The sequence below is a fragment of the Nycticebus coucang genome, chromosome 20 (assembly GCF_027406575.1).
Source record: "Nycticebus coucang isolate mNycCou1 chromosome 20, mNycCou1.pri, whole genome shotgun sequence".
Lineage (NCBI taxonomy): Eukaryota > Metazoa > Chordata > Mammalia > Primates > Lorisidae > Nycticebus > Nycticebus coucang.
Genome location: NC_069799.1, coordinates 59,407,224 through 59,640,760, shown reverse-complemented (window position 1 = coordinate 59,640,760; position 233,537 = coordinate 59,407,224). Strand labels below are relative to the sequence as shown.

General features: G+C 44.1%; 4 protein-coding genes, 1 long non-coding RNA gene and 1 other non-coding gene across 17 annotated transcripts; 3 read left to right on the top strand and 3 right to left on the bottom strand.

Moving 5' to 3' along the window:
- Window positions 1-799: 799 nt before the first annotated feature.
- CCDC3 (coiled-coil domain containing 3) lies at window positions 800-66,376 on the bottom strand. The gene is made up of 3 exons (XM_053573226.1): window positions 65,965-66,376; window positions 63,536-63,707; window positions 800-2,773 (listed from the first exon to the last, which is right to left on the bottom strand). Exons 1-3 carry the CDS (start codon window positions 66,330-66,332, stop codon window positions 2,504-2,506), a joined length of 810 nt encoding a protein of 269 aa, XP_053429201.1. The 5' UTR covers window positions 66,333-66,376; the 3' UTR covers window positions 800-2,503.
- Window positions 66,377-122,699: 56,323 nt separating this feature from the next.
- Window positions 122,700-173,073, top strand: OPTN (optineurin). 4 transcript variants are annotated; one of them, XM_053572453.1, is made up of 15 exons: window positions 122,701-122,920; window positions 134,047-134,223; window positions 134,846-135,048; window positions 139,214-139,396; window positions 141,912-142,012; window positions 143,750-143,884; window positions 151,661-151,763; window positions 153,545-153,660; window positions 154,839-154,988; window positions 155,358-155,451; window positions 156,695-156,853; window positions 159,034-159,164; window positions 161,031-161,113; window positions 166,959-167,117; window positions 168,800-173,073. In XM_053572453.1, the coding sequence occupies exons 2-14, from the start codon at window positions 134,058-134,060 to the stop codon at window positions 167,084-167,086; spliced, it is 1,752 nt and encodes a 583-aa protein (XP_053428428.1). In that variant the 5' UTR covers window positions 122,701-122,920; window positions 134,047-134,057; the 3' UTR covers window positions 167,087-167,117; window positions 168,800-173,073. The 4 variants fall into 4 exon arrangements, with proteins under 4 accessions (XP_053428430.1, XP_053428428.1, XP_053428427.1 ...); XM_053572455.1 differs by lacking the exon at window positions 168,800-173,073 and having other exon boundaries at window positions 122,700-122,920; window positions 161,034-161,113; window positions 166,959-167,142; XM_053572452.1 differs by lacking the exon at window positions 168,800-173,073 and having other exon boundaries at window positions 166,959-167,142.
- On the bottom strand, window positions 135,055-182,218 carry LOC128572426 (uncharacterized). Of its 6 annotated transcripts, none has more exons than XR_008376206.1 (6): window positions 182,193-182,218; window positions 181,933-182,068; window positions 158,362-158,474; window positions 146,962-147,117; window positions 139,590-139,656; window positions 135,055-135,823 (listed from the first exon to the last, which is right to left on the bottom strand). It is a non-coding gene; the product is annotated as an uncharacterized LOC128572426 (long non-coding RNA). The 6 variants fall into 6 exon arrangements; XR_008376205.1 differs by lacking the exon at window positions 182,193-182,218 and adding an exon at window positions 178,058-178,247 and having other exon boundaries at window positions 181,933-182,186; XR_008376209.1 differs by lacking the exon at window positions 182,193-182,218 and having other exon boundaries at window positions 135,055-135,174; window positions 135,388-135,823; window positions 181,933-182,186.
- A 166-nt stretch (window positions 182,219-182,384) lies between these two features.
- MCM10 (minichromosome maintenance 10 replication initiation factor) lies at window positions 182,385-216,806 on the top strand. Of its 4 annotated transcripts, none has more exons than XM_053573233.1 (20): window positions 182,385-182,442; window positions 185,116-185,202; window positions 189,207-189,548; window positions 190,372-190,476; window positions 190,609-190,746; window positions 193,196-193,367; window positions 195,803-195,968; window positions 196,191-196,358; window positions 197,280-197,396; window positions 199,745-199,944; window positions 201,596-201,696; window positions 202,473-202,583; window positions 202,669-202,786; window positions 205,217-205,448; window positions 207,304-207,448; window positions 208,042-208,160; window positions 210,577-210,690; window positions 213,006-213,151; window positions 216,025-216,067; window positions 216,150-216,806. In XM_053573233.1, exons 2-20 carry the CDS (start codon window positions 185,196-185,198, stop codon window positions 216,231-216,233), a joined length of 2,628 nt encoding a protein of 875 aa, XP_053429208.1. In that variant the 5' UTR covers window positions 182,385-182,442; window positions 185,116-185,195; the 3' UTR covers window positions 216,234-216,806. The 4 variants fall into 4 exon arrangements, with proteins under 4 accessions (XP_053429208.1, XP_053429206.1, XP_053429207.1 ...); XM_053573231.1 differs by having other exon boundaries at window positions 190,606-190,746; XM_053573232.1 differs by lacking the exon at window positions 182,385-182,442 and adding an exon at window positions 182,502-182,520 and having other exon boundaries at window positions 190,606-190,746.
- Window positions 216,807-219,744: 2,938 nt separating this feature from the next.
- LOC128573176 (U6 spliceosomal RNA) lies at window positions 219,745-219,849 on the top strand. Its single transcript, XR_008376345.1, has one exon. It is a non-coding gene; the product is annotated as a U6 spliceosomal RNA (small nuclear RNA).
- Window positions 219,850-222,023: 2,174 nt separating this feature from the next.
- Window positions 222,024-231,401, bottom strand: UCMA (upper zone of growth plate and cartilage matrix associated). Its single transcript, XM_053573141.1, has 5 exons — window positions 231,287-231,401; window positions 230,857-230,922; window positions 230,650-230,742; window positions 227,134-227,232; window positions 222,024-222,448 (listed from the first exon to the last, which is right to left on the bottom strand). Exons 1-5 carry the CDS (start codon window positions 231,342-231,344, stop codon window positions 222,351-222,353), a joined length of 414 nt encoding a protein of 137 aa, XP_053429116.1. The 5' UTR covers window positions 231,345-231,401; the 3' UTR covers window positions 222,024-222,350.
- Between the last annotated feature and the right edge of the window lie 2,136 nt (window positions 231,402-233,537).

The following is a 233,537-nucleotide window of genomic DNA, read 5'->3' as shown; positions in this document are numbered from 1 at the left end:
TACATTCAACCTACATGTTTATTATGTGACTTTGAAAGTCACTTGGGGCTCGGCGCCTGGGGCTCAAGCGGCTAAGGGGCCAGCCACATACACCTAAGCTGGTGGGTTTGAATCCAGCCCGGGCCTGCCAAACAACAATAATGGCTGCAACCAAAAAGTAGCCTGGCGTTGTGGTGGGTGCCTGTAGTCCCAGCTACTTGGGAGGCGGAGGCAGGAGAATCGCTTGAGCCCAGGAGTTGGAGGTTGCTGTGAGCTGTGATGCTACAGCACTCTACCCAGGGTGACAGCTTGAGGCTCTGTCTCAAAAAAAAAGAAAAAAGAAAGTCACTTTGTCTCCACAAAGGGAGCCTAAAGAATGGGCTCCATCTCACAGATAGTGTTCAGACAGGCTGGCTACTGTGTGTGAAGTTCTGAGTAATTCTTGCAGTCAGAAACATAAAAAATTCCTATTACTACAATTAACAGGTGGCAAGGGCCATGGTACAATTATAGTGGATTAGATAACAGGGACCTGGAGAGTTCCCCTTGGCAACAGATCTCAGTGTGGTCTGAAGACGTTGATTAACACCACTGTTTGCCCCTGGCAAGGAGCAAGGCCGAATAGCTTTGCTGCAGGAGTGCTGAGAGATGGAAACACTGGCAGAGGCAGGGTCATGCCACATCCGAGCACGGCAGGCTGGGGCTCGGTCTCCTGAATGCCCTGGGTGCGTCTCATTTCCCCAAAGGATCTTAGTCACTTTTCCAGGCCAAAGCTGGAAATCCTGAAATCTCCTTGATCCACAAGAAGTACTCATTGTAGTTGAAATCACTGCTCATATTTATTAGAAAAGCAGAACAGAATACATCTGTACAGACCCAGCTTCCACAGTTCTCCAAGCTCCGGCTGTAAATCAACAAACCTCAGCCTTACCATTCCCTGGGGCGGGAGCAAAACTGCTATAATGAAATGTCCTCGGAAAGAATAAACTAGAAGGTGCACCCCTTATTGTACACATACCATACTATGAAGGACACAGCTAACGACGTGATGACAGAAGCCTGGCAGTGTGAGTGGCCCTGGGCAGAAGGTCCCGTTCTGTCTGGGCCAGGGCAGCAGACTGCTACCAAGACACAGTGACACAAGAGTCATCTTCCCAGTGGAGAGCTGACAGTACCTGCCATTTGCAATAGAGAGGACAGCATCTCAGGCCTTGAGGGATCTGGGTGGTCTCTTGGGGTAGATCCACAGAACAGAGAGAAGGCCCTCGATGGCCTGGAGGGCCACTGTCAGATAACCAAGAGGCCACTGCACCAACTTTTTTTTTTTTTGTAGAGACAGAGTCTCACTGTACCGCCCTCGGGTAGAGTGTCGTGGCGTCACATGGCTCACAGCAACCTCTAACTCTTTGGCTTACACGATTCTCTTGCCTCAGCCTCCCGAGCAGCTGGGACTACAGGCGCCCGCCACAACGCCCCGCTATTTTTTGTTGCAGTTTGGCTGGGGCTGGGTTTGAACCCGCCACCCTCGGCATATGGGGCCGGCGCCCTACTCACTGAGCCACAGGCGCCGCCCCGCACCAACTTCTTAATCTCACCACTGGGACTCCATCACATGGGCCCAAGGGATAGACACAGCGAATGCTCTCCCTGGACTGGGTACTACCTCACTGGGTTTCTTTCCGTAAGAGGGGAGAGTGCCTTGAACATGGAAGGACCTGGTGTAACTAGTGCCTGCTATGCAAATACTCCCGGCAGGGCACAGACAGGCCTGTGTGTGCGTGGAGGGTTGGGGGGTGCATAAAGCAGCAGAGATGCTTGGAACAAGCCTTGTGCCAACCTGGACAGGAAGCAGGTCAGGTCCCCTGATCCCAACAGGTGAGGCGGTATCTTTGCAGAATTCAGAGACATTAGAAACGATCACTGAGCAAACAGGAAGTTGGAATTCAGCATGGATGGGAATATTGCTCAGGTCCTCCCAATTTGGGGAGGTCAGGTGAAACACGGGGGCCCACTAAGGCAACTGCCCGCTCATGGATGGCAGCGTGAACTCTGGGTCGTGCGTGTTGTAATTCAGGTGTGATGAGCGTGTTAGATGGCAACCTGCCTGGGCGGGGAAGGAAATGCTGGCTGGCTGGGGATTGCCTACACGTGTCAACAGGCGTCATCCTTCCAAAGATGTGGACACACAGGCCCCGGAAGGTGCCAGGACTTGGAGCTGAGAGCTACCCTGCCTTTCTTCTGAAATAAAGGCTGAGCCCCTGGAGGTCTTTCTACTCAGACATTCGGAAATGGCCTCTCCCTGAGCAGAGGCCAGACCACAGTCCCTTGGGGACCCCCGGGCACGGTGTCTGGGGCGAGGCGTGGGAGGACAGCGCGTGGGGTCTGATGCTGAGCCAGACGGGTCAGCACCCCACCGGGAAGCAAGACGTGCCCTGGCATCCACTCGGACTCTACTAACTGCACGGTGACAGCGTGGTCGCCCGCCTGCCCGCCAGGGGCAGGCAGGTGCGCGGTGCCTCCCGCTCTACCCGCGCAGGTAGGGGGCGCGCGCGGGCTCGGGGCCCGGCGCGTTGAGGTGCGGCCGCGAGGCCGCCGCCAGCTTCTCGCCCAGCTTGCGGTTCGCCAACTCCAGGTGGCGGCCGTGCTTCCGCGCCTGCCGCAGGGACCGCTTGACCTTCTTCACCCGCTCGCGGAGCTGCCGGTTGCGCTTCTCCAGGGCGGCCACCTTCTGCTGCAGCTTCTTCACGTGGTCCTCCTCCTCGAACAGGGCCCTCTGCACCGAGGAGCACAGGAGCTGGGGACACACACACCGGGAGGGAGAGGCCGGTGAGCTGCAGAAGCGACCCAGGCGCCCCTCACCGTCCCCGACCCATAACGAGGACGACCTTCAGGGTGTCCTTGACCGTGAAGTCGCTGCCGTCCTCCACCCTGTGAACTCCGCCCTGACATCAAACTCAAGCAGAGCCCCTCTTTTGAGCTTTACATGCTTGAATTCCTTTTAAAAGATACTCTGAATATTTCTCACGCACAGCAAAAAGGAAGGGGCTCCTAGAAATCGCTAAAAGACCAAAACTCCAAATGGAAAAACGCATAAGGAGAAAGAAATATGAGTATCTGTTAAACATTTGAAAAGACTCCGAGCCCCACTGATAAGATAAAAGCAGGGCCGGCTGGAGGCTCACTCCCGTAATCCCAGCTGAGGCAGGTGGATTGCTTGAGCTCAGGAGTTCCAGACCAGCCTGAGCAAGAGTGAGACCCTGTCTCTAAAAATCAGCCCGGCATTGTGGCAGGAGCCAATAGTCGCAGCTACTCTGCAGGGTGAGGCAAGACAATCGCTTGAGTCCAAGAGTTTGAGGTTGCTGTGAGCTATGATGCTACAGCACTCTACTGAGGATGACTAAGACTCTGTTTCAAAAAAAAAGTGCCTGTGGCTCAAAGGAGTAGGACGCCGGCCTCATATGCGGGAGGTGGCAGGTTCAAACCCTTAAAAAAAAAAAAAAAGAAAAAAACAAACTAAAGCCACAGTGGATTATAAGTTGCCACACATTTGATGGCAAAAATCATTGAAGAGTCAAGCTTCGGGGAAACAGTCACTTTCCTAAACTGTGCGGCGTGTAAACCTCTACCAAGATCAGTTTAGCTCTATCACATGAAAATGCATATAACTTCTGATCTCATCATTCTGAGACCTTACCTCAAATACTCCCACTTGCAAAGTGCCATTGTGATATGTGTGCAAACGCCGCAGCATTAAAAGACTGGAAACGTTCTAAAAATAGCCATCAAGAGAGCTCTGACTAAATAAGTTATGGTAAATTCATTCAATAGAAAGGTTTGCTGCCTTTAAAAGAAGAGAGCAGCTCCATATGGCATGGTAGCAATATCTGGTGTTCACGTTACGACCAAGTGCATTACTGTGTGTATAGTGTGATAACCAACAGTATCCACACGTGCCTGTGTTTACGCACACATTTCAGAGAAATCGTTCTCTCTGGGACAATATCCAAGAAACTACTAAGAATGGCTGTATCCAGGGGGCGGGGCCTGTGGCTCAAAGGAGTAGGGCGCTAGCCCCATATACTGGAGCTGGCGGGTTCAAACCCAGCCCCAGCATACCCCCTCAAAATAACTGCAAAAAAAATAAAAAAAAGAATGGCTGTATCCAGGGAGCAGATAGAAGAAAATTTATTTTCCCTCTTGCACTTTCTGCACTTGGTATTCTTTGCACTATTACCTGTGTGTGCGTGTAAAGAGGTCTTCTCATCTCCAAACTCTTCTCTCATCCTACATTGTCAAGAGCTACATTCCGAAAGAGGCGTGAGCCTTGACTTTCCCCTGCTTAGAAGTATCCATTGAGCGCCACTGTCTACACTGCAACATGGTGATGGGGTTAAAGCCCAGGCTCTGAGACATCTCTATCCAGTGACTGGTTGACACAGGGTTTGAAAGCCAGGGTCACTTGTCTGAAAGACCATCCCAGCTCAGAGTGTCCCCTACAGCCTTGGTGAAGATGGCACTGCAGGCCAACTCCTGCCTCTGCGCCGTCCTGTTCCCTCCCTTCCCTCTAAACCCCTACCCCCCATTCATCTGAGCCCACCTCTCAGAGAAGCTGATTGGCAACACCCAGCCGCCTCACATAGACCGTGGGATAATTACAGTGGTGGGGGGGGACATGACTTTTATTTGAAAAGTGCTTAGAACCAGAGGGTGTATAGTAAATGTTCACTGTTGGCCATTGGAGGATGGAGTCAAATCTCCTAATATGCACACCAGCTCTGTGCTGGGCATCTCCGGTCTTATTGTTAACTCTTCTGTTCACACACTTTATACTGAAAGCAAACTGGCACCTTCATTGGATACACCTGTCCACGCTTTCTCATCCCAGGGCTCCCCTTTCCACCTGGAGGGCTGGTCTCCCCAGCTCTCTCTGGCAATCTTAGAAGCCCTCTGCAGGTCTCCCCTTCACACTCCTTCCCGCAGGGTCTCCCTCTGGATGTAGTGTGCCCCTCCACCCCCCCAGTCTACCTCGCCCTGTAGCTGTGCACACCGTGCTTGCTGGGCACCCCACAGCACCAGGGAGAACACACGTGCCCAGCCTGGACACACTGCAAGCTCCTTAAGGCCTAGTCATGTTGGTCTATGTATCCTTACTGCCCTGGCCAAAAAAAAAAAAAGTCAAGCGAAGTGTTCCAAAAATACCTGTCGTTTAATAAGCAGCTCTGGGCTCCTGGGGACACCACTGTTGAGGGGAGACCATGCATGCAACACTGCCCTCTTCTGGCCAAAATGAGACCCCTCAATTTGAGAAGGTGGGCACAGGAGAAGCCTGGGAAAACACTGCGTAGTATTTCCTTTGCATGTGGATGGATACTAGCTCTATATAATAACGTAAGGCTTGATATGTCCAAGCACTAGCCTACTCACTTTCTATGCATCCTCTCATTGAGTCATGGCCTTTCTATCAGTGATGCTAGATCCTCCAACCCAGGTCAGAATAAAGAACTCCAAAAACCCATTAAAACAAGAGGATTGGGTGTTTGCATGGCTGCTTGTGCCAATTTTGAAAGGACAGACTGCAGCAGTGTGCTGGAACACATCAAAGAGGGCTCAAACACATGCTTTATGGCATCCTTCAATAACTGCATTCAAAAGTAATAGAAACACAGTGGCATGGTGGGGCATGAGTAATTGCCTCAGAGATCTAAGACACCAGTGCTCTTCCTAGCCAGCCCTCTGATTATGGGGCAGAGCTAGAGGATGACCCTCATCTCTTGCAAGACTAATAGCCAAGCCCAGAGGAAGAATTTGATGATGCCCTGAACAAAGCAAGATGGGATAGAGGAATGTCCAGTGTGTCTTCATGGGGGAGATTATTATGATTGAAATGACACCTTCCCCATCAAGGCTGAAGGCTGGGCTGGGTGGAGAGCCTCAGGGAATATGGTGTGCTTTTGTCCTCACCACCTGTCTTTAATATGGGTGGGGTCAAGTAGGAGCAAAAGGATGTTAAAGAATTCTAGTAACTTGCCCAATGTGAAAACAGCACAGTCCTAACCCCAGACTCCTTGCCCGGCAGAAGTATGTATCTCTGCAGCAAAGTGGGCTATGCCTCCAAGGAGGGAGAGCCTAGGTGTGTGATGTTTTTTAAAATTTCATGATAAGGGGTGCACGGGTTTTGGTTACATAATTTGTTCTTGTACAGACTGAGTCTAAGTTCTAAGTGTGTCCTCCACCCAGCTAGTGTGCATTGTACCAATTCAGCCTGTGTGATTGTTTTTAAGAAAGCAAGAATTTCTCAAGGAGAGTTGTGCTTTTCAAATATGTGTATTTCTTTAAGAAACTCCCTCTTTTCTGGAGTGCTTTCCAAATGAAACTGATCTCTTAAAAACTACCAGAAAAAAAGTGCAGACATCCTATTTGCTCATCTTTAACAGAAGAGGAGGGGAAGGGCCTGGCTGAGCTGAAACAGCCACAGTTTCTTTGAGGAAGAACCAAATAGAAACAGTCCTACAGGGCAGTCCCAAAGGGACAGGTTCCTAACAGGCGGGCCCCATTTGAGCCCCACATTGCTCCAGTCCCCACGTGCTGAGGCAGAGAAATCACTGGCCTGCCAGATGCTTCGGCACCTTGGGCATTCTCCTGCCGCTGCGTTTTTCTCTGGAAGTTTCCATGTGGCCAACAGAATTCCTGCCCCATGGCGGTCGGGAAAATTGCCATGGCACACACAGCCTGCTCTTTTATTTTCAAAAAGACAAAAGTTAGGCTGGGTTAACCATTCTCCCTCGTCTTTTAAAAATAACTCTTTAAAACTATAAAAGCAAAGCATGCTGATTGTAGAAACACTTTTTTAAAAAAGGAGCTATGATTCTATTGCATGGAGATTAGCCACTGCTGACATTTTCATCTATTTCTTCCTACTATTGTTTCTATGGATTTAGAGATATAAATATTTTAAACAAAATCGGAGTCATGCCGTTATTAGATTTCCTGTTCTGTTTTTCCCCTTGACATTTTATCAGGGCTGTTTCCAGATGTTTTAAGTGTTTGCACTTCAGTGGAAGGTGGAGGGTCGTTGCCCTTGGCCACGGTGAGCTACAAGACTGGGTCACCAGTTGTTACCCCTTCTCTGCCCACAAGACCACAGGCTGAGGGGAGGGATGGTGAGATTGGTGCTTACGGATCCATGAGTAGCTTTGTATCTAGCTAAACAAAAATCGTATTACAAAAATTACTATTTCATGGCCACAGACATACCACACACAGGAGTCTCGCCGTCACGGCTGGTTTCAATTTAAATAACCACCTATAAAGACAAGACAACGTGTACTTTCTGAAATGTAAAAAATGAGGAAAGGGCAGGCCAAAAGCAACAACACAGACAGATCGCTTGCCTTTTTAACACTTTGTTCCTTTTCCTGGGATTCAAAAATGAGAAAGACAAAGAGAATCTAAAGCAGTGATCAGCAAACTATGGCCTGTGGGCCAAATTGGGCCCAACAACCTATTTTGTGAATAAAGTTTTATTAGAACAAAGCTACACCCTCATTATGTGTCTATGGTCGATGGTGGCTTTTGTACTACAGGGGCAGAGCTGAGTCATCCTGATGGAGACTATCTGGTCCACAAAGCCTAAAATATTTACGATCTGGCCCTCTACAGGAAAAATTCTGAACCGTAACCTCAAGAGGGGCTCGAGGCAAATGGAGGCAGAAGCAGCAGCTGAAAGGGGATTAGGTTTGGAGGACAGATGGTTCACAGCCAAGGAATGGAGGGAAGGAGAAGGGACAGGAGAAACAGCTGGTATCAGAGTCTCCCACAACCCTTCCACCCACTTCACCCTGTCACATACTGATCCAAGTAGCTCTTTCCAACATGACTACCCAACTGTTTGTCAAATGTCGCCTCCAGTGACATTAGAAAGGTCAGCTTTTTAGAACCTACAATTGTGCCCTGCTGGAGAACATCAACTCCCAGCATGGGTCAGTGTTCCACTGGGGCTCGCTCATCTAAAGACTGTGCAGTGCACTGTGACTTCTGACTCAGTAGAGGGCAGAGGCTGAGATTCCATCACCTTCTGTGGGATTCAGGAGCTCAGGGGAGGTTAACGGTAAGCCCACAGGCCACAACCCCAGCCCCCCTCAGTTCTTTTGGCCCTTCCCATAAGCACGGTGCAATTGCAGCTTTGTTCCAGCAGTACCTGAAACTCTTCAGAGACAGATGTGAGGAGGGAGGTGGGCAGGAGAGCCATGTCCATGCAGAATGGTCTGCGTGACCTGACAGGACCAGGCTGGATGACACCCAGGTGTATGGAACAAACTCCTCCCAAACTTCAGAAGTTACACCAGGGCAGTTCTTCTGAGGACTCTCTGGAGGGAGAACCTGAGATTCCTATGACTGTATTTGGCTTGGCAGCTGCTTCTCTGCTCCACCCAAAATCAAAAGAGCCACCTCCTGGTGCCAGGAGCCTGACAGAAGGGAACGCATAAGCTGGGACAGGGTGGCCAGAAGATGAGTGGAGCAGAGAGACTGAGGTCAGTCAGGAGGTCTCCATCTGGCCTGGCCAGCACGACCCTAGGACCATGTCCAGCTTCAGCCCCACCTCCCATGTGCTGCCCAAGGAAGGGGCAGCACACGAAAGGAGTTTGGGGGTCAGCAACACTGAGATTGACTTTGTGAATCAAAGGATTCCACACCCCACGTACCCAGATACCTGTTAGAGCTCATGGAGAATGGGGCCCGCTCTGCCCCAGCATCAGACCGTGGGGTCTTGCGTAAGGCAGTAAAGCTGCCTTAGCTCAGAGTCTTCATTTACACATGGGCACGATAACACCTCTCCCACGGAACTGTTTGGAAGGCTGAATCAGATAATATGCGCGTGAAGAGTGTGACAAGGCTCCTGGAGCAGCGTGGACAGTACACGAAGCTTTTGCTGTGACCCTCCATCCTGCTCGAGCTTTACTGAGCGATCACTCCCACCTAACCACTGTAGGTTCTTTAAGAGTCTACCTTTGAACGTGTAATTCCTTCCGTATAGAATGTCTCACTGTCTCATCTCTCATGCCTTTAACCAACTGATGAACTCCTTATTCCCCAAGTCTCAGTTGCAGAGTCACCTCCCCAGGAGACTTCCTGATTGCTCTAGGCAGAGCCCTGCCACCCCTCCTCCGTTCCATTGTCAAGTTTATCGCATTGCCCTCTGTCAGCAAGTCTCTGTCCTGGACTATGAGCCCCTCAGCATGAGGGCTCCACCTTTTCATCCTTGCAGCCAACATTTAGCATGCAGCAAGCACTTAATAATCAAAGGCAGGGATGCAGCTTGAAATTAAAACAAATTATCAGGGACCCCCAAATGGGGAGCTAACAAAGAAGCTGGAACTACCCTTTGCAGGTTAGTGCTGGGCTCACCCTGGGAAACCCTGCATCCCAAGGTTAAAGCCCAGCTTGACTGTCCTAGTGAGGTCTGGAGCCGGCTTCGAGACTCCTGAAATTTGGGCATTTTCCTTTTCTGGTCCTGCCCCCGCCCCCGCAATAGCTGGGTTATCTTGTACATCCTCAAACCAAATCCTGTAAGAGCTGCTGGACATGATGAAGGTGTGAAAAGTCCATTTTAGAGGGGAGCTGCTGGATTACAGAAAACCGGGAGAGTTTAGAAGGAATCACACTGCAGGAGCTGGAGCCCAAACCAGCCCTGCTGGAAGCTACCACAGCTGGGTGTGAGGACAGGCAGGACAGGGGCTTAGAGGGCCAGGGCTCAAGTCTTGAATCGCCTGTGATTAAAAGCAGTAAAGACTGTGCTGTCCTGCATGAATTCCCGGCCAACAGAACAAAGTTCACTGGTGAAGTTCAGTTAGAGAGATCATACAGTTGTATCTTCAAATTATTCCTCTACAAAGCGTATCCCACAGAGGGGTCTACAGAACGCTCATCTCAGGAGATGCTTATGGGGTGAACAAATGGCTTGTTCTGGTCAAATAAGAAATGTTACATAGGCTGGGTGTGGTGGCTCACGCCTGTAATCCCAGCACTCTGGGAGGCTGAGATGGGTGGATCCCTTGAGCTCAGGAGTTCCAGACCAGTCTGAGCAAGAGTGACACCCCGTCTCTACTAAAAATAGAAAAAACTAGCGGGGTATGGTGACACCTGTAGTCCCAGCTACTTGGGAGGATGAGGCAAGAGGATCTCTTAAGCTCAAAGTCTGAGGCTGCTGTGAGCTATGAAGCGACAGCACTCTACCCAGGATGACAGAGCAAGACTATCTAAAAAATAAAAGAATGCCTTCCTCTTGGATGTAATAGCAACAGCCCTGCGCACGGGCGCGATGTGAACACCTCTCCGCATTTCGCCCCACTCTGCTCTGCCTGTGACGGAGCTCTCCAACCTGCAGCAGGACTAAACTACGAGGGGCAGTGGCTGGATCCCTCAGCTGCGAGCAGCCTTCCATGCTTGTCCTGGGGAGGTGCACAAATATTTTCTCTTGTTTATGATATGAAGAACACTGGGAAACCTCCCGCTTTAGACCTACCTAGAAGAGGAAATCCTGAAATCACAGATTCTTCCATAAGGAGGTCTCAGTGCCCATGGAGAGCGGAGAAAAGGCCCCAGGTGAAGTGAGAAAAAGGATGTTTTATTATTTATTTATTTTTGCAGTTTGGGGCTGAGGCTGGGTTTGAACCCGCCACCTCTGGTATATGGGGCCAGCGCCCTACTCCTTTGAGCCACAGGCGCTGCCCTGTTTTATTTTTTTTAGGTTCTCAGAAATTCACTCCAGAAAACCTGCATCACAGTGGATAGGGCCCTGGTCAGGGCCTCATCTAATTGGTGACATCAGATAGTCATGGTCCTGAGTTATGGCCTCTGGAAGGCATCTTCCAACCTTTGATGTCTCTGAGTGTTTAGTCAAAGCCACCTGGGCCACCTTTATCATAGCCAGTTAATTCTCTTCTAACACCAAGAGGACAGGCCTCCTCCAGACTGGCTGACTCAGGCATTCCCTTTGGGAAGGAATGGGGCCATTCACGGTCACTGAAATCTCAGGTCTTGGTAAAGGTCAAGGACCTTCAGCATCCCAGGCTGTAGGGGAGGAAGGATGAATGGACTTGATATAGTCTCCTCCCCCAAACCTAGCAGTTGACCAGCGTGCCACCCCTGGGGTACAGGAGGCCATGTTCGTTTCTGCTCCAGCCCCGGGTGGAGTGAGGTATGCTGACTCTCCAATTTGGCTTTTTAACTCCCTGTCTTGTGTCACTGCTCTTACCCAAGGGAAGAGTAGGTCATCAGCCCAGTCAAACTTACCCCTTGCCTTTGACCTTGGAACTCAGTGCAGGAAGATCTCCAGGCAGCCCCTTCTGGGACAGCAGTGAGGGTGCTGGGAGCAGGTGGGCTGGACCATGAATCAGGTCCAGGCCAGGCGCTGCCCCAGAGCCAAAGCTGGCCTGCTCTGCCTGGCCCCCTTCACTGGCGCTGTGGGCCTACCCCACTTCTGATCTGATGTTGGTTTCATAGTGTATTTAGGGTTCAGTTTATAGCCCTTCAACTGAATAAAGCAGCATAGGTTCCGCGTTTCCTCATGAGGGCTGGTGTGTTTGCCCGGCCCCATCAGTACTGGCTGAAAACCCCAAAGGCTCCTGGCCACCCGCCCTCCTGGGGAATGTGATGAAAATTTACGAGCTGTGAGTGTATTCATGTTTACTGCTCAGAGATGGATGGCTTGACCATGCAGCCACATCCAGGCCCTGCTTAAGCCAACAGTCTATTTATTTGGGAGAGTTTATCAAACCCAGACGCAGGCTTTTCTGCTACTGAACCCAGGCAGGTGGCCTGGGAGCCGAGAACGCCCACAGCTCTCTCCCTGGCCTGGAAGGTGGAGCTGGGGTGTGATTTAGCACAAACTTCCTTCTGACTATGGTCAGAGCATGTGACCAATGAGACATGGATGTTGCCTGTGAGAAGAAATTTTACACAGGCCTCAATTACTATTCCATTACAAAAACCACGTAACTACTCCTAGCCACCTCTTCAACAATTGCTGTTCCATCTTCCTAGAATGCTGTTCCCGACTCTACAGGGCAGGCTCATTCTCATCCTGATTCCTGTGTCATCTCCTCAGAAACCTTCCCCCACCACCCTGTAAATGGCATCTCATCACCCTGCTTGTGTGCACAACATAATTATTGGGGACTTATTAAGGGTTAGTTGGTTGGTTCTTCCCCTACACTGTAAAATAGGGTCTGTATTTCTCATTTTTACTGCCATTCTTCTTTTGGAAGAATTTGGGAAGCCTTGGTATTCTTTTTAAAATGGTTTCAGAATTCAGCAGTGAAGGCATCAGCTCCTTTGATTTTCTTTGAATCAGCAAAAGAAATCCCATCAATCTCCTTACTCCTTATTGGTCTGTTCACAGTTTCTGTTTCTTGATGATTTAGTCCTTGTAGGTTGTACGTGTCCAGGAATTTATTCATTTCTTCTGGGCTATCCAGTTTGCTGGCGTGGGATTCTTCATGTTTGGTCTCTTACAGCTATTTGTATTTCTATGGTATCCGTGTAATACCTCCTCTTTTATTTTGGATATCTATTTGAGCTCTCTTTTTTCTAAAAGTTTGTTGATTTTGTTTATCTTTCAAAAACAACTGTTTCATTGATTGTTTTTTTCCCCATATTTTTCTAATAGCTCTTTCAAATATTTTATTTCCTTTCTTCTAATAACTCTGGGCTTAGTTTGTTCTTTTTTGTAGTTCCATGAGCAGTGACATTAGGTTGTTTAGGCATTAACTGCTTTCAACTTCCCTCTTAGAACTGCTTTTGCTCTTATTAAGTTTCGATATGTTGTGTTTCCATTTTCCTTAGTCTCGTGATAGTTTTAAAATTTCCTTTGTAGTTTTGTCTTTGACCCATTGGTTTGTTCAGGAGCATGTTGTTTGATTTCCACATTGGTGAATTTTCCAAAATCCTTCCTGTTACTGATTTTTTATTTTATACCACTGTGGTCAAAAATGGTATTTGAACTGATTTCTAAATTTTAAAGTTGTTTTGTAGCATAACACATGATCTATACCGGAGACTGGTCCATATGGACTTGAGAAGAACGTGTATTTTGCAGCTATGGGATAGAAAGTTGTGTACAGGGTGGCGCCTGTGGCTCAAAGGAGTAGGGCGCCGGCCCCGTATGCCAGAGGTGGCGGGTTCAAACCCAGCCTTGGCCAAAAAAAAAAAAAAAACTGCAAAAAAAAAAAGAAAGTTGTGTACATATGTCTGTTAGATCCATTCAGCTAAAGTCCAGTATTGCCTTATTGATACTGTCTGGAGATCTGTCCATTGCTGAAAGTTGGGTATTAAAGTTCCCAAACTATTACTGCATGGCAGTTAATCTCTTTATCTGTTTATATTTGCTTTATATATTTAGGTGCTTTCACATGAGCGCATATGTATTTGCAATTGTATCTTCCTCATACATTGATCCGTTTGCCATTATAGAATGACCTTTTTTGTCTCATTTTACAGGTGTTGACTCAGTCTATTTTATCTCCTATAAAAACAGCTGTCCCTGCTGTCTTCTGATTTCCTTTTGCAGAACACCTTTTTCGACTTCTTCATGGTCTGTGTGTTCTTAAACATGAAGTGAATCTCCTGTAGGCAGCGTATAGTTGGATCTTACTTTTTGTCATTTTGGTTACTCTCTGTCTTTTGATGAGAGAATCTATTTACATTCGAGGTAAATATTGACAGGTAAAGACTTACTACTGCCATTTTCTTAATTGTTTGCTGGTTCATTTGTAGATTCATTCTTACTTCTTTCTCTCTAGCTGTTTTCCTTTGTTATTAGGTGATTGTTCTCCAGTGCTGTGCTTTGGTTCCTTTTTATCTTTTTTTTGGTCAGGGCTGGGTTTGAACCCGCCACCTCTGGCATATGGGACCAGTGCCCTACCCCTTTGAGCCACAGGCGCCGCCCCCCTTTTTATCTTTTTTTGTATCCCTTGTATTTTCTTTTTGTAATTCACATGAAGATAACATAACACATCTTACAGTTAAAATAGGCTATTTTAAGTTGAAAACAACTTTGCATAAAAACGTTACATTTTTTACTCCTTTAACATTTTATGATTTTTATGGCACAGTTTACATCTCTGCTGTATCTCCCTTAGCAAATTATTGTAACTATTATTCTTTTATTTTATTTTATTATTTTTATTTATTTTTTTTATTGTTGGGGATTCATTGAGGGTACAATAAGCCAGTTACACTGATTGCAATTGTTAGGTAAAGTCCCTCTTGCAATCATGTCTTGCCCCCATAAAGTGTGGCACACACTAAGGTCCCACCCCCCTCCCTCCATCCCTCTTTCTGCTTCCCCCCCCATAACCTTGTCATTAATTGTCCTTATATCAAGATTGAGTACATAGGATTCATGCTTCTCCATTCTTGTGATGCTTTACTAAGAATAATGTCTTCCACTTCCATCCAGGTTAATACGAAGGATGTAAAGTCTCCATTTTTTTTAATGGCTGAATAGTATTCCATGGTATACATATACCACAGCTTGTTAATCCATTCCTGGGTTGGTGGGCATTTAGGCTGTTTCCACATTTTGGCGATTGTAAATTGAGCTGCAATAAACAGTCTAGTACAAGTGTCCTTATGATAAAAGGATTTCTTTCCTTCTGAGTGGATGCCCAGTAATGGGATTGCAGGATCAAATGGGAGGTCTAGCTTGAGTGCTTTGAGGTTTCTCCATACTTCCTTCCAGAAAGGTTGTACTAGTTTGCAGTCCCACCAGCAGTGTAAAAGTGTTGCCTTCTCTCCACATCCACGCCAGCATCTGCAGTTTTGAGATTTTGTGATGTGGGCCATTCTCACTGGGGTTAGATGGTATCTCAGGGTTGTTTTGATTTGCATTTCTCTAATATATAGAGATGACGAACATTTTTTCATGTGTTTGTTAGCCATTCATCTGTCATCTTTAGAGAAAGTTCTATTCATGTCTCTTGCCCATTGATATATGGGATTGTTGGCTTTTTTCATGTGGATTAATTTGAGTTCTCTATAGATCCTAGTTATCAAGCTTTTGTCTGATTGAAAATATGCAAATATCCTTTCCCATTGTGTAGGTTGTCTCTTTGCTTTGGTTATTGTCTCCTTAGCTGTACAGAAGCTTTTCAGTTTAATGACGTCCCATTTGTTTATTTTTTTTGTTGTTGCAATTGCCATGGCAGTCTTCTTCATGAAGTCTTCCCCCAGGCCAATATCTTCCAGTGTTTTTCCTATGCTTTCTTGGAGGATTTTTATTGTTTCATGCCTTAAATTTAAGTCCTTTATCCATCTTGAATCAATTTTTGTGAGTGGGGAAAGGTGTGGGTCCAGTTTCAGTCTTTTACATGTAGACATCCAGTTCTCCCAACACCATTTATTGAATAGGGAGTCTTTCCCCCAAGGTAAGTTCTTGTTTGGTTTATCAAAGATTAGGTGGTTGTAAGATGTTAGTTTCATTTCTTGGTTTTCAATTCGATTCCAAGTGTCTATGTCTCTGTTTTTGTGCCAGTACCATGCTGTCTTGACCACTATGGCTTTGTAGTACAGACTAAAATCTGGTATACTGATGCCCCCAGCTTTATTTTTATTACTAAGAACTGCCTTAGCTATACGGGGTTTTTTCCGGTTCCATACAAAACGCAGAATCATTTTTTCCAAATCTTGAAAGTACGATGTAGGTACTTTGATAGGAATGGCATTGAATAGGTAGATTGCTTTGGGAAGTATAGACATTTTAACAATGTTGATTCTTCCCATCCATGACCATGGTATGTTCTTCCATTTGTTAATATCCTCTGCTATTTCCTTTCTGAGGATTTCATAGTTTTCTTTATAGAGGTCCTTCACCTCCTTCGTTAGGTATATTCCTAGGTATTTCATTTTCTTTGAAACTATGGTGAAGGGAGTTGTGTCCTTAATTAGCTTCTCATCTTGACTGTTATTGGTGTACGCAAAGGCTACTGACTTGTGGACATTGATTTTATATCCTGAAACATTACTGTATTTTTTGATGACTTCTAGGAGTCTTGTGGTTGAGTCTTTGGGGTTCTCTAAGTATAAGATCATGTCGTCAGCAAAGAGGGAGAGTTTGACCTCCTCTGCTCCCATTTGGATTCCCTTTATTTCCTTGTCTTGCCGAATTGTATTGGCTAGAACTTCCAGCACTATGTTGAATAGTAAAGGTGACAGAGGACAACTTTGTCTGGTTCCAGTTCTAAGAGGAAAAGCTTTCAGTTTTACTCCATTCAGTAAAATATTGGCTGTGGGTTTGTCATAGATAGCTTCAATCAGTTTTAGAAATGTGCCACCTATGCCTACACTCTTCAGTGTTTTCTAATTAGAAAAGGATGCTGGATTTTATCAAATGCTTTTTCTGCATCTATTGAGAGGATCATGTGGTCTTTATTTTTGCCTCTGTTAATATGGTGGATAATGTTTATGGACTTGCGTATGTTAAATCAGGCTTGCATCCCTGGGATGAAGCCTACTTGATCATGATGAATGACTTTTTTGATGATAAGCTGTAATCTATTGGCTAGGATTTTGTTGAGAATTTTTCCATCTATATTCATGAGTGAGATTGGTCTGAAATTCTCCTTTTTGTTTGGGTCTTTTCCTGGTTTTGGTATCAGGGTGATGTTTGCTTCATAGAATGTGTTGGGGAAGATTCCTTCTTCCTCAATTTTTTGGAATAATTTCTGCAGTACAGGAATAAGCTCTTCCTTGAAGGTTTGATAGAATTCTGGAGTGAAGCCATCTGGACCAGGGCATTTTTTGGTTGGAAGATTTTTTATTGTTTCTTTGATCTCAGTGCTTGAAATTGGTCTGTTCAGGAGCTCTATTTCTTCCTGGCTGAGTCTAGGGAGAGGGTGTGATTCCAAATATTGATCCATTTCCTTCACATTGTCAAATTTCTGGGCATAGAGTTTCTGGTAGTATTCAGAGATGATCTCTTGTATCTCTGTGGGATCAGTTGTTTTCCCCTTTATCGTTTCTGATTGAGGTTACTAGAGATTTTACTTTTCTATTCCTCGTTAGTCTGGCCAATGGTTTATCTATTTTATTTTTTCAAAAAACCAACTCCTTGTTTCATTAATTTTCTGAATGATTCTTTTGTTTTCAATTTCATTGATCTCTGATTTGATTTTGGATATTTCTTTTCTTCTACTGAGTTTAGGCTTAGATTGTCCTCCTTTTTCCAATTCCATAAGATCTCTTGTGAGATTGTTGATGTGCTCTCTTTCTGTTTTTCGAATGTAGGCATCTAAAGCGATGAATTTTCCTCTCAAAACTGCTTTTGCAGAATCCCATAGGTTTTGGTAGCTTGTGTCTTCATTGTTGTTATGCTCAAGGAAGTTAATGATTTCCTGTTTTATTTCTTCCTGCACCCATCTGTTATTCAACAGAAGATTGTTTAATTTCCATGCCTTTGGGTGGGGTCGAGCATTTTTGTTAGAGTTGAGTTCTACCTTTAGTGCCTTATGGTCTGAGAAGATACAAGGTAAAATTTCAGTTCTTTTGATTCCAATGATATTTGTTTTGTGTCCCAGGATATGATCAATTTTGGAGAATGTTCCATGGGGTGATGAGAAGAATGTATATTCTTTATCTTTGGGGTGAAGTGTTCTATATGCGTCTATCAAGCACAGTTGTTCTAGGGTCTCATTTAAATCTCTTATATCTTTGTTTAATCTCTGTTTAGAGGATCTGTCCAGCTCTGTAAGAGGAGTGTTAAAGTCCCCTGTTAATGATGGTATTATCAGACATCATATTGCTCAGACTAAGGTCTGCTTCAAGAATCTGGGAGCATTTAAATTGGGTGCATAAATATTTAGAATTGAAATGTCTTCTTGTTGTAGTTTTCCCTTGACCAATATAAAGTGACCATCTTTATCTTTTTTGACTTTAGTTGCTTTAAATCCACATGTATCGGAAAATAAGATTGCAGCTCCTCTTTTCTTCTGAATTCCATTTGCCTGAAAAATTGTCTTCCAACCCTTGACTCGGAGCTTTAATTTGTCTTTTGAAGCCAGATGTGTTTCTTGCAGACAGCAAATTGATGGCTTGTGTTTTTTAATCCAGTCAGCCAATCTATGTCTCTTCAGTGGGGAATTCAAGCCATTAACATTTATGGAGATAATTGATAAGTGTGGTAGTATTCTATTCGTCTTATTTGGTGAGAGTCCATTGCTTAGTTTTATCTTTTGCATCAGTGTGGAGGTTAGGTTCTGTCCTTTGATTTCTGAGTTCTTACTTTGCTGCTGATCCATTGTGGTGGTCAGTGTGCAGAACAGGTTGAAGTATTTCCTGTAGAGCTGGTCTTGTGGCGAATTTCCTCAATGTTCGTGTATCCGTAAATGATTTGATTTCTCCGTCAATTTTGAAGCTTAGCAGGGTACAGAATTCTGGGCTGAAAATTGTTCTGTTTAAGTAGATTAGAGGTAGATGACCATTGTCTTCTTGCTTGGAAAGTTTCATTAGAGAAGTCTGCGGTCACTCTGATGGATTTGCCCCTGTAGGTCAACTGGCGCTTACTCCTGGCAGCTTGCAGAATCTTTTCTTTTGTCTTGACTTTGGACAGGTTCAGCACAATGTGTCTTGGAGAAGCTCGGTTAAAGTTGAGGCGACCTGGAGTCCGATATCCCTCTGAAAGCAGTGTGTCAGAATCTTTGGTGATGTTTGGGAAATTTTCTTTTATAGTATTCTCTAGTATGGCTTCCATTCCTCTGGGGCATTCTTCTTCCCCTTCTGGAATTCCTATAACTCGTATGTTGGAACGCTTCATAAAATCCCATAATTCTGACAGTGAACGTTCTGCTTTCTCTCTCTTCTTTTCTGCCTCTTTTACTGTCTGAGTTATCTCAAGAACTTTGTCTTCTACCTCTGAAATTCTTTCTTCTGCATGGTCTAACCTGTTGCTGATACTTTCCATTGCATCTTTAAGTTCCCTAATTGACTGTTTCAGTTCCTTCAGCTCTGCTATATCCTTTTTATATTCTTCATATCGTTCATCTCTTATTTGATTCTGTTTTAGGATTTCCTTTTGGTTATTTTCCACTTTATTAGCAATTTCCTTCATTGTTTCCATCATTTCTTTCATTGTTTTCAACATGTGTATTCTAAATTCCCTTTCTGTCATTCCTAACATTTCTTTACAGGTGGAGTCATCTGCAGTAGCTACCTCATGGTCCCTTGGTGGGGTTGTTCTAGACTGGTTCTTCATGTTGCCTGGAGTTTTCTGCTGATTCTTCCTCATGAGTGATTTCTTTTATCTGTTTCCTTGCCCTAATTTTCCTTTCACTTCCTCTTGCTCTTTAAGTTCTTGTGCCTGTGGAAGTTGCGGGCGGGTTTAGACGGATTGAACACACGCGACCACTTGCCGGTTTTCCACTGTTTTAGTCCTCCTCTTGGGGTCCAGAAGTCTCTCGCTAACTCCCTGTATCCTCATAGGAGTGATGATAGGCAGATCCCACCAGCCAGTGATGCCTGGAGTCTTATCTCCGCATACTCACGGTACCCAGATGTAAGGAAGCTGTTACTCGGCCGCCATCTTGCATAACTATTATTATTTTAAATAGTTTTATCTTTTAGCCTTATAGGTTTACATGTAACCACTGTACTATTAGATTATCCTGAATTTTACTGTGTGCTTACTTCTACCAGTGAATTTTATACTTTAACATGTTTTAGTGTTACTAATTAGGGTACTTTTCTCTCAGCTTAAGAACTTCCTTTAGAATTTTTTTTTTTTTTTTTTTGCAGTTTTTGGCCAGGGCTGGGTTTGAACTCGCCACCTCCGGCATATGGGGCCGGGCCCTACTCTGTTGAGCCAGAGGTGCCACCCCCTTTAGAATTTTTTATAGACAGGTCTGTTGGTGGTAAATTCCCTTAGATTCTGCTTATCTGGGAAAGTCTTTATCTTTCCTCCATCTAAAGAACAGCTTTGCCTGGTAAAGTATTCTTAGTTGGATGGTATTTTTTCCCCCTGCAACACTTTGAAGACATCTCCCATTCTGTCCTATAAGATTCTGCTGAGAAATCCTGTGTTAGCCTTACTGATACTTCCTTATAGGTGATTTACCTCTTTTTCTCTTGCTTTGAGGAACTTCTCTTTGTCGTTGATTTTTGACAATTTGATTGTGTCTTGGTGAGTCTTGTTCAAAGTGGATCTTACTGGAGACTGACTTTCCTGGACCTGGATATTTATAGTGTTCACCAGATTGGAAAATGTTTTGCTACTATTTAAGTTTCATGTTCCTTTGTATTTCTCTGCTCCTTATTGAGCCTGAGCCCATGGAGGCAAGCCTGGGTCCTGGGACTATGGGGTCTGCCTTAGAACCTTGGTCCACAGGGGGCCAACCTGGCACCAGCATTGGCTGGGGCAGTCCTGGGGCCTGGGTCCATGGGAACCAGCCTGGACATTAGTTATATGAGGGATGGCCTGAAACCTGGGCTCAAGGCGGAAGTCCTGGAGCCCAGCTCTATGAGGGCTGGCCCAGGGCTAGTTTCAGGGTGTACTGGAACAGGCCTAAACCCGGGGTCTGCTGGAGCATAGCACAGTATGTGCTAGCCTAGTGCCTGAGGCCAGGTGGTGTCAACCTGAGGCTAGGGTAGGTCTGGGGAGGTGTGGAACCACCTGACTCAGGTCTGGAACATGGGGCAAGCCAGGCGTCTGGGGCTATGAGGACTGGACTGGCCTGGTTTTGGGGTGGGCCTGAAACCTGGAACTCTGAGTGCCATCCCAGAGCTGGGGCCAGTCCAGATGCTGAGCCTGCTGGGTCAGGCCTTTCTGTTTAGTTCAAAGGTACTGGCCTTGAGTCTTAGGCAGTTCCATACTCATTTGAATGGATCAAAAACTAACATTTGATTATTACAAAAATATACTTTATTTTTTAGACAGGGTCTTACTTGATCGCCCAGGCTAGAGTGTGCTGGTGTCCTCGGAGTCTGCTTGCTAGGGAATAAAGTACACTCTGTTATCTTTCTCTTATTCCTAATCAGGGAATAAGGCCATAAAATTTTATGCTTCATTCTGGATTTAACCTGTAAAAGTTGCATTTTCCTCTCATTACCTATCGAGAAAAATATGCACAGATGTTCATCAGGGGGATAAACAAAACTGTTTATTATAAGATTGAAAAGGTAGAAATAACTTAAGGCCCATCCATAAGAGAACCGCTAAGCTAACTGTAGCCTACTCATGCTATGTAATACTAAGTGCAATTAAAAATATGGAACGGGAAAGATCTCCCACATCCTAAGCAGAGGGAAAAAAGACACAAAGTTTAGCACTATTACTATAATGATACCATTACTGGTGAGCTCCCACTTAATGGGCACAACGTTGGGGTATACGGCACACCTTCTGGGTGCAGGACACACCTACAACAGGGATTTTACCTAATGAATGCAAACATTGTAACCTAATGGTACCCTCATATTAATCTGAAATTATATCACACAAAAAATGCCCCCATGACTGTATTTTTAAGGGCCTGTGTATAGTGAGTAAGGGCCTGGTCAGAGGTGGGAGGATCTTTACAATTAGTGCAGTTGTCTCTGGGGAGGGGCCTGGGACTCAGTGTAAAGGAAGCTGAGGATTTAAGAGGCACCCTCTGGGAAGGCACTATCAGCTGCTAGGCTGCGTTTCTCTGGGATTCACCTTGGTGCCTTGCCGTTCCTCCTGTACATGTTCAGCACAAACTTGGGGCCTTACTGAGTGCCCAGGGCAGGAGCGTGAGATGGCACCGGGCTCCTGGGGAGATGAGCTGTGCCTAAATCCTCACCCTGCAGGGATCACAAACACTTTGCTGTGCCATTTTAGGTAAGGAAAGCTATGCTTAGAAAAGGAGGTTTGGCCACAGATGAATGGTGACTTAAAGCCTGGTCATGAGTGGAATCTAAGCTTCCCAGCCACGAGTTCCATGCAGTGGGCCAGGAAGGGTTCTCGGCAATAGGTTCTGTCGAGGGGAAAAGGAGCAGTTGTTAAGCGTGCCAAGGCTTTGGGATATTAAATGCAGATAGCACAGGGCTTGTTCGTGGCTGTGGGAGGGGCTGGTAAATTCACCCAAGGCAGGAAGGCCCCTGGGCTGGAGATCTAACTACATTCTTGTGCGGGAGAAACCATTTACTGAGCATTCCCTAGGGCCCAGGCACTGTGCTAGGAGTTTTGGACACATTCTCTTACTAAATTCTGACATTCAACCCTTATGGGAAGTTGTACTCTTTTCTCCATTTTATAGATTATAAAAATGAAGCTCAGAGCTGAAGTCACCTGCCTAAGGCCCTGTGACAAGTGATGGAGCTTGAACTTGAAATCAGACCATCTGGCTTCAAAAGCTGTGCTCCCATGCTTGTAGCCTCCGTAACAACCTGACTATCTATAGGAAAGCTACAGGTTTTAAAATAAGGAGATTTGATTGCAAAGAGGGACTCAGGATAGGCTGATTTCCGTGTCCCCTGACAGCATATGTGAGCCCTATGTTTAGGGAACCACCACCTCCCAGCTACTCTCAAGAAAAACCTGGGTAAACTATATATTATGATACCTGCCTGGGACACAATGGTTTTAGTTGCCAAAAAATAGGAGTTAAAACACCCATTCCTTGGGTGGCGCTGGTGGCTCAAGGAGTAGGGTGCCTGTCCCATATGCCGGAGGTGGCGGGTTCAAACCCAGCCCTGGCCAAAAAAAAAAAAAAAAAACACCCATTCCAGATGACTGCCTTCTTATTCACTTCTATAATCCCACTTGCGTGCAGTCTGGGTATTCAATTTAAAATGAATTAAGGAGGCAACTTAAGGACGTCAGTCCGGCTTTCAAAAACTCAGTTAATGAACATCAAATTCCATTCTCATCTGCAAGAGGGTGACCTTTTGACTCGTAAACTTTATACACACTTTGTGGCCAGAGTCACCTCTGTGCTGTGATCCTGTCCCCAGAGGATGGCTGTCCACATCTGTGGGGAAGGTCAGCCCAGGCCTCAGAGTCCAGTCTGTACAACCCCCACAGCTAGGCCCCCATGCAACCCAGCCCTCTGATGAACTTGAACCAGGGAGCCTGGCTCACTGCCGGACTTCACTGACCAGTGGAAAAACCAGGAGGTAGGCCTGATCATTTTTTCAAAACAATTTTATTATAGTAAAATACAAATAACATAAAACTTACCATCTTAACCAAGGTAAGGTGCACCCAGGCTGCAGTGCACTTGATCATAATTCATTGCAGCTCAAAATCCTGGGCTTAAGTGATCCTCCCCACTCAGCCTCCTACGTAGCTAGGACTTCAGGTGTGTATTCCCCACCCACCTACCCCTACACACACAAATTTTTAAAAATTGTTTATTAGAGAGGTCTAAGTTGCTGAGGCTGGTCTTGAACTCCTGGGCTTAGGTGATTCTCCCGCTTCCCAAAGTGCTGGGATTACAGATGTAAGCCACCATGCTGGCCCCTCTTAACCATTCCTAAGTATATGCATTGATGGCACTAAGGATGTTCACATTGTCATCTACCTGTCACAACCAGAGCCTTTCCTGGCTCATCTGATGCTCTAAGCGTTTCTACCCCAGTCTATTTTTCCATCTCCAGGTGGCCATCTTCTCTTTACGGAGGCTGTGTTTGTGAGCACAGCCTGCACTGGGACCTGGGTGGGCGCTCCCACTCAAGAGATGCCTGCTGCGTGGCTCCCGGAGCCACCCCCTAGCTCGAGCCCTGTATCCCCCCCTCCTGTCTGCATCAGGAGAAGCTCTGGAACCATAGGTCCTGGGTTCCAGAGCCCACCCAGCACCTCCCTTGGAAGCCACATGGCCTGGGGCAGTTGACCCAATCCCAAAGAACCTCTTTCTCTCCTCCAAAAATGAGGCCACCACCATCTGTTTGAATGATTGTGAGAATTTTAAGTGGGAGGCTATGTTCTAGGAGACACCCAGACCAGCTGTCCTCCACCGAAGTCCCCTCTTCCCCTTTAAAGGTCTGCCTTTAGCAGGACCCAGGATGTTTGTCTTCCCACAATGTGATGCAGAGTGGAGTTAGAACCCCAGTAAGCTTCAGTTTCTTACTTCCCTTTGGCCAAGTCTGGCAGCAGGGACCCACTTTGATGTGGTGTGTCTCATAGCATACAATGTACAGGAAGGGACCTTCCCCGAGTCCACTCACAGAGGGGAGGCAGGGGCCTCCCAGACTCAGGTGGACATACCTGTTCTCCTATACAAACGTACGGCATCTTTTCCCATCTCTCCCTGCTTAGTGAGTGCGACGAGAGACAAGCCCTTGAGGGACTTGAAGAAGAAATTGCTTATTTTTAAAAGTCAGTTGGGGGAAGAAGACCATCTGGATGCTTTGAAAGCTTCAGAACTCAGGAAAGAAACTGGGTAGACAAATCCAGATTGCAAACTGGGCTAACCCTCTGCAGCCTCCCCCTGGGCTCACCATCTGTACGTGTGATCATCTAGGAGGGAAAGTCATCTCTGGGGCATGTTCTCCTGCCTGGTACACTCGAATTTGGCTGTGTCTGCTCAACAGGCTTCAAGAGCAGCTGGAGGTCGCCAGGAAGTGGGTGGCCCTCACTTAGCTCTGCTGCTTGGATATCAGTACTTTTTCACAAGTATTTGACTTATAGCCACACTGAAGGATTCGATTCCCTGAACATGCCCCAAGCATCACCATGTCTTTATCCCTGAGGCTTCTTCCTGGCATGCCCCTCTCAACCCCACCAGCCTAAGTGAGACCTTCTCCAAGGCCATCTGGAGGCCCCTTCTTCACAAAGCCATTCCTGGACCCCTCAAATGCATGTAACCCACCCACTGTGGCCTCTATGGAGCCTCCCGTGCGCATTTATCTTGCAGAGGTGAGAATTAAACCAGTCACGTTACATTTGGTTACAAGGCGCACAGGGAGGTTTTCCTCCGAATGTGCATCACAGTCATTTCTGTCCTTGGCCTCCCCTCCCTGCTGCACTCCATGAAGGCAGCAGCTGTGTTTGACGCCCGCCTGGCTTCAGGCCCAGAACCTGGTGAGTACTGAGCAGGCTTCAGTCTGTTACGCTTTACAAGTCAGCACAGCTGCTCCGAGCACCAAGCCTTGGACACAACCACCTCAGCCACGTGGCTCTTCGCAAATTTTGCAAGGACAGCCCAAATCAGCCCTTTACCCCACCTCTCTACCCAGCCATGGAATGGGTTTTGTTTGACAGTGAAAGCGGGGTGGCGGGGGAGGCAGATTGGTCTTGTCTTGGTGGATTAACGCAATGGTAGGTTTGGTGTGAGAATCATTTGTGAGCTCCATTTTGTGCCTTGCAGGAGACTGGTTTCAGGTGCTAGAGAATTGTCAGGACTTCAATTTCAACTTTCAGCCCCTGCTACTATGTATCATTACAATAGGCAACCTTCTTTTTTTTTTGCAGTTTTTGGCCAGGGCTGGGTTTGAACCCGCCACCTCTGGCATATGGGGCCAGCGCCCTACTCCTTTGAGCCACAGGCACCACCCACAATAGGCAACCTTCTAAGGGAAGCTCTGCGTTCTTAGGACACTCCCCAGTCTCCCGGGACACCGTAAAGACAGTAAAAGCTGGACTTGGCCTTACTTCCACTCCCGTGTTAATGTAAAGACGGGTAAAAGCTGGACTGGCTGTATTTCTAATCCCGTGTTCAACCCCCTTGCCCTGTAGTGGGCTGCCACCACTTTCAAGCAGAAACAAGCTTGTTATGTTCTTCTGTTATGTTTTAGGAAATTCTATGCCTGTGGGTTGAAGGAGAAGTCCTAGAATGCTTTCTAAAGAGATGATTCGGTGCCAAAACAGAATTTATAACTGGGTTGCCATAGCAGCCAGTATGTCATGTTTCACTCAGCTAAGAATATCTGAACCCTCATGATTCCAAGAACAGCCTAAATGGAGCAGGCAGGTGCGCTCCCCAAGAGACCCCGTGGTTGATATCCATTTTCTGGCTCCTAATCCACTGCCTTTCTCTGGCTTTCTGAAAATCCCTGACTCTTACTCTGAACGTCACTATGGGGCCATGGGCTCTTAAACTGGAGCCACCGGGGTTGCAACACCCCTTTCCCTCTCCCATCTGAGTACTAACCAGGCCCAACCCTGCTTAGCTTCCAAGATTAGACGAGATCAGACATGTTCAGGGTGGCACAGCCCTAGACTCCTTCCTTTCTATTGCATATAAACGGATGTGACACTTTTCAAGCTAGGTGGCCAAATTGGGTCTCATGAGTTTGGGGGATAGTGAAAAAAGAATGTAGGGACCAGACAACAGACTCTCTGTAAAGTCAGAATGGCAAGTGGCAGGGGTGGTGGATTTAGCCTGAAGTTCCAGAAGCTTCTATGTGCTGAAGGAGGGGGAGCCGCCAGTATCCTTCAGGGGTGAAGGCAGGTTTGGAAAGCAGAGATGTCCTGAGTGAAGCATGGTCCCAGGGGAGCAGAGAACGTGGGTCAGACTGGTGAGCGTCCCTGGGGAAGCAGGCCCATGGACGTGGAGTCCAGAGAAGAATCTGAGGCAGAGGTGCTGGGAGACCTGGGAAGGGCCCTACACAGGGTTGGCCTCTTGGCCTTATTATATCCAATAGGTAACCAATTGTAGAGAAAAAATAATCAAGATCTCATTTTTCCTCTTTAAAATCCTTTGTGGCCCAGTATTCACTAAGAATACTCTCAAAACCTAGACTATTGAGTCATTTCTTGAGGCCCTGTAGGCAGCTTATCATTCAGTGAAGGCCAATTTCTCCGGCTGCTGGCTGGAGGGGTGGCGGTCTGCTTCTGCCTGAATGCCGCATGGCAACGTGCTCTTGAACACACCTGCCATCTGGTTCTCCTCCTTTCCCTTTTTTCTTTTCAAAGCACAACTGCCTATCCCCAAGGTAAGCCCCTCTGTGTCTCTCATTACAAAATGTAATATACATGGTTTTAACCTTTGTCTCTGCAGTCACGCAGATTAGTCCATTTCCTCTTTCCCAAGGTGCATGCCACAGCCTTGAACACGGCCATCACATTTTCCCTGAGTCCTCTCTATCCCCAGGTAGACAGCCAGGCTCCTTTCTTACATTGCATTCTTCTAGACGCCTCGTGGTCTGACTCCATGTCTCATGAAATTCTCTGATCCATCCTACTGTGATACCCAGGGCTGAGCGCTGTGCTTCAGGGATAGTCTGACCAGGAATATTACAGCTCAAACTTTATGTATGAGCCAGGGGAAGGGCTGGGATAGATCCTTAGGTGGGACAGGCCTTAGGTGGCCAGATCTCTGCCAGCCCTCCAGCCAGCAGCCACTGTGTTTCCACCTGAATGCCCCCATGGCAAGGCGCTCTGACCACACAAGGTAAGAAGCTACCTACAGGGCCTTGAGAAATGATTCGATTCTCAATAAATACTGGGCCACAAAGACCTTTAAAAAAGAAAAAGGAGATCTTGATTATTTTTTGTCTATAGTTACCTATTGGATAAAAGAAGCCCAAGAGGCCAAGAGTACATCCCAAGAGGAAAGGTTGAGCAGAAAGGGAGCACTACTGACCTCAGCTGGAATGCAGGATAGTGTTCCCATCCTGGATAGGGCCATGAATACTGGGTACAGTGAGAACAGGTGGACAGTCAGAAGCAGAAACCAAAACAGAAGCATCGATCCACAGGGATTAGTGATAACAGGCTGGTCTCTAAGGACTGGGTTGGATGTAACTGGTAATGATCATCAAATCCTGGACCTGAGAAACTGACATGACCCCAAGCTCCACTGGATGGGATACTGCGTATTTAAACCAATTATATATTTCTCAAGTAGGCCAAGAACTGTGGTTGAGCTGAAGCTAATGACGGCAGGCAATGGTGGCTTTAGCTAGGAGGGCCAGAGATAAATGGGCAGGGCTGGCAGGCTGCCCACTGTAAGAAGCCTTGTTCATGAGGTATTTATTATATTTGTGTCTTGGGAGCATTATTTTCAAAGAATGTGGCAGAGTGATGTCTCCTAGAATTCTGCATTTATCCATGCTAAGCGGGCCTGCTCTTCCTTGCTGTGTACCCTTTCCGTTAAGGTAGGAACAGAGGTCAATGCTATTGTGTCTGTGCTGTCTCCAGCACCCCACCACATGATTACTACAGTTTGAAAGTTAAATCTAGACGTCAGATAGTCTGTTTTCCAACTGTTCTTCAGAATTATTTTGTCTATTCAATACATATATATTTTTGTTAAATATCCTTTCAGCGGTTGAAAATCCTCCAGTTTTGACCTGCTTTTAGTAGCTCTTCAGTGCCTTCAAATAGTTATTTTATATATTTTTTTATATTTTATATTTTTTCTAGGGTTTATAATTGTTACCTGCAGGTGACAAACTGTTGTGCTTTTACCAAAAAAAAAAAAAAAAAAAAGATAGGAACAAAGGTCAAATAATGATACCAAGTATCAAGACTACTTCGTTTATATTTAATGGTTGGGTTTAAACACTAATAAACAGATTATCAGACTGACTTCAAAACAAAGACCCAACTCTATGCTGCTTACAAGAAATGAGTTTTCAATATATAGACACAAATAGGTTGAAAGCAAAAGGATGGAAAAGGTTATATAGATCAGGCACAGTAGACTTTAGGATGTGGAGTATTACTAGAGACAATGGGATAGTTCATCAAGGGTCAAGTCATCATAATCATAAATTTTATATAGCTATGAAATAAAAATGTAGGAAGTAAACTCAGAACATTTACCTAGCACCATGGACATCAGAAAGATGAATAAGGCCAGGTGTGGTGGCTCATGCCTGTAATCTTAGCTCTGTGGGTGGCCAAGGTGGGTGGATTGCCTGGGCTCAGGAGTTTGTGACCAGGCTGAGCAAGAGTGACACCACATCTCTAAAAACTATCCAGGCATTGTGGTAGGTGGCTGTAGTCCCAGCTACTGGGGAGGCTAAGGGAAGAGGATCACTTGAGCCCAAGAGTTTGAGATTGCTGTGAGCTATGACACCATGGCACTCTACTGAGGGTGACAAAGGGAGACTTTTTTGACACAAAGATAAATAAGACAGTTATTACCCCCAATTTCTATCTTATAAAAAACAAGTATTTAAAGATTTTTAGAGTAGGATATTAGCAGCAAAGGGACCCAAAGATCCTGATTTTATATCAGCTGATGCAATCCTTACCAGCCCTTGTTTTCCATCTCCACCCAGAAAACTTTTTGAAAAAGTTCTTTTTATCATGGCTATTTCCAAACACATAAAAGGTAGAAATATGAGTATAGTGAGTCTCCATCTACCCATTGTCCTCCTCTCAATAGTTCCTAGCATTTTGCCTCTCCACTGGCCCAACTGTTTTTTGCTACAGTATTTTTAAGGAAATCCCAGATACCACCTATAAATACTTTAGTGGGCATCTATAACTGTTGAGGACATTTGAAAAAGCATAACCATTATCACATTTTAAATTAATGATTGTTTTATATTAGTTAGTACCCAGTTCAGCTGCATCACATATTTATTTATAATTGGTTTGTTCAAATAATGATTCAGATAAGACCCATTTATTGCACTGGTTGTTGTAGAGCCCGAGTCTCTTTTATGCTAGAATAATCTTTTTTGTTTTAATTCATTGATGATTTATGACATTACTAGATCATTTATGCTGCAAAAGGGCTTTTTTTTTGACTTAACAAAGATCTTTTCTACAAATGATTATGACCACCACATCAGTAAAGAATAAGATAGATAGGAATAAATCATCTAATACCTGTTTTGTCCCAAAACACTCCAAAGGGATTCCATCTCATTTCCTAGTGAATATGCTGAAGCTATTTAGGCTAATTTGAGCCACATTAGAATTCCATGAGCCTGACTGGAATCATCTGGAACAAACTATTTTCAATCCATTTAAAGTGAAATTCAATCCACATTTCAAAAGCACTAACAAGATGTGGAGTTTCTATCAACCTCAAACTACACACACAATCCACAAAAATAACTGCGGTGGGGAAAGGACTTCAGAAGCCCCCTAGGTTTGTAAGAGGTGAACATTGCCAAGTCAGAAGTATTTATCTAATTTTCTTCCAACCTCAAGGCACTCTGGGGCATATGGGAGTTGTCAAGGAATGCAGGTGCGCACACCCAGAGCCTCAGCATGTTAAGACACAGCCCAGTAAACAGCATAGCAACACTGTTCAATAAAACTTAATATAGACATACTCAGCATTTAGAGGCAGTGGTTATGACAACCGTGGCCCAAGGCAGAGCAGCTTAGCCAATCCCCCAGGAAACCATTTTCAACATATGCCCACACCAAACCTAAAATTTCTTAAGAAAGCTTGGAAAGCCAAAATCTTAGGGAAAAAAGCTCACAAGCCCCAAGAGAGAAGAATACAATAAAAAATACAACAAAGAAAAAGAGAAAGCAGAAAATGATCCTTTGCATCAGTAGTCTTCTGTTACATTTCCCTCCAGCTCCTTTATTAAGAATTATAATACTTGACATCTTCGGTAGATGTCAGTGAGTTGAAGAGTGAACCACTACTCGGTTATTAGCTCTCCCCCTTCTTGGCCATTGGCAGGGCCACACTTAGCCACAAAGTTGTCTCTTCAATGCAAGAGCTTCAATACTCTCTATAACCTGCTTCCTCTTAGACACGTACATTCAACACCAACAGCTGAGTCTCACCTTCCACCTGAGACAACTAATCTTGCCAGCCTGCAGGAAGTGATCGTGCAGACAGGGGGAGTAGAGTGTGAAGGAACCACCATTCTGTCCCTAAAGCAGCAATTGTGAAGTGTCCACGCTCCTGTAGAGCCAGCTCTGATGTGGCAAGGGGCTCTCATTCCATTGAAGACACTCAAAATGAGGGGGCAGCCAGGTCTCTAGCCTAGCATTATTAAAGGTATTCCTCTGATGCATGCCAGAGGGCCAGAAGAGCAGCTGCTAGGGTTCCAATATTTGACTCCTCCAAAACTCATGTGGACGGTGTATCTCCAATGGTGGGTGGAACCTAATGGGAGGCATCTGGGTTATGGGGAAGGTCCCCCATAAATACCTTAATATCCTCTCTGGATTCAGGAAGTGAGCAGGTTCATTGCTCTGTTCTTAGAGAGCTTGTTCAAAAGAGCCTGGCACCAATCTTGCTCACTGACTCTGTGCACATGTAAGATCCCTTCCCCCATGAGTGGAGACAGCTCCAAGCCCTCCCCAGACGCTGGCACATGCTGCTTGTATGTCCTGCAAAACTATAGGCCAAATCTCTTCGTGCAGCCATTAATTTCTGAATACTGAACCAGCTTTGCATCGCTAGTTTGAAACTGTATGTTGTTGGATTTGATTGGCAAAACAGTATCATGTTGAAGATTTTTTTCCCCATCTTTGTTCATGAGAGACAGTGACCCACAGTTCTGTTTTCTTGCATTTCTCCCTGGTGTAGGTATCAGGGGAATGCCAGCCTTGTGGAGTGAGACGGATTGGCCACTGCTCTGATTACAGCAACAAAACCACAAAGTGAATGTAACAGATCATTCAGCTGACCTGACGTCATATCCTGAAGTGAAACGAATCCATTATGATGGTATTCACTATTTTGGAATTGTTATTTTATTTGGGAATGGGGCAACGTGCTTCATCTCATCCTGTGCTATCCTGGAACTCTGCTCTTTCCTGAAGCCCCCATGTCGGGGTCCCCACTGCTTCCTGCCCTCTCCCCCCACTAGGATAAAGGAGGGCAGAAGCCCAGAGAAGGAATCAGGTCATAGAAAATCAAACCAAAAAGCAAAACACAGACCAGCTCTCTCATTGCTGGTTTCCCTTCCTGTTTCTACCTCCAGGGTTGATTTTCAGCCACTGCAAAATTCTAGGCCCACCCCTAGAAGTCTTGAAAGGAAAAGCTCAGTTCTGCCTCTGACCCGGTTTTTGGAGTGTCTGATGTAGCTTCAAAGCAACATAACATCCTCCACCTCTGAGGCCACCTCTGGAAAAAGGTATCAGGACAGGAGGTTCTAGATGGGGGTTTAGCATTAAGGGCCTTGCCTAATCAAATGTTTGGTGAATATCATTGGAAATTACGTCTCCAGTAAGCGGGGGATGGAATTCTTTTCAAATTGACGCCAAGAGTGGCCAAAGATAAAAATTTCGTGAGGGTTTGCCACGTGCCAAGAATGCACAAGGCACCACGGAACTCCACGTGACTGTACTGTCTCCCCTGCTCCCCGCGGTAGCCCTTCATCACCTCAGCCACAGGCCACTTAGCACCTGTGGGGTTTAGGTTCACAGGTGGATTATGAGCTCCTTATGCACAAGCATCGCAATCTTCTATGTAATTATGTTGTACTAGACGACAGGAGCTGCTCAGTGCCTGGCTGAGTGGATTACCTTAAGAGTTGAGCTTGGCCTTCGATAATAAATAAAATGCCTCTTCTATGAAGAGCGGAGTTAGGGGATAGGAGTGGTTTGTTGACTTAATAATAATGGCTAAAGGTGTAGAGTCCTTACTAGGGGCCAGGCCTTGCACTGAGCACAGCCTCCTGGCAGTCCTGGGCCTGTTATTAACACCATAAACTGTTGCCTCTTTTATAGATGAAGTGATGGATCCTCAGCAGACAGACCTGAGATGTCCCAGCTAGTAAGTGGCAGATTCGGGCTCTGAACCCACGCAGTCTGACTTGAGAGCCCAGCCACCTATACAATACACTACCCTGACTCTTAGGGCATGAACGAGATCGGAGCCTCTCAGGCCTGTGGAATGTGATGGGGAAGGATTTGATGCGCTTGAAGGAAGGCAGATGGTATACCTCCATTGACATAGGGAAGGGGCCGCCTTTATCTCCAGAACTTTTTTTTTTTTTTGCAGTTTTTGGCCAGGGCTGGGTTTGAACCCACCAACTCCAGCATATGGGGCCGGTGCCCTACTCCATTGAGCCACAGGTGCCGCCCCCTTCTTTTTTTCTCTACCTGCAGGACTTTCCCCAGAGTAGCTGATCTTCAACCCCAACATGAGAGTCATTGTCAAAAAGGTTTGTCCTTCTTAGATCTCACGTCTGATACCTTAAGTAAACATCTGGTGACCAAGTGAACCCAAAGCAGTCAAAATTTAAGTCTTTGCCCTTAAACCAATTTTTTTCTGTATGTCATATTACAGGGACACCTGCATTTAGCCCCAGTAGCTGGGCTCTGAGTGAACCACAAATCACAGGTGAGTTTTAGGGATCCTAAAAGGGAAGAAGCTGCTAGTTAGCTAAATAGCAAGAACCAGACACCGCTGCCTGTGGGTCCGCAGGTTTGGTTCTCCTTTTTACTCAGCCCCTAAGAAGAACTTCTTAAATGGGAAATGCACATTCTTCTCTTACCCTTAGAATGCAGCCATTATGGACCTTGAGGTGAACTTATCCATGCAAGCTCTGCTCTGTCGAGCAACCCGATGGAAAGGGGCTTAAGTTCAGCCTGGAGTGCCTACCCAGGTTTCATAGGAAAGCAAAGTAAACTACCTGAACCAGTCTTATTTGGGTTTTCTGCTCCTGTAGCTGAACGTACTCTAGAGAATACACACCAATTTCCCCATGGCTTGCTCCCTGAGAGATAATCACAAGCTCACGTTTCTAAATCTTTAAGGAGGGCCCATCAGATTCTTGGACAAAATGCTATGCCGTTTATATCACTAGAGCTAGATTTTCTGCCCAGAAGAAAGTGTGAGCATGACGCCTAAGGAAGCAGACCGTGATGGAGACTGTAAAAAAATTAAGTGGTGAGATTATGCTCAGATCATGTATGGTGACTGCCTAGACCAGTGATCTTCAACCAGCGTGCCATGGCACACTGTGTGCCGCAAAAATTTTTAAAGATTAAATTATTTTTAAAAGAAGTTCAAAGCATAGTCAGTATATAATTTAAGTGTGCCATGGAAGTGTAACTATGGGTCCAAGTGTGCTGTGAGATAAAGTATGTTTCAAAATCACAGAGCTGGGCAGCGCCTGTGGCTCAGTGAGTAGGGCGCTGGCCCGATATGCTGAGGGTAGCGGGTTCAAACCCGGCCCCGGCCAAACTGCAACAAAAAAATAGCCGGGCGTTGTGGCAGGCGCCTGTAGTCCCAGCTACTCGGGAGGCTGAGGCAAGAATCGCGTAAGCCCAAGAGTTAGAGGTTGCTGTGAGCCGTGTGACGCCACTGCACTCTACCGGAGGGCGGTACAGTGAGACTCTGTCTCTACAAAAAAAAAATCACAGAGCTGCCATACTAGGCACCACACTGCACACCCCTCTCTGCGTACTCACTCAGATGCACACGCAGTGTTACCTTTCAGCTGGCGCCACCCACTGTGTCCAAGCACATATGCTGAGCTCTGCCGTCTCCCCCTGGGCCATTGCTCTGGCCCCGCCCTTCTCCGCATCTCTGTCTTTTTCGATATTCTAAGGTCCAGCCCCACCTCCCCTGGACACCTTTGTCATCCAGTCCAGGCTGTGTGGGTCCTTTTCTAGTTCAGCTGCCACAGAAGTGCTCACTCTGACGGAGCTTAATAAGTGCCGACTGAATGCATGTATAAACTAAATCCAATCCATAGGGCCTGAAGTCTAAAAGTTTGAGATAACAGAAAACTCCCTCCAAAGCACCTACCAGGAGCTGCTCTACCCCAGGGTCTTTCAATTAAAAATAAAGAAGCAACATCACCTTGCCGGAATGGTGAGGAAGAGGCTAAAGCAGTGATTATCCACTGGTGTGCTGGATTTTAACTGTGCTGTGAAAAATTTTAAACTATTATTTTCTCTTTCTGAGATAGTGTTACTCTGTCACCCTGGGGTTGAGTGCCATGGTATTGTTACAGCTCATAGCAGCCTCAGACTCTTAGGCTCAAGGGATCTTCCTGCCTTGGCTTCCCAAGGAGCTGGAACGACAGACGCCTGCCACAATGCCCAGCTAGCTTTTTTTATTTTTCGCAGAGATGGGGTCTCACTCTAGCTCAGGCAATCCACCCGTCTCAGCCTCCCAGAGTGCTAGGGTTATAGGTGTGAGCTGCTGTACCTAGCCCTAATTAAATTATTTTCAAAAGCAGTTCAATGCACAGTAAACATATTCCTGTTTGTTTTTTTAAACTTTTTCTTTTTTGATCAACATCATTTGAGTGTGCCTGGGAGCTTAACTACAGGTTCAAGTGTGCTGTGAGATAAGAAAAGGTTGAAAATCCCTTCTCTGAAGGGAGGAATCCATCTAGCATGTGATGGAGGCCAGTCCAGGTGCAGAGCAGAAGGCAGCAGTGTTCTCTGCCAACACAAACATGCAACGCATCCACCTGCCAGGACGGTGAACCCTAGAAAAACTTGCACTTGATTGTCACATTTTCTCCTTATCCTGGTTTTTTTGATGAATTCTCCCGTACCATATTAAAATAGAGAAGACAAACATTTCTGAATTTCCCACCTCCTTGCTCCTGTCAGAAACCCTTAAAGACCCCACGTCCCACACAAGCTCAGACCTGTGGTCCCCTCCAGAGGAAGGTGCTGTGACCTCGTTTATTCAGTGCTGACAGACCTTCTGTGGGGAAGGTGAGGCAGGTAGCGTCTCCCTGACACACTTGATTTCTTAACACCCAGCTGGAGTTTCTGACAGGTCAGCCTGTGTCACGCGAAGGGGACAGAGTGTGCAGAGGGGTGTGCATGACTAGGTTTCCTCGGTACCACCAAGGCTGAGTTACCTGTGGCTCAACTTGGGCATAGCAGCCTGGGTCATAAGAGGCCAAGCAGGAGTTGAAACGATCCATCCAGATTATTTAAGGAGTACTCTGAGAAACAAAAGGAAGCTTAAAACCCACTAAAGAAATGTTCACTGTAATGCAATGATTTATACTCTGGAAGGCGTGATAGCAGTGGGTTTGGCAGGTGGCTTCCAGCATTTCTAAATAAAGCAGGAAGTAGGGTGGCACCTGTGGCTCAAAGGAGTAGGGTGCCAGCCCCATATGCTGGAGGTGGCGGGTTCAAACCCAGCCCTGGCCAAAAAACTGCAATAAATAAAGCAGGAAGTAGTAGGCATCACTTTCAGAATGTTGTGACACTTTTGGCTATATTTTTTTTGGCTGAACCTGGTGCCTCACACCTGTAATCCCCGCACTATGAAAGGCTGAGGCAGTGGACTGCTTGAGCCCAGGAGTTGGAGGTTACTGTGAGCTGTGATGACCCCACTGCACACTAGCCTGGGCAACAGAGTGAGACTCTGTCTCAAAGAAATAAAAGAAAAAGGTTTTCTTTTGAACCATAACTAAAAATGTCTGGAAACAACTGATTTAATACAAGATGGATAGTTTGTGTTCTCACGTAACTCCTGGCCTTCTATGGAACTCAGCTCTCCCCTGCACCACATCTGATTCAAGCCTCCACTGTTTTCATTAAAAATGGCCACAATTATACCCTCTCCACAGACAAATAAAAGTGCAACATAGAAATGACTTCTGGTGGCCACACAAAGCACAGACCCAAACTGATTGTGCCCCCCTAAAATCAGGCAAGACCAAAAGACAGGCGTGTGGCTCTCCCCAAACCTCCTACATTCCCAGACAATCAGAAAATGTGGCATTAATGTACACAGCTATGATTTAATAATAATAAAGAAAACGTGAGTTCACAGGGAGATTTTGTTGTGCTAGACTCCGACCTCAGTCTCTAGAATAGTCCTAGCACAAAGGTCCTGGGTAAATATTATCTCAAGGACAATCTTCAAACTCAAAAGTAATCACCTATGGCCAAGGCAATGGACTCAACCCTACAAAGAAACCCTGTTTCAACTGAGGTGCAAGAAATAATAGAGAACTGGTTACAAACAGAACCAAGCAGCTACTTCTCTCCAGTTTGAGATGTTTTGATGGGGTCCAGCCATCCAGAGTAAGCGCCAGACTGGCCTGTGACATCTCTTCACGTCTGAGTCCCTTTCTTGTGGCTGCTTCTCTCTCTTCCCCTGTTTCGCACGTCATTATTTGGCAATAATGAACAAATTCAGATTCTCTGAATACATATGTCTGTTTTATGACTTGGGGGCACTGCACAGTCAATGTTTTCCACCTAAGATTCCAGAAATGTCTGACCCGCCTCCTTCAAGCCCCAAGCCACTGCGTCCACCTCCGAGACACACTGACCCCAGGCCCTGAACCCCAGCCAGCCTCTGCTTGAGTAAAGCAAGTTCTCGTCTGTGTTACGTGCCCTGTCATATTTATGTCATCCTGCTGCCACTTTTCTGGGGAGGTATTTCACTCCCCGACTCGGTTTGGTGCTCCCTGTGGAATAAAGCTGATCTTAGACTACACGCAGTACGGATTGTTGGGGGTGTGAATGAGTGATCCAGTCGGGTCTCCGGGGCCCCTCTGCCCACTGCAGCCCATCTTAGTATGTCCCTACACTGCATCGGTAGGGATATACTGAAGAAATAAAACAAAGATTTAAGTATATATGCACAAAATATAGATAGGATGGGAAGCAAAAGGCACTTGGGCTCCGTGGCTGCCTGGGCATACCCCAACAAGGGGGTAGGCTAAGCTCGGACACAGGCTGTCTCAACATGGGCAGACAATTCTCTACCCTCATTCTCCCTGCTGAGGGGCACCAGGCTGGGCGGGCAGCTCGTGCAGCTTCCACCAGGGAGTGCGGAGGCCCTCGGCCCCAGGGAAACTCCGACTGCCTTAGTCTCAGACCTTTTGTATGGGAAGAAGAGGTAACAGTCACCGCTGGAAGGGTCTAGGACAGGCATCAGCAAGCTTTTCCAGCCAAGGGCCAGACAGTAAGTGTTTCAGCTTCCTGCTCCCCCTCCCCCAAGTCCCTGTCCTACCCATCATCTCTGCCACCACAGTGCCAAGCAGCCACTGGCGATTAGTAAACGACGGAGCATGGCCGCCATCCAACAAAAACTTCAGACCCTGAAATCTGGACTTCATACATTTTCACGCTCCACAAAACATTCCTTTTATTTATTTTAACCATTTAAAAGCCTACAGACTACACTTAGGAGTCTTACAGAAATTAGGCAACAGGCCAGATTTGAACCAGCTCACCAGATCTGGCCTTTGGGACATAGTGTGCCAGCCTCTGCTGTGGTGGGGAGAAATCACGCTATGTGATGTCTGAAAGTGTACAGAAAGTACATACTCTGGTAGGTCACCCAGAGAACCCATTATCAGGCCTTTTCTAAATGACTGGTATTTCCAGAATTTGGATATTTTAACTCCAAACACTGTAGTCACAAGATGTTTATTCAAACCAGACAGTTTTGATTTTGAATGGCCTTAGGTTTCCTTTCCACGGTATAGTTTACTGAATGAAATATATATGATACTATATAATACATAGGCCTAATTATAATCCAACAATCCAAAATGACGGTTATCCATGAAAACATAGAAGGGACCTGCACAGTTATGATGCCACCCTAGCCCTGCGAATATCCCCGTCACCATCTGCTGCTCCATTTTTAGCAGGTGGACTGGCCCACCTAGACACCGCCAGTTGTCACTCACAGCCGAGTACTTCACACAATCACCACACACCACCCACAAGAGCAAACTGTTCTTCAAAGTTGCTGTGATGAATAATTCTTTATTTTTAAAATGTTTAGAATGATTCTGCTGTTCAGATGTGTCTGGTATTTAACTCCGTTGGCTATCCTGAGAAGTGCATGAATCACACGAAATTGTTTACTTCTATTTCCTTAAAGATTCACTATAAGATTCCTTTAAATACTAAGCTCTCCCTAAGGCAAACGAAACACGATTTTATCACCTTTTCAAGGACATGTCTGAGTTAGACAAGCTGTAGGATTGCACTTAAGAAAATTCTACTAGTCACTCCCTGATTAGGAGTGTACGCCTCATTTTACTCCAACTCTTCAGACTCAGATTCCTGTTGGAAAATGTAACCTTTCTGAGACATGTTCGTGTTATTTCCTCTCCTGCCCCTGGATCTTACCAGCAAGGCACTGGGAGTGAGGGAAGGGAGGCAGGTTCAAAGTGGGCCCCACGGATCATCTGGTTTGTAACTACGCTCCAGATTCAGTAACTTCCTCCTCATTTCAGTGACTTGTGACCATTGCATTGCTGTTCTGCCAAACCACCACCACCACAGTTAAAAAAAAAAACAAAAGGAAAACTTTCTTATTCCATATTTCTATGCCTCTCAAACTATGTTAGACTCTCCCTGTGGCAATTCAGCAAATGATACTCTACAGACCAATTTTCCTCTCCATAGCATCACCATCCAGACAAGGTCAAGGACCCCTTCCTCATCACAGCTGGGGAATCAGTTCAGGGTTCCAGGGGGTAAACCCAGTGGCCACTCACTTCCCCCTTCTTCCTGCCCATGGAGCCTTAATTTTGTTCCCTGTCCTCAGGGAAGAGGCCCTTCCCCAACTCCAGGAGATGAATCTTTACAGGGAGACTAGACACTAACAATGGGAATTATATTTATTCTTGCTGGAGCTACTGGTGGCTTGGTTTAGCATGGGTTGGTCATGCAGTCAAGGAAGTGACAAAGACTGTCTCTCCTTGACCAAACTTTAGCGGAGCTCCTGTGAGCTCTTCCTGAGTAGGCCTCAAACTTGGCCTGTAAGAGCTACAACTGTCAACACAAATTATTTCCCCCACCACACACACACACACACACACACACACACACAGACTTAAACTAATATGGCTCCTAAGGTCATGTCCATGGAATGACCCAGATTCCCTGAACAATCTCAAGGTTGACAAAAGAATCTGTCACTTTTCTTGATGGGTCCCTGGCCTCCCCTTTATATAAGGCATTAAAAAAAAAGCTTATAATCATAAATCCTTTCTCTATCCCGTTGAGATATACATGTATGCCCTACAACTTTGGGGGAAGCGTCTGTCTCAAAGACCTGAAAACCATTTCTTACTGTCTCTGAGCAGGGGGAGCCGGGCTTCCATGACTTCCAGTTAGCAGCCCAAACAGGGCCTACTTTTCTGTCACCTTCTGCTTCCTAATTCACTCAGGCCCCTTCAGGTCCCCCCCTCACCCTCCCTTTAAGCATCCCATCACCCCTGCAACTGAGCTCAGCTCTCCGCTGAAGTCCCTCCCCCCACCTGGTAGTACAGAATGAAATGCATCTTTCCCAACTTTAACTCAAGTCTAGCTTTTTTTCTTTAATAGAAACATAAGCGTTTGTCTGTGAGAGGCCCCTAGTGGAATATTTTCTCTCTAATTTGAAAGAAAACGAAACACAAAAGCAAACAACCCAGAAAGTCAAAACTATACAGAAATTTGGGGAGAAACTTCCATTGGGGATAACACAACCATGTGAGGTGGCAATTTCTACAACTGCAATCTCACGCCAGGAGGAGCCAAGCCAGCAGTTGTAGGTATGGGAACGAGACACACAGCCACTGGTGACATTAAATGACCGATCCCACACCACCCGCCTTCCTACTCCAGGGAATCGGTAGACCCCTCTACTCTCTCACTGCTTTAAATGTGGTCTTGCCACCAAATGCGTCCTCACTGATCACCCCATAAGGTAAAGCCCTGCCTGGGGGACGAAGGGCAAAGCAGTGAGGCCTGAGATGGCATGCTGGTCTAGACTTGACGTTAGGGGCAGGAACTCAGCCTGAAACGTCAGTAGAGAAAAAGAGGTCTATTGCAGGGGTCCTCAAACTTTTAAAACAGGGGCCCAGTTCACTGTCCCTCAGACCATTGGAGGGCCAGACTATAGTTTAAAAAAAAAAAACTATGAACAAATTCCTATGCACACTGCACATATATTATTTTGAAGTAAAAAAAACAAAACAGGAACAAATACAATCACACCGCCTCATGTGGCCCGTGGGCCGCAGTTTGAGGACCCCTGCCAAGAGACAAGGCCAGACTCAACTCTAGATTCCAGTAGAGATGGAGGCAGGGGCGCGCTAGATGCCGCCAGAAGCCCTTCTCCCCTTTCCCTGCCTAATGTCAACCTCACCCTTGGCAGGTGCATTCCATGTTGTGTTGCGTTTATTATCAGCAGGGTCAGGCTTGCACTTGGCCAGCCTATCCAGCCATGGGAACAGAGCCCTCTTCCCTGTATTTCGAGCAAAGTCTCATGGGCCTGGCTTAGGCCGACAGGGTCTCACACTGTCACCAGGCTGGCATCAGCAGAGCCCAAACTCCTGGCTTCAAGCAATCCTCCATCCTCAGCCACCCCAAAGTGCTAGGACTACAGGCCTGAGCCACCACACCCAGCCAGTGCCCATTTTTTAACCCCTCACTATAGCCTGGGGATGGAAGAAGTTCTAATCAGCCAGGCCTAGATCCCAGGGATGTATGTGATCAACCCAGTGGAAAGGATGGCCAAGGAAAAGCTGGGACACCACGCCCAAGACAGGAGCAGGCAAGAAAGCAGGTGTCATCAAATGGCGGGACCAAAGGGCTCAGTCTCAGACCCTCACCATTAGATCACAACTACCCCTGTCCCCTGTGTACCAGAGATGGCCTACTTCCACCTCACCCACGCTTACTGTTTTACAAGCTACAAAGTTCAGGAACATCCTCATTATTCCTTAGCACAGTATCTGGCTTATGACAGACACCTGACAAACGTGAATTGCCTTCAGTGTTTCAGGGTCGGGGGAGCCTAGGATCAGTGTGTGGGAACCACTGTTATGGACAGCCCCTCCTCCACTGAAAGCACAGCGTGTGGGAGCTGCGAGGAAATTTACAAACCATCCACTCCAAGAGCCTCGACATACAGTCCCACAACAGGCGGCCAGGGCAGGGTGAGTGGCATGGCCCGGACCTCACAGCTGGGCAGCCTGGCGCACTTCCCAGCCCCACGCGCGCCGCTGCATCCCACAACAGGTGACAGCTTTCTCTCCCTTCTTAAGGGTTTCCTCAGCATAAACGGACTGTCCTTGAGGGTAAAAGGCACAAAAAGCAGAGCTACAAACTTCTGGATATCCTTCGAGTTTTCAGCCTGCAGCTCTGCGGACCTTCAGGCTCAGTCTCCGTCCCTAAGTGTGTCCTTTGTGTGAGTTTGGGCAGAGGTTGGGAGAGGAGGCAGGAGGGAGACGGAGGCGGGAAAGAGATCACCAGGGCCCAGAGCCATGTCTGGGTCCTGCTGGCCCTGAGGATGGAAATGCCCTGACTCTGGGTTCAAGGTTTATCTGTTCACCAGCTGATGAAGGCAGCTGCTGGGCAAGGAGATTTATAACCTGACATTCTAGCCCTGAGCTGTGCTGAACAAACAGACCAAAGCTGCGATACCGGACAACACCAGGCCTGCCTTGAATGCTTTTGTACTGGGTTCAAGCAGCTTTTGCACCACAGTGACAAATTATGCAGAAATAAAACACGGGGTGTGGCAGGGTGCAGCCTGCTGGGAAGAGGCTTGGACAATGGCCAGAGGGACTTGCGGGCTTGATGCTGCACAGTCCTCCCCTAGAACCAAAAGTTGGGACAAGTCTGCACCAATTCAGGACAGCTCTGCTGCCTGGGCTTTGCCTGCCACATGGCAGGCTGGGGATTCTGCCCAGACACCCAGAACAAACCATCCGGACCAAATCAGGCAGGTCAGGGAGCAGAGAGGTGTCTTAAAGATCATAAAGCTCCCGCACAGGCATGGGGATTATGCTGTTACCTCCGGGCTTTCCAACCCTTTCTGGTCTGGACTGGTAGATCTGTAGAATGTCATACCCCAGTGGGAGAGCAAGCAGGCAAGAGGCAGAGACAAGTGCCCAGTGACAAGACAGAAAGCCTAGCAGTGCACCTGCCCCGTAGCAACTGGATGGCCTGAGGTTGGCGGGAACGTCTCCATCAGAACAGCTCCAGAGGGGGCACTAGAAGACTTCACAGACCCCAGCGCCAGCCAAGACACTGCCTTGTTGGTGGCCGGACAAATGGCCTAACCCCACCATATCCCATTTTCCTCATCTGTGAAAGTGGGGGGTAATAACAGTGTACACCTTACGGATTGCCTTCCAGGTAATAAACCTCAAAACTGTTGAGGTTTTTTAGTGCTGCCCACTAAATCACTTTTCCCAGAATATGTCAGTATGAAAAAGGCAGGTGGGTCAACTTCTTGCCAAAGACCAGTGTTTCCTTTAAAGCCAAATAATAATGGGATCTAAATAGCTTTAAAAGTCAAAAAAGGGGGAAAAAAGCTTCCATCAGTCTTAAATTATCCTAGCCACGGTCTATGTAGCAAGCCTATTTATGGAAATAGCCATTGTGAGCCTTTGAAAAGGATTTTGGCATAAACAGTTTTGAGGTTTTTTTCCCTATGGCTTCTTCCCTGAGGCCCTGGGACTGCTGGATAAATGTATCTGAGCTCCCTGTGTGTTTCCTTTTAAGCCTGAAGCAGCTCGGGACAGCTGGTGCAGTCCACGAGCCTGATTTTCAAAGGAAGGCTTTGCAGGAGGAAGTTAACGGAGCTGAAGCTCATCTCACTGTGGAGCTTGCGGCCCTAAGTCATCAGTGGAATCAGCACAATTTCCACTTCAACCCTCTCCGGGGTGATCAGGTTTGCACTAATCAACCCCTCGTGAGGCTTCCAAATAGCTAGCTGCAGTCTGAACTTAAAAGAAAATACACCGAGAGGCGCCTGTGGCTCAGTCGGTAAGGCACCGGCCCCATATACTGAGGGTGGCGGGTTCAAACCCTGCCCCGGCCAAACTGCAACCAAAAAATAGCCGGGCATTGTGGCAGGTGCCTGTAGTCCCAGCTGCTCTAGAGGCTGAGGCAGGAGAATCACTTAAGTCCAGGAGTTGGAGGTTGCTGTGAGCTGTGTGAGGCCACGGCACTCTACCAAGGGCCGTAAAGTGAGACTGTCTCTACAAAAAAAAAAAAAAAAAAGAAAATACACCAGAAATGTGGAGAAACACCCTTTTGACCCATTTTCGAAGGGTATGCGTGGGAGAAAATATAAACCTCTGATAAAGGGAGAAATGATTATTTGGACTTGTATATGCTGAGTGGCAAACCAGAGACAGGGGCTGACATCAAGTTTTATGAGGGTGATTATAAATAATAAAACGTTGTTCTCTGAGAAGACAGAAAGTCAAATTTGATCAAAGGCCAAGAAGAGTAAAAACAGAAACTTCCATTTTCACGCCAGGGTAAGAGCTCTCAAATTCTGTCCTCCTTCTTTGGCTTCCTCGAAGTGAAAGGATTTGGCCTGACACATTTTACTGTCAGACAAATACCCTACCTTTAAAGCATTTTGCTTTGCATTCGAGAAAAATGTACAACAATCAGCAAACCTCCCCTAATCTCTTCAAGGCTGCAAGAGTAAAACTTGATGGATTAACATGAAACAGGCTCTTACACTTAAAACTGCCTTCCCTCCCTTTTTTTCATGTAAAGACACGAATAGTAGTTTTACAGCTGTCACCATTAAGTTGAAAATGTCACATCAAATGGTCAGAACAAAAAGCTAAGTCCTAAGTGGTCCACAATGCCGTCCTGGAATGGGGAGCTCCTCTAAGTCAGACAGTGTGGAAAACAAAAAGCCTTAAAACATATAGTGCATGATAAACATACAAAACTTATACTTGTCAAATAAGTTAATTCAGCCTACAAATGAATAAACTAAGCAAAACATAAGACACTTCTCAAGTCAGGCCTGCCGCTAACCCGTTCTTGTTCTCGGTAGCTGATACTTACCTGGGTAATTAGCTACTAGGTAAATCTATAGGGTTACCGTGTTTTGAAAGGAAGAAAAGTCTTAAGATTGTCACTGTGGAGAGTCAAACTCTAAGCTGTCAGCTGTCCTCAGATTCTTGCCTCCCTCCCTGTCCCGAGGGCCTCATGCGCTATATTTACACAACACAATAAAACCCTAAATACCTGGGGTGGGCAGCTAAATCAATGCCTGGGCAGAAGATGCATGTGGTTTCTCTCCTTTCTAGAAGGTATGAGGACATTTGCTTGCCTTCACGGGTCCTGCAGACTGGACTCTTCTGAGTCTCAGGGCCTCAGCTCACTCAGAGCATGGCTTCTTGTGGACTGTCAGAGGTGGAGACGGGGAAAGGTAGGACCCTGCACCCCGGAGTTGATGAAGGCTGCCTCCTTGCCAGATTCAGTGACCTCCCCATTCCCTAAGCCCCACTCCTGGCACTGCTGCCCTGGGGTCCCTGGCAGTCTCTGTGTCCCACCCTCTGCCCTCCTGCCCATACTGTGACAGCCCCTTCATTGTCTGCTGGGCTGAGTTTTATCCCTTCTCCACCCCCGCCTGCAACCACACCCTGAAGGCTTTGTCCTTTACACCTCTGCTCTCTCCCGGGCCCCTCACCTCCCAGGCTGGGAGCCTCTGCTTCTCCCCACGTCCCAGCTGTCTGCATGGTCCACACCAGCTTCTCCTTCCTATCCTGAGGCCTCAGATCATCCCTACTCCCCAACTTGCTTGGTGTGGCCTCTCATTCCGGGAGATAGTGTGGTGTAGTAATGCAACTTGGATGGGGCCCCCTGCTGTAATACACCAGCCCACGACCAGGCCAGCTTCTCCTCTAAGCCTGGCCCCTCATTCCCCCCGGGGGAATATCCTCTTGCTTTCAGCACAGTCATGAGGAATAGGGTAGATGACGGGAGCAACGAGAGCAGACAGCCCTGATTGGGCCCCAGCTATGTGCCAGCTGCTCTGCTAGGGACCAGGAAGAGACAAAGAGCAGAGCCCATGGCAAGGATCTGAGGGCTCTATTGCCAATATGCAGCCTGATGGATTGAATGTAACAGGAGACCAGAGGACTCCTGCCTTTAAGGACAAGAACAAAATATAGCACAATGTCAGGCCCTGCTCCCAGCCCATGTCCTGGTGCTGGACTCCAGGAAAGTAGCCCAGCCTAAAGGACAAGCCCAGTGCTGAATGCGGGAGAGAGTCCATACCTGAGCAACAGGTAAAGACCGGGATCAAGCACGGTCCACCCCAACAGACACACTGCCTCATCCTGGGTCCTGCAGGAGCTCCTTTGGGGAATGCCACTGGTTTTGGCCTGTCTGGATCAGCTCTGTCTGCTCTAGGGAAATGTAGGGGAGCTAACTATGTTCTCCCAATATGGGAGTCTCCCCCAAAAGGCCACAGCAAAGATTTGTAAGTTTCCTATCACTGGCTCCTCACATTACCCAATTCCTACCGCACTTGGGTTTCTAAGCAAACCTGGCTCAGGTCTTATACCCCAAGGCCTCTTCACATGACCCCAGCTTTTCCACCAAGTCATGCAATGTGGTGACAAAAGTGCCCATGCAGGCATTAGGAAGCCTGGGACTCTTCCCTACCCAAGAGAGGGTTACTTACTTACTATCCTATTCTCAGCCAAATGGGGAGAATGACATCAGTGGCTGTGAAGACTTAATAAGAGAAACAGAGGCACCCCGAGAACTAGAGAGCATTCTAGAAAGCCCCAAGAGGGTCATGGTCAAGGTCATGGTCAAAAGCCCCTTTCATGGTGGGAGACAAGGGTGATGGACACAGCACTCAAAAACCTGAAAAGACCTATCATGGAAAATGCTGGGTAGGACCGGCCTGCTGGGTGCAGTGAGCAAAAGCTTATGCCAAGCAGGAGATGAGGCCAGATTTGCGAACTTCCCGCCTGGACTTTCCATCTGTGAGGAGGGCTGCTTTTAGAACCTGGAAGTGGGTCAGGGTGTTCCCTGTGAGGCTTCATGAACACAGGGCACACCAGCATAGACCAGAGGTTTCCACTGTCCCGCTGGCAGGCACTCCCCACACCCCTGTCCTGTTTTTCTCTCCGAGTGTGTATTCACAGTTGTTATTTCCACGAGCAACAGATGGGGCTGAATGTGGGCACAGTGAGATATTTAAGTGATACCAATTATACGGGATGTGGAGATCATGCATGTGACCACTGTGCCCCACCTAAACGGCACCCCCTGCTATCCTCCGGAAGGCCAGGGACAGGTGGGGTGGGCTGGGTGGAAAGGGATTTATTACCAGCAAGAACAGCAGTGCCGAGAAGCAGCGGGCGTGGGCCCAGCACTGCCATGAACAGCTGAGGGCTGAGCTCACACCCAGGACGATCCAAGCTGTGCCGTACCCCCAGAACAACTCGCCACCCTCGTCTTTCCAGGAGAAAAGAAGGATGGGTGAGGGAATCAAGAAGACAATCAAGTTCTTCCTACCAATAAATTGATCCCCCTTGCATCCCACATATACCGGAGCTGACGGGTTCAAATCCAACCTGGGCCTGCCAAACAACAACTACCACCAAAAAACAGCTGGGCATTGTGGTGAGCGCCTGTAGTCCCAGCTACTTGGGAGGCTGAGGCAAGAGAATCGCTTAAGCCCTAGAGTTTGAGGTTGCTGTGACCTGTGATGCCACGGCACTCTACCCAGGGCAACATAATGAAACTCTGTCTCAAAAAAAGAGTTGGTGGACGCTCAAAATGTTGAAGATGGAATTTCCTTACTGTATGTATGCACTGCCACCTCTAGGTGTGGGAGGTAGGTAGGTTGACTTCTCAGCAGGGAGCCTCACCTCAATCCAGGGGAATGTGGGCAGACATGTCACCCCCGGGGGCTCATCAAGACCACTAAAGATGAAAGAAGCCTAGAGGCGTCTGACAGGGCAAAGTCATTGCCACTAACCCTGGGCACCCAGAGTTAGCAGGCAGCAGGGGTAAATCCTTGGAACTCCTGATCTGCAGTTAGATCAGGGAACCTGGCTTGCTTGCCCTGCAGAATGAAACTTGGTTCGCCCACCCCTTTCTAATCGTGTTATCAGCCATTGTTGACAACTCACTACCCTCCGTGCCCAACCACCCAGCTGTTTCCTCTTTACCCAATCTTCCTGGGGCTTGGGATTCTTTTAATTCTATTTTGGCACCTTTACATTTTGTATGTACACTTCGTGTTAGAGACCAACAAAAGGTTCCGAGAAATCAGAAAGTCGCTGGACTGTCTCGGTCTGCCATGGACAGTGCGAGTCGAGTCAATGTACACCTCTCTCCAGGCTTTTCAGCTCCATGTATTAAACTGGTTTCGAGTCTCCCCTGTTGACTCCCAACCCAGGCTGGGGCCCTCAGTAAACCCCAACATCTAGATATATAGCCAAGAATTGAAAATAGGGTCTCAAGGAGATATTGGTACCACCATAGTCATAGCAATATTATTCCCAATGGCCAAGAGATAGAAGCATCCATTGACGGATAAAGAAAATACTAGTTTATACATACAAAGGAATAATATTCAGGCTTGGAAAGGAAGAAAATCTGACACATGCTACCACATAGATGGATTTTGTGGACATTATGCTAAGTAAGCCAGTCACAGAAAGAGAAACACTGCCGGGGTGTCCAACCTGTGGCCCACGGGCCACATATGGACTATTTGAGGCCTGCTTTGCTTATCTGTGGTGTTGGACATTGCCAAAATTATGGACTTTCTTTTGCTGACCAGTTTTTGTTAGTGTTTGTATATTTAACGTATGGCCTAAGACAACTCTTCTTCCAACATGAGGCAGAAGAAAAAAGGTTGGACACCCCTGCATGAGTGCATGATTCTACTTACATGAGGTCTGTAGAGTAGAGATAAAAAAAGTAGACTGGCAGCTGCTACTGACTGGGGGGATGTTCATACGGGGTGCCTGTGTATATGTGGGGGGACTGGATGGGGGAGGTATATGGCAAATGTCTGTGAACCTAAAACTGCTTTTAAAAACAAGATTAAAAAAAACAAAAACAACTAGCAAATCCACTGAATAATGGTATTGACTATTGCGGGCTTCACAGGCCAAAGCCAAATATGGTGTTCAGCGCTCGGAAGTGGCCGTAAGGGAACAGGCAGCACCTTCTAAGTTTCTCTTGGTGTCCTTGAACACCTGTACCAGCATCCACAGCACTTCTCAAAGGAAGAGAGCAGCCCACCACCCTGCAGCCTGGTAGTAGTCCAGCGCAATGCTGACAGTTACACAGGTCTGTCTGGGAAGCATGAACTCCATGCACGAGAGAAACATAGTTTCGATGTGGATTGGCTAGAGGCTAAAAAAATGACTTCATGGAGGACTTCACTGGTGGAGAACCTGTGGCGTTGGGGCTACATGCCACCTTCTGGATCCTTGAGTGTGGCTTTTGACTGAACTCAAATTTCAAAGAACCCTTTTAATAAAGGGATTTGTTCCGTGAACTTTGGACTTGGTCGAGGGGTGGTCGTTGGGGATCTGGAGGGCCCATGCGGGCTTCAGGCTGCAGGTCCCCCACCCCTTAAGCATTCACAGGGACTTTCCAAGGTTCAAAAGCAGTTTTCAAATACTGGGAAAGAAAGATTGATTGCTGACTCCATCAACCATGTCGGTGTTTCATCGGGAGCTGCTTCACGGCAAGTTCCTACTGTTCACGTTTAGATGTAAAAGCTCGCATTCCTGTTGATTGCTAATGTTAGATAAATATTCAAAGACACACCTAGAATACCAACAGGTTTAATCTTCCTCTAAAATGGGGCAGAGAAATGATCTAAGGCCTGGGTTCGTGCATGGATGGCGTCAACTATGTGGTCTGAGGGACACAACGTCCAGGAAAGGAAATCTGTTTCACCTACTCTTGCTTGAGGTGTCTGTTCCACTCACATTTTCAGGGTCAGAGATGAAAGCTTTCTAACATAAATGTTGATGGAGAGAGAACAAATTATGCTACCAGTACCCCTTAAGATTTTTTTTTTTTGGTTGCAGTTTTTGGCAGGGGCCAGGTTTGAACCCGCCACCTCTGGTATGTGGGGCCGTTGCCCTACTCCTTGAGCCACAGGTGCCACCCCCCTTTAAGATTTTTAACTCAAATTATTCTATACGATCAGCTTCGGCTACTTGGCAGAGCCTTGGGTTGGATGACATGGTCAGGAAGGTATTTGGGGAACAGAAGAAGAATGTGGGGCCTGAAGAATGGTACAGAGAGTGTGGCTTTTGACTGAATCCAAATTTCAGAGAACCCTTTTAATAAAGGGATTTGTTCTGTGGCCTCAAGTGCATTGGGGATCTGCAGGGCCAGATGTGGCCTTCAAGGCTGGGGTGGGTGCAGAAAAGCAAGCAGGCAGCCTGGGGTCTGAAGGGCAGAACCAGAGAGGAGGCCGGACAGAAAGCATGTCAGATGGCACAGAGGGCAACGCTGGTCACCAAGCACAAGGGCACCCATTTCCTGTAAAACTGGGAAAAGCTCTCCAGCCTCAGAATAAGGAAATGGAAAGAGGACCCTTTCATAGAGCAAATAAACAGAAATAATTTAGAGATTGTTGGGTCTGGCAGAGGGTAAAGAGATGGCAGGGAAGTGGTTAATGGCAGAGAGCGGGAACTGAATTGTAGCTAGGAACCAAAGTGCAGCTAGAGACTGTTCCCCGGTGGGAATGCGTGGTGAGAAGCCCCTAGTGACCTTAAACTGATGGAAGGGGGGTTCATTACCATACAATTAACATTGCAAATATCAATACCCTCCCCCCTTCCTCATCTACTCCCTTCTTTGGGAAGACTCAGGGAAGAGGCATTCATAATAAGAAGTTCATTATGTAACCTCAACCTGTCAATTACCCCAAAGGGTAGGAAATGACAGCCAATCCTGCACGGGGATGGTGTGGGGAGCGGAGGCAGAACCAACCAGCGAGCACTAAGACAGGGCATGTTCAGACTTCCCTCTCTTCTTCATGGCTGGAGGAGGACCCATCTCACTCTTTGAGATGAATTCTCCCTGTACTTTACTTTCACTCTATAATAAATGTCCACACATGCAATTGCTCTGTGTTTGTGATGACACCGTCACCGGCTAGGCACCCGTGCTCACTCTTCAGCACTGGAAGCCAAGAACCAGGGAACACCCTCATCAGGCCAGACCTAGCAAGATCACCTCCTTTACCACAGTAACAGGCAAGAATGTTCCTGCACGTCTTGTCTTATGTACGTATTTGCCTGTTCACTTCAACTGACTTCAGTATGATAGTTTTGCTTTACTATAAAGCCGGGACAAAAGCCTGTGCATTTCTGGAACCCTATTTATTTCTGTTAATAGTTTTAGTATTTTTTTGTTGAAATGATTACTGTATTTAAAGTCAAGTCAGCATCAAGAGGCCACATGTTAATAGTTATGAGTTGGACTTTTGTTTTCCTACAAAATTCTTCTGTGATGTGACATGAAGAGGTTGGACTAGACAATCCCTCGGGTACCTTCTAGTCCTGACATTCTTCATGCTGTGTCTGTGCAAAGTAAACTAAACTGGCTGGCCTCAAGTGCACTGGGTAATCTCTGGGGCCCTGAGCCCCTGGAACATGCTGGAAGCATCTGGATTTGCTTAGCCCCCCAGGGGAAGCACAGCTCTGCTAGGTGTCACAGCTGATTTAACTGAAAGAAAGATGAGAGCCAGCCAGGGGAACTGAAGCTTGACAGCATCCCTGAGGATCTGTCCAGCGAGAGCTAAAATAGTACAGGGAAGACAGGAGGAGATCCCCTCTGGCCCCAGAGTCATGGGCAATGTTTGTTCTACCAGCGTCTTCTATCCCCAGCAACATCCCCACGGATCTGTAAGTCCTCAGTGAGTGCTGAGAAAAGGGGAGAGTTCAGTCTGCTCCTCACCTGCCAGATGGGATGAGGCAAAAACAAAGAGACCTCAGGGAGGAGGGGTGGAGGAAGAAGAAAGGATAAAAGCAAAGACACTGCCCCCTTCCCCAGAGAAGATGTCTGAGCTGAGATGTCCAGAGGGAGTGCTCGGACGGGCAGAAAAGTCTCTGACACAGAGGGGAGATAAATGATCATTTCTTATTTAAAACCTCAGCTTTATGGCTGGAGGGCCTAGGAGCATCTCATTCATCTTTGCATAGCCCCCTCAAGGACACTTACCACATTCAGGCCCCACATCCCCATGGGGACAATGAGAAATGGAGGGAAATGTTAATGAAGTAAGCAACCGTAGGAGACTTTGGAAATGGAAGTTAGGACCTTTGTTTCCTCCTGGGCAAGACTCTCAGAATGCTGTTTCCTTCCTCTCAAGCTTAACTTCCCAGGCTAAGGCACCTATCCATGGTAACAACCCTAGAGGTAGGGGCCTGGTGAGGCCAGGGAAGGCTGGCTTATGGAGTCCTCTTCTCTGGGGGAAGAAACGAGCCTTTATGGAGGACAAGACTCCTTTCTGAGTCCTTCCCTCTCTGCCTGATATGTCATGCACAGAGGCACCCTGGAAAGGCTAAGAGGAATCAGAGTGAACTTGCTGTGCAAAATAAATAAATAAATAAAAATCAATAAAAGAAATGAGGGCCTGGGCATTGTGGCTCACACCTGTAATCCTAGCACTCTGAGAGGCCAAGACAGGTCGATTGCTTGAGCTCAGGAGTTTGAGACCAGCCTGAGCCAGAATGAGATCCTGTGTCTACTAAAACTAGAAAAACAAAACAAACAAACAAACAAAAATTAGCCAGGAGTCAGGGTGGATACCTGTAGTCCCAGCTACTTGGGAGGCTGAGGCAGGAGGATTGCACAAACCTAGGAGTTTGAAGTTGCTGTGAGGTATGATGCCAGAGCACTCTACCCAGGGTGACAGAGTGAGACTCTGTTTCCCCCACTCCCCAAAGAAAAAGAAAGAAAGAAATGAGGCCACTCAGTGAAACCCTTTCAATCGGACAATATGAGAACTTTCTCCCACTGACTTCTGATTCTGCCGCCTGGGTGTTATAACTCAGGGCATCCCTGAGACAGTGCATGGCACCATCAGTAACTCTGGTTTTAGTTACTCCCAAGTTCCATGCCATTATGACCTGAAAAATAGAGAAACTGAGTCACAGTGAAAGCCCACGATTATCAAGGATTTAAAAATGAGAGCAGCCCCAGTATGGATCAAAATCTACAGATATGGTCATATACGGCTCCATGGATGTCACTGTGAGGACACCAGTGACATAAACCAGGCACAGAAAGACGCGGAAAACTGCCAATTCCACTGACAGAAGATAGCTAAAGTAGGGAAACTCATATAACTAGAAAGCAGAATGGTGGGGAGGGACCAGGGTAGGAAGAGGGAAACAGGAAACTGCTGGTCAGTGGATATAGAGTTCCAGTCATTTGAGATGAAAAAGTTCTAGAGATCTGCTATACAACAGTGTACGTACAGTTAATAATGTTCTATAAGAAGGTGGGTGCCATAGCTCAGTCAGTAGAGCACTGCGCTCTACCAACCAGGGGCAGCAAGTTGGAGCCCTGACTCAGCCTGATTAAGAAAAAAAAAAAGGAAAGGAAGAAAATATAATGTACTATAAGGGAAATGTCAACAGTCATAGCGCTAAGAAGAAGAGATAACAAAAATGGGCAAAAGCCATGAACAGGCATTTTGCCAAAGAGGCCATACAGATGGTAACATGCAGATGAAAACATGATACTCATTCTCAGCCACTGAGGAAAAGCAAATTAAGGGCGGTGCCTGTGGCTCAAAGGAGTAAGGCGCCGGCCCCACATGCTGGAGGTGGCGGGTTCAAACCTAGCCACTGCCAAAAAAAAAAAAAAAAAAAAAGAAAAGAAAATTAAAACCACAGTGAAGACAGACCGCAGAATGGGAGAAAATGTGTGCAAATCGTGCATTTAATAAGTGTCTACTATCTCTAATATATGAGGAAATCTTACAATACAAAAAAGTCAACTCAGTTAAAAAATTGTCAAAGAAGTAGGCTGGGCACAGTGGTTCACGCCTGTAATCTGAGCACTCTGGGAGGCCGAGATGGCACCATCATTTGAGGAGGTGAGGTCAGGACTTTGAGACCAGCCTGACCAAGATTGAAACCCTGTTTCTACCAAAAATAGAAAAAATTAGCCAGGCATGGTGGCACATGCCTGTAGTCTCAGCTACATGGGAGGCTGAGACAGGAAGATGACCTGGAGTGTGAGGTTGCCATGAGTTATGATAACGCCACTGCACTCTAGCCAGGCAACATGTGAGACCCTGTCTGGAAAATAAAAATGGCCAAAAGCAGATGAAAGATGCTGACCACCACTGGTCACCAGGGAAAGGCTGATCGCAGATCACAATGAGACACTACCCCACGCCCACCAGGATGATGAAAATCAGTGAGGCAGACTACAACTATTGGTGAAGCTGTAGACAAACTGGAACCTTCATCCACTGCTGGCGAGAACGGGAAACAGTGAAGCTGCTTTGGAAAACAGTCCGGCAGTTCCTCAAGGAGCTAAACACAGAGTAGCGTGTGACGCAGCAATCCCACACCTGTTAGTGCCCAAGAGAAATGAAAACTTCTGCATGTGAACAAACAGAGGCCTGTATGTGAACGTTCACAGCAGTTTCATTCATGACAGCTAACCACTAGAAACTACCCACATGTCCTCTGGTGGGTGACGGGTTAAACGGCTGTGTCCACGCCACGGAGCATTACTCAGTCATGAGAAGGAATCCAACACCTTGGATTAACCTCAAGGAAATTACGCCAAGGGAAAATGAAGAATCTCAAAAGTACATGCTGTATGGTTATATTTATGAGACACCTGAATTAAACTTATAGAGAACAGATCAGTGATTGCTGGAGTTCAGGGATGAGTAAAGGAAGGAAGCCACGTGTGATGGGACAGTTCTGCACCTTGATTGTGATGGTGGTTACAGGAAGATACATGTGACAAAATTGCACAGTTACACACACACACAGAGCAGGCTTCGGCGCCTGTATAACTAGTACCATTGGAACAAGCTGGGTGGATTTACCAATGCCATTACCTGGTCTTGATATCGGACTATCGTTACACATGACATGAGCAGCAGGGGGGATGGGAGAGGGGTTCCCAGGACCTGTACATTTCTTCACAACTGCCTGTGAATCTGTAATTTTTCCAAAGCAAAGATTTTTTTTTTTTTGAGACAGAGTTTCACTACGTTGCCCTCAGTAGAGTGCCATAGGGTCACAGCTCACAGCAACCTCAAACTCTCGGGCTTACGCGATTCTCTTGCCTCAGCCTCCAAAGTAGCTGGGACTACAGGCGCCCACCACAACGTCCAGCTATTTTTTTGTTCCAGGTGTCATTGTTTAGCTGGTGCGGGCCAGGTTTGAACCCGCCTGCCTCAGTGTATGTGGCTGGCACCCTAACCACTGAACTACAGGTAGTAACTAAAAACGAAAACTAAAAAAAGTAACTATAATATAGCATTATTCAATGTTTAAGAGTAATTGTATTTCGATAAAACTTGTATGATGGCCAGAAAAAGAGGATCAAAAGAGAAATGACAGCCTGCGCAGTGTAGTCACAGACCCTCCCTGCTCTGTGGGAGAGGGTGTTTTCTTTCAGTGTGAGACAAGTTAGTAGCGTGGGCCCACCTGCCACATGGCTCTCCTGTCCTTTGACACGCATGCACACACCTTTGTCCCTTCACCTGGGCATCCCTCCATCTGAATTCCAGGCCCAGCACAGGGGTCATCTTTCCACAAGGGTTAACTGTACCAGGTCACTTGAGCTCAGTTCCGCTGCACCCTAACACATGACATGGTGCTCAGAACACAGGGGCCACTCAAAAGTCTCTTGGATGGACTAGAGGTCTGTCTGCCTCGAGATCTTGTGGGTACACAAGGGGACCTGAGAGGAGGCATGAAGGACCCTTCACACTTGCCCAGTATGCCCTTCTTTTTACCACTACATCACCCCCAGTGGCCTTTCTCTAGTTACCCCGCTATGAATAAAGCACAGTAGACGTGATGAGCCCCACTCTGCAGCTGCAGAAACTAAGTGCAGAGTGGTCCAGCGACAGCCAAAGTCATGAGGTCACAGGTGGAGCCCAGAACTCCCTCCCCAGGTGTGCATCGCTGCTTTAAGACTTTATTTTCAACCAGGCAATTATTAACGAATTGGGGTACAAATTTTGTGGCATTGCCAACACATTGAGGGTGCTGAGGCCCTATCAGAGGACACAGTGTCTTAAAAAGTGAGGACACATGAGTAGGCTGTGATCAAGGACAAGTTAGTTGTAAGAGCACAGGAAAAGTGCCACCTCTAAAACATCCCAAATCCAGCCATTTTCTCTCCAGGGCGACGGCCACCTCCTGGTCCAAGCCTCCATCATTCTTGCCCAGACAGTCCCAATAGTTTCCTGAATGGTCTCCTGGCTTCCACTTTTGCCCCGCCCCCTTCATGTTGACCCTGTCACTCATCTCCATGAGCATCTAGCAGGTGCAGGGAATCCTGGCAGGTCTAGGGAAACACCAATGAATAGGGAGGCATTTACGTGGAGTCTGTGTTCTGTAAACTATGGGGGCCAGAGATATTAACCCGACATGGTCACAGATCATTACTTACAGTTGTGATAAGAGCTACAGAGAAAAATAAGTGTGGGGGACGGAAAAAAAAGAGAAGAAAGAAAATTAAGTGTGCACTCACAGTGTCACTGGAGGACAAAACCAAACCTGCCCGGTAAGGAAGAAAAGGAGGAGAAAGTGGGTAACAACAACAACTGTAAGCAGAAGGCCACTTGCTTTGGGAGGGAAGAGACCAGGTGGCAGGCAGGAGGGGCGGACAGGAGGCCCCATCTCCTTGCCAGCTCCCTCTCCACACCCATATCCCACTGAACCTATCTGGGCCTCAGCTGACTCAACTGCTAGGAAGGACCAAAGCCATGTTTTGTGTTTATAGAACCCTCAGAGAAAGAAAATAGAATCCCTTCGTATTCCAGGGATGAAAATTACTTCAATGAATAAAACAGTTATTGCGCATGTACAGTATTAATTATGTGCTGGGCACACAAAAATCAATAAAGATGAATCAATTTGCTCAAGATTCCCATTAGCTGGTGGGCACAGTCCAGACTGGAAGCCAGGTCTTCTGAATCTCAGGCCTGGATTCTTCACAAAGGGATTTACGGTCCTCTGCAATCTGTCCCAACCCAATCTATACTACTTCCTACTATCGTCAGGGCCCAACAGCTGAAATCATCCCAAGTTCAGGGTCTACTCCTGGTCTTTGGCAATTCCAGGCCCCCCACTGAGGTCTCACACCTCCCTGCACTCCGAGTGAGAGACCCGCCCATCCGCAGGCTCTCAGCCCTGCCAGCCGCCTCCTCCACTATTCTCCATCACCGCATTAGTCCAGAGCACGCGTTGTCAAAGTCTGCAAATTCTTAGAAGCCCTAGAACCCTTTCGGGCAATCCATAAGATCAATTGTTTTTAGAATAATCCGATGATGTGATTTGTCTTTTTCCCTGTGGTGACATTTGTACAACAGCAAAGTGAGTTAAACTGCTGGCCTCTTAGTGCGAATCAAGGCAGTGGCACCAAATTACAACAGCAGCCATTGTGCTCTTCAGGGCCACGTGCTGGCAGAAAAAAAAGAAATGCTGGTTTAATAATGTCCTTCAAGAAGTAGTAAAAATGAGCGGCGCCTGTGGCTCAAAGAGTAGGGCACTGGCCCCATATACTAGAGGTGGTAGGTTCAAACCCAGCCCCCGCCAAAAACCGCAAACAAACAAACAAAAAAACCATAGTCTAGGGCAGCGCCTGTGGCTCAAAGGAGTAGGGCACCAGCCCCATATACTGGAGGTGGCGGGTTCAAACCCAGCCCCGGCCAAAAAATGCAAAAATAAATAAATAAATAAATAAAATAAAATGACTTTAAAAGAAATAGTAAAAATGATCTACTTTATTACATCCTGATCCTTAAACACGTATTTTTAATACAAACTCTGTGAAGAAATGGCATGTGCACACACAGTGCTCCTCTCCATACCAAAGATGGTCATCTCAAGTTCTGAGCTGAACTCATGTCTCCCTTCATAAAACACTATTTTTACTCCAAAGAATGACAGACAAACTATATTCGGAGTTGAGTATTTTTTTTTTTTTTTTTGGTTTTTGGCCGGGGCTAGGTTTGAACCCACCACCTCCGGCGTATGGGACCGGCGCCCTACTCCTTGAGCCACAGGCGCCACCGATGGAGTTGAGTATTTGACAGACATTTTCTTGAAAATGACTAAAGTTGGCCCATCACTTCCAAGAAAACTGACAGCATTTGTTGCCAATGATTGAATGTGAGCTTTCAAATAAAAATTAGAATTTTAGGAAAGTTGTTAACTACAAGTTTAACAGCTTACCAATACTTTCCCGAAGTGATCAATGGTGACGTGTGTAATTAGGATTTTGTATATAATAAAATCTCACCCCATTTGGAAGAACCGTATAACTCAGTAAACCAGTATTTTCCAAATGGTCGATGTATCATGTTACAAATCAGCATGGTTAAAAAAAAAATTGAAATGTACAAGATAGACAGATGGATTTTAGTGTAAGAACACAAAAAGTTCACTGATAAAGATTTCATTGCAACTGATTTTTAAGAAACTACCACTTTTGAGTTGTGTTGCAGTGTCAATGAAGACTGAATACAGAGAGGGGGGCACTTAACAGGGGTCTGTACCTGCAGAACAGAAGCCATGCTCCTCCATCCCTCAGGGGTGAACAGCTTTGCTTGACCAAGTAACCTGTTAAATCTGACTTTCCCAGCACATCTGCAGAGCTACGCTTAAATCAGATGGTTCCAGGACTCTTCATGGAAGAACTCGAACTGAGTTCTGATTTTCTTGATCTATTTGGGATTCAAATCTCACTTTTGAAACTAAAGATCCTCTCTCCCATTCCCGTTTGCTTTTGATCATCAGAAAAGAAACACTGTTCATTTTTTCTTTTTTTTGCAGTTTTTCGCCAGGGCTGGGTTTGAACCCGCCACTTCCGGCATATGGGGCCGGCACCCTACTCCTTTGAACCACATTTTCATTCCTTCTGTATGTTTCACCCAAGCTCAGCCATATGTACGGGTCTAGTTAGATAGAAACATCAGCTCCCAATGCCTGTCAAGATGAAGCAAGCTTGTTATAGCAGAGGATTCCTGCTGATGATTACTAAAATATCTGCATGCAATCCAAAGTAACTGCCCAACTCTGAAAACTAAACAATTACAGGCAAGGGGGGACCCAACACAAGGGGAGCTGACTCATGGAACTATGTAGCAAAAACTCCAGGAAAAATCCCTTATTTCTATCCAGAAGACCAAGGGAAAGGGCTGCAGCACCTGGAGGAAGTCTTTGGTTTCCATCAATTTTTCATCAATTTTCTCACTTAGTCTAGCCTTTAGGCCAGTGATTTTCAACCACTATGCTGGGAGAGGATCTTGGGTGTGCCACAGAAATTTTTAAAAGATCACTAATTAAATTATTTTTGAAAGAAGTTCAAAGCACAGTAAGTCTATTTTTTTAACTCTTTTTTTTCCTGATCAATATAACTTAAGTGTGCCATGGAACTACAGGTTCAAGTGTGCCCTGAGATAAAAAAGAAAAAAAAAGGCTGAGAAACAGTGCCGCAGGCCTTATATAGGGAAGTGATACGGGAAGATCTCTGAGATCTACTTGTAAATAAAGTGTAGCAAAGTGTGCGCGGTGCATCGCCATTTGTGTCAAAGGTGATCATAATGATACTCAAGAATAATTATTATTGGATAAAAACACTCATTGAATGTTCACACAGGAAACTACTAATCATAACAGCAACTACTTGTTTGGAGGGTGGGTACGAACCAGGTGGTTAGGTGTCAGAGGTGGGACAAAAACTCTACTGGCTGCCATTTTATATTTTCAGATTTGGGAACCTATGTAAATTTTGTGTTATTTATTATTCAATAAACTATTTTTTAAGTGCTCCCTGCACATAACCCAATCAATTCTGTTGAATGAAAATGTACACAATGGCTTCCTTCTCCATTCCCATCTCCAGTACATACCCCACCAGGATTGCTTCCACCACTCTGCTGTGGGACATTTCAGGACTCTCGTGGGAGGTGGCAGGAAGCTTCTTTAAATTTTAAAACTATGTTGTTTTTAATACTTTAAAATGATCCATCGATAGTAAGAAACCCTTGCATCACTCCTTACAGTTTAGAAAGTGTTTTCCAATGTGTGCTCTAATTAGGTCCTTACAGCAACCTTAGTTTACCTAAAACCCATTTCATAAACAAGAAAACTTAGGTTATGAGAAACTAAGGGACCCGCCCAAGGTCATTACTCCGCAAATGGCAGAGCCAACTGAGGTCCTCTAATACTATAGAGTCTTTCTAGGGCAGCTGAAGAAGGCATCTTCTTCCACCTCCAAACAATGGAAGAAAACGATGGCAAGACTGTCACAGATATTTTTTCTGTCCCATGACATTCTCTGACAGACTGATGTCAGCATGGTCAGTCCAGGTCTTGGGTCTATGGGACAGTACTGGCAGAGATGGAAAAATATCCAACTACTGTTTTGACGGTTACCCTTGCACAGTAGGAGAGAAATGAGGAAGGAAAAATGTCCTTGGCTGGTGTCAAGAGAATCCTGCCAGTAAATCTGGTGGATGAGCCAACATGTCAAAGATATCCCCACAAGTCCTATTAACACCATGACACCGAACCACAGAGGGGCTGAACGTGCAGTAACAGTGCTGACTTCTTGGCAACTTTTGAAAGCAAGATTGGGTTGCTGTTTACTGATGGGCGGGTGGGACACTGGAAGATGGAGAGACACTGGAAAGGAACCAGAGTGTGGGAGGACTTTGCTCTCAAGGACTGAGTTGAATGTCAACGGGGGTGTATATCACAAAAGTTTCCCTGAGTGAGATTTTCCTTCTGTTCCAGCTCTTAACCTCCAAATGGACTCCATGTCCCAGAACCACATGATCCTCCAAGACAAAGAAAGCTGAGAACTATCAGGGAAGAGAAAGAAGTGTCGCTGTCGTAAGTACAGTTTGGATCCCCCGTCCCCCGTTCCAGCACGGAGCGTGGCAGCCTGGACAGCAGAGAACACAGGAGCCCACCAACATGCCTGCAGCATCTGCCATCTGAGACGAGGCAGGTGACCCAAGATAGGCTTTTGGGCAAAGCTCTCAGCACATGGGAAGGATTAGCAAGAACCTCACACCTATTCCTACTGGAATAAAAAGGGAAGCTGAACAGCAATTGGGATCCCCTCTATAGCTGGGGGAAAACATTGGCTGCTTCTGACATAACATGATATATTTATCTTGGGTATGAGAAATAATTGCATGCTCACTTTCCCACAGAAAAAGAAACATTTTAGTTTCTCTTGAAGGTAGTAACTGTCAATAATTCAACCGACTCTGAGATCATCAATTCACAACTGTTTTCATCACTGTAGAGTACGTTAAAAAAAAAAACTCAAGGAGCATCCCAAAATTCTTAAAAGTAAATTTAATTTTAGTTTCACATTAAATTGAAACTAAGATTTAGCTTATTTATCTTAAACGAAGATAAACTTATTTCACTCCGATGTGGTCCCTTTCAGAGTAGGCAAAGAATAAAAATGGAAGGAGCAAAAGGTCTGGAAAACCACGGGGTACCTCAGATGGAACTTCTAAATTTGGCTACATGGCAGTTCAGCAATCTGGAACAATCATTTTCCTACCCTCGAGTTTTGACTCTTCTGGGAGCTTGGCGGACTCCCACACTCTGTTATCTAACACACTGGGCTGAGTAAAGGGAGAGGGAAAAGGACTTCTCCCCAAGATCAACATCAAACCAACAGAAATAGACGAAGAGAAACAATTCTCTATGGTCCTATTGTTCTATTTTTTTATGGTTGGAAAAATTTAATTCCAGAAAAATGTTAATAGCTTGACGATGTAACCATAGGGTTAACAGGTCACAGAGCTTAAGATTTGGGGGCTATGCTAGGCAAGCATTTTTGGAATACTATCTACTCTCTTGACATAAATCTGTTGTTATCAAGGGTCTCATCACATAAACAAAGTTCCCACAAATATGAGAATCATAGGGCCAAGCTTAAGATTTCATTTGGAATGGGCTAGATATGACTCGGGCTAGATATGACTCAGGCTTGAAATACTCAGACTAAGAAGTGGTGGCTCCAGTTCAAGATGGGGTAGGCAACAGCACAGATTAATAAGTGTTCAGAAAATTCTGGCAACCCATGAAGGAATCTAGATTGCTGTCAATAGGGTAGAGCTAAGGAAGGAGCCTCTCCATAATTTTCAAGAATAGACAATGTCCCTGGTTGGATGTACCTGCAGTTACACAGGCATAGGTATGGAGAAGGCCTCCAGGGTTCAGGGAGCCCTGGGCAGAGTGTAAGGAGGTTTGGCAGAACAAGGCAGCTACCCTGGGCCGACCCAACAGACAGAAGCAAGGCACTTCCCTCAAATCCTTTATGCCTGGGTGGAAGAAGCTGAGCTGCCTGACACATGCAAACTCACCAACACAGGTTACCCACATGGGAGCTCTCTCCAGCGGTCTGTCATACAGTGCCAAACATGTCCCCGATGGGGGATTTAAAGAGATGGACCATGATCCCACTCAGAGGCTTAAATGGACCTGGCCCCGCTGTTACCCTGCCTTGGTATGGCAATGTCATTACTTTGGAAAATTTCCCCGCAACTCTGGCATTTGGCCCAGATTGGAAGACCCTTTTGTATTTTCATACCCCAAGTAATCCTGACCCCTGTATTCCACAACCGCCTTCACCACCCTGTACCTCTGTATCTGAACAACTACAGTTAATCGTGGAAGTGTTAGCTATGATAGCTACTTTATTTCATTTCCTTGAGGACTTTTTCTTTTCTCTAAGACAATTCCTCAGAGTTCACATCAGAGCAGTCGTAATGGCTTACGGGTATTGAATGTTTACTATTCTCTCAAGCATCACGCTGAGGGGTTTACATTTTTACGTATTTATTTATATTGCACAAGCCTGGTGATACAGATGCTACTATTTTCCCCATTTTGCCAAAGAGGAAACTGAGGCACAGCACGCCGAGCTTCATCCCATCTATTCCTATGATTTGTGAAGAAGCCCTTCATCAAAGAGTAAAGCTTTGGGCTGGGCTCAGTGGTTCCTGCCTGTAATCCTAGAATTCTGGGAGGCTGAGGCAGGCAGGTTGCTTGAGCTCAGGGTTCAAGACCTAGCCTGAGCAAGAGCAAGGCCCTGTTTCTACCAAAAATAGAAAAACTAGCCAAGCATTATGGCAGGTGCCTGTAGTCCCAACTACTTGAAAGGCTGAGGCAAGATGATTACTTGAGCCCAGGAATCTGAGGTTGCTGTGAGCTATGATGATGCCATGGCACTCAACTCAGAGGGACAGAGTGAGACTCTGTCTCAAAAAACAAACACACACACACAACAAAAAATGGGTGGGGTGGCTCACACGTGTAATCCTAGCACTCTGGGAGGCTGAGACTGGTAGATTGCTTGAGCTCAGAAGTTCCAGACCAGCCTGACCAATATTGAGACCTCGTCTCTACTAAAAAAAATAAAATAGCTGGGCATTACGGCAGGTGCCCATAGTCCCAGCTACTAGGGAGGCTGAGGCAAAAGGATTGCTTGAGCGCAAGAGTTTAGGGTTGCTATAAGCTCTGATAACGCGGCACTCACTCCAGGGTGACAGAGTGACTCTGTCTCAAAAAAACAAAAAAAAAAGTAAAGCTTCAGGAATTCAAAAGTTATAAGCAACGTTTTTTAACAGCTGGGAGGGAAAAAGAGAGAAAGAGGGAGGATAATACTCTTTAACCTGGGCTTTTGAGAGAATATTCTTGACTCCCTTGGTCACAAAATTCATATAAGATATAACTTATATCTGTTCTACTGTTTTCCTATGACACAGGTCCAGCCCATTCTTACCCTGTCTTCCTGGATCTCCCAGTCGCTGGAGAAAGGCCCAAGAGGCGGCCCTTGAGAACAGTTTGAAAACTGGAAAAGGCTGGAAAACATTCTTCTGTTTTCTTGAGTGTCTGGAAAGATGGCATCTTGGAAATTGACACCGTGAGGCAAGAGGTTATAATTTTCATCCATCCTAATGGAGAGGAGAGAAAAAGCAGAGATGTAGATTGGATAGCCAGGGATGAACCAGCTGCAACAGAGTCACAGAGCCTTGCCATGGGCTTGCCAATTTCACATTGATGTTTTGCAGGGCTCCCATTCAAAACTTCACCACAGTTACTATTTCTCTTTCTGTCTCACACCACCTCAGTCTATCCTAGAGGTTTTCAAAAAGATAAGTTTGAGCAAAGTAAGGGGCATATGCAAGCCTCTTTGTCTAGTTGTGTTTCTTCCCAGTCCTGCACAAAGCCTTCCTTCCACTTCCCATCAACAGTGACCCTTATTTCCTGGTGGAAGGAAGGTCAGCTATAACGATCTGGATTTAAGTCCTGAACCTCTGCCACTCATCTTTTGTATGACACGAAACACATTTCTTAACTCTTCTAAGCCTCAGTATTCCAATCTGTAATAAGGATTGCAACAGAAAATGTAAGTAAAGAAAACATTTGGCTTGAAGAGAATGCAGTGTAAATACTAGTGAACATGTTTACAGAGCCTGGGCACAAATCACTTGTTAGAATGATAAAGAAGTTGGGAAAAGGAAAAGAGATGGGAGTTACACTCCAGTCTAAAGGGGGCACTCAGGGCTCAGCAGGAAGTCTCCACTGCCGCCTCCAGCCCTTGACACTCACCAGAGCCTTGGTGGGTCTCAGAGTAACAGAGGAGGAATGATTTGCCTGTGGTTGTTAACACACTTGAGGGCATGACAGCCCCTTGAAATGAAAACTCATCAGACTGCCGTTTGCCTCTGTATTTCTAACTTTCTGTAAATAATGTTAGAGCAAAAGATGAAAGAGTTGGCTGGCCACCACAGAGTCTTTGGACAAAAGCATATTTCATGATAAAAATTGAAAAAAAAAAAAAAGTCTGCTCAACTACTGGAGCTTTTTAAAATGAAGTTTGTTGTTGAATAGTTCTTTATAGCTGGCTTCTCAGTATTTTTCCTAAGTAAAAACACGAAAAACCTGAGTTTAAGTTTCTCTGCATCAAGAAGGGAGCATTCTCAGTCTTTGCTGACTGTATTTAGAAACTATACTTCCCCAGCAATTAAAAAAAAAGAAAAATCAACTCAGCCTAGCTAAACCACTCAAGTCAACACAAAGCAGGACGCGTATTCTAAACTTAGATATTCTGGCTTCAATATGGAAAACATGTGTTGCCATGAGCTTACAAGCACCCCTCTGTGGAACTTACTGTTTTTCTCCCAGAGCCACGGGAGCTAAAAGTGGATCTGCAGACCCAGGTCAGAGTCATTCCAAATATTCTCAGCACTACTTCACAAAAAGGGAAAGCTGGGACTCTTACTGACTGTACCAGCCTGGGATTGGTTCACCCGCTGCCCCCAGGCACAGGTTGGATTCATTGTGCCATTTCTCTCAGTGGTTCTGAATCGTTCTCCTAAATCACTGGAAGACAGCCAATGCACTCAGGGCTCTACCTGCTGTTCTCAATTTCACATTTCAGTGGAATTCAGTCTTCAAGAAGAATCCACTAAATTCTCACAAAGATATGATCCGTCTTGATGAACTTCACAAGATATCAGAGGTCTGGAATCTGAGAAGATCTCCTGCCCTATTCTCTACACTTTTCAAAACATTGTCACGCAGGGTCTAGCCCCCAGCAGAAATCTTCCCCTCACTGTACACCTTTGCTATTTGGAATAACCTGGGAGCCGATTTGCGGTAATGAAACAAGAGAACAGCTGGCTGCACCTCCACACCGTTCACATCTTGGCCTTACAGTGGGCGGGGAGAGGAGAGAGCGGACGGTGGCCCAGCATCTACCCTGCACCAGGTACCGGGCACGAGCGACTGTATTTTAGTCTCAATCAGCGTCACTTTAGGCAAGTTCTTGAATAGGTGGGAAGAACTCGCCCCAAATCACAGGAAGGGCAGACTGACTTCCAAGACTTTTTCTCACTGTCCCGAACTGCTCCCAACCAATTTTTAAAAAAAGATTAGTCAAACAGGTTGTTGGAAAGCGCTTTGGGCTTTTACCTGCGCGCAAGGTTCGGGGTTCAACCTGTCCTTTAAACAGCCCCAGCCAGGGTGGCCAGGGTCTCTGTAGAGACGTGGGACCGAGCGGAGCGCGCAAAGGAGGCAGCGGGAAGAGCCAGGGCGCATATTCTCCCCCCGGAAGCCTCGAGGGCTCCCACCTGCCCGCAGGTGACCGCGATCTGCTCGGGAGGGCGCGCCAATCAGCAGAGACGGTGGCGGCGGCGGCGGGCTCACCTGAGGAAGAAGAAATAGGAGTAGTCCTGCACCACGGTGTGCGAGTGGCACGAGAAGTAGCCCAGGCCGGTGAGGTTGAGCCTGGAGCCGGCGGGCACCTCCAGCATGCTGCCCCACGCCTGGTCGCACAGCATCTCCACCTCGGCCGCGTAGAAGAGCCCGCCCTGGCCTGCCTGGTACTGCCACGGCAGGTGGTTGTAGAGGCCGGGCGCCTCGGGGTGCAGCGCCAGCACCTTGGCGTACACGATGGTCTCGGCCAGCTCGGCGCGGCAGCTCTCGCTCAGCGGCCGCCACTCGGAGGGCAGCTGGCAGGCGCGCGCGGCCAGGCAGAGCGCGGCCAGCAGCAGCGGGCGCAGCGGGCGCAGCATGCCGGCGGCGCTAGCCGGGGCGCCCGCCCGGGAGGCGCTGCTCCCGGGACGCGGCGCGCTGCGCTTTAAAAGGGCCGCGGGCCCCGCCGCGCCCGCCCCCGGCCCGGCCCCCAGCGCGCGCCAGGGCGGGACCGAGTCCCCACCGCCGCCCTGACCCCGGGACCCGCTCCCAGCGCCGTTCCAGGATTGCTCCTGATCTGCACGATCATCTGCATCGGTTTTTACGTTTTCTGGACGGTTCGTGGAGCGTCCAAAGACGTAGAGATCAAAGCTGACTTTATCTTCCCAGAGATTAACTGGGAAATTCGATGAATTTGGTATGGGCTAGAAAACTTTTTGCTTGGTTGGGTCTCTCTCCCTCAGCTTGTTATCTCATCATGATCTTAGGAAAGCCTGGATGAAAGATCGAAAAGCAATCCTGGTGCCCTGGTCTTCCAAAGCTGGATGAGGCGCAGACTCCATCCTTCCCTTTTCTGAGCACTCCTGCACCTGAGAAAGTCCCCGAGAAATTCCAGACAGTCCTCACAGGCCAGCGAGGGCTGGAGGCGGCCCAGAATGGACAGGCCTGCCGTTATCTCTCAACTCAACAGTTCTGTTGACTTCTAAACTGCCTTTGTTATTCCTAGTAAGGAGAAGAACCACATTTTTGCTATTTATGAATATATTTATAATATTTTGCTACTTATGAATATATTATACATATATTATGTATACACACACGTTACATTATGTATATACATATATATCACCTTATATATAAAAATATATGCTTATATTTACAGATGTATATTACATATATTTATATGTGTACATATTATACATTAAATGTATAAGCATTAAAATGGAAGACTCTTAGTCCTGCAGGTATCTTACTATTAAGAATTTGGGTTTCTATAAGTTTGGGCCTTGGAACCTATTTGAATTCTTCTACAAATCAGAGGGAAGTTAGTTCCTGGGAAAATCTAGAAGGTGGGAGAGTGGAAGAGAGCATGGAAGTGGCAGACAAAATTCAAAGACTGGGCCTCACTCCCCACCAACCCTAGATCTTCTCCCTGAGAGCCCTAAATTTTTGGTTAGTATGGTATAATTAATGAATGCTTGTTGTGAATGCCGTTTTCAAAAGGCAGCTCCAGGGTATAACACACCCAGCCCTGCAGGGCGGGGACCCAGGAAGGCCACCACACCTGGAATCTGAAGAAATCTGAGGATGGGCTTGGGACATCCTCAATGAAATGATCGGGACTCCTGGTGCAATCACCCAGAACCTGAAGGAATCAAAGGCGAACAAGTGATAGGAGAGTCACTAGTACAGAATCTCATCAGCAACTGGAAAGGATTCTTATGCTTACAGAACCCTCTGTTTGGGGCTCAAAAGCAGAAAGGAGTGAGGGCTCCCCAAGGACAACAACTAATCCCTGCCTATCTAGTGTGCAGCTCTAGCCTAGGGCCTCAATAAACTAGTTAGCACAGAGTGAATTGAGTGGACAGCACTACTAATGGTGTAGGTGACTCTGCCTCTGTGACCTGCCATGGTAGATATGTAAATGGTATTCATGCTAAGTTATCCCTCATGGATATTTAAATTATGGGATTGCATAATGTAATTGGTCTGCTAGTGCTGCTGTGATAAAATACCATAAACTGGATGGCTTAAGCAACAGATTGTTACTGTTTCACAATTCTGGAGGTTGGAAGTTCAAAATCAAGATGCCAGGGTTGGCTTCTGGTGAGGCCTCGGTTCCTGACTTGTAGACGGCTGCCTTCTTGCTGCGTCCTCACATGGCCTTTCTTCTGTGTGTCATGGAGAGTGAGCTCTGGTGTTTCTTCCTCCTCTTATAAGGTCTGTAGTCCTGGCCAGGCATGGTGGCTTACGCCTGTAATCCTAGCACTCTTGGAGGCCAAGGCAGGTGTATTGCTTGAGTTCAGGAGTTCAAGACCAGTCTGAGCAAGAGGGAGACCCCCATGTCTAAAAATAGCTGGGCATGATGGTGGACTCCTATAGTCCCAGCTACTGGGGAGGCTGAGGCAAGAGGATCACTTGAGCCCAAGAATTTGAGGTTGCTGTGAGCTATGACGCCATAGCACTCTAGCCTGAGGCAACAAAGTGAGACTCTGTCTCAAAAAAAATAAATAAAACCTCCAGTCCTATGCGATTATCACCCCAACCTTACAACTTCATTTAACCTTAATTACCTCCCCAAAGGCCCTGTCTCCCAAAATATAGTCATATTAGCGAGTTAAAGATTCAGTATATGAACTGGGAGGGGGAGACACAATTCAGTTATTTCACAGGTGTGCTGCAGGTTTGGGAGAGAGTGGAGGAAAATCAAGTGGTTTATATTCCTGGCAAGCTGAGTTACAGCAAACATTGCCAAGTTATAATATTAACCATTCCTAATGTTTACTCATTGCTTACCATGGGCCAAGCACAGGATGCCATCTTAATTTATCCTCCAAACAACATGCTGACATAGGTATTACTACTATCCTTGTTTTACAGAAAGTAAACTTAGGGACAGAGAGGTTAATTAAATTACCCAAGATCCCAGAGCTAGAAAGTGGCTGAGCCAGGATTCACCCACTAACAATAAGAGTCAATACACTGAACTACAACACTAAAGTAGGGGCAAAAATAGAAAATGTTTTAATGGCAAAATGGGTCCTTATCTAGCATGTATGAGGTCTGAAAATTAACTTTGGGAACTCACCACCAGGCAGCTATGTTGGCAGCACTGTAAGAACAACTTGTTTTGGAACCTTAGGATTTCAGTATCTCACAGCCGTGTTCATGTTGACATGTGGAGATGTCTTACTGAGTAGCGTTCTTTATGGTCCTGTGTTTTTGTGCACTGTTGCGAGAATTTGGGAGCTTGAATTATAGCAACAAACAAGCATTTGTAAATTTCTTATTAAACCTGGCAAGAGGTGAAGTAAAATCAGGGGCGCATTAGTCCTGATGAATTAAATGTTTTTCTGAAGAGAGAGAAAGCCTCACTGATGAAGAAAGGTCAGGATGGCTAGTAACAAGCAGAACTGATGAAAACATTAAGAAAATTCATTAAACTGTGCATCAAAATTGTTGGCTGACTGTGAGAAGCATAGCAGGCTAATAGAGAAACAGTTAAGAAAATCTTAACTGAAAATCTTGGCCAATGACTCATGGCTCTTGCATCATGACAATGCACCAGCTCACACGGCACTGTCTGTAAGGGAGTTTTTAGCCAATAAACAAATAACTATATTGGAACACCCTCCCTATTCACCTGATCTGGCCCCCATTGACTTTTTCCTTTACCCAAAGATAAAGAAAATATTGAAAGGACATTTTGATGACATTGAGGACATCAAGGGTAATAGGATGACTGCTTTAATGGTCATTCCAGAAAAAGAGTTCCAAAATTGATTTGAAGGGTAGACTAGGAAGTGGCATTGGTGCATAGCTTCCCAAGGGGAGTACTGCAAAAGTGACCCTAATGATATTCAGCATCAGGTATGTAGCACTTTTTCTAGGATAAGTTCACAAACTTGTCAGATCTCATACAGAGATTATACAAACAGCAATAACTTTAGCACAATCGCCAGTGATGGCTCAGTGAGTGTGTAACTGACCTCACGTTAATTTTGTATTCCGCAGGATCCCTGGTCTATGTTAGTCCTTTGCCATAACTCATGCAGACAAGGTAGAAAGAACATGTTCCACTTTGATTACATCTTCAAATGCTTCCAAGGCCTGGAAAAGATTTATCCACTCCTACAGACCAGAAAACCCCATTTTTTCTTTCCATGTAGATGAGCAAATAAAAACCAGCATGCGTGACTGTTTTCCCTCTTCTTGTACAAACTTGACAGAATCAAAACTTTTCCAATACTACCCAGAATGTGTTTTCCAGAAGCGAGCCCTCTTGAGAGCTTGTCTTGCTTGTGGATTCTTCAGACATATCAGTCACGCTTTTCTCCTCTGTGAGACCTGGCAGAGTGCCTCGCTGATTGGGGCTCTTTTTCCAGTGGAGTCGTTGCTACGTCCCCTGATGAGCAGTTACCCTTGGGGAACTAAGACCTCCAAACAAGCAGAGCTCAAGGTAGCCAGGGTGGAAAAACAAAAATTCCATGAGTGAGTTATTTGGTTTAATGAGCTAATTCCACCCCTTGATTTCAAGACCCACATGTTCTGGCTGGGGGAGGTTGTAAATGTACTATTCTGTTCCAGGTGTATACAGTACCCTTGAAGACAGCGGTTCTCAACCTGTGGGTCACAACCCCTTTTTAATAATGAAAATACATTGCAGCATTAAGAAGGTTGAGAACCACTGCTTTAAGAAGACCCCAGCATTTCTGTGTGTTAACTCCCATCTGACACTATAACTGAGTCTTCCCTCAGTCATTGCACCTTTCAAAATCTGCCTACTTGCATCCAGGTGATGGGAAAGACCAGTTAATTCCATGACCTTGAACTCATTATGGTGAAAGAAGCAATGCTGTAGGAGTTACTGCTCAGGGCCTTGCTTGGGAAATTCCATTCCTGTGGCAAGGTGTTCTGTGAACCTATAGGTGGTGCTCCTGGCAGAAACACTGTGAATGAGGAAGGCATCTCCATATCCAGATGGAGATGTATCTGTTCCAGTGAGGACAAATCTCTGCCCCCTCCAAGATAAAAGAGGTCCCATGGACTTAGCCTGCCACCAGGTAGCTGGCTAGCTCCCCTGTGAATAGGGCCATCCTGGGAGATCAAGAATGGTCTCCATTGTTAATATATTAGGCTCTCAGCAATAGGGTTAGCCAGGCAGCCTTGGTGAGGGAAAAAAGTCCACATTGCCAAGACTATGAATAGCCTCTATCTCTACCATGGCCACTCTGCGAATGGGCCCATTGAGCAAGCACTAGAGTGGCTGGGGCATGATTTGCCCACCTCTTTAAGAACTTTCTCTTCAGTGAATGCACTTTGGTCATCATTCACATGGGAACAAAAACCTTCACAATCAATGACCATTCTGATATATTCATCTACCTTTTCTAGGACGTCCTTGTCACAAATTTTCTGGTCCTCTTTCTTTCAAGTCCCTAGCCATCTGACCAAATCACTAGCAAGTGCCCATGAATTAGCATCTATTTGCACTGCTGGCCATCTCTCAAAGTAGATGGAGCATACAACTAAGTCTGATGCTCAAGTTTCTACCCACTGGGAGAATATTCTTTCACCAGTGTCCTTTAGGATCACGGAGCTAAACTGAGTAGAACCCATGTACAATCCAGAACAATCTATAAACCAGGCTTGATTCACTTTTCCTCCATCAAGTGGCTGTAAAGAACATCCCTAAGAGGCCATAAACCATAGGAGGGGAACAGTCAATTCACTGTCAGGATCAAAGGAATCTAAACCTTTTGCCTATGCAACTTGCTTGTACCATCTGGACCTGCCCAAGCCCGGTCCCTTCTACCATTTCCATTTGCTGACACAACACACACACACACACACACACACACACACACACGACCTTGTGTCCCAGAGGGCCAAACAATGCACAGTTTATGATGGGAAGCTCATGTCACATGGTCACGCAACATCCCATGGTTAGGTGTGCAGTCCCTACCAAGGCCTGATAGCAAAGTCAAAGCTGTTTTTCAAGATACTCAGGAGGCTGAGGCAAGAGAATCGGCTAAACCCAAGAGCTGGAGGTTGCTGTGAGCTGTGATGCCATAGCACTCTACCGAGGGTGGTAAAGTGAGAATCTGTCTCTTAAAAAAAGAAAAGTACATTTAGGGCAGCACCTGTGGCTCAAAGGATTAGGGCGCTGGCCCCATATGCTGGAGGTGGTGGGTTCAAACCCAGCCCCAGCCAAAACTGCAAAAAAAAAAAAAAAAAGGCTGTTTTCGAAAGGCAATTAGTTAAATCCAGAACAATGTATAGATTTGCACCAACATCCTAGAGTTTGGTACTGTCGATTATCCTGCTGGTGCTTGCCAGACACTCAGATGGCATTCCTATTTGCCACAGACACTATAAGAGTCACTGGCCATGCTGAATCACAAGGCTCAAGTGAGGCAGTGGCTTGTACACAGCCTGAACTTGCCGCAGACGCTTCCTTTGCTCAACCCCACTTGCAACTGGCAGCCTCCCGGGTAATTCTGTAGATGGGTCCAAGTGATATATTCAAATGTGGTATAAGTTGCCCCCCAAAATACAAAAAGACTGACCAAGTATCTTTTTTCTCTCTGTCCATTTTAGGTGATCCCAGGAAAAGCAACTTTACTTTCACCTTGGGAGAATAACAGTTGAACCTCCAAAAAATTTTATGCATGTGGCATGTCTAGGGGGAGGCTCCCTCCCATCTTCTAGTTTACATATATCTTACTAAGGGCTCTAAAGTGCCAGGTATTTTCATGATCATCAGATTCATTCATTATAAAGTCTTCAGTGAAGTAGCCAGATTGTGCACTGGCAAGACAATCAAGATTTCTGCAGAATAAACGAGGTAGAGAGAAGAAGTGACGTGGCCCAGAGGCAAGGCTGGAGAGGTCTACTGTTCGCCCTGCCCGGTGAAAGCAAACTGTTTCTGGTGGCCATGATGAATCATTAGGGAGGAAAAGGCAGGTGAGTGGCCACAAGGCAAACACCGGGGGGAGGGGGGAGGGCGGGAACATGCTGATTTGCTCCAGAAAAGATACTGCATCTGGGGTGGCAGCCGGAATTTTATTTTATTTTTTTATTTGTATTTATTTATTTTTTTAAACAGAGTCTCACTTTGTTGGCCTTGGTAGACTGCCCTGGAGTCATAGCTCACAGCAACTTCATATTCTTAGGCTCAAGTGATCGTTTTGCCTCAGCGTCCCAAGGAGCTGAGACTACAGGTGCCCACACAATGCCCAGCTAGTTTTTCTATTTTTAGTAGAGATGGAGTCTCCATCTTGCTCAGGCTGATCTTGAACTTCTGAGCTCAGGTGATCCACCCGCCTTGGCCTCCCAGAGTGCTGGGGTTACAGGTGTGAGCCAGCAGCTGGAATTGCAGTCACCACTTCATTAGGTTCGCAGCAGCCCTTGCTCATTCTTCAAGACCCATGTGACTTTTGCACAGACTGACTAGCAAGTTCCATGGAGGTGGGATAAGAATCATCACCTGCGCTTCTTTCATATCTTTGACAGTGACATTAATTTTTGCAGCACCTCCAGGGATGCAGTATTGACTCTTGGTAAAAAGTGAAAGTGCTAGGGGACTTCTGCTTAGCTCTTCCCATAATAAACGGGGATCACCTATAATAAATGGGAGAAAATGGGATTCGTCAGGGGATCGATTAAACTGAATCAATAACCACTAGGTGAGTCTCTAGCCCAACCCACCCCAATATAGATTTGAGCAAAATCTACCTATTATCTGCACCGGGTAAATCTCACTTTGGCTTATGGGCCAGTGGTATTTTGTGTTCTTCTGGGACTCACATCAATTCAGAGTCTATATCGGTCTATACCAGTCCCCCAAAGATCTGGGTATTTCCTTCTCCCACTGTACAGTGTTCCTGATAAATCAACTCTAGTGCCTTTGGAGAAGTCTTAGAGGAGGATTTGTACTTTGGTGATGGTGCAGGATCCTTCTTTAAAGGTGCCTGGCCAACCCCTCAGTTAAAGGGCTCTGTCTGAATTTACTTGTCTGTAAACTGGGAGGAGGCCTCAACTCTCCTCTGCGGCAATGCAAATCACATTTCCAGCTGCCAGACCTTGAGTTTTCCTGTTCTTATAGACCTGGCATTGTTCTAGTAGGCCGCCCATGTGTTAATACCTAGTTCCGGGGGACATCGTGATCATCTGGCCCCTGTCAAAGATCTCTGCCTATCACACCATACTGACTGCCAGGATGGCCCTTTATGGTGGATGGGGCTTCCCTTGTCTTCAGCAGTTAAGCACTGCCCCTTGGCTCCTGTTGTTTTAGAATTCCATTGTTCCCTTTGAAATCAGGAAACCCAGCTCACTGGCAGCACTCTCTACATCATACCTTGCCTAGAAGAGTAGGCAACCACAAAGATATTCAAGGATGCAGGCGCTCCCCTCACTAATACATTTCTCATTGCCTCTGTGAAGGTAATGTCTCTGGGTCATCTTGTGGGAGGGGGCTGCGCAGGTCACACCTGAAACATCCAGTTCAAGTTTCCTTATTCCCTAAGCCTTGGATCCCCTCCTTCACAATAAGGCAGGGAAGCTCTGGCAGCTCAACCTCATTAAACAGAGGCTGCCACTAAGTCTGAATTTTAGTCAACCAATCAAGTAAGCTATTAGATCTACCTCTAGAAGTACATTAAATGTGTACTGTCTAGTAAATGCATCAATAGCAAGAAATCTGGCCAGAGGAATGTCATATTCTGCCTGCTTTAGCTCTGCCTGGAGTCTGAGAATGGAAATTGGCAGTCTTGCAATTCCTGTGGTGTGGGGGCTATTTCCTTCTGGAAAGTGTGTACCTGACTCCAGGAGCATGTCAGACCTGCCCTTAATTATGGCTGCAGTGACCTTGCAAGGGACACTTCTGCAATGATGGAGCTGAACCCTCTTACAGACAGAGCAAGTACTATTAATATGTCATTTCCTCCTAAAATAATTTTAACAAAATCCTAATAAAAATACAATGAAACTTTTCTGAGTTTGATAAAAGAGAAGCTATTCTATGTTAATCATGAAAAATAAATCAGTGAGTTCTTTTTCTTTCTTCTCCTCTCCATCCCCTTCTCCTCCTCTCCCAAAACAGTCAGTCCTAAAAGTCTTTAGCTGGGGCCAAGCAAGTTAGGTCTCCAAGCTGTGGGAGGAGGAGGGATGGAAGAGCCCAGGCAAGGTAAGAGGAGCGTCCATATAAGACTGTGCACTGCAGGTGTGAGCCACAGGGACAGGGAAGGCCTATGTACAAAAGTGGCTCAGTGCAAGATCTCGGAGTCCAAGCAGGGATGGGGGAGTCCCTGAATAGGAAGGAGTAACCTGTCATGGGGTTTTGGAGCTCAAGAAAGTGACGAGAATGACCATGTGGGAGGATAGACTTTGCAGAGATTCAGTGTCTGGTTTCAAGATCTACTACAAAGCAATAAAGTGTGATTTGGTACAAATGCAGACATGTGGGTTCACATACCCATGGAGAGCTAAGATTCAGTCAAAGCTGCAGAGGCAATTCATTGGGAAAAGTATTGTCTTTTGAACAAACAGTGCTAGAATGACTAAGTAAAAATGAATTTCAGTTCATATCTTATATACAAAAGTTAACTAAAAATATAAAACCTGAAACTGTAAAACATCTAGGAGAAAACCTCTGCTAAATTGAGTTAGTCAAGTCTTAGGTGTCGTCAAAATTTAAATCTCTACTCCTCAAAATACGCGGTCAGAAGAATGAAATGTCAAGCCATAGACTGGAAGAAAATGTTTGCAAAGCATCCATCTGACCAGCAACCCATCTCCAGATACACTAAGAACTCTTGAAACTCAATGATGAAAATACAAACAACCCAATATAATACTATTTCTTCCAATATAACAATGGGCAAAAGATTTGAAAAGACACTTCACCAAAGAAGCTATAAGTATGGCAAATAAATGCATGAAAAAAATGTTTAAAGTCATTAGTCATTAGGGAAATCCAAATTAAAACCATTACGAGATATCCCTACGTACCTATTAGAATGGCAAAAATTAATGAGATTGCCCATACCAAGTGTTGTCAAGAATATAGAGAAATTGGAACTCCTATGCACTGCTGGTGGGAACACAATTGGTAAAACCACTTTGGAAACAATTTGACAGTGACTTAAAAAGTTAAGCGTATGATCAAGCCAGTCCACTCCTAGGTATCTACTCAAGAGAATTAAGGTATATTCCTTCTAAAGACTTGCATGTGAATGTTCATTAGCAGCTTTATTTATAATAGCCAAAAACTAGAAATGTCCACGCAAAGGTAAATGAATAAAGTATAATATACGGTAAGATACTACTCACCTGTCAAAATCAATGAATTGTCAATATGCACCAAAACGTGAGCAACTCAAGTGACAGAGTCAACCAGCAAGAAGATTTTCTCCTCCAATTCAGTGGTCCCAGAAATTCTCATCTATAAAACCATCACAAAGGAAAACTTAAATTTTACTATTTAAAAGTCATAAAATTAAGTGTAAAGACGTATTTTTTTTATTGTTAAATCATAGCTGTGTACATTTGTGCAATTAAGGGGTACAATGTGCTGGTTTCATATACAATCTGAAATATTCTCATCAAACTGTTCAACGTAGCCTTCATGGCATTTTCTTGGTTATTGTATGTAGACATTTGTATTCTGCATTTAGTAGGTTTCGCCTGTACCCATTCTCAGATGCACCGTAGGTGTGGCCTCATCCATTACCCTCCCTCCACCCTAACCTCCCCCCTCCCTTCCCCTCCCTTGGCCCTTTCCCCATATTCTTGAGCTATAGTTGGGTTATAGCCTTCATATGAAAGCTATAAATTAGCTTCATAGTAGGGCTGAGTACATTGGATACTTTTTCTTCCATTCTTGAGATACTTTACTAAGAAGAATATGTTCCAACTCCATCCATGTAAACATGAAAGAGGTAAAGTCTCCATCTTTCTTTAAGGCTGCATAATATTCCATGGTATACATGTACCACAATTTGCTAGTCCATTCGTGGGTCGATGGGCACTTGGGCTTCTTCCATGACTTAGCAATTATGAATTGGGCTGCAATAAACATTCTGGTACAGATGTCTTCGTTATATTGTGATTTTTGGTCTTCTGGGTATATACCTAGTAAAGGAATTATAGGATCGAATGGCAGGTCTATTTTTAGATCTCTAACTATTCTCCAAACATCCTTGCAGAAGGAACGTGTTAGTGTGCATTCCCACCAGCAGTGTAGAAGTGTGCCCTTTGATTTTTTTGAGACAGAATCTCACTATGTTTCCCTCGGTAGAGTGCCGTGGCATCACAGCTCACAGCAACCTCTAACTCTCTTGGGCTTTAGTGATTCCCTTGCCTCAGCCTCCCAAGTAGCTGGAACTACAGGCACCCACCACAATGCCCAGATATTTTTTGGTTGTAGTTGTCATTGTTGTTTGGCAGGCCGTGGGCCGGGTACGAACCTGCCAGCTCTGGTGTATGTGGCCGGCGCCCTAACTGCTAAGCTACAGGCACCAAGCCTGATTTTTCAATAAATGTTTGGTGAATTTCCCAATAACATTTTGGTGAATTTATACCATTTATACTTCCAAAGTTATTATAACTTCCAGATTAAATTCACACTAAGACTTATGGGACACCCTGATCTCACATATACACACCTACACACACACACACACATTCCCCAGCTCAGTCCTCCAAGGTCTGTTGACAGTAATATTCCAGTAGCAATGGGAGTACACCTAGCACCCAGATCTTGGTTTCTAAATATCCTTCCTCAATAAAAGGAATCAGAGCTCTTTGGAGCAAGCACTGATTATTTCAGAGAGTAAATGGTGCATGGCCATGATAACTCTCAGGTGAACCAGGAACATTTTATGCCAAAAAATAAATGACCGGCCAGGCATGGTGGTACACCATGTGTCTCAGTGTGCTGGGCACTTTTCATCTGTCACTCATGTGACTCTCACAACAGCCCTGCAAAGGTGGTGTTGCAGGTACGAAGATGCATGAGACAAAATTCCTGCTTCCAAGAGCACACTACTCTAATGAACAACAAACTCAGACCACTCCATCCATGTTCACCGTTGTTTTTGAATAGGAGGACCCATCTACTATCATCTAAATACAGCCCAAAGTCCCAGACTTCTCCCAATGGCAACCGAGTCCCCCCCACCAAATTCCCCTTCCCCCAAAGTCAACAAAGGAATGAAAAACCAAACACTTCAGCTACTCTGATGCAGAGTTATTCAACTTAAGTTCAAATCTGTCTTTCATATTTGTCTGCTATTTTAATACTGTTTGTAGGGAACAGGCCCAGAAAACCAAAATAGAGACAAACAACTCAAAAATAAAAGACATTCTTTCTCTGATATCGTATTTCCTACTCATGCAGGGTCTTCCTTGGAAGCTCCCAGTGTGGGATGTAAATGTTAACTCCTTCTCCCTCCTGCTCCCCTTGGGAGGCGGGAAGCTGATGTTGTTTTACAGATAAGGAAGCTGGAGTCCCCGAGGTTGCATGCCTTGCTGGGGGTCACATCACTACAGGCATTTGGGGTGCTGGGAATGGGCTGGAGGTTAGGACTCCCTGCTGTGGTCTCCTGGCTCCCAAATGGAGCCTCCTTCCTAAGAAATAGCTTTGTGTGTTAAAACTCCATTGGAGTTTCATCCTGTAAAAGGAAAGTTATGGGACTACTGAGACATTTTATACATTTCTCTTCCCCTGCACATTGTGGTACATTTTCAGGAGATGGTTTAGCACATGGAAACACTGTCTATGAGAGTTCCAAATTTATCCCTACAGGGGATGGATATTTAGCCAAAATGACAGTTCCCGCCCTAAGTCTTTGACAATTCCATCAGGAAAAGACAAAAACAAGGGACTGAATTTTTTTTTTTCTGAAAAGGTACTGAACTTTTGACAGACATCATAATTTCTGCCACTTTAAGCCACTGTCTTTTTTTTTTTTTTTTTTGCAGTTTTTGGCTGGGGCCAGGTTTGAACCCACCACCTCCCGTATATGGGGCCAATGCCCTACTCCTTGAGCCACAGGCACTGCCCAAGCCACTGCCTTTCAAAAAGGAAGGAGCTAGATTGACAGGCTCCTCATAGAAATGTGTCACTCTTTGTCAGGTGTCATAAGCACTTTGATAAGCAACATAATTTTGTCTTCATTCAACAGATATGATGAAGATGCTGCCTTTTTCCCTGCTGGCAGAGTGGACACAGGGAGGTTTGCTGACTTTTGAAGTAAGAAAGATAAAGTTCTAAGAATTCCTGCTTTCATATTAAGTCCATCAGACCAAATTCCCAACCGTCTCTGGTTTAAATTTTTAGATACTGAATAGAAACAAACAGTGGGCATGGTGTGAGCATTTAGACACTTCATCATTCAACACTGATCTTCACGGGATGTGTTGGGCATGATTCCTGGCCCTGCGAATACAGTCATGAGTAGTCCATTGGGAATCTAATTGATACGATTGATAAGGAAGGGAAGGAAAAACTAGCCTTGGAAGACATAATCTTTACCTGGGAAAGGAGGGCTTGAAAATCTTATTCCACTCCCTCTGAAACACCTTAATTTAAATGTCCCGGTAACTATCAAAGCTAAGGTGAAACATGCCAACCTCTCAGGTGAGTCTCGAAGAAGCCTGGCTTCTCTTTAGAATGAGAACATAATCCCTCAAACTGAGAGCCAGGTGGCTTTCCCTTCATGCCTATGTCCTTGCAGAGACATGAATAAAAAATAAGCCCAAGGTCCAGAGGGGTGGAGAGAAGGAATGTGTGTGGTTATCACAACCATAAAGCTGGGCTTCCCTGAGATGTTGTTCACAAGAGCCTCTTTCCCATAGGAAAGGAAGCCTCCTGCAGAAGTGACAGAAACGTGGCCAGTGGCAGAGTAGGATCACGTTCTCAAGAGTGGAAACTCTTCCAGCCAAAGGGAAGACCCACAGCTGGGTCCACTCGGTAGACTGTAAATTCACAAGCTGGGTAATTTTCACCTCCGACATACTTGCCTAATAGCTTGTTGGTATCCGCTTGGGGAATGTGTCGAGCGGGTTGACCAGCATACACGGGAAAGTTTACAAAGACTCCACACGTACATACCACTGTGTGTTTTCAATTTGCTAGATAAATGTTTTTGCCAGCTGCACAGAAGACTTACAATCCCATTGAAAAACTTCCTAGAGAAACAGTTTCTCATTGTGGAGGAAGGATCTTATGGGATGTTCAGCTTGGGGGGACATTGTGATGTCTGGATATAGGAAGAAGTTGGGGTATTCTTAGATTTTACAAAAAGGTGGCTGACACGTAGAGAATATTTTGTAAAATTTTTAATGAGTGTTTTGTAAATAAAGGTATGGTTAATGGCAATGTCCCGTTTTCCCTCTGTATCGCGACTTCAGGGACAACATTTGGGACTCCCAGTGTTGACTGTGAAAGCCTTGCCTTAAAGGGTTAATAAGAGTTTCTCTAAAACATGAATAAAATCAGATAGATTAGACGCTGCTGATTGCAGCACTTTTTTGGCATCAGGAGTAAGTCAGCCGGTTCATTCACAACAAAGCCTAAAGGCATCACCAGGAGTGTTTTCCCCTAAGTCATATTATTCTCTTGCACTCAGCATTTATTAACCTCCCTGTGCTCTCATCGCAAAGGCCCAAGCTGATCAGTATGTCAGTAACCACTGTCCCTAAGGTGCTTTGTAGAAGAATATGTGCTTTTTCCAATTTTCTCATTACTACTGACTTTGATCTAAAAATAGTATAACTTGGCATGGTGCCTGTAGCTCAAGCAGCTAAGGCTCCAGCCACATAACCAGAGCTGGCGGTTCGAATCCAGCCCGGGGCCACCAAACAATGACGGCTGCAACCAAAAAATAGCCAGGCATTGTGGCGGGCGCCTGTAGTCCCAGCTACTTGGGAGGCAGAGGCAGGAGAATCACTTGAGCCTAGGAGATAGAGGTTGCTGTAATCTGTGATGCCACGGCACTCTATCCAGGGCAACTGCTTGAGGCTCCATCTCAAAAAAAAAAAAATAGTATAACTTGGTGCTGGTGACCTCATTTTATTACTTTATTGTAACTCTTTTCTGTTCTTTTTTTAAGAGACAGGGTCTCATTCTACCACCCAGGCTAGAGTGCAGTGGTGTGATCATATCTCACTAGAGCCTCGAACTCTTTTTCGGCCTCCTCAGCTGGGACTCAAATGCACACTACCACACCTGGCCAATTTTATTTTATTTTTTACAGTTGGGGTCTTACCACATTGCCCAAACTGGTCTCGAACTCCTGGCTTCAAATAATCTTTCTGCCTTAGCCTCCCAAAGTGCTGGAATTAAAAGGCATAAGCCACCTCGTCCAACACATTATAACTTATAAAAATAAATTTTTTAACTCTACATTAATAATATAAACAGAGGCTGGGCGCAGGTGGGCAAGACCCCCCTCTCTACAAAAAAAAAAAAAAAAAAGAAAAAAAGAAAAAAGGAGAAAAAAATCCAGCGTGGTGGCATACACCTATAGTCCCAGCTACTTGGGTGACTGAGACAAGATGATCACTAGAACTCAGGGGTTCAAGTTTGCAGTGAGCTATGATGATGCCATTGTACTCCAGCCTGGGTCACAGAATGAGACCCTGTCTCTAAAAATAAGGAAATAAATAAATAATATGAACCCCAATATACATTAATGACTGGCACTGAGCAGGCCTGCAAATGTTTGTTGAATGAAAAGATGAAAATCAACATATCCTATGCCCATAAATGTACAACTTCAGCTTGTTGGAGGTTGATTCAGCCCTGCAATTGCTTATTCAATTTAAATGTTCTATCACAAATTTAATTTGTATGTTCATAATCAAAAATGAAAGCTTTGAAGGATAGACTACAGCTATATTACACCACGTAGCTAGAAACATTTTACTCGTTATTTGTAAAAATTTAGTTCTGCATGGAAATAACTAAGATTAACATTTAACAATAAAAGTAGAGGGCGGCGCCTGTGGCTCAAAGGAGTAGGTCGCTGGCCCCATATACTGGAGGTGGCAGGTTCAAACCTGGTCCCGGCCAAAAAAAAAAAAACAACAATAAAAGTAGATACACTTCTGGAATGATTTTTTAAAATAAGCCAATTCCAGGTACAACTGTTTTCCTTCCACTTCTTTACTCATATCAATCACAGCTTAATCTTGTGCTCAACTCCACATCTTCACTGAGAAGCCTCTCTTCACACTTCAATCCTCTCTTGAAGTTGACTCTTTTCTAGTTGGAGTTATTTCCTAACGGATTATGTTCTTTGCACATGGAAAATACACTTCCCTGCCCCAAGGCTTCCAAGGTTGCATCCCACGTGACATCAGGTACAGAACCTCATTATCCAAATCAACTTCAGGTGCAGAAGAGGTCTCCTGGGTGCAGCTCCTCTTGATCGGAAGAAGCATGAACTAAAGAGACATGTCTTCTGGCTCTCCCGCAACCATCATATGACGAAGAGGCAAAGAAAAAAACTGCAGTAGACAATCCCACTCAAAAAGGTTGAAAGTGAAAGGCATACAGAAGTTACTGCTCCACAGCAATTTTGAAATCTACTCAGGTACCTGTAGCCAGTTTCTTGATTAGGACCCTGTTCTGCTCCCTCAGAGTGATTCTACATGACTCTTACCTCTACCCTCTGTGCTTTAGGCTCTGTTCTCTGAGACATCCTTTTTCCAAGATAAATGACCCAGGTTTGCATTATAACTGAGTCTCTTATTTGCCTTGCTTCCTCCCCACAGAAGTTTGGAGGCCTTAAGGCATCTTTGCATTTTGAACTATCTCTGTCTTTTTAATCTAGACTGATACAATTTTTAAAAATGTTTATAGTTTCTATGCATCACTCCATTATAATCATTCCATTAGACAAAAACCACACTCCAAGATCTCGTCAGGACAGTCCTTTTTCAGTTTGCAGAAGCAGATTTGGCAGCCTCTCTCTGGGTGTAAATCGGGATGCTATGGGAAAACACCCTTGAGATTCTTAGAAGTCTTTTGTTCAGCTGAGAAGATGGTTGAGATACTCCTTAAATCTTTCTGATAGAGAGCTTGCCCTTGAGGGTATATGTTACTGCCAGCATCCTGAATTTCATCTTCAAACCAGGCCATTTTACTTTGAATTGAATTTTTTTTTTCTTCTCAGAAAGACTGGGTATGAAAAACAATTTCCTTATCAAACTCAGCAAGTTTTTTTTTTTTAACATGAGGGCACAAATGTTTAGGTTTCATTGTCTTCCATTCTAAGGTAAAGTTCAAGTTGTAGTTTTAGTTCTTCTAAATTCAGTTTGAAATCCAGTTTCTTCATAGCTCAGTCATTCCTCCTATACTCTATTACAGGCAGCTAAAAAGAAAGCAGATGTCACTTCCAGCATTCCTGCTGGAAATCTCCTTGGCCACATCCACAAGTTCATTAGCTACACTTTCTATATAGATGTCCCATATTTCTGCAGGCAACAGTTTTGCTAATTGTTCTACCAATGCATAACTTGGGTTCTTTTCTCCAGATCCCAGTGGGAATTTCCTCACTACCCTTCTATCTCCCACCAACAGTCTTCTTCCCGTTCTTCCAATTTTCTCCATTCCTTCTGCCTGACTGAAAGCAGTGTCACATGTAATTGTAAGACCCCACTTTCAGGTAACAGTTTCTATTTTAGTTATCTATTGCTGTATAAAAAGCCATCTTAAATTTTAATGTTTATGTCAATCCATTATTACTTTGTACAACTCTGTGCATCGACCAGGGGGTCAAGGTGCTTCATATACCGTTGGCTTGGGAGTTGGGATGAAAGGGCGTTATGTACATGGTTGGAAATTAGTGCTGGGTACTGGCTGCAGCTCAGCTGGACTCGGCTCGGGGGCCTCAGTTCTCCTCCACATGCCCTTCACTTGGCTGCTGGGCTTTCTCATAACATGGGTTATGAGGTGGGTTCCAGGAAGACTCAACAGGCTAGGACATACCAAGCCTTCACCCGCACCACTCTTCCTAATGTTCCATTGGCCAAAGCTTGTCACCTGGGCAAGCCCAGAATCAATATGTGAGGGTACAAATAAGGACATGGACACCAAGGAGCGTCATTCATCGAGGGCCACAAAATTCTATCACATCCTTGAAAACAACATTTGATTTCTTTTGAACAAATGGTTTAGGGCACAATGGTCATTGTAAAATAATTTTGTTAATTATAAGACATGAGTTTATAAAACTAAATTCATTTTTATAAATTTTCATGTTATTTGTCAAAAAACATACCTACCAACCTATTTTATGTCATCTACTATGACATTTTGGTCCTCACTCTAAGTGGAATCCACTTGAGTGGCCTTTCTGTAGTATCAATTACATAGAGAGACATAAAGTGGTCCTATAATTCGCTTTCCATTTAGCTTTTGCACCTGGAATCTCACTTTCGGGTCAAGAATGCTCAGCGGGAAAGGAGTAAGTCACAAAAACAGGACATGGGCATTGCTGATCTCTGGAAATAACACCATCATGTTAGCCCTAAACATTATCCTTCATTCTCACCAATGTCTTTTTATTTATTTATTTTTTTACTTTACTCCTTAAGAAGAATTAGATGGTCATCCCTCCTTGTGCCACTAGGCACTGATAATTAGGGGTAGCTTTGGAATTATACACAACGGCACTTCCTTTGTCACACCTCAATAACCACAGCTTTTACAAAATGCTATAGGGAGGCAAGTTCTGCAGAAATTAATCCTAAAAGGCCTCTATTTAAAAACTACAACTTTATTCAACATGTTCTTTACACAGAACAGGAGACACCTTCTTTTTCTTTTTCCAAGATAACTGACCCAGGTTTGCATTATAACTAAATCTCAACATGTTCTTTACACAGAATAAAATTTTTTAAGTAGAGGTTTAATTTTTTTCTCTGCTGCATGTCCAAGCTTCAAATGAATGTTTAAAGAACAAGATGGCTTCACACTTTATAATGCCGTGCGGTCTACACTTAGCCTTGAATACACAGTCATAGAAAAAGCTCGGAGTGACTAAATTCATTAAAACTTAGGAAACACTCTACATTCTTATCTAATCCTTGGCGAAACTAGAGGTAATTTTTTTTAAAGAGATTTAATCAGCCAAGAAGTACATATGCTGGCCAGTTTGTTTTTCTCCCCAGAGATTTGCAATTTAATCTTACGATAGTCGATGTAACATTAGCTTGTTTTTTTCCACGCCAGCATAAATCTGAGAGGTACTGTAAGTAAAACACTCCAATCAAAATGCTTCCCCAGAGCCAGCATTTCAACAGCACTGTTTGAGGATCCCCCCCCCATATTGTTGCCTGTTCTTCCATTTCCTCCTCTTGAACACGTCTGTCATTTTAGCAGACCTGAAATTTCCTTTCCTTTCACTGGTCTTCATAAACAATTAAGCAAAGGGTCACCCTACACTTGGGGTTTTGTCATGTTGTCTTAGTCTCCATGGCAATCTCCGTGATTTGTAAAGGACCCATAAATGCTGCTTTTGTAATAGTTCAGCTTCTGTCACACTTGAAAACAGCATGGCAGAAGGACAGTGAGTTTGTTTGTCAGCCAGGTGGAAGGAGGGGCCGATAGGAGGGATAAGCTTATGCAAAGGGTCAGTGTACAGGTTCAGGGATGAATCGCAACAGCAATTTCTCTGCTAAAAGACATTCCCAGAGCCAAAAGCATGACTCTAGGAAGGAATCCCCTCTACAACCAACTCTTTCAACAAATAAATGGGGTCTTCTTTTGAAGAATCTGATAAGAAAGAGATTTGATATGATAGCTTCTTTTGGAAATGGCTCCCGTTCGCCATGATTTATCATACATCCCATAATGATATGATGTCTCCCCCTTTGTCCTCTCCCCTCTGACTTCTCACTGCATTAAGACACTAATTAAGATACTAGCTGTTAATTCAAATAGACCCGCCATTCTCTGAGCAGCCACCACATGTCCATATTCTGCATCAATGATCGACCGGGCACTTTCTGCACCTGACCCTGTTTAATCACTACAGCCTTACAAGGTGACTACGATGAGCTGCATTTTACTGATAATTAACCAAAGAGATAGTTGAGAGAGTTAACTTGCCCAAGTTCTCATAGTCCGCACATAGGAAATGTTTGACCAGGATCATAAACCCCATATTCTATCTTCTCGATTAATGACAGAAGCCAAGGTTACGGCTCCTCTCGGGGAGCAGAAGTTACGTTTACCATATATTTGGCTAAGACCCTTGGGTTGACAATGGCCAGGCTGATACAGGATATAGTATCAACAAGTCAAATAGTCAGTGACACAACCCAGAACAGAACGCAGAATGTTTATCAGCCAGACCACCCAAAGAGCTGAGCGATGTCATTGGGATTTCAAGTTCATTTTTTCTACTGTGAGAACTACTCTGTGGTCAGTCTGCAGAGCACCCACAGATGATGGGGAGCGGGTAAAACCTAGGGATTTCAGTGGATTCTATTTCACACACAAAAACAATACAGTGAATCTGCGGACAATTTCCAGTTCCTTTGCCCCACATGCTAACTACCTAGGGGAATGAACTGATGGCGCACAGGTGCAGGTATTTGGGAACAGGAAGGTGGTAGCAGTGAGTGCAGAGGGCGCTCTCTAATACTCAGAGGTATCAAAATTAAAAGTAAGGAATTATCCTGGACACTGCTGCACCGTGACTGACGAGCGGACAGTGCTTCCTCCCCATGGTGCCCACCCTGCTGCAGTGCATGCGGAGGACAGTCTCATGGCCAGCTCTAGCGGGTGCTCATTGGATCCATGACCGAGGGGACAACATGTGCAACTTCCCTCTGACCCACAACCAAACGGTGTGTGAGTGTGTGACCAGGTTGAAGGTGCACTGTGGCCCTGCTGTGTCCTAGCCAATTCCGCCGTAGCCTCCACAGATTCCACTACCAAGTCCCAGACTTCCCGTTTCTAAGGAAAGCTGTTTTGCCAGGACCTCGGAAACTGCTGCTTCTTGTCCAGTTGGGTTAAAAACAGGGCTGGAGCCAGGCGTGGTGGCTTACACCTGTCATCCTAGCACTCTAGGAGGCCAAGCCAGGAGGATCCCCTGAGCTTAGGATTTTGAGACCAACCTGAGCAAGATCGAGACCCTGTCTCTACTAAAATAGAAAAATTAGCCAGGCACAATAGCAGGCATCTATAGTCCCAGCCATTTGGGAGACTGAGGCAAGAGGATCACTTGAGCCCAAGAGTTTGAGGTTGCTATGAACTGAGATGCCTGGCACACTAGCCAGGGTGACAGAATGGGACCCTGTCTTTAAAAAAAAAAAAAAAAAGGGCGAGTGGAATTTGCTGCAGAACTCAGTCCTGGCATTATCTCAGGATGCTGGAGTAGAGAACACCATTCCTCTCTTCATTCTGGCTGTAGCCTCACAGCGGGAGGCTGCCCTTGGTAGAAGCCACCTCTTCGCAGCTTCAGTGCATTTTTCTCCTGTTTTGGCTCTAGCACGTCTTACGTTATTTCTTTCTGTTAACTCCCTGAAAATGTCACGGGGGCAAGAGAGGCTGACATGAGTCCTGCACCATCTCTTTAATACTCTTGGCATCACTGGGTGTAGCAGTTTTTTCAAAACCTTTATAAAAATCCATAAAATATGGGAATTTTAAACTTCAGTTAACTACAGCAAATAGGAACCTCTTCCCAAAAGAGCTTCCCAAACTTTGCCAATAGAAACTTCTTTCCCATAGAACTGCAATCAGACAAGCTTCTAGAAAACCACACCCTATTTTTTTGGGCCAGGGCTGGGTTTGAACCGCCACCTCCAGTAGATGGGGCCAGCACCCTACTCCTTTGATGCCACCGAGAAAACCACACTCTAAGCTAGACAAAAGGATGAAGGCCTGATGTACATTGAGTAACTTTAGCACATAACGAATTCCCATATTTTTACATAAAATACTACAATTTTTTAATAAAAATTTCTAAACTGCAACAAACCCGCAGCTTTAATATCTAGTCTATACTTTGCCATACTTGTTTCATCTGCACTAACTTTTTTTTAAGCTGGGATTTTTTTTTTTTTTTTTTTTTATTGTTGGGGATTCATTGAGGGTACAATAAGCCAGGTTACACTGATTGCAATTGTTAGGTAAAGTCCCTCTTGCAATCATGTCTTGCCCCCATAAAGTGTGACACACACCGAGGCCCCACCCACCTCCCTCCTTCCCTCTTTCTGTTTCCCCCCCATAACCATAATTGTCATTAATTGTCCTCATATCAAAATTGAGTACATAGGATTCATGCTTCTCCATTCTTGTGATGCTTTACTAAGAATAATGTCTTCCACGTCCATCCAGGTTAATACGAAGGATGTAAAGTCTCCATTTTTTTTAATGGCTGAATAGTATTCCATGGTATACATATACCACAGCTTGTTAATCCATTCCTGGGTTGGTGGGCATTTAGGCTGTTTCCACATTTTGGCGATTGTAAATTGAGCTGCAATAAACAGTCTAGTACAAGTGTCCTTATGATAAAAGGATTTCTTTCCTTCTGGGTAGATGCCCAGTAATGGGATTGCAGGATCAAATGGGAGGTCTAGCTCGAGTGCTTTGAGGTTTCTCCATACTTCCTTCCAGAAAGGTTGTACTAGTTTGCAGTCCCACCAGCAGTGTAAAAGTGTTCCCTTCTCTCCACATCCACACCAGCATCTGCAGTTTTGAGATTTTGTGATGTGGGCCATTCTCACTGGGGTTAGATGATATCTCAGGGTTGTTTTGATTTGCATTTCTCTAATATATAGAGATGATGAACATTTTTTCATGTGTTTGTTAGCCATTCGTCTGTCGTCTTTAGAGAAAGTTCTATTCATGTCTCTTGCCCATTGATATATGGGATTGTTGGCTTTTTTCATGTGGATTAATTTGAGTTCTCTATAGATCCTAGTTATCAAGCTTTTGTCTGATTGAAAATATGCAAATATCCTTTCCCATTGTGTAGGTTGTCTCTTTGCTTTGGTTATTGTCTCCTTAGCTGTACAGAAGCTTTTCAGTTTAATGAAGTCCCATTTGTTTATTTTTGTTGTTGTTGCAATTGCCATGGCAGTCTTCTTCATGAAGTCTTTCCCCAGGCCAGTATCTTCCAGTGTTTTTCCTATGCTTTCTTGGAGGATTTTTATTGTTTCATGCCTTAAGTTTAAGTCCTTTATCCATCTTGAATCAATTTTTGTGAGTGGGGAAAGGTGTGGGTCCAGTTTCAGTCTTTTACATGTAGACATCCAGTTCTCCCAACACCATTTATTGAATAGGGAGTCTTTCCCCCAAGGTATGTTCTTGTTTGGTTTATCAAAGATTAGGTGGTTGTAAAATGTTAGTTTCATTTCTTGGTTTTCAATTCGATTCCAAGTGTCTATGTCTCTGTTTTTGTGCCAGTACCATGCTGTCTTGAGCACTATGGCTTTGTAGTACAGACTAAAATCTGGTATGCTGATGCCCCCAGCTTTATTTTTGTTACAGAGAACTGCCTTAGCTATACAGGGTTTTTTCTGGTTCCATACAAAACGCAGAATCATTTTTTTCAAATTTTGAAAGTATGATGTTGGTATTTTGATAGGAATGGCATTGAATAGGTAGATTGCTTTGGGAAGTATAGACATTTTAACAATGTTGATTCTTCCCATCCATGAGCATGGTATGTTCTTCTATTTATTAATATCCTCTGCTATTTCCTTTCTGAGGATTTCATAGTTTTCTTTATAGAGGTCCTTCACCTCCTTCGTTAGGTATATTCTAGGTATTTCATTTTCTTTGAGACTATGGTGAAGGGAGCTGTGTCCTTAATTAGCTTCTCATCTTGACTGTTATTGGTGTACACAAAGGCTACTGACTTATGGACATTGATTTTATATCCTGAAACATTACTGTATTTTTTGATGACTTCTAGGAGTCTTGTGGTTGAGTCTTTGGGGTTCTCTAAGTATAAGATCATGTCGTCAGCAAAGAGGGAGAGTTTGACCTCCTCTGCTCCCATTTGGATTCCCTTTATTTCCTTGTCTTGCCTAATTGTATTGGCTAGAACTTCCAGCACTACGTTGAATAGTAAAGGTGACATAGGACAACCTTGTCTGGTTCCAGTTCTAAGAGGAAAAGCTTTGAGTTTTACTCCATTCAGTAAAATATTGGCTGTGGGTTTGTCATAGATAGCTTCAATCAGTTTTAGAAATGTGCCACCTATGCCTATACTCTTCAGTGTTCTAATTAGAAAAGGATGCTGGACTTTATCAAATGCTTTTTCTGCATCTATTGAGAGGATCATGTGATCTTTATTTTTGCCTCTGTTAATATGGTGGATAACGTTTATGGACTTGCGTATGTTAAACCAGCCTTGCATCCCTGGGATGAAGCCTACTTGATCATGATGAATGACTTTTTTGATGATAAGCTGTAATTTATTGGCTAGGATTTTGTTGAGAATTTTTGCGTCTATGTTCATGAGTGAGATTGGTCTGAAATTCTCCTTTTTGTTTGGGTCTTTTCCTGGTTTTGGTATCAGGGTGATGTTTGCTTCATAGAATGTGTTGGGGAGGATTCCTTCTTCCTCAATTTTTTGGAATAATTTCTGCAGTACAGGAATAAGCTCTTCCTTGAAGGTTTGATAGAATTCTGGAGTGAAGCCATCTGGACCAGGGCATTTTTTGGTTGGAAGATTTTTTATTGTTTCTTTGATCTCAGTGCTTGAAATTGGTCTGTTCAGGAGGTCTATTTCTTCCTGGCTGAGTCTAGGGAGAGGGTGTGATTCCAAATATTGATCCATTTCTTTCACATTGTCAAATTTCTGGGCATAGAGTTTCTGGTAGTATTCAGAGATGATCTCTTGTATCTCTGTGGGATCAGTTGTTATTTCCCCTGTATCATTTCTGATAGAGGTTACTAGAGATTTTACTTTTCTATTCCTCGTTAGTCTGGCCAATGGTTTATCTATTTTATTTATTTTTTCAAAAAACCAACTCCTTGTTTCATTAATTTTCTGAATGATTCTTTTGTTTTCAATTTCATTGATCTCTGATTTGATTTTGGATATTTCTTTTCTTCTACTGAGTTTAGGCTTAGATTGTTCTTCTTTTTCCAATTCCATAAGATCTCTTGTGAGATTGTTGATGTGCTCTCTTTCTGTTTTTCGAATGTAGGCATCTAAAGCGATGAATTTTCCTCTCAAAACTGCTTTTGCAGTATCCCATAGGTTTTGGTAGCTTGTGTCTTCATTGTTGTTATGCTCAAGGAAGTTAATGATTTCCTGTTTTATTTCTTCCTTCACCCATCTGTTATTCAACAGAAGATTGTTTAATTTCCATGCCTTTGGGTGGGGTCGAGCATTTTTGTTAGAGTTGAGTTCCACCTTTAGTGCCTTATGGTCTGAGAAGATACAAGGTAAAATTTCAATTCTTTTGATTCTGTTGATATTTGTTTTGTGTCCCAGGATATGATCAATTTTGGAGAATGTTCCATGGGGTGATGAGAAGAATGTATATTCTTTATCTTTGGGATGGAGTGTTCTATATGCGTCTATCAAGCACAGTTGTTCTAGGGTCTCATTTAAGTCTCTTCTATCTTTGTTTAATTTCTGTTTAGAGGATCTGTCCAGCTCTGTAAGAGGTGTGTTAAGGTCCCCTGTTATTATGGTATTATCAGATATCATATTGCTCAGACTGAGTAAGGTCTGTTTCAAGAATCTGGGAGCATTTAAATTGGGTGCATAGATATTTAGAATTGAAATGTCTTCTTGTTGTATTTTTCCCTTGACCAATATAAAGTGACCATCTTTGTCTTTTTTGACTTTAGTTGCTTTAAATCCACATGTATCTGAAAATAAGATTGCAACTCCTCTTTTCTTCTGAATGCCATTTGCCTGAAAAATTGCCTTCCAACCCTTGACTCGGAGCTTTAATTTGTCTTTTGAAGCCAGGTGTGTTTCTTGCAGACAGCAAATGGATGGCTTGTGTTTTTTAATCCAGTCAACCAATCTATGTCTCTTCAGTGGGGAATTCAAGCCATTAACATTTATTGAGATAATTGATAAGTGTGGTAGTATTCTATTCGTCTTATTTTGTGAGAGTCCATTGCTTAGTTTTATCTTTTGCATCAGTGTGGAGGTTAGGTTCTGTCCTTTGATTTCTGAGTTCTTACTTTGCTGCTGATCCATTGTGGTGGTCAGTGTGCAGAACAGGTTGAAGTATTTCCTGTAGAGCTGGTCTTGTTGTGGCGAATTTCCTCAACGTTCGTATATCCGTAAATGATTTGATTTCTCCGTCAATTTTGAAGCTTAGCTTAGCAGGGTACAGAATTCTGGGCTGGAAATTGTTCTGTTTAAGTAGATTAAAGGTAGATGACCATTGTCTTCTTGCTTGGAAAGTTTCATTAGAGAAGTCTGCGGTCACTCTGATGGATTTGCCCCTGTAGGTCAACTGGCACTTACTCCTGGCAGCTTGCAGAATCTTTTCTTTTGTCTTGACTTTGGACAGGTTTATCACAATGTGTCTTGGAGAAGCTCGGTTAGAGTTGAGGCGACCTGGGGTCCGATATCCCTCTGAAAGCAGTGTGTCAGAATCTTTGGTGATATTTGGGAAATTTTCTTTTACAATATTCTCTAGTATGGCTTCCATTCCTCTGGGGCATTCTTCTTCCCCTTCTGGAATTCCTATAACTCGTATGTTGGAACGCTTCATAAAGTCCCATAATTCTGACAGGGAACGTTCTGCTTTCTCTCTCTTCTTTTCTGCCTCTTTTACTATCTGAGATATCTCAAAAACTTTGTCTTCTACCTCTGAAATTCTTTCTTCTGCATGGTCTAACCTGTTGCTGATACTTTCCATTGCATCTTTAAGTTCCCTGATTGACTGTTTCATTTCCTTCAGCTCTGCTATATCCTTTTTATATTCTTCATATCGTTCATCTCTGATTTGATTCTGTTTTTGGATTTCCTTTTGGTTATTTTCCACTTTATTAGCAGTTTCGTTCATTGTTTCCATCATTTCTTTCATTGTTTTCAACATGTGTATTCTAAATTCCCTTTCTGTCATTCCTAACATTTCTGTATAGGTGGAATCCTCTGCAGTAGCTACCTCATGGTCCCTTGGCGGGGTTGTTCTGGACTGGTTCTTCATGTTGCCTGGAGTTTTCTGCTGATTCTTCCTCATGGGTGATTTCTTTTATCTGTTTCCTTGCCCTAATTTTCCTTTCACTTCCTCTTGCTCTTTAAGTTCTCGTGCCTGTGGAAGTTGCGGGCGGGTTTAGACGGATTGAACACACGTGACCACTTGCCGGTTTTCCACTGTTTTAGTCCTCCTCTTGGGGTCCAGAAGTCTCTCGCTGACTCCCTGTATCCTCTCAGGGGTGATGATAGGCAGATCCCACCAGCCAGAGATGCCTGGAGTCCTATATCCCCAGACTCACAGTGCCCAGATGCAAGGAAGCTGTTACTCGGCTGCCATCTTGCTCCGCCCCTCCAAGCTGGGATTTTTTTAAAGCAAATCCAAGTTTTCAAGTCATTTTAAAACTAAATACTTCATTAGGTAGGTCCCTACAGAGAAGAGAAGGCTGGGTGTGGTAGCTCACATCTGTAATCCCAGAGCTTTGGGAGGCCAAGGTGGAAGGATCACATGAGACCAGAAATTCAAGACCAGCCTGGGCAACATAGTTAGACTCTAGCTGTACACAAATATTTCAAATTTAGCTGGGTATGCTTGTGTGCACCTGTAGTCCTAGCTATTCAAGAAGACTGAGGCAGGAGCCTCACTTGAGCCCAAGAGGTCAAGGCCACAGGGGGCTATGGTCAGACCATTATACTCCAGCTTGGGTGACAGAGCAAGACTCTGGCTCTAAAAATACAACAATAAAAATAAAGAGAATGTTTCATTACATAACCATAATGCCATCAACGTACCCAACAAAATTAATCATCGGATACTGGATCTTTCATAAAATTCCCAGATATCTAAAATAATCTTTTGCCATAGGTTTATTCAAAACACTGTATAAAGTTATCACGTCTCTTAAATCTCTTTCACATTTGCTTCATGCTAGAACCACAAGAACAATCCCCTCGCTGCTCTCTTTTTCTCCCCTTGTAATTGGGTACTTGAGAAACTTGATCTATGGTCTTAAAGAACTTGCCATCCTCTGACTGTGGTTGCAAAGCCATTTCTCATCCTTTGAACACCCTTGGCCAACTGAGATTTCCAGGGAAGCATCCTTTGACCTTGAGGGCGCTCTGCACCACCTCAGTTAGTGAAAGTGGCAGGTGTGTGAGCCCAGCGTCCCCCTACCCTATTCCTCCTCTGCACCCATGCTGGCTACCTGAAAGCAATGACTTAGAACCTAAGAAAGAGCTTTTCTCCAGGGGAATCTCTAGCAGATTTCAAAGGAGAGCTGGAGGATTCAGGCAGCATTCCCAGGGCTCAGCAAAGAAGAAGTGCAGCCTCCTGGCCCTGGAGGATTTCTGCTGGGAAAGAATAGTTAATTGTTTAGAGGGGAGAGTGGTATCTCTCACTGGAAAGGCCCACAGCCAGAATGCGCCTGGGAGCTCCAAGGCTTTGGCTTCTGTCTCCCCAGTTCCATTCCTCTCTTTGTCCTGACAGACAGCCCAGGAGCTGCAGATCAGGAGCAGTAACGAGAGGGATGTTCGTCCCACACCTTGTTCCTGGCAGCTGGAAGCCCTTGGCAGACAGCATCTTGCCCCAGCCGAGCTGCAGAAGCTCTGCGGAGGGAGAGATTGGTGGGCTGGCCAAGGGCCTGTATCAAGTTGCACCGAGCCTGGCAATGTCTGAACCTTGTTTGGGCCACATCCTGCACACCTGTTTGGGGTAGCGCCTTTAGCTTCCCTTGTGCTACATTTGAAGGTTAGTCCCTCCCCACAATCAAAAAATAAAAACCTAAACAGGAGTGTCTGGGGTAGCCTTTAAAAAAAAAATTATTTAGGGGGTGGCAGGGGGTAGAGTCTTACCGTAATCCCAAACTCCTAAACTCAAGTGATCCTCTTGCCTCAGACTCCTGAGCAGTTCAGACTACAGGTAGGCACTACCATACCCAGCCAACTTTTAAAAATTGTTTATAGAGGTAGGATCTTGCTGTGTTTCCCAGGCTAGTCTCAAGCTCCTGGCATGGAGTAGCCTTTTGACAAAACATCTGAGTGAGCAGCTCAAACAGTAGCACATACAGGCTTTATTCAGTTCAGATGAACGCTGTCCAAAGCTGCATGCTCAGCACTGGGGTGCGTGAAGAGAATATACCCCCTTTGGCGCCCCAGAAGCTGTCAGCAGGGGCGCACTTGTGTTCATCTATCCATGCCTGACCTGGCCTTCCTTAAAAATCGTACTTCCAGTTGGATTACCATTTAAATTATTCTTCAGTTATTTACACTCAAATTGATAGTGCTTTGGAGCTATAAATAAATAATAAATAGCTGGGACTCATTATTTAATATCTTTTGTCTATGGTCTTTAAAAGGATTAGCCTGTCCTTTCCTGCTTTACAGATAGAATATAGGAGGAAGGAGATTGAAGTCAGGAGACTCCAGAGTGAAATTCTGATGTCTCTGCTGAATTATGAACTCAGCAAGCTGCTCACTCCCCATCTCTGGACCTCAGCTTCCTCCCTGTGCAGAGAATTGTCATCTGGCTGTGCTAGAACCCTCAGTCCCTCTCCCTTGGTATTTGGAGATGAGGGATAGGTGGTTTTCGTTGTCACACTAACTGTGATGGATGTGCTGGTGAGAGGCAGTGGAAAGGATCTGGAATGCTGTTTGTCCTGCACAGAGAATTTTCACGGGAAAAACTCTTCCTGCCTGAACTGTCAAAGGCACCTGGGGTGATCAATGACACTGACAAATGATATTTAACATCTTCCCAGATAGACAGTCTACGGCGTTGGTCTCTAAAAGTCCAAACACAAAGAGATTAAGTTCTGTGCTCAGATTGTCCCAGCACGATGGGCATGGTGAGGACCCCTCAGAACCTTGAAAGGGAGGGGACCCTTGGCAAGTGTTTCAGAATACCCAGATTGTGCTTGGGAAAGGCCTCTCCGTTTCAACCCAGATTTGCTTTTAAATTCCACACAGCACATAGCCTTTAATATTTGTAGCATGGCCCACTTGTGTTAACTTGTTTGCCAGCCCTAGAGAGACAAAGGAAGTGGATCCAGGTCATAAATGGAGGCTGACAAAGTAGCAAAATGGGAAAGAAACAGCTGGAGCCAGCCTCTGAGGACAGGTAAAACAAGCCCCAGGTTATTAAACTCCTGGCCGTCTGCACACCTGAACTTTCAGGTGGCTTTGAGGATAACTTTGTACCGTGTACAATGCTATAGTCCTTTCTTTCATAAAATTTTTACGTGAATCTTAACCTAGAGGTCCAGCCCTTTATTGACCTAGAGAACCAATCCTTTAGAACTCCCAGCTGACTTTACAATGTTCCGGAGAGCTCAGCCTCAAATGATACACCGCTCACGGAGGATCAAAAATAAATCAAGCCCCAAAGACTAATTATTTTTCCAATGTATGTCTAGCAGTCTTTTTAGTAAATGCACACATACAAAAAAAATTCTCCTTAAAAGTATTCAAACGTCACACCTAAACCATATAAAGTCAATTTATTCAGCAGCCAGAAGTACCTGTTCATTTGGGCTCTTTAAGTTAAAATAGATTTAGTGCTTCCCTTGGTTTTCAGAAGTCTTTGTCTACAATTAAAAATAAAAACTAAAGGGAGATGACTAGCATTTTGACAACCAACCAATTCTTATTTCTGGCACAAATGTACAGACCAAAACGCTACTCGAGGCAAACCTTGAGTATTTCACGTGAACGTCGATTTATTCGCCACCTGTCTTGGCTCTGCACAGAGATGTCTTGTTCTACATTAAGTATCTGTGTGTGTTGATTTCCCCTTCATGGTAAGTGCATTTCGAGTGTCCAACGGGGAATCTTGGTGGAGGAGACCAAGAATAGCCACCAACCACCCTCCCCAGGGGGTGTTATCCCTCAGGGTTCTGAGTGGGCCACCCCAACTCTGGAGATCCCAGATGGTTTGTTTGGCCTTGGACTAAAACAGGCCTCTCAGAAGCAATGAGATGTCATGGATAAAACATTGAATTTGACAACCAATGACTTGGGTCCAAATATAGTAGAACCTCCATAGCTGACCTCCTCCCCACACTGACCCCCTCCCCACACTGATCACTTCCCCACACTGACCACCTCCCCACCCTGACCCCCTCCCCACACAACCTCCCCACACTGACCCCCTCCCCACACAACCTCCCCACACTGATCACCTCCCTACACTGACCACCTCCCTACACTGACCACTTCCTTAAGTTGACCTAATTTTCATAGACCAGACATGCACCACATGTAGGTATTAGTTCAGGAGGCCTAGTTCCTTATGTCGACCACCTCTGTATGTTGACCAGTTTGTCAAGGGCCTTGGGTGGTCAACCCACAGAAGTCCTGCTGTGTTAATTGCCATTTCCTGTTGTATGATTCCAAGAAAATCCCTTAAATGATCCAAGCTCCAATTTCTTCATCTATCACAGAAGATTAGGGCAAGGAGTACGTAAGATAATACGAAGACACTTCAAAAAGTATTGGAAATCTATAAATTATTGCTAATTGTTAAGATGGTTATGGGTGAATTAGGGCTTGGAAATCAGGACCAAACCTGGGCTCTCTAGTCTCTAAGGCTTTCTGGGATTTGAGACAAGAGCTGAGACAGGGAGTGACGGGCAGGGGACCTGGGACAGTTTTCTTGAGGTGATCCCAGGACCTAGTTAATGAGGTTGGCTATGAAAGAAATGTAGGGCGGTGCCTGTGGCTCAAGAAGTAGGCCGCTGGCCCTATATACCGGAGGTGTTGGGTTCAAACTCGGCCCTGGTCAAAAACTGCAAAAAAAAAAAAAGAAAGAAAGAAATGTAGGAACAGCTCATAGCCTGCTATAGGCCAAATGTTGCCATTTCTGAACACCTACTTTTTCATTCTTCTTATGTATTGTTGGGTGCAGAGACCTCCAACGTCTTGCTTGTTACCCTCCAAAATAATTTTTGAGAACTACGTGGCTCCCACACCCACTTAACATCCAAAATGTTTCTTCATGAGTTTGCATATTTGCAAAGGCCATACCTTCCAGTGAAGTGCAAACCCTGAACATTTAAAAGAAAACCCTTACATGACTTTTTAAACTATTTCCTGTGACGTCTAAATGCCTTGGCAATTTGATATCAAATATAATTCATTTTAAATGTACACAAATAAGCTCATCTTTAACAGGCAAAAAATTACTCCATTTACTCTTTAAACTCGTATTTCTATTCCACTTTCCCCACATAATTTTATGTCAATGTGATATATTTTATGCTTGAAATTCTTTTATTGATCACTCACAATAATTACCTGCAACAAAAACATGCATACAAATTGAAATTAATTTTTAAAATTCCCTATGATGGATCACACCAGTATCCAAGAAATACCTCTGGACTGAATCATCATTGTGGGTACTATTGACATGCCATTTATCAAAACAACATGAATATATATTTTTAGAAACAAATATTAATCATACAAAGTAGAACTTCATTGGAAAAACTGCTATTCATTATACTTCTTACTAAAACAGGCAGGGTTCCACGTGAACATTATTCTCATGTCACAATGATAGTTGTTACTGTATTATAAGCGCTATAAAAGTTTTCTCACATAAATAAGTAGATAAGAATGGAAGGAATTTTATCATAGGCATGGCAAGTATTTAAGCTCTTTCTGATACGGTGATCTTGTCGCCAGGATTATTTAATGATCTAATTCTCTGATGACCCAATTAAGTCTCCCCTCAATTGTCATGAAAGCAAAGAATTAGAAACCACCTGATCTGCAAAAAGATTATTCAATCCATAGAGTCATTCACTTTCTCAAAAACAAACAACAACAACAAAAAATACCCAGCATTTTGAGAGCTTGTTTGGGAGGTTCTAGCAGGGGAGCTCAGCTACTTGTAGACGCTTGACCAAAGCTTGATCCTTGGCTATCAGGGGAAATTCATCTTCTCCCACCAAGCACGTGGCTGAGGGAGGGACGTACATGGAGTGGAGAGGGATGGAGGGACACCCTCTTAGCCAGCCAGATCAGCCAAATCAACCCTGGCAATCGATGGGGGTGACAAATGTCATGGCCAGATCATCCTCAAGTCCAAACCCAGCATTTTGTCTGACATCACAGCTAACTGTCTACTGTGGGTTGATGCTCCTGCATAAGGCCTGGGGGAGGCAGAGTCCTGCCGGCAGTCAAGAAGTGGCTGCTACAAAAGGGGAGATGAGCATGTCCGACCAATGCCATTCAGTTCTCAGCAGAGCAGCGTTAGGGAAGAGTGCACGTGGGAAGCATGGACCTAGATTTATTTTTTAACTCCATGTACCTGTATACTTTAGAAAGTCATTATACAGGGTGTCCAAAAAGTTCATGTGCGATTGAAAATCGTTTTGCAGTGTGGGTTGCACATGAACTTTATGAACACCTTGTATAAGGCTAGGTGCAGTGGCTCATGCCTGTGATCCTAGCACTCTGGGAGATCGAGGTGGGTGGATCGCCTGAGCTCAGGGTTTGAGACCAGCCTGAGCAAGAGTGAGACCGTGTCTCTACTAAAAATAGAAAAATTAACTGGTTGTTGTGGTGGGCATCTAGTCTCAGCTATCCGGGAAGCTAAAGCAAGACGATCACTTAAGCCCAGGAGTTTGAGGCTGCTGTGAGCTAGGCTGATGCCATGGCACTCTAGCTTGGGCAACAGAGCGACACTCTGTCTCAAAAAAAAAAAAAAAAAAAAAAGAGAGAGAGAGAGAGAAAGTCCTCATACTCCCCAGGAATGTGGATACCCAAATTTAAAGACCACTGGCTTGGAATGTCTGCACGAGGCTGAGCTGAGTCTCAGTGGAGCTCAGGACTGCCACCTGGTGGCCCCAGGCTGTCTCTTAATGGCATTCTCAAGACTGGGCTTTTGTGGCTCATGGGGCCCTTTGAAATACTGGAGATTCCCAAACAAAGAAGTGTGGGAAAGGCTCTGTATCATTCCCCCCTTGTAGAGAGTCACAATAAAATCTGCAAATTTAAAGGCTAAGAATCCCTGCTTCATTTTGTTTAATGAAAGATTTCCCAAGCACACTTGATTCTCCATTCTTACACTTTCTTTTCCACAAAATACTTATATATAAAGAGACAGTGACAATGTGCCCTGGAGCCTGGGTTGGTCCCTCTAGAACTCTCCTGAGATTAAGGCCTGAGACTGGTCGCTTCCTTGCTCTTCATTCTGCGGATTCTGTGAGCTACTTGGCAAATGCTGCCTCTGTCCCAATGTTCTTATAGTGGTCACTCATTTTTAGATGAAGACTCTAATGTAGCAAGAAGGTTTCTGTAATATTGACTGTAACCATGAACTTGAAGATGTTTCTTAAACATCATGGTCAACTGTCAAATGGCCACAAGTCAACTTGGAGATTCCCTAGCTGTCCTTATTGGTCCCGTGGCCCCTGACAGTATGGACGCAGCCAAGAGAAGATTAAAATTAGACGCAAAGATCCAAACCTATGGGAGTGGGGAGCATGTGCGCGTGTGTGTGTGTGTGTGTGTGTGTGTGTGTGTGAGAGAGAGAGAGAGACAGACACTGTGTCTGACAGGACGTGCCAGTCTTTCATTCCCCCAGAGCCTCATGGATGTTTTTGTAATTATCTGTTTGAATTTCTTTGTTGTAAAACACAAAGAGTTGGCCATGTGATGATGATGAAGATGAGTGTCCAATTTTCAAGTGTCACAGCTGGGGAGAGAGGCCTCTCGGGAGTTATCCGTTGCATAGGAATGAAAGTCAAGTCTTCTGACTTTGTAAACAGTCTGGGACGTCTTAGGCATCTGATCTCTCTAATCCACCAAAGAATCATAAAAGTAAGCCCCTGTCATCCTTCCCCTGCATTCGTCAGGAAGACTGCAAGTCAGAAATTCGTCAGTATTCTGTGAACACGTGGTGAACCTTTGGGGAGCGTGGATATGCTCAAAATTCAAACACATCCCTCCACACCTACTGGGGAAAAATAGTCGGGGAGAGGATTTGTAAAGCTCTGTCTTTCCCTTCAGATACAAGAACCACAAGACATAGCTGCCTGGGCATCAACTCCATTCACCTGTTCAGAACAGGCAAATTGGATGGCACCTTCAAAGGCTAACAATATGGATTCCCGGTTCTGCCTCGGACGAGGTCCGTTTGCTCTTTGGAGACCTCTGTTCTCACCTGCGAAGCTGGAAAATAACTAATGAATTTTTATAAGCCTGCACAAACCCAAGGAAGGCAAAAACCAAAAATAGCTGGGAGAAATGAGATAAAGCATGAAAACCACCTTTTAAATTTTAAAACAGCTTGCAATTTCATGGAGAATTCTATTTTTTAAGGCCTTTTATGGGTAAACAAAGGCGGTCAAAATTAAATGGTTTACTTACAGTTTAAAGGGGGGATGTGGTGACTGAAGTGTGGCAGAAATAAGCTCTCAGCACTCCAGGTCACAGAGGAAGGCATCCCAGAAACACCCGCAGGCATAAACACCACCACAGACACTGCAGACTTGCCTCCTTACGGAGCCGGCACATTAAGCTCCTGATTAAAAATTTATCCAGGTGTGGAGTACAGCTGTAGCTGGTTTTTCAGCATTCCAGTGCTGATTTCCCAAGAAAAAGAAACACTATTTTCCTCTCCATCAGCTCTTCCAAGAAGTAGCTGAGTATGAGGAGAAATGCAGAATGAAACAGGTTGCTCAGGGGCATTTTGGGATCTAAACCCACAATGTGGCATAAATCTGTCACTTTGATTCCTCTGAGGAGGTGTCTCCGAACCTGAAAGGTGGAAGTGAAATGAACCCAGGCGTGAACCTCGGTGTGACCGGATGTCACGGCTCTGTGAGGGTGTGGGGGTGAAGAGTGTCAGTGTGTGTCTGTGTTGGTGGAAGTCTTATTTATGTGTGACAGAGGGAGGCTGGTTTAGGAAGCGTCTGAGTGCAGGAAATCAGTGGGAGGCAGGTGTCCCAGCCACATGCCTAAAGAAGCCACTATCCGAGGTGTGGGTCATCTGGGGCCATGGAGAAAACTAATCATGGGCATCCGTGGATTAAACAAAACTCTGCACCTGTGTTTTTCAACCTTTTTATCTCATAGCACATTTGAACCTATGGTGAAAATTCCACAACACACTTACATTATGTTGATCAAAATAAATAAATAAAATAAAGAATATACTTGCTGTGCTTTGAATTTTTTTTTTTTTTTTGAGACAGAGTCTCACTCTGTCACCCTGGGTAGAGAGTGCTGTGGCATCATAGCTCACAGCAACCTCAAACTTGGGCTCTAGGGATCCTCTTGCCTCAGCCTCCTGAGTAGCTGGGATGACAGGCGTCAGCCACAACATTCAGCTAGTTTTTCTTTTCTTTTTCTTTTTTTCAGTGAAGATGGAGGTCTCACTCTTGCTCAGGTTGGTCTCAAACTCAAGCAATCCACCTGCCTTGGCCTCCCAGAGGGCTAGGATAACAGGTGTGAGCCATTGTAACTGGCTGCTTTGAAGTTCTTTCAAAAATAATTTAATTAATGTTTTTTTTTAAGAGACAGAGTCTCACTTTATTGCCCTCAGTAGAGTGCTGTGATGTCACAGCTCACAGCAACCTCCAACTCCTGGGCTCAGGCGATTCTTTTGCCTCAGCCTCCTGAGTAGCTAGGACTACGGGCGCTCACCACAATGCCTGCTATTTTTTTGTTGCAGTTTGGCCAGGGCCAGGTTCAAACTCGCCTCCCTTGGTATATGGGGCCAGCATCCTACCCACTGAGCCACAGGTGCCACTCTAATTAATGATTTTTAAAAATTTTTGCAGCACACCAAAGATCCTCCATGGCCCACCAGTGTGCCATAGCACCCCAGTTGAAAATCACTGCTCTAGGCTCAGTGCCCGTAGCTCAGTAGTTAGGGCACTGGTCACATACACTGGGGCTGGTAAATTCAAACCTGGCCTGGGCCAGCTAAACAACAATGACTACAACAAAAAAATAGCTGGGTGTTGTGGCAGGCGCCTGTAGTCCCAGCTACTCGGGAGGCTAAAGCAAGAGAATTGCTTAAGCCCAAGAGTTTGAAGTTGCTGTGAGCTGTGACGCCACAGCACTCTACTGAGGGTGACATAGTGAGACTCTGTCTCAAAAAAAAAAAAAATCACTGCTGTAGAGGTTGGGATTCCTTTGTGTTCTATTCTGACTCTGCCCCATAGGAACCTCTAGTATTTCCAACCTAATTATTATTTGTTTTGCTCACAGCCTGCAAATTAGATTGTTTGCATAGAGAGGAAGAGGGATTACCGCTTGCTTGGCAAGGCCGAGGCAGCCGCTGATTTGGCACATTGTGAGCTAACCCCCGCCACCCCGGGCCCTGCAGGGGACAAGCAGTGGAATGTGGCAGTTAGAGTCAGGCGTGGGTGGCAAGCTGATCATCTGCAGGCAAATCCCAGCTCAGGTTTGGGGCTTCAACACTCAGCCTCAATTGTCTTGTCCTAACGTGGCACTCATCTTAGGAGGTTGTCACATAAAGTGCCTGCTAGAGGCTGCTGTCACTACTATTATCATTGTATTGTCACGATTCCTTCAGAATCAGGTTAATGCTGTCCCTTAGTAGAACACCTATCTGTAAGGATGAACTTCAGGTGCTCCGCGGAAGGGGCGGCAGAGTGCTAGAGGGAGCTGGCAGGAGGCCCGGAGGGCATGTACCTGGGACGGGTGGGGTTCAGCACCCCAGACCCAGGGTGAAGGGAGAGCGTCACCATGACACCAACAGAAGGGAGGGACAGTTCAGGCTCCAGGACTAAACAGTTCTGCATGGATGAGTCAAACATGGCTTCCTCCCCTGCATCTCATTGTTCTAGATTCCTCTCCAGTCCTCTTTCATTTCCCTGCTCCTATATATTTTGAATACATGCCCCATGATTTTATGTTATACATTCTTACAAACCATTCTAAATGCTTTCTGTTATAAGCAAAAGCATAAATAATCTTCCAGGGGGTCTTGGTCATTTTTAGCCATATATTATATTTGATTTTCAAGCATATATTAACACACCTCCAGTCATACCCTATGAATGTTCCTTAACATCGAAGCTCATGACAGTAGCTAATATTGGTTGAGTCTTTGCTGTGAGATCTAAGCATTTTAGGTGGATATAGATGCATTAAATCATAACAATCCTTTCATGTTGACTTTACAGACAAGGAAACCAAGGCACACATAGATTCAGTAACTTCACCACAGCCCCCAAGATATGAAGACTAAAAACCCAACTGACTGGACCCTGAGCCTCTAGTCTACACCTCTCCACAAGCTCAGTGAAAACTCTGGGACGAAAATGGCTTAAATATTTCAGATTTGATGCTTTGTGGGATATTGACAAGAAGAGCTGGGGAAGGAGAACAAAGGAGCTGGGTTAAAATTTCTGTGGTGTAATCAAATGGGCAACACAAAGCAAAGAAACATGTGAATATGTCTGAGCAGAGGCCTTGAGGAAGCAGAGCTCTTTGTTAAATAAGGACTGACTTCTAATGAGACTGACCTGACTCTCCTGGTCTCAGACAGTCCTGATCTTCTCAAATTGCTAACTGTGTGTCTTGTGGTCAGCATTTTAACATTTTCAAAATAGCTGGATGAAATAGATGCAGATCTTGGAGGAAAACAATAATAATACGAACATGTCATGTCAAAAACTCTACTGCTTATCAACTTATTCACGTAAATAATGGTTCCACTGACATTAGAATATTAAAAAAACAAGACGATGTTCCTGGGGCAGGAACCTTTGGCTTCCCACCCTTTATTTCTTCTCTGAAGGTAGTTAATGAGATTATAGTAGTTTTTTTTTGTTTGTTTTGTTTTTGCAGTTTTTGGCCCGGGCTGGGTTTGAACCCGCCGCCTCCAGTATATGGGGCCAGCACCCTACTCCTTTGAGCCACAGGCGCCACCCTGAGATAATAGTTTTAATCCCAGGCATGCTTGCCTACCTGGCTATCTTTAGTACGGGCTTATGGATATGAATAACCTTCTTGCTTAATAAATTAGATACAAAGCTAATAGTATTTCTTTGCCTTCCATATCCTGATCATTCCTCATCGCTCAGGGCCCAGGCAACGTCCCACCCCCTCCACACAGCAGCTCCTGCCCATTGGAGCCTGTGTTGACCCAACATCCCTCTAAATCCCTGCAACACCCTCGGATATCAATGATATCCTTGACACTTACCACCTGCTGTCCGTGTTCGTCAGTAGACAGGCGTCAGCCATTAGGTATAAGTTCCTCTCAGGCAGGAACTGAGTCTCCCTTATGTTTACCGTGTCCCACACTCCTGAGCTTGGGCACCAGAAATTCCTGTTGAAGTAATGAGTTCGGGAGAGGGAAAGAATGAACAAAAGAATGGAAAGCGAGCTTGAGTCCTCTGCAATTGGCCAACTCCACCTTCCCTTAAAGTATTGTTTCTCTAAGTGAGGCCTTCGGATTTTATGCATCTGACTCACCTGAAATGATAGTTGACGATGCAGGTTGCTGAGCCCCATCCCCAGCCTCTGTGATCAGAATGTCTGGAGTTGGGCCGAGGGATCTGCAGACTCATAAGCACCTGGGTGGCTCTTTAGCACACAAATTTGAGAGCTCATTTATCAGAGTGTGGTTAGTTGATACTGTTTGAATGATTGATTGGAATAATATAGATTAAACACCACTCCCCTCCTTAGGTGTTTATAATTAAACTCAAATTTGAAACAATTTGTGATGCTTTTTTTGTAAAAAATCAATTTTCCTGGAAAAGACAGATTTTTAGTTTTGGGGGGGTAACCACTGTTGTAAGATCATTGGCACTGAGGCGAATCGCAAAGCCATCGTACTTATGCACTGTGATGCTTTAGAGACAACTGCTCCTAAAACAGCAGCAGCATTTTACTGGGGCAAAGTATGGTAGGTTCTCAGTCTTCTCTTGAGCAGTGACCAGTGTGAGTTGTTTGGCATAGCTCATAATTGCTCCTCTTTGGTCTTCCTTTTTGAAATATCTCAGGACAGTTAACAGGGGACATTGAACTATAGAAAGAACCCACAAGCACAGACAGGCAACCATTATCTATACTGAAGTATAGTTCCTGTTCTGGAAGTAGCCTCTAACCTGAGCAATAGATCCCCCAACTGCAGCAGAAACGAAGTCCCCTCTTTCTATCTCCCATTTGATCAGAAGAATACTTTTGTGGTTTGGGGGTTTTTTATTGTTGTTTTTCGTTCATTTGTTTGTTTGTTTTTGAGGCCAGGTCTCACTCTATCACCCAGGCTAGACTACAGTGGTATCATCATAGCTCACTGCAACCTCAAACTCCTAGGTTCAAGTGATCCTCCTGCCTCAGCCTCCTGAGTAGCTGGAACTACAGGTGCCCACCACAGCACCCAGCTAACTTTTCTAGCTTCAGTAAAGATGGGGTTTGGTCTCGAACTCCTGACCTCAAGCAATCCTCCTGCCTTGGCCTTGTAAAATGTGTGAACCATGGCTCTTGGTCCACTTTGTCTTTCTAGGAGAGATTTTAAAAGCTTGGCAAAGAGAAAGTGAATTTAGTATGCTACCATTCCAACTCATCTTTGCTTTTCTTCCCTCTCTTTTTCCACAGTAGGGAGCTTCCTCTATCACTATCTAAAGCTTTGATTTCACCTTCCCTAACAGCTACACTAGGCCGGGTGGAGCATTCCATCTTTGTGGGCACCAAGTCAGTCTCTTGAGATGAAGAATTCTCCCACTTGGTTCTAAATGAACCAGTGCCTTTCCCTCTAATCCTCTGTTTATAATCATTTGAAATTCAAGTCGCCTTTTACTGGGATTGCAACAAATGGGAATCACATCTTTTCTTCTGGAGTTTTTAACATGAATGCCTTTAAATCAAGATCCCTGGCTCCCCTGCTGGCTCCAGAACTCTGTCTCTTTTTCATCATCTTTAGCTTTTTTATTTTTTGTAGGTTTTTCTACAGTACTTTACCCCTTTTAAAGCATTTTTCATCATTTCCATTCTTTACTGTTTGATCTTTCTCAGCAGCTCACACAAACACCCTCACACGAGTTCCCCACGCCAGCCCTGCTTCTAGCTGCCATTGTACTAAGCTGTCTCCTGTCTGAGCTACGTTCTTATTATTCCGCAGTATTACCATATTCCAGGAGGGGCAACCATGTTCGTGTCTGTTTCTTGTTTTGATCCACACGTCACATTTAAATGGAGCAAAAGAAAGGGTCCCAGACAGACAAGGTGGAATTCCATGTTTTCCAAAGAGAAGCCGCTGCAATCCACGACCGGTCATTTGGCGCCACCTGCTGGACAGAACAAAAGTTGCAAGCTGGGAAAATTCGATCTGAAGCCTTGAGCGCCAAGGGTCTGCTGCACACCTGGAGCTGTCAGGAGCAAATTATTTCCTGTTGAATCGCTGTTTTTTGTATCCCTTTACAACAGCTTCTTCCTTTCCCCCATTTTCTCTGTGGGTTTGTGAAGTGCCCTTGCTTCATTTGCTGTGACAGCCAAGCCACACACAATTTTGGTTTTGTTTTGCTTGTCATTGTTTCTCCAGCACCCAGCATGGGGACCAGCACTTGCCAGGAGCTCCGAAATTGGTTTACTTTGTTTCTGTGGCTATGAAGTGAAATAAGAAGTGATTAACATCTGCGATATCCCTGGTTCAGTGAGAGAAAATGTTTTTAGACTTCCCAGCCTGGGTCAGTGAGTGATGCTTAAAAAGTTCCTAAATAAGAACTTCTCTGCACCTCTAAAGTATTGAATCTTTTCTAAAGAGAAAAAGAAATCAGTAACAAACTCTTGTGGGGAGGGAGGCAGGAAGGAATAAGGTTTTTATGTTATAGATTCTCTGTGCAACCTGGTCTAGAGTTGCAGGAAATTTAGAAGCTCCACATGGTTTTTAAAATTAATGATTAAGAGATTTCCCCAGTGTGATGGTTAATTTTACGTGTCAGCATGGCTGGGTTATGGTGCCCAGTGTTTGCTCAAATACCAGTTAAGATGCTGCTGTGAGGATATATTTGTGGTGTGGTTGACATTTAGTTGACTTCGAGTAAATATAAGGTGACTCTCTGTAGTGTGGTGGGCCTCATCCAATCAGTCAAAGGTATTGAGTTCAATGGGCCTTATCCAATCAGTCGAAGGACTAAGGTTCCCCAAAGGAATTCTCTTCCAGCCTGCACCATAGGAACCCCGCCTGAGTTTCCAGCCTGCTGCCCTGTGGAATTGGGACTCAAGACCGCAACATCAGCTCTTACTTCAATTCCCAGCCTCTGGTGTGCCCTACAAATCTCATCCCCATCTCTCTCCTATTGGTTCTGCTTCTCAGGAGAACCGCGATGAATACACCTAATACTACAGTCCATTGTACAAGGTCAGACAATTCCGTTCATGAACTTATTCTAGAAAAAATGCCACATGCCTCATTGCTAAATGTCATTAGAGTCATCTTCAAAGTACTCCCCTCGGGAAGATATGCACCAATGCCAGTGCTTAATCTACACTTCAAAGAAATTTTGGAACTCACTTTCTGGAATGGACAGCATTGTCTGAGATCTGACAATTAAGTTTGAGAGCTCATCCTAGAAAAAGTACTTTGAAGGGTGGACTAGTGCGTAACTTCCAAGAGGTATACTTCAAAGGTGACTGTAGTGATATTCAGCACTGAGGTAGGGTGCACTTTTTCTAGGATGAGTTCATGAACTTAACTGTCTACCTGCTTATATTCCACATCACTGGTTCTCCAATGTTGATGTGCATCAGGATGGAACTCATTTGAGTCATTGCCTCTGGGAGTGCGGTTCAGGACATCTGTATTTGTAAGGAGTTCCGCGGTTGGCACCCTAAGTTTAGAGCTACGTGATGCCATTAAAAGCTTTTTGATATGTTCATAGAATGGATGGCCCCGTGTGGGAAAGGGAAGTGACCTGTATTGAGCACCTGCAATGTGCCAGATGCAGGCTAGGCTCTTGTGTGATACCTCACCCAATCCTTTTTTTTTTTTCTTTTCTTTTTTTTTTTTGTAGAGACAAAGTTTCACTTTATCGCCCTTGGTATCGACCTCCAACTCCTGCACTTAGGCGATTCTCTTGTTTCAGCCTCCCAAGTAGATGGGACTACAGGCGCCCACCAGAACGCCCAGCTATTTTTTTGTGGCAGTCTAACCAGGGTCAGGTTCGAACCTGCCACCCTCAGTATATGGGGCCAATGCCCAACCCACTGAGCCACAGGCGCCACCCCCAATCCTTTTATCATGACAGAGTAGGCCAACGAGCCTAGGTAACTTGTTCAGGACATCCGTTCATTTGTTATCAAATATTTGCCAAGCAGTTGTGGTGGATCCAGCACGTGACATGGCCCTGGGGATTGAAAAGCAGATGAGAGACATGGTCCCCCCTGGAGCTGGAATTCTAGAAGGGATTACCAATAAAAGTCACGTAAACATGGAACAAACAGCAGGTGACAGGAGAAGAGTGCGTTGAAAGAGATGAGTGGGGCAGAATTACAGAGAACAAGGTAGGATGGATTCCCCAGTCAGGTGGGTTACAGGGGTGATATTTAAGCTCACCGAGTCCTAAAGGAGGTCAAATGAAAAGTGGTGGACCAATGGCAGGGAGGACAGCACAGGCCTTGCTGGACAGAGACCCAGTCGGAGCTGATTTTGTACAGTCACGATGCACCTGCCTTGAAATCATCCAGTGGTAATGTCAGATGAACTCACCAGTGCGACATGCAAAGAATGGGTCCGATCTGGAGAGGTGAGTGTGGGAGCATGGGCAGGTAGGTGGCATTGAAAGGCATGAAAATGATGAGATTAACTTTAGAGAGTCTCTGTGAACAGAGAGGAGAGCCCAGGACCAAGCCCTGAGGAACTCCAGAGATCAGAGTGCCTGCCAAGGAAACTGAGAGAGAGGGGTCACTGACGGGGGTAGGAGGGAACCCAGGAGAGCTGAGAGTCACAGAAACCAAGCTAGTTAATGACAGATCCAGATCTCAGAGGCTGGTGTGTCTGGATCCAGTGCCTGCGGGCGAGCCCTAGGCATCTAGTGTCGGCAGAGACAGGGGTGCGTTGAATCTATACTCCATCCCCAAAATCACTTTGGCATATATTAGCTCAGCTGACCTTCATAGTATCAGAAAGCAAGCAAGTCAAGCACCATTATTATCTCTGCTTTAAAGACAAGGACATTGGTGCTCAGAGAAGTGGAGTCACCAGTGACTCTGGAGCCAAGATCTAAGCCCAGGTCTTCGGAGCGCTGGCCAAGTTCCCTTCCCCTGTTTAATTTAAACCCTTAAAATTACCAAACCCTTAAAGATAATTTTTACGGTTTCTCGAAAATCATAAGAGTTTTTTTAAAAAGCATCTGTTGCATGAAATAGCTTGTAAAAGGAATTAGTCAATTGTTGCAAATGACCGATGGGGAGGTTACTTGTTGACAGAGCAAAGGTTAAGAGTGATCTTTTGAATGTCAGAGCTCAGACTTTGAGAAACCAGGAAAGATAATAGTCATAGGGTTTTTTCCTCCAAAACAATGATTTCTTTTCCGAAGAAGCTTATAGACTAATAAGAAAAAGATGGAAAAAGTCCACACCCATAAATTCAAGGTCACAAGCCCAGTGATAAAAGCAGGCTAAGGTTATTATAGATTCACAGAGACGAGCTGCCTAACCCAACCGAAGAACGGTTGGAGCTGAGCTGAGTCTCAAAGAAGCCAAACACAGGGACCAGGGGAGAGGACGGCAGGCAGGGTGGGGCAGGCAGCACAAGGAAAACTCACCCTCTATTTCCACAGAGTCAACCCCTGGAGGTGGGGGGCTGGAAACGACAAGGGAGAAGTAGAAAGGGGTGTGTCACCCCAGCCCTGGGGGATGTAGGGAAAGGTGCCTGCTGGGTGGATGAGTCTGTAAAATGCTGAAGCACCCCCATTAGCAGGCTGAGGTCCCCACCAGATAAGCAGTTGTTAATCATTAAGGAATGTTTAAATCTCCCACCTTCCTTTCTCTGATTTCTTCTATCTTATTTCCCATTTGTTCAGAACCAGCAGGAAAGCAGAGGGGTATTTTCTGAGCCCCTTCAAAGACCCTGACGCAACCACAGCAAGGAAAGGTTGAAGCATCATGCCCTTCCTCCCAGAAAGCTTTTTAGCTCCTAGTGCCTCGACCCACACAGCAAGCTTGAGATACAGGTGAAAGGCACAGTCCTGGCCAGGAGGAGAGTAAGTGTGCTGACCCCATAAATATTATTGCTCTCTAACCAAAAGGAGCCACTCTGGGAGGTTCTTGCCAAACCAATAAAGTCTGCTTCAAGATGACTCAGCATCCCCAGGCCAGAAATAGAAATGGCTGGCAACTTTAAATGTCAATTTCTTCTGCTAAAAACAACTCTACGCCCTGTTATGTGGCCATTGATTTTAGCAGCAGGAGGTCCTTAGTGATCTTGAACAGAACAAAGGGGTTCTCAGTCTGAAGCAAACAGGCAACACTGATTCTGTGTCCAGCCTCTGGGAGCGTCATAATTCATACCAGCCTATTAAAGGCTCTGGATAGGAGACGAATTGCTTATATTTTATTTAACACAGACTTTTTGATTCATAATCTTCCTTTCCAGGCAGAAAACCTATGACTATTTTATAAAACGTCGGAAATGCAAAGGGATGAATATTTATTTTTAAAGTTTGGATGAAAAGAAAATGAATTAGAAAAGGCATTCATGACCAAAAAAAAAAAAGCAGAACCAAGAGAAGCCTATTATTTAGTGTTTGTAGACCCAGGGAAGAGGGAAAGATGGCCAAGATGAGGAACAGAATAATTTACGGAGCAGGTTTCTCAAGCAGTTCACAGTCAAGTAGCTTTTACTGGGTAAATATTTCTTATAGCAATAATAAATGAAAGGAAGTGAAATCCAAAATGTATAAGTTCTAAATGCAAAATAGATGAATGATCATTCTTTTAAGGTATTTCCAAAGAAGTCAGCATAACAATTGCAAGTCACTGTTATTATTGATACTTAAAATTTATGGCAATTGTCCATGACATTTTAGGAGTTATGGACAAAACGCTGAATCTCTCTCTCTACAGGAGGGTATCAGGAGACTCACCACTGACTTTCAGGCTTGTCATCAAAGCCATGATCCAGGGAGTCAGGAAGTTGTAGCTGCCCCCGGAGGGCAGTAAAATGTAGAGAACTACTGGCAACCGTCACTGATGTTGGTATGATGCCTACAGCCCCGGGCTGCTCACAGTCAAGTTGATCTGCTGGAGCCACACACTCGCTGCAGCCTCCACGTCCCAAACCTGGCCCAGATGCATCTTACAAGCTCTATCCTGAAGCCGGCTGGCCAGGGAGTCTCAGACACACAGTTCCCAAGCTTCTAACTGCTGAGATCCAGGAGACTGCATAAAAGACACTAGGGCAGGGCTGACACTGTGCTCTCCTCGCCTCCATTACCCTCCCCTGCCTTCTCTCCCATCAGGAACAGATAACAGGACACCTCGAAACAGAAGGCCCAGAAGCCCCATGGAAGACTGAAAGCCAGCACAAGAGGAACCAGGACCTTAGAAGAGGGGTCGAGTGAGAGGAAAGCATGGAAGGACTAGGGACCAGGGGAAAAATAAGAGGTCTGAAGGGGCAGAGGCACCACTCCTACTAAAGAGTTGGGAGTGGGGTCCAAGGCAGTGGAGAAATCGGAGCAGAGACCGAGGCCTGTGGGGCAGGGAGTCCGTAGCCACCACTGCTTCCTGTGCTCCATGATGGGCGGGAATGTTGCTAGAGCCCAAAGGTAAGATTTCTGTGGTTTTCCAGACTTTCTGGCTGTGCTCGCACTGGGAACCTGGAGCAGGGACTGTCTGTGGGAGTCAGGTGTGTAGTGTAGTTTAGGCCAGGCATTCTGGAGGCCTTGCTGACCAAAGTCCAAGTTCCTCAAACCCCTCGAGGTTAGCAATAGCCTGGTGGTCTACACAGGATGTCAGGCACCCAGCAGGCTCAGGGCTAGGATTCTGGGGGTCCTGTTGACCAGACTCCAGCATACTGTGCCCCCCTCCTTCGGTGCCGCAGATGGCCCGTTGTTATCTGGTGGCTGAGAACAGAATGCCTAGCAACCAAAGATTACTATTGCCTGAGTCCTGCCCAGACCCAGAAATCACTGAAGCCAGTCAGGCAAGTTTATCCCGGTTTGTAGAGTGTAAGTTGTAATCACGCGGTGTGCCTGCAGGATTGTTCCTTCCTTTGCTTCCCATCTGACTATTAATGACTACTTGAGGCGCCTTGCTATGAATAACTCAAATTAAGTTCATGCATTATGCTGTCAACATGACTTATGGTTTTGGATTGAATAAAGAGTCCTATGGGAGAAAGGGCCAGGGCTGCACTTGAGAAGCTGCTGGTTATAGTGTAAGTCTCTCACAAGCTCCCACTGGTTACTTCCCCTGAGATAACTGAGTCTGAGTTTTTTCTTGCATCAACTGCCCTCGGAGCTGATTCTGGCAAAGGATCTCTCCATCTTCCTCCCTTCCACAATAGCATTGTAGGCTGAGGATCTGTGTTAAATCAAACCCAGGACTTCACTGGTGCATAAAGAGCCTTTGTCTAAAGTAAAAAAGAGTTGCTGTCCTGGAAAGATGGGGCTCCACACCAAAGTGCATGGCTTGGCCAGGACAGCGCTGGCAGTGCCCCAGCCTGCATTCATCCTCTGTGGATGCCGTGTGCAACCCGTGCAACCCGCCACAGCAGCTCCAGGCAGATCCCAGCAAAAGACTGACTCTTGGTAAATTCGTGTTAGCAAATTGATACACAGGAACCTCGGGTAGTCTTATTCACCACGTGGTCACTTTTTACTTGAGTCATTTTCTGTTATTATTAAAAAGACTTAATTTGGAAAGTGTTGAGAAGAATAGAAGAAAATGTGCATCTTCTGCAAAAACAGAAGATTCCACTTCCACAAGGGGCGAGATATGCATCTTGGAATAAATGAAAAGGAAATGTGAACTGAGCAAACCAGCGTTTACAAACACAAAAGAACGGGGTAAGAGAACATTCCCCAAACCCAGCAGAGTCCATATCAATTATAATTAGCACAAGCCTTCAAACAGCATGAATCATATTGAGAAATAGGTTTAGATCTTGAAAGGTAACATGAGAACTAGAGACGAAAAGTAAGCGGCCGATCTCTGAGAGGTGACATACTGCAGACAGAATCGAAGCTTCCCAGGGAATATATGAGACAGGCTGCCTCTTACCTGCCCCCGCTTCTCTCCAGAAACTCAGGCAAAGCATTAATCAGCATTATGGAGACATGATGGGAAGGAGAAAGCATGTTTTGAACTAACTCCATATTGAGACATGGATAGAATAGATGTAGAACAAATTTTCTCCTCAAATTCTCCAGAATCCAAGTCAGGTTCAAAAACTATACAGCTGATCATATTAAATATGTCTTGGTGCTTACATGTAGTAACCAGCTCATTAGAAATAATCATTTAAAAAATACTTGTTAGGAGAGCATAAAAAATTACCTAAGGGGTACAGGGTCTACTAAAAGCCCAGATTTCTCCACCGTACAACATACATGTTACAAAATTCAACTTGTACCTCCAAATTCTATTTAAAAATTTTTTTTTTTTTTTCATATAAAACATAATGCTTTTTATTATTATTTTTTTTTTTTTTATTGTTGGGGATTCATTGAGGGTACAATAAGCCAGGTTACACTGATTGCAATTGTTAGGTAAAGTCCCTCTTGCAATCATGTCTTGCCCCCACAAAGTGTGACACACACCAAGGCCCCACCCACCTCCCTCCTTCCCCCATAACCATAATTGTCATTAATTGTCCTCATATCAAAATTGAGTACATAGGATTCATGCTTCTCCATTCTTGTGATGCTTTACTAAGAATAATATCTTCCACGTCCATCCAGGTTAATACGAAGGATGTAAAGTCTCCATTTTTTTTAATGGCTGAATAGTATTCCATGGTATACATATACCACAGCTTGTTAATCCATTCCTGGGTTGGTGGGCATTTAGGCTGTTTCCACATTTTGGCGACTGTAAATTGAGCTGCTTTATCTATAAAGTACCAAGTAACAAATAAAATAATGACTTAATTATTAAACATTTATTTATGAATATATTTAATCACATAAAGAATGCAAATGAACAACTCGGTGCTATTGTTTTATTCTGTGAAGTTGATGGACTTGAGTCCTATCAATTGACTAAAGTCTCCAAATGTCCAACTTGCTATTCTGTCTCCAGCCCTTTGGACACTTGGTTCCTCTTTCTTTATGCTTTTTGCCCTTCACTTTTGGGACATAGCCCTCTCCTCATTTTCATTTTTCTTCTCTGGCTGCTTGCTGCCTTTGGTCTCTTTAACTTTTTGTTCCCCTCCAGGCCCCCTTAAACTCCAGGAATTCTGTAGATTTTAGCCTTCATACATTAGACCTCTGAGGTTGCTTCTTGAGGCCGTATTTCCAAGCCTAATCTCTATCCTGAGGCTCAGACCCACTTTCCTAAATAGCTGTGGACATCACACTCCCTTATCCTACAGGTAGTTCAAACTACTCAGACACAACTAACCATCTACCTTCCAAGCCTTGGGTTTCCCATCTGCTGTGGGCTGAATATTCATGTCCTCCTAAAATTCATACGTTGAAATCCTCTTTTTCCCAACGTGATTATAGTAGGAGGTATGGCCTTTTTGGGGGTGATTAGGTCACGAGGGTGGAACTCTCATGAATAGAATTAGTGCCTTTATAAAAAACCACCCAGAGAGCTGCCTCACCCCTTCTACCACATTAGGGCATAGAAAGAAGATGCTGCCAATGAACCAGGAAACCCATCTCACCGGACACTGCTGGCATCTTGATCTTGGACTTCTCAGCCTCCAGAACTGTGAGAAATAGATTTCTGTTGTTTATAAGCCACCCTGTTTATGGTACTTTTTTCTTTTTTTCAGAGACAGGGTCTTGCTATTGCCCAGACTGGAGGGCAGGGGCACGGCCCTAGCTCACCATAACTTCGAACTCCTAGAATCAAGGGTTCTCCTGAAAGCACATGGAGAAGATGGAGTCATTCAGGCCAGAGATGAGATGACACAGCTGGTCTGGTTGGTTTAGGTCCTATGTGACCTTCACCTTGTGTCTACCATTCTTGCCGTTTTGTAAATTCAGCTTTAACCTGAAAGTGTGTATCTTGAGAAGTTTAGGGCAGTTGATGTAGGAGCTCAATTTTTGAATTGGAATGTTTTGGGTCATGGGTAATGCTGATTATTGTTTATTATGGGTCATGGTTTATACTGATTATTGTTTAAGATAAAGATCAACATGACTTTTACTTTGAACTTTTACGTATGAAACTTTTATTTGGGAAATGGAAGAACAGAACAGCCTTGGAGAGGCTACTCTTGCTGTTCTCCAGAATCCCAGCCTTCTGACAAATAAAGTTTGGTGGACCTATCCCCATCTCTGCATATTAGCTAACAGTGACTGGTGGCCGGACCCTCTTCGTCTGTTAACACTCCCACCTCAGCCTCTCAAGCAGTTGGAACTACCAGTGCCCACCACCACATCTGGCTAATTTTTAAAATTGTTTTTTGCAGAGATGAGATCTCACTATGTTGTCCAGACTAGTCCCACACTCCTGGCCTCAAGTGATCCTTGTGGTTTGGCCTCCCAAAGTGCTGGGATTACAGATGTAAGCTGCCACGCCTGGCCTACAGCATTTTTGCTATAGCAGCCTGAACAGACTGAGACATTATCTCAGCTGACATTTTTACCATCTGCCCAGTCACCTAAGAGAGAAATTTTCATCTTCAACCGCTCTCTTCATCTCACCTGATACATCGGTCATCCTGAAACTCCGGTCCACTTCACCCGTTTAAAAGCCTCCAAGTTCATCCCCTGCTTATGATAGAATCAAATACATGATCTTTTTGGTAGCCACGATGGCTGTCCCCTATATATGTCTGATTTTAAGTTTAATAGGAAAAGTTCAACCCTAAAAAAAATAATTCCTCCCGCTGGCAGATTGCTGAAATTTCTTTAACAGACAGGTTTTTATTACAAAATTAGAAATAGTTCTAAATACCAGAGGTCCAGAAAGGAAACACCCTAAATTGAAAGGACACCAAGTGTCAAGGTTGTGTCATACGTTCCAGTAAAACCGGTCGATGGTGGAAGGAGGGGGGGAGAGTGAAAAATTGGAGGGTGGAGGATAAGAACAAGGAAGACAGAACAGAGTTCAGGGTAGAGAGAGAAGCATCTGGGGCGCAGCAGGATAGGGGTGGACCCTGAAGGAGTATGCAGATGAAGAACGTATGCTTGAGCCAACCAATTAGAATCAGCTACAATATACTTTCTGCACTGAGGGTGAATAAAACAATTCATGAGGATGGGAACCAAGGAAGACAGGAAATAGTTTTACAGAAAGATTCATAGAGACTCTTGCTTTGTTTCTATACTAAACAGAAAGAGGCCACTTCCCAGAATTATAATAAGACAAAAAGAATGGGAAAGTTCTAAATCCACAGGACATCAGCTTTTGAAGTCTCTGAAATTGCTGCAGTGGGAAATACTGCCTAAGCACCTCCAAGTTCACAAATAGAATTGCCTCTTGGAGTTTTCACAGCCAACTCTTCAAAACTTGGCTGCCGTTATCGTAATAGTCCACGAATATCCAATTGTCTCTGCAAGAAGTGTTATGGCCAGGACTTCTTTCTGCTTCCCTGGGGTCAGACTGAATGAACTTGCTGAGAATTGCTTATATAAAGACAATCCACATTGCAGTAACTCCCATGTAAACTAAGTCGTTTGTCCCCTTTGCTCCCAAAGGATCCATCCAGAAGGAGGAGGAGAAGAGGTCAGGAATAACAAAGGGCTAATCGGTTGCAAAATTTAAAGATCCAGAAGCTGGAGAATTGGACCAGGGGCCAGGTCCGAATCCATGAACCCATGTGGCTGGCGCCGTAACCACTGTACTATGGGCACCAAGCTGACTTAGTGATTTCTTTCTTTTTTTTGCAGTTTTTTTTGGCCGGGGCTGGGTTTGAACCCGCCACCTCTGGCATATGGGACCAGCACCCTACTCCTCTGAGCCACAGGCACCACCCATGACTGAGTGATTTTTTGAACTATAAAATCATTTATGACAATTTAACTAGTCAAGCATTAAGTCAGCCTCTATAGTAGGTATAGTCAGCCTCTATACCTTTCAGTATAGTAAACTGAAATTTAGGCCAATTAATTTGGCATCCACTAAAATCAGATTCCAAATGTAATAAACTCAAAGGAATTCCCATTTTTTTTTTTTTTTTTAGAGCTATAGGAAGCTATGAGATCACCCGTTTCAGTTGCTGCCTTTCATCACTGATGAGAAGACCAAGGCCCAGGGCACCTGGTACCTTCCTGAGTCCTCAGAGCCCAAGCAGCCCAATGCCCAGTCTCTGTGTCCCTCACTCTACCATGCACTTCTTCAAAGAAGTGAGACATCTTATTTGGGAAAAAATAAGTGAGATGGAAAACAAACAAATCACATGTGCTTCCGTGCTACTGATCAATTATTCAATCCAAAGCAAGAGGCTAAAACTATGTGTAAAATTAACATCCAGACCATTTCTCACCCCTCAGACATGCCAAGAAGATAATGACAACATTTTTTAGATAATGAAGAATTGGGTGTGTTACAATGATTATTTTCCCAATTCACCGGCTCTGGCTAATTAATACTTCAACAGAAAATTTTGCTCCAGAAACTCCTTAACAGTTTTATAGCAAAACCAACAAGGATTTAACATTTCATTTGTGCTGTGCTCTGACTTGATAGAAAAGGTAGTAAGGATTAGACAGCTTTGTTGTACACACAATGGGAAAGGGGTAGGAATTAATAAATGTTATTACCATGGTATTCTTATCCAACATGTACAGAGAGCCAAGTGATCTAGGTGGCTCCATCTCACTGAGTTTACTATTTTAAGACCTATTTTAAGTTTACTATTTTAAGACCGATTTTAAGACTATTTTAAGACCTAGAACAAAGGAAAGGGGTACACAATGTGTACTATACACATTGTGACATGGCTTTTCATAAAGCTGAGCTGCCATCCCTGGAACTCTGGACCTGGCTGAGGCTGCAGGTTGGACCCTAATTCCAGAGCCTCATTCTGATGAAAATCCCAAAGATAAGCCTAACACCTCATGTGGGCAGAGGCTGCTCCCTGGATTTCAGGCAAGGAAACAACCTTCCTAATGCCGCGATGTATTTTTATTGTTACAAAGGGATTGCGACCCACAGGTTAAGAACCATTGTATTAGAGGCACTACATGCACTTGTTTGAATCCCTGTATTCAATTCTATGGGGTGGGATTGCCGGGTCATATGGCAATTCTGTTTAACGAGGCTCAAGGATCCTCCTGCCTCAGCCTCCCAAGTAGCTAAAACTACAGGTGTGAACCAACACCTTCACCTTCAGCTACTTTTTTTTTTTTTTTTTAAAGACAGGGTCTCACTATATTGCCTAAGCTAGTCTCAAACTCCTGACCTCAAGTGGTCCTCCCAGCTTGGTCTCCCAGGGATGAAAGCCAAGAACGACCACAGCTGGCCTATTTATTGGACATAATTATTATCTACCTCAGTCTCTTCTGTTCTTTTTTGGTATTGTTTGTGCAAGTCTATTGAAGTATAATCTACGTGCACAATTCAATGATTTTTAATTTCATGTACAGTGTTGTGAAACCATCATTACAATCCAGTTCTAGAATGTTTCCATCCTCCAAAAAAGTCATCTGAACTTGTCTGCAGTCTAAACTACCCCCAATCCCAGGTCACCACTGGTCTGTGTCCTATTTCCCTTTCATGGACATGGAATCATAGTAAATGTAGATTTTTGCATCTGGTGTACCAAGTCTATTATATTAGCTCAGATGTATATGAAAATGTTACATATTTTTACTTTCTTCAAATTCAGCTCCTATTATACATCAATTTTTAAAAAGAGGGAGAAAAAAAGAGAAATAAAAAACAGCCCTGCTGGAGTGTAAGGAAGCCCATTCTCAAACATCACAGGGTCCTTGGAAGCAGATGGTCTCCTTTCTCAGTGTCATGAAAAAACCCAGGTGGGCTTGTGTTTCGGCCATTTAGTTGTCAGTCCATCCACCTGCTGCTGATACCCTCATTACAACCAGCACAGGGGTTCTTCTAGAGAACAGGCTTAGCAAGTTCCATTGACAAGCCTGAGTGCCAGAAGGTTCCTGAGAGCCTGCAGATGCATCCCACAGCTGGGTCACACCAAGAGCTTGTCATCTTCTCTGGTGCTGCAGGGACTAAAGCTTGAGCCCTTGATGTTCATGAGACCACCAGCCCACCTCCTCCCATTCTGGGGGAGCATTTACAACCCCCCCAGCCTTTGGAGCTCTGACCCCTCTCCCTCCAGGACATCTGGAGTAGATAATGTATTTATTGAGATGGGGCTTTCTCAGAAGACAAGAAGAAAGAAAGGTGGTTTTTCTATGAGCTGTGCTACAGGTCCAAATCTCTTATCTAAAACCTTTGGAGCAAGCTTTGTTTCAGAGTTCAGAATTGTTTGGATTTTTAGAAAGGTAACACATAGGATTTATATAGTGACACTCCAGTCCTATGAGCAGTTCTCATACACCTAATTCATTTTCCCCTCAACAAGCCAAGTAAGCAATCACATCAAGGGGTCTAAAGGAAAACTGCAACTAGCTTACATCATTTGGGTCAGGGTTTTCCACCAAATGAATTAAGAAAAGAGTTTTGGTCCTCAGAACTTACTGGATTTGGGACCTGTAGTATATTTTCCATTTTACAGGTAAAGAGAATGAGTCACGGTGAGATAAAGACTTGTCCAAGGCCCCTGTAGGGGGTACTCAATGATTGTGGGATCCACCTGCTGACAGCAAAGAATCAGAGAAAACTTCCTCCACCTCTTTGCCTATCAGAAACTCACCTCCAGCCTTCCCATTCCAAAGCCACAGGCAGCCCTGTGTGTGATCAGAGCTTCTCTCTTGCTCATTTTAATTTGCTGCTACTTGGTTTAAAATAATGTAAGAGTCCCAGTGGCGTGACAGGTACCCTAGGAACCCGTAAGAGGGCCCTGAGGGATCTTCCTTTACAGTTCCCAGGAGACAGCTCTCACATCTCTGCTGTCTTATTTATCCTAGTAAACAAAAATTAAAGAATTTTATTCCATTTCTCTCTCTCTCTCTTTTGAGTTTTCAATAGAAGTTTATTTTATTTTATTTATTTTTTATTAAATCACAGCTGTGTACATTAATGTGATCATGGGGCACCATACACTAGTTTCATAGAACGTTTGACAGATTTTCATCACACTGGTTAACATAGCCTTCCTGGCATTTTCTTAGTTATTGTGCTAAGACATTTTACACAAGCTCTCTCTTCATGAAGGACACCAATTCTACGTTTTACTGATTTTTTTTTTTTAATTCTCCATTTGGGGCCTCCCACCCCCCAGGCTCACTCCATATAAGGCAGCCCCTCCTCCCCCGCTTCTCCTATACCACTTTAGGGCTCTCGGAGTAGGGTCTGGGGCAGTTACCTACTTGCCAACCTGCCCCGCCGGCTCTTCAGGTTACCCTCAGGGGTGGTGCTGAGGGTTAGGCAAGAGGAGCCGGCGGCAGCCTAGACTGCGAAGCTGAATCTTTCAGGGATACCAAGAGAGGGCGTATCCGCCTTTCCGGTTTCAGATAAGGATTTCCCCCACCCCCCCCTACTTTCTTTCCAACTTGTGAGCAACGTAGATATGCAGCCACGTGCTGCTTAGCTTGTTCCCCTGATTCCAGCAACGCCAGGCCCTTCTTTCTTCGTCAATCAAGTCCTTCCCGATATCACGTCCATCCTGCTCTCGGACCTCTCTCCGAGACCACCTGGTCCCCGCCCCTAATTTCTGTATACAGGTCTAGCACGGGGCTACTGCAGCCCGGAGCACGCCGTGACCTTGACCTTGACCCCGCCATCGGATGAAGTCTGTGTCTCGCAGCTGGTCTCACCGCGCTTAGAATGCAAACCAGGAAGGTTCTCCTCTCTCCTGGTCTGGTGCTCTGCCTTCCACCCTCCTGCCTGATCCGGAGGCATCTCCCGTCCTGCAGTACAGAAGAGCAGTACCTCCCACGGCAGGGAAGGCGGCTTCCCTGGCGTAAGCCGGGTCAATCCGTCCTCCTACCGCCTGGGGCGCCAGAAGCATCCCAGTGTCTCCGGACTGAAGCATCCTACAGGCTTATTTGGGGATCTATCTCAAAGTTGACACCCCAGCATATTCGCTATTCACGCAGGCCCCACCCTTGACCTTGCAAGAGCCGCCGAGGAGGGGCCTTGGGGACCAGGCCTCGGGCGGGCGCAGAAATAAGGGGCGGCGCCACACACACACACACACACACACACACACACACACACACACACACACACACACACACACACACACACACACACACACACACACACACACACACACACACACACACACACACACACACACACACACACACACACACACACACACACACACGGCCGAGGCCTCGGGGGCGGGCGCAGGAACGAGGGGGCGGGGCCTAGGGGGCGAAGCCGCGGGGGCGGGGCCCGGGAAAGTCCCCGGCCGAGTCGGGGAGCCGGTGCGGTCAGCTGAGCGGCGCTGGGCGGGGTAGCGAGGCGACGAGTCAGCCCTAGGCTCCCAGAGCCCAGCTACCCCGCTGCCGCCCCCACTCCGGCCAGTCCCCTGGTAGGCGTCCGTATCCCGGTCCGGAGCCCTCCCCCAGCGGCACGATGCCGAGGAATCAGTGACCCCGAGGGAGGCCGAGCGCGGGCAGCAGGTGAGCCAGGGCCAGGGGCGGACAGGGGCTCGGCCAGAGGGGCGGCTCCTTCCCTATGGGCGCCTCTCCAGCCTAAAATCAGTTCCCTCCGCCCGATTCCCTGCGGTCCGGAGCCTGTCGAGGTGAGGGTGGCTGGGGGTGGGACGTCCTTCCCATGGGACGGCTGTCGTGGGAGGGTTTCCAGGCCCCCGCGGACCCTGACCTGGTGGGAAGAGACAACGGGGGCGGTCACCCCAAAGGGCCCCTGCCCCCACGAAGGGTGAAAATGCCGGCCTGGCTGGCCGCAGGTGACTTCCTCTGCAGGTCACCAAGGTGGTTTGAGGGTAACGTCCTCCCGCAGACTGGGAATGAATTGTGCAGCCAGTTCCCCATTATAAGGAGGAAGTGGTTAAAGATAGATTTCTGGAAGACGCGAGAACATTGCTTTAGCTTAATGGGGTGACCCAAGAACAGTAAAGACTAGTGTCCCCTCTCTAAGGTAGTGTGATTACTGAACAGCTGAAAGGAATTTACATAAACCGTTGTTTCCAGGAGGGAGTATGCGTATACTGTGTATATATTAACATAGAGAAAGAGAGGGAATATTTGATGAGGCTGAGAACCCCAGAGGAATTATTTTCACCACTGCAAATGTGTCAGGGGCAGTAAACATTGCTTAAAGAAAGTGAAACCTAGCTTCTGGCCTGGCCTCCACCACCTGGAAAACTAGTGTATGGAAATGCACACGGAGGGTGACATGGAAAGTGAAATCTATGGAGAGGTAAGGCAGCAGAAACCTTTGGACCTGGTGAGCAAGGTGGCCGTGTTTGACCTGGAGAGAGGAAAGGTGGGGAGCCCAGGCTAGCTCCTTGGAGAGGTCCTGGAGCAGAAGAACCCAAGGCCTGGATTGCCCTAGTAATAGAGGACGGTAATTGAGTTTGTGTGGTGATAGTTTGATCTGTTTTTCTACTGGGCCAGTTTTAGGAATACATATTGTGTATAACATTATAAAAGCAGCAGATTCTTTTTATAAACTGACCTTTATAGTTACATATTATGCTACTATACAGAATCTAACCAACCCCCCAAACCAGACTTTATTCTTGAAAGCACCTGAATGCTGTATTATCTTCCTACTGAACACAGGAATTCTAGCCATGGACACATAGGTGTTCTAGCCATGAAATATAACACCTCATCCCCAAAGCCCTGCTTTCTTGAATTTTATAGAGACTTGGCATATTTAATATGTTCTTTAGAATCTATAGAAAAGTAAATTCAAAAGAAAAGAAAGAAGTTAAACTCTTTTAAAAATTAATTTCATGGGCAGCTCCTGTGCTCAGTGAGTAGGGCCCTGGCCCCATATACCGAGGGTGATGGGTTCAAACCTGGCCCTGGCCAAACTGCAACAACAACAACAACAAAAATAGCCAGGCATTGTGGCGGGCACCTGTAGTCCCAGCTTCTTGGGAGGCAGAGGCAAGAGAATCACCTAAGCCCAAGATCTGGAGGTTGCTGTGAGCTGTGACACCGTGGCATTCTACCAAGGGTGACAAAATGAAGATTCTGTTAAAAAAAAAAAATTAATTTCATTTGCAAAGAAAAATTATCATAAAAGTTTTCATTAACATGTGTGATTATAAGATATGTGTCATGAAATGATACCCAGATGCCTCTGTAAAGATATAAAAAAGCAGTTCTATTTTTTTGAATAAGTTTAAAAAGTTGATTTCAAGAATCTGAATGCTAAAGAACTCTAGGAAAACATGTAACAATACTAGCAAAGTAGCATGCTGGATCTGTCACTTACACAGTAGAAAATAGGTATTAGATTTGAAAATACTTACTGGACTCTTGAGAGGCTTATCAATATTCTCATTTAATGTGAATGGTTTAAATTGTCCTCTAAAGAGGCACAGGTTGGCTGACTGGATACAAAAACTCAAGCCAGATATCTGCTGCATACAAGAATCGCATCTTACATTAAAAGACAAATTTAGACTCAAGGTGAAGGGATGGTCATCTATACTTCAGGCAAATGGAAAGCAGAAAAAAGCAGGTGTTGCAATCCTATTCGCAGACGCAATAGGCTTTAAACCAACCGAAATAAGGAAGGATAAGGACGGACACTTCATATTTGTTAAAGGTAATACTCAATATGATGAGATTTCAATTATTAATATTTATGCACCCAACCAGAATGCACCTAAATTTATAAGAGAAACTCTTAACAGACATGAGCAACTTGATTTCCTCCAGTTCCATAGTAGTTGAAGATTTTAACACCCCTTTAGCAGTGCTGGAGAGATCCTCCAAAAAGAAGCTAAGCAAAGAAATTTTAGATTTAAACTTAACCATTCAACATCTGCACTTAACAGACATCTACAGAACATGTCATCCCAACAAAACTGAATACACATTCTTCTCATCAGCCCACGGAACATACTCCAAAATCGACCACATACTAGGCCACAAATCTAACCTCAGCAAATTTAAAAAAATAGAAATTATTCCTTGCATCTTCTCAGACCATCATGGAATAAAAGTTGAAGTCAAAAACAACAGGAATCTGCATACCCATACAAAAACAAAGCTAAACAACCTATGCTGAAGGATAGACCAGTTATAGATGAGATTAAGAAGAAAATCACCAAATTTTTGGAACAAAACAACACAAGACACGAATTACCAGAACCTCTGGGATACTGCAAAGGCAGTCCTAAGAGGGAAATTTATAGCACTGCAAGCCTTCCTCAAGAAAACGGAAAGAGAGGAAGTTAATAACTTAATGGGACATCTCAAGCAACTGGAAAAGGAAGAACACTCCAACCCCAAACCCAGCAGAAGAAAAGAAATAACCCAAATCAGAGCAGAATTAAATGAAGTTGAAAACAAAAGAATTATACAACAGATCAATAAATCCAAAAGTTGTATTTTGAAAAGATCAATAAAATAGATAAACCTTTGGCCAACCTAACCAGGAAAATAAGAGTAAAATCTCTAATTTCATCAATCAGAAATGCTAATGATGAAATAACAACAGACTCCTCAGAAATTCAAAAAATCCTTAATGAATACTACAAGAAACTCTACTCTCAGAAATACGAAAATCTGAAAGAAATCGACCAATACCTGGAAGTATGCCACCTACCAAGACTTAGCCAGAATGAAGTGGAAATGTTGAACAGGCCTATATCAAGTTCTGAAATAGCATCAACTATACAAAATCTCCCTAAAAAGAAAAGCCCAGGACCAGATGGCTTTACGTCAGAATTCTACCAAACCTTTAAAGAAGAACTAATACCTATACTACTAAACCTCTTCCAAAATATAGAAAAAGTAGGAATATTACCCAACACATTCTACAAAGCAAACATTACCTTGATCCCCAAACCAGGGAAAGACCCAACAAGAAAAGAAAATTATAGACCAATATCACTAATGAATATTGATGCTAAAATAATAAGATTCTAACAAACAGAATCCAACAACACATCAAAAAAATTATACACCACGACCAAGTGGGATTTATCCCAGGGTCTCAAGGCTGGTTCAATATACGTAAATCTATAAATGTAATTCAGCACATAAACAAACTAAAAAATAAGGACCATATGATTCTTTCAATTGATGCAGAGAAAGCTTTTGATAATATCCAGCATTCCTTCATGATCAGAACACTTAAGAAAATTGGTATAGAAGGGACATTTCTTTCTTTTTTTTTTTTTTTTGCAGTTTTTGACCGGGACCAGGTTTGAACCTGCCACCTCCAGTATATGGGGCCAGCGGCCTACTCACTGAGCCACAGGCATCACCCAAAAGGGACATTTCTTAAACTAATAGAGGCCATCTACAGCAAACCCACAGCCAATATCATATTGAATGCAGTTAAATTGAAATCATTTCCACTTAGATCAGGAACCAAGCAAGGTTGCCCATTGTCTCCATTGCTCTTTAACATTGTAATGGAAGTTTTAGCCATTGCAATTAGGGAAGAAAAGGCAATCAAAGGTATCCACATAGGGTCAGAAAAGATCAAACTTTCACTCTTTGCAGATGATATGATCATCTATCTAGAAAACACTAGGGATTCTACTACAAAACTTTTAGAAGTGATCAAGGAATAGAGCAATGTCTCAGGCTACAAAATCAACACCCATAAATCTGTAGCCTTTATATATACCAACAATAACCAAGCCAAAAAAACAGTCAAGGACTCTATTCCTTTCACAGTAGTGCCAAAGAAGATGAAATATTTGGGAGTATACCTAACAAAGGATGTGAAAGATCTCTACAAAGAGAACTATGAAACTTAAGAAAAGAAATAGCTGAAGATGTCAACAAATGGAAAAACATACTATGCTCATGGCTGGGAAGAATCAACATTGTTAAAATGTCTATACTACCCCAAGCAATATATAATTTTAATGCAATTCCTATTCCAATGCTCCATTGTCATATTTTAAAGATCTTGAAAAATAATACTTCGTTTTATATGGAATCAGAAAAAACCTCGAATAGCCAAAACATTACTCAGCAATAAAAACACAGCAGGAGGAATCATGCTACCAGACCTGAGACTGTACTATAAATCGATAGTGATCAAAACAGCATGGTATTGGCACAAAAACAGAGAAGTAGATGTCTGGAACAGAATAGAGAACCAAGAGATGAATCCAGCTACTTACCATTATTTGATCTTTGACAAGCCAATTAAAAACATTCAGTGGGGAAAAGATTCCCTATTTAACAAATGGTGCTGGGTGAACTGGCTGGCAACCTGTAGAAGATTGAAACTGGACCCACACCTTTCACCATTAACTAAGATAGACTCTCACTGGATAAAAGATTTAAACTTAAGACATGAAACTATAAAAGTACTTGAAGAAAGTGCAGGGAAAACTCTTGAAGGAATCAGCCTGGTTGAATATTTTATGAGGACTCCCCAGGCAATTGAAGCAGTATCAAAAATACACTACTGGGCCCTGATCAAACTAAAAAGCTTCTGCACAGCCAAGAACACAGTAAATAAAGCAAGCAGACAGCCCTCAGAATGGGAGAAAATATTTGCGGGTTATACCTCCGATAAAGGTTTAATAACCAGAATCCACAGAGAACTCAAAACGTTTTAGCAAGAAAAGAACATGTGCTCCCATTTCTGGGAGGGCAAGGGACTTGAAGAGAAACTTCTCTAAAGAAGACAGACGCACAATCTACAAACACCTGAAAAAAAGCTCATCATCCTTAATCATCAGAGAAATGCAAATCAAAACTACTTTGAGATATCACCTAACCCCAGTAAGAGTAGCCCACATAACAAAATCCCAAAACCAGAGATGTTGGCGTGGATGTGGAGAAAAGGGCACACTTCTACATTGCTGGTGGGAATGCAAACTAATACATTCCTTCTGGAAGGATGTTTGGAGAATACTTACAGACCTAAAAATAGACCTGCCATTCGATCCTGTAATTCCTTTACTAGGTTTATACCCAGAAGACCAAAAATCACAATATAACGAAGACATCTGTACCAGAATGTTTATTGCAGCCCAATTCATAATTGCTAAGTCATGGAAGAAGCCCAAGTGCCCATTGACCCACGAATGGACTAGCAAATTGTGGTACATGTATACCATGGAATATTATGCAGCCTTAAAGAAAGATGGAGACTTTACCTCTTTCATGTTTACATGGATGGAGCTGGAACATATTCTTCTTAGCAAAGTACCTCAGGAATGGAAGAAAAAGTATCCAATGTACTCAGCCCTACTGTGAAGCTAAATTACAGCTTTCACATGAAGGCTATAACCCAAGTATAGCACAAGACTATGAGGAAAGGGCCAAGGAAGGGGAAGGGAGGGGGGAAGTCAGGGTAGAGGGAGGATAATGGGTGGGGCCACACCTACAGTGCATCTTAGAATGGGTACAGGTGAAACTTACTAAAGGCAGAATACAAATGTCTACATACAATAACTAAGAAAATGCCATGAAGGCTACGTTGAACAGTTTGATGAGAATATTTCAGATTGTATATGAAACCAGCACATTATACCCCTTGATGCACAAATGTACACAGCTATGACTTAACAATAAAAAAATAAAATTTCACTTTAATATAAAAAAAGATTCTAAAAGATTAAAAAAAATAGACTTGAAAATACTTCATTATGCTGTATTTCCATTTCATTTCGACAAACATTTACTAAGATCCTGCAGTGCCAGTCTCTAGTAAAATAGAGAGAAAATAGACTGGCATAAGATGATTACAGTAATTTTGGAAAGGGGCGAGAGGGTAGAAATGCAAAGTGCTCTTGGGTGCTTGGAGGAAAGGACAGTTCATTTGACACAGGACTTCATATTTAAGCTGGACATTGATCTGTCCCAGGGCTGAAGGAGAGCCAGACATTTCATGCAAAGGAAAGGGCAGAAGCAAGGGCACAGGGGCCAAAGAATGCTCTTTAATTGCCTTGGGGTACAAGTGGTTTAGTGGCAGGCGGTGGCTCTGGTGGGTAAGATGGGCCCAGACCTTGAAAGGCCATTTTTTTTTGTAGAGACAGAGTGTCACTTTATGGCCCTCGGTAGAGTGCCGTGGCCTCACACAGCTCACAGCAACCTCCAACTCCTGGGCTTAAGCGATTCTCTTGCCTCAGCCTCCCGAGTAGCTGGGACTACAGGCGCCCGCCACAACGCCCAGCTATTTTTTGGTTGCAGTTCAGCCGGGGCCGGGTTTGAACCCACCACCCTCGGTATATGGGGCTGGCGCCTTACCGACTGAGCCACAGGCGCCGCCGAAAGGCCATTTTTGTACTGCTAAGAAGCTGAAACTGTCTTGTAAGGGAAGGATGAACTCGGGGTAATGACCTCATCTTATGAAAGGAGCCACAAAGGCCCTGGGACTTAAGTGTCTGAAAGAGGTGATAGTTGACCATTTCGGAGGCTGTTCTAATGCAGTCAAATAATTTGCTGAATCCTTCCTTCTGTGTCTCAAGTAAAGTTCTCAGTGCTGAAGACAGAGCAGTAGAAAAAATAGACAAAACCTCTGTCCTTTGTGAAGGCCAACATTGCTGTGGTCCAGACAAGATAAGAAGAGACTGAACAAGCCTGTGGGTGTGGAGAGGTGGCAGTGGGATTTAGAAACATTTCGGAGGTGGCAGTGATGGCATTTGGGAGAAGAGGGAATGGGAAGAATTGAGCATAACTTCTGGGTTCCCATCTTAGGTAACTAGTTAAAGCTGTTCCCATTTTCCACATATAGACTGCTTTTACACCATCAATAGGAGGCTAAATGTAAGCTCTCCTTCCAGAGTGGTGATGGTTCCATGCGATCTTGGAACCTTGCTCAGCTCCCTTGCGAACTCCCAAAATCTGCAAATAGCCAACTATTGTCTCTGAAATGAGTTTTCACTGTTTAAATTAATTTGTCCATGTAGGGGTTTAACCTGTAAATTTTCACACTCAGCCTTATCAAAGCAAGGGCCTTACTCTGTGTCCAATGATGGAAGTCAGTATAAGGCAGGTTCTGTTTGACATATAACAACTTTCTGGCAGTCAGAGCCACCCAGTAATGGATTGAATGGTGCTTATTAAGTCATCCCTGATATTTTCTGCCACTGAAGTATTCAAGAGCTCTCTGTGTGACCATATGCCATGGAAACCAGAGAAGACATTCTTTCAAGGAAATGAAGTTTATGCCCATGTCCACAAGGCCAAGTCATTGCTATAACTGCTTGACCTCTGGAATTAAAAAAATACTAATAATATATAGTCTCAAGAATTCAAACTAAAATCTAGGAGAATTGCTTTTGACTTTCCATTTACCAGGTAGCCCACAGTCTTCCTCATTGGTGAATTATTGACAAATCTGTGCTCAATTAATTCATCATTCCATGGTTTAATCTTCAAAGATGTATGTGAAGATAGATGGTGTATCTGTCTTTGGACGCTTGATAGTAGCCTGAGGTAATGTCAAAACTTAGAGAATTAAGTTTTCTCTAACTGGCCTTCTGCCAATATTTCACATGTGCACTGTGCAGCAATAATTCATAATGATATCCCAGAACAGTCTAAAAATTGTAAAGTCATCCAAAATCAGTTAAATTACTTTTAGTAAAATTACATCATAAGTACCTACATGCTCACGTTTGCCATGTGTGCTGACTTCTTATTTACCATGACATTTGAATTACAAATAATTTGTCATGACAACCCTGGATATCAAAGAGTTTGCTATCACTAGAACAGGTATATGTATTCATGAGAGCAGCTAGCACGTCCCTGCGGGTACTGACAGTACATGTGTTGAAGGGTAGGTTTTGATCTTACTTACTAGAAGAATAAGAATACCGTTCACAGGGTTTTTGTACTGAAAGCAGTAGTCAAGATTATCATTTGCTAAGATGAGTCAATAATCACAAGACGTTGGGTGACTTCCGTGGCCACACATCTGGCTAGTGATATGAGTGTATTTTCTCCTGTCTTCCTTAGCACACCCCAGCTTTTTTTCTTGTGTCTTCATAAAATCTGGGCAGCCTGAAGAAGTTAGAAGCATGGATGTGACAACTTTTGACTTTATTATGGTTGTATTTGTAGGCTTGGTAGAGGTATAAAGGAAGGTCAGGAAGAAAGAAGTCTGAGCAGTTTTCAAGGGAACGTGTCTGTACTTTTCTCCCTCCTTTCCTTTCTCCTCCCCTCTTGGAAAAACCAAGGAGGAGAAATTTGTGCATATAATAAGATGAAACCAAGCACGTTTCTAAATGGCTGTTTAGATACTTTTAAAAAACCCAATCTGTTAAATGTTTCTGTTGCCTTTGTAAAAGTATGGTGTAACTGCTGAATATCAGAGGAAATTTCATGTTGATAAGTCAAATGATTCATTTTATAAAGATTTTTGTCTTATAGGTCTGTTACCTAGAATTTTAGTATTCCTCTATAAAATAGGTAGGAACATTGTTTCTCAGTCAAAGCCCATTTTTATGAACTAGTAGCACCAAAATGATTCTGGGCAAAAATGAATTTTATGGAAAGTTACAAAATGAAAATTTCATTTTGGGGGAGGGGAAAGCATTGTGTTCTCGTCACCTAATAATGCTAAGCAAAGAACACTTCCGCATTACATCTTTCTTTCCTAAATTACTTCAGGTATGTGAAACATAGATAAAAAGGTTCAGAGTGAATAATGTGCCTTATCAGTGCCGTTCACTGTATACATTTGCCATCCTCCTCCTTACATGTTTTCATGAGGATGCTCTTCGGATGCAAGCTGCTTTATGAAGAAGTCATGCAGGCTGTCCTGCCACAGGGTATGGTCAGTAGCGCTGTCCTGATGACCTGCAAGTTCCTGAGACCTACAGGAGGTCACCAGGTTTTGGCTCCAGAGGACTTCCAAAGAGCCCGAGGAATTGCCTCCTGCTGTTATAGGGAAGCAACCCCACATTCCACGTGTCTGGTTTCATTTTAATAGATGGGTACTAAGTGCACACAGAGATGTTACTATACAGGTGATGTTATATATCAGAGGGAGAGAGAGCAGTTCTCTTGCTCTGTTTTCTGGTGACTGATTTCATGCGTAATGGACTCTGGAGCTCACAGGGATCAGGCGGGCTCCATAATCATGAAATGCTGATGGCTCTGACTGAGAGCAGGGCTAGGTGCAGTGGCTCACGCCTGTAATCCTAGCACTCTGGGAAGCCAAGGTGGGTGGATCGCCTGAGCTCACAGGTTTGAGACCAGCCTGAGCAAGAGCATGACCTTGTCTCTAAAAATAGCTGGGTGTTGTGGTGGGCACCTGCAGTCCCAGCCACTTGGGAGGCTGAGGCAAGAGAATCACTTGAATCAGTTTGAGGTTGCTGTAAACTGTGACACCACCGTACTCTACTGAGGGTGACAAAGCAAAACTCTGTCTCAAAAAAATAGAAAAAGAAATGGGCTGCTACCTCCAGGTTCCTTCTTCACCCCAGGGCCTTTGTGGTTTCAGCAGCTTGCTGCTGATCATGGGTGTATAGCATGCATCGTTGCTTAATACCTGTTTGTTGGGTAGATGGGTATCTTGGAAGTAATATTGTGCTTCTCAGCATCTTTCTGGACATCAGCAACTTTTTGGCTGTGTAGATCAGGGGTGTGTGTATGTGTGTGTGCGCGCACAGGTGTACACAGTGTTAGAGGAGGAGTTGCCTTCACTCTGTGCTGCTTTGTAATCTATCCATATCAGTTCCTGATGGAAAAGACAACATTTTCATGAAGTGTGAAGATGAACCTTTTTACCTGTAGCATGTAGCCAGTCATGGGAAGGATAATCTGTGTTCGTCTGGGTGGGAGCTAACACAGAAGTAGAGCTGGGATTCACTCATCCATCTTATATTTATATGTCCACATTGGCCCCTCTACAAAATAAAGCAGTGTGTATAAAAAAGTTTTTAGAATATGCAACAACTAAAGATATCTTAGTCTTTTTAGTATGCATTGAAAACTATACTTTAAAGGCTAAGTGTTCAGCAGTACCTTTGTTGCATTTGGGGTTTTGGAATCATCTTTGATTTGGGTTATGCCATGCCCAAGGTCACCAGAACCAGTTGTACACCTCTGCAAACTCAACTTTTTCACCTGTGAAGTAGCTGCCCCATTGAGTTTTAGTGGAGTGACCCATCTGTTGTGATTCAGCCGTAGCAGGTATTCACAGAATGCTCATCCTCCCTTTCCTCTTAACCAAAAGTACAGAAAATAAAATAAGGAGTTCTGGGGCAGCTTTGTCATGTAATCCACATACCATACAATTCACTTAAAATGAGGGTATTTGAACTTAAAGATTTGCATGGGAAATTTATTTAATAATACTTTGAACCTGTCTGCAAATATTATCCTGATCAGCATGTCACATCCTGTCTTCCTCCATTTCCCGGCTCCTCCCTGTAGCCCTTCACGCAGCCATGCACACATACACACACATGTGCACACACACATATTTCCCTGAAGCTGGAATATACTTTTTGTTGTTTATTTACAATAAGGAATCAAAAATGTTCAAACTGTAAGTGGAGAGAAAGGGCACTTTTAGGAATAAATATAAGCAATTGCTAGTGGCTTTGTGGGACTTGCGGGGACTCTGTGTAGCGAGGGGACAGCTGTATTTTCAGCTTGTGACTTTTCCACAGGAGCTTCTGCCATGTCCCACCAACCTCTCAGCTGCCTGACTGAAAAAGGGGACAGCCCCAATGAAACCACTGGAAATGGCCCCCCCAGTCTGGCTCACCCAAACCTGGACACGTTCACCCCGGAGGAGCTTCTGCGGCAGATGAAAGAGCTCCTGACCGAGAACCACCAGCTGAAAGGTGAGCAGTGCTGGCTTGTGCACCCGGTCACCTGGGCCTTCCTAAAATGTAATCCTTTGTAATAAGGATTGTAGGGGTGCCCTTCTCTGTTTCCCTGGGGGGAGAAGCAACATGAGATTTAGCTTTTGGCTAGGCTAGAACTGTTTCTGTGTAAAAAATCTCTCTGTATCTCAGAGAAATAGCATAGCCCATTTAAAAGGAGAAAGACCAGCGTGATTACAGAGTTAGTTCTAAACAGCACTTTATTGAGAGAAAGCATCCTGGTGTCTCAAGCTATGGCTTTTGGCAGGATCACTGTTCAAATCTAGGAGTGATAAGAACTTCCTCAGTTCCCTAGTTGCTAATAGGTATTTGGGCTGTAATGGTGGTACCCAAATCAATTTCATTGTCTTGGGACTTTTAAGGACTAGGAATGACTTTACACCCACTAGTCCTTTCTGGAAACAGAAACCACTCACCTTATTGTAGTCTTTTTCCTGCTGACCCTTGGGCCATGGCCAAGTGTAGCAACTACAGATTCAGGGTCCTGTGGTGAAGTCCCCCATGGGAGGTTTGTTTTATCAAATTAAGTCCTCTCTCCTGGCATGTAGTTCTCTCACTCCTCACTCTGAACCTTGTGCAGAAGCCATGAAGCTAAATAATCAAGCTATGAAGGGGCGGTTTGAGGAGCTGTCGGCCTGGACAGAGAAACAGAAGGAAGAACGCCAGTTTTTTGAAACACAAAGCAAAGAAGCAAAACAACGTCTTATGGCCTTGAGTCATGAAAATGAGAAATTGAAGGAAGAGCTTGGAAAACTAAAAGGGAAATCAGAGAGGTCATTTGGGGTGAGCAGACTGATCAATTATGATTTTATTTGCAGCAAAATCTTCTTTGTCTAGACACCTAGATCAAAACCTTTCATGGTTCAGGCTGGAGTGGCATTTTACATGGTCTTGGAAGAATTGTTTTTGCTGAAAAGATTGGTTGCATTTTTAAGAGTCATATTTATAATTTATACATCTTTGACCACAATGACTGTAGTCAAAAGAATGTTGAGGTTATAAGTCAATGTTTTATATTCCTTATACATGGTGCAGATAGAACCATCTAATTGTCATTAGTTTATGTCTTTGATAGAAAATTACATTTAAAAAATCTGCTACTCAGAATTTTTACTTACTGACCTTGTCCTTTCTCTTAGTTTGAAATAGAGATGATTCACTTTATGTTTTCCTTTGGCGAATGTCATGTGGTAGCAGGCTATAGGGTTAGGAAGGAAATAAATGCATTTTTTTTGAGGAAGGAAATAAATGCATTTTTCTTGACCCAAAGAACCTGGAAAATGTGCTCATACCTGGGGATGGATGTCACAGATGTTAGTGGAAAAAATCAACCAGAATACATTTGAAGTGCTGACTGATATTCCAGAGCCCACGGGGTGTAGTTCCTTTAGGTGGATGTGTCCTGTCCATTCTCTTCCATACCTGGCACTTAACCCTCTGACGGATGGAGCGCTGGGTTAGTTGAGGGAGGATTTATTCTAGATATCAATGATTTTTCTTGAGACTCTACCTTGAACTTTGCTGATCTCTGATTTCTTGGATGGGTAAAGAATGTGAACTAAGAAATAAAATGGAAAGAAAATAATGGGAAAGGGGGTTGATATAGAAAAATCAAAAGCATGAAAAACTATTTAGAAAAATACTACAGTTCATGTCAGTGATCTTACTCATCTACTTCAGCTCAAGAGACAAAACATTCTGCATGAATAAATTTATTCTTGTATTGGAAGTGTTTTATGTGGGTAAGATTCATCATGTCTGATCCGTCGACTTGTCTTTCAGTTCAGAGAGTAGTAAGTCACTCGTTTTGGGGGAAATCTCTCTCATTATCTAAATATTTTTAAGGCAGAATTCTCTGAAGAAATGATCACCTGGGGTTATGAATAATTTTCTACTCTCTAGAAGAAATACCTTATTTTGGGATGTGGGCTGATAGTGGCTCAGCCTGCTTGGCCATCATGTTGAATCTGAGACCAGAGCTTCTAGAAGCAGTCTGTGTTTGGGGCAGGCTGCCTTTGGGTTTTCCTAGAAGGTCCCTGAATTGGAAAAAGTTGCGATTAGCAGAGTCTAAGACAGCTGCTTTCAAGGCAGATGATCAGTGAAAAACAGCTACTCAGAAAGGAGGTGGAGCCTGGGAGAAGACAGATGCTGATGGCTCTTTAAAACCCTTGGCCACAGGCTTGCTTCCACCCCAGTGCATTCTCCAGGCCCTCCCTTTTGCCTCCCTGCTGCTGCTTTAATTTTTGTTTCATTTAGGCCCTCATCTTCCTGAGCTGGGAAAGCCTTCAGGCCTCCTGAGACTTTTCTCACTCGTGCCATTCCATCCTTGTTGCTGTTTTACACAGGAGTGTCACCTTGAGTGTGTCCTGTGCCTCACAAGGAAGGGAGGAGGGATTTCCCGTACACCTGCCCTTGAGCCTCAGGCTGTGGCATTCAGCACTGGTGGTTCTGGCCAATTTCACCGATTATGCATTGTAATGACCCTAGAGGGCACTGGCTGACTTTGGAGTGTACAGACTGCTAGCAGTCTGAGATGGCATACCAACCGGGGCACATTTTTAGGACAGTGGGATAAAGAGATTATGCAGATAACTGAAAAGACAGAGAAGTTCTACTGTGCATAGGTCAATGTTAAGTGCCCAAAAAACAGTAAAACATAATGGCAATGGAGCAGAGCTCAAAGAGGTGAACCGTGGGAACAGTCTGGGAAAGGAAAGTAGAGCAGTAAAACGAAGGGAAATTTAAAGAGTCATCAAAAAGACGTATTTATGGCCAAATAAGTACGTTCATGATTTCCCAAAGATAATTAAGAGATCCTCACAAGTGTGAAGAGGAAAAATAACCTAATAATCTGAGATTCTAATGTCACGGCCTTATGTTCCTGGTCCTCAGACACTTGTTTAAAACTCTGTTGCCTACCCTTATGCTACGGTGTTTATTTAAGCTCATTCTGTATAATGTTTTTAGACAGGTCAAGGGGTGAACATGATTTCCAGCAAGGCGTAGGCTTGCCTTTACCTGCATATCTCCTGGTTCTGGGCTAAGCTGCACCTGTCCTTTTACTGTTTTCCTTCCTTTAAATGTATGTTTCTTTTGCTTGAGTCACTACTAAGGGAGATTGTGCAGATCTTTCATCGTCCCCTGCAGACCTGACTTGAGTTTCACAATGAGTTGCTTTTCTGAGGCAGGCAGTAGTTTCCTGGCAAGGGACTACTCTGCTCCCATGAAGGAAGAGCAACATCCCGATGGTGTACGGGTGGGTATGTCATGTTGCAAGTTAATGCCTGTACGTTCATTTTTTAATATTTGGTGACCTAGTCAGTTTATGGTCCATCTGCATGTCTTTCTGCCTCTGTTTTTGTTCTACCGTAAGCCTTTGAGCCTGGCTTCCATTCCTTGGGAAATGAACAGAGAGGGGGAAAAGATGAGACTCAACTCAGACCGTGTCGATGAGTTTGAGATCATTCATTTAAACTACTTGTTAGTAGCATCTGCAAATGATATTTAATCATCTTTATAAGCTCCTAAGGCAATTCAGTTTTTCTTAAAAAGCTGATCTTGGCTGATTGTGGTGGCTTACACCTATAATCCCAGCACTTTGGAGGGCCAAAAGGGAAGGATTTCTTGTGCTCAGAAATTTGAGACCAGTCTGGGCAACACAGCAAGAAGCCTTCTCCACCAAAAATTAAAAAAAAAAAAAGAAAATTATCCAGGGGTGGCATGTGCCCATAGTGCCAGCTACTTGGGAGGCGGAGGCAGGAGGATTACTTGAGCCCAGGAGTTTGAGGTTGCAGTGAGCTATAATTGCACCATTGCACTGCAGCCTGGGTGACAGAACAGGACCCTGTCTGTAACAACAACAACAAAAACACAAATCTGAAGGTATTTGTTATTTTACAATACAGTTAAGATGGGGGTGTGTATTTCAATTTTCTAAAGTGTTGCAGTTTTCTGATACTCCCAAGCGTATTTATGTCATGTGCATAGAAATAAAGATTTTCTAAGGAGGAAATGAGAGGCTTAGAAGGGGACAACTGGACGAAACCAAAGACCTTGTGGTACCGCATCTTTTTTCCTAACCCAAGAAAACTGAAGCCAGGAACTGACAGGAATCTACTCCAGGTGACACACTCAGTGATTAGCAGTGTACAGCCTCGCTCTGTCCTCCCTCCTCCCAAGTGAAAACGCTGTACCTAAACACGGTCATTCTGTTATGACACTGTCATAGCCAGTGATTGCAACAGGGACAGAACACACCCTTTCACACTAGTGAAATATTAACACTTCTTGTTAATCTTTATATTGGCCCAAATTTAATTTTTAATCTTTGGTACCAGCCTCTGAATTTTAAATTTTTGTATTTCTCACTAAATGTACTTTTAGCAACCTTAAAACACCAACATAGAATATTTTAGCTGCCAGCCTGTATAATGGAGGCCTTTGGACCTTTCATTATGTTTTGCTGTTACTGGACCAATTAATGTCTTTGATGCTTTGGCTTCTCAATAGATATGACAAGTAAGAGGACAATGGGTCTGGGTGGTGATTTGTGGGGGGTGGGGTGGGGAGGAGAACAAGACAAGAGATTGGGTGATGGCAACTTTTTGTCCTTTCTGAAATTTTGAACTACAGTTTATGAGTCTACCTTTGCCAAAGTCTGGCTGGGTATTTTAATAATATCAGATTATTCCAGTGTGTTGGGGAAGACTTATTTTCTTGTCCTGAAGTTATTTTTAAATTCTTATTATTTGAATACAATAAACTAATGTAAAAACTTCCGATTTAATGCTATATGAAAATAGTCAAGTAAGAATTAGAATTTTCTACCCTAAGGCATACGTAGGGGACAAAGACATTGGTCCTGTCCATGGGTGTAGGGGGCAATCCAGTTTGATGGGTGGGTCCTTAGTTTGACTTATTAATTTGCTTTACTCTCTGTCATTTCCAGGACCCCACTGATGGCTCCAGGCTCCCCAAGACAGAAGCAGAGCAGGAGATGGAGCAGCTGAAGACCCAGGTGGCCCGGCTGCAAGCCGAGAAGGCCGACCTGCTGGGCATTGTGTCCGAACTGCAGCTCAAGCTGAACTCCAGCGGCCCCGCGGAAGATTCTTTTGTTGAAATTAGGATGGCTGTAAGTGTTTTGTTTTTATTTTAACTACAAAGCTTCACCTGGGCACAGGAAACAAATATCATTTTTTCCAGTCAACACAGGGAAACCAAATAATGAGGACATTTCAGTGTAGTAAAGATAAATTGGCTCTCATTTTTTAAGGATAACAATGTTTGTAAGCATTCTCATGAAGAAATGGGAAAATAGTAATTACCTTTTATGACAAGGGGAATAGCTTTTTTTTCTTTGCAATATGTAAATAGGACATTTTTGCAACTGACCTAAAAAGCAAACAAAACATAAACATGAACTTTGCGTCATTTTTCACACCAGGTCTCAAAAGGTACATTTGTAAGTTCACTTAGGTGAGCAGAATTGTGGTCAAAAGCAATAAACAAAAGGCTTTTAAACACTTTTTAAATTTTTTTTTTTTTTTGTGCTTTTTGGCCGGGGCTGGGTATGAACCCGCCACCTCCGGCATATGGGACCGGCGCCCTACTCCTTGAGCCACAGGCGCCACCCTAAACACTTTTTAATGATAGAATACTCTCTTTCAAACAAAGTATTTTGAGGAACCACGGCATATTAGAAGAGGAGAAAAGAAAGCAGAATGGCCCTGGGTGTAGGCTGGGAAAGTGTTTGGCTTTTTCCTCCTGACAGCAGCGCTCAGGAACCTCTGAGAGCCGAGTTTGAAGCCAGCACTGTCAAACTCAGGTTTCCATGCAGCCCACAAAGAAGGGAGCTAAGTATGTGTGTGTGGGAGGGGAGTGCGGGGGGGTGGTGGTGGTGGTGGTGGTCACACCTGTTACAACCGTTATTAACTGTATCAAGAAGAGCAAAGACACACCATCTAGGGGCCTCTCTGTCATTGCTGCTAACGAAGATTGGGTGGTGGGGAGAAAAACACACCAGAATAAAGTCCTTTGTGAGATTAGTCAAAGTTTTCTGATACAGGAAAAGACGTTAATTGTGTCCTTGAATGAGAAAAATGTACTTTGTAGATAAGTCAGGAGGAGTAAGGAGCAACTCACAAGAAAACTAAACTACTGGATATATCTGAAACATTATTAGCAAGTGCCTTTCTTTACTTTCGGATTCATTTGCTGCACTGAAGAGTAATTGAGTTGGAAAATGCCATCATACTCCCTCATACATTTTAGATGTGTTCATAGCACTGCAATCAAGAGGATTAAAATAGCAATTGAAAAGCACATTTTGTCAGCGTACCCTTTCTGCAAGTGACTGAAGATAACCCAAACAGAAGTCTAATCAAAGAACTTTAGCCTGCAAATACCTGATAAAATTCAGGAAACCCAAACAGCATATCAGGAGTTTCCAAATGAGGCTGCTGCTTTCAGGATGTGTGGTTAGCATGAGATTCTCCCTCACAGATGAGTGACAGTTATTTCTAGTATAAACAAATTTGCTTGTTTTGCTTCTGTGAACTGGAAAACACTGCCCAAGGTTTAGGGAGAGTATATCAAAAATCATCTAGACTCTCCAATGGCCCTTAGCAGGAAAAAATATCTAGAATCATCAATGCACTTTTGAAGATTTTTTCGGTGAGCTTACTGGAATATAAATGCCTTTCAAATCCTGTAAGTGTTAGCTTTTGTCTTCTTGTTCCCTAATTGACCTGTGGTACATACAGATTTCTAATGGGAGCCACCTTAGCAAAGACAGTGCTTTTTTTTGAGTCTTGTCTATAGAAAGCTGCCTCTTTTTTAACTTTGCCTCAGCAAGTTCTAGCATCTTACATTTTGAAGGACTGTACAAGGAAGGTATATGGAATTGTCACTAACTCTGCATGGCTTTGACCTTGAGAAAGAGGGAACTGCCAAGGAGAGGGAGGAGGAGATAAGCTTCTTTCATGTTTATGGAGGCAGGTTGAATGTTCAGAGAGAGGAGACTGACTCATGCCTTAGCCTAGATATTTATACATGTCAGGGTGTGCGGGATGAGGAAGAGTACATTCCCATCCCATGTTAGTAACCCAATTTAAATATTTCACATTTAAAGGCAGGGTAGCCAGGAATGGATTAACGAGCTGTGGTATATGTATACCATGGAATACTATTCAGCCATTAAAAAAAATGGAGACTTTACATCCTTCATATTAACCTGGATGGAAGTGGAAGACATTATTCTTAGTAAAGCATCACAAGAATGGAGAAGCATGAATCCTATGTACTCAATTTTGATATGAGGACAATTAATAACAATTAAGGTTGGGGGGGGAAGCAGAAAGAGGGACGGAGGGAGGGGGGTGGGGCCTTGGTATGTGTCACACTTTATGGGGGCAAGACATGATTGCAAGAGGGACTTTACCTAACAATTGCAATCAGTGTAACCTGGCTTATTGTACCCTCAGTGAATCCCCAACAATAAAAAAAAATAAAAATAAAAAAATAAAGGCAGGGTAGCCTCCTTGGTTTACATATCATCAAAATTCTTAATCTTTTGTCTTTTTTTTTTTTAACATAGAACCTGTCTTGCAGACATATTATGTTAAATCCCTTTCATTTCTGCTTTTCAGGAAGGAGAAGCAGATGGGTCGGTAAAAGAAATTAAGAATAGTTCTGGGCCCGTGAGAACAGACTCCACCGACATGTACGTGAGGAAGGCAGAGGCTGGCAGGTAGGTAGGCAGACTGGGCAGTCTTGTCACTTTGAGCTCGTTCTGGGGGTCAAATGCTAAAAAAGTAATTTATTGATTTATACCAGGACCTTTCAAGAATATTCAGTTTGAAAGTTTTTAATGTTGCAGCCAAGACTGGCAGAGATGAAGAATAGTGTTTGGTGCCTATTTGACTAACTAGCACTGACCACAGAGGTGTCTCACCTCTAGCAGATGACAGGGAAAAACAAAGTGGTTCTCAGTCCAATCAGCTGTTTGTTCTTCATCCGAAGAGTTGTGTTTGTTCATTTATTCCCCAGTGTGCTTCACCTGGCATGCTGCCCAGCTCCCATCAGTGAGATGCTTCTGTTTTCTCTCCCCTCTTCCTTCCCAGTTATGAGCCAGGGGGGCCAGTGCTGGATCATCTTTTCTAACATGGCCAATACTCTCAGTCTCTGTGGGTGGTGCATGAAAGTGCCCAGGTATATTATCTGTGGAATCTCCAGTTTACCTATCCCAGGTAGATGTTAGGGAACAGACATCAGAAATGGTGGGAGGGCCTCTCTGGGGGCCTGAAGCTCTTGGGTCTTGCAGGCAGTGCTCAACCCGAGGAGGCTGCTGGCTTGTCCCCTGTCAGCTGTACTATCATGCTAGTCCACCTAGGAGACGGTTATCTGGAAAGTTCTTTCAGGGATCTCTTCCCTATAGACTTTTAAAACCTTTTCTTTATATCATGATGAATGTATGTACAGAGTAATTTATAAAATGTAGGGAAAAAATTGTTTCAATTATGCTCCTAAGCCCTTATATAAGGGAGAAAACAAGTATTAGATAATGTATTCTGTCATTAAACCAGGCAGTTGGCATAAGTGAAAGTAATTCCCTTTTTTTAGTTAAAAATTCCAACTTTTTTCCTTGCTTTTTTTTTAGTATCAAAAGACTTTCCTGGAAGTAACAGGAAGGAGAAAGCGCTGTTTGAAGTTTTTAAGCCACTTCCTCCTCATTCATATTCAAATGCAAAGACCACTTCCTCCTTGAAGCCACACTATTTTTAAAATAATAACAGTCTATATATACCCTGTCTGTGAGTACTGTAAGGGCTCTGGAGTGATTTCCAGGTCCTGCTGACCAGGATCTACTTCTGGCTACTTTAGTCACTGCCGTTACCATCATCAGAGCCCTCCTGAAGGTGTCGCTACTGGAGTGGTGGCCGTGGTTTTGTTTGTCACTGACATGTCTCTTGATTTAATCACATTCTGATATTGAGAGAAATATCTGACATATAACAGTGCCTACATTTCTCTGCTCTAATTAGTCAAAATCAGAAATGAGAAAAGTTTTCTTCTCTTGACTCGAGACTGATGGTTTCTGTGAAGCTGGGAAAGGCCAGTGGTCTGGACACGTGTGCCTGTATATGGTACAGTCCTGGTGAGACCAGATCTCAGGAAGCCTGGCACCACCACCAGGGCTGCCCGTGGTCATCGCTTCCTGTGGGTCTGGTTTGTGTGGTGACCGCTTGGAGGAAGTAAGTCCGCACAGTGTAAGGCCAGCGTTTCTACAGCCTCACTGTGATTCCCACTTGCCCTGCAGGGCACGAGGGACCTGGGACCCCAGTCAATGGATGAGAATTGGAGAATGTTCTAGAAAGGAGTTCCTTTTAGCTGGTTTTGGGCTACTCTGTTTTGAGGCTTTGATATTTTTATTTTCTGATAGAAAAAACCTTTTAACCTTTATGAACATGGCATTGTCTTACTGTAGGAGCAGATATGAAGAAGGAGCCAAGAATTACTTGGAATTTGAGGAGTTAACTGTGAGCCAGCTCCTGCTTTGCCTAAGGGAAGGAAACCAGAAGGTGGAGAGACTCCAACTTGCACTCAAGGAAGCCCAAAAAAGGTACAAAATGGGTTAACTTGAATATGCATCTTTTGAGTTTTTGTTAACAGCTTTACTGAAATATGATTAAGACGTCATACAAGTCGTCTATTTAAAATGTACCTTTCCGTCGTCTTTAGAATATTCACAGGGTTGTACAACCATTATTACTGCAATATAATTTTAGAACATTGTTTCCTCAAATAAAGAAACCCAATATCAATATCACTGCCCCCTCTTCCCAGCAGTGAATACTCCCTGTCTCTATCCATCTGCCCACTCTGGATATTTCATATGAATGGTGTCCTACAACACGTGTACTTTGTGACAGGCTGCTTTCACTTCGCATAAGGCTTTTGAGATTCGTCTACAGTGTGGCTTCTATCAGTCCTGCATTTCTTTCTGTTGCCAAATAATATTCCCTTGTCTGGGTATACAACATTGTTTATCTGTTTATCAGCTGGTAAAGATTTGGGTCGTTGGCACTTTTTGCCCATGATGAATAACGCTGCTATGAACATCTTGTATAAGTTGTTTGGATGTATTTTTTTGATTCTCTGGGGTTCCCTAGCTAAAGGTGGAATTGCTGGGTCACACAGTAACTTTATGTTCGCTATTTTGAGGAACTGCCGAACCGTTTTCTAAAGCAGCTGCACCAGTGTGTGATCCCACCAGCGGGGTGTGGGGTGTGTGTTTCACTTTCTCCGCGGCCATTTCAACACGTCTTATTGTCTGTCTTTTTTATTCTACCCATCCTAACATGAATCCTGACATGAATTGGTATCTCATGGTAGTTTTCACTTGTACTTCTCCAGTTACTGATGAAGTTGAGCATCTTTTCATGTTAACCTTTTGTATGTCCTCTCTGGAGAAATGTTTATCCAAATCTTTTGCCCATTTAAAAAAAAAATGGGTTGTCTTACTATTATTGAATTATGAGTTCACTTCATATTCTGGATGCAAGTCTCTTATTAAATAATCTGGAGCTATTTTCTTTCACTTTCTTGATGGTATCATTTGCAGCAGTTTTGTTTGTTTGTTGACACAAGGTCTTATTCTGTTGCCAAAACTGGAGTACAGTGGAGGGATCATAGCTCACTGCCACCTCCAACTCTTGGACTCAAGCCATCTTTCTGGCTCAGCCTCCTGGGTAGCTAGGACGACAGGATAGGACCATCATGTCTGGCTGATTTTATTATTTTTGTAGAGACGGGATCTTACAATGTTGCCCGGGCTAATCTAAAACTCCTGGCCTCAAATGACCCTCCCACCTCAGGCCCCCAAAGTGCTGTGATTACATGCATGAAGCACTGTGCCTGGTCTTTTATTTTGATATATTTTTTTTTCTCTTTTGTCACCTATGCTTTTGGTATGACATCTAAGAAACTACTGCCTAAACCAAGGTCCCAAAGACTCCCTTCTGTTTTCTCTTAAGAATTTTTCCTGCAAGAAGGAGGGAGGGGTGGGGAAGGAAAAGCAGAGAGAGGGAAGGAGGGAGGGGGGTGGGGCCTTGGTGTGTGCCACACGTTTTGGGGGCAAGACACGATTTCAAGAGGGACTTTGCCGAACAAATGCAATCAGTGTAATCTGGTTTATTGTACCCTCAATGAATCCCCAACAATTAAAAAAAAAAAAAAAGAATTTTTCCTGGAATAAATCCCACTTGGTCATGGTATATAATCCTTTTTATATATTGCTAGATTCAGTTTGATACTATTTTGTTGAGAATTTTTGCATCCGTATGTGTAAGGGATATTGGCGTATAGTTTTTTATTATCTATTGGTCTAGATATTGGTCTATAGTTGTTGTTTTTTTTTTTTCTTATGGAATCTGTCTCATTGTTGTAGCCTGGTAATACTAGTCTCATAGAATAAGTTGGGAAGTGGTACCCCCCTCTTTTTTATATACACACCCTTTTTAATGGCTGGTAAACCTTTTTTATACTGGTATATCTGTAGCATAATGCTATCACAAACAAAATCCTGTGGACTGGACTTTGGGGTAAAATTTATGTAGTTCATAGAGGTACATACTATGAAGTCAATGAAGTTCTATTTGTGAATGCATGAATGTAAAGTGAATGTAAAGTGTTAAACCAGTTGAAGATATGGGGAAGTTATACAATAGTTTTACAGTTCTGGTGATTAGAACAAGTAATCATTATACTATAGCATAATTAATTTTATTAGACATTATAAATGACTCATTAATAGTACTTTAAGAAGCACTTTCTGACTGAAGCAGTTAAAATGATTAACTTTTGGAAGATCTATTCTTAAAATATGAAACAAAAGCTATTTTTTTTAGAAAAAAATAACCTGGAAGGCACATCAACATTTGTCCAGTGACTTATTTGGTGATCATCTCTTTTCAAAGGTTAAAAAAAAAGCACAGTAACAATGAACGCAAGGTTTCCGCCACATACCTACTGCCATCCCTTAGGAACGTACGGAGTGACTTCCAGGGACCACTGCCATGTGTGTAATGGGGTTAAATATTTGTCCTATCTTTTTGGTAAATCCCCAAACATAGTAATAATATACAAATAAGTAAAGAGTAACTAAAGGGATTTTTTACATCTTAATTATTATAGCTGACTTTTTTTTTTTTTTTTTTTGAGACAGACTCAGGCCAGAGTGCTGTGGTGTCATAGCTCACGGCAACCTCAAACTCCTAGGCTGAAGTAATCCTCTTTCCTCAGCCTCCTGAGTAGCTGGGACTACAAGCACCCACCACAATGCCCAGCTAATTTTTCTATTTTTAGTAGAGACAGGATCTTGCTCTTATTCAGATTGGTCTCAAACTCTTGAGCTCAGGCATTCCTCCCACCTCAGCCTCCCAAAGTTATAAAAAGTGCATAGTTTAGAAATGTCACATGTTTGTGTTATAAAAGGTACACAGTTTAGAAATGTCACATGTTCAAGGAATATGATTACTGTGAAGTGAGCCCAGTCTAGAGTCAGTGCTCTGACAGTGCTGAAGATGTTATTAAAGATGCACATTTTCAATAAGGCAATTAACCTATTAGTATAGCGTTTCTGCTAGGAAATGTATCATCCTTTGGACTTGCATTAAAAATATGAAAATCATCGCCTACCCAGCTCCTCAGGGATGTCCGTATACCAGGTATAGAGGTCCTATCCATCACCATCCCGGGCTCTTCATGGACTTAAAATTGAGGCAACAGCAGGCGTGGATCCCTCTACCCAGGACACAGCACTTCAAAGGAGCATCTATCTCTTTGGAAAAGCTGCTAGGTTCAGAAGAAAGGAGAGTGTTACCAGATTTTAAGCCTGGGAAAACTGCAGTTTGACCCACTTCCTCTCCCATCCATCAAATTCTTTAAAACTTACTATGACACTGCTACCACTCATTCACCTTTAAACATTTGTTTAACTTTAAAAACATTTTCTTGAAAAAAAAAATCACTGATTTTTAAAGGACAGTGTTACACTTTGAATGAGACCTTTAACATCTGTGAGTAATCAGTTAGTTTGTATTTCATAGCCATGTTTATATCTCCCAAGTTCTGTATACCATTCCGAGCAGTCAGGTTTAGCCAGTAATTCATCCTTATTTTAATGTGATTAGCTTTATTAATAAAAGTGTAGGCTTAGGAATTTGCTAATTATACATCCTGATCTTTCATATGATGCACAGAATTCATGCTTTCAAAATAATCAGAGCTTTCTGCCCAGAGGCTAAGCGATGTGTAGCTCTTCAGTTTAGAGCCAATGAGCTAGGCCTGCCTTTGAGATGTGCCTCAACCTGGAGCATCCTGTAAAGGTTCCTTTTTCAATGTTAAACTTGTACTTTCTGACTCAGCTTTCTCTCAGTATTGAACAAGTCAGTAATCAGTTGCTAGGAGTAGTGTTCATTACGTGGGTATCAGGATGATGATTTCCTCCTACCCAGGATAGGACTGAAAGCAAGAAACAAAATCACTGATACACAAACAACCTGTCTTGATATACGACACTATGTAAGACATTGCGAGACTTAGCGTCTTTTTCTCAAGCCAGTCTTCAAGCATTTTCGTTAATCATTCGTTAATTTAGATGCGCTAAAATTTATTCTGAATAATTGGCGTGATTTGTGGGAAAAGGGAACAATACATCTGTCTTTCTGTCCCGGATTTGCCAGCATTAATGTATCATGTAACTTGTATTTTCTAAACATACTTACAATAGCGAAAAGGAAATTGTATAGGAAATATAGCCCAAAAGAATAGAGAGGTAGCTGGGAGGAGTCAGCCCAAGGTGAAAATTTGCTCTAGAGAATTAAAATAAGTTGTAATTAAAATGTAGGTCAACACCCCACATCACATATGAGGGGGTATACATGTAGAAGGCCGCCCCCACCCCGCACCAAGTGGCACCTCACCCATTTATTTGGTTTATCTGGAGACTATCTGCAAACTGATCAGGTTCAGCAGTTGGCAACAGATACCAGTGTTGTTTATTTTACCTTTTATCATCACTGAGTTCTTTTTTGCAGGTTTTTTTTTGTTTGTTTGTTTTTTGTCCTAGGCTGGGTTTGAACCCACCACCTCTGACATATGAGGCCAGCACCCTACTCTTTTGAGCTACAGGCACTGCCCTCACTAAGTTCTTTTTTAAGAATCAGTTTTACATTCGTGTGAAGACTTGATCTTGACCTGAATACTATACATTATGTGCATGGAAACATCACAGTGTATCTCACAAATATGTACCGTTATTATATGTTCATTAAAAACAATAATTTTTTTTGCAGTTTTTTGTTTGTTTTTTTTTTGGCCGGGGCCAGGTTTGAACCCACCACCTCTGGTATATGGGGCCAGCGCCCTACTCCTTGAGCCACAGGTGCCTCCCAAAACATTTTTTATAAAAATCATTAGTTGTTATATACAAGTCTTTTACAGAGAAAGAATGGTTCTTTGACCCTTCCTCCCCACCTGCTTTTTCCTAGTTCCCAAACAACCACTTTCAACAGACGTGGTTGGGTCTTTTGTTATTCACTTCCATATATCAGGCTTAAATTGCTACTTAAATTTTTTAAAAAATTTAAACACAATCTATTAACCTCTGACTATGAGGATGAAGATTTAGCCGTGTTCACTGTCATCATCACAACTACACAAACATGCTTCTGGACCCCTCCTCTCTCTCCAGCCCCCTTCTGAAATTGATGATGTTGAAATTCAGATGACACATTCTCAAACACACAGAGTTGGGCTACATAGTATGCCATCGCTACTTTTCCTTTCTTTACATAACCTATTTTTTTAACCTGTAAGCATAATTGCCTTTTTAAAAAATTGCCTGGTTTCCCCACATGAGGAAGTCTCTCAGTTACATTCAAATCCATCAGAGTCCAGCAGTCTTCTCTTCTGAAGACTCTTCTCCAGGAGCCTCCACCACGCATGCTCTCTCAGTCCTGCTGCACTGCCGTCATCCTGGAACGGCCTGTGCGGGGCCTGCGGCTCTCCTCTGTCAGATCACCTGCTTCCTGAATCTGATGCCTCTCTTACTCCTTTTTGTCTTTAGGTAGAGTTATACCACATCTCCATTGACTTACTGAGAAAGCATGTATGGAAAGTATTATTTTCTGAGATCTGAGGTTAAGTCAAGTGGGTAGTTGGATTAGATACAGAATCCCAGGTTGGCTATCATTTTCCCTCTTGAGTTTTGAAAGCTGTGCTTCATTGTATTATGGCTTCTGGTGTTTTAACTGTTCAGAAATTTATTGCCCCTGTGATTCTTATTCTTTTAGGATGAAATGTTTTTTGTTTTCCTCCTCTCTGAAGCTCTTTGTTTTGGCCTAAATGTTCTGAAATTTCACATGGTGTCCATGTGAGCCTGGATCTTTTTTGGATACTGTTGGGTTCTTTCATTCGGAAAACTAGGTCCTTTAGTTCCTGAAAAATAATCTTGAATGAATTTAGGGATTATTTCCTGCCTTAAATTTCATCTGTTCTCTCTTTCTCTTTCTAGAACTGATACTATTATTTTGTTATTTTGAATTGGACCTCCTGGACCAGTCATCTAATTTTCTTAAGCTTTTTCTTTGCCATCTCTCTGCCATTTTCCTTTTTCCCTCCCTTCTTCCTTCTCTTCCTGTTAGCTTTCACCTTCCTTTCCTTTTGGGGGGCAGGGGGACTTTGATGTTCCTTTTTTAATTCCTGGCATATGTTTCCTTATGTCTCTACAGGTTATTAATGATAGTTTATTTTTAAATCTCCTGGCTTCTCATCCCCCACATTTTCTGTTTCCAGTAAGCTCCTTTTACCTGTTTCTCTTGGAAGTCTCCCTCAGGATGGGTGTGCTCCCACCTAGTGGGCACAATGTAAGGGTTGATGGCACACCTCCTGGGTACGGGTCACAACTACAAGAGGGATTCTGCCTAGCAAATGCAAACACTGTAACCTAGTTGTTTGTACCCTCACATTAACCTGATTTTTTTTTTTTTTTTGCAGTTTTTGGCCAGGGCTGGGTTTGAACCCACCACCTCTGGTATATGGGGCCGGCGCCCTACTCCTTTGAGCCACAGGCGCCGCCCAACCTGAAATTTTTTTAAAAAAAGGAAAGCTTCCCTCAAATGTCTGATAATCTTGCCAGGTCAGATTTAAGAGGATGAGTTAGAAGCTGCCTGAAGCTCTATGAGCACCAGCCATGAGGGCTCCTTGGGGAAGCCCCATGTCTGAGACTTTTCAGCTTTTCCCTGGTCCTGGTCAGATTCTCCAGAGAAGACTTCCAGCCTCCTGCCTGGAGGATATTTTTCTAGATGTCAGGGTTCTTGAGATGAGGAAAAGCAGGCTAAAGGTTTCAATAGTCTGTAATTAAAATCCTCTTTCACAGTAGGAAACCCAAGCCCTCAACTCTGCTTCACACCTGAGTCCAGAGCGCCTTTATTTTACCATCTTCCAGTCCTTCCTTATCACCACCTCCATAGGTACCCGGTGTCACCAATTCCAGAGAGTCCACAAATTCCCAGTGTGAATCGGGTCACTTCTGGCCCTCCTTACTAACGACTGAGGGTCCTTCTTGGGCTCCTCAGCCTGCCCCACTCATGCCTATGTTTCCCCCGTTTTTTTCTGCTACTATTTCCTTTCCCTTCCTCTTTGTTCTGTAGGCACATGGCTTTTTGGAAGTCGTTTTAGTAGGGTTTTGGAGGTGGGAGAAAAAAAATATATACACAGACTCAACCTGTCACCCTCTATCCAGTCTGTGTCATCTATTTTGGGATGGGTGCCTGTGATTACGATTTGGGGTAAGAACAGTGCCACATTTGTTTGCTCAGGGGCTTGTAAACTTAGATGAGTTCTAAAAGGAAAAGTCTTTCTCTGAATTGTAAACAGGACACAACGTGCTGACAGAACACACACATCCTCATGTGCGCACACACTACAACAATGTTTAAAATAGTTCTGGATAGGGTGGTGCCTATGGCTCAAAGGGGTAGGGCGCAGGCCCCATATGCCGGAGGTGGCGGGTTCAAACCCAGCCCCGGCCAAAAAAAACTGCAAAAAAAAAAAAAAAAAAAAATTTCTGGATAGTACAGTTACATGGAAGCAGGCACGCTCAAGTTAGTTACACCTGCCTTTTACTTCTACGTGTATTCATCTCTAAAATCCATTCTAGTCAGTTTTAGGATAAAAAAATAAAACCAGTGCTATTATAGTGAATATGAAGAGATTTTGAAAACCCCTGATCCTTTACCCAAATTTTGAACAATACTTTTTTAGTGCTTCTGCAATTGCTATTTCCCTTGAAGTCAAAGAGAAGGTAACTTTTCTACATTTTGTAATTTTTCAGAATTTCAGACTTTGAAAAGAAAGCAAATGATCGTTCTGAGATTGAAACCCAAACAGAGGAAAACACAGAACAAGAGAATGAAGAGGAGAAAGGCCCAGAGACTGTGGGTACTAAGACTCCAAGGTCGCTGTCACCACCCCCACACACACACCTAAACGTAGTCCAGCAGCTGGGTTCGAGTCTTGTGATGTGTTACTTGCTTTAGAAATAATATTAATGTCGAATATTGTCTTTTATATTTCCTTGTCCTGGTTTGGATTTCATTCAGTGTCAACCATAGTGAGATGTATTCCCATCAGTAGTCTCTGAAACCACTCCTGTTTCTCTTTTTGACTGATACCTTCTCCTAAATCCTTAAGTGAACAAGCCTGCTAAATGAAAAAGGAATTTTGTCCACATTAAAATCAGATCATTTGAGGATGTGACTCAGAAACTTGTGGCAGGATTGAAACATCTTGGTTCTATCTCATTACCGATTTGAGTAGTTTAAATGAAAAAGATTCATACACAGTAGAACCTCCATAGCTGACCACCTCCCTACACTGACCACCTCCTTAAGTTGACCTCATTTTCATAGACTGGACATGCACCACATGTATGGATCAGTGCAGTGGGCCAAGTTCCTTATGCTGACCAGTGTGTTACAGTTCCTTGGGTGGGTGGGGTATTTATGTATATATACATACACACACACATACATATGTAATTTATAGAATTTATATATGTGTATATTCAGTGTTGTTTGTTAACTTGAGAGATTTACCTTTAAGCTTGTGGAGAGTGTAAACTTAGGAGAAGTTAATGAGGCCATGAAGTTACGATGGCCGTAGTAACCCACATGAAAGACATTTACATAAAATACTTTAATTCATTTATTACACACACACTCATAATCAGACATATAAGGAGAATGCCTGTATATGCCATCTGTTACACAACTGGAGATGAAGAGACCACCAGTGAGCAGCCATATCCTGCTGACTAAAACTAATGTGACAGCCAATAGTAGGGAACTACTGAGACTTTCAAGGCATCATAAAACTTGTTTACAAAAATTATTGAGCTATCTGGAAAAAGGCTGTACAATAAAAATAGCTAAATAAACTAGAAATATAAATTGGCAAAGGAATATGGGAATCAATTGTTTAAGCTTATTTTTTTTTGTTTGTTTGTTTTTGGCCAGGGCTGGGTTTGAACCCGCCACCTCTGGCATATGGGACCGGCGCCCTACTCCTTGAGCCACAGGCGCCACCCGGGAGTCAATTGTTAACTGGATAAATAGGATTGTGCTTTGATGCCTCTGTGATCTATGATCTCCTGAACCGTGGGTAGTATTAATTTTAATAGTGATAAAGTCATTATCAAGAATACATTAGGGCCAGGCATGGTGTAGTCTTAGCACTCTGGGAGGCTGAAGCAGGTGGATTGCTTGAGCTCACAAGTTCAAGACCAGCCTAAGCAAGAGCTGAGACTTTATCTCTAAAAAATAGTTGGACATTGTGTTGGGTGCCTGTAGTCCCTGCTACTCAGGAGGCTGAGGCAAGAGAATCGCTTGAGCCCAGGAGTTTGTGGTTGCTGGGAGCTATGACACCATGGCACTCTACCCAGGGCAACAAAGTGAAACTCTCTCTCAAAAAAAAAAAAAAGTGCATCCAAATTGATTAGTTCATGGTTTACTAGGAAGCAGGGTTATATCCAAAACATTTTTTTTCATTTGGGGTATTAATTATCAAAGTTAAACCAGTTCGCCAGTCAATCTTAATGGATAGTAATGGTTTAGATTAACCAGTTCGCCAATCAATCTTAATGGATAGTAATGGTTTAGATTATTTTCTCACAAAGAGGCTATTTCATCTCCTGTGTTTGGGATTTCCTGTACGATAGGTGGGAAGTGAAGTGGAAATGTTGAACCTTCAGGTCACATCCCTGTTTAAGGAGCTTCAGGAGGCTCATACAAAATTCAGTGAAGCTGAGCTAATGAAGAAGAGACTTCAAGAAAAGTAAGAATGAGAAATTTATTTTATCCTCCCGTGAAAAGTAAATATTTTTACAAAGTATGTTACTATATGAAACATAGTTTTCTTACTATGTTACTAACGCAAAGAAAAATAGAGACCTAATTAAAATGTGAACTCAGAAAACACTGATATCCAGGTTAATGTGTGAGTATGAAGTATTTGTAATATGGAGGAATGGAGACGGGGTGGAGGGAATCTGAATCTGCCATTTGGGGGTGATGTGTTAAGTGTACTAGCCTTTGTGAGATGTGCACAAAGCTGCAGGTCAGACTTCCCATGACTGACTTAAAGTGACAGCATTGACATGAACACATGTAAAGAAAGCTGAAGATGTAAGAAGTTACCCCAAATTTAGTAAAACTAAGTTGATGGTACTCTCTTGGATTAGCTGACAAACTTGTTTCTACAGGTGTACATTTTCTTGAAGTTTTAATTCCCAACACTCTATAGTATTACGGTAGTCAGATACAGCATAGAAGCTACATCTAAGGACTCTGGACAAACAGACTTAGATTTGAAATATGAGTCTGCAACGTATTTGTGGTATTGCCTTAGGCAACTTCTCTTAACCTCAGTTGTGTAAATTGTTCATAATTTCCATTACATGTGTGGTAGTAAATGAGATGTCCAGCCTTGGGATTAATGCCTTATGCATAGCTGTCGTTTATTCGTATTTGCTATCATGACATTGAAATTCTCTTTCTGATCTTCAAGAGTCCTTGGAGGGGAGGGGGTCTTTCTTCCTTTATTGAATCTTTACCAGAAGCTGAAGTCTTTGTGATTGATAGAACTCATAATAGCCAGGCAGGTGTTGTGGCGGGCACCTGTAGTCCCAGCTACTTAGGAGGCTGAGGCAAGAGAATCGCTTAAGCCCAAGAGTTTGAGGTTGATGTGAGCTGTGATGCCACAGCACTCTACCTAAGGCAACAGCTTGAGGCTGGATAAAGGATCAGGGTTTTTTTCTAGCAGGACAGTACCTCTTATAATCTTAGATACTTTATGTTTATAGACTTCAGAGCTCAGAAATATGACCATGTCTAGTAAAGAAGAATAATGAAATATTTTATTTTGCATTCATAAATCCCGCACCCCTAAAATTCTTTGTATTTTACATGACATGATAAAGCATTGTTTAGCTATGAAGTCTTGATCTTTCTTAGGTGTCAGGCTCTTGAAAGGAAAAATTCTGCAACCCCATCAGAGCTGAATGAAAAGCAAGAGCTTGTTTATAAGAACAAAAAGTTAGAGCTACAAGTGGAAAGCATGCGATCAGAAATCAAAATGGAACAAGCTAAAACAGAAGAAGAAAAGTGAGTGTGCTGTGATGGAATGGCAACTTTCCAAAGGAGATGGGCCTGCTTTTTAAATAGAGATTGGAATTAGGATTTGAGTATAAATTCAGAACATTTCTTTTTTGCTTACTTGAAAGAGTACTGGGAGACTTTTCAGAGGGAATAAAGTGTAAAAGTTTTATTATTACAAAATTATTTGCATTCTGTCCTGATTCTTTGAAAAAGGTTATTTTCTTTAAGAGTAAGAAATGCTGGTCAGTGGTGGGATAATAAGGGTAGGCATGGAGATTTTGCTACTTGAGTCCTCAGAAAAAGGCTAGGAGGTAAGATTATAAATTTCTATGATATTTTCCACAAGATTCCACTTTCCAATATCTTTTTTACTAGGTCAAAAGTAGCCACTCTACAGTTGACACACAACAAACTTCTTCAAGACCATCATAAAGCATTGAAAATAATTGAGGAACTAACAAAGAAAGAGGTAATCATAGATAAAAATTATGTCCACAGCCTAGCAATGAATAGAAACTGTTTAATATTTTATATATAAAATAGTTGCATGAACCCTTAACTAAGTCTGATTTCAAAGGTTTTCCAGTTTATTATTATTATTATCTTTTTTTTTCAGTTTTAGACCAGGGCTGGGTTTGAACCCACCACCTTTGGCTTATGGGGCCAGTGCCCTACTCCTTTGAGCTACAGGCACCAGTTTATTATTTGTAGTGTCTAAGTGTTTATAAGTTCTGATATTCCACATGTATGTAATATCCTTTCTTGTGAATGAAGATGGCCCTAATATCCTACAGTCAGGGAATAAACTTCCAATATTTTAAAAATATTTTTAAGGGTGAGTTTGTAGGAGAGCTAAGACCATGAGCTCCTGAGGGCTGAAGGGGACATCTGCTACATGGAACTGTGCTTGGCCAGCTTGCCTGGTGACAGTGAACTTGGGACCCCCCCCACCCCAATTGCTGTGTGCAATTTAAATGAGTAAAAATGCCCAACATAATGTGATTATCTACAGATTCTCACTAAAGATGGCAGCTTTGAATTAGCTGAGGTCTTTGAAATTTTATCTTTATATATTCTTTGTTTTTCCATTTATTTTTTAATGAATAGTTTTCCTCTCTGGAACCTAATAGATTTTAAATATATTTCTTCTTTTCTACTGACTTTACAAAGGAAAGGTAACTTGTGGAAAAAAATAACAGTATCAGTGAGTCACAGTCTCTTCACTTGGGGTTTGTTATTATTTCCTTGATGTTACTATTACCTTTTTTTTTACATTCCTGTTTTACATGAGGAAATTATTATTTTCAAGCCATATATTAAATGAATACAACTTTTTGATAAGTTAGCATTGCTAATGAACAGACTAGTTTAGAGCTGACAATTAAAAAATAAACCTTTGGGGCAGCACGGGCCCCATTTACCGAGAGTGGTGGGTTCGAACCCAGCCCTGCCAGACTGCAACCAAAAATAGCCAGGTGTTGTGGCGGGCGCCTGTAGTCCCAGCTACTTGGGAGGCTGAGGCAAGAGAATCACCTAAGCCCAGGATTTGAAGGTTGCTGTGAGCTGTGACACCACAGCACTCTACCGAGGGTAGTAAAGTAAGACTCTGTCTCTAAAAATAAATAAATAAATAATAAACCTTTATCTGATGTTTTACTGAATTAGGCTGAATTATTTCAAAACCATTCCTAGAATAAACATGTCTTTTTCAGTCAGAAAAAGTGGATAAGACAGTGCTGCGGGAACTGAATGAAAAACTGGAGCTGGCGGAGAAGGCCCTGGCTTCCAAACAGCTTCAGATGGACGAGATGAAGCAGACCATTGCCAAGCAGGAGGAGGAGCTGGAGACCATGAGTGTCCTCAGGGCGCAGGTGAGACACATCCGAAACCCAGGCTAAGCAAGGCCAGCCCTGACTGCGTTCTCTGATGGGAAAGTGATGGTGTTTAAAATATGTTTTCTATTTTTTTCCACCAATGAATGTTTTAAAACTTTTATATTGAAACATGGAAAGTGCACCAAATGTTTAAGCGCATATACTCAATGAATTTTATTTATGTGCTCTATAGTGGGTAGGAAGTTGGGTTATTTCCAGTCAGTGGCATTATGATTAATGTTGCAGTGACATTCCTGTGCTGTCCCTCTGTTTGCATGTACACTCATTTTCTGTTGGGTACACACCCAGGAGTAGAATTGCTGGTTTATAGGCTAAGCATGTTACTCCCTTTTAAAGGTTATGCCAAACAGTTTTCCAAAGTGGTTGGACGGATTTTCACTCTTATCAACAGAGTTTCCATTGTTCTACATCTTACCAATACCTGTATTATCTGTCGTTTTACATTTAATCACTCTGGTGGGTGTGCAGTGGTCCGTCATTTAACTTACCCTTCACTGATGACTAATGGGGCTGAGTACTTTTCTTTTTTTTTTTTTTTTGTAGAGACAGAGTCTCACTTTATGGCCCTCGGTAGAGTGCCGTGGCCTCACACAGCTCACAGCAACCTCCAACTCCTGGGCTTAAGCGATTCTCTTGCCTCAGCCTCCCAAGTAGTTGGGACTACAGGCACCCGCCACAACGCCTGGCTATTTTTTGGTTGCAGTTTGGCCGGGGCCGGGTTTGAACCCGCCACCCTCGGTATATGGGGCCGGCGCCTTACCGACTGAGCCACAGGCGCCGCCCGGGGCTGAGTACTTTTCATGTGTTTATTGGCCCTCTAAATATTCTCTTTTGCAAATATTTTTCTTTTGGTTTGCCTGGCCTTTTCTTGATTTTATTTATGTGTTCTGTAAATACTCCACATACAACTCTTGTCAGTTATTTTTACCTTTATTTATTTTTTTTTTTTGAGACAGAGTCTCACTATGCTGCCCTGGGTAGAGTGTGTGACATCACAGCTCATAGCAACCTCCAACTCTTGGGCTTAAGCTATTCTCTTGCCTACAGGTACCCGTCACAATGCTTGGTTATTTTTTGTTGCAGGTGTCATTATTATTTAGCAGGGCCGAGCTGGGTTCGAACCCACAATCCTCAGTGTATGTGGCTGGCGCCGTAACCACTGTGCTACAGGCGCCAAGCCTATTTTTGCCTTTCTACTCTCATAAAGGTGTTTTTGAGGAACAAAAGTTCTTAATTTTAAGGTAGTCAATTTATCAGTCTTTTCATTTATGATTAGTACTTTTGGTGTCCTAATTAAGAAACATTCACCCCAGGCCAATGAAGATACTCTCCTGTGTTGCCATCTTAAAATTCTGTTTTTACCTTTTACATTAACATAATACAAACGATCTGAAACTGGCATTTTTATATCGAGTGAGGTAGAAGTAAAGATTTTGACTTTACCCATATGACTATCCAGTTGAGTGTTCACCATGTTTTCTTACATGCTCTGCTGCCCTCTTCATCATCACTGTGGCTAGGCATCCAGGGGTCTGTGTCTGGACTCTGTACCGTCCCATTCATCTTCTTGGGTATCTTTGCTCTGGTACCATACTGTCTAAAGCACAGAAAGTTAAAAACTGCTATAGAATAATTCTCAATTCATGCAATTTACTATTAAGTGTTTTGTTTTTAGTTGATAATTTTTTTTGGATTCTTTGATTTTTTAAATTTTGTCTATAATTGACACCTAATTGTACATGTTTATGAGGGTACAGGGTGATGTTTCAATACATGGGCTCAGTGTATGGTGATCAAATCAAGGTAGTTAACATGTCCATCACCTCAAATCTTTATCATTTCTTTGTGGTGTTACCTTTCAAGATCCTGTCTTCTAGCTGTCTGGAAACATGCAGTACATGTTATAGCTCTGGTCACCCCTCCTGCAGGGTTGAACTGTTTACAGCACAACTGAACACACAACTGCTGTATCTACCATTGGACTGTCATTGGGAATTGGGGTCATTACAGTGGTTTCCAGCAGGAATATGTGTCTGTGATTTACAAGCCTATCAGAGGATGTAGCTCTGCCTTTTTACCTCACAAATGGGTAGAGAGCTGCAGAGAAACCACATTCATCTACATAGTAACTTCTGTGTCTTTTTTTCCTCTAACAGATGGAAGTTTACTGTTCTGATTTTCATGCTGAAAGAGCAGCAAGGGAGAAGATTCATGAAGAAAAAGAACAGCTGGCCTTGCAGCTGGCGATTTTACTAAAAGAGAATGATGCATTTGAAGACAGCGACAGGTAGGGTGGAGAGGGGAAGACTGCGAGCACATGCAGCGTGGGCTGCAGCAGAGGGGCCTGAGCGTTGCCTAGTGTGAGCTCCAAGTCTTGCTCCAGGCACACTCCACTTGATTGTGTTCCCAGTGCCTGGTTTGGCTTACCACAAAGCTGGACAGAGACTTATGGGAAGCCAGTCAAGTTCCTTGCTTTTAGATAAACTGGGAAAACATAACATTATGTGTCCTGATGACCTAGCTTGCTATCATCATGAATGAAGTATTCATAACACTTAAAATTTTCTAATATGCTTTTTAAATACTGCCAAAAATTACTCCTGATTTTTAAAAATTCCTTTTGAGAAAGCTTTGAACCCTAAAAAAATACAGAGATACAATAACACACATCAATGTGCACCCCGCCCTGAACTGACAGTTGCTAACATTTGTTTTATTTGCTTCAAGTATTTTTTTTTTAAAAAGGGAAATTACGGATAAAGTTGAATTCTCCTTTGTTTCTCATCCTCCCATTAAATTCCTCCCTTCCCTTACTTGTGCCACCAGGAATGTGGTGGGGGGCCTCCCATCTATTTTACACTTTTACATATGTACACAAACCCCTATGTAATGTCTTAAAACGGTGGTTCTCAACCTTCCTAATGCCTCGACCCTTTAATACAGTTCCTCATGTTATGGTTACCCCAACCATAAAATTATTTTCATAATGAAAATAATTGCCTTAAAACAAGGTAATATTGATTTCTCTGTGTTTAAGTTACAAAACAATCACTATGGGTATTTTTCTACAACTTGCTTAACATAACAGTGTGATTTTAACTGTCAATGTTGATAAATGCAGATTTAGTTCATTATACTTAATTGCTGTGTAGTGTCTTGATTTAGAAATATACCACTAATAGGGATGGGAAAAGAGAGGGGTAGTTTGATAGAGGGAGGGTTAATGGTGGAACCACACCTATGGAGCACATTGCAAGGGTACAAGTCAAATCTATCCAGTATAGAACACAAATGTCTTAACGCTGTTATTAAGTAAATGAGATGAAAGCTATGTTAATTAGATGTAAGCACTCCAATTTGTACAAATAATCAACACATCGAATCCCACAAAGGCATAAATATATTTATGATCTATGTATATATGATTTAATAAAAGGAAAAAAGAAGTATGTCTTAACACAATAATTAATTAAATGAGGTGAAGGCTATATTAACTAGTTAGATGTCAGCATTCCAAACTGTATATAAAATCAGCACATTGTATCCCATAAAGGCATTAATGTATTCATGATCTATGTGTTTATAACTTAATAAAATTAAAAAAAAAAAAAAGCTCGGTGCCTGTAGCACAGGGGTTACAGTGCTAGCCATATACACTGAAGGTGACAGTTTCAAACCCAACCCAGGCCAGCTAACCAACAATGACAACTGCAACAAAAAATGGCCGGGCATTGTGGTGGGCACCTATAGTCCCAGCTACTTGGGAGGCTGAGGCAAAAGAATCGCTTGAGCCCAAGAGTTTGAGGTTGCTGTGAGCTGTGACACCACGGCACTCTACTGAGGGTGACATAATGAGACTATCTCAAAAAAAAAAAAAAAAAGGAAATGTACCACTTTTTCCTAATCCATTCCCTATCAATGTAAGTTTGGTTATTTCCTGATTTTTTAAAATCTTAATTATTTACTTGTACTACATAGTATCCAGTGCCACTAGTATTTAAAACTCAAATTGTTTTAAGTTCTGGTTTTTATGAACTTGGTTTTGGCATTGTAGTTTGGCTCTGTTTCTCCCATACTCCTGTTGACTGTCTGCCTAATGTTGTCATGTTTCAGGGTTGTAGAACATCACATATAATGTTGCTTTTCATCCCAGTAGGCAGTCCTTGATGGAAATGCAGAGCCGACATGGGGCGAGGACAAGGGACCCCGACCAGCAGGCTTACCTTGTTCCAAGAGGTGAGTCCTATGTGATTTCGGATTTTTAGGAAATGACAATGTCCTATAAAGAAGACGCTTGAAGAAAAATTCCACACAATGAATTCTAAATGAAGCTACCAAAAATATAACACCCACCAGCCCCATTTGCACAGTGCACTGGCCTCCATCCATGACCCACTGAACCCAGACTCCTCAGCCTGTCAGATAAGGCTGGCGTGGCTGCACCATGAAGCCTGATTTCACTCTGTTCTCATGCAGACATTAGCAGACTGAATGATCATGTTCAACGTGTCCTACGCCTGTTTGTGTGTGTGTTAAGCTGTGTCCTGCATGCCCTTCCTTTAATCGCACGTGTCCCCATCTTCTTCCAGTCCTTCCCGGTGAACTCTGAATCTGTCTTAAAAACCCATTTCAAATTCCATCTCCAGGCATTGTCTCTCTCTTGGACTTCCAAAATATTTTATCTCTTTGTTTTAGTACTTAACTACTCTTTGTAAGTGTTTATGTGTTTTAAACAGCTATTTAAGTACTTTGTTGAGAGATGCACCCCCTGGAGCACATATCTGCACCCACTGATGTTACACACATAATTTACTGAGAGCTTACTGTGTGCAGTTACTGTGCTGATCTCACAACATAGGTAGTATCTCACTTGAGCCTCACAGCATTCCAGGAGGTAAGTATTATCACCTCCCAACAGCAGACAAAACCAGAACTTTGACATGGTTAAACGGCCCAGGATTGCAGGGTTAGTGAAAGGCAGATCAGAAGTGGTCCCCAACACTAGTCTATATAGAAGGATTGACATTTAATTATGTAATATCTAGATTTTAATTCCCTGAGTCAAACTGTGACACTTCCTAATAGTATGGTGCTATATTTGTTACATGGTTTTAATACACTAATAATAGCATTCTTTAGTTTATAACAAATCACTGTCTCATCATTTGTCAAAGAGAGCATTCTTGTGCACCTGGATTTAAGGGAGGATTTTTCTTTCTTATAACTATATTGAGTATCTATTTCCATCCTAAAAAAGAACTACTCAAATAGTCTTTGACTTATATATGTAATCTAAAAATCTCCACAAAATATAAACTCATTTTTAATTGTCCTAATAAACTTTTTTGTCAATTAAAAGAAGCCAATATTCTAGCTAGGAAAAGAATTGTCTTAAGAATTTTTTATTTCTTGGGGTGGCGCCTGCGGCTCAAGGAGTGAGGTGCTGACCCCATATACCGGAGGTGGCAGGTTCAGGCCCAGCACTGGCTAAAAAACTGCAAAAAAAAAAAAGAATTTTTTATTTCTTGATAAGATGACTTTAAACAACAGTCCTCTCAAAATACAAGGTGGTCATAAAATTCATGCGCAGTTTTAAATTGCACACTATTTTAAATTGTACACAAACTTTATGGCCTCCCTGTATTCCATGGTAGGTGTCTGCTCTGTTCCAGGACACTCGGCTAAGCACTGGGAGACAGACGCAGGGCACAGTCAGATCCTTAAGGGCTGTAATCTCCTTGGAGAGACAGGATGTGCATGTGTAATGGAAAGATGCATTCCCAGTAGAGATAGCGTGTGCTTGGGGGAAATAATAGTACTGAAGATGGAGGACGGGATGGTCACTAAGGGCAAAGTGAGCTGAGAAAGGCCTTGAAAAGAAGTGGCTTTAAGCTTGACCTCAAAGCTAGGGTACAGAAGAGTGTAAAGGCAAAGGCAGAAATGAGGATGATGTGCCGATAGTGAAAATGACAAAGCCTATTGCAGAGCAGAGAACCGGGAGGCAGAGGGACCCTGGGAGCAGACTCGCACAGCAGCCCAAGCAGGGGTCTTGAAGCCTAGACCAGCACAAAAGGACAAACACAGGTAGAGGCAGAGTTTAACACAAAGAGTCAGCAGTCCTCCATAAGTGGCCAGTTGTCATCTAGATTGGGTTTGGAAACTATGGTCCACAGGCCAGGTCTGGCCTATAGAGTTTTACTGGGACAGAGTCATGCCCTTTTGTTTGCATTTTGTCTGTGGCTGCTTCCACACTCCAGTGTCACAACTGAGTACCTGTGACAGAAGTTATTTGACCTGCAAAGGCTACAGTTTTCACCCCGGCCCCTCACAGAAGAAGTTTCTGACCCCCGATCTTGGGCAGTGAGACCATTAGAAAGCTCCCTGCTTTGGAAATCATGCTTTATGATCATATATCTACTCACAAATGCTTCTTAAGATTGCTGAACACAAACTGTCTTAATAGTCTTATATGCTATTACATTCAAATGATATCCTTAGAGGCAAATAGCCATGTTAAAGGTTACCTGCAAAAACAAACATATTGAGGGCTGAACCAAAGTCTAGGCAGAGGTCTGCAAGGGTGCAGAAAGTTCAGATCAGGGAGAAGCCTGGGAGCCAGACGTCATTTCCCCCGCATTGATCACGTTTTGTACACAGGGGACGTGCCCACCCTCAGGGCTTCTTTCAGACGTTCTCTAATTTATTGAACCCTGAGCACAGCTCCAAAACTGGGGATATGACAGCAAGCGTCCTTCAGGGGCTTCCCTTCACTCACTTTACTTGGATGACTCCTGTTTGTTGTTGAGACTCCTCTCGATCTAATTAGTTTCATCCAGGAGGCCCTTCTTCACAGAGGAGGCCTGAGCCAGGACCTTCTCTGACTCCTGCTGAGCCCTCCTGTACCTAACACTTCACCTTGCCCGCAGCCACTGCCACTTCTTTCCTGGGTTCCATGCCACATCTGTCTACCAGCACACAGCATGGATTCCATGCCACATCTGTCTACCAGCACACAGCCTGGATTCCATGCCACATCTGTCTACCAGCACACAGCCTGGATTCCATGCCACATCTGTCTACCAGCACACAGCCTGGATTCCATGCCACATCTGTCTACCAGCACACAGCCTGGATTCCATGCCACATCTGTCTACCAGCACACAGCCTGGATTCCATGCCACATCTGTCTACCAGCACACAGCCTGGATTCCATGCCACATCTGTCTACCAGCACACAGCCTGGATTCCATGCCACATCTGTCTACCAGCACACAGCCTGGATTCCATGCCACATCTGTCTACCAGCACACAGCCTGGATTCCATGCCACATCTGTCTACCAGCACACAGCATGGATTCCATGCCACATCTGTCTACCAGCACACAGCATGGATTCCATGCCACATCTGTCTACCAGCACACAGCCTGGATTCCATGCCACATCTGTCTACCAGCACACAGCCTGGATTCCATGCCACATCTGTCTACCAGCACACAGCATGGATTCCATGCCACATCTGTCTACCAGCACACAGCATGGATTCCATGCCACATCTGTCTACCAGCACACAGCCTGGATTCCATGCCACATCTGTCTACCAGCACACAGCCTGGATTCCATGCCACATCTGTCTACCAGCACACAGCATGGATTCCATGCCACATCTGTCTACCAGCACACAGCCTGGATTCCATGCCACATCTGTCTACCAGCACACAGCCTGGATTCCATGCCACATCTGTCTACCAGCACACAGCATGGATTCCATGCCACATCTGTCTACCAGCACACAGCATGGATTCCATGCCACATCTGTCTACCAGCACACAGCCTGGATTCCATGCCACATCTGTCTACCAGCACACAGCATGGATTCCATGCCACATCTGTCTACCAGCACACAGCATGGATTCCATGCCACATCTGTCTACCAGCACACAGCCTGGATTCCATGCCACATCTGTCTACCAGCACACAGCATGGATTCCATGCCACATCTGTCTACCAGCACACAGCCTGGATTCCATGCCACATCTGTCTACCAGCACACAGCATGGATTCCATGCCACATCTGTCTACCAGCACACAGCCTGGATTCCATGCCACATCTGTCTACCAGCACACAGCATGGATTCCATGCCACATCTGTCTACCAGCACACAGCATGGATTCCATGCCACATCTGTCTACCAGCACACAGCCAGGATTCCATGCCACATCTGTCTACCAGCACACAGCATGGATTCCATGCCACATCTGTCTACCAGCACACAGCATGGATTCCATGCCACATCTGTCTACCAGCACACAGCCTGGATTCCATGCCACATCTGTCTACCAGCACACAGCATGGATTCCATGCCACATCTGTCTACCAGCACACAGCATGGATTCCATGCCACATCTGTCTACCAGCACACAGCCTGGATTCCATGCCACATCTGTCTACCAGCACACAGCATGGATTCCATGCCACATCTGTCTACCAGCACACAGCATGGATTCCATGCCACATCTGTCTACCAGCACACAGCCTGGATTCCATGCCACATCTGTCTACCAGCACACAGCATGGATTCCATGCCACATCTGTCTACCAGCACACAGCATGGATTCCATGCCACATCTGTCTACCAGCACACAGCCTGGATTCCATGCCACATCTGTCTACCAGCACACAGCATGGATTCCATGCCACATCTGTCTACCAGCACACAGCATGGATTCCATGCCACATCTGTCTACCAGCACACAGCCTGGATTCCATGCCACATCTGTCTACCAGCACACAGCCTGGATTCCATGCCACATCTGTCTACCAGCACACAGCATGGATTCCATGCCACATCTGTCTACCAGCACACAGCCTGGATTCCATGCCACATCTGTCTACCAGCACACAGCCTGGATTCCATGCCACATCTGTCTACCAGCACACAGCCTGGATTCCATGCCACATCTGTCTACCAGCACACAGCATGGATTCCATGCCACATCTGTCTACCAGCACACAGCATGGATTCCATGCCACATCTGTCTACCAGCACACAGCAGAGTCTCTTGCACTTCCTGGGGGTCTCAAAAGCCTCTGCTGAAAAATGAGATTGTTGTCTCTGCTTCTGAGCAGGCGCATTCTGTCCTAGGAAATCTCTCGGGGCTGTTTGCCTTCTCTACATTCTCTTCCTCTTCAGCTTATAACCTCATTTGTCTCTTCTTCTCTTCCAATGTTCTGGGGGAGGAGGGTGCATTTTGGGTTTTTGTTTGCTTTTTTTGAGACAAGGGCTGGAGTGCAGTGGTGTCATCATAGCTCGAAGCAGCCTCAAATTCCTAAGTTTAAGAGATCCTCCTGCCTTGGTCTCATAAGTATCTGGGACTATAGGTATGCTACCAAGCCTAGCTGATTTTTCTAATTTTTTGTAGAGATAGGGTATTGCTATGCCCAGGCTGGTCTTGAGCTCCTCACCTCAGGCAGACCTCCCACCTGATCCTCCAAAAGTGGTAAGATTATAGGTGTGAGCCACTGCACCTAGCTCAGTATTCTAGTTTAATAACATGTATTGCCCTATACCTAGAACTGAACTATGTATTTTTACATACCTAGAACCTGGAATAGAGTTTAATAGGGAAGCAGGTATGCCATTTAGGAGATTTTCACTGTGTGCAGACACCTGTGTTCATCTCCCATGACATACTGATGACAAAGTTTAACTAATGTTAAAATTACTCATCTATTCTTTCTTTTTTCTTTGAGACAGCCTCATTATGTCGCTCTTGGTAGAGTGCGTGGCATCACAGCTCACAGCAACCTCAAACTCTTGGGCTTAAGCCATTCTCTTGCCTCAGCCTCCCAAGTAGCTGGGAATACAGGCACCCGCCTCAATGTCTGGCTATTTATTGGTTGTAGTTGTCATTGTTGTTTGGCAGGCCTGGGCTGGATTCGAACCCGCCAGCTCTGGTGTATGTGGCTGGCGCCCTAGCAGCTGAGCTACCGGCGCCAAGCCTAACCATCTATTCTTAAGCAAGCAAAACTGCATACAAAAGGGAACTGACAGAATGACCTTTTATTTCATGCTTATCCCAGGAACTGAGGACAGGAACTGGCACCAACCACAACAACAGAATATTCCGATTCATTCTTGCCCCAAATGTGGAGAAGTCCTGCCTGATATAGACACATTACAGATTCATGTGATGGATTGCATCATTTAAGCGTCCATGTTTCATCTCCCCAGAACTGTTGGTAAATGTCTGATTTTTTCTTCCAAGAGTTGTACTTTTGTGTTGTTTGTGTTCACTCAAATACTTTGCCTCATTACGCTTGTTTTAGGAGAAAGAAATTGTACCTGTTCTAAGTAGAACACTTCTTATGGAAATGCATAAACTTGCAAGATAGAATCCTTAACTACCACCCTTCTGATAATAACCTCAGTACTTTCTATGTTTGGTTTATGCAAGTAACTGCACTGCTCATGAATTTAACAAGCATGTGACATCATGTGACAGAATTCATGTAATCACATGGAAGAAACTTCATGGATAAATTTTAAGAACCTTTAACGGAGGCAGGGAAAATGGAGTAGTCACAGATTTAATCAAGAAAAATGTCTTTGAAGTACTTTTTAAAATAAATTATATTATTATTTCATCCATTTAAAATGGATCTATTTGGGGTTATGTGTTTGTGTGTATGCTGCAGTTTTATTTCACCCACAGTAATTATACCAAAGCTGTGACACGACTCTTTTCATGCTAGCACTGTGAGCTTTCGCTTAATTCTGGACAAGTGAGAAAGCATTGGCACCTGTGAAGTGGATAACATTAGGTTCACTGGATTTCCCATAACCATCCATAATGTAAAGAAGTCATGGTCATTCTTATTGGTATATGGACTTGTTCAGTAGATAGTCTCTAATTTTCTAAAAAGAACAACTTTCTATTCATTTCCTTCCTGGATTAGGTTTTATCTTCATAATCACCAGAAATAGTTATTACATAATAAAATATAGCTTATGAATCTTTTACATTGTTCACACACGATTAATTTCATAATTGTATTTTCTGTATTAAGCTCACTCAGTTTAATATAAGCTTAATACTTCGGCATATATATTTCATTAATGCTATGAACAGGAGCAAATCCCTTTACTGGAGAATAATATATGTTGTTTGAAGGTGAAGTTGTTCTTTTTAAGGAGGTAAATAGATAGGGATTTGCTATATTTTATAAACCTACAATTTTCCAAGACAGGGCCAACCATAGATGTAAACAATGTCTTTATGAGTCTGGGTACTAAATGTTTAAGAAAAAATTAAAAGATCACCTTTGTTTGTATTTGGCATAAAAATCTCTTATGGACAAACACACAGACACTCTCTCTTGTACAGGAACCAAAATAGTTAGTATCTTCATGCCAAGAGAATACTGCACAAATTCAACAGTAATTTGGATCAAAACATTCCCCCACTGCCTCCCCCAGGGAGAATATTTGTTAAGGACATTTCTATAAAACTGTGGAAGTTTTGCTTTTGATTTATTTTTGTAGTTTCTAATGTAAATTTTTCCCCTGCCATTTTATATTGGAGAAAATAGATTTCTATAGCATCCTAACTAGAGAGGCAAACCAAGCTGTTTCACATTTTATTGGGGATATCCTTTCAGTTTGGTCAAGTAGAAGTATTCAGCAGATCCAGACTCTGAAATAACAACTTAACCAGCTGTGACCAATAGCTACTGATAAATAGCTTGTGAATTGTGCGCATGTCTTATCTAATTTATTGAGTTTGTCGTCTCATGGGACCGAATGACTTCACATCCATGGGAATATTTTCTGTTTATGCGATAAAAACACATAAAATGAGATTCTACCATCTTAAGAAATGAGCTTATGGTACAGTATTAACTATATGTATGTTATTCTACAGATCTCCACAACTTTCTCATCTACAAGACTGAAACTTTACACCCTCCGAATGCAGCAGCTCCAGTTTTCCCCACTCCCATCCCCTGGCAACCACTATTTTACTTGCCGCTTCTATGAGCTGACTACTTTAGATACCTTATATAAGAGAAATCATGCGTTATTTTTCCTTCTATAACTGCTTATTTCACTGAACATAATTTATTACAAGTTTATCCATCCTGTCACATGACAGGATTTTTTTCCTTTTTAAAATTGAATAATATTCCGTGAGCCACCCTGTGGCTCAGTGAGTAAGGCGCCAGCCCCATATACCGAGGGTGGCGGGTTCAAACCCAGCCCCGGCTGAACTGCAACCAAAAAATAGCCGGGCGTTGTGGTGGGCGCCTGTAATCCCAGCTGCTTGGGAGGCTGAGGCAGGAGAATCGCGGAAGCCCAAGAGCTAGAGGTTGCTGTGAGTCCTGTGTACATCATGGCACTCTACTGAAGGCGGTAAGGTGAGACTCTGTCTCTACAAAAAAAAAAAAAAAAAATTTTGGGTGGCGCCTGTGGCTCAAGGAGTAGGGCGCTGGTCCCATATGCCGGAGGTGGTGGGTTCAAACCCAGCCCCGGCCAAAAAAAAAAAAAAAAAAAAAAAATTGAATAATATTCCACTAAGTAATATTATACACACACTACATCTTCTTTGTCCATTCATCTGTCAGTGGACACTTAGGGGTTTCCACCTCTTGGCTATTGTAAATAATGCTGCAGTGACTGTGGGATTGCAAATAGCTCATCAAGATGCCTTCACAATTACTTTGGAGAAACACCCAGACATGGGATTTCTGGATTATATGATGGCTCTACTTTTAATTTTTGAGGAACCTCTGTGTTCTGTAGCAGCTGCACCATTTCACATTCCTCCCAGCAGTGCCCAAGGGTTCAAGTTTCTCCACATCTCTGCCAGCACTTGCTATTTCTGCTTTCCCAATGATGGCTCTCCCAACAGGACAGGTGGTATCTTACAGTTTTGATATGCATTTCCTGCATATGATAAGTGGTGCTGAGTGTCTCTTCACATTCCTTTTGGCCATTTATACGTCTTCTTTTGAGAAATGTCTATTCAGGTACTTTGCCCACATTTTATTAATAATTGGTTTTCTTGCTATTACATTGTAGGAGTTCCTTACATATCTTGGATATTACCCCCTTACTTATTATATGGACTGCAGATAAACTTACTTTTACCCATTCTATAGGTTGTCTTTTCACTGTATTGACTGTTTTCTTTGCTGAGCAGAAATTTTTTAGTTTGATATAGTTCCATTTGTCTGTTTTTGCTTTTATTGCTTGTGCTGTGAGTTGTCTAAACTCAAAATGGTAAAATGGATTAAAGACTTAAAGGTATGACCTAAAACTATAAAAACCCTATGGGAAAACCCATCACTTCAGTCTTGGCATTGATTTCTTTGATACGACACCCAAAGTACAAGCAACAAAAAAGGCCCAATTTCTTGCCTCCCAAAGTGCTGCAATTACAGGTGTAAGCCACTGCACCTAGCACCTGGGTTTTTCTTTCTTGGCAGGGTTTTTTTTGTCATTGATTTAATCTCTTTACTATTTATGTGTCTGTTCAGATTTTCTGGGAATTGTCATGATTCAGTCTTGTTAGGTTGTATGTTTCTAGAAATTTATCCATTTCTTGTAAGGTATCCAAGTTGTTATGTATAATGGTTTGTAGTAGCCTCTTGTAATTCTTTTTTCTGTGGCATCAATTGTAATCAATTGTCTCCTCTTTCATTTCTGATTTTATTGGAGTTTTTTCTCTTTTTCTTAGTTTAGCTAAATGTTTGTCAGTTTTGTTAATCTTTTAAAAAAACCAACTCTTATTTGTTTTTTGTTTGAGACAGAGTCTCACTTTGTCACCCTCAGTAGAGTGCTGTGGTATTGAAGCTCACAGCAACCTCCAACTTTTGGGCTCACAAGATTCTCTTGCCTCAGCCTCCCAAGTAGCTGGGACTACAGGCACGCATCACAACACCCAGCTATTTTTAGAAATGGGGTCTCACTCTTGTTCAAGTTGGTCTCAAACTCATACACTCAGGGGATCCACCTGCCTCAGCCTCCCAGAGTGCTAGGCTTACAGGTGTGACTGACCGTGCCCAGCTAGATATTTTAAACTCAATGAAAATAGAACCTTTGTGGAAAATAGAAAATTTGTGGAACACAGAGAAAGAAATGATGAGAGGAAAATTTGTGGCATTCAATGCATAGAAAAGAAAAGAGACTAAAATTAACAATACAAGTTTCTGCTAAGGAAAGTAAAGATAGAATAGCAAAATATGTAGAAGAAAAATAATAAAAATTAGAGCATAAATTAATGAAATTTAATTCAGGAAATCAATAGAGAAAAATCAAAACTAGAGGCTGGTTCTTTGAAATGATCAATAAAATGTACAAACATCTAGCCACGTCACCCAAGAAAAAAGATACAAGTCACCAATGTCAGTACACCAGCAATGAAAAATTGTCAATTCAGATTCAAAAACACAGAACCACTTATACTAGCACCAAAAAATGAAATACTTGTCTAATATGTACAACCTATATATGAGAACTACAAAACTTTGATGAAATAAAGAAGACCTAATAAGTGGACAGATATTGTATGTTCATGGCTGGGAAGACTCACTATCTTTAAGATGTCAGCTCTTCCAAATCAATCTGTAGATTCAGTATAATCACAATCAAAATCCCAACAAAGGGACTTTGTGGTTATCAACAAACTGATTCTAAAGTTTATATGGAAAAGCAAAAGACCTAAAGTAGCCAACACAATATTGAAGGAGAACAAAGTTGGAAGACTGGCACTACCAACTTGAAGACTTACCATAAAGCTACAGTTATCACGACAGCATGGCCTCGGCAAAGGGACAAATAGATTTATGGAAAGAATAGTGAGCCCACAAATGGACCCACACAAACACAAATACATAACCGGATCCTTAACAAAAGAACTAATGTGATTCAATGGAGGAGGATCTTCAATAAATGGTTCTGGAACAACTGAACCCCATGAAAAAGAAAAGGAGAGAGAATATAGACACAGACCTTACCTCTGGTCTAGAGGACTCAGAGAACACCTTTACAGAACACGTATCTGATAAAGGACTGGTATCCAAAATACACAATCGACTCTCAAAATTTGATAATAAGAAAACAACTCAATTAAAAAACGGGCAAAAAACCTGAACATATACCCCACCAAAGAATATGTACAGTAGAAAAGAAGCCTGTGGAAAGATGATCAACTGCTAATTGAAACAGTAGTGAGACACTACTACACACCTATTGTAATGGCCGAAATTCACAACACTGATGACACGGGACGCTGAGGCTGTGAAGCAACTAGAATTCTCATTCATTGCTGGTGGGAATGCAGAGTGGTGCAGAGTGGAAGACAGTTTGGCAGTTTCTTTAAAAACTCAGTATAGTCTTAGCATATAACCCAGCAAGCTCACTCCTTGGTTTTACTCATCAGTTGAAAATTTGTATCTGCACAAAACCTGCACATGAATATGTATGGTGGCTTTATTTATGATTGTCAGAACTTGGAAGCAACCAAGATGTCCTTCAATGGGTGAACTGTGATACATCCATACAATGGAATATTACTCAGCAATAAAAAGAAATGAGCTAGCAGGACACACACACACACACAAAAAAAAAAAACCATAGAGGGACCAGGTGCAGTGGCTCATGCCTGTCATCCCAACATTTTAAGAGGTTGAGGTGAGAGGACTACTGGAGGCCAGCAGTTTAAAACCAGCCTGAGCAAGAGAGAGAGACACTGGGACGACAAAAAATAAAAAATGGTATCTTTTGGGGGGATGTGATGGTGTACGCTGCTGGCCTCAGTTACTCAGGAGACCAAGGCTGGCAGTTCAAGGTTGCAGTGAGCTATGATGACACCATTGCACTCTAGCCTGGGTAACAAAGCAAGCCCCTGTCTCAAAAAAGAAAAAGAAAAACTATGGAGGAAACTTAAATGCATATTGCTAAGTGAAAGAAGCCATTCTGCAAAGGCTACCTGCTGTGTGATTCCAACTGTATGACATTCTGGGAGATAGTTGCCAAGTACTGAGGAAAGGGAGGATGAAGAGGCGTGGCACAGGAGATTTTTAGAGCAGTGACACTATTCTGTATGGTACTGTAATGATGAATGCATTTGTCAAAACCCATAGAACTGCACAAAAAAGAGTGTGATCTAATAAACTATGGACTATAGTTAATGTATTCATTACTGGTTTATCAGTCATGGCAAATGTCTTACACTAATGCAAGATGTTAATAAAAAGGGGAAACTGGGCGGCACCTGTGGCTCAGTTGGTAGGGTGCCGGCCCCATATACCGAGGGTGGCGGGTTTAAGCCCAGCCTTGGCCAAACTGCAACAAAAAAATAGCTGGGTGTTGTGGCGGGCACCTGTAGTCCCAGCTGCTTGGGAGGCTGAGGCAAGAGAATCGCTTAAGCCCAGGAGTTGGAGGTTGCTGTGAGCTGTGTGATGCCATGGCACTCTACCTAGGGCCATAAAGTGAAACTCTGTCTCTACAAAAAAAAAAAAAAAAAAGGGAAACTGTGGAAGGAGCATATGGGAACTCTGTGTTCTTTCTGCTCAATTTTTCTGTAGTCCTAAAGCTTCTCTAAAAAAGTCTATTTTTAATGGAAACATAACTTTTAAACTATAAGATTAATATGAGCACATCTGAAATTCATTGTGTGCATCAGAAAATCAAGATTATTGTGAAGATTAACATTTCCATCTGAGACATGATAAAAGAGCTAACTTGGATTATTTTTAATGAAATATAGAGTTTATTATACTGTTATTAATTTCAGGGGAATGGACAGCAGATATGACACTTAGTTGCAGCTTTTGAGTATAACAGAAATCAAGTCTATGGGTTAATACTCACGTTTTAATGAAACAAAAGGTAGCAAAACTATTTTGCTATGAAAGGCAGATAAATAAGTCTAATCTTAGCATCTTCTTTGGCATCCTTTGACACACACAGTTCATCATTTTAAAAATTATTGAAATAACAATTGTACTCTTCCTATGAAAACGTTAGTCACTATTGAGTAATTTTTATAGCTGAGCAACAGCAAACATGTAAAATGTAATACAAAATGTACTGATTAAGGAACTCCTCAATGAGCTGATAAATTTATGCAGCAATTTTCTCCTTGAAATATATGAAACTATAATCAGGGGGTTATTCATACATATAAAATATATATTATAGTTATTAATCCAGCAAAACCCAGGAAGAAAAGTGTGAAACATTGTTATGAATTAATGAAAACCACCAAAGCTAGACATTTTTATTGGCTTTCCTTTGCAAAACATCAGCTGAGGTAACTCAGTGGAGGGAACTACACTGTCATTTAAAGTAACCTCTGAGGGCCGGGTGCAGTGGCTTACGGTGTAATCCTAGCACTCTGGGAGGCTGAGGCAGGTGGATCCCTTGAGCTCAGGAGTTCAAGACCAGCCTGAGCATGAGCAAGACCCTGGCTCTAAAAAATAGCCAGGCATTGTGGCAGGTGCCTGTAGTCCCAACTACTTGGGAGGCAGAGGTAAGAGGATCTCTCAAGCCCAAGAGCTTGAGGTTGCTGTGACCTATGATGCCACAGCACTCTACTGGGGGCAAGAAAGTGAAACTTTGTCTCAAAAAAAAATAAAGTAACCTTTATTGGATTGGTTGAAGAGCAACAGACATCTGTTTGGGCAACAAAGACAATATTCTTTTATGAAAATTAAAGAAATTGCAACCAGGCAAGGCGGTTCACACCTGTAATCCTAGAACTCTGGGAGCCTGAGGTGGGTGGATTACCTCAACTCATGGGTTCAAGACCAGCCTGAGCAAGAGTAAGACCCCCTCTCTAAAAATAGCCAGATGTTGTGGCGGGCACCTGTAATCTCAGCTACTGGGGAGGCTGAGGCAAGAGAATCACTTGAGCCATCGCTTCTTGGCCTTTGGGCTAAGATCAAGTGTGGAGAATCGCTTGAGCCCAAGAGTTTGAGGTTGCTGTGAGCTGTGACAACAGGGCACTCTACCCAGGGCAACAAAGTGAGACTCTGTCTCAAAAAAAAAAAAAAAAAAAAAAAAAAGAAGGGTAGTGCCTGTGGCTCAGTGAGTAGGGCGCTGGCCCCATATACCAAGGGTGGCAGTTCAAAGCCGGCCCCAGCCAAACTGCAACCAAAAATAGCCAGGTGTTGTGGGCACCTGTAGTCCCAGCTACTTGGGAGGCTGAGGCAAGAGTCACCTAAGCCCAAGAGCTGGAGGTTGCTGTGAGCTGTGACACCACAGCACTCTACTGAGGGTGGCAAAGTGAGACTCTGTCTCTAAAAAAAAAGAAAAGAAAAGAAAATTAAAGAATTGAGTTTTCTTGTTTCTTGGGAGTGCTGCTTATCCCTAAGTAGAGAGCTGTCCCTGAATAAGGATAACATTTTTCTTAGTACATGGTCTTTGTTCAGTCAATTGGACAAGTTCCAGTTTGGGGGTGTTCAACTTGCAGCTCATGGGCCACATGCAGATTATGTGGGGACTGTTTTGTTTATCTACGGTGTCAAGTATCACACAAAGTATGCCCAGACCTTTTTTTTTTTTTTTTTTTGCTCATCAGCTGTCGCTAGTATTTGTGTATTTAATGTGTGACCCAAGACAATCTTTTTCTTCCAATGTATGGCAGAAAAGAAAAAAGGTTGGACACCCGTGCCAAGAGAGTTCTGCACCACACAGCATGGAAAACGTGCAGTAAGACATACACAGATGCTGGCAAAGAGGTGGTGGTGGTTCACAGACTCCCAATAGTTCTGACTTGTAACAGCACTGCCTTCTGCTGGGCCTAAAGTTGGAAGCATTGCTTTAACCATCTGGTACATTAACCGGGTAAACACATTCAAAGATACACTGCTTCTATAATCTCTACTTAGAGAACTTATCTACATTTACTGATCCAACACCCCAAATCAGTAAGCCCTGATACATCCCCCTGGCTTTGGCCCTAAATCTAAAGGAACCTGTTGAAACCTCCACACCACCATCTTGGACCTCACTCATCACCTCTGCCTGGCCCAAAGCAGGTCCCTCTTTGAAACTTCTGGGCTATCTATGATTCTGCTAGATTCTCAGGCATTGCCAACCTGGCTGTCATCCTCTGCTACCTAGATCACTTTCCTCTGGTCAGTTACCAAAGCAGACAGGTTTTCTTTCATATGGGTAATAGTTGCCCATTTGTCCCTTCCCTCAAGGCTCCTAGTCTGGGATTGCCATGACCATCTGACGAGCTTTTCTGCCTTCAGTCTCTTGTGTACTCAGTTCCTGAGCACCCATCTTTGTTAGTTTGATCTTCCTAAGCAGTCTTCCTTATAGAGCAGTAAGAATATAAATAAATACATGTTTAATGCTTACATAAGCCAGGCACACCATGCATGTTTTCACATTTAATCCTCACGTGTCCTGTGACATAACTATTACTATCTCTGTTTGCAGAGGAGTAAGTTGAGGCACTGAGAATTTAAGTAGGTCACCCAAGGATACACAGGATAATGCTGTTGGTGGCAGTTGGAATCATGCAGTCGGAACTCCAGCCTGAGTGCTCAGCCACACCTTGCCTCCGCACGTCCACCCTCTTCTCCCAATTGCTCAAATATGTAAGCTTTCTTGCTTATAAAATAAAGCTCTTGACCTGGTGTTCATCATCCTCCACACAATTAAATCCTCCTACATCCTTGCCGCTTCTCCTCTGTATGTTGGTGCTCATTGGTAGTCACCTGTGTTATTTATCTTTTATGCCTATGTCATATCTCCCATATTAGACTGTAAATTCCTAGCTTATAGACATGTCTTTGTCCAACACCTCTACACGAAAGGCAATACATGTCTGTGGCTGGTAACAGATGTGCGAAAATGCATTAGAAATTCTCATTTGATCCTCCCTAAGATCCTCTAATCCAGGAAATGCTTTTATCAGCAACTTACACGAAAAAAGGTAATCCCAAAAATGCTAAGTAGCTTATTAAGGAGCAAATACACTATTCATTTTTTTCTTTCTATAAACATTTATCGTGTACACGCCAAACAGCAGGAGAGAATTCAGAGGAAGAGGTGGGAGAATGAATAACACACAGTTCCTTTCTCTTTAGATGCTCACATTGTGGTAAGCAGCAGCAGAAGTCATAAACGATAGGGGGCGTTGTGGAAAGCTCCATGTGGTCTGGAACTCTAGGAAGCACCAATGCTTAGCCCAGGGCGTCCAGAAGACCTTCACAAAGAAGGGGCTCCTGGACTGTGCTTCGCTGCATGAGTAGGACTCGACCAGTCATTGGAGCTGGCCACTTGGCCAAAGGCATTTCAAGCAGAGAGATCTGCAGGCACAAAGGCTCCAAGACATGCTAGAGCCTGGAATATTTGAGGAAAAGGGAAGAGTTCAATATGGCTGGAAGAAAAGCTGATGGAGCACAGATAGACAAAGAGTTGAGGTTAGTGGGAAATAAGGAATAGGGCCTCTAAGTAAAGTACTTGAATGGTGGGAAGTGTGGAATTCATAGGAACTGAGAAGCTATAAACAGATTTTAATCAGGGAAAAGCCATGCCAAGATTTTGTTGTAAATGGAAGCAACAAGAGAAATGGCTTCGGAGGTGGATAAAATTGAAATTAGACCTATTAAAAGTCAAAAAAAGAAAAAAAAGTCAAGAGGAGGATGCCTAAAGAGGGTCCAAGCCAAGCACAGTAGTTCACAGTAGATTCAGCTACTCAGGAGGCTGAGGTAGGAGGATCACTTGGTGATCCAGGAATTTGAGACCAGCCTGGGCAACATAGGGAGACCCCCATCTCAAAAAATTTTTTAAAAACAGTCTCCATAGTGAAGATGTAGGAGAAAGGATGGGTTCAAGAAATGAGAAATGCAGTCTGTAAGACAGGGTCACTGAATATGGGGAGTGAGGAACTTCCCTCGTGTCAGCAGGAGGTGCTTAGCAACAGGGCCAGTGGCATTCTGGGGAAGGAGGCTTGAGGCCAACTAAGCTTTCCCTCTCTCCTGCCTGTATCCCTTTCTTGTTTTGTGACACATTTTGAAAGGCCCTCCCAGTGATTCTGAGGCACTCTATAAAGTTTCAGAGCCACTGCTATAGAGAGATGAAATAATTACAAAGATAATATATAAAGAAAATAATTCTCTGAACAGAGAATGCTGGGTCCCACCCCATAGTCACTCACTCAGTGAGTCTGGCATGAGGCCCAGCGTGTGGTTTCTAACAAGTTCCCAGCGACGCTGATGCTGCTGGTTCAGAGATCAGACTTCCAAAGGCGTTGCATTTCTGCAGCATGGACGTTTGCCACTTCTTTCCTACCACACTCCATCCTTGGCGTTCTGTGCCCTCATTTTCCTACAGATCCACCTCTTACCCTGGAAAAAAAACCCAAGGCAAGACTTACAAACATGGTCCTACATACTGTATGTGTAAAATTTTAAAGTTTAAAGCTATAATAGCAAGCTCCTAAAAGTTCCACAGTGAAAACATGGCAGCTTATGGAGCAGCAGGCTCCAGCCCCACAAACCTGCTACTCTTCCTATGTGGGTTCAGTTCTGTGCTGCCACTTGCTGGCCTCCTCCCCAAATGTGGGGACAGCCCCGCCAGCCAAGCTCCATTCACCACCCCCACCCCCCAGCCACCACCAACCACACCTATAATCCTGGCACTCTGGAAGGCTGAGGAGGGTGGATTGCTTGAGCTCAGGAGTTTCAGTCCAGCTTGAGCAAGAGTGCGACCCATCTCTACTAAAAACAGAAAGACTAGCCGGGCATGGTGGCGGGTGTGTACAGTCCCAGCTATTTTGCAGGCTGAGGCAAGAGGATTGCTTGAGCCCAAGAGTTGGAGATAGCTGTGAGCTTCTTCACTCAAGGTTTGAAGGCTTAAATTGGTACTGTTTCTTACTCCTTGCATGGAATTGGCTGCAAAGAGGATCTAGAATGTCAAGGTGAAGAAAGAACTTCAGAATCCCAATCAGAATTGGTCAAGGAATTTCTGCATAATTGCTAAGGGTAAATCTATGATGAATCTTTTTTTTTTTTTAGGTTTAACCATACTTTAACTTCTAGGATAAACTCAGCTTAGTACAAAATGACATAAATATTATGTTATTTAGCATTTGTGTATCTATACTCATAATGAAAGTTTCAATTTTATGCCACTCCTGTCTTTTTTTGTCGTTGTTGTTAGAAGAGAAATTTTACCATTGTAGAATGAATTGGGAAGCTTTTCATGTTTCTCTAGGCTCTGGAATATAAGAATTGCCTATGAGAATATTTCAGATGAATCTTTTTTATAACTAGATGTGATACTGCATTTAAACATATTTCTTCAATTTGATTACTAGAGTTCCTTCATTACTATGAATTTTTATTTATTTATTTATTTATTTTTAGAGACAGAGTCTCACTTTGTCGCCCTCAGTAGAGTGCTGTGGCATCACAGCTCACAGCAACCTCCAACTCCTGGGCTTAGGCGATTCTCTTGCTTCAGCCTCCTGAGTAGCTGGAATTACAGGGACCGACCGGTCACAACACCCAGCTATTTTTTGTTGCAGTTTGGCAAGGACCGGGTTCGAACCTGCCACCTTTGGAATATGGGGCCCGCGCCCTACTCACTGAGCCACACACACAGCCCAACTGTGAATTTTTCAACACCAGCAATTCTCAAAAGTGGTGTTGGGCTGGGTGCAGTGCTCATGCTTATAAACCTAGCCCTGTGGGAGGATGAGATGGGAGGACCACTTGATGCCAGCCTGAGCAATGTAGTGAGATCCTGTCTCTACAAAAAATTAAAGTTTTCTGGGTGTGGTGGCATGAATCTGTAATCCAGCGATTTGGGAGGCTGAAGCAGGAGGATCTCTTGAGTGAGGAGTGCAAGGTTATAGTGAGCCATAATCACACTACTGCACTCTAGCCTGGGTGACAGAGTGAGTCTCAATCTCTAAAAAAGTTAAAAATAAGAATAAGGCTGGGCATGGTGGCTTATGCCTGTAATCCTAGTACTCTGGGAGGTTGAGGCAGATGGATCACTTGAGCTCGGGAGTTTGAGACCAGACTGAGCAAGAGTGAGACCTGGTCTTTACTAAAAATAGAAAAACTGAGGCAGAGGATCACTTGAGGCCAAGAGCTTGAAGTTGTTGTGAGCTATGATGCCATGGCATTCAACCCAGGATGACAGAGTAAGACTCAGTCTCCAATAAGTAAATAAAATAAAAATAAAAGTGGTATTGTTCCTATTCCTGGGTCAATATACTAGCTCAAATAATAAAACTGAACTCATAAATGGTGCACTAATATTCTATTAGAACACAGAAAAAAATCAATGTAGATGGCATGAGGATTGCTTATTTTCCAGTCATCCTAAATCTGATTTTAATTGTTCTCAAAATGAAGAGGTACACACAGTAGATAGAGACACCATCTTATATGAAGTGCACTATTAGTAGAGGACGCCCCCAGTATCTGTGAGAGGGGAGAGAGATTTAAGATGTTAGAGACACTAAGTGATTCTGCATTATGAGCAACTGAGAGATGAGCGAGGAGAAAGAATAAAATAGGCTGAATTTGGGACAACTGGGAACTGAGACTAGCAGAAATGAATCCATGAACAGCTGCTATGTTAAAAGATCATTTCACCCATTAAAAACCACTTTTGCTTTGAATTCTTTGGTATTATGTAGAAGCTAAGTATCATTCTGCATTTTAAAACTGTGTTCTTGGTGTCATATACAAACATTATTTTTAGAATGTAAGTAGATCAAGAGGTCTGAATTTTAATGGGAGAAGATATTTGCAGGTTATGTCTCCGAAAAAGGTTTAATAACCAGAATCCACAGAGAACTCAAATGCATTAGCAAGAAAAGAACAAGTGATCCCATCTCAGGCTGGGCAAGGGACTTGAAGAGAAACTTCTCTGAAGAAGACAGGCGCACAGCCTACAGACATATGAAAAATGCTCATCATCCTTAATCATCAGAGAAATGCAAATCAAAACTACTTTGAGATATCATCTAACTCCAGTAAGATTAGCCCACACCACAAAATCCCAAGACCAGAGATGTTGGTGTGGATATGGAGAAAAGCGAACACTTGTATGCTGCTGGTGGGGATGCAAACTAATATGTTCCTTTTGGAAAGATGTTTGGAGATCACTTAGAGATCTAAAAATAGACCTGCCATTCGATCTACAATTCCTCTACTAAGTATATATCCAGAAGACCAAAAACCACATTATTACAAAGATATTTGTACCAGAATGTTTATTTAGCTGAATTCATAATTGCTAAGTCATGGAAGAAGCCCAAGTGCCCATCGACCCACGAATGGATTAATAAATTGTGGTACATGTATACTATGGAATATCATGCAGCCTTAAAGAAGGATGGAGACTTTACCTCTTTCATGTTTACATGGATGGAGCTGGAACATATTCTTCTTAGCAAAGTATCTCAAGAATGGAATAAAAAGTATCCAACGTACTCAGCCCTACTATAATACCAATTTATAGCTTTCATATGAAAGCTATAACCCAATTATAGCCCAAAAAGAAGGGGAAAGGGAAGAGGGAAGGGAGAGGGAGGGGGAGGATGGGTGGAGGGAGGGTAATTGGTGGGACCACACCTAAGGTGTATCTTACAAGGGTACATGTTAAATTTACTAAGTGTAGAATATAAATGGCTTAACACAATAACTAAGAAAATGCCGTGATGGCTATGTTAACCAGTGTGATGAAAATATTTCAAACTGTATATAAACCAGCACATTGTTCCCCCCCGCCAAAAAAAAAAAAACAATAAAGATAATAAAGGTAAAAATGTATTACTCAAAAAAAAAAAAAAGAGGTCAGAATTTTATTGAAAAAATATTCTGTGAATGATGTGGTCTCCTGGGAAATAATTTTCAGCACATCTACCAAGCACGAATGACTCTGAAAACGGTGGTTACTGTGTCAAAGAATGTCATCTAGCCTTTCCCTCGGTGTACAGACGGTGACGCGCCAAGCCAGAGGTTACATCCCCAAAGTTGGTGTCACAAATTAGCACAGTGCTGCTCAACGTACCTTGGTCAATATTTGGAAACCACGCAGTCGAATGCAACAGCCAGAGGAAAGGTGTGAGGGCAGCAGCCGCGACTGGGACGTGCGCGACGGGTTAGGGTAAGCGTCCGGGCTTCTCTGCATTCACGGTCCCCTCCACCTCACAGAAATACAAAATGAGGCTCAGCTCAGCGTCACGAATTAAATTCGGACCGCTGGTAAAAGTTCTGCACAGGAAGACTTAAACTTTCCGGCACTGAGAGGCGCCAGACACCCTATTTTACCTGAAGGAGACTGAGGCTTCCCCGACCGGAAGTTCCCTTGCCCCCAATAAAGAGGGCGCGCAATGTCGTAAACCAATCAAATTGCTCGGCGCCCAGGCCGCGTTTCGCTCTGTCCCCACTCCGAGAGCTATGACGTAGCCAATCAGTGCGGCCCCAGAGCCGCCTGCGTCTGACGTCAGGCTCAGGGGGCGGAGTCCAGTTGGAATTTTGGCGGGTCCGGCCGTAGACCGGGAAGAGGTACCGGTGCCAGGTGAGAATCGCGTGTTCCAGGCGGATGGGTAGCCCTCGGGCGGTGGGATCCGGGACAGCCTCGCGTGCCTGTGGGAAGGTTTGCGAGAGGCGCGGAGTCCCGGAGGGTCGGGTGGGCGCGATCTGAAATGGGGAGGCCGTGAGGGCGAGCTCCAGACAGCGCCGGGCCGGAGCGGCCGGGTTGGGAGCTGGGAATTGCCGGGTCATCCCTTAAAGAACTAGGCTTTTTTTTTTTTTTTTTTTTTTTAAGTAAACCTTTTAAAATGCTTGACCAAACGCATGCCGTCTGGACTTCATTAAAGAACTAGGCTTTTTTTTTTTTTTTTTAAGTAAACCTTTTAAAATGCTTGACCAAACGCATGCCGTCTGGACTTCATCCATTCATTTGTCTCATTCATGATTTGCTAATAATCATTGCACGCTGGCGGTGTGGCGAGCTCACCCACACGACCTCTGCCCCCACGAGACTTACAGTCTAGAGGGGGTAACAGACCCATAAGGGAGATGCATTAAAGGAAGGAAAGGGGTCAAGTGAAAGGGTACCCAGAAGTCTGCACTGTTAGGGTGGTCTGGAAAGGCTCAGAAAAGTGGATAAGGTGGAGACTGAAGGATGAGAAGAAGCTCAGAGAGAGCTTTCCAGACCAAGAACCTGAGGCCTGAAAGCAGCTCGGTTTGTTCAAGAAGGTGAAAGGCGCTGGTCTGGCGGGAGCAGAGTTTGGGAGGTGGGTAGAGTTGGACTGGGTGGAATGTAGAAAAGATGAGGAAGTAGAAGCAGGAGAGAAAGAGAAGGAGGCCATTGCTTCTCAAGCTTTGTGGTTTTCTTCTCAGGGCAGTGGAAAATCATTAAATGATTACCAGGGAAAGGAAAGATTAGGCTTGGTGCCTGTAGCTCAGTGAGTAAGGCGCCAGCCACATACACTGAGGTTGGTGGGTTCAAGCCCAGCCCGGGCCTGCTAAACAACAATGACAGCTGCAACCAAAAAAAACACACAAAAAACAGCTGGGCATTGTGGCGGGTGCCTGTAGTCCCAGCTACTCAGGAGGCTGAGGCAAGAGAATCTCTTAAGCCCAAGAGTTTGAGGTTGCTGTGAGCTGTGACGCCACAGCACTCTACCGAGGGTGACATAGTGAGACTCTGTCTCAAAAAATAAATAAATAGAAAGGAAAGATTGGCTCCGCACCTGTAGCTCAGCAGCTAGGGCGCTAGCCACATACACAGGAGCTGGCCAGTTGGAATCCAGCCCGGGCCTGCCAAACAACAATGACAACTACAACCAAAAAATAGCCGGATGTTGTGGTGGGTGCCTGTAGTCCAGTTCCTTGGGAGGCTAAGGCAAGAGAATCGCTTAAGCCCAAGAATTTGAGGTTGCTGTGAGCTGTGACGCTACAGCACTCTACCAAGGGTGACAAAGTGATACTCTGTCTCAAAAAAAAAAAAAAGGGAAAGATTACTATGACTATTATGCACAAGAGATAGCAGAGGGACAGAGAGACCAACATAGGAGGCAAACGCAATCATCCGGGCCAAAAGAGGATGGTAGTTTAGACCAGGGTTTCGGCAGTGAAGTGGAAGAGAAGTGGGAAGTGGGAAATTGAAGGAATATTTTGGAGACAGACTCCATATACTTGTCATTTGGAGATAGAACCCATAGTACTTAGCCCTGCATTTGAAGGCGGAGAAAAATGCACACATTTTTTTCTGAGGGAAAAAGGGCTGTTACAGAAATGAACAAGAAACAAGACAGTTTGCTCCAAACCCTCCAGGAGCTTATAGTCCAGCAGATTCCCCAGTGGATAACATAGTATGTGGCACATGGTGTGTGTGTGGGGGGTGTCCAGGGACATATTTGTTGACTACATAAATAGCCTAGAAAAATTTACACTTCGTTACTTGCAGTTTTAAAAATCATTTTCAATGTAAAAAAAGTGTACAGAATGATATAACTTTATCTTTTCTTTCTTTCTTTTTTTTTTATTGTTGGGGATTCATTGAGGGTACAATAAGCCAGGTTACACTGATTGCAATTGTTAGGTAAGGTCCCTCTTGCAATCATGTCTTGCCCCCAAAGGTGTGGCGCACACCAAGGCCCCACCCCTCTCTCTTCTTCCCTCTCTCTGTTTTTCCTCCCCCCCATGACCTTAATTGTCATTAATTGTCCTCATATCAAAATTGAGTACATAGGATTCATGCTTCTCCATTCTTGTAACTTTATCTTAATTAACCATGCTAACTGTCTCTGTGCCTTGCTGACAATATTAAATCGAAATCCTCTTGTAACTGAGGTGGCAACTAAGTAGAATCACACCCTGAGCTGCTATGGATAATGTAGACGTCAGCTATGTTACGATAAATAAAGTGAGATAACAGCCTTAATATTTAGGCAAGCCTCAATAATTCTTGCTCACAATTTGCCTCATCCAAGTGATCTAGTATACAAACCACTGTGCCCCTCAAGTGAGTTTCTACAACTGTGGTTTAAAGATAAGTAAAAGAAGACTGCTTTCATACTGGGAAGGAGATGGTGCTGGCAGTGTGGGAATGGGGGAGAGATGATTGTGGACGGATTCTGAGGTTAGAGCCCTTAGGATTGGTGGGATTCTGGGTTTGTTGGATACACATTTTGAGAGAAAGAAAAGAATGAAGGGTGACTCTTGTCATGTTGATTTCATACAGCCAAGGTTGTCGACATTGCTCACCTCCTGGGCACTCAAGCCTCCTTCAACGTTTCCTGTCACAAGTGTCCTCCTGACAGCATGGATGGTAAGGCCTGGCAGTTCTCTCAATAATCTGTTTCGAGGAAAACCCCCCTTTTGTCCATGGACTTGTTATTTATTTTATGTGAAAAACAATGAAAATGTTCCCTCACCTTCAGGTATCATGTCAGTGGTTCAAAAGAAATCTCACTTCAACTGTTACTTGTTTTAATCAGGTGAGATTTCTCTTGCTACCAACAGTGATTGTCTCTCATAATAATAATAGCTGGCAGGTACTTACAGTGTTCCAAACCCTGCTGTAAGATCCTCAGGCATATTAACCAATTCAGTCCTCATAGCAGCTGTCTTTTGTAAATAAATAAGGAATCAGGGATGTTTAGCCATTTGTCACAGGTCAAGCTGGTATGACTGGGATTTGAACCCAGTCTGACTTTTGAGCTCGCATTTGATACTGACCTCTGTTGAAGTGGTTTTGGTCTAGCTCCAACTTAAATTCTTATAGTCCTTGCTAAGGGAGTTGTGCAAAATATAGTTTACAAGTAACAATATGTTAGCAAAACTTAGCCGGAAGCTGAGAGACTCTGACAAAGGAAAAGCATTATTTTCTAGTTGCGTAATTGAGCTCATTATCTGAAGCTGGATTTATTCTTTAATCCAGGTTTATTATACTTTGCCCTTAAACAAACAAAGTTGGAATTCATCATACTGTGAAGGGACAGTAGTCTCCCCTTATCCTTGGAAGATACGTTCTAAGACCCTCAGTGGCCTCAGCACCCGTAACTCAGTGAGTAGGGCGCCGGCCACATACCCTGAAGCTGGCAGGTTTGAGCCCAGCCCAGGCCTGCTAAATAACAATAACAACTGCAAAAAATAGCCAGGCGTTGTGGCGGGCACCTGTAGTCCCAGCTACTTGGGAGGCTGAGGCAAGAGAATCGCTGAAGCCCAAGTGTTTGAGGTTGCTGTGACCTGTAATGCCATGGCACTCTACTGAGGGTGACATAGTAAGACTCTGTCCCCCCAAACAAAGACCCTCAGTGGATGCCTAAAACTGAGGATAGTGCCAAATACTATAAGATTTTTCCTCTAAATATGTACCTATGATAAAATTTAATTTATAAACTAGGCACAATAAAATTACCAACAATAACTAATGATAAAATAGAGGTTGGGCACAGTGGCTCACATCTACAATCCTCTGAGAGGCCAAAGCAGGATGATTGCTTGAGGCCCGGAATTTCATAACTATCTGAGCAAAAGCAAGACCCTGTCTCTACAAAACAAAAGAAAAATTGGCCGGGCATTGTGGTATACTGGTAATCCTGAATACTTGGGAGGCTAAGGCAGGAGGATCCTTGAGCCCAGGAGCTTGAGGTTGAACAATAACCACTGCACTCTAGCCAGATAGAGTGAGACTGTGTTGCAAGGAAAACAAAATTTTTAATGAAATAGAATGCTCATATCAATATGCTGTAATAAAAGTTATATAGATGTGGTCTTTTTCTTTCTCAAAATATCTATTACACTATAGTCAACCTACTTTTGGAGCACAGTTGACTGTAGGTAACTGAAAACTCATAAAGCAAAACTGCAGGTAAGGGGGAACTACTTAGTAAAACTCATGTCCTATTGTATAACGATAGTTTCCTGCATGGGTAGCTTAGACGGGGTGGGGAGGGGACAGGAGCACAGAAGGTGATCTTGAGTGAACTGAGAAACTGAGAGGCCAAGACATTGGCTGGCACACTCTGTGGCTGGCTGTGCAGGGCCCAAGGAGAGTATTGGCAGTAGGGGTGGGGGACAGGACCAGGAGGCATGCAGGAGAGAGGTCAGCAGATGACAGCAACCGTGAGGAGTTCTCGGTGACAAAACCTGGTGTTGGGAACTTCAGAGAGCCATGGTGTGGAAGGAAGGAGGGTGGGTGGAGTGTAATTGAACCCACGAGGGGAGTTCTGGCCTAGGTCGGCTTGCTCACTGCTCAGAAAACCAGTGACTGAACAAGAGGCTCAGCAAGGAAGGAAGATGACATCACCTGGAAGACGGGAGAAGTGCGTCAATCCCTTTCCTACCAACTCAGGGTAGAGTTTTTATATGGAGTTCAGGAATGTCCCTATATATGTGGGGGGACGTTGCATTGGAAGCCACATGTGCAGGAGGTCTTATTCGGAAGTCACAGGCTGGTGATGGATGCTGAGCCTTGGCACTGTTATCCTGCCAAGAATGAGTCTGCTGTGTGGGGGAGACAACTCAAATGGTAAAAGGGTTAAACAGATTATGATATTCTGGTCACTGAATACTACAGGCCTGGGAACCCAAAGCTTAAGCTGCAGGGAAAGCATAAGGGGGGGAGGTGTTTCATTCTGTGTTTGTTCCTGGAGCCAATTATAGTTCCAGTGACAATGATAAGCAAAGTAGATGCCAGGACCCTGAAGGTGATCAATATTTGTTGATTGCATGCCTCGTGCATGCTGATCACCGTTACAGACATTGAATTGTGAGTTGTGGGTGATTAACACTTCCACTCGAGACGATTGCAGGGGTAGCCCGATTTCTGTTGTAAGAGCCATGGAATCAGGAAACTTCCTGGTGGTAGATTCTGGCTTCCAGATCACAGATCCCAGGGGTTTGGGAGCAGGCGGGAAGATAGCACAAATGCCCCTATTGGAGAATGAATTGATAAAATGTAATGGTCTTACTCTAGGATACAATACACACACGTAGAGCAATTGAAAGAATTTAACTAGAACTATATGTTTCTATTTGGATTAATTTTATAAGCACACACAGTATAGAGTATGTAAAAAAAATTTTTTTTTCCTTTAGAGACAGAGCCTCAAGCTATTGCCCTGGGTTGAGTGCCGTGCCGTCACAGCTCATAGCAACCTCCAATTCCTGGGCTTAAGCGATTCTCTTGCCTCAGCCTCCCAGGTAGCTGGGACTACAGGAGTCCACCACAATGCCTGGCTATTTTTTGGTTGTAGTTGTCACTGTTTGGCAGGCCCGGGCCTGATTCGAACCCATTAGTTCTGGTGTATGTGGCTGGCGCCTTAACTGCTTGAGCTCCAGGCAGCAAGCCTATTTATGTAAATTTTTGAGAGAGAGAGAGAATGAGACAGGGTCTTGCTCTGTTGTCCAGGCTGGAGCGTAGTGATACAGTCACACCTTACTGCAACCTTGAATTCTTGGGCTTAAATGATCCTCCTGACTCAATGTCCCCAGTAGCTGGGACTATAGTTGCATGCCGCCCCGCCCAACTGATTTTTATTAATATGATTTTTTTTTTTTTTTTTGTCTAGAGGCAGGGTCTCTATTTTGCTCAGGCTGGTTTTCAAACTCCTGGCCACCAGCGATCCTCCCACCTTGGCCTCCCAAAGGGCTGGGATTACAAGCGTGTGCCACCATGTGTGGCCTTTATGCAAATATTTTTAAAACAACCTAATATTATGTATCGATTACAACTACCCACATATTTATGTAAAAGCATGAAAAGTGGTCTTGAACAATACCCCAAAATTATGAAAGTGCTTGCAATGGGGACCAGAGGCAATGGTAAGGAGTTAAGAGAAAATGTGGTGGGATAAACTTTATCTGCGAGGTGTTACTGAATGTTAAGGCAAAGAGCAGGCGTGCCAAGAGGGTAATGATGGCTAACTCTGGGTGATGGGATATTGATACTTTTTGTATTCTTTGTACCTTTCTACATTTAAAAAAATTGCTCATTCAATTAAAAAGTGAGGAAATATATGCATCTACAAAACCTAAATCTCTCCTGGTGTTTTTCAATTATTCCTTTGAATTTTGTGGAAATTGGCGTGCAGGAGGTTATCTCATTAATTGAAGTAGCACAGGTAGAAAGATTTAACCAGGGTCTGGCATACTCTAGTCTCTAAACAAATGTTGGCCCCTTCTGCCTTAGCCCAGTGCCCTCTAAGAACCACCTGGAAACAGGAAAGATAGACTCAGGCAAAATGGTGCCTCTCTGGTATCAATTATATTGCCTTGTAAATGTTGAATGTTTAGAATCAGCTGTTTTTTCTCTTCTTTTTCCCCTAGGGGAGGAAGACGATCTGTCTCTGCTGACCGCTCTGCTGGAGGAGAATGAATCAGCCTTGGATTGCGATTCGGAAGAGAGTAACCCCTTGACCAAGGAAAGTGGCGGACCTGACGCCTTCGATGAGCTCTTTGATGCCGATGGCGATGGCGAGTCTTACACAGAAGAGGCTGATGATGGAGACGTGGGACAGAATGACGACCAAAAGGAAAATTTGGCCACTCTCTTTGGAGACACTGAGGACTTAACAGATGAAGAAGAAGCTCCTACGTTGCAAACAACTAAAAATAGGGTTCAACCTGTTCCTGTCCCCCGACAAGAGAAAACGAATCAGGAGCTGCAAGGTACCCTAATTCTTTGCCTTCACTAATCTCTTCATGATAAACTAGGTGAAGACCACTAATCTGACAGTGTGTGTCACTACCGTTGCTGATGCAAGGGTGGGGCTAAATGGCTGCAAGAAAAAAGAAAAGAAAATTGTGTGAGATGGTAGATGAAATGTTTAAGGCCGGCATTTCAGCACAGGCCACAGACTGTATCAGTGTGGGCTTGCTATCACTGATCCTTGCCAAGATGGCCACAATGTTTTCCATGCTTCTTACAAAATAATAGTACTTTGGAGTTTGTGTGCACATGGAGCCAGGGACAAAGGTTACAAAGCTACAACATACTCTCTTTGAGCAGGGGACCATTCCTGAACACCTGCTTTGAAGTATGTGGCTTGTGGTGTGCCCTTTTCTTATTCCTGGCGGCTTCTCACATATACATTTTTTAAAGTTTAATAAAATACAGTGGTGGGCTGTTTCTTCTAGTACAGGAGCCAGCAGTTGTTATGTTAGTTGTGATATCCAGCTTATGAAAGAAGTATATTTCTTGATTCCTAAAATCTTAGTAGTTAACTGTGGCTGTGTATCTGTAATATCTGTCAGTGGTACAAATTTATAAATAGCTTGGGTTTTAGTGGCTTGGTTACTGGAAATAAAAGCTTATCTCTTTAAGAGACCTCTTTGAAGTACAAAAGTTGATCATGAGCTTTAGGTATATGATCGTATTGTGAGTCTGAAGGTTTGGGGGCAGGAAGTGGAAAGCGAAAATATTACTAGCATTTTTGTCATGTACATTTTCTTCTTTCTGGTTTCTACATCGCTGTACTTTTTTGTTTCCCAGATGAATTAAGGAAGTTGCGAGAGCAAATGAAGTCCTTACAAGAACAGCTAAAAGTAGCGACAATTAAACAGGCTACGAGCCCCGCCCTTCTGCATAAATCCCCTGGTAATGAGACTGTCATTTGGCAATAGTATGCGTTTCTGTTATTAAGAAATTATAACCCAACTCCTGGCAAAACAGCCTTTGAGCCCCTTTCTAAGATGATTTTACTAACTTCTTTTACTTTTAATCAAGCAGATAAGTCTCCACGGCCCCCTCTTAAGGAGAAGAAAGTGCAGAGAATCCAGGAGTCATCGTGCTTTTCTGCAGAGCTCGATGTCGCTGTTCAACCCAGAGCCAAGCGGGTGGCGAGGATGCCAAAGGCTTCACCTGCAGGTGTGGTGCTCGAGGCCTGGCTGGTTCTCACTGCTCTGCCTCTCTTTCAGATATGCTCTGCCACTGTCTTGCTCATGTGTTTGTCTTTTGCCAGGGGCTGGAGGTGGGGGGTGTCTCTTGGTTTTTCTTATCTTCCCACTAAGAAAGGTAAGCTGGGGAGTGGGTTATGTTTTGTCTACATCTCATAGTGCTTAGAAAATCCTTAGGTACAGAGTAGGTATTTATTAAATCCTTAGTAGGTTGAATTTTTAAATTCTATAATCCTGTGGTTTTACTTGGTTTTACAGTGTAGTGACCACTACATTGAGTTCTTCTGCTAGAGACTTAATCTTTAAACTTGCAAGGTTAAGGCATGGATTCCTTATGAAGTGATCAGGTTTCGTTGGAAGCCCAGCTTGTATTAAACCAAATGTTCCATTTTTTAGAACACACTTCTTTGCCAGTATAGAATGGTACTCAGATAAAATTCTATGTCAGCATACACCTATATATATGCACAAAACAAAAATGAAAAAAATTCATAAGCCCTATGTATGGGTTTCCCCAAGGTGATTATTCTTTGGAAGACCTAAGACAAAATGGTCCTGAGATAACTTAGCTTAGAGGAAGCAGCATGTGTCCAGAAAGGCCCTTCAATAGCTTTGGCTTATGCCACAAGAGTAAAGCATAGCCACAGCCTGAGCGCCCATTGTGATAACCAATTATTCAGTGTATCCATTATGAATAGCATAGAACCCTCAGGACCTTTGGTATTACGAGAGTGTTCCATTAGGCAATGTCCGAAGTTTAGTTTTCAGTGTGGGCAGGGTAGGGATATAGTTTCTAGGTTCTAAAGTTCTAAGGTTGCCCAGATTGGGAGCAGTGACCCAAAGTCCCTTTGAGGGTAAACAGCACAATGGAACAGAGAATGATGTTTCAGTGAGAAAAACACCCAAACCTTCTGACCTTCAGGAACAAACGCTTCCAAAATAGGAAAAATAACCACATCAGGGAATATCCTAGACCCCTAACTCTCCCTAATCCCACAAACAAAATGGAATGGGATGAAATGAAATGAAACCAGAAAGAAAAGAAAGGAGAGCTGGCTTCGGATTTTCTTATAGAGAATTTGATCTGTGTGCAAATCTTCAGTAATTATTTACTCTTTTGTGGATCCTTCCCCAGTGCATTGTATTTGGTAAATACTCAATAAATGTCTTTGCTTAGAGCTATACCATCTAATATAGTAGCCACTAGCCACATGTGGCTATTTTAATTTAAATTAAATTTAGTTAGAAATTTATTTCCCCAAAAGTACTGCTCATGTTTAAGTGGTCAGTGGCCACTACATCAGCACTAGTATAAAACATTTCTTTTGGTTCTTTTTTTTTTTTTTTTTTTGAGATAGTCTCATTATGTCGCCCTCGGTAGAGTGCTGTGGTGTCACAGCTCACAGCAACCTTAAACCCTTGGATTTAAGCAATTCTCTTGCCTCAGCCTCCCAAGTAGCTGGGACTACAGGCACCTGCCACAACACCCAGCTATTTTTTTGTTGTAGTTGTCATTGTTCTTTTAGCAGGCCTGGGCCAGGTTCGAAACCTGCCAGCCCCAGGTTCAAACCCTGACACCCTAACCACTGAGCACAGGCACCAAGCCTATAAAACATTTCTGTAGGTTGGGTGTGGTGGCTCATGCCTGTAATCCTAGCACTCTGGGAGGCCGAGGCGGTTGGATCGCTTGAGCTCAGGAGTTCGAGAGCACCCTGAGCAAGAGTAAGACCCCATCTACTAAAAATAGAAAAAGTAGCTGGGCTTGGTGAAGTAGCTCAGTGGTTAGGGCACCAGCCACATACACAGGGACTGGCGGGTTCAAATCTGGTCCAGGACTGCTAAACAACGACAACTACAACAAAAATACAGCCAGGCGTTGTGGGTGCCTGTAGTCCCAGCTACTTGGGAGGTTGAGGCAAGAGAATTGCTTAAGCCCAAGAGTTTGGGGGTGCTGTGAGCTGTGCCGCCACAGCCTCTACCAAGGGTAACATAATAAGACTGTCTCAAAAAAAAAAAAGAAATTCTTTGCTTTTAAAAAAAAGGGGAAAAAGTAGGTGGACGTTGAGGTGGGTGTATGTAGTCCCAGGTACTCAGGAGGCCGAAGCAAGAGTATTGCTTGAGCCCAAGAGTTGGAGGTTGCTCTGAGCTATGATGTAATAGCACTCTACTGAGGGTGACGAAGTGAGACTATGTCTCAAAAAAAAAAAATCATTTCCGTCATCAAAGAAAGTTCTGTTGGACTTGACTGCCAAGATTTTAAGGGTAGGACGGAAACAGCCTTAAGGTCTTCCTTTTTTCTCTCAAGATCTGGTTATTGCATATGTTACTTAAAAAAGAAAAAAAGGAAAATTCTGTGAAAACAAATTTTGCAGTTATCAATGTAGCTTTCTTTTCACTTAATTCTTATGTTAATTTTCTAGAGCCAAAAAGCTCATCATCAAGGACGACAAGTTTACCCTCTCACCCTCTCCACACTACTCCTGGGAACAAACCTACTGGGATGGCAGGAAATAAGCGCACAGGGACCCCAGGATGTTCTGGGGAAACGGCTCCGAGTGTCTCTGCGGAGACCTTCTCCGGCCTGCGGCTCAGGTAAGTAGCTGTGACAGCTCTCTCCGTTCATGTGCCACTAGGTGGCTCTTCAGTGGTGTGTTTACAGCAGATCCGCAAACACCCTACCTGGAACAGCCCAGCTGTGCTGGGTTTGACTCGGTGCAGTTGAATATAAAATGTTTAAGGAAGACTTTGCTTGTCCATATAATGAATAAAGAATATCTATATTCTTTGGTATCTATAGATACTTGAGTATCTATAAAAAGGAAATGGACAAGTGATAGTATTTTAATCAGAAATTGACAGAGGAAACTGATAAAGACTATTTCTAAACTTATCTTCATCTTTATTGGGATATTTTTAAATACATAATGATACACAGTTTAGCCAGGTTAATAGTGTCTTATAATTGATGTTTAAAAAAAATAAGTGAGCTATTTTTCTCCCTACTAACCTTTTCAAGGCAAATTTATAAACTTCGCATCTGTTATGGGGAGAAATTGAAGGTTAAAATAGAAATAAATTTTAGTTTAGTTTAGTTTAGTTAAAAGCCATATTTAAGTCCTGGACATTTAAACCATCTGTACTCTGTATCACTACTCCACTGGTTCTCCATTGTTACTTCTAGTTATGCCCAGGACAGACCAGTAATCCTTTCATTGAGACCAGATTGCTATTAGTTCAGATCATCTGAGAAGCCAGAGAAATGCCTTTAAGACTCCTAAACCTTGTCAGTCTGAACATCAGTCAATAACCAAAACTACTAGGCTCTTAAATGTTATTGGGCAAGAGCGAACAAAGACTTGCCAAAACGCAAGAGAAGTGTATGGTAAAGACCCCATATTCTCCAAAATAGAAGGATGTACTTAATATCATAATTGCATCTGGGACTGTTTGAGGGAGGGCTGTAGGGTTCCTTTTCAAGGTTAGCTTGCCCTCCTGAGAGGATCCTGATTGGCTGTACCACCTGTGGCCCCACTGAAACTCCTTACTGGTCATGAACGCCATTGCTATGGGCAGGTATCATACATGTGAATAAAATGGCGGAGGAAAAGTTGAGCCACCTGGCCTAAGCTTCTGAGTGGCTTACAACTTTAAGGGATTACGTAAGTGTTTGAGTCTTTGCAGTTGTTATACCTGAACCTCAGGCCTTAATAACTGAAGGAAATATTCATAGAGATGCCCAGACACGATTGAGAATCCCTTACCTGAAATGCTTAGGACCAGAGGTGTTTTGGATTTTGGATTTGGCAAAATTTTCACTGTGTACTTCAGTGGTTGAGCATCCCAAATCTGAAAGTCAAAATCCCAAATCCTCCAGTGAGCATTTCTTTTGAGTGTCTTGTTGGTTTGAAAAAAGTTTTGGAGTTTGGAGCTTTTCAGATTTGGGATTTTCAATCTGTAGTAATCTTTTATTTCAGAGAAATCAGGCAAAGGAAAGAGATGTTCTATTGAAGTTAATGTTTTCTCTCCTGGATATTCACTGTTCAGACTTAGGTCTGGAACTTTACAAGACTTCTGAAATAGTGAAGGGGCATGTTTTTCCCTGAATGTTTTCTTTTGTCTGAGAATATGTAATGTGATCAAAGATGGAACAAATGTCAATATTCTACGAGAGAAACACAGTTTGAAAATGTAGCAGATTTTGGCCAGTCATTGAGCAAAAGAATTCATTATTTGAAGCTAGGTTCAAAGACCTATCTTGTTATGTGAAAATATTAGCTTAAAAATCCAGTTAGAAACAGTAAAACCTGTGAAATTCTTACAGAATTGATGAAATTTAGATGTCTTATTTATGAATATTACTTAATGGTTTTGTAAAAAAGTAAAAAAAGGTTATGTTTAAAAGATTATTGCTGGCTTGGCGCCTATAGCTTAGGCGGCTAGAGCGCCAGCCACATACACTGGAACTGGCAGGTTTCAATCCAGCCTGGACCAAAAATAGCTAGGTGTTGTGGCCGGCGTCTGTAGTCCCAGCTACTTGGGAGGCTGAGGCAAGAGAATCTCTTGGGCCCAGGAGTTTGAGGTTGCTGTGAGCTGTGATGCTACAGCACTCTATGCAGGGCAACTGCTTGAGACTCTGTCTCTGAAAAAAAAAGATTATCGCTTGTAATTTATAAGAGCTTAAAGAACTTGTGATCTTTCTCTTTTTTTTTTTTTTTTTTTGCCGGGGCCGGGTTTGAACCCACCACCTCCAGTATATGGGGCCAGTGCCTTACTCACTGAGCCACAGGCGCCACCCAGTCTTTCTTGTATTCTATGTAAGTTTCAGATCTGTATCCAAAGAAGAGCAAACCTAGCTTTAAAAACTGTCTCGTTTTTTATTTACCTGCTATAAAACTGTGAGCCTGGGCCCCCTGAGAACAGGCAGTATTGAGGTTTCTGGCCATAACACTTCTCCCTACTACCTGGTAAGGTGCCAGATAATTTCTGCTTAGAATAATAATCTACTAATTGCTGGTTTCTTAACCCAGGCGGCCTCGAGTATCCTCAACAGAAATGAACAAGAAAATGATCGGCCGAAAACTGATCAGATTGTCTCAGATCAAGGAAAAGATGGCAATTGAGAAGCTAGAAGAAATAGACTGGGTGACGTTTGGGGTTATTTTGAAGAAAGTTACTCCACAGAGTACAAACAGTGTAAGCCATTTTGTTGGTTTCTCAGCTGCTTTGTCACAAACTAACAATGGAGACAGTGGTCCTCAATGGGTTACCTGGATCCTGTCCATATTTTATCTGGAAATAATTACTAAGGAGTTCCAGAGTTGCCACTCCATCACTGAGTTGTTATCTAAGGGATTTTGTAAAGAATGCCCCACAGTTCAAAAATTGTTAAAAAATAAGAATAAACATTTGTTCCAGAGGAAAACATTCAGCATCTGGCGACTGAATGATCTTCGTGACCTGACACTATGTGTGTCCTTGTTCTTATTTGGAGAAGTTCACAAAGACCTCTGGAAGACAGAACAAGGTACTGTCATAGGGTTGCTCAACGCTAACCCCATGAAGCCCAAGGATGGCTCAGAAGAGGTAAGAGTCTGTTTCTATGATTCGAGTAATGTTTTTACATTAGCTGAGTTTTATCAAAAACATTTATGTTAGTCTACCTCCAGAAAATGATTCATGCTTTTACATTATTGTGCCTCCATGAATTTAGCATTTCATTTGTTTGTTCATTCATCCTCACCAATATTCTGAATTTCCACCTGCTCTAAAGTGTTTTGTATATACTTTTGATATATTTTTTCAAATTAGTTCCAAAGTTTCTGGAGTTTTTTTTAATTGCTATGCTCCTATTTCCTTAAATTCCTTAATATAATTTTTTATGATGGCATCAAGAAAGCAGTGTTTTATAGTTCAGGGAGTTTTGCTCCATTAATTATTAACCATAACTGCAACTTAAAATCAAAGTGAATTTGCATCTTCTCAAGCAATAGTAAGAGTTTTGGTACCACACACTGCTTCTTTAGTAAACTGCAAATCTAGACACAGTGTGAATAGCAACAGGCATTTCACTGCTCTGATCCAGGAAGAGGCTTCACGCTATTGTAATCAGAGTGTCATTTTACCAGGAAAGCAAAAGCTTCCCTATTGACTCCTACTTAAGTCTAATTAAGTCCAGTGGGCTAAACAGTCACATAACCATTGCTAATTCTAAAGATTGCTGGGCAAACAAAGAGCAAGATCATTTCCTGAGACTGAGCACTTGACCAGCCCAGACAGAATCAGGATTCTGATAGTAAGGATGGGTGCTGGGCAGAGAATTGAATGTGTCTGCACACCCATTTGTAAACTGACTTCAGTTTTGGAAGTGCACTAGTAGAGCACTAGTTTCAAATTCCATTAAGACAAGAAGCCTTCTTAAATCAGCACCAGCCATTCTTTTATCCATTCTTGCTAGTAAAAGGGGATCACTTTGCCTTTAACTCCTGCCCTGCCTCTTTTTCACAGGTGTGCTTATCTATTGATCATCCCCAGAAGGTCTTAATTATGGGTGAAGCTCTTGATCTGGGAACCTGTAAAGCAAAGAAGAAGAACGGAGAACCTTGTGCACAGATTGTTAATTTGGTTGGTTTTCAACCTCTTTTGGATGGTTTCTGCTAACGAAAAGAACTATTGGGAATAAACTATAGCTACTTGAGCTGTAATAACCAACTTGGAACCCAGTTTCCTGCTTAACAGGAAGAGTCAGACTGTGAAAATTGAATGTGTAGTTAGTAATTGCTGGTTTAAAAGTTCAGGACAGGGATATGGAACGAGTTTGAAAAGTGAAAACCTCTTTGGAGAGTGATCTGTTATTGCTGGCCAGGAGGAATAAGAAAGAAAGAAATAAGCTTTTAGTATGCTCTCAATTCCTTGTAGTTCCAAAGATCAAACACTAATGATGAAGTGCACCAAAAATCTCATTTTAGTCTGCATTTAACTCCATTAAACCCTTTCTTCGAGCTTCACTGAGATATATAATTCACATATGACACACTGTACCCTTTTAAAGTGTACAATTAAGAAATTTTTAGTACATTCACAGAGTTAGTTGTGCACTCATCATCACCACTGAGTAATTTCAGAGCCCTTTCAATAATCACACCCCAATCTCCCCTCCCCCCCTTCCCTTGCCCCTGGTAAGCACAAATCTATGTTCTGTCTCTGTGGATTGCCCTGTTTGAGCATTTCATGTCATGGAATCACTGTCTGTGACCTTTTGTGATTGGCTTCTTTCACTCGGCATAATGTTCTTGAGATTCATCCATGTTGTAGCATTTAGCAATATTCCCTTTCATAGCTCAATACTATTCTATTGTATGGATATACCACATTTTGTTTATTCATTCATCAGTTGATAGATATTTGGGTTGTTTTCACACTTGGCTATTGTGAATAATGCTGCTATAACATTCACAAATAAGATTGCTTTTTGTTTTGTTGTTTGTGGGGGTTTTTTTCCCTCTAAATACTGGTTTAGTAAGGATTTATTTTGAGGAAAAAAGGTCCCAAACATCAGGCTATTCACAAAATAACCCTTTTTGGGATTTTTTTGAGAAAGAGTCTTGTTCTGTCACCCAGGACAGAGTGCAGTAGCATTATCATAGCTCACTGTGACCTTAGACCCCTGAGCTCACACAATTCTCCCTCATCAGCCTTCTGAATGGCTGAGACTACAAGTACATGCCACCATGCCTGGCTAATTTTTCAATTTTTTATAGAGATAGGGTCTCACTATGTTACCCAGGCAGGTCTTAAATTCCTGGGCTCAGATGATGCTCCTGCCTCAGCCTCTAAAGGAATGCGATTACAGGCATGAGCCACATGCCTTGCCACAAACAAGTTTTATGTGGATGTATATTTCAGTTTCCTTGGGCACATCGCTGGGAGTAGAATTGTTGAGTCATATGATAACCCTGTTTAGACTTTAAAGGAACTGTCAAACTGGTTTCCAAAGTAGCTGTACCATTTTACATCCCCACCAATAAGGTGTAAGGGTTCTAAATTTTCCATGTTATCACCAATACTCGTATTTCTTTTTGATTATAGCCAGTGTAGTAGATGTGAAGAGGCACTTCTTAGGGTTCTTTAAAAAGATTAAATGGCAAGTTTTGCTTTTATTTCTTTTTCTTTCTCTCATTCCTTCCTAACTAACAAACTAGTGGACAAGAATAAAAAGGTAGGGGATAGCTGGAGAATTGAGGCCTCAGAATAAAGTCCTGACAGATCTCCACATGAGAGCTAGAAGGTCATTAAAAACCCATTGTCCCCGTAAGTAAGGGTTCCCCCAGGAGGACACTGCTACCTCGTCTCTCTTCGTTTCTTTCACTGGAGGGATGGCACCCCTCCAAGGGCCAACCAGAGAAATAGCCAGAAAAACCTCTCTAGAGGCTGGCTTTGTTTTATTTTTAAATTACTTTTTGAGGTAAAATTCATATAACATAAAATTAACCATTTTTAAAGTGTACAATTTAGTGGTATTTAGTTCTGTAACCACCAGCTCTCTAGTTTCAGAATTTTTCATTGCCTGTAAAAGCACCCATAACCAGTGAGCAGTCGCTCCCATCTCCTCTGCCTCCATCTCCTGCTGACTTCTAATCTGCTTTCTGTCTTCAGGGATGTGCCTGTGCTGAGGCTGTCCTATCAAAGGAGCCCTAGAGCATGAGACCTTTTGTGGCTGGCCTCTTTCACTTAGCCTGTTTCGAGGGTTCATTCTAGAAGCTGATTTTATTTCCATTGTAAAAAGGGGACAAAGGAAATTTGTCTTTTGTCTCAGTAACTGTCTAGCTCATCTGCTTTGGGAACAGTCTTAGAAGTCAGCAGGGAGGATTTTGCGGGCAGTGTTCTGGGAAGTGGGGAGAAAGGGACCACGTCTGTTCGCCTTGTCCCTGGCCCGGCGCTAACCCTGATGCAGCTGCTCTCCCTTCTTGCAGCGAGACTGTGAGTACTGTCAGTATCACGTCCAGGCTCAGTACCGGAAGCTCAGTGCACGGCGAGCTGACCTGCAGTCCACCTTCTCTGGAGGACGAATTCCAAAGAAGTTTGCCCGCAAAGGCGCCAGCCTCAAAGAACGGCTGTGTCAAGATGGTTTTTACTACGGAGGAGTTTCTTCTGCGTCCTATGCGGCCTCGCTGTAAGACATTCTCGGGGCTTCTTGGGGGACAAGGATTTTACTTATAAGACTAAACCCAATCAATGGTTGTACTTTTCTGTAACTGTTGTAGGGCTCCGTAACTCACTGCCTGTAACAAGGTAGATAAGGACCTCTTTTATTCCCAGGTGGAGAGGAAAAAACACAGACGAGAGGAAGAGATGGAGGCAGTCATGTCGTGCTGGGCTTTAACACAGCCCACACGTCCTCTGACTTCTCCCATGAATCGCATGACTTTGTCAGGGTTGACTGTGCCCAGGAAGGCTTTAATCACAGCGTTGATGTGCTTTGCGTCCTTCCCCTCATGACTATTTGAAACTGCAGGCTTCTTAGAACCCACAGTTGATTCCCTGAACTGCTGTGCAGTGGGTGGGCTTCACACACGGAGTGGGATGGTGCAGGGCAAACACTCGTGGCCTCTTCTGAGGGGTCTCAGTCTCCACAGAGACGGACAGCTGGTCACCATATTGTAGAAAGCACATCTGAAGACAAGGCAGGTGGGGGCTGGGCACGGTAGCTATGTAGTTGGTCTAAGAACAAAACGTAGAGTTTGCTCCTGATCCAAAAGGAAAAGGACTCACACTTCCTGTTTATTTTGTAACAACAAGCACGTTTTTAAGACTTAAAATCACTTCTGGATTTTTCCAAACTATTAAAAGCAATACACATACGTGATTTTTTTTTTTTTTTTTGAAGAATATACAAGCTGGGCACACTGGCTCACACCTGTAATCCCAGCCCACATAGGATGATCACTTGAGGCTGAGAGTTTGACACCAGCCTTAGGAACATGCTGAGATCCTATTGCCAAAAAAAGAGAAAAAATTAGCGGGGTGTAGTGATGCCCACCTGTAGTCCCAAGTACAGGGGAGGCTGAGACAGGAGGATTAATTGAGCCCAGGAGTTTGAGGTTGTAGTAAGCTGGGATGATGCCATGGCACTCAGCCCAACAGAGCAAGACCTTTACTTGAAGTAAGAAGAATATACAGTTTAGCCAAAAGGAGAAAATAAAATACGAAAATAAATACCATCTATAATTCTACCACCTAAAAAAATTAATTCCTTGGTGTATATACCTCTAAGTGTTCTGTTTTGTTTTCTCATGTGTATAAATTTTTAGTAATATAAACTGAGATCATACTATACCTATCCTTTTGTAAACCTTTTTTCAACATGAAATAATGAGTATTTTTCTTATCAAATACTTATTTATGGCATGAATTTTAATGTCCCCATAGTGTTCTTTTACATACCGTGCTATAATTTACTTAAACAGTTTCCTGTGGATGAACATTAATGGTATTTCTGACTTACGACATTATGAACAAAGCTGTAGATAATATCTTAAATTTTTATATAATCCTTAATTATTTTAAGATAAATTTCTAGACTGTAAGGTCAAAGTGTTGGCATATTAGGAATTACTTAGGCCAGGCGTGTTGGTACACAACTGTAGTGTCAGCCACGATGGAGGGGAGAGGCAGAAGGATCACTTAGGCCCAGAATTACTTAGATGGTGTTTTGAGAAGCTTTCGTAGTTTCTAAGAAATGAGTATTTCTGTTCCTTCTTTACTCTTCAGGGCATTGGGGTTCAGTGATCTTCCTTTTGGGGGGCTGACTTTTGTCATTTCAGCGCTGCAGCTGTTGCTCCTAAGAAGATGATTCAGACCACTCTGAACAATCTGGTTGTCAAGGGTGCAGACTTGATCATTCAGGAAACAAAGCAAAAATTCGGTAACTTGTTTTCTCCATACTGAGTTTCTTTCTCCAGCTCAGATATGCATGGGGGTCTTTCAGATTGAAAATGACTATAGTTCACGCTGTGGGCGATAATCCACCTTTACCTGCAGGTAGTGAGTAGGCTAAAGGAACCACACCTGATTGGCAAGACATTTGGGGAGAAAACAGTATTTTAATCTTAGCTGTGTCTTAGCTTAGGATTCTTTTTAATATTTCTTAATGTATCCGGGCCCAACACTTAATGTCCATAATTAGAATCAGTAGGATTGGGTTCCTGGTCAAACCCTTTGGTTATCTTTTGTTAAAACAGGTATAGGTAAGGGCATGGTGGTGAACACCTATAGGCCCAGGAATTTGAGTCCAGCCTGGGGAACATAGCAGATCCCATTTCTTAAGAAAAATTAGGGGAAAAAAACCCCAAAACAAGAAATTGGTCAGAGAATGCAGCCCTCATCCTGTGCTTATGGTCATAAACAGTAGATGGGGCCTAGTAGGGAAAATTATGCTTCATGCATATTCCAGAAAGGGGGTGTAAAATGACCCCACAGATTTGTGTGCTCAGTATTCTAATCATTACTAATCATATAAGACACACTTAGGGTACTCTTACAGCCCTGTTAGTCTGACACTAGAGGTTAATAATTCTTTTCTTTCATGTACTGTCTTCATTTGCAAATGACTAAATTATGAGTTCAGAGTTTAAAAGTGATATATCGTAGGACCTCAAACTGAATTTTGAATCCTCTAAAGCTGATATGTACATGTCTCAGGAATACCCCAGAAGAGCTTATCTTGCTCTGAGGAGTTCAAGGAATTGATGGACCTGCCAACGTGTGGAGCCAGAAACTTGAAACAACATTTAGCCAAGGCCACGGCTGCAGGTACAGTCAGCTTATACGGCTACAATATGTGTGCCTGGGTCCCCCAGGCACCCCAAGAACCTCTCAATCTGTGGGCTTGTTTTAGGAATCATGGGAAGCCCCAAACCTGCCATCCAGTTGATATCAGCCTCAGCCCTCTTGAAGCAACAGAAGCAGCAAATGTTGGAGATGAGGAAAAGGAAATCAGAAGCGCTCCAGAGACAGTAAGAGGGGCGCATTTCATATTCCGCGATTACATCATTGATCTCAGGCATCCCCACCACATCTTCATCACTTTCAAAAATGTCACTGCAGATTTTGGTTGGCCACATTTTTAACTCTGATAATTTAAAGTCATTTTCTCATAACCTAAATAGCATTTAAGGGTATAAGTAATATTTCTGACCTACACTAGGGACTCCTGAGACCAAATGGTACGGGTTAGAGTAGTTTTGTCACCATAGGAGTAAGGTGTGGAGGGTTTTTCTAAAAGGAAAGCAGGTCAGCGGGGTGGCTCGAGCCTGTAATCCTAGTACTCTGGGAGGCTGAGGCAGGAAGATCACTGAAGCCCAGGAGTTTTGAGGTTGCCGTGAGCTATGCTGACACTACAGCACTCTAGCCTGGGTGACAGAGTGAGATTGTGTCTCAGGGTAGAGGGGGCGCATGTTCACCTGTTGGTGGGTAGGTTGATGTATTTGCTCAGGTAAATTATAAGAATAAGGTTCTAAAAATGGGGCGTTATTTTAAAGGTAAATCCACTGGGAATGCATGTGGAAGGTGGACAAATCAAAGATTCCCAAACTCAAGTCATCTGAACATTGATAATAGCTACTGTTCACAGACGCTTAACACGCACTGTACTGTACCTGCCATAAATAAAGCATCATCTTCACAGTAGCTCTGGGAGGCGTAATTATCCTGGTCCTCCTAATAATGCAGCTGGAGCTCAGAGAGCTAGTCCACAGTAGGGCCAAGTTTCGAGCTCACCTCTGGACCATGCCAATATCTAGCCATTTGTCGTCTAAACCTGGGCTGCTAACAGACAAATGGTTCCGTGAAAACAAAGTCAATTTTAAGTTAAGAGGAAATGATTTGGACAAATAGGAGAACGTGTTTGCTCTCAGGCAAATTAGTTTAAGGAGCTAATGGAATATCTGTAAAGGTACTCCTGGGCTTAGAGGTGATGTAAATATATGTATGACAGAGAAATACAGGAGAACCTCTGTGAGTTGACCACCCAAGGGACTGTAACAGAGTAGTAAACACACAGAGGTGGTCAACATAAGGAGCTAGGCTACTGCACTGATACATACCCTGTTTCCCCGAAAATAAGACAGTGTCTTATTTTAAGGTGTGCTACCAAAGATGCGCTAGGTCTTATTTTCAGGGGACGTCTTATCTTTCCTGTAAGTAGGTTTTATTTTCGGAGGATGTCTTATTTTCAGGGAAACAGGGTACATGTGGTGCATGTCCAGTCTGTGAAAATTAGGTCAATTTAAGGAGGTGATCAGTGTAGGAGGTGGTCAGCTATGGAGATTCTGCTGTATATGTGGAACAGTGGGCCTTGTGGGAAACTGTCACTTGGAAGGCATTATAATCTGAGAGTTTTCAGAACTCTGCTGGCCAAACCAAATATACCTTTGGGCAGAATTAGATAGGTAATTTGCAAATTCAGCCTAGAGCTGGCAAGAGTGGGTATGTGGTCGTGGGAAGAGTATGCCCTGGTACTAGTCCTGAGTTGAGCACTGTGAGCAGTGTGAACTGGGGCCTCAATCTCTTCATCTGTCAAATGAGAGATTTGGATTAGGTGATTTCTGAGGTTTCTTTTTAAATAGCTTCTAATTCCGAATACAAAATAATCACTGTGCAAGTCGTAACACTTTTCTATGAAGCGCTTCCAATGTCTCCCAGGAGTTAGCTCTTCCCAGTAGTGCTGACTAAGATGCAGAGGGCGGCAGTAGGTTCCTGAAGGCCCCAGAGCTAACCGTAGGGCTAGGAATACGGTCCCCACCTCAGCTTCAGGCCTGTGCTCTGTAGGTGACACCCAGTGGATAGCCGATTGATAAAAACAATCATTCTAAAGCTCGGTGGCCGGGCGCCGTGGCTCACTCCTGTAATCCCAGCACTGTGGGAGGCTAAGGAGGGAGAATTGCTTGAGCTCGGGAGTTCAGACTTGCCTGAGTGAGAGTGAGACCCCAAATCATTAAAAAAAAATGAAAAACCCAGCTGAGCACCATGAACGCCTGTAATCCCAGCAACTTCGGAGGCTGAGGCAGCCAGATGCCCACAGCCCGGTCTGAGGTGGCAGTGAGCTATGATGCCATTGCACTCTGCTCAGGGCATAGGGTGGGACTCTGTCTAAATAAAAAAGAATAATAATAAACAAGGAAATAAAATTTAAAAATAAATAAAAAATAAACCTAGGACAATTACGGTTTACCAAATGAAAAGTCAAGTAACCCAAGAGTTAATGAAGCTAGTATTGTTCTTACCGTTTGGTAACTTAGATTATTAACCATGGAGGGGAAATTATTTTCCTAACAACTAGTTCTAGCTCGTGACCTGCCTACTGCCTCCCAGGCCACTTTGAGTTGTAGAGTTTTCATCTTCCTAAAGTTCTGTTTGCATATTTTGTCACTGTGTGTTCTTTAAAGATTTCTCCAAAGCTCAAGTGAAGTCAAGAGCCCAGCTGTGCCATCCTCATCCCAACTGCCCCCTGCCCAATCTCCACGGGCAGGGGCGGAGTTCCCCAGGCTGGAAGGAAGAAGCTCAACCATGTTGATGCCCAAGCTTGGGCGTGGCGTCTCAGAAGGCGATGACGTTCTCTTTTTTGATGAGTCACCACCCCCAAGACCAAAACTGAGTGCTGTAGCAGAAGCCAAAAAGGTAAGGGGCACCTCTTCTCTTTGACACTTGAATTTGCATTCTGTAAGACAGAGCTTGGGTTTCAAACTTTATATACTTACAGCCAGGAAAGACAGACACTAGCTATTTACTGATCATGATAATTAGAGTGAAAGTAATTTTAAATAATAGTAGTGTCAACATAATACCATTAATTTAAGGCAAGGAAGTTAGAGCCATTATCTCAAGGCTGCTATGTGGCAGGCTGCAAGAGATGTCCTAGAGGAAGATAATGTTTTATAGCTAGAGATCCTGGCATTAAGAAACGATTCTTGGAATAGTTGAGGCAAGACTGTAAAATTATGTTTTAAAGAATCCTTCTTTGGCTCGGTGCCTGTAGCTCAAGTGGCTAAGGTGCCAGCCACATACACCAGAGCTGGCGGGTTCGAATCCAGCTGGGCCTGCCAAACAACAATGACAGCTACAACCAAAAAATAGCCGGGCATTGTGGTGGGTGCCTGTAGTCCCAGCTACTCGAGAGGCTGAGGCAGAAGAATCGCCTAAGCCCAGGAGTTGGAGGTTGTTGTGAGCTGTAATGCCACAGCACTCTACCAAGGGTGACAGCTTGAAGCTCTGTCTCAAAAAAAAAAAAAAGAATCCTTCTTTAAAAGAAATCTTACACGCCTGTTGACAGGTGAAAGCTAAGTTGCTCTGGCTGAAGTGGGGCAGGGGATACCCAGAACCCACCTGCCCACTCTTTTTTTTTTTTTTTTGATGAGCCGGAGTCTCACTTTATCGCCTTCAGTAGAGCCCTATGGTATCACAGCTCACAGCAACCTCCAGCTCTTGGGCTTAGGCGATTCTCTTGCCTCAGCCTCCCGAGTAGTTGGGACCACAGGCGCCCGCCACAACGCCTGGCTATTTTTTGTTGCAGTTTGGCCAGAGCAGGGTTCAAACCCACCACCCTTGGTATATGGAGCCAGTGCTCTACCCACTGAGCCACAGGCTCTGCCCACTCTTGACTCCCCTGACAACCTCACTTTTTTTCCGCTAGTTAGCAGCTGTAACCAATTTAAGGCCAAAGACTAGCTAGCTATTAGCCAAAGCCTGACCTACATTAATAATAATATTACTAATAATAATAACCATTGCATGTATTTATTAATATTACTTTCTGATATGTGTATGCCTTGTTATTTACTGTATACACATGGCCATGGCCTTAAAAGGTAGATCAAGCCAGTTGTGGTTGCTGATGCCTATAATCTTAGCACTCTGGGAGGCCAAGGAGGGAGAAGGCTGGAGTTCAAGACCAGCCTGAGCAAGAGCGAGACCCCATCTCTACTAAAAATAGAAAATTTAGCTGGGTGTGGTGGTGCTCAATTATAGTTCCAGCTACTCAGGAGATTGAGGCAGGAGGATCACCTGAACCCAGGAGTTGAGGTTGCTATGAGCTATGATGCCCCTGCATTGTACCTGAGGCTAGAGAGCAACAAAAAAGAAAAGATCAATGCTGTCATCACCCCCATTTTGTACATGAGGAAACTGAGGCTGAGGAAGTAATTTGCCTCAGATTACAAGCTTATCAGTGGCAGAACTAGATGGCATTCTATCCTGCTTCTGTCTGATTCTAAACTTGGAAAATAGTGATGTGGTTCCTTTGGGGCTCTGGAAACCCAGTCTAGCTGATGTTGAACTAGTAGTATTTAAATAAACTGAGACTTTATTCATCAGCTTGTAGGCCTGATAGGCCTGTCTCACATGTTATTAAAATTCTGCCAGTTGCTACTAGAGAACAGCCAGGACTCACTGGTTAATTTCCAGAGGGGTGTCCAGGGTGATAGGTGCCTGTCTCGTCTTCGAGATCTTTACCTCCCTGTCTTCTCTTTTCTTCTAGTTGGCTGCTATCACCAAATTAAGGGCAAAAGGCCAGATTCTTACAAAAACAAACCCAAACAGCATTAAAACGAAGCAAAAGGACTCCCAGGACGTCCTGGAAGTGATGGAACGTGTAGAAAAGAACACCACGTCTTCTCCCCCAGGTACTGCAGCTTCAGAGTCAGCAGTGGGGAGGAGAAATTGTTTATAGGGAAACATTCTAAGCCATAACTAGCACCCCTGAGACCAGTCTGCTCTTTCGTTTCCCTCTGCACAGAATAGGATTTCTGCAGCTGGAGCTGGTTGTTACTAGGTTTTTTTAATAAACATATTACATTGGGATGAAATCATGGTCAATTCAAACCTTTGGGAAAAGGATACTCATTGAATCTTTGTAGGTACATATTAGCATAAAAATATATTCTGAAAGAAATTAAATTCCTTTGTTATAAAAACTCTGAAGTTGGCAGTGTCATTTTGAAATCTGTTTGTAAAGAGGATTTTGTTATCTATTCTCAGCTCCCTACTTGAAGGGGAAAAAGAAACTAATTTAGTGGTCACATTTGCCACCACGCCACGGTCTAAGCTCTGTACTTGGCCCACCTCTTGAGAGCTTTTCCCTGCTAGAACCAGTGGAGCTTAGGTCAAGTGCAAAGGGCCTGGTGGGCAGGGAGAGACAGGAAGGAGGCCAAGCGGATGAGGCGCCACGGTCCTCTGATTTCTCCATGCCAGCTAAAGTACATTCTTTCTACTCCAGCTGAGGATGAATTGGAGCCTGCCGTGAAGAAAAGGAGAGAGCAGCTTGCCTACCTGGAATCTGAGGAATTTCAGAAAATTCTAAAAGCAAAGTCAAAGCACACAGGCATCCTGAAAGAGGTAAGTGCCCAGAAGTTCAAGGACCGTGTCCATGGCCTTCAAAGCCAAGGTGCTTGTTGTAGGACTAGGAATCTATCCCTTATTCCTGATAGACCAAGAAGTAGCCACACATGAGTTCCTTTGAGTTTGCTTTGAAGAGCAGGAAAATGTCTAACAGATTTTAGCTTTGCACTAAAACATATCATTTGACGAAATATGACGTAAGCAGATTTCACTACTACGAAGTGTTTGCATGCAGTTATGGCTATGAAATGACGTTGAAATAGCTCAACACTGTTGCTATTTTGTGTCTTGAAATATGAGAAAGGGATTGTATTTCCATTTCAAACTTTTATATTGGCATTTCAAATGTTTCAAATCCGTGGTTAATCCATTGTTCCCAAGGCCTCTTTTTTATAACCGGTGTTTTGTATTACTTCCTTATTACCTTGAAATAAAACTCATGGATAATGTAAATTACCTATGCTAATAATTTCAAAAATGTCAACATAATATCCTAACTAATGTAAAAAAGAAAAAAGGAAAATATGTTTCCTTTTTGTTATGTAAATGCTTAGGCACAGCTACCCTGGGAGAAGTAATGAAGTAGAGGCTTGGATTTGTAAGGGAAATGGCTAGAAAGGAAGACTCAGAGACGTGTTTTCTTAGTACCTTAGATATTTATTTCTGATCATGTGGGGGGATTTTGGTTTGGGGTGTTTTTTATGAGACTGGGTCTCACTACACTGCCCAGGCTAGTCTCAAACACCAAGATTTAAGAGATTCTCTTACCTCAGCCTTCCAAGTAGCTGGTTTCTGTTTGTTTGTTTGTTTGTTTTAAAGCAGTAAATGAAGGCTGGGTGTGGTGCCTCAGGCCTATAATCCTAACATTCTGGATGCCAAGGTGGGTATATTGCTTGAACCCCAGAATCCGAGACCAGCCTGAGCTAGAGTGAGACCCTGTCTCTAAAAATAGCCAGGGTGTTATGGTAGGTGCCCATAGTCCTAGCTACCCAGGAGGCTAAGGCATAAGATCACTTGAGCCCAAGAGTTTGAGATTGCTGTGAGCTATGACACCATGGCAGTCTACCAAGGGTGAGACTCTATCTCAGAAAAGAAAAAGCAGTAAATGATCCTGACACACCAAATTACATTTTTCCCTCGATATGGACATAATGGAATGGGTAGAAAAGAACACCACGTTTCCAATGTACTCTTGAAATATTCAATGTATGTTAAAACTATGCACAAGTTTCATAGGGTTTCGTAGAAAGTAGTTATGCTCTAGGGTCATAACCAGGTTTCTTATCCACACGGATGTCCCAGAGAACGCACAGTTGCCATGTGGGAAAAGGGAAAATCTTTTGTTAAACAGGGGACTATCCTGTGCATTGCCGAAAGCATAATATCCCTGGTCCCTGCTAGCAGTGGAGGTAGCAATCATTGAGATAACAAAAAAAGTGTTCCCACAGATTTCCAAAATGTCTTCATTTAGCACCACTACACCAAATGATCTGTTCCTTTGAGTATCAAGTGAGTAACAAGACAATTATATATCATGGCTTTTCGTCAGGCTTGAAACTCAGATGCCAAAGGCAACCAGTCCAAAGGCTAAGCCTCTGCTGGCCCCAGGCCCTGGGTCCTCTGGCCTTGGGTAGCTGCCGTAGCCCAGGGCTGTGCCCATGTTCCTGTAACTGTCTTCTGTCCTCTGCTCGCTCCCTGCCATTCCCTGCACCTAGGAAGCTGCTAGGTGCTCCTTGAGAAGGCCTTGAGTGCTCTCTGTACCTGAGTCTGTTCTGGAGCAGTGGAAATAGCCATCTCAGTATGCACTGCTCACGATGACACTGTTAATAATGTTAGTGGTGTTTATTTCCATTGAGTGTTTTAAAAACCAGGGAGCACTTTTGTGCCCCCTTTTCCAGCATATTCAGGGCTCTTTCTACTTCTCATATTTTGGTTTGCTACCCTTCCAGGTCCTGTCCAGCTCCTCTAACATTTAGCCTGTCTCTTCAGTTCTGTCTTGATTATTGTTGAACCGAGTCATTTGAATTTGTATGGTTCTTTTTTTTTTTTTTTTTAATTTTTTTGGGCAGCACTTTGCGCTCACTTTGGCTCTGCGCGGGCCAGACCGGATGGGGGCAGACTGGGCCTCCCGGGAGAGGGGACACGAACCCCCTCCCCCGTAGCCAAAAGAGAAGGGGGCTGGCGAGGGGGAAGAAAGGTGGCTGGGCGCCCCGGCCGCCCCAACTCCTTAGGCTTCCCGGGTCACCGGGCTGCCCCACCCCGGGGCCGCCGCCGAGCTGCCCACTGGCAGGGACTCTATTTCCACCGGCGCGCGCGCCTGGATCTCACTGGGGTGAATTTGGATGGTTTTTACTGAACTGCCTGAATGTATATCCGATTCAGTATAGGTCTCCTGTGTGCCTTGTCGTTCCAGGGCGAGGCCGAGCTGCAGGAACGCTATTTTGAGCCACTGGTGAAAAAAGAACAAATGGAAGAAAAGATGAGAAACATCAGAGAAGTGAAGTGTCGGGTCGTGACGTGCAGGACGGTGCGTGAAGCTGGGGGCTGGAGCCCGTGGGCCCTGCTTGGTGCCGCGTGTCTCAGGAGCACGTCAACACCCTGCAGGGTGGGGGCCGCCTCTGGCGACATGGCAGTGGATTGGGCTGGAAAGGATTGGCTTTCTGCCTGACCAGCCACTCAGCTCTCTAGTGGAACATTTGCAAGGAGACTGTCTTCTGTGTGACCAGGCCCTATTCCCAAAGGCCTCTGCTGTCCCCTCCCCTTTGGTCCTGGGTTCTTAATGCTCTAAGGTCTGATGTCCTCCGGACCGTGGGGGAACTTCCTCAGTTGGCCTCCCATGTCACCACCAGCTACTCCTGTCACTGTGGCTCAACCTGCTAACTTGAGTCTCCAGTCAGAGTGTGAATTACATTATCATCTGTATTTCTAGAATTTCTACCCTAAGTCTGTTAGACAATTCTAAGTACTCAGGCCAGGCACAGTGGCTCATGCCTATAATCCTAGCACTCTGGGAGGCTGAGGCAGGTAGATTGCATGAGCTCAGGAGTTCGAGAGTAGCCTGAGCAAGAGTGAGACCTTGTCTCTACTAAACATGGAAAAACAAGCCAGGTGTTGTGGTGGGTACCTGTAGCCCCAGCTATGTGGGAGGCTGAAGCAGGAGGATCTCTTGAGCCCAAGAGTTTGAGGTTGCTGCGAGCTATGATACCACAGCACTCTACCAAGGATGACAAAGAGACTCAGTCTCAAAATAAAAACAAAAATCTGAGTACTCTGTTCCTCAGCATGAATATTAAAAGGACAACAAAAAAGAAAGTTCTTGCTGAACACTATTCCTTCCGTTACCACTCACTCCAAATAGCCCTGCATGGCAGATCAGCCTGATGAAGAGGGAGAGGCATACCTCCCCAAGCACTCTTTTCTCTGTCTTTCTTTCTTTTTTTTTTTTTTTTTTTTTATTTTGGCCGGGGCTAGGTTTGAACCTTCCACCTCCAGCATATGGGACTGGCGCCCTACTCCTTGAGCCACAGGCGCTGCCCTCTGTCTTTATTTCTTTTAACACTCTAGATTCTTCTGCGTGTTTGGGGTTCAGCCCTAAATCAGCTACCCACAAAGGTCAGGCTTCCCTGAGAAAGTTTTTACCTTGGAGGATAACAAAAGATGATTATTTAAGCATGAGCCAACGCACCCAGCCTTTCTTCATCCCTTTTGAACTGTAGTCCCCAGCCCCTGGGATGCAGACCAATCCCAGTTCATGGCCTATTAGGAATCAGGCTGCAGCAGGAGGTAAATGGCAGGTGAGCAAGAGAGGCTTCATCTGAATTCCTTTTTGTTTTTATTTTTTTTTAGACAGAGTCTCACTATGTCGCCGTTGGTAGAGTTCGTGGCATCACAGCTCACAGCAACCTCAAAATCTAGGGCTTAAGCCAGCAGTTCTCAATCTGTGGGTTGCAACCCCTTTAGACTGTATTAAAGGTTTGCAGCATTAGGAAGGTTGAGAACCACTGGCTTAAGTGATTCTCTTGCCTCAGCCTCCCAAGTAGTTGGGACTACAGGTGTCTGTCACAACGCCCGGCTATTTTTTTTGTTGCAGTTGTCATTGTTGTTTAGCTGGACCAAGCCAGGTTTGAACCTACCAACTTCAGTGTATGTGGCTGGCGCCATAACCACTGTGTTACGGGCGCCGAGCTGCTTCATCTGATTTACAGCCACTCCCCATCACTCCCATCACAGCCTGACCTCCATCTCCCATCAGATCTGGGGCAGCATTAGATTCTCCTAAGAGCTCAAGCCCTGCTATAAATTGTGCATGGGAGGGATCTAGCTTTCATGCTCCTATGAGAATCTAATGCTCCACCCCACCCTGCATCCACGGAAAAATTGTCTTCCATAAAACCAGTCACTTGTGCCAAAAAGCTGGGGACTGCTGGTTTTGAATCAAAATTCAAAGTGAATTACTTAAAATACCTGTCTTGGGTTTGCTGCTTATAAAACAAGTAATAATGAGTTTATATTTTTGCCCTGGACCTTAGAAGAGAAGGTGGAAGAGCTACTTGGCCAGTCATCCTATTTCCTCCTCTGTCCTGACTACTGAGTACAGGTCACAGAAGGTTACTGCGTGCTTTGTGCCTGACCAGAAATTGGGGCAAACACGGGTAAAAGTGGTATTAGTCCAAGGGAATGTCAGGAGATCACAGGGGCCAAAGGTAGTCTGGTCCCCTAAAAGTGGCCTGGGTGGTAACAAGAGAGCAGTGGCGGTAAGGGAACAGGCTGCCCTGAGGGCAGCTGACCAGTTTCTCTCTAAAACTGCTCACAGCTATGCCGGTTTTCTGTCGGTCTGTGCAGTGCAACTACACCCACTTCAAGCCGCTGGAGACCTGTGTTGCGGAGCAGCATGACCTCCACTGGCACGACGGCGTGAAAAGGTTCTTCAAGTGTCCCTGTGGGAACAGGAGCATCTCCCTGGACAGACTCCCAAACAAGCACTGCAGGTACGGACTGCGTGGCGCCTTCTCCCTGCTGTCCTTTCCCGTTCCTGGGCCGTCCGTGGACTTGGAACACTGATGATCATGTGGGGCACTGTTACAGCTCCTGGGTGTCCCTGAAACTTGAACTGTGCACTGAAATCCCTGGAAGGAAGGGAGCCTGCCCTGCACTGCTCAGTCCCCAACTCATAATTTAGTGCCTGCCCCATAGGAGGCCCCCAGAAATGTTTCTTGAATCAATAAATGAAGTAGGAGTGGGGGGGTGAACATAGGTGTGTTTTGGGGGGCTAGCATGTAGTATATTTTTCTCCTGTGCAAGTAGTCATTTGTTGGTTTAAAATTTCTTTACCATGTGAGAACACTTGCCTTAGTACTCACAGGGAATTGGCTTCCACTCTTACCCCCTTCCTATCCCTTAACACCACACTCAGCCATTCATTCTCAGAAAGTTGCTGTTATCCTGTGGTGTGTTTTCTTAGGCAAGTGTGCAGTGTAGGGCGGCACCTGTGGCTCAGTGGGTAGGGCGCCAGCCCCATATACCAAGGGTAGTGGGTTCAAACCGAGCCCCGGCGAAACAGCAACTAAAAAATAGCTGGGCATTGTGGTAGGCACCTGTAGTCCCAGCTACTCGGGAGGCTGAGGCAAGAGAATCACGTAAGCCCAGGAGTTGGCGGTTGTTGTAAGCTATGATGCCACGGCACTCTATCGAGGGTAATAAAGTAAGACTCTGTCTCAAAAAAAAAAAAAGTGTGCCATGTAGTATGCAGGCATTCTTATTTTACGTAAATGGTACCGTGTTATATGCCTCACTTTATTTCTGTGTTCCTGGGCTCATCTATTTGCTCTGTGCTTGTCTAAGTTGTTGGTTCTGACTGATAACCGTGCTCCACAGCAGCACCTGTCCCGTGCCATCCCTGGGTCCTCTGCACACATGTCCCCTTGCTTAGCACCTCTCCAGTCTTTCAACTAAATGGAGCTCTCTTGGGGAGAGTGTCATTACCTTTCTGTTTATTTTTTTGGGGGGTGATTGCTATTTGTTTGTGGGAGCCCATACTGACTCTCACTTTACATTCTCCAGGGCTGATCTGGAGAAACCAGGAACCAGTTCATCATTTTTCCAGGAACTGATTTGTAAATTTTTCACATCTAGAGTACAACTTTTTAAAGTAGTTATTTATATACTGAAACTTGACCTCTCCAAAATAGAGTATCTAAATTATCATAATTGGCTCAGTGTCTGTAGCTCAGTGGTTAGGGCCCCAGCCACATACACCAGGGCTGCCAGGTGTTGTGGCCAGCACCTGTAGTCCCAGCTACTTGGGAGGCTGAGGCAAGAGAATCACTTAACTCCCAAGAGTTAGAGGTTGCTATGAGCTGTGACTCCATGGCACTCTAAGGAGGGCAACAAAGTGAAAAATACATATATGTCTCAAAATATATATGTATCATAATTGCAAGAACTTATGTAAAACTTTAGAAAAATTCTGTTTATTTAGGATTAGCATCAAGTGTAACTCACAAATAGAAGAGCAAGATGCCTTTCAGCTTCCAGGTTACACTTATTTTTGTAAGAATGATGCTTTCTCTGACCTTTCTTAGCTCTTCTTGATCTAGAACATAGGTTAGCAAACTTTGTCTACAAAAGCCTGTATGATAAACATATTAGGCTTTGTGGGCCAAATAATGTCACAACTACCCAGCTGTGCATGAAAGCAACAGTAGATAATACCCAAAGCAATGTATGTGGCTGTGTTCTAATAAAACTTTATTTATGAAAACAGGTGGTGGGCCAGATGCAGGTTGTAGTTTGCTGAGCCCTAATTAAAACAGTGGGTTTCTTTTTCATGATATCATCATTAATCTACTAGTAGACTCCAGAGTTCTCTCTATTGATATGGAACTGAACCAATCTCTAGAGGAGGAAGATGATGGTGGAGAGACTGAGAGCCGTGTCCACTGGCCCCCACCCCAACCTGCTGAAATCCAGGGGTGCTGGGAGATGCTTTTCCTTGACTTTATTGTATTTCACTTCTCTCTTCCCAGAGTAAACTTTGTATACTATTTATAGTGTCCACATCACTGCTCAGGGTTGGAGTTCACCATGTTAAAAATGAGAATAAGAGTCTCTAGGACCTTCAATAATAAGAGAGTAAAGGTGTTTGTGTTGTGAAGAGAAAGAGAGAAGAATGATCGAGACCACAAAGAAGATTCTTTCTTTTTTGTTTGAGACAGACTCTCACTATGTCACCCTCAGTAGAGAGCTATGGCATCACAGCTCACAGCAAGCTCAAAATCTTGGGCTTAAGCCATTCTTTTGCCTCAACCTTCCAAGTAACTGGGACTACAGGTGCCCACCACAATGCCCAGCTGTTTTTTGATTGCAGTTCTCATTGTTTCGCTGGCCTGAGCTGGGCTTGAACCCGTCAGCCTCGGCACATGTGGCTGGTGCCATAACCACTGTGCTACAGGCGCCAAGCCAATTCTATCTTATTACAACCTTTTTGCTCCCATATAAAGAAGGAAGAGGTAAGCCATAGACTGGCTTCCTCAAACTGAACCTCATCCCAGTGCCTGCCAGTGAAACAAGTGTGCAGTTGTCACCTGCCCTGTGTAGCCCTGTGGAACTATCATTTGAAACTCCATCTCTGAGGCTTCTAGCTTAGTGAGGAGTTGAAGGTCGTTTTGCAAGCCATGGAGTGTTTATGTTTAGTAGCATCAGAGCATAATCTCAGAGTTGGCCTGTAATATGAACATCACTTTGAACAGCTTCTCCTTGAATGGGGGGACACTGTCCCCCTGAGTCCAGTGACCACCACTGCCTGGGGGGGTGGGGGGGGCCTGGACCTCTCTACTGAGTAAATCCATCTTTTCTATTTCAGTAATTGTGGCCTCTACAAATGGGAGCGAGACGGAATGCTAAAGGTATGTCTCATTTGTGACTAATGTTAGTGACCTATGCACATAATGCCGAACCATTTCTTATCAAAATATTTTCATTTTCTAGGAAAAGACTGGCCCAAAGATAGGAGGAGAAACTTTGTTACCAAGAGGAGAAGAACATGCCAAATTTCTAAATAGCCTCAAATAACCCCGAAGTCAGGCATTTTGCCGCAACCTTCTTTTCCTCTCGTGGCTCCAGAAAGGCAGGGAATGGGCTCTGGAATGCCCTTGTGTTCCTGACACCAGCAAAGCCGATGCTTGTTAAGCCCATAAGCTTTGCTTACTTTTTCCTGTCGTGTGGGTTTAACACCGCGTCCAACATTGCCATTGACATGGAGAACTAGAATATTGTTGTCTTTCCTGTTCTTACTCCAGGTGACAGTGAATAGGTGAAAGACATTTTTGCCCCCCGAAACCAGAAGATAAACCAAGAGGTATGCTTCTGTATCTCTTGGTTATAGAGACTATACTCTTTTATCTCAATAAAGTTCTAGTGTTTACATGGACACCAGAGACAAAAGAATTCATTCTGGTTAACTCTCACGGCAAGTAAGTTGCTTAACTTCTGGGCTTCGTTTTCCTTATGTGGTTGAGGAAGATTGGACTAAATGGTCTTGAAATGTATTTTCCAGCACTCACGTTCCATTTAAATAATTATGATTTAAGAAAACCAATAAATACTTAATGACTATCGCCCCAAACATACTGATAGTAAAAGCCATGTTTCTTCTTCCTGTTGTGTTCTTATCCCTGCTTTGCTCGTTGAAAGGGATCAACTTGGGGGCGGCGCCTGTGGCTCAGTGAGTAGGGCGCCGGCCCCATGTGCCGAGGGTGGTGGGTTCAAACCCAGCCCCGGCCAAACTGCAACAAAGAAAATAGCCGGGCGTTGTGGCGGGCGCCTGTAGTCCCAGCTGCTTGGGAGGCTGAGGCAAGAGAATCGCGTAAGCCCAAGAGTTAGAGGTTGCTGTGAGCTGTGTGAGGCCACGGCACTCTACCCGAGGGCGGTACAGTGAGACTCTGTCTCTACAAAAAAAAAAAATAAGAAAGAAAGAAAGTGATCAACTTGGGGTGGTACCTGTGGCTCAAAGGAGTAGGGCGCTGGCCCCATATGCCGGAGGTGGCAGGTTCAAGCCCAGCCCCAGCCAAAAACTGCAAAAAAAAAGGGGGGTGGGGAAAAGAAAGTGATCAACTTGCTGAACCACTTTACATGAAGAACCTGGTTGATCTGAATGTTATAATCTTCGTAGTATAATTTGGTGTTTTGTTTTGTTGCTATGCCTGTTTTTGTTTAGAGGAAACAACGTTTTTAAAGAAAATCACCATTCTTTTGAGTTTTATTAAAATAAAATGTCATTTTTCTTTTCAAACAACAAAAGGAAAACTGAACTATTTTAGCTAATAATCATCCAGAATAACAAACAAAGAATTTCTTTTTTTTTTTTTGTAGAGACAGTCTCACTTTATGGCCCTCGGTAGAGTGCCGTGGCCTCACACAGCTCACAGCAACCTCCAGCTCCTGGGCTTAAGCGATTCTCTTGCCTCAGCCTTCCGAGTAGCTGGGACTACAGGCGCCTGCCACAACGCCCAACTATTTTTTGGTTGCAATTCGGCCGGGGCCGGGTTTGAACCCGCCACCCTCGGTATATGGGGCCGGCGCCCTACTCACTGAGCCACAGGTGCCGCCCCGAAACAAAGAATTTCTGATAAGTGGTATAGAATTTTCCCTAAAGGGAGCTTAAAACATTACAAGCTTCAGGCTGACTAACGTACAGCAAAGTTGGCAGGAAGAATTGTGTTGGGCTTCTATGTAGAAGTTAGTGATGATAAAAGCAAAGCTTGATGTTTGTACACATAACAGGTAAAATAATATCTGATAGTTATTTTTTTTGAATCCGGAGCACAAATTTGTATAACTGTCACTGACAACAGCCAATCAAACTTCTGCTCTGCCAGTAAAATAAGCATCTCTGGTCCCATGCGTGGAGATTTATTTGGAAACAATATTGCTCTCAAGAAGGATTGGTGATTTGGCTATCTAGAAAATAAACACAAATTCTGTCTATACTCACCAATATTTGAGTAAAGGAATGGTGATATATCTAAAGAAAATAAGAGGCACAAAAGATGGAAGTTGTCACTTGGCTTAAATTGACGCAATTTGTGAAAAAAACTATAGAAATTTTGAAAATGAAAAGTATAGATGTGCTGTTTCAGTTTCTCAGATCAAATCGGGAAAGCTCCCTTCCATCTCCATGTAGGGTAGACCATATATCCCATGCATCTGCTGTCAACTCTCATTGTGCGCATCAGTTACAAGGTCAGACAATTAAGTTTGTGAACTCATCCAAAAAAAAAAAACACCACATTCCTCATTGCTGAATTTCACTACGGTCACCTTCAAAATACTCCCATTGGGAAGCTGTGCACTGATGCCAGTGCCTAGTTCACCCTTCAGAGCATATTTTTCTAGGATGACTTTGCAAACTTAATTGTCTAATCTGATACAACGACTGACAGCTCTGATGGCCATTCCAGAAAAAGAGTTCCAAAATTCAAAGGTGACCATAGTGATATTCAGCAATGAGGTATGTAGCATTTTTTCTAGGATGAGTTTGTGAACTGAATTCTCTGACCGTATATATTCTGTGAAGTCACCACCAGTGCTGAATCGGTGATTATAGAATCTTCATTCCTGGCGGAGAGAGGTGGTTAGGATGGTCAGGTTCCTGCAAAGCCTCTGGTCACAGCACTGACCAACTGACTAATACATAAGCCTGCTTTGTGTGTTTCTGTTTAAAGATCAATCAATATATTGTTGATTTATTAACATTAAACTCATGGCTATCAGCACTATAACCCACACTTGAATGAGACCTATTTGCTTTTTGACAAATTCTTAAGAGCTATAGACAAAACTTTTGATTATTAAAATGTTGTGGCTCGGCGCCCATAGTTCAGGGTTAGGGCACCAGCCACATACACCGAGGCTGGTGGGTTCAAACCCAGCCCAGGTCTACTAAACAACAATGATATCAACTGTAACAAAAAATAGCCAGGCGGGGGGCAGCGCCTATGGCTCAGTGAGTAGGGCACCGGCCCCATATACCAAGGGTTGGGGGTTCAAATCCAGTCCCGGCCAAACTGCAACAAAAAATGGCCGGGCGTTGTGGCGGGTGCCTGTAGTCCCAGGCTGAGACTGAAGCAAGAGAATCACTTGAGCCCAAGAGTTTGAGGTTGCTGTGAGCTGTGACACCACAGCACTCTACCAAGGGCAACATAGTGAGACTCTGTCTCAAAAAAAAAAATAAGTTGCCAAAGAATTAGAACATAATTGGTTGAAAATGGATTAGAAATAAAATAACCGAACTCAATGAAACTTATAAAAAGCACATGACAAGTTTAGGAAAAAATATTTTTTCAGACGCTCACATACCACCTCCTTCCAAAAGTTCTAAATAAACAAAGGCACATTAAAATTACAAAATCTCCCCCTAGCACACACAGAAAAATGGTTTTGGGTTTTTGTTTTTTGGGTTTTTTTTTTTTTTTTTTTGTCCCTTTAACCTGCAAAAGGAAAATATGCAGAATTGGTGAATAAAAATTAATGGCAAAATCTATTTTCATCCATTTACCCGGAACTCCTTAAGAACGAGGGGACAGTGCTCGCTTCGGCAGCACATATACTAAAAATTGGAACGATACAGAGAAGATTAGCATGGCCCCTGCGCAAGGATGACAAAAAAAAAGAACAAGGGGACAGTGATGACAGAGCAGAGAAGAGCAAGTAAGACATTCCAGAACTCACGCTTTTGACCAGGGCAGTCTCCGAATGCAAACTGTTCTGTTTTCAATTTCCCAATAAGTGTGGAAGCCCAGATTCCTGGTCATATTACTCTGGCACCCTTCTCCCTGCCAAGGAAATGCCTGCCACTGGCTGTCAGGAAAGGAATCCTGGAAATCCCAAAGGATAATGGAGCCCTTGTTGAGTGCGGGAGGAGGAGGAGGAGACAGACTTCTTCAGCCCCTTTCTGCAGAGTTTTTAATCTAGAGCCCACATGCCAAGCATAACCATTGAAGAGGCAAGAATAGATTTTTGTTTAGCCACTCAACCAGTCCATTCCTGAGTGTTGACACCTGAGGCCCCTACATTCCTCCTGGGCACACCACAGAAAGGGGATGTATGGCATGGCATGGCCCTGGGTCAGAATTCATCAGCTGCCAACACCTGCTCACTAGCACATGGAAAGGGGAACTGCCCTCTTGCCAGAAAGCATTGGGGTACATGGTCTTGACTGATAGGAACCAGATTGGGACTCTTCTTGTTTCCTGGCTGAGGTCAGAGAGCAATGCTTTGCTTTTTTCTATTGCACACTGGGCATGTAAAAAGAAAAAAGTAATTCATTTTGAAAGCACCAGAAGTTGCCAAAATAAAGTGTCAGGCCCTCGAGGCCCAGCTTGACAACCTCACTTTATCACTGGCAAACATCCTACAGACCTGACTCAGGATCTGAGCTAGCAATGGCTAAGTGTGTGCCGTTGCCACCTCCCAACCCAAGTTGATAGTCTCACCAGAGGTGACGGTATCACTTCAGCCTGGAGTTTGAGGCTGCAGTGAGCTATGATCACACCTGTAAGTAACCACTGCCTCTAGCCTGGGCAATGCAGGAAGCCCTCATCTCTAAATGAACGAATTTATTCATTCTAGTGATTAATTTTAGAAAAGAAAGGATTGGCAAAGACACCCAGCCATAGTAACTGCAATACCACATAACTTCTTCAAAGAAATTTGATTTATCCAGTTTCAAATGTGTACAAGTTATGACCCAGCATTTCATGTCCGGAAACCTGTCACACTGGGAAAGGACTAAGTAAAGAAACTGGCATATTAGGTGGCGTGACACTGCTGGTGTCATGAGGTGTAAACATAAAGCTTATTGAGGGAAAACTTAGGACACGGCTAATCCCCCTACACACCTGTTAGCCCACAGAAAAGTGTGCGGAGGCCGGGCAGAGCTATACCAGATACACCATGAGGAAGGTTCCAGGAAGGGGGCCCCAGCCCCAAATGCCCTTCCTAATTATGAAAAGGGCACATGTGGGTGACAATACAATAGTGGAACTATGGGGTCGAGGTAAATGGCCTTGGGAGAAAGAAGGAATGTTCAGAGCTCAACTTTGGCATCAGGCAGTTCTATGAAGCTAATTCAGACCTACTAGGAGCTCCTTTCTGCACTAGGAAGGGGGAAGGGCTGGATTTATACGATTATATATGATGTTGCCATTATAAAGGATGAAGTGTGTGTGCACACATGCACTCTCAAAAAAGGTGCAGGAGTATATACCACGCCACTGACAGGCAAAGAATTAAAGAGGCAAAAAATTGACACTTTTTCATATAGTAGATTTCATACTGTTTCCATTTACTGCACCAGGTGTGAACTGTAACTAAAATAATTTTACAGTGGAAGTGTCTTGTTTTTTACAAAACAGAAAAGATAGGCCGGGCGAGATGGCGCACATCTGTAATCCTAGCACTATGGGAAACCAAGGCGGGTGGATTGCTTGACCTCAGAAGTTCAAGACCAGCCTGAGCAAGAGGGAGACCCCCATCTCTACTAAAAATAGAAACAAATATTATCCGGGCGTAGTGGCGGGCGCCTGTGGTCCCAGCTACTTGGGAGGTTGAGGCAAGAGGATTGCTCAAGTCCAACAGTTTGAGGTTGCTAAGTGAGACTCTGTCTCAAGAAAAACTAGCCGTATGTAGTGGTGGGTGCCTACAGTCCCAGCTACTTGAGAGGCTGAGGCAACAGAATTGCTTGGGCCCAGGAATTTGAGTTGCTGTGAGCTATGACACCAAGGCACTCTAGCCAGGGTAACTGAGTGAGATTGTGTCTCAAAAAATATAGAGAGAGAGATTTGAGAAGACCGTACACATGGTTGACTCAGCATTTTTATTTGTAAACTACAGACAAATGTGATTTTTTTCTATTTACTGGATTGTTTGAGTTGTTCTATCAGACAGGAAGGAGCCTTGCTGTGGGAACTATTGGTTTGGAGCAGACAGTTGTCACCTCAGAAATCCCCTGCGTAGCAGCAAATGCCAGGGAGTCAGACGAAAGGTGTGTGTCTTCACAAGGGATGTTGGCCATGGCAGACACTAATCTGAGCCCCTCTGAAAGGCCAATCTGCATGTAAGAAAGTTTGTAGGACACCGGGGTGGGTGGGCATGTGTTAATCTGTCTTCTAGGCTGGCATTGGGACAGGGTCAGATGTGGTGGCGGTTGTAGAGATAGGATGGGTACAGGCCATCATAATGCCACTGGCGCCACTGCTCCACAGCCTCCCGGTTCCTCTCCTCTTGTTCTGCGGGAAGACAAAGCCACATGTTAGGATGGGGAGGACCAGGGGAGAAGAGTCACCAAACCACCACCCTCTGGTGACAGAGCTGGGAGGGCCCCGGAGCACGTGAGTCCACAGGCCTTGGTTACAGGTGAGGGTCACAGAACAGGCCACCAGTGGAGCTGAGACCAGAGCCTGGCATCCCTCATTCTTTCACCTGAGCCAAGGGGAAAAGATGTTTCTTGCAGCTCAATGACATCAAAGCTAAGATGGAAGATTAAAAAGTAACAACATAGTTACAAGAATGGACTACAAACCATGCCTTGAAAACATCATGAAGGAAATCATTGTTGACTTACAGTGTTTTTTTTACCTCCATACTATTCTGTATTTTCTAAGCTTTAAAAATAAAATTTTGTTTTTAAAGCTAAGTGGAAAATGGAATGATGGTGCAAGTGTGAGGAGATCCGGGGCAGTGGTGTAAGTATAACTGGGATTCGGGTGTGGTTCCATGGGCTTCATTATCCTTGGTTCTTTTCTGTATGTGTGAAGTCCTTCATTGTAAAAGGCTAAAAAGATCAGAAGGAAGTTTCGAGTAAGAAAAGTCTTGATTATAACTGTCTTTGAGAAGACATGTTTCCAAATAATATCTTAGCACATTTGTAGAATTGGTCTCCCGAAGCCAGCACTAGCAGATGTCAGGAGGCCACTGGTACTTGAAAGCATTTGTCAAATTCCTCCAAAAGTTATTCATATGATTACTACATGACCCAGCAATTCCATGCCTAGAAATATACCCAAAAGAATAAAAATGGGCTGGGCACACTTGTAATCCCAGCACTTAGGGATGCCAAGGCTGGACGATAACTTGAGGCTAGGAGTTCGAGACCAGCTTGGACAACTTAGCAAGACCCACCTCTATGGAAACTTTTTAAAATTAGCCACACATGGTAGCACATGACTAAAGTCCCAGCTACTTGGAAGGCTGAGGCAGTAAGATGACCTGAGCCCAAGAATTTGAGGCTGTAGCAAGCTATGATCATGACCCTGTGCTCCAGCCTGGTGACAGAGCAAGACCTTGTCTCTAGCTCTGAAAGGAAAAAACTGATGGCCAAGCAGGGTGGCTCACACCTGTAGTCCTAGCACTCTAGGAGGCCGATGCAGGTGGATTGCTTGAGCTCAGGAGTTCAAGACCAGCCTGAGCAAGAGTCTCTACTAAAAATAGAAAAACTAGCCAGATGTGGTGGGTGCCTGTGGTCCCTGCTACTTGGGAGTCTGAGGCAAGAGGATCAATTGAGCTTAGGAGTTTGAGGTTGCTGTGAGCTATGATGACACCACCGCACTCTAATCAGGGTAACAGAGTGAGACTGTCTCCATTGAAGAAAAAAGAAAGAGAAAGAAAAAATTGAAAACAGGGACTAAAACAGATACTTGTACAGCAACCACCAATGTTCATAGCAGCACCATTCACAATACCCAAAAAGTAAAAATATCTCAGTGTTCATAAACAAAGACATTGATAGGGCTCACACCCGCAGCACAGTGGTTATAGCACCAGCCACATACACCAAGGCTGGTGGGTTCGAAACCAGCCAAGGCCTGCTAAGCAACAATGACAACTGCAACAACAACAAAAAAATAGCTGGGCATGTAGCAGGTGCCTGTAGTCCCAGCCACTTGGGAGGCGGAGGCAAGAGAATCTCTTAAGCCCAAGAGTTGGAGGTTAAAAAAAAAGAGTTAGAGGTTGCTGTGAGCTGTGACGCTACGGCACTCTAACCAGGGCCACAAAGTGAGACTGTGTCTCAAAGAAACAAACAAAAATAAAAAGTAACAAAGAAATTGATAAATGAAATGTTTTGTGTACATATCTCTAAACAAATATACAAGTATTTGTGTGGTATATGTTATTCTGGTACATACTACAACATGAACAAACTGTGATAATATTATGCTAAGTGAAATAAGCCAATATGCTTATAAATTAGCATATTGGAAAGTGTATTAGAGGGTAGCAGAGGCTGCAGGAGTCACTGCTCTCCTTTGGAAATTGACAGCAATGATGGCTGCACCGCACCGTGAATATACAAAATGCCCTTGAACTGTACACTTCACAATAGTTAAGAAGGCAAATTTTATGTTAGATATATTTTTACCAAATTTTTTTTAAATGTATTTGTGAAAAATTGGGGGAGGATGGGAAGTCCTAATGGGAGGAGGTGATGTCAAAGACTAACAACCCGAAACGTCCTCCTGAGCTCAAGCAATTGTTTCAAATGTGAATGTCAACAGGAAGCCTGCAGAGCCGGGCTTGGGTGCAGCTGAAAGTCACACTGTGACAGTGGCTATCCGGAGGGTCTGCTGGCTTCAGGGTATGAATCAGATGGGTGTATGGTCTATAGTGCCCAGAAGGGCCAAAGGCCTGGGCCAACTCTTACCTAGCCTTGTTAGTGGAAGGCCCTGTGACCCCTGGCCCTGGAGATGCCTTGCTGCTGGGGACACTTCCTTCCTAGGTGAGCTTGGAATCAGCCCTAGTGCTGAAAACCCTAGGTACTGTGTACCCCAGGTATAGCAGGAAGCTTTGGGGGTTCACCTCCAGTCCTTTCATACATTTTCCAAGCCCAGTAGACTGGCTACTCTTTGCCAACCTTGAGAGTGTGATTGTGATGTAGACGCTGATTAGCCCTCCCTCTTAGGAAACAAGTGCCTTGGGGAGCAGTGGAACATCCAACTATCAACTATTCCTCAGGAAGGGGCTTGGGAGGCAGACGCTGTGAGCAGCCTTGGGAGAGATGTCAGGTCAGCCGGTTTATGTGCGATAGTCATTCTGGGCCAGAGGCTGGGGAAAGGGAGGGATTGAAATGACTTTCACCTCTCTCAAAACTTATCTACAGGAGGCGTGGCCTGCTCTGCCTCTTGGCTCCTCCCTCTAGCTCCAGGACAACCCCTTTAGGCTGCTTTGCTTGGCCTCCCTTTCTCTGTGCATGCCAGTGGACTAATCTCTGGGTCAAAGCGGCCCTCTGAGGCCTCCATGCATTGGGTCACCCTTGATCTACGTGAACAGGAGCTCTGCTGGTGAACAAGCCTTACCTCCAATCCTAGGGCATCCCATTAGCTACGACACCATGGGTATCTGCGTATCCTGTCTAAGCCTCAGTTTCTGTAACTGAAATGGAAATTACAAGCCCATCTCAGGGGCCGGATGCAGGGATTAAGTGGTTTGCTTCTGAGTTGTGGCAGTCTGAGTTTTTCACAGTCTGTTCTCAAGAAAGTTTGCTGTGTCAGGATCTGAATCCAGCACCTGTTTGCAGGGCTCCATCACGGGCCACCTGCAGAGCACTGGGCCCCACGTGCAACCCTTGGTACCTGGTGGTGGTTCCTTTTCATTAAGAGATGCCCTTAGAGGGTGTTACCTTCCCAATCTGTCAGGAGAGATGATTGTCTAACAAAGGTACCCTAAACTGGGGCCTTACATCCAAGTTCATGCTCAGCCAGGAGGTAGCAGGTGACTTTGTTCAGAGGTATTTCAATCTTCAAGTATAAAGAAAGACCAAAAAAGAAGTACACACACGCACACACTCTGGCCTGCTGGTCTATGCCCTGTAGACAGAGGGTGCCAAAAAAAAATATACATTTTAAGGAAAGAAAAAAATGTAATAATATATACCAATAACAAAAGATGAATACAAGTCACGTTATGACTTGTAATTACAGGAATCAAACGTGACTTGAGTATTACAAATTTAATACAGTTTTTCTTTCTTAAAATGTGTATATATTTTTTGGCACCCTCTGTGTGTCCCTAAGGAGGTTTGCTATGGGTGGAACTTGAGGGCACTTAATAGCAAAGTCAAATCCTACCCAGTGGGGTGGGGCAGGGGAGCTGTGGCTTAAAGATAGACCCTCCCTCTACCCCCTACCCTAATCCACTCACCCTCCACCGAGGCCTTTCCTAAGTCTCCCAAGGTGATGGTGGCAGGAATGAGAGGTGCCAGTTGCCCAGTCAGACCCAGGGGCTGCCTGGGCCTTTGCTCTTTACTGTTGATAAGAAGCAAAAGACTGAGGGCTGGCAAGGTCTGGGCTCACAGAGGATGGACAAGGCATGCAAGAGCTTTTGGGCTGCCTGACACTGCTGAGCGAGTTGGAGCCTCAAGACAGGCTATGGATGCCGGTGTTGGGGGTGCAGGGAAAAGGTGGGTGTGAACACCCATGCTCTCTGAGTACAAGTGTCCTGGTTTGCTGCCACCTGTCAGGGTAAGACACAATCCCGGTGAGCGGGTAAATGAAAGCCTTAATTTTCCAAGACAAAATCGTACCTGGAGCAGTACGTGATGTGGGTCCAAGGCACCTGACAGGGGGTTTAAAATCCACCCAATCCACTGTACCAGAGCCAAGCCACTGGTTTTGGTGCTGAGGCAGAGAACACAGTGACTCCTAAGAAGGATGGGAGGTTACATCTACACGGGCAGCAAACAATTTCTGCAGCCCCTAAGCCAGTGGTAACGTGGTCATTTTGTCCCATCCACAGCTTTCTCGAGCCCTGTGTGGCCATTTTCTTTCTTCTTTCAAGGCTGTCGTGGGTGTGAGTTGAAAGGAAGTCCTCCCTTCCCTTCTACCTCCAATTAAAATTTGGGGAGAAGAAGGGGGGACAAACCATGTGGTATCTCCCCAACGCTCCTCTGCCCCAAAGACGCCCGCAGAAGAGGTCTTACCATCGTTCTGTTCCTCCACAAAGTTCTCAAATTCATTCCTTTGCTCCTCGAAATATTCCCTCCGTAGCTCATCAGCCCGCAGCTTCTGCCTATTTTCCACTGTGAAAGGAAAAGAGGCAAGAGTTGGCCCTGGGAAAGGGGACGGTCAGGGGCCCGCATCTGAGAAGCTGAGTCCAGTTTGGTGGGGAGTGGTTTGTGAGGGATCGAGGTTGAGGGCGTTCCTGAAATGGTTTACCCAACATAGACTTCCGAACATGAGGCCCCAAGACCATCCCAACCATTCTGCAGGTGACAAGGGGGAGGCCCCAAAGGGCAAGGTGTTGGGCCAAGGGGATTCACTCTTGTCATACAGTTGTCACTGCATCTCAGCACATGAAACCACACTCAGACTTGAGTGGCTCAGACTGAAAATCTCATGCTCAGAAATGAATTTCATACAGGAATAACCTAACTTCATAAGTGAATCTCACATTATTTAATTCCTTTATGTCTATTCAGCATTTTTGAGCCCCTGTCACAGCCAGCATGTGGGTTAACATTGAGATTAAAAAGGCAGAAGGCGGCTCAGCACCTGTGGCTCAATCGGCTAAAGCACCAGCCACATACACCTGAGCTGGCAGGTTCGAATCCAGCCTGGGCCGCCAAACAACAATGACGGCTGCAACCAAAAAATAGCCAGGTCTTGTGGCCGGCGCCTGTGGTCCCAGCTCCCTCCCAATGGAGATGGAGGCAGGAGAATCACTTGAGCCCAGGAGTTGGAGGTTGCTGTGAGCTGTGATGCCACAGCACTCTACCTAGGGTGACAGCTTGAGGTTCTGTCTCAAAAAAAAAGGCAGAAGGAGACATTCTGTTCTTTGCTGCAGAAGCCGACAGTCCAACGAAGGGGAAAGAATGTTTCACCAAGCCTACAAGGTGCAAATCTCTAAGAGCTGAGCTTGCCTGGAGGAAATTAGCTAAGCCTCTCAACCCTCCAGGTGTTTCTTCTAAATGTGCTTCAGCTGGAAAATTCCTTGAAGGTGGTGGGTGTCTGGGGCAGCAAGAACCAGACCCCTCAGAGCACCTCCCATTCTCACAGAGGGATGCCCCTTACATCAAAGGTGGCGAGAAGGAGGAGCTGCTGTTGCCCCCAGCTGCTCCACCAAGAGGAAGTGGAGGGGGGTGGAGGAAGCAGAGACACCAAGGACAGTCCCTTTCCCCACGCCACACTACAGAAGTGCTGGGAGAGACTCAAACATCTTTCTTTGCAGATGGTAATATTAGAAACCACCTCAATTCCTTCCTGCATTAAAAAGTGAATCACAGAACCTCCATAGCTGATCCCCTCCCTACAACGACCACCTCCTTAAGTTGACCTAATTTTCATAGACCGGACATGCACCACATGTACAGATCAGTACAGTAGGCCACGTTCCTTATGTTGACCATCCCCGAATGTTAACCAGTTTGTTAACCATCTCCTGGGGGGAGGGTCAACTTACAGAGGTTCTACTGTATACAAGGACTAGTTGTTTCTGTTATAGTTCTATCATTTCATCTTACTCAGACTGAAAATTGATTTATCTATGAATGGGGCTTACTGCAGATTCCTGAGGTAAGTCCCATGTTTCGTCCCAGAATTCTGCTGCTTCCTACATAGTTGCGGGAAACTTTAGTCTGTGGAAGGGGTTGGTTGACCAATCCATCCCCAGGCCCAATCCCCGCCGCTGCACAGCCACAGATTTCTCAGGAGGGGATTCAGGCTCAGAGAGCTGCAGTAACTAAATGTGGGTCACAACTAGTTGGGAGCAGGGCTGGGACCAGAGCCTGTAGCACCAGGCCCCCACCCCCGCTGATGGCCCACAAGCCTCACTTGGGGACCCACCGAGGTCCCCAATGTCACTACAGGTACCAGATGGCTGATGCGAGAAGTATGGGGGGTCAGGAGTTAGGAAGCTAGTGCTTAATGAGCCAGTGCCAATTCTTTAAAGACAGGACACAGGACAAGAAACAATCTTCATACACAGGACAAGAAATAATCTTCCCACATTGCCTAGGGAAGTGCCATAAATTGGACCTTCAATGTAGCAGTGAGTAAGAAGAATTTAACTCTTGGGCCGAGACAGAATCTTGACACTATGCATCATTCTTTGTGTTGTACATACAACTTCCCAAGAAGATGCATTCATCAGATTCTCTTTTCCCCCCATAGTAATCTGCACTTTCAGCCCAGAAGGATAAAGATGTCAGATGCCTGTCTGCTAGTTCCAAATTCAAGTTTATTGACGTGTCACCTGCTCTTTACCCAACCCGAGGAAATCACTGGGCACTGCTCTCTTGCCCCTCTTTAGGGGTGGCCAGGGGACAGCAGGTGCATCCACGTGCAATCCTGAACCTTCACCAGGCTGCTCCGGGCCTCCCAAGACTGCTTACCACCCTGAGCTGCCATCAAGGTGAGGGACCTCAGGCTCAATCAGGCACCTCCTTGTTCGGAGTCAGCTTAAAAGGTTGGGAGATATTTGCCTGTCCTAAAGCCTTCCTTGTCCCCATGCCCGAAAGTCTGCCAGAAAGTCATTTCTCTGATTTCCATCAAGAGCAGCCCAACCTCCATCCCGTCTTCCCAGTGCTTCTTGACAGCAGCCAACTTTTATATTCCGCCTTGTATGAGGCCTGGAGATTCTCCTGGTTTATTTATACTTCTCTAATTTTTTTTTAAAAAGAATTTGATCTAAAAACATTTGTAGCTCTGTTCTTCCCCATCATTTGAAAACAGTCCTGTTATTTTCCCTGAGCACGTCCCTTTGCAGCAGCACGTGCTGAGGGATACAAAGGGCTCATTCATGCTCTACACAGGCTCTGTCGGGACAGTCTGAGCTCAGTGTCTTGGAAGGGTCGGGTCCCGGGGTAAGAATACTCATGTGCCTCTCTGAGTGTTGGAAGGTCAAGAGCGTGAGTACCCTGCCCAGGGCCACAGCGGGCTGTGCAGAGGACAAGCTCACCCCAACATGGGGAGCAAAGGCTAGAAACTGCCGGCTGAACTCAGCTCTTCTGGGGGCTTAGAAATAAGGAAATTAGAGTGGGGGGCACTTAATATGAAAGCTGTCCTTGCACCCACGCTTCTCAGCTCCCAGACCTCGGCGCTTTTCCTGTGTGCACTGCTGATGTTCCTGCGTGGAAGGCACCAGCACCCCGTGCTGACACTCAGGCTGAAGTGTGTGTTCCCTCTGGACTAAAATGTCTATCTTCCCTCTTGTAATTCCCACTGTCTGAGGTCAAGACACATCTTAGCCCTGTTGGGTGTGTTTGATGGGATGCCGTTTCTTTTCAGTCCTTATCCCAACAACACATTCAATCCAAAATGCCACCTACAATCAGGGGAAGGTGGTGTCATTTCTAATGCAGAGCTGTAGTCATTTTTGAAACTGAGGGCCCAGGGTGAACCTCCAGTCCCCCGGCTGCATCCTGCCGCCACCACTGGCTGTGGGAGAGAGAAGGGACAGGAGTGCCAGCAGAAGGCACCTTCCCTGCTGGCATCCTTACCGTTGACCTCAACTTGGGATTTGGGGGACCGCTTGCCACGCTTCTTGAGGAAATTCGAGGCATCGGATTCCTGCATGAAAATCTGTTTCATACCTGAAACCCAAGAGAGGCAGAGAGGTTGGTCACATCCAATAGGGAGCTGCTAGGGCTTCTGGACACTGGTCACACCTGCCATCCCTCCCAGAGAGCCCCCAACCCCACACTCACCGTTCTGGGCCTCCTCTCCTGCCACCTGCCTGGTGCCCACCGAGGCACCGGTCCCCTTCTGGAGCCCTGTGGGACAAATTGCTGAGTGAGGCTGCAGCCTTGGGACCCAGCCTCCCAGCTGGGCCTCTGGGGTCCCTTCCACGCTCAGTGGCCTACCAGGCCCTGCCATGGGCCCTTAGTCCCTCAAATACCACCCGCAGAACCGATTTCCCCTGGAACCCACCCAGAAGGCTGGTTTGGTGTTTTTCCTATTTTTTTCTTTCTTGCAATTTTTTCTTTGGTATCATATTGTATCTTGCACACGCACACACACATCCCGAGTGCGGCCATCTCAACAATGAGCATGCCTACCTGAGCAGACTCACCTATGGAAGGTCCGTCTCCCTTACTGAATAACCCACACCACCCGCCCCAGAACCCCCACACTCACCAGTCAGAAGCACCACAGCTGACAGGCAGGACAGGAGCAAGATCTGTCTCCAAGTCATCTTTGCAGAAGTCCAGCACCGGGGGACAGATGGGACAGAAAGTTTTCCTGCCGTGGCTCCTCACTTCTGAGCCAGGGAGGGAAGAGAGAGACAGGAGCTGGGGAGGGTGGGAGGGTCCTGGCTGCACTTTCTGTTGGCAGCTCCTGCCTGGAGCACTGGAGATGTTTTTGGCGCCTGGCAAACCTCTCCAGAGGCAGAGCTTGTAGTCAGGGCCCCTGACTGAGATGGTTTTGCAGTGGTCTTTCCAATACCCGCGCCCAAGGAGCTGCGGTTACTGATGCGGAGTTGCCGGGTCAGGACTGTGGAGACCAAGGGGTCTGCATCAAAGTGCTCCCTGCTCCTGCCCAGGGGAGGCAAGGCAGGGCCTCAAGGCTGCAGCGTGGCTGCGGCAGGAGGAAGAACTTGTCACTGGGGGCTCTTGACTCATATGTCAGGCAAGGAGGGACCCTAATGACTGGATACCCATCAGGGTGACACTCATATGGACATGGGGGCCATGTGGATAGTGACCAGGGAACCCCCTTCTTTGATGCCTTGAGCCCAACTGAAACTCACCTCACCACCCAGCAAAACACAGATCCCTAGGCCTGTGGGTCCCAGAGGCCTTTGAAGCAGTAGTCCCCAACATTTTTGGCACCAGGGACCAGTTTCATGGAAGGCACTTTTCCATGGATGGCCTGGGGTGGGGGCGGGGGGGGAGGGACCCAGGAGGCAGAGCTCAGGCAGTGATGCTGTGTGGCCCAGTTCCTGGAGGGCACAGACTAGTACCAACAGGTGGCCTGGGGATTAGGGACCACAGCTTTAAAGGATATCAAGGAAGAGAGTGTGCCAACCTCCCACGGTATAGGGGGAGGAGGGCAAAGTGCCTGGAAAGTAACACAGCTGATCCAGGTCTCTAGAATGGAGCCCATTGTGGCCCATGGAGGGGAGGAGCTGGGTTTCCAGAACCAGGAAGGCTGAGGTGATCACAGCCCCTGGGGCTATCTAACTACAATACCTTTGAAAGTGTGCTCCTGGCAGCACCTTGTATTGTGAGCCACCATCAGCGCTTTGTTACGGGCCAAAGAGCTGCTCTTTGGGCATTGTTTAAGAATTCTGCCACTAGTGACCATCACTAGACCTAGAACACCTGCTTGGCATGGGACGCCTGTGTTAGTCACCTGTCCCACTTCCCCAAAGTACCTTCCACCCCCTGTTGGACACTATATGGTCACCATCCAAGCAAAAAGCCTTTTAAAGAGGAGCCCTAAGGGCTATGTGCGGTGGCTCATGCCTGTAATCCTAGCAGGCTGGGAGGTCAAGGCAGGTGGAATAATCCTCTTGCCTCGGCCTCCCGAGTATCTGGGACTACAAGCGCCCGCCAGAACGCCCAGCCAGCTTTCTTTTTTTTTTTTTTGTAGAGACAGAGTCTCACTTTATGGCCCTCAGTAGAGTGCCGTGGCCTCGCACAGCTCACAGCAACCTCCAACTCCTGGGCTTAAGCGATTCTCTTGCCTCAGCCTCCCGAGTAGCTGGAACTACAGGCGCCCGCCACAACGCCCGGCTATTTTTTGGTTGCAGTTTGGCCGGGGCTGGGTTTGAACCCGCCACCCTCGGTATATGGGGCCGGCGCCCCACCGACTGAGCCACAGGCACCGCCCAGCCAGCTTTCTTAAATGCCCTCTACCCTCACAGCTCCCATTGCTCCTGCCTTTCTGAGATCTCGTCTCTCTACTGGACCATGGAAACAGCTTTCTCACCTTCGGCATCACTGGGTGGGGGTGGCCTTCCTGAATGACCCTCAGGTCACTTCCCTGCATAAGACCATTCAACGGTTCATGATTGTGTCATGTCAGCAATGTTTAGATGGCCACGCTCAGGGCAGGCCAGGCACCATCCCAAGGACTCCAGGCGCATTAATCTAATCCTCATCTCCCTCTAAGTGACAGAGGGGGGAACAGTCACAGAGATAAAATGACTTGCCCGAGGCCATGCAGCTGGCTAAGTCCAGAGCTGGGACTGAACCCAGGTAGCTGGCCCCCGGGGCCTGTGCTCATCAGTGGAAGGATATTGGGTTGTTTCCATCTTTTGGCTACTGTGATTAACATGGCCCTGCAGATTTGTCTACACGTTTTTTGTACCTTTTTGGGGATGTACCTTTCGTTCCTATTGGGTAAATGCCTAGGAATAGAATTCCTAGGGCCAGTAGTAACC

What these genes read in the sequence shown, in the direction of transcription:
- CCDC3 (XM_053573226.1), bottom strand. Translation starts at nt 66,332, where the DNA reads ATGCTGCGCCCGCTGCGCCCGCTGCTGCTGGCCGCGCTCTGCCTGGCC. An exon ending in TCCTATTTCTTCTTCCTCAG is followed by an intron (nt 63,708 to 65,964) that starts GTGAGCCCGCCG and finishes CCTCTCCATTAG; the next exon opens with GATGGATGAAAATTATAACC. An exon ending in GGGAGATCCAGGAAGACAGG is followed by an intron (nt 2,774 to 63,535) that starts GTAAGAATGGGC and finishes GTGTGTCCCCAG; the next exon opens with CTCCTGTGCTCCTCGGTGCA.
- OPTN (XM_053572453.1), top strand. Translation starts at nt 134,058, where the DNA reads ATGTCCCACCAACCTCTCAGCTGCCTGACTGAAAAAGGGGACAGCCCC. An exon ending in CGAGAACCACCAGCTGAAAG is followed by an intron (nt 134,224 to 134,845) that starts GTGAGCAGTGCT and finishes AACCTTGTGCAG; the next exon opens with AAGCCATGAAGCTAAATAAT. An exon ending in GCTAAAACAGAAGAAGAAAA is followed by an intron (nt 154,989 to 155,357) that starts GTGAGTGTGCTG and finishes CTTTTTTACTAG; the next exon opens with GTCAAAAGTAGCCACTCTAC.
- MCM10 (XM_053573231.1), top strand. An exon ending in CCAAGGATGGCTCAGAAGAG is followed by an intron (nt 196,359 to 197,279) that starts GTAAGAGTCTGT and finishes TCTTTTTCACAG; the next exon opens with GTGTGCTTATCTATTGATCA. An exon ending in GCGTCCTATGCGGCCTCGCT is followed by an intron (nt 199,945 to 201,595) that starts GTAAGACATTCT and finishes TTGTCATTTCAG; the next exon opens with CGCTGCAGCTGTTGCTCCTA.
- UCMA (XM_053573141.1), bottom strand. Translation starts at nt 231,344, where the DNA reads ATGACTTGGAGACAGATCTTGCTCCTGTCCTGCCTGTCAGCTGTGGTG. An exon ending in AGCTGTGGTGCTTCTGACTG is followed by an intron (nt 230,923 to 231,286) that starts GTGAGTGTGGGG and finishes TTTGTCCCACAG; the next exon opens with GGCTCCAGAAGGGGACCGGT. An exon ending in TGTGGAGGAACAGAACGATG is followed by an intron (nt 222,449 to 227,133) that starts GTAAGACCTCTT and finishes GTCTTCCCGCAG; the next exon opens with AACAAGAGGAGAGGAACCGG.